The sequence below is a fragment of the Coturnix japonica genome, chromosome 18, assembly GCF_001577835.2.
Source record: "Coturnix japonica isolate 7356 chromosome 18, Coturnix japonica 2.1, whole genome shotgun sequence".
Classification (NCBI taxonomy): Eukaryota; Metazoa; Chordata; class Aves; order Galliformes; family Phasianidae; genus Coturnix; species Coturnix japonica.
In genome coordinates this window covers 4,219,399-4,488,407 of record NC_029533.1, presented here as the reverse complement: position 1 = coordinate 4,488,407, position 269,009 = coordinate 4,219,399, and the positions used below count along the sequence as shown (strand labels likewise).

Genomic DNA, 269,009 nt, shown 5'->3' with positions numbered 1-269,009 from the left:
GACCCGACAAAGCCGCGCTCGGCCGCAACCCTCCCGCACGGGGCCGGTGCTCTCCCGGCTGTCCCCGCCGCTGCGCCGGGCGGCCCCGGGGTGCTCAGCATCGGGACGGAACGGAGCGGAGGAGGCAGCACCGGGACCGCAGGCGGTGACCGCGGCCGCTCGCAGCTCCCGGGAGCTTTCGCCTGTGCCGGTGCAAACACCGGGAGGGGGCACCGGGCCGCGCCCCCTCCGCCCCCACCCCCACCCCCCCGTGCCAGCGGGAGGAGCGGGGCGGCGAGAAGAGGCTTCTCTCCCACGATCCCTCCCCCCGTGACGGTCCCTCCCCCCCGAGCCGCCACCGCCGCCGCCACCGCGGATCCGGCAAAAGTTTTCGCCGGAGCGGCCGAGCGCGCCGGTCCCGGTCCCGGTCTCCGCCAGCACCGAGATGCGCCCGGGAGTCGCCGCCAGCCCAACCCCGACAGGTACGGGAGGGAGGGAGAGAGGGGAGCGCCCGCACAGCCCCGACGGACGCTGTGCATCGCGTGTCGGTGAGCTCGGGGAGCAGCGGAACGGCTCCGGGGAATGGACCGAGCCCCGGCTGGGCTGAGCCCGGGGCGGAGGGCCCTGGTCCCGGCTCTGGGCTCGCTCTCCGTCTGCCTCGGTGCCCCCGGGAAGGGTTCGGCCGTCGGGTATCTCGGCGCTCGCTGCTGCCGTGCCCGCTGTGCTCCCACCCCGGGTGATTGGCACCAACCGGGCTCGGGCGCGCCGAGAGCATCTCCCGTACGTGCCCCCGCCTGGGTGGGGAGCACACACCGGGCTCTGGCTGTGCGCACAGCCGTGGTTTCATGCCGGACAGAAGCAGAGGATACTTTTCCACCCTCTACGCTGCTCCCCAGGCTCCCCGGTGCCGCAGGGGCCCGCGGAAAGTGCCCTTTGTGACTCTGTCCCGAGCTCTGCTGTGTCAACACGGTGTTGGTAAATGGCTTTGTTTAACGAGGACATGTTGGGTATGTGACCTTGCCGGCCTGGCTGCTGCATGCGCATCCCCAAAGCAACAGCAGAGCTCACCTCTGCCCAGCACGGCGCTTCCCAGCCCGGCTGCTCCCTCGAGGTGGTGCAGGGAGAGCAGCGCACACCAGTGCCAAGCCAGCTCTGCTCACAGAGAGCAAAGACAAGCAGTGGCTGCTGCCCACCCTGCGTCCTCCCCGCACTTTGCTGTGCCCTATGCAGTGCCCACCGTGTGCGCTGTGTGTGTCCTGACCCGTGCCGAGTTCAGTCCTTACCCCTGCGATATTCTCAGCTTTATTTGTGCATCCACAGGAAAATTCTGGGCCCACAGTCCCCCTCCTCACCACGTTAGTGCCGCCCCAGCTGCGAGCTCCCATCCTTCCCACCAATCCCTGCTCCTTTCCATGCACTGTGATGCAGATTTTTTTTTTCATGTTCTGTTGCCTGGAGAGGGAAAGAGAAAAAAGGCTGAGCGGAGAAGAGGCAAAATATGGATTAAAAATAGTTAATGAAAAAATGTGACCGCAAGCTCTGAGCAGCAGCACAGTGTTGAGACCAGCTGTGGAGCACAGCTCAGCTCCATGCACCTCACTGTGCCAGGCGGGGACAGGGGCTTTGGGGGTAGAAGCAGGGGAGGCACGGAGCCCTTGTACTCTTCCTTTGCATTCTGCCTACCCATCTGCATGGAAAGCCCTTGTGCCCTACAGGGCTGTGTTGGGCTCTGCCCGCAGCCCCACAGAACCAATTTGAGATGAAGACACCCTTCTGGGATGGGGCAGCTGTGTGCAGGGTCACCTGCGGCTCGCTCCTCACTGATGTACCCTGAAGCTGCCCCCAGTGCTCAGCAGTGGTGTGAGCTGGGCCGGGCAGAAGCACACTGAGCTCCCAGAGCGGGTGCACATGCACACACACCTGTCTGCACTGACCTTTTCCTGAGCTTTTCCTACTCTTCTGCTTCCCCTGTGACACGCTGCCCACACGTGTTGCCTGCTGTGTCTTTTGTGCTGTCCTCCCGTTTCACATCCCAGTTCATGCAGTGTGATGAACAAACCCGTTTCTCCCAGACAGAGCCGCACTGCTGTGGGTGCAGCACCCCTCTGTGCCCCACATCGCCTCCATCCAACCCCTGCACTCCCCTTCGCATGGGGCAGCTGCAGGAGATGCCATCCCCATCCCCTTCAGCAGTTCTGGAGTTGATGCAAACAGCCTCGTCCCGACAGCACGGGGCCAATTGCTGCTTGTTTGCATCCTTTGTTGCCGTTGACGAAAATGCTGTCAGGGCTGGTTTAGGTTTTCTTGGTCCAAAGTGACACAGAACCCGGTGTTGTTGGTGCCGCGTGACGTCCGCTCTCCGTGTGCCGCTGCTCAATGTTTCCACCGTCATGTAGCTCTGTGCAAATGAGCTGTGGTCGTTCAGTGTGAGGGGCGCCCCAGGCAGCTCAGCTGTTCCTCTGCAGCCCAAGTTCCTCACGCTCGCTTTGCAGAGGGCAGATGGGGGTTGGAGCTGTGGGGGTTGCAAGTGGGGAGCAGGAGGCATCCCGGAGCTCAGAGACAGTGCAGATGAAGGCAGCTCAGGGTGCAGGCGACCACAGCCATCTCTGGGCACTGCTTGTCTGATCCACTGCTGTGCTGGGAGGAGTGAGGAGCAGTGTCTGCTGGGCCCGGCTAGTGCTGGCATTGTATCAGCCCTGGCCCTCCACCATCCCCTCCCCTGCCAAGTGCCAAAGCCCCCGCTGTGCTGCCTTGAAGCTCAAAGCGCAAAGCCAAGACAGCCATGGGAAGTGCTGCAGTAGTGCACTGGGGGCTTATCCCGGGGTCTGGAGGATGGCAGCTCCCACCACTGAGCTCTCAGCTGTGTGCTCCCAGCCCAGCCCCAGGGATCAGGGGGGTGAGAGCTGCACAGAGGGACAGGGCTCTGCAGGCAGCACCAGGCTCCGTGCAGGGCTGTGCTGTACCAGGCAGCTCACAGGTCACGTTGCAGATGCCCATGGGTGTCCCCATGGAGGCTTCCCCAAGCCACTGATCCATGTAGCAATGAGCTGCAGCAGTCCCAGATGTGGAGCTCATTCCCTCCCCATGTGAAGGCAGCCCCAAGCAGGGGGGTGGGCAGGATGGTGCCAGGCCAGGGCAGGGGCTGTGTGCCCATAGGGACAACATCCCGCCACGTGTGTGGGGATAAACGTGTGCTCATCCATCCCCCCCGCCTTGCTGCAATGCCGTGTGCTGGGGCTGCAGGGCAGGGATGAGGCAGGGCTGGGCAGGGCACATTGTGGCCTCCCTGAGGATGGTGACACCCAGCCCCGAGCTGGGCACTGTCCCCTTTCCCAGCACTGTTTCCCTTCCCTGCTCTCCTTCCTGCACAGACCCCATTCTGGTGCTGCAGTGCGATGTTTGCAGCCCGTCCTCCACTGGGGTCAGCAGCCTCAGAGACATGACACAGGGACATGCTGCATTGCCCAACAGCAGCATGGGGCAAAAGTCCCCTGTGCTCCCTGCAGTCCTAACAGATGCACCCATCCTCTTAGGGGGGCTCGGTGCCCGTGGCTCGGCACAATGGGGAATGTAGTGCCTGGAGCCAGCCAGCAAAAGGGAGATGGTGGTATGGGCTGGGTCCATCTTGTAGTGTCACCTCTGCTGGCAGTGGATGGGGATAGGGGCATCTGCATCTCCCAGAATGTGGGGTCCCCCACTCTGTAGACTGCTGGGGAGGGGGGTCGCAAAGCTCCATGGGCAGCTGGGGCAAAGGGCTGGGCAGGGCTCTGCTGCAGGGCCAGGGTGTGTTGGAGGCTCTGTGCTGAAGATGAGGAGCGTGACTGCCCCATGAGCCAGGACCCCTCACCCAGTGCAGTCTGCCCAGTTTGGCCGCAGCTCGGCCCCAGGGCCTGGGGAGCACTGCCAGCCAAAAGGGGAGTCTAGGGCAGAGGGCTCCCCGTGCTAAATCCCACTGCAGCAGCTAAAAATAGTGCTGCCTCTGCCCCAGAGCAGCCTGCCTGGCCCGAGAGGGGAGGCCAGCACATCCACTGCCATGCCCCAGAGAAGTGCTTCCCCCTGGTGCAGGGATGCTGAGGGCAGGGCTGGGCACTGGGAGGTTCCCATGGGTGCCATGGGTGACAGCAGGAAGGGACAGGGAGGCAGAAGGATGGGGATGATGCTGTGGGCAGGTGACTGGAGGGTGCCCATCAGTGAAGGTCCCAGAGCCCACCCAGTGAGTTCTGTCTGTCTTCGAGGGCCGTGTCCTGCTCTGGGACTGCCTAAATAAGGCATGTGCTGGTAGGTCTCGCTCCCTGAGCCACATCTGCAGCGCCATGGGCTGATTAATGAGCTTCTCAGGCAGCCGCTTGCAACATGGCGAGTGGGTCTGCATGGAGGAAACACGACTTTCCCAGGGATAAAAATAGGCAGATCAGAGCAGCGAGCCCTGGGAGCGATGGATGGAGGGGGGCCGTGGGGGGGCTGGGGCTCAGTAATGCCACAGCATCAGCTCCCACACTGCCCCCTTGTCAGAAGAGCTGAAATCCCATTCAGGAGCCCCATAACCGGCTTAAGGGGGATGGAGGGAGTTATGGCTCCTCGTGAGCCAGGCTTTGTGAGCGAGCTCCCGGATGCCGTGTTGGATGAAGCTCCCCATTGCTTTTGCTGGGAGCAATGGAGCCAGCAGCAGAGCCAACACAGGGCCACACAGCCCCACGAGCCGGGGATCCCTGTGGTTAATGGTTAACCATCCCAGGGTGTCAGCAGCCCTGTCTGAACAGCCACCTCCATCCCCACAGCCACCTCCATCCCCACTGTGTGCCAGGGCTGGGAGACCCATGGGGTGAGAGATGGGGTGCACTGATGTGCCGGCACCGTGGACAACCTGACTGTCTCACAGGGTTCTGTGCTGCTGGAGATCAGCACTGATGCACATCAGACGCCAGCACTGATTGCAGGGGGCTTAGCTCATCCTCTCATGCAGGGTCACCCGTGTGCCAGGGCCCTCACCACCAGGGCAGAGGAGCTGCTGAGGGCCGGTAGGAAGCCAGGACCTGCTCCCCATGCGGCTTGTGGCCTGGTGGAGGCATGTCCCAGCCACATCTCCTCACCCTCCTGCTGCTGCTGCTCTGCTGCCAGGTAAGGACGGGCTCCCAGAGGCACTACCCACAGCAGCCTATGGCTACACCACACTGTACAGAAGCCACTGCCCAACCCTGCTGTCCACACGGCACAGTGTGGTACATCCATCTGTGCCTGCCCACGGCCATCCTTCCACACCATCAATGCCTGCCCCTGCCTGACCCCGCTGACCTCTCTGGTGCTCTCAGGGACCCTCTGCTCAGATCACGAATTTCCTCTTTGAGAGCTGGAAGGCTTACAGCGAGGAGTGCCAACGCAACATGAGCCGGATGCCAGCACCTACAGGTGAGAGTGGGCACCTCACACACTGCCCTGGTGTCCTGGTGGGACAGGAACCCCCTGTGGGTGGGCATGGGGTGCTGTGTGGTCTCCAGAGCTGACAGTGGGCTGAGTTAGAGCTCATCGCCATTCTGCCTCCCCACAGAGCTGGTTTGTAACCGGACCTTTGATAAGTTCTCCTGCTGGCCCGACGCACTGCCCAACACCACTGTCAATGTCTCCTGCCCCTGGTTCCTGCCCTGGTACCAGAAAGGTAATGGCCTGGCATGGGGTGTGTGCATGCACACCTCTGTGCAGGTGCTGCTCCGTGTCCCCTGGGCTGGTGTGCAGAGCCCAGCTGTGTCCCTGCAGCTGCCCCATCTCCCTCCTCCCCGTGCAGTGAAGCACAGATACGTCTTCAAGACATGCGGGCCGGATGGGGAGTGGGTGACAGGTCCAAAGGGGCAGTCCCTGCGGGATGCCACGCAGTGCCAGATCGACGCCGAGGACCTGGAAGCACAGGTGGGCAGAGGGCAGGGGGCTGCCAGGGATGTGCTGCTCTGAGCCACTCCTCACCCTCACCGCCTCCCTCACTCTTCAGGAAAAATTCGCCAAGACTTATGGCAGCTTCAAAGTGATGTACACTGTGGGCTACTCAGTGTCCCTGTGTGCGCTGCTGCTCGCCCTGGCCGTGCTGCTGGGCTTCAGGTGGGCACAGACAGGGGTTGAACCAGGGGGCTGTGGGGGAGCGAGCGCTGACAGCAGCCTCCTGCCTCCCCAGCAAACTGCACTGCATGAGGAACTACATCCACATGAACCTCTTCGCCTCCTTCATCGTGAAGGGCGTCTCCGTGCTGGTCATCGATGCCCTGCTCAAGACTCACTACAGCGACAAGATCGACGACTACAACGTGCGCATCTGGCTGAGTGATGAGGTGAGTGTGGGGTGGGGGGCTGGGGGAGCTGGACCACGGCAGGCCCTGACCCCCACCCACAGGCTGCCGCTGGCTGCCGGGCGGCCACGGTCTTCATGCAGTACAGCATCGTGGCCAACTACTGCTGGCTGCTGGTGGAGGGCATCTACCTGCACAACCTGCTGGTGGTGGCTGTTTTCTCCGAGAGGAGCTACTTCACCCTCTACCTGTGCATAGGCTGGGGTGAGCACAGCCTGCATCCCATCCCCTTCCCATCCCCATACCTGAGCCTGCGCCGTGCCTCACCTGTCCCACCCTCTGCCTCCACTCCAGGGGCACCTATGCTATTTCTCATCCCATGGGTCGTTGTGAAGTTTCTCTATGAAAACATCCAGTGAGTATCAGCCCGCGCCATGGGGTGTGTGGGGCACGGGGGGGTACGTGTGTAATATATTGTAGAGAAACCCATGAGACAGCCCTGCAGAGGCCCCCGCTCTGCTATCCACATGCAAGGAGTGCAGTGCCAGGCACTGTGCCAGGCTCCAGCAGCCACCGAGACACAGGGCTGCCCCGTGGTCCCCATCCCTCTCCTCCGCAGGTGCTGGAGCACCAACAACAACATGGGCTTCTGGTGGATCCTCCGCTTCCCTGTGTTCCTGGCCATCCTGGTGAGCCCTCAGCCCGTGGCTTTGCCCACCACCTCCCCTGGCTCTGCCGTGGTTGGGGCTGTGCCCGCTTCATGCTGACATGTCCTTCGCTGTCTCTCTCTGCCCCACTGCAGATCAACTTCTTCATCTTCATCCGCATCATCCAGATCCTCGTCTCCAAGCTCCGCGCGCACCAGATGCGTTACACTGACTACAAGTTCAGGTGGGCAGTGGGCGCAGCCCCAGCCCTGCGTGCCCACATGCAGGTGGAGTGGTGCCCATGGCCGTGGCCCTGCGCTATGGCTGCCCGCTCCGTGCAGGCTGGCCAAGTCCACGCTGACGCTGATCCCTTTGCTGGGCATCCACGAGGTGGTCTTCGCTTTCATCACGGATGAGCACGCCCAGGGCACGCTGCGCTACGTCAAGCTCTTCTTCGACCTCTTCCTCAGCTCCTTCCAGGTGAGTGCAGTAGGGCCGGGCTGGCCACAGGGACATTGTGCTGGGAGGGATGGACCGGGGGCCGGGACCAGCCGCTGCCCCTCATGCCTCTCCTGTCTCTGCTTAGGGGATGCTGGTGGCCATTCTCTACTGCTTCGTCAACAAGGAGGTGAGCAGCTGGGCTCAGCTGGGAGCAGGCGCGGGGTGGAGGGGCCATGCTGATGGCGGCCACCCGCAGGTACAGGCGGAGCTGCTGAAGCGGTGGCAGCGCTGGAAGCTGGGGAAGGACCTGGCAGAGGAGTACAAGCACACCTACAGCCACGCACCCAGCGCCCGCAACGGCGCTGGAGGCTGCGAGAAGCACCAGCTGGTGGGCGGCTGCGCCAACGGGACGGGCCGCGGCATGGCTGTGTGCTCCAGCCCCCACTACCTCGAGAGCAGCGGCCACGGAGCCGCCGAGCAGCTCGCCATGGGGGAGCAGCACCACTGCTACGAGTTCCCTGAGACCACGGCTGAGAGCCACCTCTGAGCTGCACCTGCAGGGCTGCAGCAGACTGAGCCGTGGGGCAGCCGCTGCCCTCAGCCCGGGCACTGCGGGGCTGCAAAATGACCCACGGACAGGGTTGGAGAAGGCAAACAGGGGCTGGGGTCTGTGGGGGCTGGGAACTGGGGGGGGTGGGGTTCATTCTGTGGTGCTGCCCTTGTGCGCCCGTGAGACCCTCTGCACGGTGGTGTAATTTATGTCGTAACTGTGTAAATAGGTGTGGGCCCGTGCTGGGCTGCAGGGCCAGCTCCGAGTTTGCCTGTCTGTGGGGAATGGCTGTTCTTGGGAAGGGGAGCAGTGACACCACCACCCCACAGTGTCCCCAGTTGTTTGTGGGTGATGGGCACATCACCCCAAGCTGGGGATAGGGCCGCATAGCAGGGATACCCTGCACTGCACTGCTGTCCTTATGGCCTCGCACAGGTGAGCAGGGCAGAGGCAAGGGGGGGAGGGGGCTGCAGCTCTCCTCCAGCCACTAATGAGCTCTATCAGCATTGCCAGGAGCCCTTAATTAAATCATTTGGAGCTGCCCCTTCAGCCCTGCTCTCCTGAGGATGGACAGTGGCTGCTGCTGGTGCCGAGCACCGTGGGGTTCCCGTCACCCTCAGGTTGGGCAGGCTGTGCCCACAGTCCCATGGGTCAGGCTGGGGGGGAGGTGGCGTGAGCTGGCACCCTAAGAGGCTTGTGCGGTGCACATGAGTGCTAAGCCCGGATGCCACGGCTTTAGGAACCACAATGGCTTTGTGTGGGGATTAGCACACTGCCCCGTGCCCGGGGTGCACCCAGATGGACAGACAGCTCGGGACGGCTCCATGACCCCACAGACCCCACGCACACCATCAGGACCCACACACGGCCCAGCACACACCATGGACACCTGCTCTCCATGTACAAGCTGTGCTACATGACACGAGAGCAGCGCTGTGCCCTGGCAGTGCCCCACTGCCACATCCCCCATTGTCCCAGCCCCAGCCACAAGTCTGAGGGGCTGCAGTGAGGGCAGCAGCATCAGTGGAGCCAGCAAGATGTGGGGAGGGCACTCTGCACTGATCCCAGCTGCGTGGTGTTGGCCGAGCACACAGTAATTTTCCTCTGTTTACGTGACAACTCGCTGGCTGCCCAGCCAAGCTCTGCTCTGCTCCGCTCACCCGCCATGGGGCCAGCCCTGTGCCAGCAGCCGGGACCATGGGGCCGGGGGCCAGGGCTGCGATAGTGAGGGCGGCTCAGCCCATGGGACCACAGCCTAGGGACGGTAGTGCCACGGCAGGGGGTGAAATGGGAGGGGGGAAAGCAGGGACAGGGCTTGAGACAGGGACAGGGATGGGGATGAGGATGGGGACAGACCTAGGGCTGCAGCGCCAGCCACCACTTGTCCCCACAGCACTGCCGTCACCGCGGCCTCCTGATGCGGTAACGAGCCTAATTGGAGCAAATTGCTGAAGCACGAGGCGGTTTCTGGGAAGGTAAATATGGTCAATGCACGGCGCCGGCCCTAGTGCCTGTTGTTCCAGTGTATCCACAGCAACACAGCACTGTCGCCCCCCCTGCCCCCCCTACAACACACCGTCAACCCCCTGCAGACCCACAACACCCTGTTGGGGCCAAGGTGGTGGGGCATGGGAACCCCCGGCCCCGCTGTGCTGGCACCATGCTGTCAGTCAGCAGCCCTGGGGTCCAGCAGCACAGCACCCCAACAACACCAGCATAGCACACCCCAGCTCTTGAGGACACACTTGTGCCCCGTACACCATCATATCTGCATGTTATGCTCACACCCACGCGCAGGGCTGACATTTGCGGGCAGTGCAGCGCAGCGATGCGGCCGCCGTCGCCCACAAGTTCCCATGGCAGCAGCTGGATGGGGACGTTCAGTGCCCAGCGCCCACCTGTGGCCACCCTCACTCACAGTGACGTCCCCGTGCCCATCCCCATCCCCCCTGGAGCTGAGAAGGGAGCAGAGCTCTGTGCCACCCTGCAGGGACGAGGAGCAGAGCCGTACCAAGGGGACGCATTGGGAATGGGAGCTGACAGGTCAAGGCAGGCACCCCCCAGGCCTCGCTGGCCCCGCAGTGATACTGCTGCTTCATCAAGGTAATTGGAGACTGCAAATTGGTCTGCTAAGTAGATTCTGCCTGTTACCATTCTCTCTTCCCACTACTTAATTCAATGATACAACACATACCTCTCCTCCTCCCACCACTTAATCTAATGATAACAGCCATAGCCGAGTCACGGTGACAATAAGCCATGGCCAGCTCTGACTTTGATAGGTAAACAGCCTGATTTCCTTGGCCTCCGGTCTCAGCCCCACACAGGGCACCCCCCCCCCAACCTGAACCTCACACCTCCCTCCTGCTGCTTCACCACGCTCACCCCGTGGTTTGTTATTAGCCTTCATAAAAACTGCCCGTTTATAAAATCATTTCCATATGACATTTCATTAGAGCCTGAGCGAGCGCTTTGCCTCCAGCATCACAGCACCTGAGCCAAGAGAAAAACAAGGCAGAGGCCACCAGGGCCAGGCTGCTGGGCAGCACACAGAGCTCTGCCACTGCACTGTGGTGGTGGGATGCAGCTGGTGGGGGTCCCTGCAGCCCCACGCTCAGACCCCAGTGCCCTGCTCCCTGCTGGGACTTGGCTGCTCAGCTGCCAGGCTGCAGGACACGGATACGGCTTCATGTGCATCATGCATTTCCCCCTGGGAAATTCTGGACATGCAGCCATTGAAAGCTGCAAGGAATGGCCCACCTGGAGGGAAAGGCTGGCGGAGACAAGCTGCAGTGGCAGCAGCAGTCATTCATTCAATGCTGCTCCAGACACAGGGCACCTCCTGCAGCCCAGCACTGCCCTGGCACCATCCTGTGGCAGAGCACCCCTGTGTTTCACAGCAGTGTTTTGGAGATGGGAGGCAAACAGGGTCACGGCGCAGCACAGAGGTGCACTTGAGGAGAAATTCTAGCAATGCTAAGTATAGTTTAAATGCCATAAATGCAGGAGAGGGAAAAGGATACGAGTGTATTAATAGTCTGAACATTTCAATCTTTGGTCCAGCAACAGCTCCTAGGATGCTGGCTGGCAGGAGGGCTGCCAGAGCCCAAGGGCATTGTGCTACCAGCACACGGTGCCAGGCTGTACGTGCCTGCAGTGAAATGAAGAGCCCAGAGCAAGTGCAAGGGCAAGATCCCTTCCGGAAAACGAATAAATCAATAATCGAGGTGGCTTCTGCTCCTTGCGTTCCTTGTCCTTAGGGCTCGGCCAGGCCTGAAGAGGTACAGAAAACTTTGATGGTTATTGTCAGCACCAAAGTCTAAAATAAGAAACACAGCGTTTAAGCAACAAAACAAGTTGGGAAGCCTAAAAAAAGAGTGAGGGCACTACTCCAGAAAGGCTGCAGACAGATGCAGAGCAGAGCAATGCACACACACAGCTCAAAGGCAGCGGGGCCAAGTGAGGGCACAGCAGAGCACAGCCCCAGTGCCCAGTGTCCACAGTGTGGCTGAGACTCTCATGGGCACTGGGCACCCACATGGCCAGGCCATGCCATGGTACTGCTCCACTGGCAGCACAGCCCCATGGTGAGCAGCACACAGCAACAACAGGCAGATATGAGCCCGGAGCTGATGCTTGTGATGTGCAATGGAGGAGCAGGCAGAGCCACACAGAGGCAGACTCAAAAGAACACCAGTTTTTATTTACAACACTCCTCAAGTGACAGACAACAGAAAAAAACAAACAAAGAAAAGGGAACGGTACAGCTCAATGACGGAACAAAGGAAAGTTAACAGCAACCACAACTCCCCTGCGCTCTGAATCCACCACGTGCTGGGCAGAGCCCCCGCAGCTCCCTCCCTGCCAGCTCTGAACACAGGAAGGAGGCTACTCCCACAGCTCCCCACACCCCCAGAGGCACCCAGGAGCCCCACAGCTGCTTATGTCCTCACAGGCATGAGGGCACAGTGACTCTCCCTGCACAGAAAGGATTAGACAGGAGCAAGGGTCCTGAGAAACCAGGGTGAATCACACCAGACCACCACAGCCTGCACACAATGTTATTGCCAGCTGTGGACATCAGGTCTCTTCAAAGGGTTCGTGTTTGGGAAGCGGTGTTAGTGAAGAAGTTGCTCAGGCAAGGATGCAAATGAGCTTTTTTTAATGCAAAGTCGGTGTTAGCCACTCCCCCACCGCCACCTTCCTGGAGGGGGCTGAGCATTAACTCAGCGCTCCTACTCAGAGCACCTCCAAAATGTCTGGGGCTCTCCCTCCCCACTCAGGGAAAGAGGAGCAGCTCCACTACCAGCACTACAAGGAAATGGCCCAATCTAAGCACAGGAAAATCCAGCATTGGATGTAGACCCAAGAGCTCTGGTAACACTGATGAGTCCTGGGCATTAGCAGACTTGGTACAAATTAAGCCCTCCAACCAGGGAGCAAAGAATAGGCAAAGTGTGCCAAAGTGGCAGCACTCAGCTGCCTGATGGTGCTGAACCGGGGCTGCCAGTGTGTCCCTTGGCACCAGGTTTTCTTCTTTCTCCCCTTGGTCCATTCCAGCACCCGTGAGCCCTTGATGCACAGAAGGGAGCAGAGAGCCGGCACTGCCTCTACCAACAGCACGGGCGCTCTGCCCTGCTCTGCACCAGAGCCCAGGAAGCCCAAATGCTCAGCACACCAGGGACAGAGATGGAAGAAGAACAAGTGACTGGTGAGCGCAGCATGGAGGCCTGAGGAAGCTGTGGGTCAGGGGCCGCAATGTTTTACAGGGGGCTCTGTGTAGCTTCATTGAGCCCCTAAGCATCGTGGAATTCAGGTAACTCCAAAGCCAGCCCCAGAGCCGAGCGGCTCTCCCACAGGTGGAGTACAGTAACCAGAGGAGGAAATCAACACAAAATCTCAACTTAAATCTGCTTGAGGACTTTAAAGACTGGCCAACAAGCCGGAGACCTGCCTTACGACTTCTTGGCATCTTGTGTGTTCCTCCGCTTCAGGTCGCTCAGATCGACGGGCTTAAACGCTGCAGAGAACAGAGCACAGAGCGCGGATTTGGGGGCACAGGCCTCGCCGCAGCTCCCGGCCCTCGGGGCCGCTCATTGCTCATTGCTCAGTGCTTATTGCTTATTGCCCATTGCTCACCTTTCAGGCTGGGGTTCGGCATCTTCTCCACGTACTCCTCGACCAGGCCGCGCTCGGAGCCCATCTGGCCGCGCAGGTCCCGCTCCACGCACTGCCAGGCTGCGGGGACACGGACCGGGCGGTTCGTTCGGGGCTCGGCCGCTCCAAGGCCCCAACCCCGCCCCCTCCCCCGCCGCTCACCCTCGTAGATGAAGCGCACGTTCTCCTCGTGGGCCGGAGTGAAGATCTCGCCGCCGGCGCCGGGTGAACGCGGGCCGCCGCTGCGCTTCCCGTTATAAACCACGCGAGACACGGGGGAGCTGAAAGCGACACGGCGAGAGGCTGAGCGGGCGGACCCGGGGAAAGGGCCGCGGCCGGGCCCGGTGTCGGTGCTCACCTGGCCATGGCGCGGTGCGTGCGGCGGCGGCTCGGCTCGGCTGCGGGGAGAAACGAGAGGGCGGCCAGCCGGGGCTCGGCCTTGTGCCGCCCTCAGCCCGCCGCCATGGCAGCGCGCGACCCTCACCTGGGCCCGACTCCCGCCTCCGCTCGCCCTCGGGCCGCCACGGAAGCGCCGCAGCGCGCATGCGCGACACCGCCTCCACAGCGGGGCGGCTCCGCCCACCAAGTCACGTGGTCGCAGCCCCTCCCCGCCTCCCCCCCATTACCCCCCATTACCCCCCATTACCCCCCATTAACCCCCGTTAACCCCATTATCCCCCCCATTACACCCCATTACCCCCCATTACCCCCCACCCCCTTATCGGCCGTTCCGTGTCCCAAAGCTTTATTGGAAAAGTACAAAGCTCGCACCAACGACCCCAACCCACCTCCAACCCCCCCACCCCCCCAGCCCGGGTCCAGCCCGAGCCCCGCTGTGCCGCCCCGTCCCCATCAGTCCATGGTGGCGGCCTGGAGAAGCTCCACCAGCTCCTTGTACTCGGGGTCGATCAGGTCCGACGGCTTCTCCCCGTCGTCCGTGGTGGCCTCCATGCTGGCCCCCAGCGACAGCAGGTACCTGCGGGAGCGGCACCGTCAGCCCCGAACCGGGCGGCTCCGAACCCGGCCCGGTGCCCACGGCCGCCCCCACCTGGCGATGTCGGCGTGCCCGTCGCTGCACGCCATGTGTAGGGGCGTCCAGCCGTTCTCGTCCCTCTGCTGGATGTCGGCTCCGTACTTGACCAGCAGTTTGACGCAGTCCAGGTTCCCCGTGAGCACCGCTTGGTGCAGGGCGGCCATGCCTGCGGGGCGAGGGATGGGTTGGTTGGCACTGGGTAGGAGCGGGGACATAAAGCCTCGGGATTGGGGAGAAGCCCGAGGAACTGAGTGGCTGCCACAGGTTCCTGTTCTTACACCGTATGTTACCCTACGAGGAGGTGCGGCAGCTCTCTCCCCCATATCTGAGGCCCCGCTGAGCCCACGGCCTGGCCCTGTCTCCCCCAGGACACCCACCCTGTGCTGCCCAAAGCTCCTTCCCGAGCAGTGCATGAGGCAATCAGTTACATGGGTCATTTGAGATCGTGCCTCTGTGGCCATGTGACAGCAGATGTCAAAGCTGAGCACACCAAAGAGACAAATTCTGGGCTCTGCACCAGCCTGTTTGGTTCAAGGCATTCCATAAACAGTTCTGAGCGAGGCTGGGCACAAACATAACACAATGCCTTCCCATAAACATTAATTCCACAAGGCCACAGATCCGTGCCTGTGATAGAGCAGTGTTTGTGAGCCACAGCTGGAGCCAGGGACAAAACAGTGCCTCACTTCTCCTCTCTCCTACCCCACAACCAGGATAGAAGATGAGAGCCCCACTGCCCGGCCCCAGCTCCACATGCCCACCCACCCACTCGCTCTTTGCCTGCATTCCTGCTCCTGCTCTGGGTCACACCACTGGTTGGTGTGTGGGTGCACTGCTGTGCCTGGCTTGTTTCCCCCTTCCTACAACACACACTGATCTGCTGTGGGGAGATGCTGGAGCAGTGATGCAGGGCTCTCTCAGGCCACGCTGGCAATGATCGATGGCAGAACTGCTCACAATGGAAGGAAAACTCTTTGATTCCAACCAGCACGCTGCTATGGGCAGCCCGGAGCCAAGCTGTGTCCACACCGCTCCCAGCACATCATGACAGCACAGAGCTCCCAGCACTCACCAGAGGGGTAGATGGTGTCCAGAGCCACTTTCCTGGCACGTATGAACCTCCCCACCTGCTCCAGGTCCCCCTGCCTGATGTGGTCCTGAAAGACGACGTCGTTGGGGAAGTGAACCGTCCGTGAAGCTCTCAGTCTCTGACGATACCGACTGTACCGGAGCATTGAGGATGGGAAATAGTCCTTCATGCTGCCCGCAGCCCTGGGATGCTGTGCAGGAATGTGGAGGCTGCACAACAGCTGTGTGGGCAGCGCTCAATCTGTGCTGCTCTCACTGCACTGCTTTCTTCTCTCCCTCTCAGTCCCGTCTCTGCTGGGAGGTGCGATGGATCCCGGCCCTGCTGTCAGCAGCCACTGAACCTGCAGGAGGTGGCAACGGCCTTGTGCCACTCTGGACCCAGGACTGAGGGTTCTCTGGGTGCATGGTGTTATATAGGCTCTGCGGGCTATTTTGGGGATGTGGAGCTCATGCTGCTTACTCTGATACTTGGTAATTGAGCCGCCCAGGCCGGAGCTTCCCACTTTTGGGCAGTGGTTGGTGTCTCGTCTTACCACCCACCTGTTGATGTGCCCATCCAAGGGGTCAAACCTGCTGCTCTGCATGAACAGCCCTCCAGAGGAGCTCAGAACTTCCAGCAGCAAGTCCTCACATACACAGCAGCATGCCAGGGGTAGGACACAAATGCAATCACCGGGTGAAGGGAGCCAGCTGCTTGTGTGTGATGGTGCCAAGTACACTCAGAGCTAAGTCACTTCCCTGTAGTTACATCAGCTGACCTGCAAGGGAGCAGTATGAGCTGTGCTTCCCAGCACGATCGCAGCGCAGAGCACAGCCAGGCCAGGAGAACGCCAACAGCATATGGGTGCCATGAGTGACCTGAGGACTGAGGTGCTGCTGGTGATGCAAACGAGAGCTGCATGGTGACAGCCTGTGGTCCAGCTTCAAACCTGGAATTAGCTGCTACGTGACAGTGGGCTTCTACTAAACAGCTTCAGAACAACAGTACCACCAGCACACAGCTGCTATGGTCATTAAAGGCCTGAAACAGGACATTAATGATGAGATAAATCTTTCAGATCAGCCAAGGGCTCAAACAACTGCTCCTCCATCCTTGTTACCATCACACTACAGTGATTTTGTGCTGCTTTTGATGTGGCCTGCCCAGACAACACAGCTATGCAGCACATCAGGATGGATTCCTGCCCCACTTTAAGAGTCACAGAGCATTCATTCTGCACTGCTGCAGCTCAACCTTCTACCAAACTCCTGCCAGGTCAGCCCGTCTCACACCTGAGAAGCTTCTGCTGCAGCTGCCATCTTCTGGCTGAGACACTGATCTCTGCTCAGCAGTGCTTTGCACCACACAACAGGAGGCCCAACCATCTGCTGTAGACAGAAGGCTCTCAGCCTGCTGTCTGAGAACAGCAGCAAGTTGTATACACAAGATGACTCCAACAGAGTCCTGCTCTGCCAAGAGCAGCCTGAGTGCATGAGAAAGCCCCTTTGCCCTGAGTAAATCTGTAAGCAATCCAGCTCCACTCCAGAGCTCGGCCTTGTTTACACTTCTACTGGCTCCCCAAAATTGACCTTTCTGAGCTGATTCCTAGCCAGGAACATTCCCATAGAAGTTCCTAAGGGTCTTTTGCCCCTCCACCCCCAAATTTAACACAGCTTTCTTATTTAGAGCCATTACAAACATGTGGCATCACCTGTCAGCAGGCCCAGTACCGCTGCTGCTCTGAAGTTGGTGTATAACAAACCAGCACCGAGCAGTGATCAGAACCCAGCACTGCCCCACTCCGGTACAGCAAAGTTAAGTAAAGCAACTGGCCCCAGCACCCTCCTGAGGTGCCCTCTAGGTTTGCTGTGACATTTTTAGCAAATTTCCCCACAAAAATATTTCCAGCAGTAAGTGAGTGCTGTGGAAATAGCAATGAGGCTCAACTAGATCATGTGAGCCTGACTAGCAGAGCTTCAGGCAGCCCCAGGTTTCCCTGTAGGCAAATTCCTTGGTTAACTGCTCAAGAGCAAAGAGGTCCCATCATCTCAAGCCAGCTGGCAGCCAGAGCAGCTTACACTCAGAGCTCCAGCCAACGCATGCTGCTAATAGAGCAGCTAGTCGTCTGCCTGCATAAACTCATTTATTGAGCACAATATGTTTATCTGTTTTCACATATAGTTAATAGAAATTGCTTCAGGCTGTTTAAGGCATCAAGTGTCACCTGCAGAATTGGATGAGCCAGGAAGTGTAACCTCCCGAAAAAGCTTATGGGTTCCCCTCCACCCCCAACACCATAGGAAAGAACCACTCTAAAAGTTTAATCCTGTCAGATCAAGTCCAAATATTCATTAGGGGTTCCAGAAAATATTTAGAGATATAATAGTATTAAAATCTCAACTTTATTTGGCCAACAAATTCAGTTCCAATGTTATTATAAGCGGAATGCTAAGAACTAGGCCTGATGCAGGTCAGGCCTTTGAGGCACTCCCTTGTTCAAGTTCCTCCCCCAAACCCAGTAATTGCAAATTTCATGTTTCATGTGTTTTTATCAGGCCCTCCCCTACCACCCACCTACCTTCCTGGTCAACCCATTCAAAATAATGCACGGAAAGCGACTGCAAAATGGTCTCGCATTTGATCGAAAGGATGGCAGCACATCTAAGCTGGTGAGCCAGCAATGACTTCCCCGCTCAGAGGCTGCCACAGCCAGTGCACAGAATTCCACCCTTCCACATTTTGAAGTCATCTTTAAGTGTCTTAAAGCAGAAGGGAAAGGAAATGAAATGTGTAGCGAGCATGAAGAGAAGCACCTTCACTTCCACCTTCCACCAGGACTGATGCAGTCAGCCTATCGCCTCTTCCCCTACATACTTTTGATTCCAGGGAAGAACAGCTAAAACAAATAAGAACCCTGACAGGTGGAGAAATCTACAGGCTTTTCAAAGGAGAAAAAAAGAAAAAGCTTTCTTGGAAGGTATTAGTGGCAATGCTCCAGAATGTCGGGCAATTAATTTCATGCTACCACTTCACAACTTGCTTCTACCCAAGAGAACAGAATACTTGAAACAAAACTGTACAAAAAAGTACATCACAATAAAAAAAATGAACCCAGCTGGCTGGGCTGGCTACCAAGTGATAGATCCCTTCTCGTAAGTGAAAAGAAAGAAAGAGATAGTGAAGTGTAAAGACAAGTGAGGGTAAAGGGTTACTTTAAGAGCCAATCCCTGGATTTCCAGTCATTCACCTTCTGCTTTAAATCTTAATGGGTTTCTGACTCATTGGGCTGCGTAACAGCAACCGATTTAGTGTCTGATTTTTGGGTGATGTGGATCAGTCATCTCTTTACAATTCATCCTTCTGGATTTTTTGCTCATCATCATCACCTTCCTCTAGGTCTGTTTCTTCATCTGTCTCCAGATCCTCCAGATCCTGTATAGCACACAGAAGATACAAGCTATTTGTTTCTGGCCTAATTGGCAGATTCAAAACCAAATACAGTGAAATTAGAGAACTTGTTCTGTTGCTGCCATCTCAACAAGGTATCCTTAAACTTCCCGAATTCAGAACTCTTCACAGAGATCACACCTTAGAACACTGAAAGCTACTACCTGCATTTGTAATACCCTCTGCCCAGACAACTGATGAGCTGCTATCCAAATATACAGTATGTGTGATGTCCATTAGAGCGCTCAAGTTCCAGCCACTCAGCAGGCTTCTTTAAGGCCCAAGTACTCCAGCAGTCTGCACACCAGCTATAGAGACTGCTTTTTCAAGTTTAAAGCTCTTAGTATTGGTTTATGTGCACTTGTACTTAAACATCCCAGAAAGGCTTTTTCATTTTAAAACACCCAACTCAAGCATATTCCATAAAAGCAGTCCATTACAGGCCAGCAGTTAGCCAGGCTTCAAGTGAACAGACCAGTCACATTTTGTGAGACACTCTGGCTTACCAGCAATGCTTTCCTGCACATAATGCATACTCTGTGTTCTAGAGAACTGTATTTAGAGCATAATGATTAATTTACATTACTCACATCGTCAGCTGCTGCTCCATCCTGGCCTCCACTCTCCAGGAATTTTTTGAAGCCTTCTAGTGTCCTCTCTCCATTATAGTCAATTACCTACACAGGAAAACATATCAAGATAATTGTTACGGGCACCCACAGAACCACATCCCTGGAGTGGAGAAATCTCTTTCTGAGCAACAGTTAACATGCCAAGCAAAAGGGAATTTAAAAATTCACCTTCACCCATATGAGACGAAGGAAAACAGCTCAGCCACTAGACTTCAGAGATCACTGCGAGGAGAGAATAGCCTGCAGATGAGCACACTGTCCTCTGCTGTACTTCCTCTTTTTTCACCCCAGTTCCCACTTCCCATCCCCACCAACTGTTTTCTGCAACCCACCCTCCCACAGAGAGTCTCATATGTTCTGTAGACTTGATGCATTCCACCTCTACAGAAGGGAAAGCCCTCCCACAAGCTTTTGCCCAGAAATGAACACAAGCAGACAACTAAGCATTTCTAGTGCTCCCTCGTTATTCCATCAGTAGTAAGGTCAGCTGCCTTCTTACGTTTCTGCCAGAGCCTGCAGGGAAGAACTTGAGGGTGGGGAAGCTGTGAATTTTCACTGCCTCTACTTCATTGGCTGTGGAATCCATCTTGGCAATGACAATGTTCTCATGGTCCTTGTAGGTCTCTCCCAGCTTGTCCCAGATAGGAGCCAGCTGCTTACAGTGACCACACCAGGGGGCATCTGTTAATTAACAAAAGATATTGCTAGTACCAACAATCTAATGAGTTAACATCACTTAAACCCCACAACAGACAACCAAGTTCACACACGTATTTATCAACAGATGCCTCTGTGGTTTGGATTCTGCACCATTCTCCCCAATCGTGGAGAATTTTACAACTCCTTTCGTTCCATTTACTTGCAAACAGATAATGAAAACTACTTACAGAACTCCACAAAGACATTTTTATTCTCATCAAAAGCAACTTCCTCAAAATTCTTCCCAACAAGAACTTTGACAGGCTGCTTGTCCCAGTCGTCAGGGAGATCCTGGCTCATCAGGTGAGGCTGGAGTAAGAAGTAAAATTTAGAGACTCAGTCTGCTGTACAGCTACTAGAAATGCATAAATATATATATATATCTCACAGACAGGAAAACCTGAGTCTAACCATACCCCAAAGTGCCTCAGACTCTAAATCAGATGAAGCTTTCTGTTTCAGTTATAGAAATTTTACTTCCCTCCCTTAATAAATGGGGGAATTGGAGCTTATGCATGGGAAGAACTGCAGACTAGCTCTGATAGAATATTGCTGTTAGTGTTGTTCTCACAAGACTGAGGTCTGCTGGCAGAAGGAACAGACAGATAAAAAACCTAACTGCCCTAAGAAGCGGGAAGAGCAGATAGCACTTGTACTAGGCACCATATGTAACCACTTTATAAGTCTTAATGGTCCAGCTGTTTGACCCTGCTTCCTAGTTTAAAGCCTGCTAGATATTCTACATGTTAGTTGGAAAGATCTCCTCTATGCAACTCTTCACAGATAGCATTTTTTCAGTGCTTGCCTGGCCAGTACATTTAGCACCAGCAGCATTCTTCTTACCTTGATCTTGCCCTCCAGGAATTTATTACAGAATTCCTTGATCTTGTCAGCTGTGAGTTCATCTGACTCAGGTTTGTATTTGGTCATTTCTTCTTCTAGTGTTATCAAACGTACAGCTGGACATTCTTCTTTCTTCAGGCCAAAAAACTCCAGAATCCTTTGATTATCACTATGGTCGCTGTCTATGAAGATGAACAGTATCTTTGGAGGGAAAAAAAGGCAAAGTGGTAAAGACCTTTTGATTAATTACACTTCCCACTCACATACATTCATCACTCATGCACACACCTGCAATACAGTCAATGCATAGTCCAAGAAATCCATCTTACCTTCCCTTTGAAGTTTCCTGCTGCAGCCTTAAAGTTGTCCAATTTCCCTTCATAATCAGACACGCTTTTTGGTAAGAACAGCAGAATGTGAGTCTTGATCTCTCCTCCAAAGATTTTAGGAGCAGTCTAGGGAATAAAACACTGATCTGAAAACAAAGCTTGGCCCTACTTATACAAGTACTACAGGAATGCTTTGAATGGCAAGCTCATACCTCCTTTCCCTGCATTCTTCCCTCACTCGACTCAGCTTTACCATAAGCAGTTATACCACTCCTTAAACAAGCACCAGCTCCAGGATAAAACAGCACACAACCCATATTTCTAATGTCACAGTGAGTTTCATGGCTACGGAAAGGTCTCACATCCAAACACCCACCTGTTCAGTGAACTCTATGACCAGAGGCAACTGATTAGACTTGATGAAGGTCAGCAAATTATCTTTTGTAAGATCACCTTCAAAGTTGTTACGTCCTTCATCGAACTGAAAAACAGATATTCTTACATTAGAACACTTCTATATTCTGTACATCCTCTTTCAAGAAATGAATACATTCACATCAGAATTGCTACCTCAATGATCTCGGCTGCACTGGAGCAGCTTTCTGTCTCTTAACGTCACCACACTTACAGTGTCTGGATCAACACAGTCTTCCTCCCAGCACATAAAGTCCCAGATCACCTCCAAGTGAGCAGCAAGACATTTAACCTTTACCTTCACACTGTTTTACACAGTCACGAAACTATTTGTGAGACAGGTCACTAAGAACTCTTAATAGCTGCCTTAAAGCATTGCTGAAGGCATTAGGCAAACCAGTGAGGAGCTACCAGAGCTGGGACAGCATTCAGCTTTGGAGTTAAGAGTACACATTAACCAGACAGTGCTATGACAAGGCTGACAGCAAAACCCACCGTGCTGTGGAAGTAAATAGCAGTTTACTCAGCTCTGCAGGGGAGGTTCAGCCTCTATTGTTAGAGACAGCAACACATGTTTAATACATGCATTGCACTACAGGTGCCAAATTCTTTTTTTATATTAGGACAACACCTGTATGCCTGCCCAGGATTCTCAGAACTTGCTCTGGCAACCTGAAAATGGAACAGCTTTAGAACAGCATCAAGGTTAAAGAAGGTGTGCAGAACAGCAAAAAATAGCTCTCAAGTTACCAGCAGAAACAAGACAGAGGGGCTGAGAAAGTTCTGCTCAAGGAATTACAACCACAGCTGAAAAGCACAAAACACTTAATTAGTATGAAGTTACTTCCCAGAGCACTGTATGCCTTGACACCTTTAGAACAGCTGAGGGTCTTTTAGAGTTTGGATTTTGCAGCACCTGGGGCTTATGCTGCCTCAGGAGCTGCCTTTCAGAACAAGGTTCCTCACTCTCCCAACACACAACATAGAAGCTGCCACAAGCAGAGTTTCACACATACCCAATTTAACTATACCGATGTGAAATACAGCTTGAGAATTTCTTTCCTTTTAAACTGGTGCTGCTACCTGGGAATCTCATGAAAGTATTAGAAGCAGTAACAGAACTCAGAAGCTAAGTGTTAGAAAAATAACACCAAATCAAATCTGCACCAATCCATTTCCTTGCTGGAAGTGCTGGTTGCATCCCAGCTGCTGAATACACCTTCAATGCCACACCAATCTGAGGAAACTCTGGCTTACAGAGTACAGGCCTCTAATACCATAACGGTAATAACTACAATTTCACATTTACAGTGCAATGAAACATCCTATTCCAGCTGAAGAAAGGCTGAAATCATTAAATCCTTCAGCCTGGCTTCAGTCAAACAGGTCAGAGTGACAACTGTGATTAGGTTACAGATTTAATCAGTCTGAAGCCAAAGCAGCCTTCCATCCTACCTTGCTGTATCCAAGCATGTAATGCCACCACATCTAAGGAACCTCAGCTTGTTTTCTCAGACTTAGAATTTTATCCCCATGACTTGGATTTTCATTGGTGAAAGATCTCTATAAATTTATTTCTCACCCCACAGACTACCAGTATCCCCTTGATATAATCCAATGGCTCCAACCTCATCAGCTGAAACTGTAAATCCTCTTAGGAACTTCACCATAATCACCATGCAGTGAAATTTGCAGCAACCAAAGAGAACAAGTCTTGGAAGCAGCAGGGATCAATAACAGGTGTGTTTAAAGCAACTCTAAGCCATAATCAAACAAGATACCATGGCAAGTCACCAAATCTTGGCTGTCACCCTGCTTAAAAGCCACCAAAGTTCAGTGAAGGGTGGGGGACACAGGGCACTGTAACAGCTATAGCCATAAACATATTAAAGATCATGTTGCTCATCCTGTTGCTCATTCCTGCACCACAGCCAGATACTCGAGAAACAAAAGTGAGAGTGAAGAAATCTTTTGGATGCAAAGTCCAACAGCTTCCTGAAGGTAACACATGGCCAGGGGACTGATAAGGCTGCCCTCTACTGAGCAAGGGCCTCACCCCTGACTACTGTGCCCTGCCAAGGGACTCAGGGCTCTACTACCCCAGAACATGGCTGAAGGATCTGCCCCTCATCCTCCCCCCAGGCTCTGAAATCTGGAAGTGGCTCAACAAACAGCAGAAAATCTTTCAGGTTCATTCAGGAGCATCCTGATTTGGATCAAACTCTATTTAGATTAAATATTGTGGTGTATGAGCTATTAGGTACCTTCTTGAAAAGGACCACTCCATCTTGGCTAAGCTGGTACTTGGAGAAGACGTCAGCGCTGGAAGAAATCCCAAAAGGAATGTCATCAACGGATTCTGCTGCCAACAAAAACTCCTTCGCAGCATCTGATGTCACATCCTGGAGAATAAAGGAAGGTGTTTCATACAGAACGTGTTGAGCTACAGCGTAAACATCCCAGAGCTCAACAGCCAGAGAACTTGAAGATCAAGTAATGCAGGACAGGAACATTTCACAACTTATGAGCCTCCCTCAGCTGTCGAGGGCAAAAAGTAGGGAAGGTCTCAAGAATACATGAGAGCCTCTTGAATGGAAACAAACCCTACCTTAAAGAAACCAATCACAACCACTTCACTGGAATCCACCAATGTCTCCGCTGCAGCAACATCTGTCAGGGTAGTGGCAGCTGGTCCCGTGCGCTTCTTCAGCCAGCTGACAATATCATCCGCTTCTCTGCCAGCTACAGCACAAAGATAAGAAACATTGATTCACTTCTGCCTCAGATTCCAAGCACACAACCCTGTAAGTTCCCAGCATCAGGCTGACAGCTCGCAAAGAGCTGAGACACCATTTACACAACTGCTCCTTTCACTCCCAGCGTAATCAAGTCCCCCCATTAGTGTGAAGTCAAGGGGCAAGGCCTCTCAGGAGCCTATTGTTCCCACAGCTGCTCCAGTCCCAGCATGTTTTAAGCTCCGAGCAGCAGCACAGCTCTCCTCCATGAGCCCAGCACAAAGACACGCACCTTCTTTTGAGCTCCCCACACCCTCAGATACCAGATACGTACAGCTCAGTATTGCCATAACTCCCACCGCAGTCACCCCTTTGTCACCCGCTCCGTTCATCCCCTCACCCACCTCCCCCTCACTCCCACTTTTCAAGCCTGTGCCATGAAGCCTCGTACCGGCCCCCACCCCCCGTGTCCGCTTCCCCCCCCGGCCGCCCCGCCCGGCCCCACGGACCTTTGTCCGCCCCCGTCGCGGTGCCGCGGCGCCACGTGCACGAGTGAACGGAGCAAGGGCCGCTGCCACGTCGCCGCCGGGGCCGCTCACCTGTGTACTCGCGGGGCGCGGCCTTGTCCCCGTTCCGGAAGAACTTGATGGTGGGGTACCCGCGCACACCGAACTGCTGCGCCAGCTCCGCCTCCTCCGTGGCGTCCACCTTGGCCAGCCGGATCTCGGAACCCTCCGCCTTCAGCTGCGCCGCCGCCTTCGCGTACTCGGGGGCCAAGGCCTTGCAGTGCCCGCACCACGGAGCGTCTGCGGGGCGGTCAGTCAGTCGGTCGGTCAGTCAGTCGGGCTGCGGGCACGGCCTAGCGCACGGCCCGGCCCGGCCCACCTCACAACCCACCTCAGGGCCCACCCCGCGGCCCACCCGTCCCGTACTCACAGAACTCCACGAGCAGGTGCCGATGAGCCGCCAAGGCCTGCTCGAAGTTGGCGGCCCGCAGCACCAGGACGCCGTCCTCCTCCTCAATGGACTCGGCGCTGCCGAGCGGCGGCACGATGCAGAGCAGCGCGATGATGGCGCCGAGCCGCAGCACGGCCATGGCGACACACACGGGACGGGCCGCGACGGGCGTGCGGTGACCGGCGCCGCCTCCCTTATAAACCCGCCTCCCGCCGCCGCCGCGCCCCATTGGTCGCGCCGCTCTGGCGCCGCCGCCGCTTGTCATTGGCTGGGTGCGGCGCCTTGGAGGCCGCGCGGCTCCTATTGGTCGGCGTGTCGGGCTCGCCCCCCGCCCGCAGTCGCGGATTGGCCGTCGGCCTCACTTCGTTCCCTCGGTCTGCTATTGGTCTTCTTCTCCGTCGCGTCGCACGCCATTGGCTGGCGGCTCTGTCTCGCGCGGCCGTTTGCCGTCGAACGTGGCAGTTGGGCGGTCCGGGTGGGGGACAGTGCGCATGCGCAACGGGAACAGAGCGTGGTGGATTCTGACTGGGCCGCGTCCGCCGCGAACCGGAAGTGGAAGCGCCTCTTCCTGTGCGCGCCTCCCCGGGTGGGGCTGCGTGCGGCACGTGACGCAGCGCGGGCGGGTGGGGGCTGGGCCTGGTGTCGTTGTGTGTAGGCCGCGTTACGAGCGGGGACCCGACGGGTGTCGGGAGCACGAGGGGCAGCCCCGGTGGGCAGGAGCCAGGAGCTCCTCGGCTCAGCACGGGGCTCGGCTGCCACGCCCGGCCCCGTGGAGAACGTGAGCGGCCTTTGGCTGCGGTGTTGGCAGCGGGGCTGCCCGCTGATAACGGCCGGAGCTGGCTGACGAGCTGCTCGGTGCTTATCGGGATCTAAAGGGCAGCGCTGCCATCAGCTGTGCCCTGCAACGGGACAAGGGGCAACGGGCAGAAGGAAACCCGGAAAGTTCCACATTAACACGAGAAATGCCTGATGTGGGTGCAGCAGGTTGTAGGGTCCATTGGAGCTGTTCAAACCCACCTGGATGCTCTTCGTGCAACCTGCTGTAGGGAACCTGCCTTAGGAAGGGGCTGGACCTGCACACATCACATCCAACCCCATGGTTCTGTTGGCACCTGGCAGCAGCTCACAGGGCTGCAGGTACGGACATGCCAAGCAGCCAGGGTGGGGAATGGGCTGCTGCAGAAAACAATCCCACACCTGCTCATACTTGGCTGCCTCAGAGCCTGGCTGCTTCCATGTGCAAGAGAGCGTTTGGCAGCCACTGCCCTGAGCAAACGGCTCATTGTCTACAAGCAAGGCTCTATGGGCTCATTATTGACAAGCAGGGCTCTATGGGGATGCTTCTGCTGCAGGGGCCGGGCTGTGAACTGAGCCAACTCCTGCCAGAGAATCATCACCTGGTGCTGGCAGGGGCGAGTTGTGCAGCAGCCAAGGAGAAGCAGCAGTTCTGCTGCCAGTCGTCTCTGGGCACGAGGCACTGAGCCACCACCATGTTGCCACACGTCAGCTGTGCCAGCGGGGCCCATGTGCAGATGCAGTGTTTGCTGAGCTGTGCTGACGAGGCAAAGCAACGCTGACATCTTGAAGGTGCTGCAGCCCTCTTGTTCTCAGTGGGGATCTTTCCTCATGCAATGCAGCATCCTGTCCTTACGCCCACCTTCGAGCTTTCTACAAACAGTCCGTTCCTCTCAGTTGAAAAAAATCTGTTTAAATGTCCCTGTACTACAATGCCTACAAAAATAAGGTTGCACAGATAGGGCAGTGTCTGTATGCATGGCAGCACATTTCCTCTGATGTCTTGTTACTGCTGGGACTGTAATCTGGAACTGAATGCTCCCTGAACCAGGCAGCACCACGGCTTTCAAGCACTGCTGAGACATTAATAAGTTCCATTTCCTTCAGGTCTCTCAGGCTGCCATTGGAGCAGATGCATGTGAACCCAGCCACACCTGTAGCACTCAGCTCTCCTGCTTTGCAGAGGCAACCGTCAAAGACAAAGCTGCCGCAACGCACACAGCTACCAAACTAGAAAAGCAGCCCAGCCCACTGTTGTGCAAAGATTCGTGATATGCATTACCCAGAAAGAGCTGAAGCTTCTGCTTGGAAACCACAAGCAGTGACAATCCCCTGGTCCTCCCAACCACCATGTGCTGCTCAGTCTATGAGCAAAGCCATGCATGCCCTGGGCTGCCTATGCCTCCATGTGGTTCTGCTGCCTGCAGGCAGTGCTCAGCCTGCTTCCCTGCAGCTGGTCCCACACTCTGGTGGATACACAGGCAGTCCAACCTCTGAGCTGCAGCCCTCCTGTGTTTCCATCCCTGTTCCCCCCCCACACCCTGACATCATACCTCACCACACCCCACTACCACAAGAATGAGCTGTCAGAAATACTAACGTCCAGAGTTTGGAAAGATTTGCCAGGGAGATGAAGATTGCATCAGACAGGATCTAACTGTGACACTAACTGCCCGCACAGCGGCTGTTAGGGGCCAGCACAAGGAGAGCCTTTGTTGGATTTTATCAGCACATCTGGGCTCTAACTGACACTCGGGTGACATCTGCTCAAGATCCTGCTCCTGTGCTGCCTCTCACATCCCTGCACCACAGCAGAGAGGAACACAGGAGCACGCTGCTGGGCACAGCTGATGGAAGGAGCAACACCAGCAAAGCGTGACTTGTGAGTGCAGGATCTTGAAGTGCTGACAGCATTTCTCCAGCTGTGCAGACAGCTCCTGCCCTGCTGAGCACACTTCACAGGAGCCCTTTCACTCACAGGTTCTGAGTCGTGTTGTTTCCTTCAGCTGCAGCCTCTGACAAGTGTGGCAACTGTCAGGGGACTGAGAAGAAAGGAGGCCTTTGCTGTCAGCACAGCAGGTTCCCTCTTGTACTCAGTTCTTAGTTCCCATTACAAGCTCACAAGAGCAGGAGCAGGGCTGAGCCCATTTTACAACTCCTACATTCTTCAGCATTTCGCAGCTACGCTGTGAAGTTTCTTATCCTTATCACAAACCAGCTCTGTAAACATCCGCAGGCTCTTATCACACACCACCTCTCCTAGGTTCTGTTGTCCCTCCAAATGCTTCCTCTGTTCTCCTGACTGCACAGGAATTTCACTTCATACCTGCATGCTGGCACAGGCCGGGGCTCAGAACCCACCTGCTCCCAGCTTGCAGGAAATGCCCCTGACCTCACAGTCTCTAAGACCCACCATGTCCACGTCCCTCCTTCTCACCCTTCATGCTGCAGGCCATACAGAACTGCTGAGCAGCATAAGATCGATCTCAAACTGAAGCTCTTGAGAGCAGCAAAGGGGAAACATCAGTGGGAGGCCTCTTGTTTTTTCTGCTCTGGCAAGGACTTCCCCATCCCCTGTTACATGACAGAGAGAACCCAGAGATTCTGCTCTCCTCCCCACCTGTGGCACTTGTGGAAATCACTTCTGGAAAAGAAGCTCTGCCACTTCCTGTCAAAGACCCAGACCAGATCCAGAACAGTCAGTTCAAAGATTTTATTTAACTGTCATAAAAGGAGAAGCAGACGATGATTCCAAACCTGTTAACCTGGGTCTAGGATTTACAGACAATATGCACCAAATCAAATGAACAAAAATCTCTCTAGGGGCAGGGCAGAGGAGAGTTAGAGGCAAAGACGTAGCTACGAGAAAGCCACATGTACTTGGTCCCAGTTCTAATACAACCTCAATGTGGGAGGATCGAAATAAGAGGGCTGTGGAGCTGGAACATGCCTGCCCAGTGGTCGGGGGGTCGCAGGCCCCAGAGGCCCCCGTCACCCCTAAGTGCCACATCAGCACAGCTGCGGACAGCAGGCTGCACTGCTGCAGGGTCTGCTATGGGCACGAGGGAGGAGGGAGTAGAGTGTCAAGGCAATAAATACTGACACGCCAGGCACAGATTTTAAAGGCAGAACAGATACATAAGGCATTAACCGCTTCTGAATACTTGACCATTGCAAGCTCTTTGTTGATCGCATCAGGAGAGCAGCTGCAGAAACAGACTAGTCCATCCTCAGCCCAAAACAGCTGGGAGGGCAGGTGCTATCCTGGTATTTCAGTGCTTTGCAGCTACTTTGGCTGCAATGAGAAGTCTGAGGTGATGGCAAAACTGGTGACTCCCGCACCTACCTGCCTCGCAACCCCCTCTGTGCCTTGGAGGCATCGGGGCTGCCCAGAGAGTCCGGAGCTCTGCATACCAGGCCAGGGCAGCTCTCTGGGCAGTGGGAGGGACGGCCTGGGGAAAGGGCTAGATGTCACCTGGGATGTCACACTGCCCTCCCTTCTGGAGATGTCCAGTCTTGAGTGAAGAATGGACCAGCAGCAAAGCGGGAAGTTGTGAATCTTTCCTAATATTCCATGAGGGGCGTGACCAAAATGAGTGCTATGTCAACAGACATGGGGAGGGTCGGTGGCATTTAAAAAGTGTAACAGGGGCAGGGCCCCCTCCCTAGAGGATACGTGTTACACATTAAGGCATCATGGTTACGGGGAACATCCACAAATGAAGGTGCCAGCATTCTCAGGACACCAAATGGATGGAAGGGGCGGGCTGAACATGATTTTAGCCAACAAAGAAATTCAAATAGCTGCCTGGCATCAAAGTTCTTCAGCTACTTGGAGGCAGTAGCTACCCTGAGCTGTGCACAGGAAAGCTAAGCACAAAATCCTACACAGAATATAGAAATCTCCTCTTCAGCACCAACCAGAATAAAGGAAGGTGAGAAGCAGCAAAGGGCCTGGGAAAGGAGCAAGTGCTCCCACCTCAGTGCTGGGACAGAATGGCCCCAGGACGGGCAGCTGGAGATCAGATGCAGACAGCACGGTTTGGTCAACTGGATTCAGTGATTCTCTCGGGAGGGGGCACATTACAAAACTCTGATCAAATTTTAACAGGGGATGAAAGGTAAGGGGGGTTCCAATGTCAGCACTTTGGTACAGGGAGGGATTTCTACGGTAGCCACTTGTCTGATTCACGCTCTCTGGGGATTAGCTTTGGGAAGGGCTAGTCCTTCCATTCCTTCTTGATGGTCAGGTTCCACTCCCAGGACAGATGGTCAGTCTTATCATCATCTGTGAATTTGGATTTGATGTTGTAGCTGCCCCGGGCCAGCATGCCCTTAGGAGCTTCTTCCATGGGGGTCAGAAACTCGTATTCCTCTGCTCGGGGCCCATAGCTCCCAACCATGTATTCAGTCTTGTCAACTACGAAAAAAAGAGGAAGAAGGAAGCTATTTAAAAGCTTCCAATGTATTTGGGGCGAGGCTAAAGCAAATGAAAGGTCTACGATCACTACAATTCACAAACAGCAAAAGCAGCTGTAAGAACATCACCCACATTAACAGCTCCACTCATTCCAGAAACAGCTCCTTCCAGAAGGAGCAAAACCCAGCACTCGTACTGCTGTCCACACAGCAACAATCTGTTCAACTCCAGTCTCCAGCAGTGAGTGCACACCAAGCTCAGGCACAGCAGAGCCAGCACAACAGGTGGCTCCCTGCAGCACAGCCAGAAACCTCCACACCTTGCCACAGTGGAGAGTTTGCTAAAGAACATCTCTTTCCACTTTGAGTTGCTGGGGTACCCACACAAAAGCATCCATCACAGCAACAGAAAGAGCAGGAAGCCCTCACAAAAAGCAGTACCTAAAACACAGAGAAGCACTTACTTTTCACTCCTTTCCGGAATGTGTGCTGAATATACTTCAACCCTGACACAATCTCCCTGTTAACCTGCAGAGACAAGCAAAGACTGTCAAAGACGGATCTCCACATGCTGCCCACCCCACCCACTGCAGGGAAATATTTCCTCCATCACACCTATTTGGGGGCCCTATGATGGAGTTGCAGTGATCGGGTGCTCTAAATTTCACCAGTTGTTCAGTTTGCAGATCTGAATCCTTACCCTAAAGGAGATTTTTATCCGGTATTCCACACCTTCTTTCAGCACAAAAGCTTGCTTCTTGTAGCTCTCCAGGTCACCTACACAGAAAGTAAACAATTGCTCTGAGTCCATTTGCATCGTGCTTTGGAAAGGATTTCAGCTATAAAAGGTGAAATGGAAAGTATCTGCAGCAGGGGACTGGACCCTTACTGGTTGTACAGCATGCATTTTATCCTTTTATTCTTGCAATTCAGGACTCTCCTTGATATGCTGCTTGTGCTACTTGAGGTGGCCAAGTGCTCCCCCAAGAAAGGGAACTGCAGCATAACAGTGCACTTAACTCAAGGATGTTCCTTTGTAAATGTCTGCTCCAAAGCTGTCACCATCTTGAAGCTGCTATTAGTGCGGCTGTGCAGGCTGGAGGACGGCTGGCTCCCCCAGCTGGCAGCTCAGACATTTATAAAACTAAGGCATGCAATATAGAGAAAGCTGAAAGGCCTTTGCTGAGATAGGGCTGCTGAGATGCAAGCTGAGGTGGGAAATCCTCTTGACCACGGCACCTGGCTCTGCATCCAGCAAAGAGGCATTTTGGACATGCAGGTGAGCTGCCCACCACAGCATCAGTGCCTTGGCAACACCTCCCTGAAGACCCCACATTAACCAGCGTTGACTCAGAGAAGGGCTGCTTTTGTTTCCCAGCCTACCTGTCAGGTCCAGCTCCAGAGGGCCAGGAGCAGTAGTACAGACCAACGTCAGTTTGGTCACCACCACATTTGGAGCATTGGGATCTAGAAGACAAAAATAAAAGGCTGTTAAACAACTAGCCCTTGTACCAAGCAACTCGTTTCCCCTTCCACGGAAGTTCTTGAAAGAGTGAGAAAACCAGTGAGGGCTCCAACCTGTGTGATTTACACCCAGCCCACACACTCTCCCAGAACATCTCCCTCAGAGGTCAGAAAACAACCCCTCAGTCCCACTGCTTTATTCCAGGGGCCACTGAATAGTGGCAGACACTGCCCCTTGTGCTCCTGGCTATACTCACACCAAGTCACAAAGAGCTGGGGAGAGAACAGCTCCCAGACAGGAGCAGAGCTGAGGCCGGGGAGCCAGAGGTGGAGCTCACCTGCAGTCACGGTGACAGCACCGAGCAGTGCCTCCTTGTACTTGCGCAGACTCTCATCATCCTTGTCCAACTCCTGGATCTCCTGGATGCTCTTCTGGGCAGGTGGCTTATAGTTGACGGAGTGTTCGTCCTCCTCATTCTCAGCTGCGATTTGGGCCAGCTGCTCTGCTGTTGGCTCCTGCTCTGCCATCTTCACACACGCGAGTTACACTGAAGCAGGGAGGAGACGTTTAACTGTAGCTATCTGCTGCATATTGGCATAAACCAGCCATCCCAAAACAGCCCTGACTCCACAGGTCCCTCTCCCACCAGGTTCCCCACTCCAGAGGCACATTGCTGTCAAGGACCTGTGCCCCCCCCAGCCTGCCCTCGGCAGCCAAGATCCCATTTTCAGCCCTTACAAGAGGATTGGGAAAAGTAATCAGCCTCTGTGCTTTGTTCAGCAGCTGCAACAGAGAAATAGCCCACGCCATAGAAAAAAACAACTCCTCCACATGAACAGCTCAGTGATGCTTTCACTTGCAATCAGCTTGAGCCCAGAATAAACCCAGTTCAGTTCTGCTTCTCCATAGTACAACCTGGTGAGGAGAAGAACAGGCCCAGCCCCACCGCTGGCCCAAATGCCAGAAGCCTCAGCTGCAATCTGGAGCTCACAGTTTGTAATTCAATCAGAATCTACAATGGAAGGAGACACCTGGCTCAGCTGACCTCATCCTGATCCTTTCCAAAGATATGTGTCACAGAGCTGGGCAAACACATGGGTTGAAGACCGGTGTGTAGATTGGCACTGCTTTGTAAGCCCCAGAGCACAGTGTAACCAGGAAACACCCAGCTGAGAGCTGGTCCAACAGCCATCAAAACACCAGGAAAAAGTGTCAGTAATTCCTGATGCATCACAAGGAGTGCTGCCCTACGGGTGATCCTACAGCAAACATCAGCTTGGACTGCTCTGAGGGCTTAAAAACACTCAGCTGACAACTTTTGAAAGGCTTCTCAGACAAAATCCTCCACAAATGACGTGCAGATGGATGCAGGTATTCCCGTTATTACCTGGCATTTCCACGTCCCATTCTGCATTCCTGTCTGGAGTCGTGTATCAGCACACATGACTCAGACTGGAAAACTGCATTCTTTGCTCTGCCATCCAGTTTCCAAATAAATCAACACTATGATCTTAATTCTGATCTCCACGTGCCCCCACAGAAGACCAGGATACATCCAGAAATGCTGACTTGTAAAGGAAAACCCAAAGTCTGCAGCACAGGCTATGCTACGTAAGCCAACTGCTATTTGCTCTTCTCCTCTTGGAACTAGCTGACATAACAGCCCTTAACTCAACGACTTCATTCCTACCCAATGTGTCACCCAGACAGGGAGAGAAAAACCTGAGCGCTGGCACTGAGCACACACAGCTCACAGAGCACATTGTGCAGTGACACAAGACAAGTTGTGTCTGCCTCCATCTTGAGCCTGGCGACAGCTGCAAGAGCACAACAGCAGAGGTATGTGTAGATGGTGTTTTTAGCCATAAATATTAGGAATGTTCTGCCAAGGAGACAAATTAGAGTGATATGTTGCACATCTCTGCCTGATGACTATGGCTGATCCAGGGTATGAGAGCGGCCTCCAGCACAGCACCAGGGCTGTAGCTCAATGCTGGCACTGAGATGAGGTGCTGTCAGATCCCGTGTGGGTGAACCCCCAGCCAAACACAAGAGCAAATCTGAGCTGCCCTGGGCTGGCAGCACCTCCCAGGGAGGCTGGGGCACCAACATGGGTGCACAAAGGGTACTTGCAGCGGGCATCAAAACCTGACTGAGCTCTACCAGCAGAAAGGGATTCTCCAGGTCCCTGGCACTGATTGCCATGGAAATTTACATTCAAATCTTATGCCATACATGAGCAACCGAGTAGCTCTCACCCTAGAAAATCCATATCGAAACCAGTCATTTCCTTTAGGCTCCCATCCAAGAAAGCTTCCAGGCTTGAAGGCTCCCAAAAGTGTTCAACAAACACTCACTCAAGCATTTGTTCCAGTGCTTAATCTCATTTTGCCCTCAGTTTCAGCTCCAAGCCAGACTTCACCCCTCCCCTCCCTCCCCCACGAGCACCCCATGGAAGTCCATGGGTGAAAAGTGGCTCTTCAAACTGACCCAAAGTTACCAGAAACAGCAAGCAATGTTCCAAACAGCAGCTCAAGACAGGCTGGGTCTCAGCTCTGCAAGGAAGCACAGGAAAAATGTGCAGCGAGGCCTGGAGGAGCCTCATGGAGCTGGCTGCACCACAGCCCCTCTGCTGCAGTGTTCTGATGGCATCGTGCTCCCACTGCGCCCGGCTGACCCTGCTCCCAGCACACAGCATTGTGCAGCCTCACATCACAGTGCTCAGCTGCTGCCCTGAGTATTCTGCCAGGGAGAAAGGAGGCTCCCAGCAGCATCAGGCTGCTCCGTGCTTCTATAACAATGCATTTCCTACAGCCTAGAATGAGTAGAACAGAGCTGGTCGGGTGCATGCAGGAGGAGCTGTCGTACTGCTAGGCAGAGCAGAGCTGAGGGACTCAACACACTGGAACACTGGGTCGGGCATCCATCTCATGCCATGCCCAACGTCCTGTAGGATCATGGCTCCAGCACATGCTGCTGCAGAGGTGGGGGCAGAGGAACGGGGACCTGAGGCCACAACCCCTTCAGAGGGCTCAGCCTCGTGACTGAAACCTCCCAGAACACCAACCTCCAGCAGCAATGGCACCTTCAGCCCTGAGCCTCACACCCAGGCACCACCCCAAGGCCTCTGCAAGGAATTCCCCCTCAGCAACTTTGAAACCCGGAAGGCACCTGCACACCCTGTGCGGCACCGCCCGAGCCCATGGCTCTGACTGCAGACACACCTGGCTCACAGAACAGTGCAGCTGCTGCCTCTGTGCCACCCTGCACTCAACCACAGGAGAGCACTGCGGCCTCAGGGATGTCCCAGAATGTCTGGAAATGGAAGCTCTGCTGGTTACTGGGGCCTGCAGAAAGCAGCAGAAACCAAATTATTTCCCATCTGCAGATCTGCACTCAGCTGCCTGCGCCGCTTCCTGAAGTCAGCAGTTTCTCCTGAGTTCTCTCAGTATTTTTAGTTCGATACCAAGGAGCGAACAGCAGTGAACACACGAGCCCCACCTTCTGCCAGATAGAAACACTGCTAGGAAAAGAACACCGTTATCAGGCAGGGATGAGCAGTGATTTCTTTACATGCCAGGGCCACGATCCCAAGGTACTTGTGCAGTGACATAAGAGTGGTCAGAGTCTTTACAGATGACCTAATTGGCTTCGGACATCCGTCAGGCCTCAGCTCAGCCACGGACACACACAGCGCCAATTCAAGCAGTCCACACCCTTCCTTTTTTCGCTGCAGCACAAGGGAAAGCTGATGAAGCTGCACAGCAAAGCCACTTGGAATCCAATGTGGCTTTCTGCAAGGTTACTTCCCACACAGGTCGGTTCAACCACCCTGGTTCATCTCAGGGCTGCATAAGCTGCTGTGCTGCAGAAACAGGAAGCAAGAGCTGCTAAAACCAGTTCAAGCAGCACAGACACCCCGTATGATGGCAGCTCGAGGGGCCAGACGTGAGCTTGCCCAGAGCCAGGTCTAATTGCGTGGCAGCAGCAGAGCAGTGACCCCCCCCCAGTGCTGCCTGCAGGCAGGTTTAGCCTCAGGAGCACAGCGCTGGGTGCTCCCACAGCATTGCTGAGCTGCTTTATGAGCATGGAGATCTCCCGCCTTGCCCTAAGGCTGATCCCTGTCACAGCTCCAGGCGTGGGGAGGAGCTGTGGGTCGCACAGCAGCTGCTGCCAGGTGCTCTGCAGCCAGATCCGCAGTTGTGCACCGTGCTGGTGACACTGCCCTGCACTGCACAACACCTGCAGGTATCACCTGCCACGAGCATCACCCGAGAACGAGCAGACAGCTCCCACTGCTTATCGGATTTAAGAAGCCCTTGCAGCCTCGTACTCAAACAAGCTGCACGGTGAGCACTATGCACCTGTAAGTACAACGACTGCAGAGCTACAGCACGACCACACTGCAGGAGCTGCAAATGTCTCCTGGGCACCACGTGGAAGCGGCCGCCACTCAGCATCTCTGGGACAAGAACGGGACCACTGCAAGAGAACCGAGCCCATAGAGCACTATATAGAGCACTACGGCCGGGACCTGAAGCTCTCACAGCGATAATTGAGTGCTACAACCGAGAGCTCTTTAAGAGAAGGAAGTCACGGCTTCACGCAACGCGCCCGCCCAGGCAGGGAAACGGCACCATCCTTCCGGCACGGCCATGAGGCCCCGCAGCCCGGACAGCGCTCACTGCCGCTCCATCCTCCATCCTGCACCCGGTGCTGCACCGACGTCTCGGCTCTAACGCCAAACGAACCCAACCGTGGGGAAGTCGCCTTCAAGTTCCTCCTTTCAAAGCTCGAAACCATTTATGGAGAATCTATTTGAAGCCAGCGGGTCCCCACCCGGCTCCGGTCCGACAGCGGCGGCCGGGGCGGCCTCAAGGCACGAAGGCGCCGCTCTTCGCTCCGCTCCCCGCCGCGCACCCGGACGGCGCCCGCTGCCCCCTCGGCCGCGCCCCGGACCCTGGCGTGGCGCTGAGCCCGCGGGACCCGGCCCGGCCGCAGCGCACATGGCGGATCCCGGCGCCCCCCGCCCCGCTCCCTTGGCCCCGCCCCGCCCGGTCCCGCCGTCCCGGCCGCTCTCACCGTCCGCGCCGCGGTCCAACGCCGCCGGGATCCGCCCAGCCGCCCGCGCACCCCCGCACTTCCGGGACACGCCCGTCACTTCCCGTTATACGAGGGCGTGTCCCGCTCCTCACTTCCTGCCTCGACGCTGCGTTCTGATTGGCTCAGGGAGTACGCGCGCGTTCGCCGCGCAGCGCGGGCGCGGGAAAGGAGCGCGCGGCAGGGAGCAGGCGGAGCTCTAGACACGGTTCTATTTTATTACGGCAAAGGTGAAAAAGCCACCTCGGCCCAACAGGCAACCAGTAAAATTTATCCCAAAAATAACTCGGTACAAAACGGGTCTGGCTTCAGAATTAAAAAAAACCTTTACATGAGTTTAAAACCTATTCCAAAACATAAAAGTAAAACAAATCCCATCCTTGATATTAGTAGCCACAGTCGCACACCCCTCCCGCCACACAGCATGGAATGAGATGTCTGCAGTCCTTCCATGCGCCGCTCAACGCTTTAGCTGGTGTCCATCTGGAAGAGAACAGAGAGGAGCGTCAGCAGCCACCATGACCCCATAACCCACCATGGCCCCATAACCCACCACGGCCCCATAACCCACCATGACCCCACAACCCACCATGGCCCCACAACCCCCCAGCTCCATCCCCAACCCTGACACCCCCCAGCCCTGCCTGCCAACCCCAGGATGCTGCTGCCTCAATGGCGGAGATGCAGCCCAATCCACAGCACACACTGAGCAGACCTAAACTGCACCTCAGTGCTTGGGCCAAGTCCCTGCATCACTTCTTAACTGATTCTCAGTTAAGACTTTAGTCTTGTTGTGGCACAATATCTGAGCTCATTCTGAATGAAAGAAACCATGTGCACTGCTCTGCTCATCCACCTGCATTAGGGGTGATCAGCATCATTGACTTTTTTTCCTTTCTTAGCACCAAGCTGGTTATTTTATGTGTTTTTTCTTTTTGCTTTTCATTTTTCCAGCCTATTATCCCTTTGGGCTTTGGTTCATAGCTTTCGTTCATCACACATCTTGATTACTGCCAATTCTGGTTGACACAGGCTTCAACAAGCCAGGAGAAGTTGGAAAAGGGGCTATTTATTACTCATGAGTAACAGTAGATGTGGAGAGCTAAGGCAGCTGAAGGAACAGGGCAATGCTCAGCTTTAGAGGGAGGCTATTTAAGTCAAATGACCTGAAAAACAATTTCTCTTTCCAGCCAGCTGCCAGTGTTTATCAAAAGGACGCTGTAGGTACCCGTGACCATCATGTGAGCAGCACTTACCCTGGCATTGTAAGCATCCAGCTGTGCATCTAGTTCTTCTGCAGAGAGCTGCTGTTTGGAAGTTCTTCCAGCCCCTCTGCCTCTCCCTCTGCTCCCACCACGACTACCTCGCCTGGTACCTCCACCACCAAATCCTCCTGTACCACCACGGTTTCTGGTCATTCCACCTCTGTTTACACTGTGATTTTTAAAAAGCAACTGTTATAGTGCATTCTGGTTAACCCCAACAGGCACTCAGAAGGTTGCAGGACACGAGGAGGATTCCATGCTTCCTACACAGGCCAGTTCACTCCCCGTGCTGACTGGCACAGCGACTCCCGCGGCTTCTCACCTCTGTGCTGGTCTCCTCTGTGTATCTATCTGTGATGTAACCAGCTGAATGTTCATGGGGCGCCCTGCAGGAAAAGCAGCCAGTTACCCTGTGAGTGTGGCAGGCACACAGATGCCATCAGCCGTGCAGAGAAGCACACGACAGCCACAGAGACTCACCATCCAAGGGGACTCCATTGTACTGCTTCATAGCTTTCAGAGCATCTGCTTTCCTTTCAAAATGCACATCTGCTGTTCCTAGACTGCGTCCGGATCTGTCGTAGTGCACTGCTGCCTTCTTCAAGGTCCCAAATTCCGCAAAGAGTTCCTGAGAAACAGAGGGAGAAGTGAATATGCTTCAGTCAGCTCTGCAAACACCGAGCAGCCCAGAGAAGGTGCAGGCAGCTCCTGCTTTCAGCAATATCATGTACATTCCATGACACCACGCAAATAGCACCAGTGAAAGAAGGAACACAGGCCACTAAAGACTTCCAGAAAGCAGCCACAGGTGGCAGAAACAAACAGGATTTCATATCCACCACTTGAAGGGTGCTTGTATACAGCCAACAAAGTGGCCCCAAGGTATGCTGACCTGCTCCTCTTCCCAGGGACATTGCCAGTCTGTATAAACTGAAAGCAGGAAATCTTCTACTGAAGAGCATCGTTTACCATCACGAGCGATGGAAGGCTGCAACAGTGGAGCCACCCATTTTGTTTCACAGAGGCTACATCTAAGATGTACATCTGGGGACATCTCACTACTTTGCAAGTTTATACCTACACCCCACTCTTCAAATGTTTGAAGCACACAGAATTGTCAGGTGTCCAAAGCAGACACCACAGGCTGCCTTCCATATCACCTGCAGCAGAGCCCAAACACTATTCCAGCCATCTCTATAATTCCTATCCAAGCATTTGAAAGGAGCATATAAATATTTTCACTTCTTAAGCCAGCTGCACTTTATGCAAGCCTGTCAGTGAGTTTCTCTACTGTGTCCATTTACTAAACATGAACATACAGCACCCAACAAGCTTTCTGGAAGACAGCACCACATGGGAGGAGAGGTGCTCCATCACATCCCTGTCCTGCAGAGAAGCTGGAGCCACAGCACCACACATACTCCTACAAGAGCAACGTGAACGAGGCTCCCACCAAGCCCCTCATTCCTCAGCACTGAGCTGAGCAGAACCATATTAATGACACAATCAGCACAGAAACAAAGAAAACAATCAGTGCAGCTTAGTGGAAAATTACGGGATGGGCAGTAACAAAGAGGTACAAACCCATTAAGTCAGCTTTGCTGCTACATATAATATACACAGATGTTTGTCTGCTCCTGCAGTTCAAGCCAACTGTGAAAAGGAAACATTCAACTGCCACACAAAACACATTAATTCCTTACATTGAGATAACTTTACAGATTCACTTTTACACGTTTGGGCCTGATTACAGCAAACAGGAAATGTATATCAACTGAAACTAAACTCACTTGAGGAAAAAACAGTGGTTTTAAGTGCATCGCTCAATAACTAGGTGACCTAAAAAAGCTCACTTCCAATACTCCTGATGCAGACAGGTTGAACCGGAATGAATTAACAGAAGAAAACATAGAAGTGATTTAGTTATTTTTTTCTAGAGGAGATGCAAGGACCAGAAACCATCCAAAGCTCTTTGCAATGTGACTAAGTCAGGAAAACCCTTCAGATTGGATGCTCCTTGGATCTGCAGATGTTTCTGCACAACTTGTTGCCCACAAGTAAGAGCAGCCCCACAGCTGTGACTGCTGTGTCACAGGCACAGTGACTGCAAACAGCCTGCACCCAGGGCACAGCTGGAACAAGGGATTGAGCTGCAGCTGGTAACTCAGCTAGAACATTTATCTGTCATAAGATACATGTGGTAATTGTGGAAATGACAACATGAGCGAGCAGGTACCCCCTCACAGACCAGACTTCTCAATATCACTGGTGCTTCTATAAGAACACCTTGAGACTGAACAAAACTTTAACAAAAAGTACATAAACAGGTACTATGAAAACAGCGCCAATAGATGTATATATAGAGCTACTGAACGTCTGGAATTACACAGACCTTAAAAGCTCACACAGCCTGTGCTAAGCTCTGCAATCACAGCAGGACTGAGCGAAGGCAACATCCCCCCCACAGCATCGTGGTAGAGATATTTCATATGTGATTACCTACAGCTCCATAAAGACTGGGACTCTTCTGAATCCAGCCACTCCAACTGCTCAGCTCAGAGCCCCAGCAGTGCGTGAAGCAAAGGGCCAGGCACCGTGTGAAGGGCCCTTCCAATGGGAGCAGGGCCAGCAATGCTCTATGGCCACCCCCAGCACCCAGCACCGATGGAATGAATGAAACCCCCCGGGAACAGCGCCGAGCCCGTACCTGGATATCCGCATCTGAGACGCCGAAGTCCAAGTTGGAGACGAGCAGCTTCCCGCCGGTCTCCACCCCGGCGCCGGCCCCGAAGCCGCTGTCGAACAGATCGTGCTGCCACTTCTCGGGGAGCTGCTTCGGCTGGAACGACACGGACGTTTCGCTGAGCGCCGCCGGGTCCCGCCGGGACGGCTCGACCGCCGGCAACGGACAAAGGGCCGCCCGTCCCACCGCCCCCGCCCCGTCCACGAACCGCCGCCCCCCGCCCCGCACACCGGCCCCCTCCCTCCGGGCCCCGCCGACCGGGCTCCGCCCCCGCCCCCGTCCCGTACCCGGCTGTACGGCGCGGGCCGATTCCTGCCGCCGCCCCGGGCCATCACCGGCCTGTTCCTCACGGGGCCGCCGCCCGCTCGCCCGGCTCCCACGCCGCCCCGACCGGGCCCGCCCCCGCGGGTGACGCCGCCTCGGCCCCGGCCTCCCCGGCCGCCGCCCCGACCGCCGCCGCGTTGGCTTCGGTTGAGCTTAATGATATCGTCCAGGGACATGTCCATCTTGTCGGCCATGATGGCGGCTCCGCTCCGGGGCCTGCGCTTCCGGCCGCGCTGCGCCGACGCCGGAAGCGGAAGAGGCGGGACCGGCGGGCGGAGGCGCGCGTTCAGATTGGCGGGGCCTCGTGGGGGCGGCGGGCGGTACTTCCGGCGGGGCGGCGCGGACCGGAGAGCGGCACTTCCGGCGGCGATGAGGGTGAAGGTGCGGAGCTGGAGCGGAGTCGCCTCGTGGCTGTGGGTGGCGAACGACGAGAACTGCGGGATCTGCCGCATGGCCTTCAACGGCTGCTGCCCCGACTGTGAGTGCGGCGGGGCCCGGCACGGTACCCGGTCCGGTACCGGGTATGGTACTCGGTATGGTACCCGGTATGGTACCCGGTCCGGTACCCGGTATGGTACTCGGTATGGTACCCGGTCCCGTACCCGGTCCGGTACCCGGTCCCGTACCCGGTACTGTACCCGGTATGGTACCCGGTCCGGTGCGACCCGGCCCTTCCTGACTTTGTGTCCACGCCGCAGGCAAAGTGCCCGGGGACGACTGCCCGCTGGTGTGGGGGCAGTGCTCGCACTGTTTCCACATGCACTGCATCCTCAAGTGGCTGCACTCGCAGCAGGTCCAGCAGCACTGCCCCATGTGCCGCCAGGAGTGGAAGTTCAAGGAATGATCCTCCCCGCCTCCTCCCGCCGCTCCGGTCCCGGTTCCGTGGGCGGGGAGCGGCGCTTTCCCTCGTGCTGCGCGGCGGGGGCGGCCGCGGCCATAAAGACCCGGAGCGGCCGTTCCGCAGCGCTGCGCCCCCGCCGGCACGATGCGAGCCGCCCGCTGCCTGACTCTGGCTGTAGCCGTGATGCTGCTGTGCCGCCCCGCCGCGCCCTGGTACCGGCAGGCGGCCGCTCCGCTCTCCTACCCGGTGGGCAGAGCCTCGGGGCTGCTCTCCGGTCTCCGCCGCCTGCCCTACAGCCGCCGCTCCGACAGCAGAGGTGCCGCTGCTCCGCTCCGCACCGCGGTGAGTACCGGGATGCTCCGCTCCAGGAACGGGCTGGTACCAGGAATGCCCTGATTCCAGCAATGCCCTGATTCCAGCAATGCCCTGATCCCAGCAATGCCCAGATCCCAGCAATGCCCTGATCCCAGCAATGCCCTGATCCCAGCAATGCCCTGATCCCAGCAACGCCCAGATCCCAGCAATGCCCTGATACCAGGAACACCCACCTGCCCGGCTCCGCGGGCAGCCCTGCTCCAAAGTTCCCACCCAGGAATCTCTGTGATACTTTCCCCACAGGTGCCGTGTGTGATGGATGTGGACCCCAAGCTACGGAGCTGTCGGCTGCTATCGGGAGTCCCCGGTGCTCTGCAGTGCAGTGTGGCTGTAACCGTGTCCTTGGGCTCCACAGAGTGTGGGGGGGCCTGAGGTGGCACGGTGACTATAGTGACAATAAATGCACGTGGAATGGAAAGATGTTGTCTGTCCTTAAGGGGAGGGAAGCCTTTGGGGTTGGGGGGAGCCCACCAGGATCTGGGGCACACAGGGGTGCCCTGAGCAGCAGTGCCCACCCAGAGCTGTGTGCCCTCTGGAATGGGTGGGAGTTTGGGTAGTGCCACAGGCACTGGGGGATGGAGCACAGCTTGGGGCCCCACTGCTGAGCTTAAGGTGAAAAAAAAACAGTGCAGGGAGAAGGAATCCATTGAAATTGATCTTCCAGTGCGTGGAGCAGCCCAGCTCTGAGCACAGTGCCTGTGAGCAGAGCTGCTGCAGTGGGAAAGTCTTCCACATGGCTGAGGATGAATCCCCTACCCCTCCCTGCCATGTCTTCAGTTCTCTGAGTGATACAGGAGACAAATCTGAAGCTGGGGGGTGTTGTACAGGTCAGGGTAAGCCAAGCTGAGGAAGGATTTTACCCTGGGGTGGGAGATGCTCTGGGCTGAGGTCAGGGGAAGCCACACACTGACCCCCAGCAACACCAGCACTGCCACTGCTGAGACTCAGCCTCCAGGTTTGCACATCTACAGGAACTCATATCAGCACTGACACAGCCTCAGCCCTGCAGTCCAACTGTCCTGGTGGGACAGGGATGGTGCTTTTGGTTGCCCATGGCTGTTCACATCCCTGTCCTGCTGCCCCCATATTTGCCTGCAGCAGGCAAAGGCCCAGCCCCAGGGTGCAACCCCAGCCAGGGCAGCACACAGCACCCAAGCAGGCACACACAGGCCCTGGGGCCCTTGAGCAAGAGACAGGGCTGAATAGGCTGCAGACTGATCCAGCCCCATGCTGTGAAGGTGCCCCCACCCCATCGTGCACCCACGCAGGGCCCAGCACAGCCCCACATACCCAGCACTGCTGCCACCGCTCACAGCACTGCGCTTCACAGGGGTGGCTACTTTGGGATTGGTGCTGGAGCCGAAGTCCTGAGCTGTGCTTGGGAAAGGAAGGAAAAAGAACAAATAAAACAACAAACAAAACAAAAAAAAAAAACCACAAAAATATTTATTCACAGACTTTAAATTCATTTAATTTATTTCCTCATTTTTACTCCACGCTCATTTTTGCCCTTTGGGACTCTCAGGATGTGAGCAGATACAGACTTGAAATGAGAATTAAAAGGGCCCGCAGGCTCCCAAAGCGGGAGATGTCATGTGCAAATGTTTTGTGCATAGAAATAGCAGTGGGCAGCTGCACAGAACACTGCTCCACCACGCACCCATCTGAGCAGGCAAAGCTGAAGCTTCTTTGGTAATTAAATGACACCAAGAGGCACGTAACCGAGCGCCAGGATCAGAAATAGAATGGTTCTGTCAGTTTTTAATAACAGCAGTACTTGTGTTGGTGCTGGGGGTGGCTCATTGCATGTAGATGCTCTCAGCCTGGGGTCAGTTTGTCATTGAGGTGGAGGTGGTTGTGATGATGGCTGAGCTGTAGTGAGCCAGGGATCAGTGAGGCAGAAGCCCCAACTCTGAGAGCAGCACAGGCAGCAGAGACTCACTGGAGCGCGTCAGGCCCAACACTGGGGACTGGAGTGAACCCACTGCTCCCATCAGATGAGCTCTGGGAGAGGACAGGAGCCCCACAGTTCTCCCATTCCCACCCCATGGGGAGGCTGAGTGCTCCCACACAGGTGGATGGTTGGCTCTCAGCAGCACCTTGTGACAGGATGGACCCTGCAGGTCTCCCTGCACACCACAGAATCCCAACTGCACATCTATCTTATACAGCTGCCAAAGTGATGAGAGAAAAAAGAACAGCTTCTAGACAGAGTGACCCCTAACCCTGTGCCAAAACAAATCTGGCATTCCCACGGAGCTCAGCACTGCCCACTGCACTTTGTCTCCATGCAGCCAGTGAGATCTGGTCCATTCTGATCAGAGCTTCCAGAGAAAAGCCCCAGCAGAAGCACCTATAGGCCTGATATTACACCGGCACCCAGACTTGAGGCCCAAAGAGACCAACAGACAACTCTTCAATATTTTATTAATGATCAGCAACAGAAGTTTACAACAGAGGACAAAAGAATGGGCATGGAGGGATCGTACAGCACAGTGTGTGGGGAGGCCGAGCACAGCACCCTGGAATGTACGAGGCAGAGAAGGGCTCAGCCCAGTGCCCGGCTCTTCCCAAACCTCCTCAGGCCCCACAGAGCCCGGCAGGAGGCAAAGTGCTGCACTTCAACCCTCATAAAATAGCAGTGAAATTCCAGCCCACAGGGTCACTCCTCCCAGTAACATCTGTCAGGCACAAGGTGCGCTCTGGTGGCAGCAGCAAACACAGCCCCAGGTTGGGGAGGTCCACGGGGAGCACTGAGTCCTGCACATCTCACTGCAGCGAAGGATGTTGGTAAGAGCCCCCTGAGTGCTCCAGCCTCGTGCAAGAGAAACTCCTCATCTCACCAGGGAAAACACCAGGTCTGAGGGGCTCTGTGCCTCCCTGCCTCAGCAGACACCAACCTGCTGCCTGCCACCGGTGAAGCAAATGATTCACCAGCACCAGGCACAGCTGGAGAAAGGCTTTATTCAGTTAAACCAGCAGCAGTTTGGGTCTGGAGTTTGTGTAGAGGCAGCAGCCAAGAAGCACCACCAGCAGCAGACACAGCGATGGGCCTGACACCCCCAGCCCAAAGCTCACAGAACTGCTGGGCTGTGTCCGTTCCCATGGGACCCCTCCAGTCTGCACAGCTGCTCTGAAATGCAGACTGATATCAGAGGGCAGCAGAACATGGATGGGGGCAGGAGGGACCTGAGCAGCTGCTTCATTTCCAATCTTCTAAAAGCCAGAAATGGCAGAAAGTAAAAGCACATCAACATGTTAAAATATTAGTTATCATTAAAAACCTTTTTTTGTTTCTTTTTGTTTTGTTTTTTTTTCCCCCCCTCTTTTTGTCAAATCTTCTCCCGGGAAAGGGAACAGTGGCTGATTAACAGAGGAAGAACTAGGCAACAAGATCCCAACTCATTACGTCTGCATAATTAGTGCAGGAGAGGGTAGGACAGCACATCCTGAGCACACCGACAGCGCTGCCCTCGCTCGGTCCTCCCTTGAAGAGCTCCTCGCTCCTCCAGAAGGCGACGCTGTGTCGTTCTGTGAGCAACGCATCAGCTCTGCTGCTCTAATGCTTCTTCTCCTCCAGTCTCTTCATGGCCTCCAATACTGCCAACTCTTTGGCTTCCTTCTTCTGGTTCCTGGCTTCAAACTCCAGCCTGCATCAATCATAAAACACCATCAGTCTTACCCAGACCTTATCTTCAGGAGACTAAAACCACCTGGAAGAGGAGAGCACTGCCCTCTCCTCAGCAGTTTTGTTCTGAGTGTATTTCAGAAGCCTCATCACAACCCACCGCCCTCCACTTGCAGAGCCAGCACTGAGTGATTCCTGGGGGTGTCACAGTCACTCAATACCGAGGCTCTCACACCACTCACACCACACTTAATTCACTCTCTGTAGATGATGCTATTCCATGCTTGGTTCACCCTGGGCAGACCTCCTAATGCTGCAACACCAAATTCAAACTGACAACTGATCTGAACTGGGGTCACTGGAGGTGAAGGGCTCAAGCTTAGAAGAGCAAAGCTTGCAAAGAAGAGGTATGCTGAATCCACAAGAAGACAGCACTGAAATCTCCTCATTGATAGAAGAGGAAAAGCAAGAAAACGTGCTGTGAAGCACATTCTTAAGCAGAACAGTTCAGCTATTCCTTTTCCTGTAATCTGGTAAACTCACATTGAAGCAGCCTGCCAACAGTTCCAAAACAAAGCTATGGAAGAGGAAGGACCAAGTTTATTGATTCCCTCCTCTTTGCCTTAAATACTCCCTTCTTCCTGCTCCATCCCATCAATCAGCCCTCAGACAAGCAGGACTGAACAGAACTAGGAGATGATGAAAGCCAACCTGTTCTTGATGATTCTTTGCACAATTAAATCTGTGGTGAGATTGCTGCCGCTGTCCACGAGCTGGAAAATGCCGCGTCTCTTCGGTTCCTGTGAACAAACACAGCAGATTTATCTGCAAGGAACACGCAGGACCTCCAATTTACAGCTCCATAAATGACAGCTAAGCAGAGGGTCCAGAAGGGCCTGTGGGTGCTCAGCCAGGCACAGCACAAAGTGATCTCCGCAGATGCAGGCTGAATTATGGCCAGAAGCAAAACCTAACGCACTCGGGAGCTGAGTGAGGGACTGACATAGAGCAAAGATTAACAGATTTCTTATTCTGAAGCAAAGGAAACAGGTAAAACAAATAGCAATTAAAAGAATGGGGCTGTTGCGGATGATATAAGTAGCTCTCTGAGGGATGGATAAAAACAGAGCCAGCTGCCCAGGATGTGCTGGTAGCAACCACTGCCGTTCACGTCTCAGCCCAGGAGCATGAACTGAACCACATCTATCATAGATCACGACAAAGAAGCACAGACTGTGGTAGCTGGCACCTTACCTGATATGGATCAGAACCATCCTTGTCTGGAACCACCTCAGTCATCCCATGACACACAACAGTTACCTAGAGAGAGGTACAAAGTCACTGGCACCATCACAAACCCTCCAGGTGATGGTAACTCTGCCACTGCACTCACTGAGCAGAGCCAGGACATGAGGAACACCAACAGCCACAACCTGGAGGCTGAGCCTCCATCCAGAGCTCCCCTACACACACTGAGCAGGACCCCTCACTGCTCTGCTGCTCTCCAGTGCTATTTTAGCTCCCTATGCACATTGAAACCCAACATCTCTGTGTACATCCACACACAAAGACTCACCTTGAAGTGATCCAGCAGATCAGCAGTGACAGCATAGGGGGCTCCAATCACCACTTCTGAGACATACTAGAAAACAGATTAAGAGTTTGGATTATTATTAGGGTTTTTTTTTTGTTTGTTTGTTTTTAAACAAAACAAGGCACTTGAGCAGGTTATCTGGTTATAGTTATGAGCCCAAAGAGAAGGTGAGTTCAGCAGCTGCTACTTGTCACACAGCATCTTTTTGATCACCTAAGGATGATGCTTTCTGGCAGGGTTTATACAGCAAATCCTCATATTAACTGCTCAGAGCACACATTTCTGGGCCTCCCTGTTTCTTTCCAAGGAAGTTTCTTTCCTGCTGCAGAAAGGAGATGGTTTTCTGCAATAATGCACGTCTTTACATAGAGCAGAGCAGTCCTCTGCCTTTTCACTGCTGGTGGAAGAGATGGATGGATTCACTGACTCGAGTTAGCTGGGATGTCAGCTAAGCCAAATGACTCCCCTTGGGAGCACAGCTCTCATAGCCGGAAGCAATTAGTCCTGTCTTTGCTTCCTCAGCACATTCTAAAGAATTCATGCAGGACTGTTAGCTATGAGAACATCATCTCCTAAGCAACTTCTGGAACAGCACAAAGTGACAGAGCTGCAGGCACTTACCCTACAGGCCAAGACACTGAGCGTCCTCTCATGGATGTTCATGATGGGATAGTTCTTCCCTTTGTAACGATTTACTTCCTAAGGCAAAGCATCAGTCAAAATTAGAAGCAACATAATGTGATCCTCTTCTTTTTCACTCCCAATTCAAGCATTTGGTTCTGGCCAATACAACCCTTCCCTGTCTCCCAAAGCACAGCCTGCTTGTTTCAGAAGGAAAAGCAGCCAAGCTGTTCTGCCTTTGAACATTACAGACCTGGTCAAAGTGCAGCCCGGCAATGATGTAGGGTCTCTCTGCCAGCTGGTGAACCTTCTCCAGGAAATCTACATGCCCAATATCTGGAGAACCATTTAAGGAATTGAAGCTCACAAAGAAAATGGGGAAAGGAAGCCAGAAATGGCTGCATTAGGAATAGCAGAATACATTAATCCCAAGGGGGTTATTTCTCCATTGCTTTTTGCCTTTGCGCTAGTAACATTTGCCCGCTTCCCCTCCTGGCTCTCAGGTTCTGGGCAAAAGCCAGCCATCTTTCCAGCTCTACTTTACATGGACACAACTTCACCCCACCCAGAATTTCCACCCACTTTGTGTGTTTAGCAAAATGCCTCCAACAACATCCTAGGGTTGAAGTGTCTGCTCCACAAGCCTTGTGCTTTCTAACAGCAGTCACTTGGTCTAAGACATCCAGACCTTAACATATCCTCTCTCCTTAAATACAAGAACATCAAACAGATTGACACTATTTTCCTGACAAAACAGAGTCAAGGATACGGAACAGGTCAAAGGCTCCAGCCACGTAGATGATAGTGTCACCTGGCTGTGGTTCCTTCCCTGATGCGAACTGGATGATCTTCTGAGATGTCTGCAGGAATTGTGAGACACCGGTCCAAGGACTATGACCCTTTGGTCCCTAGGAAAGCACACACCGTACACGATTCCTTTTCAGGTTCCAGGAGGGGATTTGGAAAAAAAACACACACAGCACCAGAACGCAGCAGCAGGCATGATTGTGTCTTAATTTGCGAGCAAACATCACAGCTCTTAGCTTGCACTGTGCACGATCCCAGCACCAGATGTTTGATCTCACCAAAGCCCCCTTTTTCTCTGTCAAATGTAGCCTAAATCCCCTCAACAGTCAGCCAAGGAGACTCTGAAAGCTTAGGAAGGAGAAAGGCAAAAGGGCAGACCAGGACTTCCAGGAGAAGCAGGGTTACTCACAGAACAGGTGCACAACACACAAACTACCAACATCCTTCTATGCATATGCTCTTTCCAAGCTGCAGGGCAGCCTACCCATTTACCTGGCAGGGCAGTATGCTAAATGGGAGTGCAACCACCCCTGCTCCAGCAGCCAGAGCCCAGCCGCAGCAAAACCAAAAAGTGGAGGCTGAGCCCCACCATGAAGCACTTCTGGTTGCTGGCCTCAGCCTCTGCTTTGCTCCCCTAATGTGAACAGATCTAAAAGACTTGAAAGAACAAACGCAATTCAGCCAAGACCAGGGCAAGCCATACAAACAACAGTGTGCAGAAGATGGTATACTTCTGGCAGGGGTCATGCAGAGTGCTTAGAGACCAGATGTGTTTCTCTAAATCCAAGAACCAGGAAACAGCTACAGTACATCAACAGGCCCCCAAAATCCTGCTTAAAACAGGTAACATGATGAGAACAATTCAGTGAGGTCAGCAAAACCATAATGAGCAGAAAACCTGCTCAGGCTTTAGGCACAGGTGGTTGTTAATGAGGAACAACACAACACCCAGGAAGGAAAAAAACAATATAAAGGCAAAAAAAAAGGACAGCTCTTTAGAAGTAGCCCCGGGTATGAGCTGAACATGACAGCACAGAGCCCCAGCAGGAAAGCTCTGCTGCTTAAGACCAGGCTGCATGGAATGCTAACTACGTGCTGCTACGTAAATGCTTCCCAGACCTATGGTAACACCTGTGAAAACATAAGTACTAAAAGCAGAATCCACAGAACCTGTTCCTCTGCTGGTACTCTGGGCAATTGCATTGCAAAGGAAGTGGCAATAAAGACTACAAGCAAGCCAGCCAAACAGCAAAGCCTCAACAGGTGGAGCTCTGTGGTGCCACTAAACATCATTCACAACAGGAGGATTGCAGGGCTTGTGCAGCCACACCTGCCTATCTCACTGCCAACAGCAGCTACTTTATGGGGGTGGCAGAGATTTACTGAGGTTACTATCAAACGTAGAGGAAAAACCAAGCCTGCAATACAGGCCAAAAAGCACATTTGGAATCCTTCTCAGACAGGCCAACGACCAGATGTCTCAGACCAGAACTCACATTACCTTCCCAAAGTTGTCAGTGTGCTTCCGATAGTCTAGGTCCTCATCCTGAAGGGAGATAAAGAATCAAAATGTTTAAGCACTCACATAGCTCATCCCATCAAAGATACGCTTGTGTGTGGCAGAAGTGCTGGGAAGTCCACGCTTAGATGGCGTGATCTCTGCCACTAGATACCAACAAAGGAGTTAATATCTAAACCAGGGTCGTGTCCCAGCATGAGTCAGATGAAACTTCCTTATCTGACCTCAGCCTGGCATCACAGTGACAGCGGTTCTTGCTCAACCTGCACAGCTGCATTGCATTGCACAGCTGCATTGCACTGCACACCTGTGTCTTCTCTTGACTATTCCAGCCCCTAGCAGGACTGTGTCCTTTCTTCTTCCAAAAACACTCCACCAGGGATGGACTCTGATCTCTGCAGACAGCGACGTGTCAAACCGTGGTGTGAAGTTGCATTATTACAGCTCAGCCAATCTAACAGCTCAGCACACTAAAGGAAAGATCTCCCTCTACCCTCATATCCATGTTGTCTTGTCCCTGCTATCTCTCTGTGAATCCATTCAGTGCACTGCTCATTTACTGAGCCTATTCAATTCATTAACCTACAGAACACCGCTTCCTTGTTTTGGCTTTGGTTACATTAGATATCTACCAGGTAGAGAGCTGAGGAGACTCAAGAAAGGTCTGATTCAGAGACAGCAAAAGGCAGAAGCGTGCAGCTCAGTGAGAAGGAAGAACTTCCAATTCTGGCAGCACTGAGCTGTTAGATCAACGCGGCTGCACTCTGTACCTCCACAATCACAGAAGCCATAGGCTAGGCAGCATTTTCATTCCCGAAGCTCGCGCCAATCACAGGAGAATCAAAGTTTTATTTCCATACATCTTCCCAAAGCACCGTAGGCTGTACGCTGCGATTTCAGGCAGGCTTAAGTAAATACAAAGAGTGTTTTGCCCACAACCAGCTTGCCAGTTCTCCATGGATATGGGAGCCAGGCCCAGGAGCCCCACTGCCATTTTGGAGCAGTGGAAGGCAAGAGCCAATATTTGGCCTGGACTCCAAACTCCCACCCAAAGCCCTGTGACTCACTATGTTGCTGTGGTGAGCCTTAGTCATGAGCAGCATGCGGCCAACGAGGTCGGTAGTGGACACACCTTGAGTGCGTTTGCATTCCCTGCAGGGAGATAAGCAAAGGATAAAGCAGATGCCACAGAAGCACGTGCCTCTTTCTCTCCCCACTGTTACACCTGTGAAATCTGATCAATCCAAACCAGCACTCGTCCTGAGGGACATCTTCCTACTACCTGCTATTGACATAAAGTACACCACTCGTCTGCTGGGCCTCCACAGCAATCAGTGTCATGAGGAAAACCTACCTGGCACAGGCTTCCCAGCAGAGCTAAACACCCCAGAGCTGACCAAGAACAGCTGCTTGACTGCATCACCTTCTGGAAGCAGCTAAAGCTCTGACACACCTCACAGCAAAACTGAAGTGTGACCTGAAGACAGCTGTCTTCATCTGAGCTCCCTCCAGGATGGGAACTCCCAGAAACTCTGCCCAGCACAGGGTAGGAAGCTGCACAGCAGTACCTGTATCGCCCGGCTGTCTTCACTTCCTCGTAGGTGTCCTTGCCGTCTATCGTTAAGGTGATGTCATCTGCAGAAAGAGGAAAGCCTCAGAGCTGTGCTCCAAACCTCCTCGCACAGCAGCTGTGTTAGAATTGTGGCTGCAGTGGAATACATCTGTCATGTAAGGCAGCCTAGAACCCCTACAGCCTGCACCACAGCACATGGGTATGTCCCACACCACCATAGAAATGTCACGGGCTTGAAAGATACACCTGACTGTAGGGACAAGTATGCTAGCAGGCTTTAGCACTGGGAGCAGTCTGGCCTGTTGCTCATTAGATACCCCAGGAAACGAGAGCTCATTGCCCTGCAAGCAAATCCAACCGCAGGCACGACTGAATTATTTGAGTGACAACAAACAGCCACCATCAGCCTGTGCTAAAAGCACCTGAACTGACTTCTCCAGCACTGTGTTGAGCTGTCAGTTCACATTTCCCCAGTCAGTCAAACAGTGCTTTGCTGCTCAGTCCCTCAGTGATGGCACTTCTACAAAGATATTAATATATCCCTTCAGCTCCTCCAGAATCAACTCTGGTTCAGCTTTGGCACGAATCCCAACTCATTCTACAGAAACCACTTCTCTCCTCCTTTTAATGACAGTATAAAGACTTAACAAGCGAAAACCTATGCTGCCTTCATTCAGCCTTGTTTGTTTACAGCAATCCCTTGTTGACAGTGCAGGCAGAAGGCAGCATCCAGGAATGCTATCCAGGTGGAAGGACAGAATGACTGGCAGAGGGGATCAAAGCAGCAAATCTGGAGCAAAGGCCACCAGCACTCCTCTGCTCTGCTGATCTCTCAGCAGGCCTAGCAAAGGGTCACCAACACCAAACACACTTTCAGGACAGGCAATTAAGTTAACAAGGAGTGCAATAATCACCTCGTCCAAGTGGAAAAATACAAACAAACTCACATCTATCTTAATGAAGATTAATAATTTATTTGCATTTAATGAAACGCTTGCCTTATCAATAGAAGGCTGCTGGGATCAAATGAGGAAGGATAAGAGTGCAAAGATTATGCCTGATGAAATTAACTAAATACCTTTGGAAGGGTTGGGAGGAGGGGCTGAAACTGAACAAGCATGAATAGTCCAAGGAAGGGACAGAGTACAAAAGCAGGAATGTTTCCCCAGAACACTGCCTCCCTTCAGTGACCGTTTGCTGTTCCTAATGTTCCTAAGCAGAAGCAGGAGCGAGCACAGGGTCAGCTAAGAGCTTTAGGAGCTTATCAGCTAGATCAAGAGACCACAGCTTTTCAGATCTGATCTCATCTCAGGATAAGCAGACATAAACGACTGTGTTTCACACGTAGGTCCTGTAAACACGTATTCCTTCCACGCACAGCTCTTGCTTGTTTTAAGGGTGACCTCAGGACAACTGTCAGACAGTGCATTTCATCTCGGGAACTGAAACGGGTGCTCAAAGCCAAGGAATCAAAGTGCTGTCCCAACACCCAGCACACCAACCCATTTCTCTATAACCCCTGAATGGGAGCAGCTGTACAGAGCAGGGCAGGCACTGTGACACAGAGTCCTTACGCACGACTTATCCTTCACACAAGGCAACCACCTCCTTGCTTTGCAGCCAGAAAACCACAAGCACGCGAGCCCTACGGGGCCCTTCTTCGTACCAATCCACCTCAGAGCATCACTCACCACCGTGCACGCAGAAGTCGCAGTTGTATTTGTCCAAGGTTTCCAGGGTGGTGACATAAGGAGCCCCGGGCGCAATCTCATCCACCCACTTGATGGCTTGCACCATCTTGTACCTCTCCTCCTGCGTGAAGACGGGGGGGCCCTTATGCTTGGCGATCTCCTCTGGGTGAGAGAGGGAGAAAACCCAGTTAGAAGGTGTTTATAGCACACGAGGAAGGCCCGGTGAGCTCAGGGAACGTTTTAATTCCATCACGTTTCTAAGCCTAAAGGCGTTGGGGTTCCCTCTATAGGCACAGGGTGGAGGTGACTCCTCACACCCAAATATCGCTTCCCAAGGGCACTGCCCGGCCCTAAAGCACCCGGCAGAACGTCTGAACAGCTTCACCCTACACTGCATCCATAAACCAGACACTGGCCGACCCTCACCAGTCCCATGGCATCGACGGAACAGATCGCAGCTCCGAGAGCAGCAAACACAGCGAGCAAGGAGCAGAGCGGCACCGCCCGACGGCGCGTCCGCAGCCGCCGCTCCCGGGGCCCCGTGGGACTCGGGCTGCCGGTGTAACGGGTCACACCGCGGGCTGCACCGGGACGCGCAAAGCCGAGCGAGCTCTTACCGTCCGTGTGCACCCCCACGATCAGGTAATCGCCCATGGCCCGAGCCTGGCGCAGCTGGTTGGAGTGGCCGTAGTGCACCATGTCGTAGCTGCAAAGACAAAGGCGCTCAGCGCCGGGGGCTGCGGGCGGCGACCTGCCCCGGGCAGCAACCGGGGGCTTCACGTCTCCGCCGCGATTAACGGCGGATCCCCGGGGCAGCGCCCCGCCGCCATCCGCCCGCACTGCGCCCCGGGACGCGGCTGGCACAGCACGAGACGGGACGGCCCCGCCGCAGCCGGTAACGCGCCCGCGGCCCCGTCCCGCCGCCCGTCCGTCCCCCCCGTCCCGCAGCTCCGCCCGCTCCCCCAATAGACACTGACAGAGGCTGGTCCCGCAGCGCACCGACACTTTATTCCCGCACTCACCATCCGTCGCACCACACACGCACAGGTCGCGGTGCCGCCGCGCCGCCCCCCGCCGCCCCGTTGCGCATCATGGCCGCGCTGTCACCGGCGGCGCCGCCGCCGAGCGGGACGTCCCGCCCGCCCCGCCCCCGCCGCCATCTTGGGGCGCGTCAGCACCGGCGGCCGGGGCGGGTCCGCCCCCCGCGCTCCGTGTCGCCCCGCCCCGCCCCCCGCCGTCAGTTGTTCTTCCTGCGCCGTGTTCCTTTAGCGCAGCCGCGGCCCAACCAGCCGCCGGGCCGGGCGGGCGGCTCGTCCCGCGGTGCCGGGGCCGGTTCGGCGCCCTGCGGCGGGGCCACCGGCTTCCGGGAGTGCGTGCCCTCCTCCTCGGGGCGCAGCGGCTCGGCCAGCGCGAAGATGGGATCCCGAGCCCTGCCGAGAGAACGGGCTGAGCGCGGGGATCCACTGCGGCCCGTCCCGCCCCCCGCGGCCGGTCCGTGCCCGCTCACCGCTCGTAGCTGGGGATGTGCAGGCCCAGCTCCTCCATCAGCAGCCGCATGACATCGTCACAGCGGCCGTGCAGCTTCAGGGCCGCCAGGTCGTCCTTGGGCGTCCACTGCGAGGTGACAGCAGGACACGTGCTGCAGCACACGCTGCCACTGCTGCACCCAATGACCCAGCCCAGCGGAGGCTCTCACCTGTAGGTTCACGATGTACAGCTTTGGACGACGAGGGGGAGGTTTGCTCATGCACCAAAGCCGGGGGTATTTCTTCAAAACCTGCCAGAAAAAAACCCAGCAATGATCAGCACGGCCAAAGGCACGAGTAACCGTGAACCAGAGCAGCGAGAGGAAAAGGAATGTATTACCAGGAAGGGAAAGAGGGAGGAAGTGAGACTATCACACAGATGGTGGGCGAATCCTGACACCAGAGTTTACAGTTGTCTGTTTGGGAGGAGACTGCTCAGCACCAAGGTGTATCACCAAGAGGGAATGCTGCTAACAATCTTCACCGAGTCTCTAAAGTTACCTTTAAGCTGGAACCCAGACAAAGAATCACATCTGCTTTGCTTGCAGCTTCTGTTGCTGCTTCCCAGTTCAGGGGCTGTGTCAGTGTCCCCTTCTCCCCAAAGTGGACGATTGTGTCTCTCAATTGAGCCCCGCATTTGTGGCACATCCTGCCCGTGTGGTGCTTGTGCAGGGCTGTGCGTTCGGTCACATCGAATACTCGCACATACTCTCTGTTGGGGGTACATGAAGTGCAGACCTATAGCACAGGAAGAAAAGATGTTGTATTGTCAGCATCTGGTCTGTTAAGAGCCCAGAGATGCAGCCACACCTCAAAAAGCACCTTTTGGGGACAACAAACCTGGAAGCAGTGGAAGGAATCACCTGTGTTTAGATGCTAACTTGGAAACACTCTGAAACACTCAGCTACTGAGTGAGAGGCATTGCAGGGGGCAGGCTGGCTGGGCAATAGGACAGGTTTTCAAGCAATGCCTGAAGAACTGCACTCAAAAGCAGAAGGCTCTAGCAAATACAGAGCAAAATCTGCCAGGTTGTACAGAAAACTTAACCATGGGGCCTGCTAACTACTTCACCCCAAAACTGACAACCTACAGATACCAACTAAGCCACAACTAGCCCTTGTACTAATTCCTGAGTCAGGAAGGGATAAATAATTAACATTAGCTTTTTACAAGGCCGGTACTGGCAGTACCTTTGTCCTTTTCTTGCTGCTCACCTCTATGTACATGTTTCCATGAAGCTCAGATATTGCTGATCGAGGTAACCCACTGCGCAGGTGCAGCCCATCACAGTTTTGAGATACCACGTGCTGCACCTGGAAAAGAACAAAACACTGAAATAACACACACAGAGAAGGCTCGAGAAAGTGTTATTCCAGTGCAGGTAACACATATATCTCAATGTGCAATAAATAGTTCTACTTCAATATACTGAGCTAAGAGAAGAAAAGCACAGAGTAGAACTCTGTGGAAGCTAAACAAAGAGGCTCCTGCTAAATACAGCTCTGTTAGGCCTGGCAGATTCTGTAGCCACATCCCCAGACCACAGCTTTGCCAGGAAGCAAACACAAGCTAATGAAAAAAGGCACAAGGGAAAAACTGCTGGAGCCAGTCTGGACATGGCCTGATGAAGGCTCAGCTGTACAGAAACAAGGACAATTGCCACCTCACTAAGGACAACAGTTAGGCAACGTCGTGAGTTTCTGTTTTCCTTTTTGAGCTGATTTATTGTACTGTGACAGAGGAGCACAAGTGATGTACGGAGAGAAAAATCTTACCAGGTTATGCTTGTGTAGACAAGCAATGCTCATATGGGTGAGCGTGGGCTCTGCCTCACTCAGATCTGTAGCACTGACAAGGGGCAAAAAGAAAAAAGAAGTTAGAAATTGCCATTCAAACTCTCTTTCAGTATCAGCTGTTTGTTGGGCAGCTCAAAATTCATCTCCTGAGTAGCTGTAGAACTGTTTTTCCAGGAAAGAGAAAGGAAAAATTCACTCCTGTCACCTTACCTGATGCTCCTGCCCTTCTGCAGCAATGTCCAAATGCCATTGGGGCCTCGGTAGTCTGGGATCGAAGCTGCCTGCGTTATGGAGAGAGACAAAGCGCAGCCTGACGGGAAAGTTCAGACCTCTTGTCCACCACCACATCAACCTGGCCTCACCCTGGACAGTGAGATACTGCATTCACTGCTGCTTTTTTGTTCACTCCAAGTTTTCTCATGTTTTCCTAATTATAGAGAGCTCTTTTCCTACCCTACAGTTCTCATTTTCTTGTGCAGTGTTTATTTTCTCCAGCTTTATCACTATGAAATCCCTCCAGAACACTCTCCTCCCTCAATTACTTCCCATTTCCCCACACAGAACCCATTTCTTGAACCTTTAATTCTTTACACTCTACTGATTTCAGGTAGGTCGTACTCAGTGATCATCAAAAGAAGCACCTATGACATGAACACTTTCTCATACGCTCTGCCCTGCTCCATGCTCCCTATCAGCTGAGACTGCAGAAAAGGGGAAGAACAATAAGGTTCCCATCTCAGAGCTCAGACAGAAGTGACAAATGTGCCATACAAAGAGGCAGCTCCAGATTGCCTTTCTCGTAAGAGGCCACAGAAACCATTTCTGAACCATCATTTTTAACTTCTAGTAAGCACTTGTTATTTCCAAATCGTTTATTAATGCAGGCTGCACTGAGCAGTTAACTTCTTTTAGCTTTAGCAGCAAAAGCAGCTGAAGAGACGTGAATGAAGACAGCCTACTGGTCTTATTTTAGAAGCTCATTCTTTGCATAGAGGCGATGCAGTCTCAGAATCTCTTGGCCAGCAGGAATATCTCAAGATGCAAATTAGTTAACACCTTGGTCATGGTTTGTAGTTCAACAGTGTTAATATAGAATCCCAGATATCCTCTGGGCAGCCTGGTCTGGTGGTTGGTGACCCTGCATGTAGTGAGGGGGTTGAAACTGGATGACCATTATGGTCCTTTTCAACCCAGGCCATTCTATGATTCTGTGATATCCCCACGGTCATTTGGAATCTACAGAAAACAGAGTTCAAACATTGCAACACTCCTGAAGGAGCTCCCAAAGCTCCAGCCACTCACCCCCAAAGAATCCTACCGTACTGATCCCTGCTCCTGTGTAGATGACAAGGTGCTTGGCATTCCGGATAGCAGCAGCCAGCTCAACAACCTTTCTCTTCAGCTCCTCTGGCTCATCACATACCTAGGAAATGCAAATGGGCAGTTTCAGCATGTCACTGAACCTGAAGGAACATAGAGCCCCTTGGCCATATGGGTCCATGCCAGCCAGAGAACGCATCACACAAATATTATCAGAAGCAATTTTTAACTAGAAGAATGTGGGTGTTTGGTGTCTGTATTATCTATGGAGGAACAAAGGGTTTCTGGACAGCAGCACATGCAGATACACCCCTCCATGGGGGAACGCCCACTCAGAAAACCAAACACGCTTCAAAGAGGTTGGCAGCCGCAAGAAGCAACAAGGCTGGGGCGGGGGAATCAGCCGAGACCGGCACAGCAGGACACAGCCCCGAGGGATGGGGGCACTGCTGGGAGGGCGGCACCATCAGTTCTGCTGTCACAGCAGCAGCTCAGCGCCCACCAGCTCCCCCGGGTCACATCGCACAGCGGCTCCTCGCCCCCGTCCAGCCGCACCCACTGGGCCCCGCCCGGCTCCCACCTCCTCCTGCCGCCGTCGCAGCCTGTCCCGCCTCTTGCGGCGCCGCTCCAGCTCCCGCACGATGTCGTCGCTCTCGCTCAGCACCTGACACTCCTCGGGGCTCCGCTCCGACGGCGGCTTCCTCCAGATACGGGAAACCTGCCCGGCACACACAGCGCGTCACGGCGGCCAGGCCAGGCCGCGCCGTACCGTACCGTGTCGTACCGTACAGTGCTGTACCGTGCCGTGCCGTGCCGTGCCGTACCGTACCGTACCTGTCTCCGCCGGTCCCGCTGCTCCTCCTGCTGTAGGATCTCTGCTCTCGCCGCCGCCTTCCGCTCCGTGCGGCTGAGGCTGCCGCCGGCCGCCATCGCCCCGGAAGCGCCGCACTTCCGCTATGAGCTTCCTCTCGGGGAGCGGCCGAGCGCCGCTTCCGTCCCCTCCCACCCCGCGGTGCGCAACAGCGCCCCCTAGAGCGGCGGAGGACCGAGCCGCAAGGAAGCGCCGGGCCGTGGTGTTTGAAAGCTGTTTATTGTCATGTACAAAACAACGGCGGCCGCGCCGGCAGACGAACACTATGTACAGCAATAAATAACGCCCGCCGTCGCCGCGCGGGGCAATAACTTAGCAATAAATACCGCCCCCCTCCACAGCGGACGGGTGCGGGGCCGGGACGGGCCCGGCAGCCGCTGCAGCCCCGGCCCACGGCACGGCGGGTCCGTCCGGGCCGATCCGAGCTCGGGCCTCCCCCGCCCCGCTGCCCCGGGACAAGGCGGAACTCACTGACACGATTCACCACACGATACACAAACCCCGCCCGGCCGCTGCACGGACACACTGCGTGGTTCCTTTGAGGGCGGTTGGGGTCGGGCCCAACCTCCACAACCACTGCATCAAAAATGTACCGGGAAAGGAGAAAGAAAACACAACACCCTTCACAGCAGGAAACCGAACGGACGAGCACCTCAGGAACAAGAACTGCCACACTCCAGAACGCTATATACGAGAGAGAGAGAGAGCAGAGCGATGGGCTCGGGGCAGGACGGCCTCACAGTACCGGGTGATGAGGACAGGCTGCCCCGAGCGTGACGGGAGGTTCCTCAGACACGGCAGAAATACATGAGTCAGATTGCAATACTTCACTGAGAACAAAACCAAAACACACCACGCCATACGGGGAAGCAGCACCCGGCAGAGGAGCACAGCCACCCCAGCACCTCTAGGATGGAGCCAGGCAGAGCTTGGTGAGCAGGGAACCATCTCAGCTGCAGGTTCACCCTGTGGCAGCAGCTTTGTGCCCATATGTCCCTAAAGAGATGTGTCCTCACTGAATGCATTCACTCAAAGCAAACTGGGACCACAAGCTAAAGCACAGCGCAAAGGAGGGGAAATGACAGCACTCATGGCTGGTGGAGTCAGCGCTGACACCTGCTCTGTCCTCCTCACTTGCTCCAGGAAAGCACAGGCTCTTATGGCAGCAGCAATTGCCATCCAGAAGGCAGAGAAGGATCGGGTGCAGAATACAATGGAAATGAGTTTGTGGGAGCTGTGGGACTGCCTGTCATTGCCTGCTCTGTTGATGGAGCCCTCCTCAAAACAATCTCCAGTAAATGGAGACAGTTTTGCGCACAAAACCTTGTCTGCTCGCTCTGCAGAGGTCAGGTCTCCAGCTGGGGTCAGGAAAGCTCTCCTGCCAGGTCAGATCTCAGGCTGACTCCAGGAGGGACAGGGTTGGATTTTAAACCCTGAGCCAGCCAAAGGACTCTGTGCTGTGTCCCATCCCCTCCTCACACCATCCACATCCACCAGCTGGAAGACAAAGGCTCGAGCCTAGAAGCCTGTGCCAAGTGTTGCACAGCAAGTAGCCCATCCGGTGCATGGCAAGGAAGCAGCAAAACAAACACCTCAGTTCAGAGAGGAGAAAACTCATGAGCTGGATGGGGGAAGCCTGAAGGTGATGTTCTAACCTACTCCTTACTCATAACGTTCACAGGGAAAAGAGTTCCAAGCAGCTTCTCCCTAAGCCTGCAATTAGTCAGTGCAAAGCTGATCTCTTTCAACAAGAAATCCCATCAGCTCCTCTCCTGCTGTGCTGCAGCTCTCTTTAGGTTTGCCTGCTTTTCAGCCCAGAGAAAAGCACATCATTTCAGCCATGTGAGAAACTCATCACCAAAACACATCCAGTACAGCAAACTTCACTTGTGCCATCCTTATCGGTCTCCTGTGCTCAGGTGATTTTTGACAGCCAAAAGATCAAACAGACTTCATCCCCATGCCCTGCTTCTCCACAACAACTCGGTAACCAGCAGCTGTCCTAGTGTGAAAATGGAGCCTCACCACAAATCATCTCTCAGCTGTGTCACACAGCTGTCAGTTTAAGTACCTTTACCAGCACCTACAGCCAGAAGCTGCAGCAGGAAAAATAATAACCAAGACATTGCTCACTTTGCAGTAATACGCTGATGCTCAGCACAAGAGACTGCAGCTTCAGGACAAGCGCAGGTCCTGCACTGCCTATAACACCATCAGCCCTGCCTCTTATCAGAGGAGCCAAGAGCACAGCGTGAGCTCTGACCACAAGATCCACATCCAGCTCCAGCATTCAACCCCTTCAGTCTCCTTCTGAACTTATATAGCTCTCCCTTGTGTTACTTCTCAGCCAGAGGAGAGCAGTTCCACTGGGAACGCATCCCCCATGCAGGTAACTCCGAGATCAGCACTGGCTGGGCAGTGAGATGCCTGAGCTGCTTGTGCAGAAGCCACAGCTACAACACCCAGAGAGAGAAGCAGATGTCCTGCAAAACCCCTCTGCAGAGCAGTGTTTTCTGGGCAGCCATTCATTTTCACCTCTAAGAAAAGCAGCATCTTTGCCTGTGCGCCAGAATCCTGGAGAATTCAGAGAGATTCCAAGTGAACCTCGAGCTCAGGGATAACAACAGAAGCATGAGAACGACAGCACACTGCAAAGGCAGCCACTGACACCAGCACAGCACGGCGGAGCTGGGAGAGCACAGAGAGAGCAACACGAGGGGACGCAACGGAAGCCAGCAAGATCGAGAATAAGTCACTTTTGGTACAATTGCAAAAAGATATCAAACAGGATTTGCCTCTTTTTTTGTCTTTTTTTGTCGTTTTGTCTTTTTTTTGTCTTTTTTTTTTTTTTCTACCTTTTATAAATAAAGTCTGATAACTCTTTATAAAAACTAACCTCGGAGCCACAAACAGTTTGCGGGAGGTTTCATGAGAAACTTTAAAATTATTTCTTTATTAACTTTTAACTAGCAAAGTCTCCGAGAATATTTCCCCATTCCTATGGCCAAATATTCTCGCCCTCTCGGATAAAAAAAGCTGACTATAAATACGCTCTCTCTTCTGTCTTGATTTTCATTTTAAACTTAGATAATTTAATAACTCTTAAAACGATGTTTCTCTTTAAATAAAAGGGCTATTTAACCACATAAACTGGTCGTGTAAACCATCACACTAGAGACACTTGATACCCTCAAAACACGGGAACAACTAGTGATTTTGGTCTTGTTCAGTGCAACGCATTAGGCACAAAACCGGCCTGCAGTCAGCAAGGTACCTCCCTCCCCCCGACCCCCCAACCCCAAGGTGCTGGGCCCCACACAGACCCCATCCCATCCCATGCCCTGCTCTGGGGCAGAGGCAGTGGGGCGCACCAGCATCTTCCCGTCTCCCGCTGCTATCTGCACTCTACTGCCATGGAAGCCTGAAGGAAACTCACTGCTCGAGCACAGAGGCGCACCTAGAAATGAATACCACATCTATTACACAGAACACCCCAGCTGCAACTACAGGTACCGGATGAGACAAAAGCAGCAGGTTCAGGTGCCGGGCAGTCAGGCACCTGGATACACCACCTGGAAGAGTAATGAAATAAAGCCTTTGGAAGTGACTGAAAACTGGGGTTCCAGGAAGAAAGCCTCCCTCCGGGCCGCTCGCTGCGCAGCGCAGACTTCCTTTGGCTAGAACACCGAGATCTTACAGCCTGTCCCAAGGGCAGCTGAGGGCTACAGACCGTTGGGTGGGAGGTGCTGTCTGCACAGGACAAGGGATGCATCACCACTGCTCATACCAATCTGAACACAACAAAACAAAACCAGAGCGATCAGCAGGCCAGTCCTGGGCCAAGTAGAAGGAACCCTGACCCGTGTGGGGAGGGTTTGTGCTTTGGGGATTCCAGGCTGGTTTTGTGCCTAATTGCCCTGCACAGACAAGCTCAGGCAACACTCGCTTCACTAAGACCGGGCGTCCGTTTTGGATTTCACTATTGTGATGACACTAGTGGTAGCGACCTTGCCAGGGACGAGGGGCCCCATGCTGGAGGTGAGAGGGCCCCGCACAGGGGTGACGGGGCTCCGGGCCACGGTTCTGGCGAAGTTCTGGAGTGCCTCGTATTTGGAACGGAGAGCATCGAGTTCCATTTTCATGCTGGCGTTCTCAGAGGCCAACTTCTCCACCTCCTGCTGCAGCTCTGCCTTCTGCTTCTCCAGTTCCTCCTTCTGGGTAACGCGTTTGACCCTGCAGCTGGCTGCGTAGCCTCGGTTCTTCAGCGTGCGCCGACGCTGCTTCAGCTGGATGATCTCCTCCTTGGACAGGCCCCGCAGATGCTGGTTCAGCTCCCGCACGGACATGGTCACCAGCTCCTCGTCTGTCAGGCTGGTCCCATTCTCGCCTGGCTCCCGCTTCACCTGTGAGAAGAGAAGGCAGTGTGTGCGGTCTGAAGCCTCGAGCAGCCGCCCACACCCCCATCCTCCACCTGCTGCTTTACCTTCAAGGCCTTGTTTCCTTTGTTGGGGGTCGTCATAACACGGCAGCCACGTCAGTCAGGCTCTGGAAGGGAAGGAGGTCAGGTTAGTCCCTGGGTTGGTTCTCAGCAGGGCCAGAGCAGCCGCACGGAGCCCCGCAGCAACACCCCGCACTGGGGCACTCCCACTGCCCTCCCCAGGCAGCACTCAGCCTGACTGCATCGGACTCACAGTACAGCAACAGATTCTATCCCTGAGCACAACCTGCTGCCCTCCCCCAGCCCTATGACCACGGAGCCTTGTAGCAATGCTGCTTTTTTGTTTGGGGTGTGGGGGGGAGAAAATTAAAAAACTAGGAGGAGCCAGAATACACGGAAGCCACATTATTAAAAATAGCCTGGCAGCAGCAGCCAGGTCCGGAGCACGCCTGCTCAGGGCCAGTCACGCTGACTCAGCACGGCAGCAGCCCGCGCCTCTGCTCCCAGCTGCATCCTCACAGCCCCTGAGCATTGCACAGCAGCACAGCCCCACGCTGTGCACCCGCTGCCCAGCACAGAGCTGCCCACAGCGAGTCCTGCCAGACCCACGATGCTCCTGAGGACACAGCCTGGCACAGTCCAGGAGCACAACACTGCTGGTGAGTGGAGGGGATGGCCTCACCATCACGGTGCAGCTGCTTGGTGCTGAACACCACTGCTCCTATCCAAAATGCTGGTGCTCCCCAGCAAAGCCAGCACGGCTGGGTTACAGTCTGAGTTCTGCACCTGACCCTTCCCGTGGGGAGGATGGGCAGCCCAAACCCATGGCTTGATGCTGGGGCACACGGGAAGCCCATAGTTGATCTGGGGATTCCTCAGCAGCCCTCCCTGCTCTTGTCACCCAAAGCCGACCTACAGCCGTACACCCTTCCCACTGAGCAGTCCCTATCAGCCCCAGCAAAGCCAGGGCTGCACCAGCTTCTCCCCTCTTTATCTTCAGAGCTGAGAGATAAGAAAACAAAGATCGAGGGAGGCCAAAACCAGAGGGGAGCAGACTCCTTCACTGCCAGGGAGGACAGCATTCCAGGTCTATAACAGCAGCTCCTGGGGCTGTCTTCATACAGAGACATACCTGGGCTCCTGCTCCTGTCCCTATGCACCTCCTCCCCTCACACCTCGGGTCAGAATTCCACTGCACCCCAACAAACTGAATCCTCAGCAGCCACGTCTGTCCCACACAGCCCGGCACTGCTTCCTGCAGCAAGGCCAGCACTGTCTGTGTGCAGGTGCAGTCCATGAGTACCTTTGTACCTTCCGTGCCAGCCAACAGCAATTCCGTTCGCTGCTCTTTTGTTTGCTAGACGTAAGAGGCAGAGCTGCAGCCAAGACCCAGCTGTACAGTCAGCAAATACGGCTTTCTGCTCCTCCAGCAGCTGCAGCTCAGGCTCCCGCAATGCGCCCGGCGCTGACTGCTAGAGGTGAGCGGGATCAGCGTCCTGCAGGACACGGAGCACACCAGCACAATTCAGATGTTCCCCCAAGGCCGGAGCCTGCCAGGAGGCAGCTATTTATACCCAGAGGACAATGTTCCTTGCAGCATGACGGCCGTGACAACCCGACAGCGTGGCCGTAAGGGTCACTTTGCCACCGAGGGAGGCGGCTGCATTGAGGGGAGCACATGCAGACTGCAGCCTCCTGCAACCAGTTCTGTGCTTTCCCGTGCTGTTATTTCTCTTTCTTTGCTCTGTTTCCTCCCCCCCCCCCCCACCCTAACAAACAAAATGGCTGCTGGAAAAAGGGGCAGATGGAAGAGAATAACTGGGGGGAGGCATAACACCGGCCCTGAGGAACCCTCTGACCGCACGCTGGGGTCAGTATGGCTGCAGTAATGTGTGCCTGCAGGGCTGAATGGTTCCCTGCTACCGGGAAACACTCAAACTTCCTTCATTGTAGCAGAGCTGGGAAAAACAAACACTGGATGGGGCTGGGCACAGGTAGAGCAGCTCAGGGTGCAGGGCAGGAAACTCACACAGCCCTGAGCTCAGAGCCTGTGCTCACCTTGCACCTCATACTGTCATTTCTGCTGAGAGAAATTGATAAACGCACAGATAGAGGCACTAAAGGACGGGTCAACCAGGGCTGCTGTGCTGAGAGAGAACAGAAATGAGAGGAGCTTGATGGGGGGACACGGCTGGGATGAGTGCAGGGACACAGAGCTGTGATGGGGGTCAGGGAGTGCTCCCCATCCTGAGCCACAGCATCGCTGCTGTGGGACACGAGGCTGCAGTGTCTGTATCCGAGGAACTGGACAGTGCATGTTGTGTGCTGGGGGCGGCTCTGGGACGGGGCTGTGCCTGAACGCAGCACCAGTTTGGACCCTCCATCCCCTTCCAGAGACACAGCAGAGCACGGACAGCACGGGGCTGTTATGTGTGAGGGGGGCAGCAGCTGAGCCGGGGGCACACACCGAACCAGCCTCATCCCGGCTGTGCAGCCCGTTCATTGCTCGGCTTTTTAGAGGCTCCCGCAGATCGCACTGCAAAGTGCCCAACGCTTTGACTGCAGCAACAAAATGCCGCCTCAACACATTGCCCGGCGCTCAAAAGCCCTGAGCTCAGCACGGCCGCAGCCAATTCCCCCCCGGCGCGGAGCCGTTTCCCCGTTCTCTCCCCGTTCTCTCCCGGTTCCCTCCCGTTCCCCATCGCGGCGCCTCGCCACGCGCGCACTGTAAACACGGTGACGTCGCCGTGGCGCGGAGCTCTCCTTCCCCTCCCCCCCCGGTGCGGGATCCCGTTCCCGTTTATCCGTGTTGTTATTTTGTTCCCCTGACCCCACGCGGCCCGTCCCGCCGCTCACACACCCCGCACTTTCCCCCGTTAAAGCGGCTCCGCCGCCGCCCGTCCCGCGGGATCCCGGTGACCCCACGGCGATGCCGGGAGGAGCGGAGCGGCCCGAGCCCCGCGGCGGGTGAACCGTCGGGAAGCGCCGCGCTGCGCCTCCGGCCTGGCCAGCTCCACCGGGCACCGGGACACCGTGTGACCGAGCGGGGGCTGAGCGCCGGGCGGACCCGGTGCGGGGCGGGGCGGGCGGAGCGGCGGGGCCCCGCGCACCTGTTGCTCGGCCGCGGCGGGGACCGGGCCGTGCGCGCCGCCAACCGGGCGGTGACCGGCGGCCACGGAGCCCCCGCCGTGAGTCAGCGCCGGCCGCTCCCGCCCCGCCCCCGGGGACCGGCCGCCGCGCCTCGCCGCCCCGCCTCGCCCCGCCCGGTGCCAGGGCCGCGCCCGCCGCCCGCGCCGCGCCTCCTCCCTTCGGTGCCGCCGCCGCCGCCCGCCCCTCACCGGCCGCGCTCGCTGCGGTCACGTCCTGACGGAGCCGTTGGACCGGGCGGGGCGGGGCGGGGCGGGCAGGCCGCGCTGCACGAACCGGGACCGGGACCGCGAGCCGCCGCCGCTCACGGACGCGTCACGTGATGTTTGGGTCACGTGGCTCCATTCATGAAGCGCCCGGCGCAACCGCCCCGCGCCTTAAAGGGGACGCGCCGGGAGGGCGGGAAACGGGGCGGGACCAGGAATGGAACGGGACCGGGACTTAAAGGGACCGCGGGGATGGGAACGGCCGCGGTGTGAGCCCAGCAGGGCGGCAGCACCGAGCAAAGCGCGATGGATAGCAATGGGCAGCAATGGATAGCAATGGGCAGTAATAGATAGCAATGGGCAGCAATGGATAGCAATGGGCAGTAATAGATAGCAATGGGCAGCAATGGATAGTAATGGGCAGCAATGGATAGTAATGGGCAGCATTGGATAGCAATGGATAGTAATGGGCAGCAATGGGAGCTCCGCTGCCGTCGGGCCTTTGTTACCGCCCCACTTCGGCCCCGTCAGTTCTCATTTGTACAGACACGGCTCTGGGGCGTCCGCAGCTCCAACCACTGCAGGACTGAGGGGACAATGGAGCTGGGCCGGGTGAGCGCTCAGTGCCGGGCTGTGGGACGGCGGGGACACGGAGCTGCGTCCACCCAACACAACCAGGAGCCGCCACGGGTCCGATAGAGGAATGGTTTATTCAAGGAGCAGAAAGAGCAGCAGCCACGTCACACCTACACGGCCTTGTCCCAGTACCAACTGACACAGCACCGCACTGACACTGCCAGCACCTGTGGAGTTCTCTGCATTGATCCCCAAATGCTTTTCTTGCACCACACACATAGACGCTCTGGGTTCCTAAGGAGGAACCTCAGTGTACATCAAGGTAGAACAGGACGACACTGAGATCCACCCAAATCCCTTCCATCCTCCCCAGCCCACAGCTCCCACTGCAGCCCAGCAGCAGCTACCGGGGCAGTGTGAACATTGGGTGCTGCTTCCTGGTCCAGGACAGGGCTCTGGAAGAAGAGGGAACTCTATGGGGATGGTGGCTATAAAGAAGCCATAGAAAGCTGCTGTTGTGGGGATGACTGCCAAGAATGCACCCTGAATGAATCAGTGTGGCTGAGGGGTTCACATTGACCCTCTATTTAAAGTCAAAGCGGATGGGAAATGAGGCAGAGGCACTTTGGTCCCTGGTGAGAAGCATATTAGAACCCAGCCTCAGCGCACAGCACTGCATTGGTGTGACAGCAGCTGCTCTAGCTAAGAAAAAACAAGAGATGAGCTCTGAAAGCAGATGGAAGATGGGGAAAGAGGGATCCAGACCTGACTCAAACCTTTGAGACTGAAAAGCAGTTGGAAAGTTCTTAAAGATTCTGCTACCAACTGTTTCTACACGGGACACAATAAATGCTACCTCAGTTCTGAAGCATCAAAGGCTTCTGGCAAATAGTGCCCTTGACAAAGCTCTGAGTATGGTGCTCCCCATGCCCACAGTGAGCAGCTCTGCGCTGCCCCACGGCTGCTGTAAGCTGAGAGTCGGGTATGGAAAACACCAACATTCAGCGTGAATGTTTTCCTTAGTCAAAAAAGAAAGGGCATAAAGGGAAGTGATGGTCAGTGCAGCCAGAGTACAGCAGGACGGCAGCCTGCTCAGTTCTTCTTGCTGCTGGGGTTCTTACTGTTGAACAGACTGACTTTGTTGGTAGATGCCACAGAAAGAGAAGGAGACTCCAGCTTCACCTTATCCAACAAAGTCTTCTTTATGGCTGCTGGGGAGATCTTCTCCTTGTCTGCCAAATGCTGCAGCTGCCTGCCATGGGGTGGTAGAAGAGAGAGATGGTAAGGAATAGAAAGAGAGGAGTGTTGATGGCTCTTAAGGATTTCTCAGTGCCCACCTTGTTCGGATACAGGAAGCCTCCACAGCATTGATGAGCAGGGAGCGAAAGCCTCCGCTCTCCAGGAAGTGCAGGGCATGAATGGTGGCTCCCCCAGGGGAGCAGACGTTGTCCTTCAGCTGACCTGGGTGCTGCTCTGATTCCAACAGCATTTTGGCAGCGCCCTGTGGCGAGGAATAGAAAACAACAATCAGAACTCTGTATGTTTGTTGAAATATATTCAGTAAGGGAACTGAAATCATTTTAAACTATAAGACTATAAAACTAGAAGGAGTCTCAAGAGCATTTTGGAGGAAGCAATACTAACCAGCAAAGCCTGGGCTCCGAGCCGAACAGCCAGCCTACGGGGAAGCCCCATTTTCACACCTCCATCAGCCAGAGCATCCAGGGCAGTGAAAGCCTGAGATCAGACAGAGGAAAAAAGGGACTGAAAGTCTCTATTCTGAGACCGGTGTTCTTACAGAAGGCAGAATCCACAGCTCTAGGATCACACTGTGACTCCTGTCACTTACAAAGACTTGACAAAAGTCAGCCCCTTTACTGCACTGCTGCCATGCCATGCTTCTCTCCCACCAGCTCCAGCTGAGATGTAGGGAGAATGGAAGAAATTCAGCTTCTAGGTCATCCTAACAACAGGCCCAGATTTTGCAACACAGATGTGGACACTGCACATTGGTTATGGACTTCAGACCCATCCAACTGGTAATAGGCTTTTGTTGTTGACCCACAGCGGTCATAAACTGGATACCTGGATTACATGTTCCATCAAGAACATCAGTGATGAGATAAAAAAACCACACACTGAACATGCACAGACTTTCAGTGCACGCAGAACCCACCAGTGTCCCCAGCAATTCCATGAGCTGAGAATGCAGCACTTACATACGCAGGGCCACTGCCACTGAGCCCCGTCACAGCATCTATCAGGTCCTCTTCCACCTCCGTGCAGAAGCCCACGCTGGCCATTAGTTGTTCCAAGAGCTTCCCATCCTCCACGTCTGCGTGAGTCCCGGTGGCGTAGACTGTGGCACCTTCTCGGACAATCACAGGGGTGTTGGTCATACATCTGATCACTTTAGGTGTGGGGCAGAAGGCAGAGAGTTTCTTAGGGTAGAAAATCATTAAAGATAGAGAGAAAGAAAGAAGGAAAAATAAATAAATCAATCAAGAGCTTTAGTGCATACTTGGCATTTTAAACAGTAAGGGGATCCCAAGAGCAGAGGAACAGAGAGACTCCTGTGCACCAAATTCCCCCCTTTAAGTCAAAGTGGGCAAAACTTAAATGTGAAATCTTTAGTCGCAGCACCAAACAACACAGAGCAGAGCTGCTGTGGGGTACAATATCCTCCACAGCTGCCCCCATTGGCTTTAAAACAGCTTCTACAGACACCGAGCACAAAGTCTGCAGAAATTCAGGGGACAAGACCCACCTCTGTGGAGAGAAAAAGCGATCTGAGAGCATTTCATGTCATAAAAGAGCTGCCATGGGCAGTACTGCAGCTTATTCCGATGACGCAAAGGTGGCCCAAAGCACCCAGCTGGGCACAGCACCATGCTGTGCTGGGGGCCACAGGCAATGCTGGGCTCAGGCTTGAGGCCCGGCCCTCACCTTCTCGATGGAGCTGATGGTGACACCGGCAGCGCAGGAGACCACGATGTGCCGCTCCTCGATGTCAGGCCCCACCTCATCCAGGATGAAGGGGATGATGGGGGGCTTCACAGCCAGGAACAGGACGTCGCTGCTCTTCACTGTGTCCTTGTTGCTCACGGTGAAGTTCACTCCCATTTTCTGCAGCGATACAGACAAACCACGGCTGTGACTCGGGGCTGCCGACCCAGAGCAGCTCCCAGCCACCCGCACTCACCCGCAGCCCGGTGACGGTGGGCAGCTCGGTGTCCGGGGAGCTCGCCGTGATCTTGTGCGCTGCCAGGACCCCTAAGGACAGACAGCGAGTCAGCTCGGCCACCTCGCAGGGCATCTCGATACACCCCCCAGCCCCACAGAATCACAGAATTGTAGGGGTTGGAAGGGACCTCTAGAGATCATCGAGTCCAACCCCCTGCCAAAGCAGCTCCCTACACCACATCACACAGGTAGGCATCCAATCGGGACTTGAATATCTCCAGAGAAGGAGACTCCACCACCTTCCTGTGCAGCCTGTTCCAGTGCTCTGTCACCCTCACTGTAAAGAAGTTCTTATTAAGGAACTTCCTATGCTGTATTTCATCCCATTACCCCTAGTCCTATCCCAACACACTACTGAAAACAGACCAGACTCACCACTACGGCTCCCACCCCTCAGGTATTTATAGACCTGGATCCAGTCCCCTCTCAGCCTTCTTTTCTCAAGGCTAAACAGACCCAGTTCCCTCAGTCTCTCCTCACAGTGGAGATGCTCCAGGCCCTTCGCCATCTTTGTGTCCCTCCGCTGGACTCTCCAATAGATCCCTGTCTGTTTGTACTGGGGAGCCCAGAGCTGGACACGATATTCCAGATGGGGCCTCACCAGGGCACATTACACTCACTCACCCCCCGCACTCACCTGCCGCCGTGAAGCCCCGGGCCAGGGCAAAGGCGAGCTGCCCGGCCCCGATGAACCCCACGCTCATGGTGCGGTGCTGTACGGTGCGGTACGATACAATACGGTGCGGTACGATACAATACGGTGCGGTACGATACAATACGGTGCTGTACAATACAATACGGTGCGGAGTAACCCAACCCCACCTGTAACCGCGCCGCCGTCCACGTGGCCGCGCTCCGCTCACAGACACGGTGACGCGGCACTTTGGGGCGGGGCGAAGTGGCGCAGCCAATCATCGCTCTGAGGAGGCGGGGCCACGCCGGCTCTCCGCCTCTCAAGGTCGAGGGGCGGGGCTTCGGGCTGATCCCTCGCCAGCGATTGGTGCAACTCGCTCCGGGTGTTGCATCATTCAACGCCAACAGCCCGGGGGCGCCAGCTGCGTTTCAGCTCCGAGCCGCCAGGGGGCGCTGTGGTTCCGCCGCAGCCGCGCTCGGATCCCGCTCCGTTCTGGAAGGTTCGGGCCCCGCCCCGGGATGGGGGCGGGGTGTGCGGGGCTCCCGGTCACCACTCACTAATTAAGGAGGATGAGCTCTGCTAATAAAGGGCTCTTAATTAACACAGTGCTGCTGGTTCAGCCCCATGGCGCAGATAGGGGCTGTGTGTGCAGATAGGGGCTGTGTGTGTGCCCTGCGTTGGGCAATCTCATTCTTTCCAATGGTTTGAGGGTTTGTAACCACCAAAACACGAGGTTTGGCTTATTTTCCTCCAGGAGCAGCTCGTCATCCTCACTCCCTCCATTTGCTGCCATTGTGACCATGCGAGCACTGTGTGCTCAGCCCTTGGCTGGCGGATGAAGGGCTGGATGAACGGGCTGTCCTTGGCAATGCTCCTCGGTCCATCCTCCACCCCTCGCTATCATCATTTCCATGTTACGGCCCATTTCCACCCCATCCTCCCCATCCAAATATTGCCCCCATGCTTTGTTTCCCTTTGGCCTCATGTTATACCAACCTCCCCCCCTCAATGCTCTGCCCTTGGAGAAGCCATTGGCCTCATCTTCCAAATCTCCTGCCTTAATGGCAGCTTGTGGAAGAGGAAAAAGCCCTTGGAGGGCTGCGTGGCACATTCCCCTTCCAATAGATACCAGCTCTTGTTTCTCTGCCTAATGGTTCCAGCTAAAGGACGCTCCTTAGGGCTGTAGTATTGTGCAACGCAGCCCCTCCCAATGGACCTTTTTCCTTTGCTTTTCCAACCCCACACGAGGCAATAATGAAAAGTCTCTTTCCTTCCTTTTAATCCTGAATCTGCTACAAAGAAGGTCATCCCAAAGTGCTGGCAGCCCAGGCCATGCAGGAGCTGTGCATCAACATGAATTGGAAAGCAGAAGGGCTGCAGCTTGCCGAGATAACAGCTGCACAGTGAGCAAAGGGAAAGGATGCAAACCTCTGTAGGTGCAGATTGCAAGGCTGCCATTCAGCTTTATTTTAATTTGCTTAAGAAATGAATCTCACTCCTGTCAGTATCAGCTTCTTCTGGGTTTGGATCCAGTCTATCTGCCCTGCATGAGAACTCGGGCTGCTTTAGTGTCTGCCTGACTGTAAGTGAGGAGTTGTTGAGCTAAGCTGGGAATCTGAGCCGTGCTATGTGGGACTTTTATGGGTGTTTTGTCAGGGATGGGCCCGGGGAGCACAGCTGCTGTGACACAGAGAGCTCAGGAATCCCACAACCTGATCTGCTCCCAGCCAGCACTCCCTGTTCGTTACCATGACATGCAAGGCTTTTTCATATAGGTTTGCTCATTGTGCAGGGCTGTGACATCCATTCATCTTTGCATTCCCTTCATCCCCACCTCCAACCCCAAAACTTATCTTTAAGCTTCCAGGAAAATAATATCAGTAAATAAAATCAGTATGAAGAAGCAATGGCCTACGAACAACGCAGGTGTTAGATAGAACAAGACCCTCTGCTTTGTCCAAGCAAGGATGTCTGACTGCAGTTTCTTTGCAGTTTGGATCCATTCTGCACCATTTCTTGGCAATAGAACTCCAGTTACACAAACATTCGTTCCTATAAAGGCTTGGTGTTAAATAGGACACCCCGTGCTCCCCCTCAAGGTGCATTCTTGGGTTATTCCTTTGCTGTGCTAAACAGGGGAGCGGAGGGAAAGGAAACCATCACAATAATATCACAGCTATGATGTTCTTCTCAGAAACATCCCGACTGGAATTTCCCACATTTGCAAGTATTTCATGTCTCACCACACAGCCCAGACTAACCCAAACTCCCAACATTGTTTTTCATCTCTGGAACTGCTGTTCCTTGATGCAGCTTTTAACTTTCCCACTTCCTGGGTAGTCACTTGATTATAGTTAAGTGTTGGTAACAGTTTCAAAATCTTTGGTGTCTTTCCTAATATTTGGCTCAGCATTTCCAGCAGCTCACAGACCCACTATTGCAGCAAGCATTTTAGTTTTGCCTTCTGGAGATGAGAGGCCATTTCGCATGCTTTGGACTGCAGGATTTCTTCACCCTGGCACCAGGTGGCTGAAGCAGATGCCGACTGATGGGGGTGGGCAGCTGATCCGCTGTGGGCTGTGACTGTGGGCCCACTCAGCCCTGGCCATGGGCTCTGGTTCCTGGCCCAGTCTGTGCCTGTCCTCGATGCATCCCATCTCCTGCTGCTGCTGCTGGAGCCGGGCCTCAGATGTGGGATACGAAACGGATGCGCTGGGAGTACGCCAGGTCCACCACGTAGAGCAGCAGGTTGATGTAGGTGAAGATGGCCACCACCAGCTGGCTGTCCCATGGACACCTGCCCTTGGCACAGGCGCTGGGGCGCTGCGGGGAGCCGTACTTGCTGTCAAAGCAGAACACCGGCCAGATGACGGCCGCGCTCACGTACAGCAGGACAGCCCCGAACGTGTAGACAACCACAGAGCGCTCAAAGGGGAAGCACAGCTGGGCGGTCTTACCTGTGACACTGAAGGCGACCACCACCACCGTGACCATAAAGCAGAAGCTGTAGACGGCCACACACCACTGCGTGGCCACGTATTTGCTATACTGGCTGTCATTCACCAGCGCCCCAAAGATGATGCAAGCCACAAAGGCCTGTACGATCTTCAGGAGCCCAGAGACGGTGGCCATGTAGCTGGTGACCTGTCCTGGTTTGGCTCTGGTCAAGAACACCTCCACGCCGTACACAATGAACACGAGGCCGGCGAAAACACTGGCCGCTATGCGGAAGTCTCTCACCTCGCAGGTGATGGGGTAGCAGCCGAGCTGCACAAAGTACAGCGGGTAGATCACTGCTGCCGTGACCGACATGAGCGTGGCCAGCATGGCGAACGCCGCTGTGAAGTTCCCCCAGGAGATGCTCAGACAGCTGTGCAGGTGCGTGAACTCGCAGGTAGTGATAAAGACTGTGACAGCAAAGCAGAAGGTCCAGACAAACATGCAGAAGGTGCCGTAGGCTGCGCTGAATCCCCCCTGATGGGCCACCAGGCTGAACGTGGTGCATCCAAACATCATCTGCAGCAAACGAACTATTCCCACCGGGGATGTCACAGCCGCGGTGTTCAGATACGGCCCTCCTGTGCTCTCCATCATCTTTCCAGCCCTGCAGACAATGCAATTAAAAAACGAACATCCAAACTTCCTTCCAGGCTTTTACCCTTTGTCCTGAGTCACACCTGGCTCCGGATCTGCAGACAGCAGCTCCAATCCCTGCCTGTCTCTGCCGGTATCCGTAGGTGCTGTGCTGACGCTGAGTGTGCGTCTCTGGCACCGAGTGCTGCTGCAGGGAGGTCAGTGCTGGCTCTGCCCACCGGCTGCTCTCTCGGGGTGCTGCAATCAGTTCCCAGCTCTGAATACTGTCCCTTATTCTGTCCTTTCGCTGCCTGCTTTCCCTCGCGATGGCTGAAAGGATCACGTTCTCCCCGGGGGCTGACATTTATTCCATTTTAGCTCTGCAGCTGTAGCTCTGCTGTGGCGTTTGCAGGAACCCAGGAATATAAATAGGGGCTATATTAATAGTGCTGGAACGAGTCCTGCCCCCCTCAACTGCCGTGAGTGGTGTTATTTAACACTGACACCCTGAGCTCCATCACAGCTCTGGGCTGCCCTCCTGCTCCTCTGGACATGCATTGGTCAGTGCTGCTCTCCCTGCAGCTGCACAGCCCCATGCACAACCCTTCGGGGGGAGGGAGGGGACAGGCCTGGAGGCACCAGGGGCACCGTGAGAGCCCATAGAAGCGATAGAAGCTGACTCACTTCGCTCCTTTTGATCTGGAGCAGTGATATATTTGCATGCTGTGAAAGGCCCCGCTGTGCTTTGGACACCAATCCTTGCCGACTCCTTAAGCTCTTCCCTGTTTTACTAATGTGGGAACCGCTCATTCTTATCTTTCTGAGTGCCAAACCCGAATGCAATTGTTGACAAAAAAAATGGCTTTGATATCCTTTGCTCTGCTTTGGATTCCAATAGGAATGGTCAAACCCCGCAGTTGGATCACAGCTTTCCCCATCGCCATTTACGGTGTACGTTTGCTAAGGATTCTTCACAGCTGGAAAGTCTCATTTCAACTATAAAAGTGAAATAAGATGGCTTGCTGAGGCTTCAGAATGCAAAAAACGCTACAGAAGGGATTCCTCATGCAGCCCACTCATGGCACTGGGCCTCAGCATGGCACCAGGCCACTGCCACACTCCAGCACCCGGGATCACCCCCAACCTCAAACTGCACACCAGGCTGAGGTGGAAACACAGAATTGCTGCTTTGATCCGTTCATGATCCTGGTGTGCTGTTGGGAGGGGTCCGGGTGTGTGCAGGTGGGGCTGCCCCTGGTCCTGCCACACTGTGTGTGGGGCCCGCAGGCACCCTGCTGCACCCACACAGTGCTGCTGTGAGCTGGGGGTGGAGTTGGCACGGTTAACATCACAACAGCCAGGAAATGCACTGAAAGGGCTGAGGGGCTGCGGGGGGGGAAGGTTTGCTGTCACTGATACCTGCCCCTCCTAACCCCGTGATGCTAATCCATATGGGAGCTGGTGCCCCATCCCTGCAGCCAACCAAGGTCAGGGATGGGCTGTGAGCACTGATGGAGCTGCGGGTGTCCCTGCTTAATGCAGGGCTGGCACCAAATGGCCTTTAGGGTCCCTTCTGACTCCAACCATCCTGTGATTCCATGGTTCATTGCTGAGTGCTGCTCCTTACTCCTCATGCCTTCCCACCAAAGTGTTTGGCTGCAGCTGTCCCATGCTGGCTACGCTGAGTCTGGAACTACAGCCATGCCGTGCACATACTTACATCCACTGTCAGCCTTTGATTTCTTAATTGCGTTTTAATTTTAGCTCAATCACATGATCCTATTGGGGACAATTTGTCAGTGATGAGGTTCTAATAGAAAGCATCTCATCCAGTCATGAGATCTGAGGGTACAAACACATGGTACGGAATTCTTCCAGTCTCACCCCTCTTGCTGTTGGCTTCCATGTAGCAAATATCCCTGGTGACAAACTCAGAAGTGTCAGCTTCACAAAGGCTTGGAAAAATTATATTTATTGCACAAGTACAAGAAGAAATATAGAACTGGAAATCACCCCCTGGGTTACAGATTCTGGTTACCAGATAAAGCTGGCAACCCCATCATATGTTTTTTCTAATAAATTAGCCAAATTCCCCCCTTAGCAATATTTCTGAGGGCTTCTGCTCTGTTCTGTCTTTCAAAAGACTATTGCAGAGCCACACTGAACTAGAGATTGCCGACTTCCAGGGAATATTTTCCTGTTTGGAATAAAAAATAGACGTCATATAAGCTCTGTGAACATTCCTTGCCTCTTAGAAATCAGCCTTTGAATTCGTGTTTTAGAAATATGGGCAACCAGCTCCATGGAAAATATTGCAAACTTGAACAGTGGCATTTATACATTTGCTGGCAGAAGCTTTGCTGGACACAGAGCAGGGCACTTGCCATCAAAATGCATCACCCTGTGTCCAACCATTCAGAGAACAGCTCATGGATGCAGCAGTTTCCCTCGATGCTCCCAAGAGAAGAACAAGTGTATGGCAGCAATGTTGGCTGCTATTGAGGTACCAGAGCTCTGCACTGATCGACCCTAAGCAACTCTGGCCCTCAAAGGAATCCCACTCTCAGCATGCTTTCAAACATCCCCTGTATTGAGGAAGCCTCTCAGCTGAGTGCCATGAAAAGTATAGTCAGAACAATGTTACTGTTACATCAGTTATTAAAGCATATAAAATATTAGTAATTCCTACACAAATAATATGGAAACTCCGCTGGTAGCTTTCTTGCATCTCAGTTCTGCTGGGAGCACCATCCATTTTCTCCTTAGCACTTCACATAAGCTGGGTTTTAAGCCCCATCTTACACAGCAGGGCTGCTTCCCAGCATGGTACTGCTTGAGTGTTTGCTGCAGTCCATACAGATAAGGTTGGGACCTTACAGGCAGCGCCGCCTTTAACCTGGGAAGCTCTCTTGAAAGCACATGGAATTTTCATTCGGCCCTAAACTTCTGTTGCTTATGCACTGTGTAACCACACACAGTGCGAGGGAACGCAAAGGAGGTGTTAAGGACCTCCACAGCAAGGATGGAAGTTGTGCTCTGTGCACAGGTTTGCCTGCACTGACACAGCACGCTGCAGTGAAGCTTTTGCACAAGCTTTCTGCTCTAAGGAACGGCCTCTTGCTGCCTCCAGCTCCAGCCACGCTCCTGTTCCCTCCCCTGCTCCCTTCCCATTTCAAAGAGGAGGGTGTGTTCACAAATGAGAGGAATGGAAATATGTTGTTTCTTGTCTCGTGCTTTTATGTTGGAAACGCTTTGCCTTTTGAGACAGGCCTGCTCGAATCAAACATTTCTTAACCGCTGTAAAAACAGATCTTAAAGCAACGCCCTGCAATACCTGATATATCCCAATCCTCAAGCTGAAAACGCCGTTTAAAGATGCAAACAGCAGATGCTGGGTGAAAGTCTCCATCTTCATACACTATAATGCCTCCTTTAGAGAGAATGACAAAGCACACTGCGAGGGGAACACCAGAGTCTCATCATATAAGACGACAACACCACTCCCAGCCCACTGCCAGGCTCAGCGATCGTAAGGAAATCCCATCCAAACGAGCAGCATCCACAACTTGACAAAGCCAGACAAATGGTTCCTCTGCTCAGCTCTCATAAATAGCATTTTACATATTAAAATAAATACGTCCACATTGCCAAAGTAGCAAGAGGTTTCTTCGTTATTTAAAAAAAAAAATAAGAATATGTTACAAAACAATATCATTTATATTTCTTGCTTAGTTTTAAAAAAAAAAGTAATAAAAAAAAGTCATTTATAAAATAAGATGAAAGTAAGTTGATTACAAGAGCGTCCATCCCTAGCACGTGCCCTTGGGTTGTGCACTGCGATACATGGTGAGATGCTGGCCTCTAGGAAGTCATGTAATCATTTCTTCACTTCTAGTTGGACAAAAGAAATCCAGTGCTTGCTTTTTGTTCTTTTTTCCCCCACCACTTGTATAAGTCTGTGATGTCAAATTCATGGCAAGGGTGGAAGTCCTAGACCTGGGGAAGGTTCTCATCGTGCTATTTATGGCTTCTCTACTCCCTGCGTCAGATTGCCTTGTGTAACACAGAAGAGGATGTGAATGGCCGAGCCCTGGAGTGAGGAGGTAACACGTCCCAGTCAAACGGTGTAAGCAAGAAATTGCTTTTTTTGTGTAATTTTTTTTTGTTTTCTTTTTCTTTTTTTTCTTAACACATCCTAAGTGTGCAAGAGTGTGGGAGCGTGTGGGGGTGTGCAGGTTTCAGCCTGCAAGGGGGTGAGCGTGCAGCAGCCTGCATGAGCGTAAGGAAAATGAGAGAGTGTGGGAGAAGGGCTCCGAGTTTCCTCCTGATCTAATCTCTCTGCCCCTGGGAAGATCCCCCTCCTAGTTACCACTGCTGAGCATCCCCAGGAGTTTACTGGGCTCCAGGCCCTGTTGCTGTGCCATCTTCTGCACATCAAAACCCATGTGCATGAGGAACTGGATCACGTTCATCTCCTGCCCTGTGAACTGGTCCCTGATAGTGGGGCACGAGGGGTTGCAGTGGGGCCACGGACAGCTGTCAATCAGATGAATTGGGCAACCTTTCAGAGGGGTCTTCCCGTTTTTGTTGCTCTCATGTAGGCTCCGATCCCAGCAGTGCAGGGCGCGGGGTAACGACGTCCCCTTCACCTGGATGTCTGTCCAATGGCTGAAAAGACAAACCAGACAGCTCGTGTCAGAGAGCTCGGGCTATCAGCACTGGTTATTTCCCCTGCTGTTTTCACGTTGACCTTTCATAGAAGCTGTAAAATCACTCACTTGCGTGTAATGATCTCATGAGACAAACAGGCAGGAGCGAAGCTAGCACTGAAGGAGAAAACAGAAACACAGATTAGCTCTTGGGAGGACAAATTAACTCCCACTGAATAGAACCTTCTCAATGAGGCAGAAGGTGGGATCTTCTACAAGAGACTCCTGATGCGTACAGCAACTGAAGTACATTAACAGTTGATGAGACAATGAAGAACCATCTCAGTGTTTTATGATCAGTACTTTCCACAACAACCCCGTGGGGTGGATGGCTGTGCAATGGGAAGGGGTCTCAGACCTCGCGACAGAGGTTGGTAAAAAGCAAACCCAACCAGCACCAACATGTTCTTATCAATAACAAAGGACAGCTGGTAATGGTGAGCCTGGGAGTTACTGTGTGCTCATTCAGGAATGAAACAGTCAAGAGTCTTGGCATAGACTAAGTACAGTTATCAATGTATGACACCAGTTTCTGCAGAGATCAGATAAATGGTGTCAGAATAGTGGATAAGGGGCTTTTCTTGGAAGTACACAGGTTGCTTTTTCTCAAAGACTTACGTCACGTCCTTCAAGGTGTTTCTCAGCTCCCTACCCAGATTCTGGATGTAAAGCCACTGCCCCTCCTGAACAGGCTGCCCAGTGAGGTGTACATTGTCTACAGTGAGCTGGGCCTCATCAAACAGCCACTGGACAACAAAGACCGGACCTGGGAAGACAAAAAAAGAAGGAAGAAAAGGTTGCTGTAAGTTATCTGCAGAGAAAACGCCAGAATCCATTTTCCTCTCTCCCTCCTCCAATACTTACATCGAAGAGTGGGGTAAATCTTATACCCAAAAAAACAATTCCATTCTTCTCCCTCTTTAAACTGCAGCTTACAGCGTTCAGGAACAATACCATTCCAATACCTGGAAGGCAACGCAACAACAGAACGAATGTCATAATAACATCTTAACAGTGATCTTCCCATATGCTGGTCTAGTTCTGCTCTGTTAAAGTGCCAACTCACAAGAAGCAAAGCTCTTTCTTGACTGCACCATACAGCCAATGCATTTTAGAGCAGCTAAGTGAATACTTTTGTTCACGTGTCTGAAGAGACCACTGATGTTATGTAATAAATACTGCTCGCTCAGGTGTCAAAATGCAGCAAGACAGAGAAGCAGAGCATCCTCCCACACCGACCTTTGCAAAAGCACACTTCACATGACTGTACCTTATTCCTCTTCTGATGGCTTCTGTTGGAGCACACGTTATGGTATCGATACAGTCAGTTCTGCGATACTGCTTATTGTCCAGGAACCACCCGGAGTCTGCCAAGCCGCGAACCTGGATCCCTTGGTACCCCATCTCCTCCAGCTGCTCTGCCACACGATCCACGTTCAGCAGCACTCCTGTTCCTCCAGCACTGCAACAGCAATTTTAGTACTGCAGTGACGACGCAGGCACAGCTACGGCACGGCTGCTAGCAAACATCTCTCACAGCAGCGACACTCCTTAAACAACTTCATTTATCCACAGGACAACCTCGTGGAGAACAAGTGCAGGGATTGCTGCTGAGACCTCTTACAAAGAGCTTTCTGCTGTGGGAGCCCTGCAGACACATACCTGCTCCCTGCCAGCAGCAGCACTTTTGCAGTGCTAAGACCTTTCCCCACGAGCTCCTTGATGACCTCCTGGATGATCAGCGCTCCCATGAAGGCATATTCATCTGAAACAGAGACCTCAGTGTCAACAAAGCTGTTTCTTACCCAGGGTAAAGACTTTCACTTCCTCTCCAGAAATGCCTAAGAACTTTACAGAAGGATTACAGGTCTAAACACTGGCCTGTTCCCCCCACCTGCATGATCCCCCAGTGTTAAACCTCCCTGAAAGAAGTGAATAAGCAATGAACAGAATACAAGGTAATGCCAGCAGGCCATCCTACATGGTGCTCGGGAATTGGTGAGCTAAGAGAAGGAAAATGAGAGCAAAGCAGACTGTTTCCATAGGTATCCCTTCTTGTAATATCTTAACTCAGCGAGCACCCAGAGCCACACGAGGTGAAACAGATCACTGGACTGAAACGTAGCTCCATGGGAGAGGACTCCAGCAGGCAGATGCTGAGTTCTGGCATTACCAAAAGGATGGCTGATACAAAGCGGGCACGTATGCAAAGCAGTGATTCTTTTTTGCAAAGAATTCTGCAGATAGCTTTAGAGTGACACACAACGGCTCCTTTCCAAGGACAGACACCTCCCCAGGACAAGTCTGAAGTTAAGTTCACTCTCCTCTCACATCAGCAAAGCCAAAGTCACATGCAACAAACCATGGTTCCTCAGCTGCACCGTTTAATTTGCTGTGCGCTGGAAGCCGGGGAGTCATCCAAAAGGAATTCAGTTCCTCTAATCCTCGCCTACTGCATCAGTAACATCTCCGCAAGCAGTGGCTCTGAACTATGTCAAAACAGACTGCGCTAAAGAGATCAGGATGTTTTATCTGGAAGTAGCTCGATATTCTTTCCTGCCCTTCAGTGAGAAAAGCCTGTTCCCCGTGCGTGCGTTTCACAGAAGTCTGGCCGTGGCCTTCAAAGCGCAACGTCTGCGGCAGCAACAGCCCGTCAGCAACACTCACTTTTCTCAGACTTGGAAGAGGCGCCGCTCCAAACATCACTTGAGCAATAGGGGATGAATCTGTAAAAGAGTTGTGTGAGCGCTGCGTTCCTGCGGGGTGACGATGGGGTCACACGACTGAAGACAATTAAACCCTGGGGACGGGAGAAGGGAACGGCTTCTTGTCCCCACAGCCCCCCAGTGCACCTTCACACCGTCCTGCACGCCCAGTGACACCTACACCCATTTCCTCCTAACACCAGTAGATGACACACAACACGCCATCAGCCAGCCATTGGATGTGCCACTTCATCTACTTGAGAAGGCTCTCAACTACCCCAAGTCCTTCTCCATCACCCCACAGCTCCTCATAGAGCGGACTTGGAGTTCTCCAGTCCAGGCAGGCACAACTTCACCCAGATGTGTATGGCACCTCATGTGGCCGTTGGCCTTAACCTGTCCCTGCAGCATTTCTGCTGCCCCAAAGCAGGAGGAGCTGTGACAGCAGAACCCATCTCCCCGTGCAGTCTGTCCTTACACCATGTTGGCGTTCCACCAGTGGGGGTTTTCCTCCGGCTGTGATGACAGGATTCCTGTTCCTGCATGTGGACACAAAGAGGGAACGTTCAGTGACACTGATTTCTATGCGAGCTTCAGAACGTGGTTTGTGTTAGGGCTGGAGCCTGCCTGGAGAGCCCCATCCATACAGCTCCATCCATACAGCTCCTACAGCACAGAAAGGCTCCATGGCATAGAGATAAGCACTTCCCAAATGCCCACAGGTGAGTGACAGCACATGCACCTGCAAATGGGAGCAGATGAGGGATGTGGAGGGACTGAGTGCTGCAGGAACGGCAGTGCTCTGCCAGCCACGGAGCCCCGCAGCTCCGGGTGTCAATTCAGCTTATGGGTGACCTTAGAGAAGCCGCAGGTTCTTTGCCGTGCCCCGATGCGCACAGCACGGCGGTGGGCGCTGCGACCGAGTTGGGGAAGGGGTGTATTGAGAGAAGGACGAACGCGCTTCAAAACAAGCGACCAAACCAAAGCTTTACAAGATCCCGGCGGGTCTGGGATTACAATTAAGAGCGGACGCGGAGCTCCGCGCTGCCCACGGCCGTTCCGCCGCTCCCCCACGTGCGTCCCGCAGGCGGCCCCGGCCCCGCACGACGCTCACCCACTCTGGTCGCGGGCCACTCCTTGGAGCTCATCAGCCTCCGCATGGTGTCGTAGCGCGTGTCGCAGTTCTCCCTGTTGAAGCAGTACCAGCCCCCTGCGGGGCACCGCGGGTCACGCCGCGCCGCCCACAGCCGAGGGCAGGCGGCCAGAGCGGGGCCGCCCCGAGCCGCGCCCGGTCGAGGCGGCGCCGGAGGCTTCTCACCTTCCAGGAACAGCAGCCACCGCCGGCTGCCCTTGGACTCTTTGAGGTAGTAGCTGCGGACAAACAAACACGAGGCGGCGCGGCCTGAGCGTGGAGCTGCGCCCGACCGCAGCGCTTTGATGGCCGCCCCGCCGGAGCGTCGGCGCTGCGCTCGGTGTTCGCTCCGCGCCCGGAGCCGCGAGCGGGGCGAGACCGGGAGGCGCTGGAGGCGCTGCGGGCGCTGCACCTGTCGCCGCCGTGGGCGGAGCGCGGCCGCGAGGTGGCGCCGTTGGCCTCGGGGCCGCGCCGGGACCGGGCGGCCGGGGGGAGCCGCTGTCCGGGCCGGGCTGGACGCGGGGGGCGGCGCGGGGACTCACCCGGCCGGGCTGCCGTCGTTGCAGGTGACCGAGGCGTTGTGCAGGAGGTGCAGGCGCAGGTCGTGCGGCAGCGCCTGTGCCGAGCAGGGGTACAGCGACTGGGCCAGGCTCTTGACCTGCGCCATGAAGCTGTCCATGTTGCCCTCCACGGCGGTGAAGTCCAGCGGGAAGCTCTCGGCCGCCGCCGCCGCCGCCTCTCCGCGCTCTCGGGCCGCCGGGCCCCTTCGCCTCCAGCCCTTCCTGCCCTCGCCGCCGGGTCCGGCGTGCAGCAGCCCCAGCAGCAGCAGGAGGTGCACGGCCGCCGTGCCCATCGCCGCCCGCCGCCACCCGCCCCGCGCCGCGGCAGCCGCCAGCCCCCGGTGCCGGGCGACCCCGGCCGCGCTCCGCCGCGCCCCGCCGAGCCGTCCGCGGGGCAGGGGGTCGGCGGCGGGCGGCGAGGGCAGCGCCGACGGCGCGGGCTCTGCGGGGCGGCTGCCGGCGCAGGAGCCCGCCGGCCGCTCCCAGGCGGCGAGCATGACAGAGGGGCACGGAGTGCGCGGGGAGCGCGCCGGGGGCGCCGCCAGCCCGGGCGCCGCGTGGGGCAGCAGCCGGCCAGCCCCCGCCCTGCCCTGCCCTCCGCCCCCTCGGAGCGAGGCGGAGGGAGCGGGGGGTCTGCGCCGCGCCCGCCGCACCGGCACCGCGAGCCGCCGCCGCTCCGCAGGGCCCGTCCCCCCCGCGCCTCGCCGCCATCGCCGCCCCTCGGGCCGGCGCCGGGACCGCGGAACGGCGGCGCCTCCGGAGCAAATCGCCCGCGGGGCGGCCCCTTCGGGCGGGGCCGGGCCGCTCGGAGGCCCCGACGGCGCCGCGAGGCCCCGCACGTGTCGGCCCCGCCGGCGGCGCCCCCCGGCCCGCGCCCCCTCCCGGCCCCCCGTAACCCGGCGGCGGCTCCGCCCCGGCCCGGCCGGGTGGTTCTTCCCGCCCCCCGCCCCGGGAGGAGCCGGCCCCGAGCCCGGCGCGTTCCCGTATCCGCCGCGGCCGCTCCCGGTGCCGGCCCGAGCGGAGCGCAGGAGGAGCGGGAGGCGGCCGTTTCTCCCGAGCGAGCGGCGCTCCGCTCCGTGTGGGCTGCGGGAACGGGCGGCTGCGAGCCGGGGAACAAAGGGGAGCGGAGGGGCCCGGCTCTGCTCGGAGGGGGCTGCCCGCAGGGTGTGGGGGTCGCTCCCCCGGCGCCCTCCTGCCTCGGCGCTCCGAAGGACTTTTCCTGCCGCTCCCCGCAATTACCTGCACGGGCTGAGGGATCTGCCGGCAGCTCTGCCTGGTTGTTCTGTGCTGTTGTGACATTTACGGTACTTTTTAAGGAGTTCTGGTTCAAAGGCACTGGTAAGGATCTGTTAGTGGGATGCCTGTCAACCATAAGAGCGAGGCATGTCCCAGAAATGGAATGATCTCAAAATTCAGCGTTACAAACCATGGACGTGCAAAGAAAATGCTGCTCTTGGCACATGTCTGGCTCTGTTCGGTAGCAGAAAGGGCAGCTCCCGTGCTTCAGCAGCCCCAGGAGGCTGTGCTCATTGGGAAATCTGCCTGGGATCGAAAAGGTGGAAATAGCAGAATCCAGAAATATTGAGTGGAGGGTTTTTTTGCTGGGCACAAATGAAGGCTGTTCATCCGCTGCAGCTGCATTTTATCCTCAGCCTGTTTGGACTCTTAAAGTGTATCCTCAGCACTGAGCATCCTACAGCCAAAGCAGGTGCCTTCACAACCTGATCATCACGCTTTGTCTGGTTACTCTTATACCCCAGTCTAGTTTTTCTTTAATTTTCTTAATGTTTGCATTTAGTCAAATGCTGATGGCACCAACTGTACTTCAAGCCAGGAAAGCTGCTGAGCTGAACGTAGCACTGCACTCACACCCTGATACATTTTTGGGCCCATCACGGTGCTGCACCATTGCATCTTACTGCAGCACCATTCCTTCCTCCTGCATGGCTGCTGGGAGCTCCTGTGGGGCTTTGTGGGGCTGCAGGGCTGGGGAACACATCGCTATGTGAAGCCTCTGTGCTCTGGGATCGCTGGCATGGTGGGCACAGGCAGCTCCAGGAGCTGTTATCCCACTAGTTGCAAGGAAATGGGGCAAGTAGCATCACTGAGCCTCATCCTGTTTCCTTAGAGAAAAGGATGTCTGCCATCACTCTGACTGGCTTGTGTTCTGCTGTTGTGTTCTGTCTCTTTGGGGAGCTCTGGAGTTGGGCTCTGCACCAGCTGCTGTGCTCACTGGGGGACATTGGGGAGCCTTAGGGCAAAGAAGAGAGTATGTTAATGTTGATCTCTGGGCTTTTGTCCAAAGTGAAGTAGAGAAGTTCAAATAATGCCTGTCCTGCCTGTATGTGGCTTCCTCCTGCTCTGCTGTAACTCAGGGCTTTTCTCAGAGCGCTCTTACTCATCCTTCCATCACCTGTATGGCCTCTGTTGCAAGGAGCAGGGGCTCTTGGGAGGGTTTGGGGCTCTGACGGTATGGGAAGAGCTTCCTTCTGGACGTTTTCCTTTGGTATAGTGACACACTGAGCTTGGGGGAACATCCAAGTTCACACATGTCAGTTATTGAATGCTATCTGTCAGTGTGAGAACTTCGCCTTCGATAAGAACCACCCTGTGCTGAGCAGATTGTGCCTGGCATGGCAGGAGGTTCAATGAGAGCTGTGAAACATAGACAGCTGCAAGCTGAAGGTCTGGATTTGTTATTGGTGGGAGTAAGGTATGTAGGAGGCCACCATTTAACCATTGCGAGTAACATAAAGGGAGATGCTTTTTGATTGAGTATCCCTCCAAATGAAATAGCCTATATATGTTCCAGTATGTGCTAGTGTAGTTCAGTACGTTGGAGTTCCTTGGACTTTCCTGTAGTGTAGGAAATGAGACAGAAATGAGACAGCTCTTCTCGAGTTCCCCAGCTCATTTCCTAAGTCTTGAATTGAGCAAAAGCTGTGGTGGTGGGGGAGATACAAATCACCCCACAGGCAGAACTCACCAGCAGCTAAAATCCCCCTTCTCTTGGTCCCGCTGCTTCATCACCATCTCTCCTACCACTGGCACTGGGGAGGATAAAGTTGCTTTAGTGGGATGGAGCATCCAGGCCGTACCCACAGCACAGAGCTCTGTGTGATGCTGTGCTGGGAACCCCAGGACTCAGCAGGAGGAAATGCCGTCCAGAAATCCTCCTTACTGGGATAAGCGACTGCTGTTCTGCGTGATGTTTTGGTTACGATGTATTTCTAGATGTTCCCAGTTCATTTCTTGCCTATTTGAAAGAAAATAAAAAGGTTGTTGGGTATTTTTTTTGTGTGTGTGTGTGTTTTCAAGCAATACAAATCATGCATTATTCCATGTGGGTGTGTGGCTGAATGCAAACGTACATGACTTCAGGAACATGCATTTAATGCCAGACAGCCTGAAAGGTGACTGTGGGGAAGGATTGTGGCAAGGACTTGGAGCTTGATGAGGTCCCTTCCCATCCAAGCCATCCTATGATGATTCTTCTACACTTTCTTTGCTGTAATCACTCCTGAAAAGCAGTTGGTAATGCAATGGTTGTTTTGCTGCACTCACTGGTAGCACTGCAGGCATCTTCACCCCGACAGCAGCAGAAATCTGCGTTGTTGAAGATATTTTCAGCTGTTCCCTAATGAGTCCCTCTTTCCTTGTTGCACTTTAATGAGCTCCAGGTTGATTTTTCCTCCCCCTCCTTTCTCTCCTGGCGCTTCTCATTTGAGATGAATATTTAAGATGAGAAGTGGCTCTAGATACATAACATGACCCTTAACCTCCGTGTCTAACTCTGACTTGCCATTAAAAGCTCCGTCCATCCCTATTCCTGCAACATGAAGATTCTCAGCTGGAATTACATTCATGTTTTTTACCCCTTATTCAACAGGAGCAACTTTTCTGTACAGGTTGTGTCACTTTCAGATGCAAAATAGGAACCAGCTGCCTTTTTCTGACATTAAATAAGAGCCACCCCCCCACCCCATCCAGGAACTGTTTTCAGGCTCTATGAAAACTGAAATGTATCTTTTAACACTTAATGGTTGCTCCATCTCAGCAGCTGTCATTAACACAGCCATCTTAATTGTTTCTTCATACCTTCTGTGAAGGCATTCGCCAATGGGAGGGCAGGGTGCCTTGATTTGTGTGTGATGCTTGGGTTGCTCCCTTATCACCCAAGCACCCTGTGGTATTTGTTGCCCCATTTGTAGGCATGGTGTGACAGCAGCCCTTCCCAACAGAACAGAGAGAACAATAGTGAATTAAAGACACTGTTGAGTACTAAACAACGTGTTGTACACTACGACATCCCTTACTGCTGTCACCACATCCTATGGAGCAGTGCTGGTGTTGGATTTGGGGAGCTGTGCTCAGCAGCCAGGAGACGTCTGCATCAGTCACTTCCCACTGCCTCGTTTCTTCCCTTCTTTGCCGTGCTTAAGACCGGGTGTTATCTTTAATAGGGCTCTTTTCTTTTATAAGCCGGGCAGAACAGAGCTGGATGGAGGCAGCGGGGGAAAGCTTCAGCTAAAGGAATTCCAGTGGCCAACCCAGGCTCCCTTTCTTAACGACCGGAGCAACCAGAGCCCCGTCTGCAGCTGACTCTTCGGGAGGGCGTTCAGCACAGCAGGGCCGGTGCTGGGAGCGAGGGGAAGCTCTGGCCGCTCTGGGCACGCGATGTGACGGATCCTGGCTCCCGGAGCATCATCTGATCGGATCGGCTCGTAGCGCTGATGGAGGTTCGGCCGTGGCGCCGTCTGTTCCGCGCTGTCTCACGGGCAGCCGCTGGGAGCGTCGGCTCGGAACCACGGGGATGGCGGTGCTGCCGGGCCCAGAGAGAGCTGAGCCCGGAACCCTGCTCTGCTCACCGAGCTTCCTTCGAGCTCGTTGTACCGGCTGAGATATCGCCCCGCACCCGCAGCAGGCCCCGCTCGTACCGGCATCGGGGGCGGAGCGGGGCGGGCGCAGCGCGGCTCCTCCCCGGGAGGGAAGATGGCGGCGGCGGGCGGGGGGGGTGCGGCGGTGTCGGTGTTGGCCCCCAGCGGGCGGCGGGTCACGGTGCGGGTGGGGCCCGGCACGGTGCTGCTCCAGGTGGGTCCGGGCCGGGGGCGGTGCGCGGCGGGGCCGGGCTTGGAGTTGGGCTCGGAGCCGGGCCGTGACGTCTCCGTTCTCTCGGCAGATCCTCGAGGAGGTCTGCAGGAAGCAGGGCGGCAGTCCCGCCGAGTACGGCCTCAAGTGAGTCCCTGCGCCGGGTCGCCCGCGCCGCTTCAGCTCCGAGCCGGGCCGAGGCCTAGGCCCAGGGCTGGGCCCTGCACCATAACGCCCGGTGTCGCGGCCCTCACGCCCCCAGCTGCCCGCCCTGCTGGGCCCGGGAAGGCCGGGTGGGAGCAGCCGCCTGGCTGCTGGGTGTCCCGGAGCCGTGTGCTGAGCCTGGGGCTGGTGTTACTGCCATAGAAATACAGGTGTTGTGTGATAATACACGGGGATACAGTTCGTAGTTAGCACTGGGGAGAGAGGCCCATGTTGCACAATTCTGACGATCCTTCAGAAGGTTATTTTCTTCAAATCAATCTCAGTGGATTTTCCAGTGACAAAGTCCATTCAGTTTTGAGGCAGATACTGAAATCCTTTCATAACGACATGCCCCTGCTTCTCCCCCTCATACACTTTCTGTAGTTCCCTGCAGGACCCCTCTGTTTCCTGGTGTTCTGACAGCAGTAACATACCTTGTTAGTTATCATTGAATGCTCAGCTTGTGTGCGATTCAGCTGGCGTTTCTCTGACATTGCTCTCATTAGAGCATATGTTGAAGATTTTATCTGTAACTTCTACAAACTGTAGTTTTCAGTATGCTGCACCATCACATTATATGCCTTACAGCCTGCCCATGGAGTGTTCTCTTGTTCCAGCCCTGGATGCTACGTCCCTGAAGTGATGTGATGGTGCTCTGTGATGGTTCCCTGATATCTTCACCTGCTGTGTTTTTCTTTAGGTTTCAGAGAAATGTTTTGGATCTCACTTTACAGTGGAGATTTGCCAGACTGCCCAACAATGCCAAGCTGGAGATGGTGCCAGTCTCTTGTAATAAAGTGGGAACTGGAAACACGGTACGTTCATTACAAATAGTGACCTGATTTGTACAATTTTCAGCCCTGCTGGATACGATCCTGTCAGATCTAATGAGTAAGAGTGTGTTAAAGGCTGCCCAGTACTTGAGTGGAGGACCACAGTGGAAGTGTGATGGAAAACAGTTTGGTAGCTGGAAGTCTTTGCTTACAGTCCATATGGTCATGGAGGGAATAGGGGGTTCTTTTGAAGAGCTGATAGACTTAACAGTCAAAAATATATACGACCTTAAAGATCGCTGATGACTTTGCTCAAAAGCTGAGTGAGTTTTCTTTCCCAGTTTCTATTTCAGTTACTGTAGTTTGCCTCTGAGTCTCAACTAAAATCTCAGTTTTGTACAGAATTCATGGTGTATTCACACAGCTTTCTCTGACATGCAGTGTCTAGCAGTGGCCTAATGCCCCTATTTACTGCTAGCAAAAGGCTTATGGGTGCTTTGTTCTGTAGGAGTTATTGTCATCTTCAAGGAGACCTAAATCTTTATATGCTTGTCATCCTAACAGCTGGAGGCACAACTCAATGGATATGTGTTACTGAGCATAAACATTTTATGTGGTAAAATCTTATTTAAGCAGTCTGGAAATGAGAATGTGTCTGTCACTTAAAGTAATCTCTTCTTTTACTGATGTGCTTAATAAGGAGCTTCTCGGATTAAGTGAAAATCTTCAGGTCTGTTGCTCTCTTAATGCCTGCCTGCCAAATTGTGACGGTGGTTTTATGTTGTAGGTGGTTAGTTTGGCTGTCACATGAATAAACTCATACATACATTGGAATTTGAACAGTGCTTTATTGGAAGACTTTGGGATCTCCACTCCCGTTTGCTGTGGGTGTGTTTTATAGCTTTGAGTATCACTAAAAGTTACCATTAAAACCATTGTTACCATTATCAGTTACCAGTAAAACTTACAAGGTGGGGTCCTTGTTAAAGGTCATTAAAATTGTTATTTAGTTGTATTTCAACAAAATAATCCACAGGAATAGGAGTTCCCTTGGAGAGCTTGTTGGTGTTCGAAGGAGCTGAGAAGGCAGAGCAAACATACTTGCAAATGGTGCAGTCTGATCAGAGCTGCTGTCCTGTAAACTAAGAACAGACACTTCACTTTATGGACAATATAAGAAAATACTTTGTAAGAGTAAATACAGTTGTCCAAAAGAATTCCTTGTCTCTGAGAAAGAGCATCACGTTCAGTAGGAAGTTTGAAACAACTAGATGGTTCTGGGGATTGAACTGATGCTGTTCTGGGACTGGGATTTTTTAAAGGACTTTTGCAATTGACTGCCTGTGACTTTCTTGACATACTTAGCTTTGAACTGTTGCCCAAGAGACTGATGCAACTGGCAGTCTGAATTTCAGGGCCAGATTCTGGTAGAATGATGTCAGCTGTCATCACTCTGTAGCTGAGGGGGTAATCTCAGGCTTGTCTTCAGCATGGAAGAAACCAGGAGGTCGTGTTAATGGTGGGCTGAAACTACTACCTTCTGTTGGCTGGTTGTTGGTGATGCCACCGTAATTCCCATCTCCAGCAGATCAAGATCTGCAGTCCTGTAAGGGCTGGTGGGAGCTGCAGCAGATGATAAATGCACTCCTCCAAAGAAATTGCAGTATATAATGTGATTGTTTGGCTGTTAAGCCTTTTCTCTGGGGCTGTTCCTCAGCTTATTCATTTTGGAATCGTTCTTTATTTATTGATTTTCCAATAGAAATTTTCTATAGAGTATGAAGGATGCTTCATGAGCTAATAAGTGTAGATGTTCACGTTCCAGGTTGGAAAACACCTGTTCTTTTTTTCTTCCTCCTAATACCACATGCAGGTATTTAAGGACTCAATAACTGAATACGCAGAATTACTTTTGGGGTTTTTGGTTAATGTGCTCTGAAGTTATGCATTACAATGTGGTGGTTAGGAAGCCTTTGTGAATTGCAAGTTGCATGGATGGTCTTTTTGTACTTGGTAATAGTTGGTTTGGTCTCCAGTATCTTAAAGACAGTTTTGAACCGTGCTTGTTGTTCCTCTGTGTGGCTGTGCAAGTTCTGTTGTTCGACTTTGGGAAGGCTTTTTGCATGTTGGTGCTTAAGTCAACAGAGCTTTGTGTTGTGAGGGTATCACACCTTGTGCAGCTGTATCAGTTCTGTCTGAGCCATTGGAATTCATTGAATAGAGCTGTGAAGTTTCTTGCTGCACAGTTTCAGCTAGCGTGAAACGGAGCATTTCAGCTGCTTGTGGTGGCACATCATTTGGGACTCTTGCATCCTTTCTCTGTCACTGTTTCAGTTCATGTTGATACAACGTTCCAATCAGTGCTGTTGAGCATATCTAAGTCTCTTCTTTTGGCTTCTCTTCTCCCTTTTTCCTGTTCAGCTCCCTCCAATTGCTTGTTCCAAAGCTCCTCCATATTCCACTTCAGTTTCTCTAGGCTTTGGCCTTAGCTCCTTCTCTCTCCCCTCTACCTTCATCTTCTGTCTCTGGCTGGCATATCTGTTTCCTTCAAAGTCGTTTCTTTTTGACTGTGAGTAGATGCACAGTCGTGGTAGTGAGGATCAACTGCAGTGAGCTCATAGCTGTGCAAACATGGCAATGTTTGGAGAGCACTGTGACTTCTCTTTTTTCCATCCTCTGAATCAAGAGGAGATTTCTTTTAATAAGGGCTCCATTTTATTTTTACTAAGTTTCACTGTCACTTCAGAGCTATTGGAAAGCCGGGAATATTCCTTGTGTTAGAACATTTCATAAACAAATAGATGCCCTCTAGAGTTCTGGACAATATTTAATGGAGAAGCAAAGTCTGGAGTCCAGAGAAGTCCTTGGAGAGTGATACTGGTTGGGCTGGTGGACGTCTGGATGACAGAATCAGATCTGTTGTCCTGCTGTTTCTGTAGACAGAGGTAGTAACAATAGCTGGTATCATGCTGTGCATGCTTACTGTGTGAGAATACATTACAGGTTGTGCAGCTGAGAGGAACAGGACAGATTGATGTCAGATTATTGTAATGGTAATTTCCTAGCAGCACTGAGTGTGTGCTGTGAGCTTGGACTGTGAAAGCAAAGCTGCTGATTGCATTCAGCAAATCTTTTGAAACTGAAGTCATACGGTCACGTTCAATTTTGAGTGATGTGAGAGGATGCTGCAGCGCTAATGAATCGCCCAAACGGATCTATTTGCTGGAGAATTAAAATGATTACATTTGTAGCAGGAATAATTTGTTACAAATGTAACAAGATTTCTTCTTGTTTCTTCTTCTACAACTTCTAAGATGCTTTAATCAACATCCATATCAATATGGGAAACTGGTAATCACAGACTGAACCTCTGATTAATCAGCTGAGGTAAGTGTTGGGTCAGCTGTGGGAGCACAGGTAAGAGTCATGTAGCTGTGCTCCTGGAAGGGGTGGAGCTTGATTCCACCTCCTCTAGACCTTGTTTAAGGGCTGACCACCACTAAGGCAGATCTCTTGGAGAATGCTCATCGGTGGAGATTGCCTCAGCGGTTCCCAGCAGACCAAAGGCTTCCATATGGGCGAGTTTTTCCTGTAAATAACCTTTTGGGTATTTACTACCATCTTTTCATTATTGTCACTGTACAGTATCTAACATAATAACTTGCAGCAAGTGCTTAGAAGGAAGTTGCCTTTTTTTGAATAGCAGGTTCTAGAGGTCATTGAAATGCTGAAGATAGTTGCCAAAGAAAAGGGTTTTCATTCAGTGTTTATAATCCAGCATGTTTTTCCTGTAGGTTCGGATTGCACTGCAGTTAGATGATGGCTCCCGTTTGCAAGATACCTTTCTCTGTCAACAGACATTGTGGGAACTTCTGAACCATTTTGCAAAGACCAGGTGAGCAACACAGTGGATAAAAATACATGTTTGAGTAGATCTGTGTGACAGACTGTAGCTGCAGTTACAGAGCTTTCTGCTTTAACCTCAAGTAGGCAGCTGCTGGCTCTCTTCCCGTTGGTCCCCAGTGGGCTGTTACTTTTGGGACTTGCTGTCATGCAGATGTTCAAGGAAATATTGATCTCAGCAAGCAATATGGAATCTCCATAAGACTGATTAAATCCTACTTAAGTGGAAGAAAATCTGGTCTTATGATTATTAAGTATATACAAGAGTTAGAAACCTTACTGCTCGAGTCTAGTTTTCATTCAGTGCTTTCTTTTGTCTTTAGTTTTGACTTAAGGATGCTATATTGTTTCAGGATGCCAAGCTAATAAACGTTTCTCTATGACAGTTCTTTTTTTTGTGGCTTGGAAGATGTGGCAGCCATTCTATTCCAAATAGAATTTCCAAATCTAGTTGTTTTTCTACTGTAGTTGGATTCACCTTTCTCTTGATAATGTGTCTCTTCAGGACCTGCATTTCTATCTTGTTTTTCCTCTTGCATTCCTTGCCTTCTGCCAGTTGCTCTTGGCTTTTTCTAATGTGACTGCAGAACTTCTTGCTTCTGTTGCCTATTAATTTCTTGCTCCTCTGAACAGATGCTGTATTACGGTGTTGTGCAACCAGGAAGTATTTTTTTATTAATTTCCCAGAACGCTCAAACGTTGATCAATCTAAAGAGGGTGGTGGCCTCTATCTGGAATGTTCTTATGTCTCTGAGGCTGTGGTGCTAGAAAAGTTGCAGAGTGGTCACTGGGAAAGGAATGGGGGCGATGAAGTTGCATTCAGTGAAGCTCAACCTTTTAGTGTAGTCTTAGAGGATGCAAAGTGATGGACTGTCATGCACACTGAGCTGTAGTGGTTGCCCAATGGTGGGCACGTGTTAGCTATAAGACTAACATGTACCTGCAGGAACGACTTCAACTGAAGTTTAAGTTGCTTATTCTGAACTGCTCTAAAGAAACAGTTCTGGAGTTGAATTGGCCAATGTTACTTCAGTATGTCAAAGTGGCACAATTGGGTTGTGTGACTTGAGTTGCTTTGGAGCTGTTGCCTGGGTAAAAGAACTAATTCTTTGGACCTCCCAGTGACGTGCTGTTGGTTTTCTGTCAGCTTAAATCCCCCACTGCCCCACAGAAAGATCAAACGAGAACCGTGTGTTGGCCTGAGGGAGGGAGATGGGATCATGGGGTCCGTCAAAAACATCACCATAGTAGTTGCTGCTTATTTCCTGCACACCCATCTGACTCTCCCCCTAGCATTTGTGCAGCTTTGTGGGGAATCTTATGTAGTTGATTCAGCTGAAAAACAGTATTTTCCTTAGGTCAGTTTCCTAATCCAGTTAAGAGCCGTCTCGCAGACGGTTACGACAAGAAGTGTAAGATGTCAGAAATAAAGATCCAGGGGGGGAAACGGATGGGTAGGAATGGTTTATGTCAGTTGTTCTACTCAGCGTTTTGTATCACCAAACAATAGCTTGAGGAAATACTTGAGGTAGTCTAAAGTGGTACAATGAGTGTTACTCACTCTTCTCACTGATGGTGAGGTCCACTGTCTGGCATTTACTCTTAAGTCAAAAGGGACAGTCTGAATGTAAATGCTAGACAGAAAATAATTACTTTTATTTTCTGATAGAGGAAAGAGATGGGCAAGAGAGGAATGGGGAAACAAAGGCCATGTGTTCTGGATGTTTTAAGGCCTCTCTTGAACCTTACTAAATCCTTGGTGCCTCTGGGAAGGGACGGGTGCCTGTTGCCATTCAGGAGCTGCCAGATCGTAGGAGCTTTTATTTGTTACAGCTCGTTGTAACACTAATAGTTAATATGCATAGTGGTCTTTTTGAGGTTATGGCTGCCACTGTGTTCTGAGTGTTATTAACTTCAGTTCACGAGGCACAGCTGTTCTCTTCTGCCCCCTGGAAGCAGAGCTCAGATGCTTGGGTGGACTTTTAGACTTCGGATTTAAGTCAAAAAGCAGCAAAGGTGGTGTGTGTGACTTGCACAGCAAGCTGGATCTATAGCCATGCATTCAGGTTTTGTGGGCTGTGCTGTTTTCCAGTGTGTGCTGACGCAGTTGACTAACCAGTCAACTAATTTGTGACTTCTGCTGAATCCTCCCTTCCAGTTTCCAACTGGAGACGTTTTCCTGGAATGCTCGGCCTCTGTAAGTGCGTGAGGGGAAGTATTCTAAATCCACTGGAATTTCCCCCAGGTCTCCAGCATCCATCTTGGCTAATTGGGTCTGAAGAAGGTCTGGAAGCTATTGTCAGGCTGCTCCTCCTCTCAGCATGCGGCAGTCCTTGCACAAGATGTTTACAGGCCCTGTCAGATCACTACATGGAGGAATCTAATCTGCTTGCCGTTCCCCTTCTGAAGAACAGCACATCAAAGAAATGACAATGTGTTTGATGTATGTGCTTGCCTCAGTGAATGAATGTAATGGATTAACAGCAGCTGGAGGAGGAGCCTGTTGGCTTACCAGAGTTATACAAAAATAAGTCTCCCTGGGATCTTTGCTTGGAGTCTGTTCTTCAGAGACCAGCTGAGGGCACGAGTGGTGGATGCCCTTTTAGCATCAGGCATGGGAGAGCTGTTGCTTTTCAGTCTCCCACTCTTGACCCTATGGCAGCTTCAGTAACTCTGTTGATTGTTTTACATTGCAGTCTGGATGCTTGAAGGCCGTTCTGACTGTGACAGTGACTCTTTGCTACCTTTTGTGGTATCATTACTTCAGTTCAGATATTTTTTTGCACATCTTTAGGTGGCTCTTCAGTCAAAGAGTTCCTTGGCTTAAAGTGGAAAGAGGTTTTGAAAAGGTGAATGGAACTAGGTTGTGTAACTCGAATTAGTTTCCTCTCTTCTTGGACTGTTTGGTGAAGATGTGTGTTCCATTGCATCGTAGCTTCTCTCCTCCTAAACAATGATTATCACCATTTTCTGGTAGATGACCCAAGATTTACACTTTTATTCCCCTGAGCTGCTTTTGCCTGCCATTTTGTGTAGTTCCAGGGAGAAACTGCAGCCTATAAAGTCTTTACTGTTTCTTCCATATCCCAGCAGCACTTTACTTCTACATGTTTTGCTGAGGGATTTCTGTAGGGGTACAGGGGATCCTGGCTGGAAGCAAAATCATTAAAAGCAAAATAAAATCCACTTTCTATTCTGGGTCACCTGGAAAAGTCTGAGCATGCATAGCCTGTGAGGTTGGGCTAAAGACAGCCTCTTAGGTGCTATTTTGTTCCAAACTTCCAAGCAGAAGATGAATTGTGCGGTTGGTTGCTTTGTTTTTTTGCCTTAAATCATTAAGGTTTGCTTTCTATACAAAGTATAAGCAGAATCCACCCCTTATTGCAGACTTGCTTCCCCCCATCATGGGATTGGGAAGAGGCAAAGTGGCAGCTGCAGAATTCCTCTTGAGACCAGCCTAACTCCGAGGCTTCTGACAGCTTGAGCATGTCCTGGATGCTGATGTTTTGCTGCCATTGCTTCAAATACTCTAACAGCTGCAGGATTTATAAACACGACTGCAAGTAGGGTCTTCCTGGTAAATGGGAGAATGCCTGCAGTCATAGAAGCATCTCTCCTTCCAGCGCTGGTGGTGATTGCAGTGACTCCAGTTTCTGAGTAACAGAAGAAAAGGGGTCACATAGGAATAGTCATAGTGGAGCAGAAAGCTGTTCATCTGCTACAGATTGGTTCCTGTGGAGCATCATGTATGACTTTTTGTGCTTGGCTGAGTATAAGTGATTGCAGAACTGCACGTGGTTGCGACCTATTTTAGGTTGTTTTGGTGTTGGCTTTTTTTTTTTCCCCCTTTGAACTACAAACTTAATTGTTTTTCATAAGCTGAAGCTTGTCTGTAATTAAGATGCTGTGGGCATGTCTATCACCTACTTCCTGCTTGATGGCATTTGGTACATTGGCTGGGAGAAGTGTTTTCCCTTCCCTCCCCCCTCAAAAAAGAAGAGGTACCTCAGTACTATGAACCCATTCTGATCTGTTGCAGCAGATCTGATTGCAGTTCTCAGCCTGTTGCTTCCCTGAACAGAACTTGTCTCTCAGGGCTGGTTTTACATATTGCTGTCTATGGATTTGTTGAATCTAGAAAGTGGGGCTCATCATTTTGGTTGTGACTCACCTTATCCTGTATCCCTGTGCTGCTGCATGCTTTATTTAGAAGGGTTTAAACCTTCAGATCAAGGCTGGAGATAGGCAGCTACAATTAAAGCAAACAGAAATCTGAATTCTTGTTGGTGCTTAACTGGTTTGCTCCCCCACATCCTCCATCTGGAGCTCTTTGATGTGCTCTTACTTTTGAGGATTACACAAGCATTGAGTACTGTAGGTTCCCAGATGGCACTCCCAATTCTGAGCGACTCCTCATTGCATCTACTCCACTTGTGTTCCTCTGAAGCTGTGCTTTGAGTCTTAAATGTGAGTGTCCTTGTTGAATTTTCCCACAGTTTAATGCCTATTTCCCCCTTGATTTTTTCTGCTCTGTAGACTGGCTGACTCCTCCCCTGCTCCATTTGTTTTTTCACTTTGTACCAGAGTAAATAAATTCATATTTGGCAAAACATTGATTACATATGTATTCTTCTAAGCTGTTAAACTGTGATGTATTTTTGGACACAACAGTAAGACACTGACAAAGTTATTGCTGTTATGTTACTCCAGTTGAACATTATGATGACACTTAAGGTTATTGGAACCACTGCACTGAAAAAACAGTATGTTGCATTTGGGTACACAGACTCATCTCCTGCTGTGCACAGATAGGGTGCTCCTCGGTGAAGCTGGGAGATGCCTCCAATTAGGACACATGGGAACATAAAGTCAAGTACTGGTGTGAAATGATTCTTCTCTACAGTACAAGGGAGGAGTTAAACCAGTCACTCAGCCAAAGTGATCACGCAGTGTACATCAAAGTGACACAGTGCACCCTCCTAACTGTGCTGGGCCAAAGCAGTTCCACTGCTGGAGGTTAGCATCTGCAATGATTCTTTCTTAGCTTGAATGCTGAGACTATTAGAACCAAACTTGGTTCTCACAGTTAAGCACTAAGACTCTTATTAGCTGTCTGTCCAAAATTCTGCTCATTGTCTTATTTATGTTTACAATGGAGGCTTCTCCAGAAATGAAAGGTGCAGCAAATGTGTGGCAGTTATCTCAGTAGAATGTAAAGAGGCTTTTTTTCCTTTTTTTCCATTAATTAACTTTACATTGATGCAGAATAACTGATCTCTGATAGGATTCCGAGTAATATCCTGAAGATATATATATGCACCTTTATGTCTTGGCAGTACAGGAGCACACATGACTCTGCATGCAGTGGGCACTGCTGATTGCATGAATAGTCTTGGATGAGTGAGAGCTGAGACTTGCTGTGATGGACAATGATTGTCTTTCTGTTTTCTACATCTGATCAGATGAATATGTAATAAAGAAGCTGGGTAATGGCTGTTCCTGGACTAATATGGAGAAGAGTATTTCTAGCTAATTTCACTATTTCTCTACATTGGTTTTGGAAGAAATAGACTTCTTTACAGATGCTGCAGTATTTTGTTCTTTATTGCAGGGAGTTTCTGGAACAACATGGTGAATTCTGCCTGGTCTGTATTTACATGCGAGATGAGGTAAGGCAGCAAAACCTTCTTAACCATCTTTTCTTCTACCCCTAAAATATAAGGAAAACTTTTCCAACCTGGAAAGTGTTTCTTTTGAACTTTCTTGAGAGGGGAAGTAGAAAAATGTTGATCTTTTCAAAGCCTGACAAGTCTGTATGGAAAAAAGTTCTCTTGGAACGTAACCCTGGGCCAGTTAGACCTCTGAGCCCATAAAATGAGCTCAGTGACCTGTTTGTGTTTTTCTTTCCAACATCTTTTAAAGCTCGAGTCAAAACAGTGGTTTCATTTTAATAAATATTTGCTTTTCTCCCTGTTTTGATCTTTTGCTATTAATGTTTTGTTTAAAATTTTGTATGTGTGTATTATGGAATTTGCTCTCCCTAGCTGTCCCATTTACTTCCCACTGACCTCTGTGGACATACTGTCTTTATTCTAGAACAGGTCATTACAAGCAGATGGGAGGTGTGTGTAACGAAATCAGCCGTCTCCTAGATCAGAGATGTTGCCTGGTTTAACTTGCTGACATAAAAATCGTGCTTTGCTGTGGCTGGATTAGGTTTGATTGTATGCATGGGAAAGAAATGTACAGGTTATGTTCTATGAAGATAATTGAATAGTGAGTTTAGTAAAGCAATACAGGTGAATACAAATGGATTCAGGTTTCACTTCTAACTGTGCAAAGAGTGTTTTGAGTTGTTTCTGCTGCTATGTGTTGGTTGTTTTAATGCAGACATCTTTCCACAGAGACCTCTTTACAAGCTCTCAGGTAGGCAGTTGTTGTAATTTCTCCTCTGCTTTTATTACAGATCTCAGGAAAAGATGCACTGGAGAAGACAACGCTGAAGTCACTTGGCTTAACAGGAGGCAGTGCTATTGTCAGGTTGGGAGGAGCAAGTTTGAGCTCTTTGTTTTGTATTTTCACTCCAGTGAATTTGTTTTGTTCAAGTATCAGGAAAAAAAAAAAAAAGCACGAAAAAGTTCAAAAAGACAAACATCACTGCACTCAGTAATTATTGTATTTGCCTGTTTATCTGAAACTGCTGCCCAGATGTGCTTCCCACAGCTGCAGATGCTGGCACCAACCAGTTGTAAGGATTAAAGGGGCTTGTTTCCTTCTTGTTTTTTCTTCTTGACTTTTTGTTGTGTGTGGTTTTTTTCTTCTTTTCTATCTTTTTTTTTTTTTTCCCCTCTCTAATTTTCTGCCTTTATTTGTTTATTTATTATTTTAAGCTCCCAAACCCTGCAGTGCCTCCTGCTGTCTGGGTTGATGAGGTGGGAGTCAATGATTGGCTTAGTGCAATCCACTAGCTCATTCCTTCTGTTCCTTGTAATATAGGTGGAAGGCAGAAATGACTAAAACCTGTGCTTTACATTTGACTATTGTTTGTTTTTTTTTCCTTTAATTTTCTTCTCTTCCTGTGGAGAGAGCAGTTCCTGTTCTGTTTTTGCCCCCTTCCTAATTTCAGAACAATCAAAACAAGCAGGTTATTAAAATATAATCTAGCCGTCTTCGTTGCATCTTGGTCGTGTTGAGAATGGGAAGAACAGTACCGTTACTAAAAATGATTGTGTGTGTGTGTGTCTTCTTTTAAGGGTTGTCGTGAAGAAATGCAGTTTGCCTGGTCAGGAGGAAGCAGTGGATACCACAGCACAGTGTGATGAGCCTGTAGTGAGACCAGACTCTACTGAAGGAGCAGTGGATGTGCCCCTACCTCAGACACAGACATTCCCGACTGTCTTGGACCACGGGGATGAGGCCTTGTCTTTAAACAACTGCACTGACAAGCAAGACTCGATTAGAGAATCACATGCCAGCACGGAGGAGCTGTGTCCTCCCTCAGAGCCCAAGTCTTCCCCATTTGTCCCTTTTATTGGAGGTGGACAACGTCTGGGGGACTCTGTGTCTGCACAACCTCTTGAGTTAGATATGCCATCTTCAGAGCTGCCAACAACTTTTTCTAGCCCTGGAGGCCCTTCTAAGCCAAAGAAGTCAAAGAACAGCCAAGAACTGCAGAAGGAACAAGAGCAGGTAAAATAATTTGTTTGCAGTCAGTCTTTGTGTTCTCCCTTGCCCTTAGCTGAGCTCCTGAAAGAGGAAAGATGTTTTAATATTTGTGTTAGATGCCATGATGTCATACGTACAGTTCTGCCAAGAAAGTGCTGCATTTTTACTATAGGACTTAGGAAGGCTGGATTGGGTGTTTATGAATTTACGTGCTGTTCAGAAGTAAGAAAATCTTTGAACCTTGAGGTATTTTTTAAATGATTGGTTCTAATGGAGGCAATGCCTTAGAAATGTAGTCCAGAAGAGCTTTTATTTCTGCTTTAAATTTCATAAAAAGCTAAATTTCTGTAACAAATGCCTGCTTTGTCACCTGAGCCCTGTTTGGCTGCTCCCTCCTGTGTAGTTATACTACAAATGAGCAGAGTTTGGCCAGACTTGTGTTTTGTAGCTCTCTGGAGATGTTTGCTGCTACATGTGGCTGACTTACCTTCTGTGTGATCCAACAGATACATGCCTGGTACATTTTTCCCCATATTGAAAGTGGTAACTTTTCTAGCTCATTATATGTTCATGTCCTAGAAGTGGAAGTGGTCTTAACAAGTATGTTGCACTGAACTCTATGGTGAAGTAATGTGATTATAAAAGCAGTATCCCATGCTGGTGGTCGTTAATATTTGCTTCCTCAGGTCTTCTGTCTGTAGTCACTTAGACTTGTAGTTTCTGTTGATGACATGGTAAATTGTAAGGGCCACAGATACAGGAAAGGAAGCTTTCAGCTACAGAATCACAGAATGGCCTGGGTTGGAAGGGACTTCAAGCTCCCTCAGCCTGTCCTTGTAGGGGAGATGCTCCAGCTACAGTTGCATCAGTCTTGCTGAACTCTAAATATCTGAAAAATGAGGTCTGGGCCTCTTCCTTTCAGTCTCTCATATAAAGATGTATTCTGTCTTGCTTTAAAATATCCTTTGATAAAACCTACCTCTCTTTAATTCTGTTTCCACAAATACAAATTGTGCATCTATCTGCGTTGTTGGTGTCCCTGAGTTAGAAATGTATTGGTTAAAAGTGCTGTAATCCATATAGTGATACCAAAACTCGAGGATTCAAGAATGCTACGTTGTCATTACAGGATGGTCTTTGAATCACGTCAAGTATACTTTCAGTAGGGCAGCAATATGGAGTTGGATGCCTTCAGAAGGCTTGGATATGTCTGATAAGTAGCATAGTATGAGGGGTGTTAGCAGTATTTCCATATGAAGTTGTGTGTTAGGGGTTTCATGTCCCCTGTTCTCTGTGACCGGGTCCTTCCTATGTCCCTTCACACGTCATCAGGATGGCTGGATTTAATCTTTAGAGGTCTCCTTTGTTGTTTCCCAGTTTTTAGTACCTCTTAGAGTTGGAGTTTGGTGTTTATCTTTGGTTGTGAACCAGCCAAGGGATTAAACAAAGGAAAGCCATGTGTAGGAAGAAAAGATGCCTGTCACTGTTCCAAGGGATCTTGGTCCAGGAAGAGTTTAACAAGGCTATGCATATTGCCCTCACACTGATGTAGAGATTCTACCTTGGTTGACTTCTTTGTGGTTGCAGTCCATTCTTGATGAGTTTCAGAGTTGTTTAGGAGAAGCCAGACCCTGGAAGGACTCTGGAGCAGTTACAAATGTAGCAGGAAGAAGCCTTGCCAACCCAGTGGTGAATGTTTTAGTATATTAGAAACATGTTTGGGTCCTTTTAATCAGTGTTATTTAACCTTTTGGAACAGGCTCTGAGCATGGCGAACTAAACAGTAGGCTGTGTAATTTGTCTAATGTAATGCATTGCTTGCTTCAGTGACACTCTCACCTATGAGAGGGATTTTAGAAAGGAGGAGTTTCAGTTGTGTCTGAAAAGGAAGGAAGAACACGAGGGTTTGCTGCTGTTCTTCTCCATCTGCCGTCTGTGCTTCTCCACACGCTGACGGGAGACACAGAGCTAATTTTATAACTTTCCTGGTTACAGCTTAATGGGAAGCTGTGCTGATGGGCGCAGAGCTGAGCTGCGGTGGGCTCTTGTGTGAGATCCAGCATCTTGTTCAGAAGTGCAGCCCAGTTCAATCCACTCGGAGGCACTTTGGGAACCGGCTTCCCCTCCAGTTTGAGAGCAGCCCAGGGAGCAGCTGCAGATTCTGTCGGGGGGGGGCTCTGCCCTTGTGTTAAACAGCATGTGATTTTTGACTGCTGTTTTCAAGCCCTTTGATCTCTGGTGCTTTTGCAGCTGATTGATTACATTTTGTTCCTCCTCCATTCCTGCCATCCTCTGCTCTCAGCAGCAACAGCAGAGCGGGGCTGGCCACATGGCATCTGCTTTTTGTCCCTTTTCAGTCCTGAGGGGGAAAAAAAAAACAAAACAAAACAAATTATTTTTAAACATCAAAGGTCCATTTTTGTAAAAGAATCTTCCCATTAATGCTTTGCCTGTGTGTGGTTTTTGGAGCCGAAGAGAGGCTGGATAAAATCTGTGCTGGCGTCCCTTCGTTTCTTAGGCTAAAGATGGTTTACAGACAGCTGCGTGCTGACTTTGATGTCAGAACATTAATTATTAGAAGGTAACTTTACACCAGATTCCCCTGGAGATTAGAGCTCCCTGAGGTGCTGGGGAGGAGGTGGTTCTCCAAGGAGATCTTACAGCTCTGGAAAGCACAACAGCCTTCACTATCCTTACAGCTGGAGAAAGGTTTTCCTCAGCTCACCTTCTTAGGGCTGGAGCAGTGACCTTGGAGTGAATTGCTTTGTTAGCAGTTGGTGGTATGGCATGGACTGCAGTTACATAGGCTGTGTAGCAGACACTGCTGTGAATAGATGACTTCAGCCCGCTGTTGGGAAACGTGTGATGTTGTGGCTTTAGTAGTAGAATCAGAGACTTTGAAGAATTGCTGTTTGGGAAGGTGACAAACCATAATGCAGGTATCACTGCAGAAAGATGGCGGCAAGTGCATAATTCTTCTGAGTTAGATAATGGAAGGTGGAAACTGCCTTACAGTCACCTTCCATTGCATTCTGTTGTGCAGAGAGTACCACGTGTGGGGCTGAGAAGTAATTTGGTTGGCCTGGTGTGTTCTGTTTCCAAAATGTCCCTTGGATTCTGCCTGTACCTCAGGCTGGTGGGTGATGCCTTGCAGTAAAGCTGTATTGAAAGTACTCAGATTGAAAGGCACCTGATGGGAATAGCTGAGTGAGTAAATGGTAATAGATAAGGAAATGGGGATAGGATGGTTGGTTACTGGACTTTGGGCAAAGAGAGAATTGATGGAGCACCCGCAGAACCCTTTGTCTCTGAAGAGTGTTTCTCATGCCCTTAAAGAGGCAACATATATGGTTGATTCCAGTGGGTGTGAAATGTGCAGCAGAAGAGATGTGATGGTGTGGCAGCCTTTGCATCCTCGGGGGCAGAACAGTCATGTCTGCTGAGCGGTGCCTTATAGATGCCTCATGCTGCTCTTTGATGGGAATCAGGCTGCCACACAATTCTGAAATCAAACTGCAGAAGCTTTGAAAAACAAGCTCACAACGTTTGGATCATCTTTCACTCATTGCAGCTCTCTCCATAACTCTCGTTGTTGGGTCTGAGCTGAGATTGTCATCCTACGAAGCTCTTGCTGCAGTGCTGTGTGCTTGCAGTCTCACAAGGTGTTCACATCTCTGCTCTTCTGCACAGCAAACCTTCTCATTCTTCATGTGAAGGTGCAGCAGTGCTGTGTCAGTTTGGAAGTTGATGTCAGCAGCGTTCAGGGTTGGCTGGGAAACAGGAGAAAATGACACGGCTGTGTTTCAGCTCCCATCCGTGTCTGTGCTGGTACAGGTGTGCTGCAGAGTTAAATGGAGACATCCTGAATGGGGCATTTATGTATGGGAAGTAGTATGGTTTGTGTCAGCATGTGTGCAGTTCCAATAGGCTGGAGATTGGCTGTGGGGGGGATGTTCCAGAAGTCTTTTCTCTATACACGTGCTTTCAGAGTGAAATGAGATGTGCCTGATGCGTGGGGAGGCTGGGCCAACCCTGATGCCAGCCTGGCCTTCCCAGCCCCTTCTTGCAGCACTGATTCCCACTGCACTGCTCAGCATCGCTCCCTGCAGCCCCGCGTTCCTCCCTGCGCCCAGGGAAAGAAAGCTGCAATCAGGGTCCTTCACCCTCTAGTTACAGCGGGCTCTGCTCAGCTTTCTAAATGTAGCCAAGGGTCCCACCCATACAACCTCGCTCTTCTAATTTCTCAAATTACCCTTTAGTGCCCGCAAATGGAGTGGATGTTGCCTTGTAATTTGTTGTCTCTTTTGACAATTGAAGGAGACTCCTTCTGTTCCCAAGGGGCCCGTGCCTGGGGGAAGGGAGATGGAGGGCAGACGTTCAGGCATTCATTTGGATTGGAAAGAATATATGAGGGAATATAGGGGGGAGAAATGGGAAACAGATTTGTTCACAGAGCTTAGAACTGAGATAGGCTGACTGGGAAGAAATGCTGTATTAACTATCAAAACTTTTATTCTCTTGGGTCTCCTCAGTCACTGACTGCTTCCCCTGCAGATCCTGCTGCCTGTAGTATGGTGCACTGCTTTAAAGCTTTGGGCATTTAAAGATGTCTAGGGCTTAAAACGTTTGGATTGTTCAAGAGTGAGTAGATGTATAACAGCCTTATGTGTATGTGACCCTTACAGTGGTTCATAATCAGTGTCAAATACTTTAAGTGCAAAGCAAAAGGGTTTTGCTGTCTAAGGGAGTTCTCTCTGTTGGATGAGAAGTGATACATACCCGAAACCAGGTTAAGAAAGTCGAAATATGTTTGATAAAACCCCACAGTGACTGAGTTGAAGGAACTCAACAGGTAAAAGGCTGCCTCTAGAGTAAGAAAAGATGGGCTGAGACCTGACTGGGAACTGGTGCCCTTGGCTCTATGGCAAGAGAATGCGAAGCAAAGAGAATGGAAGGTGTGATGACAGGCAGGAATGTCGCATATAGACAGATTGAAAGGGCAGTTTGTAGCTCTGGTACTTAGAATAACACCTGCACTCATTGTGTGGCGCCTGTGGGATGGTGGGACAGCAGAGTACCTCCTTAGTGTCGTGAATTCTCCACTGGTGGTTGGAGGTTCAGTTTGCAAACACTCATTTTATTCAGGTACCTTACAGTGTAAGCAGCGCAGTGCGTTTAAAACTAACCCACACTTGCTTTTATTCTCCAGCTTGTAGAACGAGAGCCTCTTCTGTGCCACCCAGACCTGCTGGAACCAATTCCTGCTGACCTGGAAGAGCTTCCTGATGAATTCTTTGAAGTCACAGTGGATGATGTACGGAAACGTTTGGCACAACTGCAGAGTGAGAGGCAAGTTCCATTTCTACTGGTGACTGTGTTTGTCTCGTATCCTGTTGCTGAGCACAGTCACACCGTGCCCCTGTAGCTGGGTTCTGGGGTAAGGGTTGTAGGTAAGTATGGAGCTTGGAATTAATGATAAGCAATGGAAATCTCTTTGTGCAGTTTGATTTCACAGGCTATGCCATGTTTCTGTTTAAAGATCCGTTGTGTGTGAGCTTAGTTCACTGTGTTTGGGTGAATTGCTTCACTTGAAAGTTTCATGGTGAAGTCTGTGATGCCGGGGTGGGTGGTGATAAGTTTATCTGAGAACCTCGAGCTAGTCAGGGCCAGTCCCTCACTAAAAAAAGGAGTAAAAGAAAGGTTCCTTCCTGTCTTCTACACTTCAAAGAGTTCATCAAAGCCACTTAACGCCCCATCTTGGTTTCTTTTTTCCTTCCTTTTCTTCTGTAAGATAAGCCACTGTCTTTTATATTCCATGTGCTATTATTTGCTGGAGGCTCACAGCAGTGTTGAACCCCTGCTTTCTGTTTTGATCCGACTTCACATAAACTACTAGAAATTAAATGGCTGGAATCAGTAACTTGTAATGGACAAATGTATGAGCACATTGCTACAGCTTCTTAGGAAGAGCTCCCACTAAGTAAGTATCAAAAGCAGCATGACAAGCATGGCAAGGGAGAGGATTCTCTCTCAGCTCTGCTTTTGTGAGGCCCTATGTTGGGCTATTGTGTTTAGCTTTGGGGCCCTCAATGTATGAAAGATGTACTTCTGCTGGAGAAGGACCATGGTGGGGTCTTGAGGATGATCACAGGGCTGGGGCACTTTTCCTGTGAACAAAGGATAAGAGAGATGGGGTTGTTTAGTCTAGAGAAGAAAAGGCTCTGGGGAGATCTTACAACAGCCCTCCAGTACCTAAAGGAACCTACAGGAAATCTGGGAATGGATTCTGTTAGGGAGTGTAAGGGCAGGACAAGGCAGTGGCTTTAAATGGGAAGAAGGTAGATTTAGATTAGACTTTGAGAGGCAGTTATCTGCTTCTGGCAGTGGTGAGACACTGGAACAGGTTGCAAAGAGAAATTGTGGATGCTCCATCCCTGAAAGTGTTAAGACCAGGTTGGATGGAGCTTTGAGCCCATGGCAGGGAGGTTGGAACTAGATGATCTTTAAGGTCCTTTCCAAACCAAACGATTCTGTGACTTCATTAGCAATAACTGGCTTTTTCAGCTAGAGAGAAAAGCCTTATGTTCTATGAAGCAGAATTAACCTTTTATTAGACCTTGGTAATAAAGTCCAAATTGAAATAATGCGAATTCAAATGTAACCACAAATCAAGACATGAGAATGTTTGAGGGCAGGCGCTTGGGGGGCAGAATGGGGGTACTGGAGTTGGACTTGGGGGGCAGAACTGGATCAATGGACTTGGGGGGCAGGATGAGCTGAATGGACTTGGGCAGAATGAGGACTATGGACTTGGGGGGCAGGATGCAATGAATGGACTTGGGGGGCAGAATGAGGGCTCTAGAGTTGGACCTATAGGAAGCTGAGCTAACAAAGCACCTCACTGTTTAAGTAACTTGTTGATTATTTGTAACTTTATTGTACTTAAATTCTAGTTCTGAATAAAAGCTTACCTTGAGGGAAGGTATCCTCCCCATCACAACAGCATTTGGCTGTCTGTATGCTCTCAAATAAATTAATTTCATCAGTGTGTTTATTTTTAAGAGCATCTCAACATTCCTTTAAACTCTGCAAGCAATCCATGAAACTACACTATAGCCAAGATGAGTTGGAGCTGGTTTTTCTCCCCATAGGCCTCTGAAATCCACATGAGTCCACAGATGGGCTTGAAAATTGCTCTGCCACTTGTGGGCCTGGAGCAGTTAGTGGTACAAATGTGGGGTCATTTGGTTGGGGGTTACTGGAATTCAGCCCCCTCAGAAATTCCCTCATTTCCAAAGTTGCTGATGCTTGTCATCCTTCCCCCCCTCACAGCCAGGGATAAATATAAAGACAAGTTCCACATGAAAGTGATATCAGTTGGCTTCTGATCTGAGCTGCTGAATCTCAGTAAGGACTAGATGCATTCAGGGCAGTGTTTTATATACAATTAGAATTTAATTCTGATTTTGTGAGGAGACAAGAATCGGTATCAAAAATCAGCAAACAAAGAAGACACAGCGCAGGTTAATTTCATGTTTGTGAGTGATACTGTCAGAGCATTTCGGTGGTGAACTGACAGTTCTGAGTCCAGTAGGTGAATTAAGGCTGCAGTGGTTTTGTTTAGCGGCTGTTGTTCCTGCGGCACCTTGTGATTCTCAAAAATAAAGAGGCCCTTCACACTGGGTAGGTGTAGGAGATACCTTACAAATAGCTGTGCATCACCAAAATGGCTTCTGGTAAACAGGATATCCAGAAACGAGGGAAAGATCTGAAGCTGAACATGGGATTGAAAGGGATCTGTTGGATCTAAGCTTATTTCTTTACTTACAGGAAAAAAATATGTCTATGTTTTTGTGAATGCACTGATTGATCTCAGATATACTGCTGGGAGAGATACATGGAGAAACTGAGCAGTTCTCATCAGCTTTGCTTTGACTTTATACTTCCTCATTAAAATCAAAGTGTATCTTAAATTTACAGAACTGACAGTTTGTTTTCCCACGTATCCAGGAAACGCCTGGAAGAAGCTCCACTGCTGACCAGATCCTTAAGGGAGGCTCAGCTGAAAGAAAAGCTGGAACGTTACCCAAAGGTAGCACTTGTGCTTTGCCCAGTCCTTCTGCATAGTCCACATGTGGGGGTCAGTAGCTTTGTGAGCCAGATGAGAACAAGATCTTCAGCTGCTTAAAGGAGGATGTAAATTCCTTCCTTGTTAATTGTGGGACTTGTGTAATAGCTGTATCAATTAAAATCATCTCACATGGAATGACGTGGTTGAGTGCCACGCAGTATAACTCCTTTTGCTTTGTTCCACATGATGGTTCAAAACCCCCTTACGTGCATGTTCTACTCGACAGAACTGTTCTATCCACCTCTCCTCTGTAAACTCCTGAGTTTCAATAATATCTCATAATGGGCTTGAAGGGTGAGCAAAGCCCCAGAATACAATGTTATGGACTGGAGGTACTTCTTTTTGTAAATATGATCTTGTTGCAGCTTTTGTCTTTGATTTGTTGCAAAGAAATAAGAGATGAATTTCTCAAGTGAGGTGCTGTCTGACCAACACTGGAAATAGAATGGTACAAGTGATTTCAGTTATGCTGCCTGGGATCTGTGTGACTGGCAGATTCCTGCTGCCACAGGTGCTTCAAGGTACTGATTCACTGTCTGTGCCTGTCCATATTTAGGAGATAGCAATGTCTTTTGAGCATCACTTAGCACAGGGAGCTAATTGACAGTGCTGCTGCATTGTAAGAGATAGTGTTTGTAAAGATCAGTTCTCTTATGGCCCTGGGAATCCAGGCAGCCTGTGTGTGTCCTCTCAGGAGCTGCACAGTAATTACCAACCTTTATATTTTTCTGTGCCTGTTTAAAAAGGAAGATATGGTTTTGAAGCCAAGGTCAGGCCTTTCCAAATGTCTGTGCACAACTGACCTGTGATACTTTGCTTCTGACCAGGTGGTGTTGAGGGTCCATTTCCCTGACCGCCATATCCTGCAGGGCTTCTTCCGACCTACTGAAACTGGTAAGAGCAGCTTCTGCTTCAGGTGTGCCTGCAGCTCACCGCCCTCGGCACTGGTTAGTTGCATGGTTAGTTGCATGCCAAAAGAGGGTTGTCTCCGGGATGATCTTTCTGCTGTCCAGGGGAGTAACACACTTCCCATTTGTGGTGGGGTGGGGGAAAAAAGGAACAAGCTATGCCTACTATAATAATGATAACAGGAGCTGGATATTCCTGCCTCTGTCAGTTCACAAAAGATAGAAGGTTGGACTGTGTGCAGAGCAACCCTTGCTATTATTAATTTAGAACTTATTTTGAGTTGGCAGCAAAGCTATTCTGATACTTATATATGGAAGGGAAAACTAATAATTAGTTACCAGCATCTCACCTGGCTTCTGTCTGCAAATCTTGGAGCTGCTATTGGATTTCTGTGGAAGAACTTGACAGCATCCTTTGATTTTTGCCAGGGATCTATCAAGTCTAAGCATTTTCTCCAAGAGGTTTGCTATAATAACAGGTGTAGTAGTGTTCCTTTGGTCAAAAGGCAGTCTGCAGACGTTGCATAGGGTCATTCTGGAGGTGTTAGCTCTTCTGCTGTGGGTGTCTGGGGAAACAAATGTAACACAACGAACTTCTGTCTTCCTTTTTTCACAGTTGGCATTGTGAGAGATTTCGTAAGAAGCCACCTTGCAGATCCAGATTTACCATTTTACTTGTGTGAGTGTGCTGTTGCTAACATTTGACCTTACTTTGTAAAGCCTGTTTCTAATCGTGATGCATATGAGATCTTGTGATGCCATGACATATCATCTGGGGGGGGATATATATATGCCTAAATACGGCATCAGAATGCAAAGGAGGTACTATCAGCTCTTAGCCATGTTATGATTCTACCTAATAAGGCTGTGTGGAAGTATTACTCATTTATTTATTAAATAAAAAAAAGCAGTAGCCCATACCTGCTGTATTTATTGTTTTGGTTGCTGGGTGGCCCTGTTTTGTAACTTGTTTTTTAACTTCAGTTATTGCACCTCCCAGAGTCATCCTGAACGATGAAAGTTTGACGCTCTCTGAGGTAAGGACACACGTGTGCTCTCTCTGACTTTGCTGCTCCCCCTTGCCACCTTCATATGCTTTAGTTGCCTTCAAAAGACGCTGTGTGCTGCTGTGATCCCTGTAGACCTCTGCTTAGCCACAACTAATGGGACCAGGTGCTTCAGAGCACAAGCTCCTCACCAGAAGAGGTCCACCTTGTGCAGCAATATGGACTTTTTTTTTGTAGCAGGGGTAGGGGCTTCATATTGTTGTATAAATACAATTAGTGTCTTGCAAGGTCTGTACTGTATTTAACCTTAAAAGATTTAAAGCTGTATTTAACTTTCAAAAAAGGCATGAGCAGTTAATTGTGTTTGTAGCTGGCATAATATAGTAGGAGATGTGATGCTGGATTGGGATAGGTGGCTGTTTCCCATTTTTATGGCAAGAAGTAGAGGCAATATTAGTTACAAATCTGACCTTTTTGATGCTACTGTCTGAGTGTTTAAAGGCCGAAAAGATTTTACCAGTCATTTTACCCCACGTAATGATGTTTAAAATGTGGTGTCCTTCAGAGATTCATGCCTTTATGCACTGGTGGACTTGGAGAGAAGAGTCAAGCAGACTGCAGTGAAGGTTTTAGCTTCATGCATCAGGGAGAGCAGAATGGTGCAGTGGCAGGAGAGAAAAAGGGACCTTTCAGGCAGTGTGGTGAGTCAGGTAGGCATTAGCATCTCTCTGAAGTTGTTTGTGATGGAGCTTTCCAAATTCCACAACTTCACGACCAGGCCATGTGGATATGATACAAGTGCAGCTGCTCGTAGGCTACTGAACATTCAGAGAGGCAAAGTGTGTATCCCTGTGTTCACAGGGAGAAATCTCTTCTTCCTGTAAGCTGTTAAAGATTCGTTGCTGAAATTTGCTTTTTTGGGAGTGGTTTTTGTTACGTCAGCATTCTTTGTATTGTCACAGTACTTATGACAGGTATAGGTTCCTAGAGAGTTCTAAGCTTCTTGGGGATCACAGCCTCATTTGGTTTCATGGTTCAGGAGGTGCTGTGCAGTAGCTCTTGGGCTCTGCCCAGCTGCACAACCTGAGGACTACTCTGCTTCTATCAGACTTCCTATACTCTACTTAAGTGTGTCATCTCTTTGAATGTGCTGTTCAGAAGACTGTGCTTCTCCTACCAGACAGGAATGTGAACACGTATGTCTCGGTAAGAAGTAATACCATGGCAAGTGGGGTGACAAATGATTTTCTTTTCAAAGCCATTTTTGTATGATTTAATCAGTAACAAAAATACCAGTGGAAAACACTTTGTTTCTTTGAAACGGGAGACTTTTCCACTCAGGCATGAAGGCAGTTTCTCCCAGCTTCCTCTGACTTGTGCCATCTCATCCACATCTGCCATCCAAAACACTGTCTCAAGTCCCACATGGTAACCATGATGGGAAATGCAGAAGACAAATTTTGTCTTCAGATTTCCGAGAAACTCCAGGAAAAGGAAACCGGTTCTAGTTGCATTGCTAATAATACATTTGGAAAACATTCGGAGGAGAAGCAGATAATAAAAAATGTTATCCACTTGTTAGCTGTTCTGAAGCAAAGGAAGGAGGCCTGTTTGAAATGGCACACGCACGCTGCTCACTGCCCCCACACCTTCTCCTGTCTTTGTCTTAAGCTGTTGTGTCTGATCACATCCCTCACCTAGAGTTCCTTTACACATATTCTAACATGCTTATTGGAAAGCTTTCTTTTCCATAGTTCCAAGGTCTCTCTGCAGCTCTCGACAGCAGATGTCTCCTGCATAAAATGAGCGTTTGTCGTTCTGAGATTTGGCTGGGATGCCTTCCAAGCTTTCCTGTCTCAGCCTCCAGCTTCTCTTGTGTTCCTACAAAATATACGGCTTCTTTTCAGTGTCTCTGCAGTGATTTCTTTTCCATATGCCACATTTCCCCTAGAATCCAATGGGCTTTGAGTTTTGACACTATTTTTTCTTTAAGATGACTTTTAAGTACCTCCAAGATGCTGAAGATTCAGAATTTGCCTCTGTAATTAACCTTTTCCCTCTTTTTGCTTCTTATCTCTTGGATATTTTGCTGCTCTAATTACTTCAATTTCTGACACTGCTTTCTGTTGCATTTTTTCAGTGTTGGAAAGCACCCTGTTTGCTTGTGTACCTGTCCTTATCACCTTGAAATTGCCTTTCAAGGATTTTCTAGGTACCTGTGGTTATCACTGAGACTTTCAGAGGCAGAGGCTGCTTGACCCCCAACATGAAATGTTCTGTACATCAACTGCTGCCAGCCTGGATGCTTTAGGAATGTACTGTAGTGGTGCTCCTTTCTGTGTGGTATGGCTTGGTTGGGAATGCCTATCCAGTGCCAGGCACAGATCACAGAGCTGCACCTTGCCCAGGATTTCTGCTAACAGTGGGTTATCTTCCAGTTTTCAGGCTGCTGTGTTGCTGTCTGTAAGAAAAAGTAGATGGTGTCTGAGGTAGTAACGTGGGCACATTTGAGTGTTCAAACAATTATGTGAGTGTAATTTGTGTTGAAGCCAGTCCCAGGAGTCACTGCAGATGGTGTACTATGCTATTATCAATATTTCTCTTCTCTACGCTCTCTCGGTGCATTCAAGCTGATAAGATTGTAACCACGTTTATTAAATCTGATAGCTTACGGTGAAGGGAGAACATTCGTGATATAAGCAAAACCTGGGAAAATGACAAATATTGTCAGCTTGTTTGCCAAGGTATTTGGGCTGAAAGAACTGTCTGAAGTGAATTCTCCTGAAATGGGTGTACTTACACTATAGTGAGAACACAGATTGGCAACAAGGTATTCTGGAACCCGTGTAGACTTCAAGACATTGCTTTGATTTTTCTGTTTTATTTTTGTTATTGTTGTTTTTGCTGGCTGCCTTATCCTCACGTCCCTTGAAGTATTTTATAATGTTCTGCTCTCCAGAACTGAACAACCGCAGGCTTCCCTGGTGTAGCACTTGGCCTTGAGTTTCTTACAGCGCTGGTTGCCTGTTTGTGCTTCCCTAGGCTAGCCAAACTTCTCAGAGTTGCTTTTCCCTTTCTTGCTCCTCCCAGAACCAGGCACTTGAGTAGCGTGTGTCTGGAGGGCATTAGTAGACAAAGCAATTAAATGCTGAGTTAATACTAGGAAAGAGTTAGCAGAAGGTAAGAGTACCAGCCACTGGGAAGGTCAAGGCAGCAAAGAGGGCAGGAGGCCATATTCCCTCTTCAGAGGAGCTGAAGGAATCCACTCTCTTCCATGTAAATATTTAGTTTTTTTAATCAGATCTTAGAGTGCACCAAGTGTTTCCTCTGGCACGTACAGCAGGGCAGGAGTGCAGAGGAGCTGTTTGTTCCTTTCTTTGCTTTCAGTTCTGTTTCCATATCCTATTCATTAATGCCATCTTGGGCAACACGACTGGCATTTCCATTCCCCGAAGCTGACTGGCTCGGGCAGTGTGAGGCCTCCTGGTTTTGGCACAAGAGTCTGAATGTGATTTCAGAAGAAACTTCTTCACAAGAGCCTTTCCACCAGAGGTACTTCCAGTGGCTGGTCTTGGTGTTACTCCACTCACTAACAAGGAAAATCACAATTAATAGTGAAATTCTCCCAGAGGATGACATTCACTGTCCTGTGTGAAGCCTCAGCCCTTTGCAACCCATTCAGGATTTTCTCATCTAAGTAGGTTTTGGTAGGGATCTTACCTCCTATTTGTCATGCTAGTTCTGGTAACTCGTCACGGCTGTACATACTTGCTTCTTGTGCTGGCTTGGATTAGGGCAGTGCAGTAAGGATGAGGCCTTTCTTGCACGGCTTAGTTCAGAGTGGAAATTCTGCCAAAAATATTCCCTCTTCTACTATTAATTTCGGAGGCCAAATCTTTCTGATCTCAGCTCAAGGGCTCAATGAATACTCTTTATACCTGGATTCCTTCTTAAGTAGCCTTCTCAAAATAGTGCTTTCAAGTCTTATCTTTGCCTTATGAATTTTAAAGGGCCCCTGTTCAAGCTGGATCAGATTTCCCCCGTATTGGCTGCAGAATATCCATCTTCTTTTGCAGTTGCAGTCCACATTGAGAAGCTTTGTTCTCAGGTTATAAACAAGAACCACTTAGTCACTTTGCCCCTTTCACCATGGCTGTGGTGTTTATTTCTGTTTCAGCAATGCTTTGCAGTCTTGCTAGAGGAAGCTTTTGATCCACCGGCTTTCCGGTTGAATTTTCCAAGGGCTAGTTTATGTGTTTGGGGTGTGTGTACTATGCAGTATTTCATGTTGGTAGCTTGGGTTTCTCCTTCCATGCGCGTGTTCCTTTGAAGTGCTTATTTTCTTATTCATCTTTTAACATCAAACTAACAGCAGACCTGTGGCACTCTAATCTTTTCAGATCATGTAACGGAAAGAATGCTTCTCATTCTGGCAGCTGCGAGCTCCCCTTAGACAACAGCCCCTGCCTGATTTGAAAGCATCATTCTTTCTGTGAGCAGAATAACTGCATGGTAATAATGGACATATTTTTGTGGTACTCAGTTGTAGGACTTTTGGTATGCGTGCATCTAGAAGTGCCCACTGAAGGAAGAAGTATAGAGATGGGGTTGGGGGAGGGTTCCGTCTGAAATAGCTTTTGTGCTTTAGAGAACAAATGACTAAAACATGCAATAAAAAAAAATCAGAAATATTTCTCCCGTGCGTCACAGTTGGATTCGCAGTGGAATTTTGTTCTAGGGTAGATATTTTTATCATGACCCAATATACCACTCTACAACCAGGATGCCCTGCTGTCATAAACCATACTCGCCACTGCGGTATCTGAGTAACTTCACTGGGGTTGTCTGAAATAGAATTTTGGGTTACTGTAGCTATAGGGTTTGAATGTGGCTGTGTGAGTAACAGGCTGCTCTTCAGACAGCAAAAACAGAAAGTGGGAATCTAAACCTGTAATGAAGCTAATTGATGAAGCTGAGACATTTTCAAACCCAAAGGATTGTTAGTTAGGAATGGCCCTCCTTACATACAGAGGGTGGTAAGCAGGACAACAGTTCTTCTTGCCTCATTGGTGACTGTGGCCATGACCCTGGTTGGTACACTGGAAATATGTATTTAATTGTCATTCCTGCTGCTGCCATTCTGTGTGGCCTTGAGTAAGTTACTTATTCTCGTTAGATCTCAGTTTTTCATTGGTACGAAAAATGGTAGTTTCTTACATCTTTAATTTACACTGCCTGTTGCTTTTCATTGTGCACACATACACAGTATATATTGCAGTAAAAATCTAAATACATCATGCAAATAGACCTCGCACAGTGTGATTTGAATGTTAAAATTCCATAGTTTAATAGTTTTAATTTTCCCAATTAAAGTAGCATTGTACCTTTGGCTGGAAATGGAGGAAAAGAAGTGCTGGATATTGCAGTGTGGTGACTGCAGTGTTGACTTATATTGTAGTATTTCTTTGCATATAACTGAGTGGAGTTCTTTGAATGTTTGTTTTAAGCAGCCTGTGATTGGTTTGGTTGGTCTGCTGCACCCAGTGTGACTCTAAGAGGTTCCTAAATCTCTCTTGGCTCAATGATAGTCTTAAAAGAATCCTGTGCAATGAATTTAAGAACTGTAAGTTTCAACATCTAGGGGCACATAAATGAAGAAATAACTGACCTAAAAGTATGTGTTTCAAATAACCTTCTGCCCAATGTGTGGCTTTTGCTTCCAAAGCAATGTTGGGGAATACAACAGGCTTCAGCTTTATGGTTGTATATTTTCCTGTCCTGAGGATGCTAATGCCTTCTCACCTTTATGCCAAGGCATTCTTTGACAAGTGAGGTTATTCAACTCTGTGTTCATGTTTCTATGTATATATGTAGTGTTGCAGAAAGCTCTCAGGCAGTGTGTCCTGCTGGTGACTGGCTGGAGAACTCGTGGGGTATCAGCGAGATGCAGCTGGCTGTTTCCTGTACTGAATCCACAGTGAGCCCTGAAATAGGGGGTGACACCTGAGAATTCTGCAGAGAGGAAGTTGGATGAGGGATGGTGTGAATGAACTGTTATATTGGAGAAAGATTTGAATAGAGAAACTCGTCAGATATAAATTTGGCAACAGAGCCCTGTTGGCTGAGCATTAGGAAGGGGTAGTGGTGGAGGGAATTGCTCTGCCATAGGAAGGAGGTTGCCTTGTGCGTGCCTGTGAACTGCTGTCCATTGACTTTCAGTTAAAAGATTTTGGATTGATATTTTGCCAGCAGTGGGAAACGGTTGTGGTGGTGGAGCCTGAAATTCGAAACTAAGATTATTTGTCAACTTGTGAGTAAATAGGGTAGAGGTTTATACTGGGGGCACATTCTGTTTGTGTGTTTCTGTGGCTCTCAGCCTGTGCTTCTCTCTCTTGTGCCTCACGTTGGCCCTGCCATGAATTTTCTCTGACCCCTTGGGGCCATTCCCGCATGGAGCTTTGATGTGTGTGCCCAGAGCCTGATTGACAAGAAAGTTTTGGTGGTGGCAGTGGGGAGAGAGGAGAGCAGGGCTTTGAACTAAAAGGCTTTGAGTTCTGAGATGTTGTGCTTACTTATCTCCTTCAGAATGTTAATTATTTACCAAGATAATTGGGCAGGAGGGGAAAAACAGAGAGGGGAGGTTATTAAAAAATTCCAACACTAACACGCTACAAAAACCTCATTTTCCAACTTGCAGCTGGCATGAAAAGGATGTTGTGTGCAAAAGGGCTCGAGTGTGTGTGTTTGGGGAGGGGGTGCTGGGGGGGGCTCCCTTTTAAGCCACCCATTTCCTAAATAGAGGGATCCCTTCAGACGAATGCAGCGGAAACATCAAAGCTCTTGGAAGAATTTTCTCTGGGGTTTCTAAACTGTGGCTGGTACTTTTTAATTAAAAAGTTTATGGAGAGCTGTCTTTGTGACTGGAGCAGGCAATCTCAGGCGCTGTTGATTGAGGACTAACATGTTAAAAAGACCCAGTAAATAATGATTTCTGCTAAGATGATACATGGAGGATATGAAGATCCCTGGTCGCTAGGCAGGAGCTTGAAGTAGACAAATGGATGCCTCTTCTGCTTTAGTCTAACATTCAGGCCATGCTACTTAGGAAAGTCCACAGAACCTTTTGGATTAACTTGCAATGCCATGTACTTGTTGGCATTATTTGTACCAGGAAGATGGGTGAAACTGATTCATCTCACCTCGTGTTCATCCGTCTTGGTTAATCTACGTCTGTATTAAGTGGGAGTCCAGAGGCTCCCCTGTAGAGATCTGTGTGTTTTCTTTTGTTTTGTTTTTTGAGATGTGATAGTTGCTTTGCTGGGTGAAGCATCAATTCCAGTATCCTGACTGTGCTGATGGTGGCAACAGAGGCTCAAGAAAACTCTAGAGCAGGCAGCCTGCCCTGTGCAGTGCCTGGATATGCCTTGGTAGTAGGAAGAGGGGCAGTTGGTGCTGACAGGACTTATTGGTTTGTTTTGCTCAAGAAAAGAAATTGAGTTGTGTTATTTTGCCAGAGTAAATGTAGACCATTAGTCAACATTTTCTGTCACCCTGACAGCAGGGAAAAGTCCAAGTCTGGTTTTATTGCGCTTCTGTGCTGGCAGAGGAGGAGTGATACTGACCACATGCTCCTTAACGTGTGTTCTCTGTGTATGTGGACTGCTGAAGGGGTCTGCAGAGAAATTCAAGGTGTTGAGGTGCATCCTCTGATGTAGTCAGCTGTGACATACTGAACCATTTTTATATGGAGGGGATACTTAGGAGATCAGACTCGATCAATTTACATACTGTAACATGCTTTCATTTGATTCGTTCTTTGATTCATATATATATTTTTTTAAGGTGTGCCACAGTGTAATTAAAATGCATACTAAGTTAATTATGCTTTGGCTGACGGGCAGCTCAAATAACACTCACTGAGGAATTGTTGAAAAACAGTGGTGTCCTGGGTTCAGTTCTGGGCATTCTCTGCTTGTTATTATCTCTTTTGGAGGTAAATACATAAATACAAAATAGTGCTATTTGCAAATGAAATGAGGTTCATTGGGATGATAAATGCAGATGTGAAGAAGGCAGACCTACAGTTGCTATGATGAGCTAAATGAATGAAAAAACAGTTTGAATACGGCTATCCAAACAAGTAGGAACTAGCAGTTCAGACTGGATTGAAAACAAATAGGTTGTTGGCACAATGAGTATGTTGCTGAACGTCTGTGTGTAGGAGAACAGCTTGAGTTTTGCTTCATATTTACCATGAGTGCCCCGTGCTCTATGTAAGTTGAGGCTTTTCTGAGTAATAGATGGTTCAGTGACCTGATCTTTAACTGTATGAATTAGTCCATAGCTGTCTAACCACTCTCTAATGTTCACAGCAGAGTGTGAAAGCTCCTACAATCAGTAACCTCTTCTTTTTCCCCATTGCAGGCTAAACTCTTTCCAGCTGCTGTCATTCATTTTGGATCTGAGGAGCGCAGGGGTGAGTGAGCTTCCTCTCTTCTTCAGCTGACTGTATAGCGCTGTATAGACTGTGTCAGTATGTTCAGATTTCTTCCAACAAAAGATAATGCAGTCCTTGCCAGTGCTGGTAACTGTTCCCCTTCAGAATAGCTGAAGCTCATCAGAATTGGGTCGGTCTCACTAGAAGTGGATTTGACTATAGTTAGTTTAAGCACAAATATAAATATGGTACATTTCTTGTGAGATTTGCTGGGCCGTGGAGCAGGCATTATCTACTATGAGGACAAAAAATGAAAGAAGAATGATTCTATAGAAGGAAATTTCATGGTAGGAAATGTTAGCTAGATAGCTGTGAGATGCTCATACAGACCTCCTGCTCTCAACCTCTCGAGGTTTTGAATGAATGACAAAGTAAAGCACCTTGAGTTGTGTAAGAAACAGTCATAGTTTGAAAGTGTTCTATTTCTCAGCTGATAGGAAACTTGCTGTAGCATACGGCAGATACTTGTTGAGCACTGGGCTATGTGATTCTGTGATTGATGTATTTTTGTTACCAAACAAGTGATTGGATTTCATTGTTTCATTTTAAACAGATTGTTACCTGAAATCGGATCTGCTGAGCTCTGCAGTTTCCCCTTCTGCAGCTGATTTATTAATGGCCAGGTATGTCAGAGTTGCAGGTGAGTATTTCAGGGAGGGCTGGGGGCATGAAGTGCCTTTCTAAAAAGAAATATGATCTGAAGATGCTAGAACTCCAGTTACTCCTTCATACAATCATATCTGAATTTGTATCTTGATGAGTCCTTCTTTGTAAAGCAGGATTTCAGTGACTAAATCAAGTAAATATTAGGGTCTTTATCATGGAGAAAAGCCTTGTCAGTCTGACTTAGAAAGCTTAAATGCAGTGATACATGGGGCTAGTATGAAAAAAGGAAGTTTAATTTTACTTGTTTGTTTTCTTCCTTAGATGTCTGTCCAAACCATTAGCTCCTTCTGCCTCATCAACTTTAGAATCAATAGTTCCACCCCTACCTGAACCAGAAGTGGGCAGTGACAAAAAGACTGAACGACCAGAAGCAGCAAGAATGCATGAAGCTCCACAGGTGCTGAGAAGGCCCCCTGGGAAAATACCCAAGTGGCTGAAGCTGCCAGGTAACACAAAGTCAAGGGAGAGTTCACCCATTGAACTCCACAGAAACGCTTTCAGTGTTGACACTGCTCTTGAAGATGTCAGCAGGAGGCTGATAGGACGTGTATCAGTGCTTGTCAGTTACAAATCATTTTGTGCCTTAAACCTCAGCCTTCACTGGAGAGGTGCCTGAATACTGATTTCATAAGGAAGTAAAAGTATGAAATGTTATTTGGAATTCCAGGGAACACAGCAGCACATAGAACAAGATCGTGCTATTGAGAAACGATGCGGTGTGAACTGTGTGGTTAAGTGTTTTAATGGCCTTATGTTTGTGTTGTAGGTGGGAAGAGATGAAGCATCCTGAGCTGCAGTGAGCATCCAGTTGTGCCTCTTTCCTGATGAACTACTTCAGAATTTGTAAGAAATTGTTGGTGGCCCTGGAGAGATTTAACACATATGAACATTAATTATATCCAGAAAATTGCTATTACTTTCAGCTGCCAGCTTCACCTTTTGGAGGCCTTTTTGAAAGGCCTGTTTATGGGCTTTGTGACTACAGAAGCAAGATTAAAGGTTAAATGTAACATTTCCTGCATGCAAATAATATGAATGGAGAAAGGAAGGGAAAATAATTCCTAGGTAATGTCTGTGAAGGCCTGCGATTCCACCCATGTTTTTAAATTCAAATCCTCCTGTATTTTGCCTTTCTGTTCTCAAAGGTAACTTCAGTCTGGTTGCTTGAACTCAAGCAGCAAAGTCCAATTCAATTTTACCTGTAGTTTAGTGCTGACTAGAACAAGACACCTCTGCTTTTTGCTGGTGATTCTGGGTATAGATGGCTAGAAAGTGGGTTTAAGGGAAGCACATTGCTTACAACAGTTCAAATTGCATTTTCCTATGAAACTCTTGGTCTACTGCACTTACATTGTTTTCATTTGCCTTAGAACACAGGTATCTGTTAATGGAACTTTCTCTGCACATAATTTATGCCAGCAACTGTGGATATAATGCAGGGAAAAAAATAGTCCTATGTGAATCTCTTTGTGTGACCATCAGTCCACAAGTGTCTTCTGTGGTCTGAAAGCTTCCACAGCAGAGTGAGCTGTTCCTTGCATTGCAGTTGGTGTACAGAGGGAAGTGCTGGTCCTGAATTTGCCTCCTGCAGATGCTGCAGTGGGATGAGTGTTACTGTTTAGAGCTGTGCTTACACTGGAGATTATAGTGCCACAGTAGCCATGGTGCTTTATTATCATTCTTTTTTTTAAGTCTTCTCCATGGATCGGTGATTCATATTGGGCGAGCTGGGGTTCCATGTTATGGTAACAGCATATTTTCCATTTTCCCTGTACAGACAATTGTTCTCTAAACTATGTGTGCATCTGCACAGTTTTGAGATGTAATAAAGTACAGTGGCCAGAGGAGGCCTTTTTGTCGGTCTCTTTGATAATGTGTTCCTTCCCCCAGTGCTCTGTTTCTCTGTCAGTTCACAGGAACCTGCTCTCTTTTCAATGGGCCTGTCATGCCTCATTCCCTTCCTCTCATTTTTTTTTCCCCCAACAAAGCAAAACAGAGCTTTGTACCATCTGAATGAACTTCAAAGTAGCTAGAAAGGGCACCCAGGGTTCCTGGCACTTGTCATTGTCTCCCAGCCTGGCCAACATTTCCCTTCAGGTCTAATTACTTCCAAATGCTCTTAGATGCTTTGAAGAAACTTGAAGGGAGGGAGAAGCATGAAAGGTGGAAGAGGAAAAAGGAGACTTAAAGCGGAGGGAGCAGAATGCTTCAACAAAAATGTTGATTGATTCCTTATATGACACCCAAACATAAACAAGGAATGTGTGCGGCCACTGGCAGTGAGAGAATACAAGAGCGCTGTGTGCAGACATGCTGCTCTAAGTTCTTCCTTTGAAAGGCAAGCTCTTGTGGTGCTTGATGTCTATAAAAGGTGTATTATAGCAAAACAAGGCCAAAATAAAATGATGTGTAAAGCTTACTACTTCAGATGGTTGTGTGGGCTGAGCTTGCTGTCTGTTCCTTACTTCTGGTGCTCTGTCCTGCTGATTCCTTTCACAGGAGTTACAAGTTATGCTGCAGCTACAGCTGCTGTGCTGAGTTTGTGCAGGATGTATTGCAGGTCCACCAAGAGAGCTATAGGTTGGCTCCCAGCACAGGCACTGATGTACTCGTGCTGGTGTTTGAATCACCGGATTAAGAGTAAATAGGAGTGTTCTGGCAGCAGGAAGCTGCGCTGGGTTTCAGGTGTGCTACTCTTTGTTTTTGAAGAGCACAGGCAACGTGGAGTGCCTTATCTGTTTTGATTTCATGTTTTGTCACTTGTATGTGGTACAGGCAAAGAGAAGGAAATGTCTGGAGGCATGAACAGCGCTGTCAGTACTACTGGGGCAGTTTCTTGGGTTAAGTACAGGAATGAGCATTAGAAGGTTAATATCTGGTCTGTCTTGACCCAACTGCTGCTCACAGAGTTAGGTATGATTCAATCTGACAGAGGCACAAACACATCCCGGCCCAGTTTCTTCTCTGTATCTGAGATGAGCAGCAGCTGCAGAACCAGTACTGGGTTTAAGCAGATCCCCAGAGTTAACTTTCTAATCATTAAAATCAAGATACAACTGGTTTACCATAATATACCCTAATAGTGGCTGTGCCAGTCAGAACAGGTTTCTGGTGAGGATTGGGCTGAGCCCATGCAGCTTTGTGCTTCTGCTTACACCCCCCCCTGTGTAACACAGCAATGCATCAGTTTAATCTACTGTTGTCATAAGAGAGTGCAAAATGGGTATCTCCAACAACTACATCAGGTCTCATTCCCCTAGGCAAAAAAACCCATAGTTAGCTGCTGCTGTTAAAATGCCACTTTACCACTAACATCCAGATCTGCAGTCCTCTCCAGTCAGGAATGCTGGTGGTATGGGCAGGGGAAGTGAAAGTTGAGCATTTTTAGGTCTATTTGTGAGTCAGAATTGGGGGGGGAGATGATTTGGAATCCAGATAAGGCTAAAAAAAGCCAAAAAAATAGGGGTGGATTCTTTTAATGGGCCTGTGGTGTGTGCAGGCTCTTCACTAAGGTACTTGCTACAGAGATTCCTACCATGCTGTGTGTAGATCCCGGCTTTGGTTTGGCTCTCTTCTGCTGTAGTATCTAACTCATCCCTTGGGGCGCTGGGTATTCAGAGGTAGCATTATCTGCATTTTTTTGCTGCCACCCTTTTTACCGTCTGGTCGTGGGGCTGAAAGCCGAACTAGGTCAATTATTTCACTGGTTTCATTGTACAGCTGCACAAACAGCTCTGTTGGCAGAGGCCGCAGCTCAGAGGGTTGGGGCACTGCTTCGCCTGGTACCGTCACCAACAAGAATGTGTATTAAATTGTGGTTTCGGTTGAAATTTCCACGTGGCTCACATCCACAGTGATGACCTTGATAGTTCTCAGCTGAGGCACCATGGTGTCTTATTGAGCTGTGCCCGTTACAGGCTGTCAGACTGGAAAGAAAGAAAACTGCTCGCTATTACCAACCAAAGGCTGCAGGCAGCAGCAGCACAGCACGGCCCTTTGGACACACAACCCTCAGCTGCTTTTCATGCAGCCAGCTCTGCGCTTCCCAACAAAGCCGTTCAGTTGTGTGGGTCCTTCCCTCCATGTGCGAGGTTTCTTATTTCACAGCTCCCCCCATCCTGCCCCCCTGCCGGCCCAGGGGCCGAGCTGTCCCATGATGTGGGATTCTCACACATGCTGTTTGTTATTCTGTCCCTTTTTCCTTTCGTTCTACAAAGATTGAAAGAAGAAGGGTGGGTGAGGGGGGGGGGGGGGAAAAACCGTGCAAGTCTTTGAAGCAAGTTGACTTGTGAGGATTAATTGCAGCTAGGGTTCTGCACGAGGGAGGGAGCCTCGGTTTTGATTTATTGATGTTTCTTTGTGAGAACAAATTTATAGCAGAGGGGGAAGCAGCTTCTGAGGAGAATATNGGGGGGGGGGGGGGGGAAAAACCGTGCAAGTCTTTGAAGCAACTTGACTTTTGATGATTAATTGCAGCAATGAGCCTGCACGAGGGAGGGAGCCTCGGTTTTGATTTATTGATGTTTCTTTGTGAGAACAAATTTATAGCAGAGGGGGAAGCAGCTTCTGAGGAGAATATCAAATGGTTAAAAGGTTTCTGAGCTCTCTTTGATGTCACAGCCCTGCAGAAATACTGGAAGGTAGTGAAGGACAGACGCTGTTTATTTATAAAATAAAGATCAGATACCTGCTTTTGGCAAGAGCCTGTAACGGAGCTGCTGTTAACAACCTATTCATTAGCCAGCCTTGGAGCCGGACCTGAAGTTTCTGCCACTGCCGCCCACTGAGATGAGGAGAGCCTGATGTTTGGATGACATTTCCAGCCATTAAGTCTTTCCATGCCTCTCATCGTGCAAAGCGGCACCTGTTTCTCACATTAGCTGAGAAAGCAACGGCAGCTTTGACAGCGCTGTTAGGCACCACGTTAGAGAAGGAAGGCAGCGAGAGGGAAACCAGTTACAGCCTAAACCCAGTGAGTGGCGGCCTCTGTTCAAAAACAGCATCTGCCGTCAGAGCCCTGGTAAAGGAGATGGGAAGCAGAAGCAAGAGGGCAGAGGAAGGAGCTGACACTGCTCTTCCAAGAGCTGGACTGAGCATCAGGTCAGGATCTTCTGCCAGGTCAATTCTGCTTCACCACGTCTCTAGAAATCCAGAAGCTGTAAGATAAGAGAAGAGCAGCTCAAGGCAGGAACCCCCCCAGCACAGCCCGAGGTACCGGAGCCGCCTCGCTCACCAGCTGGGGCAGCACCTTCTCCACGTGCTCGATATCCACCTTCTCCAGCTCCTCGCCCTGTGCCTGTCTCACCGCTCGCGCCGCCGCTTCTGCGGTACAACGGGACGGGAGCGGAGCATCCCCCCGGGCCGGGAGGGGGGCAGGGTGGGGGTCAGGGCGGCCCAGGGATTTGAGGGGGGGGGGTTTCGGGTCGCTCACCTCGCACGAAGACCTTGAGCAGCTCCGCCATCAGCAGCAGCGCGTCGCCGTTAACTGCGAACACAGAGCGCTGAGCGCTAAGCGGGAACGGCCGGGAGGCCCCGGCAGCGCCCGCCCCACCGCCCCGCACCTCGCGTCCTCCCGTCGCGGAAATGCAGCCGCAGCAGCCGCTCCACCGTGTCCTGCGCGGAGAGAACACACCGCCGGTCGGTCCGTGGCACGGGGCCGGTGGGGCCGAGGCCGCTCCGTCCCGCTCCGCACCTTCCTGAAGCCGCCTTCCCGCTCCTCCATGGCGCCGCCCGCCTCCACCTCGGGGCCGCACGCGGGGCGGGGCTCAGCGCGGCGGCTCCGTGTCGGCAGCGCCGCCCTCGGTGACGGCCGGTACCGCCCCGCGGCCATGGACGAGCTCCGCCGGGCCTACGCGCGGCTGTGCGCGGCGCCGCAGGACGCTGTGCTGAGGAGGATGCGGGACAGCGGCGGGGAGCCGGGCCGGGCCCGACTGGACCTGGCGGAGCAGAGTCTGTCGCTGGAGACGTGCGGGGCGCTGGGCCGGCTGCTGCCCGGCAACGCTCACCTGGCTGAGGTGGCGCTCGGAGACTGCGGCCTGAGCGAGGACGGTGGGAACGGGAGCGGCCGGGGGGGCGGCGTCTGTGCTGCTGAACTGGAGCCGAACCCGTTACTAACGGACGGCGTTACGTCCAGCAGCGAGTGAATAAACGGTGTCGTGTTCTCGTACCCAGGTGTGAAGCTCCTCCTGCACGGGCTGTGCTCCAACACCACCGTCACGTCCTTGGATTTGAAGGTGAGTTTGTTAAGAGTAAAACAAAGACAGTGGGATGGGGAGGGAAATAGGAACATGAGCTCAGCCGGAGTTAGGAACAGCCCCACAACACAGCTGTGTGCACGTCCTGCTCTCCTGTGCCTCCGCAGCTCCCTACAATTACCTACAGCGTATCTTTGGTTCTGCTGTTCTGTTTTGGTTGGAAGCTGTCGCTGTGGATCATTGCTCTGTTGCTGCATGGTCCGTTGGAGGCTTTCTGTGTTCATTAGTGCATTTGTAGCAGCTTGACTTGAGCTGGTGTATATCTGCTTTAACCGACTGAGATCAGCATCACAGCCAGAGTACAGCTGGTGGTGTCAGATGGGATGGCTGGGTTGGGGCAGGGCGTTGTACACTGAGCACTGTGCACTTGTTTCAGGGCAATAACCTGCGAGCCACAGGAGCCGAGGCGCTGGGAAAACTTCTGAGGCAGAACAAATGCATCAGGAGGTAAGAAACGATCCATCTCTCTTACTGTTCTTCCAACCAGATGGAACATTGGAAAAGAATGAGGGATGAGGCTGTGTTAGGGTGGCTGGGTGCTGTGATCCAGGTTTCATTCAGGCTCTTGCAGCTCTCTCTTTACAAGCTTCAATCCTGTCTGATTTTTCCTTAGCCTAATCCTAGAATGGAACAGCCTGGGTGTATGGGAGGAAGGCTTCTCCTTTTTCTGCCAGGGACTGGGAGCAAACAACTTCCTGCAGCGGTTGGACCTGCGCAATAACCAGATCAACCATCATGGGGCAGGAGAGCTGGCCGTGGCACTGAAACGAAACTCCAGCCTTCAGGAGCTGGGTAAGAGTGGCTGGTTGTCATCCACCTACACGTGTCCACATGCACGTGGGTTCATTGTAGCCATTGCTGTGTTTGTGCTGAGAGCTCATGGTATTGGTTGGCCATGCGTGTAGAGGTATAAAGAGCAGGGCTTCTCTTGAACCTTGTGTGTTTCAGCAGATATGTGGCTACTGGGGTGTAAGATTGCTTTCTGTATAGATTTGCGTTGGAATAACATTGGGCTGCTGGGAGGCCGAGCTTTGCTGAACTGCCTGCAGAGCAACAAGACCCTGAAGAAGCTGGAACTGGCTGGGAACAATGTTCCCAGTGACATCCTGAAAGCTGTGGGTAAGTAGGACTTCGAATTAGAGAATTATATAGATAGGAAAAGACCCTTCGTATCATCAGAGCCACTTATCAGCCTAACTCTACCAAGTGTACCACTAAACCGTGTCCAGAAAAACATGGGAGAGAATCAGTAACTCCTCTCCAGTCTCAGCACTTGGGTTATGTAGTGTATTTGCTGCTCCAGAAGACAGCTGTCCTTCCTCCTCTCTGTTTCTAAGCAGCCTATACACAGTGCTCAGTGTGATTTTGTTGCTCTCTTGTTCTCTCTGCATCAGAACAAGCCATGGATCACAACCGGGACCGACAGACTATCCTCAGTGAGTCACAGAACCGAACTTCTGTGCTCAGCAAGGAGATATTGAATCTGAAGGATGAGAAGGCCAAGCAGGTCAGCAATCCTATACCAGCACTTCAAACTGTCAGCTGGAATCCAGTGCCTTCCCTCGTTGTCCCCTTGTGCACCCAAAGATGCCTGGATGTGTTTATGAGCAGTACACAGCACTGTTCAGTAAATGGGCTCCTTCCTCTGAGCTAAACTGCCCAGGAATTGAATCCATGGCAGGTACTGACATAGTGAATACACTGCTGGGTGTCTTCACTCTGGATTCTGGAGGAGTTTTGGTGATTTTCTTCACCCATATTCATACTTCTCCTTCTTTAGTAACTGGTTTGATGTTTTCTGAGCAGTGAAAACATAGAAATATCACTCAGTTTTCCTTCTGGCCCTCAAAGGTGCAGAGCCCTGCAGTTAATGACCTCAGTCAGACATGTCGATGAACCCCTTCAAACCCACAGTTTGGTTTCTTTGAAGAGAGTAGCTTGAGCAATCTCCTGCTGTCGTTAGGAAGAGAAAGCTGATAAATATAAATGCTTTGAGCTGATTCAGTTCAGTTTTTTCACGTGTGTGTGCCTTGTTCACAGTTCTTGGATCTGATGGACACTATAGACAAACAGAGAGAAGAAATAGCCAGGAGTGGCAGGTGAGTTGGATTTGAGTGCTTTCTGCTGTTGCATAGCAGCATCGGGCCCTTCCCATTTCCTAACAGAAACTAACTACCCTTTTTTTTTCTTCCCCAAATCCAGGATATCTGCAGGCCGTGTCAGCCAGCTGCAGGAAGCTCTGAATGAGCAGCACTCTATTATGAATTCACTGAAAGCCAAGTATGGAGGAGGAAAGCCTTAACCTTCCCAATCTTCTGTGCTGTATAGGTGGTGCTGAGCAGAGCTGTTAAGGGGCTAAGCTAGAATGGCTGGCTTAGTTTTTCACATAATAATATCTGCAGTATTATCTAGAAATGATGGCCAGGTCAGGCTTTGGGATAACTAATTATGGCCAGAGTAAAAACACAGCTCTTTGTAAGAGCAAGTGAATTACAGAGTGAACAAAAGGGATTGTGGGGATGGGGGGGATAATTTCCTTCCACGGTTTGCAACCTGGTGAGTCTGTAGCTGCTTTCCCTGGCAGTTGTCATTATTCTCTGAGAGCCACTGTTGGGGGAACATGACCCAACAAGGCTTTGTATTCAGGAGCAGCAAGCTGGAACTGCCTAACAGTGCTGTTAGAATGTGTAGAGCTGTGTGCATGTGACAGTAGTTGGACTTCAAACACTGATGACACCGACTAGTTCAGCTAAAAGTAGATTCATTACATGGTGCCTCAGGGTGGACCTGTCCTCATGTAGAGTAAGCAGATGGCTTTCACTGCCCACGTTCAAATTCTATCCCTAATTTTAAAGGGTTTTGCAGTAAGTAGAGCCAGCTTTATTCTCCCCTGACAGTGGGCAAATCCTGGAGGGCTCCAGGTATGGAAATCACTTCATTGAAGATGGGCTCATGTATGTTAGCATGTTGTACCGTGTAGTGGTTTGTGCTCTCTTGGAATGGCTCCCTTAGGAAGGGCTCTGGAAAGTGTTTCTCTGTGCAGGCTGCAGATGACTGAAGCTGCCCTGGCTCTGTCTGAGCAAAAGGTGCACAACCTGGGAGAGCTGCTGAGTGCCATGAAACAGGAACAAGCCAACATGGCTGAGCGCCACTTTGAGGAGCTCCAGCAGCAAAAGCAGGTGAGCTGGGTCAATCCTAGTTAGGTTTGAGAATTGAGCTCTGGGTCATAACCTGCTTTGTGTGGGTTTGAGGGTGCTGGTTGGGTTAGGCAAGCATGACTCCTGCCATTAGAGGGTCTGCCACAGCTACTGTGACAAACGTTCCTGTGGAAATGAGGCAGGTGAGTGTGAGGGTGGAGAGGAGCTGTGGGAGGGTTGGATTTAGTTGGGTGCCGTGTTGGTTGTGCTGACTTGGTAGTGCAGAGAACTAAGGTGAGTTCTGCTGTTTGCAGGAAGGTGCTGACCGGGAAGGCAAGCTTTTCCGTGACTTATCTGCCAGCAATGAGAAGAACTTGTTTCTAAGAAACCAGGTAGGAAAGGACATCTAGTGTTGGGAGGTGGGACCTGGGTGGTGTTTGCCTTTGCTCTGTGTATGTCCTCTGCTTTGGCTCCTGTTTGTCTCTGCTGATCATTCTGTACAGCTAACACGCTCTGCTAATAGGAGAAGAAACTCCTTCGTGACAGTGATTTCCTGTTAGGTGGATGAGTTGGAGAAGAAGTGCAAAGTGCAGCAGGATCAGTTATTCCAGCTAAAACAAGACTTGACCAACACAACAGCAGAGCTGAAGCTGCGGGCTGTGCAGGCCGAGGGTAAGTGGAAGATTAAAAGCAGCTTCTCGGCACCCATGGAGTATCATTACCATCAGTGTGAGTCAGTGGTGCAGGACAGGGAAAGAGAAAGCTCATGGTGTGGTGTAAATACAGCCTATGTGGCAGGAGTGCCTTAGTTCTGATGTGCCTGTTTTTCATCTGCAGAGCGCCTAGAAATGGAAAAAAGAAGATTTAAACAAAGTCTCGAAGACGTGGAATCACTTCGCTTAAAAGAGGTGATTGAAAGACATTTCTGTAGGATATCAGTAGCTTCTGGAGGTTCGTCTCTCTTTGATCCTGCCCATTGGAGGCCATTATTTGCACTTCAATTTTAAGAATAGTGGATTTAGACTTACTGTGTGAATAATAGAACATTTCTACAAGAGCTTAACTAAGATCACAAGGCATTCTACCTGCTGGCAAGTTTTGTAGCTTGAAAGGATATAAGCCAGCATGGTATGTGACTGCCTAAAAGGCGTAAGACAAAGACACGTGCTTGTGTCAGTCTTGCTAGGCATAGTATTAAGTATGAATAAGCAGTCTTGTCCTGGAAGTGAAATCAAGATACATTATTAGAACTAATTAAGATGTACATGCTCTATGCAAACAGTCCTCTAAGGCAACTCAACCCACTCCTATCTTCTCTGTCATGTTTCTGAGGGATGGAGAGGACAAGAGGCTGTGATTAGCTCTGTTTGGAATGTGTATGGAGGTACTAAATCCCTTAAAAATAAAAACATATCCATAGACTTGGAAATCGTGTAAGAAAAGACGTAGGGCAGGAGGATGTTAGCCACGCTACAACTAGCAAATGATTCTCTGGCCTTTTGTACCACTTGAAGACAAGAGCTCACTAAGCTTTGCCTGGAAGGGATGCTCTTTTTCATGTTCAGTGGCCATGCTGTTATGCTTGGAGATGTGAGTGATTTTCTGGCACTTGTTTAAATGTTTCCTGCTGCTGTGCAGGTGGATCACTTAACACAGCACATGGAGGCCAGCGAACGTTCTATGCAAGACAGAGTCCAAAGGCTGGAGTCCATCAGGATAGCCCTGGAGGAGGTGAGAGTGGGTGCTCTTGTTCATTCTGAGTTCACCCTGGTTGTCCCTGAGTGACAGGGGCAATTGTGTCACTTTGTAGCCTGCAACTAGGAAGCTGCTGATGTTTTATGGTCAGTGTTTCAATGATGCAGCTTCTCTATCCAGAAGGATCATTCCTGTTTCTGTGGCAGGAGCTGAGCCAAGTCAAAGCAGCTGCACTCACTGAGCGAGGCCATGCAGAAGAAGAGTTAATAAAGGTTCGGACTCAGGCACGGTTGGATGAGGTAAGGACTGCCAATGGGCCTGACTATGGGAAGGAGTGAATTTCGCTGCCTAGCTTGTTTTTGCTGTAGGGAGGTGATGCCCAGAGAAGGGAATTACTCATCATTGTCCAGCAAATAGTCTGATTTCTAAGGAAGGAGTTCTGAGAAGTCTGAATTGTCTCCAGAGCATCCTGATCTGTTCTGTGCTTTCCAGTCATGTCAGAACTGATGTGGATATTGTCAAAGCAGAACTTAGATATCTAAGTTACCAAGTTGTGGATCTGGCAGCCAGGTGTAAATGCAGTTTACCAGCAATTTTCCTGTGCTGTTCTGTATCTCCGGACTCAGAAGCATTTCCCCAAATGGCAGCTGCTGCTGCTGGATGAAGAGGCACTGCAGAGCTGAGCTTTGTTGGAATAGCAATAAAGTCAACACCGTGTTAAAGAGAATGAGGAAAATACAGCAAAAACGGTTAAAATTTTTGCATTTACACAACAACATGGAAGAAAATGCTTTACAGAGTTAAAACATAGAAAAATGTAGTTTGTGTTAGAACAGCAGTAGGTTGGCTGTGTACAGCAGTGCTTCAGAGCCATTCAGGATACAGCAGTACAGCAGAGGTGAAGAAATGTCATTAGATGTGAATGCCAGAGGTGACACTGGTAGCAGAAAGCAGCGTAGATTGTCTCCTGAATGCAAGGGAGTTGTGCTTTATCTGTTATAGATACTTCCTGTGCTTGCTTGTTCTTCAGTACTAGCTGGTTGAACCAAGGCTTGACTGTGCTGGGAACAAAAATGGGAATATCCCTTCACTGGAATGGAATAGAATGATGTATTTTCTTTTTCCTTTGTATCTTACAGCAGCAACGACTGGAACACCTTGAAGAGAAGCTGCGGCTGATGACTGAAGCACGTGATGAAGCTCAGAACTGCTGCCTCAAACAAAAACAAATGGTCAGTGAGGCCCAAGTCAAGGCCAATCAGTTGAACCTGCACGCTGATGGACTCAAAAGGAGAATAGAGGAACTTCAGCAGGTAATATCATCTGGAGCAAAGGGAGAGTCACTGTGGGGGCAGAACAAATTGCAGTTGTTTGGTTAATTGTGGATTTGTCTTTGTGTGTCAGGAGCTGAACAGTAAGGAACAGGAAAAAGTGACAGAAGTAAATAAAGTGAAAGTGGAATTACAGGAGCAGATTGGACACCTTCAGGCTGAACGTACAGCACAGGAAGGGCTGAGAGAGAAGATTGCAGCCCTGGAGAGGCAGCTGAAAGGTGATGGATCCTTCCGTGCTTTTCGAGTGGTAATGTGTAGTAGCCTACACTGGGCTGTGCTTACAGGTGACAGAGATGCTTCCTACTTTGAATACAAATCTACCCTCTGTCCTGCTGTTTTTGCAGGGATTCTTATCCTCATTTTATAGAGGCCGTGACTTAGAAATAAACTGTCCAAAGCTTCACTGCAAGCAGAATGTTTGGACTTCCTGCGTGGTGATGTGTAACATCTTTGCATAACCTCTCCCACTGTCTTGTGCAGCTGAAGGTTTCTTGCAGCTTGTATTGTACTTGTTGCTCACCCTGTTTATGCTGCCCTTGGCTGTGCCTACAGCATCTTGTTCCTGTTTGTTCTAGGGGTGCCCACATTTTATATACCAATGCTGCTTTTCTTTCACAGTCTTGTCAAGTAATCATCGAGAGGCACTGCTGGACAAAGAAGGTGAAATCTCTATGTTGATGGAGAAGCTGAGAATGAAAGAGGCTGACATCTCCAGGATGAGGGAAGAAGAAGCCCAGCGAGCAAGTATATTGCAGAATGCCATCATGGCCTATGTGCAGGGATCCTCCTTGGGAACCCACAGTTTGAGGAAATGAAAGTGTGGCTTAAAGAATCCAGGTACCTGCTGTCAGGGAGAGGATAAAAACTACTCAGGTGCAGCCCCTTTTTTGTAAGTGAGACACTTTTGTCAGTGGGGTGACCTGAAGGTTTGCAAGGAGAAAACCCCTCTTGAGAAATCTTGCTTCCAGCAGCATAAAGGAGAGGAGGAAGGATCCATACTCAGCTCACATAGAGGCTTATGGGTCTGAATTTGTGATGTAAAGTCCTTACCCTGCACTCATACAGCATTTGAAGCTGTTTCTGTGCTCTTTACAGTGCCAATCTGCCAGCGTGCTTTATTATAACCAGTGAGATCTCATGTTCCCTGAAAAGCAGTTGTTCTGAAGCACTTGTTTGGATACCAGGGTTGTTCACAATGAAGCCTTGTAAATGATGGGGAGCAGTGTTTATGGGTCCCTGGATGTGGGAGCCATTTACTTGAAGCCACAGGGTCCAGGAGCTGCTGGAAAGACAAATCTTTGTGTGCCCAGTGGTTACGGATGCCCAGTGGTTACGGATGCAAGCAGTGGCTGGCAGCTCACTTTGGCTTTTTGCCTTGTCCCTCTATGACCCTGGCTGTAGTGATGGGCAGCACAGGAACATTTCTAACACAGCTGTGTGGTAAGGGACTGCTGTGCAGTGTCGATCCATATCCTTGTTGGACAGCTGGGATTGGGCCATGGTTCACACCTCTACACCAAATGACACAGAAAGAGACGAGTCTTTTTTCCTCCTTGTTGTGGAATTCAGCCCTTTGTTAGAGTTCTTATGGCAAAAACGCAACAGGATTTAATTCCACCATGACTTTTGGGGCCTTAGAGGTGAGCGGTGCTTCTGACTGGCTGGGGAGGAGTTGTTTCCTTTCCTTGGTAGCAGAAGTCCATCAGGTGGCACAGAGAATAGCACAGGTTGAGATCCTCCTGCTGCTTTCTGCAATGAGTCTATGGGAAAAATCAGTGTTTAAGAGCTGGCTGGACAACAGACCTTTGCATGGTTTGTGTTTTTGACATTTTTAATTTTATTTTTAAATCGTTTTGCTGTGCTGTTTTAATAAAGGCTTTTTTACACTTTCCATAACACGGGGCAGTGCCCAGCTGGCTGATGGCTGCAGCGGAGGGCATAGATGGTGTGCTGCTCTCAGGGGGATCCCATTGATGCTGTGCTGCTCTCAGGGGGATCCCATTGATGCTGTGCTGCTCTCAGGGGGATCCCATCGCACTGCCCTGGAGCTGAAAGCTCTGCAATGCACGGCAGCCTGTGGTGTGAGCTGGGACTGTGCTGTGGGTGCCAGCAGAGGGTCTGTGCTGGGACGGGGAGCACTGCGGCTCCATAGACTGCTCTGCCGGATACATGCAGGGCTGGAAGGGGCTGCAGGGGGTTCTGCTGCGGGACTGAACGGAGCTGGGCTGCCCCATCCCTCCAGGGGTTCCTATGGAGGCGTTCTATGCCAGGCTGGACGGGCTCCGAGCAGCCACCCCCCAGCACTGGGGTTGGAACCCGACGACTTTAAGGTCCCCACGTCCCTGTGCCGCTCTGCGTCTGGTCCTCAGTCTGCTGCCTGCGGAGGGGCTGCACAACGGGACTCCGCCTTCCGCTGTCACGGCACGAGGCGGCGGCGGCCGCTCAGCCCCGGCACCGACACGAGGGTCCTTCCGCCCCGCCCCCGGTGCAGCGCTCGGCTCCGTTCGGCTCAGCTCGGCGGCGTTCGGCTCTATTCGGCTCTGCTCCGTTCGGTTCTATTCGGCTCTGCTCCGTTCGGCTCTATTCGGCTCTGCTCTGTTCGGTTCTATTCGGCTCTGCTCCGTTCGGTTCTATTCGGCTCTGCTCTGTTCGGTTCTATTCGGCTCTGCTCCGTTCGGCTCTATTCGGCTCTATTCGGTTCTATTCGGCTCTATTCGGCTCCACTCGGCTCTGCTCGCCCCGCCCCGCCCGCGCGGGCTGTCACTGCGGCGGAGTCGCGGCGGCGCCGCCATCGCGCTCAGATGCAGGCGATCAAGTGTGTGGTGGTGGGCGACGGGTGAGTGCGCGGCGGCCGCGGGACGCTGGCGGTGTCGGTGTCGGTGTCGGTCCGTCCGTCCGCGTCTCGGCCGTCGCGGCTCCGCACAAAGCGGGTCGGAGCCCGGCGGAGCCGACGAGAGGGAGGGACGGCCCGGCGCGGCCCCGCCCCGCGGCCCAGGTTCGGCGGCTCGGCGGGCGGGAGGCAACGGGCCGGGAGCGGCGAACGTGAGGCGGGTGGAGGCGCGGGGCCGGGCCGCCATCGCGCTGGGCGCTGAGCAGGAACACGCGGGGCCGTTCCCGGAGCTGTGCCGGTGTCGGCAGCCCGGGGCCTTCGCTGCGGCTCCGCTTCAACTCGGGGCTTCGTCTGTGAAGCTGCCGGGCCCGTCTCGCGCTCGTACCGGTGCTCGGTTCCGATCTCGGGGTTGCCGTGCACAGCCTCTATCCCGCCCCATCTGGGCGCTCGCAGGTTTTTCTCACGTCTCCTTTTGTTGTTCGCGTTCCAAAGTGAAACACGTCGCTGCTTCTGGCCTCACCGCGCGGCTTGTCGGCCTCCCTGCTCTGTTCTCTAGGCTCCTTCTGCGGGACTTTGGCTGAGAACACGCCTGGATTCAACATACAGGCGTGCAATGGACTCCTGGTGCTTCTTAACTTTTCCTAGCTTGTCTTATGTATTTTCCCTCTTTATTCCCAATGCTGTTTGCATTTCAGCAAACACAGGGCAAAGGTGCAGGGAAGGCACTGTGAATGGTCTCAGGGAGCAGCTGGTCCTTCCACCTTCCTGTGCATCCCGCACCCACAAGTGTGTGTTTGGAGTGAGGTCTTTGAGTTTCTAGCTGGAGGACCCAAAGAGGCCGGTAGGAGCACAGCCCTGTTATAAAGAAACCAACAACAGCCGTGCTGTGAGTGGGGCCTGCTGGAAGTGGGCTCCAGGTCTGCAGCTGGTGGTGAGCTTTGAATGAACTTGACTTAAAGAACCTGGGCACCAAAACAAGTCACAGATAGGAGTATATGTTATGAATTGAGTGGTTTCCAAGTGCTGTGGGAGGAAGGTGCTGAATTGGGATCTAAGTTGGACGTGAGAGTGTAGAGGAGCATTGCAGCTCCTGATGCAGCCTGGTCTGGGCAGGGGATGTAGTGCAGAGGAGAAGCAGGGTGGGTTGGTGCAGTGGTTCTGTAAGCTCTAACAACTGTTCCTGGCACTGAATATTGGTTTTCCTTGAAGGTTCTCTACAGCTCACAACTTTTACAGTAATAGATAAGTCATTTCTGCTCCTGTTATTTCTCTGTTCTTAGAACTAAGCTTCTCCCTTCCCCTGCAGGACTAACAGCCCTTCATATCCTTACACAGTTGTCTACCAGCTGCTGCCCCTGAGTTGACCAGTCCCACCTGCCTTTGCTAAAGCTCTGAGCTGATGTTTTAGTGATCTACCTTGGTGCCATAATCTCCTTCCAGACTGTCAGCCCTCACTTGGAAGTTCACTTTTGTTTATGGATACTTATTTATTCATCCTTTGTATATTTTCACATTCAATCACTATGTCTGAAGAGCCTGAATAACTAACTGTGTGCCGTTCCACGTTTTCTCACCTGCTGTTTGCCCAATTTGTTAGATTATTATGTGTTGAGGGAGAGCACGCCCAGCACATAACCCTAATTTATTTCCCCTCTTGGCCTTGGAACAAATACATTCTGCCTGGTGTTTTGCTGAGGTCAAAGGTATGGAGAAAAGGAGTAGAAGAGAGCAGTATCAGATGCATGCTGAGGTGGGATGAGTTCAGGCCTGGTCCCTGACAGAAGATTCTAGCCTGCTGCAGCTCTGTTTCCTCCCATTAGCTTTTCAACTAACTCCATTTTTGGGGTGGGAAAGGGTAAATTTCCCTGCCCCAGCGCTTTCTGTTCTACCCTCCTTTACACTTGTCACTCTCATTCTTTGCAGAGCTGTAGGGAAGACCTGCTTGCTGATCAGTTACACCACGAATGCCTTTCCTGGAGAGTACATCCCCACTGTGTGAGTAATGCACATCAGCTGCTCTTCCCTGTGTGTGTGTGTATAAGTTGGTTTGGTGGGTGAGGGGGCTGTGAACTCTGTATGTGAGGAGTATGGCTGTGTATGGGAGGAAAGCAAAGTACCCCCATGGGAACTGCATTGCACAGTGACTCCTCATGATTCACTGTCCCTTGGATTTCATATAACATCACGTGGTTCAGAACAAGATTGACATTGATGGGGATTCTTCTTTGCAGGTTTGATAACTATTCTGCCAATGTCATGGTAGATGGAAAGCCAGTGAATCTAGGCCTCTGGGATACAGCAGGACAAGAGGATTATGACCGACTGCGGCCTCTTTCCTATCCACAAACAGTGAGTACTGGGCCTGGGCTGGCTTATGACTGCTCTACTAATGGATAGTCATGTTCTCGTTCCTACTTCATAATGGTGTTTGAACAGTTACGCATGTTGTAGGTAAGCTCAGGTGCAAGGAATGGCGTGGAGCTGCTGTGAAGCTGGGCTGTGTTTCATATTCCCACTGTTTTGGCACAGTTCACTGTTGGGCTTTGCTAGTGTTGCTTTCCTGACTGTAGTGATTGCTATGTGGCTCCCCACCACCAGGGATGAAGACTGTAGCACTGTTAAGGTATTTATGGTCACGGGCTCTTAACACATTGAGTTTAGTATTGTAAATTGAAATGAAGTCGTACACCCAAAGTCCATTCCTTCTCCCTCTGAATTAACCTTCATGGGGAAGGGCTTCTTACAGCCCCCAGTCCTTGCTGTTGAGGGTTGGTTTTTTTTGGTGAGGCTCCCTTTTTCACCCTCCCCCCATTATCTCTATCTGTTCCTTTCTACATGGTTGATCCTCTTGTTTCCCCCACAGGACGTTTTCTTGATCTGCTTCTCCCTCGTGAGTCCAGCCTCCTTTGAGAATGTCAGAGCCAAGGTATTGTATTCTTCTTCTTGGTGGAAGGGAGGAACCAGTGCTGTTCACTGCCTGAGCCAACCCTCTGGCACCTCCAAGCCCCACATTTCTAGCAGTCGTATTTTGAGAGACAAAAGCAATAGTTGCTTGGTTTTAAGAGGGACCTAGTCTTTATTCGTGACTTCTTTGGCTAAGTTTTTGCCTTTTGAAACCTGTGGTAAGATGAGGGATGTTCTAGAAACTGAAATGGAGTTGAAGTATTATGTGCAGAGCTGGCTGTTGTCATCTGCCACAGTTCCATGTTTCAGTGACTTAGTACATCTGCACCAGTCTCTTTCTGCAGAGCATACCCAGTATGTAGGTAGAAGAATCCTGTCCAGGCATTTATACCACGTCAGATATTAGTAAAAACCTTGTTCTTACTATTAAGTGCAGCCTCTTGGCAGTGCCTGCTGCTATGGCTAATTTTCTCATCATACTTCTCTGTTTCAGTGGTACCCTGAGGTCCGACACCACTGCCCAAACACCCCTATCATCTTGGTGGGCACCAAGCTGGACTTAAGGGATGATAAGGACACCATTGAAAGGTTACGTGATAAGAAACTGGCTCCCATCACCTACCCCCAAGGTTTGGCTATGGCTCGGGAGATTGGTGAGTGACGTGCTGGAAAGTCTTGATGGCGTTTAGCTTTTTGTTTTGGAGTGGGTGAGGGATGCTGCCTCCTGGTAGGACTGAAGTGCTTGAGCTGCAGCTCTCTTTCCCCTAGGCTCGGTAAAGTACCTTGAGTGCTCTGCCCTGACACAGCGGGGCTTGAAGACGGTGTTTGATGAAGCCATCCGGGCTGTGCTCTGCCCGCCGCCCGTGAAGAAGCCTGGCAAGAAGTGCACCGTGTTTTGAGGGCTGTGGCCTGGGTGCTGGCTCAGCATGCTGTTGTCCTCCGACAGATTGCATATTAGCTGGGTGTTTCTGGAGGGGGCTGGGATGTGTAGGGCCCTTCATCATGTACGAAGTCAGTGTTTTTTAAATGTCTCTTTGATTTAACGTCAGTGTTGATGTGAAGGGGCAGTGGGGGCAGGAGACTAGCTGGGGGCTGTACAGCCCTCAGGAAAGTACAATGGGGAAGGCAAGATAGCTCCTTGGGGCAACAGGCTGTTTTGGCTCTCCTGAACTCCAAGCTGAAAGGGCTGAGACATCCATCCTGTGCTGGAAACACCTGTTTCATCTGCAGGTGTAACATGTGCTGAAGATCCTTGTGGGAGTGGGAAAGAAGCTGCTATAAGTGGTGGTGAATGACAAGAGCAGCTGGAAGAGTAGAAGGGTCTCCTTGCCCAGCCTACTGTGGCTAACAGTTAACAAATTGGTGCTCTATCAGATACGTGCCTGAGACTGTTGAAGGAATCATTACCAGCCCCAAAAGGGGTCAAAGTAAATGAAATGTGAAGCTGAAGAACTAATTATTAGGTGCTTAATTGGATACTAGCCAAACTCAGTGAGTGAAACAGCCTTGTGCAATCAATGTATTTGCCTTTTTGTGTGCACACCCTAGGACAGCATGGTGCTGCTCCCCCCAATCAGTCTTTAGCAGGGCCTCCCCCCACAATCCAGTCTCTGCAGTGCAGGGCTGAGGTTGTTGCCTCTATTTTGTTTTTTTCTACTAAAGAGAGCAAAGGAAGCAATGAGGTGTCTGCTAACTTCTTCTTTCCCTTCCCAAGGAAAATGCAGGCAGGCTTTATGGGTTTGGATGGAACAGGGAAAGCTTCTGAAGGGTTGTGTTTGTAGGGGGGAATAGGGTTGGAAGAAAGACAGATCCAATTTCTAATCATCATGTAGAGTGATAAGATAAAACCTTATTTGGTGCAATAAACATTCTCCATGACAGCATATGTGATCTTTATTATATAGCAGCCTTCTAAAGGTAACTTTCTGCCTCAGTTCTCAAACGTGTTCCAGCTCTGCTGCGCCTCTTGTCTAGCAACACTGGGTCTTTGTCACTGTTTACTATTCCTTTAGATCAATGCAATACTAGTATGAAAATTAGAGTGGGTATGAAATGCAGATATCATCTTAGGACACGAGAAATCCCCCATCGACCATCAGTGAGCTGCCAGTTGTCATAGCACTCTTGTCACTGAGCAGGAAAAGAATGCTGTTCACCACATCATCCACCTCTGGAATCAAACAGAGGACATCCAGTGCACCCCTCAAGTTGTATCAGAAAAACAAGCATTCCAAATGGTGCCTTTGGCCTCTATGTGTAATGGGAGCAGGGAAATCTCTCTGCTCCCTGGGCTGTGCTTGGTGTGACATAAAGGACAGTGTGGCTGAGAGCAGGACAACCAAAAATCATCATCGTGACCAAATGTTATACTTAATTCACAGCAACCACCGATGCTCCCTGCAAGTCATGTTCATGAATTACAGAGTAAGTTCATTCTGCTTGTGCAGAGATGACAGGACTTGAGAGCAGGGGAGCTAAGTGTGCCCTGTCATCAGATGGGAATTCAGCCACAGCCACTCAGCAGGGTTATGACTTTGCTCACAAGGAAAAGGCAAGGTAGCTGTGGCTGCAATGTCACTTAGGAGGAAAGCTTGGATATTAGAAGGAGCTCAGCCTGGTGATGGATCTTGACTGACCTGCAAACTTTCCTAGTGGAATCCGGTTAATCATGGCAGCAGATTTCTGAGGATCACTCCAGTTAATTCTCCCCATGTCAGTCATAACTACTGTGGGATTCACAGTGTTCACCCTTATCTGAGACCAAGAGCAACAAACACACCATGTACCAAACTGCTCCGAGAAGAAATGCTTTCACACTTCTCTTACAGAAGGAATCCTACCTTGTGGGGTCCCAGTTCCATTGCCATCACCTTGCTCAGCATATCCAAAGCACTTTTGGTAGAACCTTAAAAGAGGAAGGAAGAATGGGAAGCATTTAAGTGCACAGCACTAGGTCTGGATCACAGAGAGGTACTTAACTCTGTCCAGAACTGGCAGCCTGAACCTTTGTGTCTGTGGGTCTCAAAGGGGCACTTACAGTAAACAGCGTGATCCCGCAGGGCACGCTGAGATGCCTGGCTAGAGACATTCACAATTGCACCTGGGAGCCCCTGTGCGATCATCTGCCGAGCAACGATCTGAGGAGGAGGGGGGAAAAAGGAACAGAAGGATGTCAGAATGTGGACAGGAAGGAGCTTCATTTCATTTGGTAGGGATCTTCTGGTGGTAGGCAAAAGGGCAAAGCAGCCACAGGATGTCCTCAGTGCCTCCACACTGCAAGGGACCCGAACCTTCACTCTCTTCTCTGACCCTGTATGCACTAAATGTTGGATTGATTTAAACTCTGGTCCCCGTAGCTGCCCCCTGCCAGGATGTGTCTCTGCTGTATAGAGCAACTGAGGTGTTGGTGCTCGTGGAGACAACTGCAGTGACAGTTCATCCTCACCTGAGAAACGTGAAGCACGGCCTGGAAATTGACATCAAAAGACCTACAAATAAATCAGATTTAAAAGTTACACGGTGGCTGCAGGCCAGGCCAGAGAGGGACTGTTCTGAGAGGCAGCAGAGGCCGAACGCTGCTGTTGCTCTGGGAGCACTGGTGATACTTAAACACAGACACACCAGGCTGATGAGCTACAGCAGCAATGGTCAACCATGTGGTCATTCAGCACATGCAGAGGGGAAAGTGCACTCATGCATCTTCCCATTTCCAGCAGGACTTTTCTTTGGCAGACTCACACAGAACTTCTATTAAAGTTTAATCAGTGATCCCTGGGCCTCAGCCCGTGGCTCCTCTTATGCAATCCGGCCTTCATGAGGCTTTGAAACAGCAAATTTGCTGTAAGAGAGGTAGAATCAGCCCTTCTTTGAAGCAGTTCTTCCTTGGTGAGGTTTCCCCCAGCTATAGCACTGCAGAATGATCTGCATAGAACACATCTACCTTCTGCTCCGCTGTTCAGGCTGTGTCAGCGCTTTGCTCCTCTCCATGTTTAAAGAGCGTGAGAGACAAGGGGGCACTCACCGCTCCACGGCGTCCCGGGTCACCTGCAGGAAGGGCTGCAGCATCGCCACGGCCGCGTTGTTCACCAGCAGCTCGAAGGGCCCCGCCGCACCCACCGCCGCCTCCGTAGCGTCCCAGTCGGCCAAGTCCAGGCACAGCGGCTCGATCCCGGGGCACTGCGACGGGGGTCCGGCTCAGCAGCGCCCGGCGGTGCGGGCGGGGTGCGGGGGGTCGGGGCCGTCCCTACCTCTCGTACGAGGCTCTCCAGGTCCGTCGCGGTGCGGCTCAGCGCCGTTACTCGCGCTCCGGCCTTGCACAGCTTCACGGCCACGGCTCGTCCGATCCCTGCGGGGGGAGGCGCCGTCAGCCCCGGCCCCGCTCGCCCCCGCCCGCTCCCCCGACCCCCGACCAACCTTTGCCGGCCCCGGTGACCAGGGCGCGGCGGCCGCGGAAGCCGAGCTGCGGCTCCATGATGCGGGCGGGCTACAGCGGTGGGCGGCCCCGCAGCGCCGGGATCTGGGCGGTGTTGGGTCCAGGAGGCGGGACCGGCATCGCTCGGGGAGACAACGGTGCCTGGAGAGGGCACAGCTCGGAGCAGCTCAAAGGTGCATCCAGGGACGGGGCATTCACAACTGCTCTAAATAATTAACTGCAATGATTCTTTTCATCCGCATTTCAGCCTCCGCACATCCCAGTCATCTAATTCTCATATGCTTTTCGTCCACATGGCAGCACGAGGCTGATAGGAGGCTAGTTTTCTGGATTACAGGGTTTAATGGTTTAAAAGACAAAACACACTCATTGACATTCTTAAATATTTATTCCATAGAATCATTTTATGTATGACACAGTAGTTTAAGAAGCTGCATCCCAGCATATCTACAGAGCCTACTGTAACGTGAACGGGAGAAACCTTAAAAGAAGCTTGAGCACAAACAATCCTGCGTTGACATACAGAAGAACACAGCCCTTTTTCAGCTCCATAAGCACCCTACCAGCACTAGGCATGATAAAGAGGCAGCAAACTCCATTTCAGGTGGGAAGTGACTGCAGTATGGGACTTGTACTCAGTTCTGCTGCCATCAGTATAAAGTGTTGTCACTTTTAAACTCCAGTTTGCTGCATAGCCACTACCCAGTTGTGCTGTCTGCACTGACAGGAGGCTGCTCTTAATAGGGAGGAAGAAAAGCTCCAGCAGAAAACAGAGGTCACTGAGGATGGCATCTCATTAAGTGCTTAAGCAGCTTCACAACTTCTTGCTATGAGGAGGCTGAAAACAAGAACCCACCAAGTGTTTTTTAAAAAGTGTTTCTGTAGATGCCAGTAATCTCCAGAGCCATTAATGACATATCATTGAACCACAGGACATCTCAGTTCTAGTGAGCAGAACACCCAATGGAGAGGTACAACATCCCACAACCTACCCTGTTCCTGCTTCGAAACAGCCCCTGTGCTAGCTGGACTTTGATCCAATTGCCTGCAGCACTCCTGTTCCTGTGCCTCATGGTGGAATCACTGCCTTAGCAGATAAAGGAAAAGAAATTTAACAAGCTGTGGACTTTAGCAAGTAGTCAGCTTGTTTGCTCCTCTGTACAATTAAATAAAGTCATGCAAAGAGGCCAATGTATCCAGTTGTTGAAAGGTTTGCTTTAAAAACAGAAAGCAGAGAAGAATATGTTACAGGAGGCTGACACCTACGCTACATTTCATACTTGAATGTGCTGCAGGTGTTTGCCTACATGGTACCGCTTTTTGAATGGGAAGAAGTTAAGCAGCCAGCTGAAATACACCACTCAGCACAGCTGATAGGAATCTGAAGCTTACTAGGTCCGAACTCTAGCCATTAGTCATAGTTCCAGGTTATACAACATCATGCTATTATTCTCCACTTAGAGCCCCAGCCTCTAGTACTAAGCTTGCAAGTCTGTTCTGAAGAGTTGGAGTGTAAACAGTGGTTTTACAAAATCCTTTTTCATGCTGTTCTTCAGGTCTAGTATAGATTGCACAAAGGCAAAGCTGGGAGTAACAGAACTAAACATATGGAGACTTAATTCCTCCACTTTCAAAACTAAGCTTATTTAATTCCTAATGCAGCAGCAGGTGATATTGCTACAGCACTGGACTCCTGCTTTTATATCAGCATACAGTTTCCTTTTACCAAGTGCTGGAGTTACTTACTGAAACATTAAGATGTAGAGTAAAAAGACACACTGATCTCAAAAGGTTAACTTAAGAAGCTGAAGTGGGGTAACCACAAACACATTAAAAGACCTCAAATGTTATCATCAAAAACTTTCTTGGCTCTACAGCCATCTAGCATTCCTCCTCCCTCACAGGCAGTAAAGTATACAGCACGACTTCAGAAACAGGGTGTTTCATCTGCCAATGGGCATTGCTCTAGTCATATAACCTGCTGAGGGCCAAGGAGGAGAAACAGTTACCAACTAGTCTGGCAAATACTTCTTCAGTATCAAATGCCAAGGGAATAGTCTCGGACCTAGCAGACCACCACCATAATCAACAGCCACTGCCATTCAGTGGTAAGACTGCCAAGTCTGACAATCACCTCCATGGGAGGTACACAAAGACTGCTGGGAAGAATGTACGCTGTAAGCAACTCTTGTGCAGTCCTGAATCAGTTTACCCTTATACAGGGTTTTTCTCGTGACAAAGGCTTTCACCCTTGTCCTACCCCAGCAATTCCTGGACTTCTGGTGTTTACAGACAGACCGTGTTTCAGCTCACAGGTGGAAGAGGTATAATATGGCAGGCCACAGAAGTTCCTAAGTCTTGTTTGCAAAAAAGACAAGCAAAAACTTCATCCCCCCACGACCATGGGGACTGCAGTCTGCTCCAGTATTCCAGCTTCAAGACGACAGCCTCTGAAAGCTGCTGACAGTAGTAAGAATGCTATCATTCTAAGTACTGCATTTGCCTAGGATGCATCTGAGCACAGATTCACATGATAGGCAGGGCTCACGTGACAAGAGATGAAAGCGTAAGGTGACTTGTACAGCTATGATCAGAGCCATCATATGAAGAGCCACTGGACCAAAGAACAAGAAACAGGTTTTCTTCTCTGCAATGTCCCAGGCTGCAGCTGAACAAATGCCTTGTTGCCATAATTACCCAGTCAGTTTTGCTTCTGCACAAAGTCTGCCTCCTTTGTAGATAAGTCTGTTTGTGTCCCAGAAGAAAAAAAGCCCATCACAACTCTTGCTTTATGCAAAGTAGGTAGGATAAAGGTGTCAACAGCTGGTTAGAAGTTATGACATCTTCTTATTGGGGCACCAAATAGTGTCAGGATAGAGAAGACAATGGACAGATTTAAACCTGTGAAGGGAAAAAAAAAAAAATAAAAGTGAAATTGAAAGTCTCCAGACCAGGAACATGCTAGCACTGAATGTGCAGCAGCCTAATACAGCAGAGAAGGTGGCTCTACCCATCTATAACTGTGATAAGATCTGGTATGAGAAAATAATCCCATGAGTGAATTTGATCATCTTGCACCTGAAAAACATGAACAAGACAGGGAGATCTTGTTTTGAAAGTAGACACTTACCTGGTTGGGTCTTGCTGAAGTCCAAACACTCCTCCCACACTCACAACATTGTGTTTGTTCTCAGGGTCCCCATAACTTAGGGTTACCTGGAAAAGCAAATAAAAACTCAGAAGCTGAGATACTACTGCAGAAAAACAGAATAAGGATAGCATGGTTATGAATGAGGTACAAAGAGAGCACTCCCATCTGCACTGCCTAATAATATTACCAGGAAAACACAAGCAAGCATTTCATAGGGGCAAAACTACACTTTTGTTTGTTCATAGCTGTCAATCTGCAAGAGGCAGAAAAAGCACCAGGACAGCCTCATAGCTCCATCTACTGCTGCTATCCCAGTAATTTAAGAAATGAAGCAAACAAACCCGAGTCTCATTTATCCTGATTAAGTTTCTTGAAGTCAGCCTTAAAAATGATCAAGCATTTAGTTATGCCTTAGTTATTGAAGAGGTACTTGCTATAGCTCTGATTCTGGTATTGTTAAACAGCATGAATGAAGACAGAATTTGTTAGACAACAATACTTTCTCACGCAGCAGGCAAACTAAATGTTACCTTCGTCAACTGCTGCTACTGCGTCTCTTGGAAACTCAAAGGTGACAAAAATGGACAACAATATTTAGATGAAAAAGTAGAATAAAGCAGAACATATGCCTGAAAGAAAGGACATCTACATGGCCAAAATGTCTAGGGTGGAAGCACGCTTTGTACCTAAATGAAGGAGTTTGACAGGATATGGCTGAGTTACTCTATAGACATCATATTTTTGCCAAAATGTACTAAGTCCATTCACAGGCTGCTTTCTGATCATCTGAGGCGTGATTAGAGAAAGAGGACACAAGGTTTAGCCCTACCTGTTGCAGCACAGACTCGCCTTGTAGTCTCTGCAGATTTTCCAGATGGGAATGGAACAACGGGCTGTGCAGCAGCTTTACTTCCAGCAGCCCTTCAATGATGTAGCCAATCGTGCAGTCATCAGGAAGGCGCACTCTTTCTGCAGTACTGATGAAGTTACCCAGGCTGTGAGACAAAAATCAAACACACTTTAAAGTTTACCAAATGCAGATTAATGGAGCTCAGCTAGGAGGAGTGTTTACCTGGCCCAGGGACTCATCTTCAGAGCAAGACCTCTGCTGATACAGAATCCTGCTCCACCTGTGGCAAACCAGAATTTCACGCTTGTCTTCTGAAGAAGCAACAAGGAAAAAAACACAAAAAACACACACTAGTTACTGATAATCAGATTTTCTCTGCTTGGCTGGGTAAGGAGGAGGACATGAGGCTCTACTGGATATCAAACTGCACCTGAGTCAGAACAAGACTACAGGCTAATCCTACTTCTGCAGGCTGATGAAAACCTGGTTAGCTGCTCTCTCTAATTAAATCCCACCTTGGAAATGACACCAGGCACACCATCAGGTTTACACAACTGAGAGAGCACACGTGAAGTGGGAAACTACAATGCCACTTTTAAAGAATTTCAGACATCTCCTGTCAGTCCAGTCTCCCTGAGGAAATCACAGCTGTTTTGTTGGACGCTTGCCTCCAGGAAGGCTGCTATGTTATGCAGTTTTTCCTAACAATGTGCTTTATAACTGACTTTCTGGCTAGCGAATTGATTTATTTTCAGTCCTGTTAGCAGAGAGGACCTCTGAAAACTTGTATTTCAGCTCATGAACCTTGGAACTGAGACACCTTTTCTTCTACATCGTGGAAACACAGTAACCAAGCAATATTGCAAAAGCTAGGCCTTCAATGCCCACCCATGCCAATGTATCACCCATCTGAGCTTGGTTCAGGCTGGTAACAGTGGGATACTGCTCTCAACAGCCCCACCCTTCAAAAATAAAACAAAGCCACAACTCCACCACAACAAAAGCAACAGGTATCAGCCCCCAAAACTATTAGAACAAAGGGAAGAGTCAAGGTGGAGAGGCCCTACTCACCTCAGTGTGAGATCACCAACATAAGTGAGCAAAGGAAGAGAAGCAGACACCAACCCAGGAGACAACTCTATTGTACGTAAGCACGTGAGGTGAGATCAAAGGTACATTTAACCTGGCACTCTGACAATGGCCATTACTTGCACATTAAATCATTTGTTTTTATGGTGGACCTATGAACTCTCATATGGTTTTAAAAATGTAAAATGCTCAGGATGATTCTCAGCCTAACTATAAAGCCGCTTACTGATCCATCGCTTTGGATATGGTCAGCTGCTTCAATGGGATGGTCCAGACTCGGTCGCCCCACATAGACATCCTGGCTAGGTGAGAAGGCAGATAAGAGACGCAACAGAGTCCGTGGATTCACATAGTTGTCATCGTCCACATGGCAAAACCACCTTCAAATAAACAAAAACAACAACAACAAAGTTACTGCAGAGCCGTGACAAAGAAACAAGTTACAGTTTTACAGCTGAGTTGTGGTCCTTAGAGGAAACAGCATATCCTACCATCCTGCAGAACATAACTTGGAGAATGAAACCACCTATAGACTTTAAATATGCAGATGCTGAATCCTTGCTAGGTTTCAAATGATCCTTGTTTACAGACACTGCTTCCTGCTGTACTATCTTCCTTATACTCTGTTTTAACTAACGCAGCTGAAAGAAACAAAGCTGACCACAACACTTACTTTTGTCCAGATTCTAGGAATTTATCATATTCCACAGACATCTTGCAGCACAAAGCTTGTCGGGTGTGGACAGCAGAACAGTTGGTGTTGATCATATGATCCCCTGGAAGGGAATAAAGAAATAAAATAAGCCCCATCAAGTTTGGGAAGAATGAATGGTCCAAAAAAGACCAAGTATAAATTTGGCACTATTACAATACAGTGAGACTGCATACTGCGATACTGTGTATTGCATGGAGAGTAAATGCCAAGACAAGCAGGGCTCACAGGCTGTGCAAATGGAATAATGGCAAGAACATAAAAAGCACAGAATTGAAGGGGTTGGAAGGGAGAACATCTGGAACCAGCAGGTTCTCTAACATAGGTTGCACAGGAAAGCATTCAGGTGAGTTCTGAATATCTTTAGAGATGTGGTTTGACTGCAGGGTATGGCCAGGAGACTGTATGCAAAGGAAGCACCTAATATAGCTTTAGACCAGAGAGACTGAAGCTTACAAACAGGAAGGAAGCATATGCAAAGGTGAATGCAGGAAGCTCCAAGCTTTTTGTCCAGGTAGTAAGTAGGCACAGCATTTTCTGCTATCTTAGTGTCCCTAATTGCTTGTACAGCATGAAATAAGGGCTTCTAGGAAAAGCATGACCAATACAGAACTCAGTTATAACAGACAACACCCTTCTGCACCACACAGCTCACCTGCTTTCAGGCGCAGCTCTCGATCCTCCCAGTCTGTGAATATAAATGTCTGCAGAAGACAAAAATGGGTCAGGACAAAGGTGTGTGTGTAATTAAGGACTTCCAAAACGAGCATCTACTTTGCTCAGTTCCCTGTCAGAACACTATTTTATCTTATTGATTAATTTCATGTTAGCCATTATAGGGGAACCCCAGCACCTTCAGCTCTTGCCTTACTGGATAAGTGTTCCAACACTACAAACTATAAGAAATCATTTCAGAACACACCTGAAGTGTTGGACTCCTTATCCCAGGGTACAGATAAAGAGCTTCCAAATATGAAATACCATCTTATTGGAGATTGTTTTCCTCTTCAATTTCATGTGTGTGTGTGTGTGAGCCATCCACAACTCTTAAGCAAGCTAAGAGGTGACCAAACTGCTGGGTAAAACTACACTAAGATGCAATGAATGTAATGAAATCTCTAAGTAAGGGAACAGGTTCTATGTCAGTCTTCAGCTCTGTTACTGAACTACTTCATCCAAAACATCAGCATCGAAGCCAACATCAGCACCAAAAACCTCAGGCCACCACGGAGTGCTTTTCCCAGTCCTCAAAGCGCGGTTTGTGTGTGGGCTCGGTGAGAAAGTGGCTCAATTGAGACTGAACTGAGCCACACATTGCGATGAAGCTCTTGGGGCCGCTTTCCAAACCGTGTCGGTGTGAGCCGTGTGAATCCCGGCCGGTCGCTCACCTGTCCTCTCGCTCGTGAGATCCAGGTTTGGAACAGCAGCTCCATGCGGCTCTTGTGATACTTCCTGGTGGTTTTCACGGCGATGAAGATGTCCTTCAGCTCCAGGCTCTCTCTGGCCGATCCTCCGTGCGGCCCCACGCGGCTCCTCCTGTCGGTCCATGGGCTCGCAGCGATGTCCCGGCCGCCCCCCGCCGCCCCCGACCCGCCGCGCTCCCCGGTCACGTCGCTCCCCGCGGGCGGCTCCTCCCGTTTCGGGGCTGTTCCGCTGGGCCCGGCGGGCGGCGGGCGGCGGCGGGGCGAGGCGGGGGGCTGCCCCCGGGGTAACAGCAGCAGGAGGACGGCGGCGGCGGTAACGGACAGCAGGAAGCAGCTTCTGCGGAGCCCCAGGCAGCAGCTGCTCATGTTGCGGCCCCCGCCGCGCCGTGCGGCCGCCTCATGGCCCCGGGAGCCCCAGCACGCGGCACCGGGACGCGGCGCAGAACACGGAGGGCAGCGCCCGGGAGCTCCGGGCCGAGCCGCTGCAGCGAGGAGCCGCCCTGATCCTAGGCCGGACCGAACGGGGGAGCGGCGGGACGCGGCCCCTTTAAGAGCTTCACCTGTCGGGTGCGGGCCGGCCGCACAGAGCGACCCGGAAGTGAAAGCCGGGCTGGCGGTGGGGGCGGGGCGGTCGGCCGGAAGTGTCGGTGTGAGGGAAGGATGCCGCTGCCCGTCCAGGTCTTTAACCTGCAGGTACCGCACGGACCGAGCCCGGCCCTACCGGTATCTCCGGTATCGCCCGGTATTTCCCGGTATCTCCCGGTATTTCCGTTGCGTTGCGTTCGGTGCCGTCGCTGCGCTGTGCTCGGCGGCCGAGCCCGGTCCTGTCTCGTTGTGGCCTCGGGGCGGCGCGGTGCGGCCTGCATTACCCGGCGGCTCCAACCGAGCGGCGGTTTGTGGCGTTGGAGGCGGCACCGGGGGGGGCGTGAAAGGCCGGAGGAGCCGAGAGACACCGGGGGGACACGGGGGGAATGAGAGCGGCTGGGGGCGGCTGTGACCGCACCGGGATACAGAGAGTTGCTGAGCCGAGCTGAGGTTGTAGGGTTTGGTTTTATTTTTCTTCTTTTTATTACTAAAATTTGGTTCTTATTTCACCAAGTCCTTAATCCATGGAGTCACAGCTCATTACTTTTGAGCAGGAAACATCCAGGTCTGACCACGTTCTGCTGTTGTAGGGTGCAGTGGAGCCCATGCAGATCGATGTGGATCCTCAAGAAGACCAACAAAACGCGCCCGATATCAACTACGTGGTGGAAAACCCCACTCTGGTACGTGCTGGTTGTGGGCAGGGCTGCATTGCTACCATAGCTTTGTCCTTTCAGTTCTCTGAGCAACTTCATTTTGCTTCTTGTTATTTAAAGCTGACTTCATTTTCTTTATACATAGTTTGGTAAGGAGCAAAGGCTGCAGGAAATCCCGTGTGGCTCGTGGTGTGGTGTCTTAATTTGATGCTGTTGCCATCTTTGCTTTCTAAGCCTGAGCTCTGTTTGCAGGACTTGGAGCAATATGCATCTAGTTACAGCGGTCTGATGCGGATTGAGCGGCTGCAGTTTATTGCTGACCACTGCCCACAGCTGCGGGTGGAAGCTCTCAAGATGGCTCTGTCGTTTGTCCAGAGAACTTTCAATGTTGATGTGTATGAAGAAATCCACAGGAAGCTGTCTGAGGCCACCAGGTACTGACAGCATGGCAGGCCTGTGTTGCTCTTTTTCCCTGAATACAGGTGTTCCATTGCAGGGAACTTTACATCTGTAATGCCAAAATGTTCCTTAGACATCTTATCTCATTCTTAAGTCATAGTGTTTTAAAGGGCTACAGGTAGATACGGAGAGAAGCTTAATCCTTGCAACTGCGCCAGGTATTAATGAGCACTCCCTAGGTAAATTATGAAGTTAAAGGTTATTTTAAGCTGCTCTTGAATTAGTGAATTAACACCTCATCTAAATATTTGCCCTGCCCTTCCTCCCCTTCCTCCCCTTCCTCCCCTTCCTCCCCTTCCTCCCCTTCCTCCCCTTCCTCCCCTTCCTCTTTGCTCTGTTTGATGCATGTGGTGGTACTGTTTTTGTTTTGTATTTGTTCAGAAAAGTTTGCAGGGTATCAATCAGATCCAACTCTTTCAGGGAGCTGCAGAATACACCTGATGCTGTCCCTGATAGCGGAATTGAACCTCCTCCTCTCGACACAGCCTGGGTTGAAGCTACACGCAAAAAAGCTCTTCTTAAACTGGAGAAACTTGACACAGATCTGAAAAATTACAAAGGGAACTCCATCAAAGAGAGTATCAGGTGAGATGCAGAGGGTTCTGCTGGAGCAAGGAAGAGCATTTTGCTCCTCCAGGCACCTAACACAGAATGTCAGCTGCATTCATTGCCTTAGGTCAGTGAGCTGAGTTACTTGTTCAGAACAAACTCGGTATCCCTTCTTCCCCTGCTCTTTCTAAGCATGCAGTTTGTTACTGTTTTAATTCCTGTCCTGCAGGAGAGGCCACGATGACTTGGGTGATCATTACCTTGACTGTGGGGACCTCAGCAACGCTCTCAAGTGTTACTCACGAGCCCGTGATTACTGCACCAGTGCTAAGCATGTGATCAACATGTGTCTCAATGTCATCAAGGTAGGAAGGCCTGCAGGGAGTGTGGTATGTGGCATCCTGACATCTACCATGGATCCCACCTATATTTTGCTCTGGCTGCACCTTTTGTGTCCACAATTGTATTACTTGTTGATAAACACCATTTATTCATGTCTATACTATGTTGTTCCTGGCTCTCTGCAGGTCAGTGTCTACCTCCAAAACTGGTCTCATGTTCTGAGCTATGTAAGCAAGGCTGAGTCTACGCCAGAAATTGCAGAAGTAAGGTCCTGCTTTTTAATTTGCATGAATTTTCCCTTTGTTTTCTGTCTCCAAAGTTTGTAAAATAATGTATTAAATTCCCCCTTTTACAAAGTGCTCCCTCAAAGACTTCCTTCATCTTACAGTCTATTCTTCCTCTAATCCAGTCACTCCCTGTATACTATTCCTTTTGAGATTCATTGTTAATTGTCTCCCATGATATGCATGTAGGAAATCATACTCGTGGTAAAAGCAAAGAGACTTCTTGTTCTCAGTTTGTTTCTTGTTTCCTGAGATTGATAGGTGAAGTTATCTTGCTGTTGAGATTTGCAAGTCAGTTATTAGGGTGAAATATCCCAAGGATTTGGGATATGGTTTTCAAACTGTTTGTTCACTGCTGCTTTTTCTCATCCTGTAGCAAAGAGGAGAAAGAGACAGCCAGACACAAGCAATTCTCACTAAACTGAAATGTGCAGCAGGTGAGTCCTTTAGCTTCTATTTTTTTAATACCTGGTTTTCTTCTTATCTGTCCATAGGAATCCCAGACAATAGAATATACTTGATTTATTTTATTCTCTCATATCTGACAACCTTGATTTTCTCACCAGAAATGCAGAATTGAGTGAAGCTTAATGAGATGGAACTCTCATCGGTGTATTTTAAAGGATGCTGGTTACTGTCTGAGAATCATGCTTCACTTCAATAGAGAAGGCATTAGCAACCTTAGGGGGGTGCATGTTCTACTCCCTTTTACAGTTTTTACAATGAGAGGTTTCACACTTTTTCCCCTCACTCATATTCTGTCATAAACAGAGGACTGTCTTTTCCTGATTTCCAGGCTTGGCTGAACTTGCTGCACGGAAATACAAACAGGCAGCAAAGTGCTTCTTGTTGGCATCATTTGATCACTGTGATTTCCCTGAGGTGAGGGCCATGAGGGAGCTGCGTGGGCTTGGAGGGAATATAATTCTAATAAATACTAGTTTGTAAAATTCAGGTGCTGTAGTTACCCTCACAGCACTCCTGTATGGTTTGGTGGTACTGTGAGCCATGTCTTACAAAAAAACAAAGCAAAACAACCCCAAAAAACCCACAACTGGACAAATAACTCTGGCCTTGAGTTCTCTGAATGCTTTAGGTCACGTAGGCATGTCTGTGAAATCTGTGTACCAGTCATGCCTGGTCAAAAGACTGGCTGCTGGAATTGACTTCTGCTCTGAGCAGTGGGCAGTCGCACCTCAGCTTCTGGTGAATACCTGAGAGCATGCTGTGGTTTGCACTGCGTTTGATAAAGACTGATCTCATTAGTGGGTTAAGGAAAGGCCTAGAGTAGAATACTTAATTCCAACCTTCTGCCATTTCATCAGTCAGTCACAATGTTGCCATTCAGTGCTCTCTCAATCTCTCTCTCCAGCTGTTATCTCCTAGCAATGTAGCTGTGTATGGTGGTCTCTGTGCCTTGGCTACGTTTGATCGTCAGGAACTGCAACGGAATGTGATCTCCAGCAGGTAGGTGATGCTTTGTCAGGAGTTTGTATGGCATGGGGCATCCTTTGTAGATATGGCACTTTGAGTATGGATTCGGGAAGGATTAGTAGCACTAGATGTTCCAGGCTCCCAGCCCTCTTGCACATGGGCTCTGGTCTGTTAGGGAGTCGGTTCCTGGAATGTCCAGATGATAGCTGGAGTTTGTAGTCTTGCACTTTGGAGTGATGATGTTGTGGGGTGTGAAGTGGTGGGTTTCAGGGTCTAATCACTGCCATGTTTATTTGTAGTTCCTTCAAATTGTTTTTGGAGCTGGAGCCACAGGTTCGTGACATCATCTTCAAGTTCTATGAATCTAAATATGCTTCATGCCTGAAGATGCTGGATGAGATGAAGGTGAGTTGCAGGAGAGTGGTGCAAGAAGAGGTTGTGACAGTTTCCTTCCCAGTGCCTTTTGTGAGGAACTATGTTTCTTGTTCATCTTTTCTGTGGTGTCTTCTACCTCCTGACATGGTAGGTGGAAACAGAGAGTAGTTTTGGTGCAGGTGGTGAGGAGAAATTATGCAGTTTTTTAAACATGGATTGAGTTCTTTAGTAGATTGCAACTTCTCTCATTCATTCTTAGTTTTTTTTTTTGCCTTGCTGTAGTGGATATTAATATCCTTTAGGGTCAAATATATTTATGTTTTTTAAGAACATAGGATTAATGTATTTTTTTTCCTATGCTGTGCCTGAGATTCTGATGTGTATTTTTGCACAGGACAACCTGCTGCTGGATATGTACCTTGCACCTCACGTCAGGACACTTTATACTCAAATTCGAAATCGTGCCCTAATTCAGGTAATTGTTGCTGTAATCCTAAGAGGTGGATAAGCACTGAGACAGGCTATCTCTCTGTCATTGTTTTTCCAGAGGATGGGGAGTCTTCTTGGTAACTGAATGTTTTCTTATTCCTAGTACTTCAGCCCCTATGTGTCAGCAGATATGCACAAGATGGCGACTGCTTTTAATACCACAGTGGCTGCTCTGGAAGATGAACTTACTCAGCTGATTTTGGAGGGACTGATCAATGCCCGAATAGACTCGCACAGTAAGGTGAGTGCATCTGAGTCACAGACTGTGGATTGAACAGCTGTCCTAAGATTGAAGAATTCTCTGTTCCCGGGCTGCTTTGAAATTGCATTCATGTATTGTGAATGGTGTATTCAGTAGGGCTGATCTCCAGACACTGTGATACACCAGCTTTATTCCATAGTGCAGAAAGGGCTTTCTGCTATGGAGCCCTGTCATAGCTCCTGCATAGAGTTTTTGTATTGCTTGCAGATTCTTTATGCTCGGGATGTAGACCAGCGCAGCACAACTTTTGAGAAGTCTTTACTGATGGGCAAAGAGTTCCAGCGACGTGCCAAAGCGATGATCCTGCGAGCTGCAGTGCTGCGCAACCAGATCCACGTCAAGGTATGGCCACGTTATATAGGATGCAGGGCAGTGAGACAGTTAGTATTAATTCTTTAATTATGTAGGAAACAAAGAGTGGCTTAAAGCTTCTGGTTCAGCTTGCATAGGAATGGTGCACTTGAACTGTAGAAATGGTAAACACAAAGCTTTTGCATATTTGTCATTATGAATTTGGAGGTGTGCTCTTCTGCTGCTGTTATCCTGCTTGTTGTCACCTGTGTGTGTTTCCTTTGGTCTCTTTGGAAGCACACTGAGGGATATCACTAACTAGGATGTGTTTTGGTCTTTTTGTTGCAGTCTCCTCCAAGAGAAGGTAGCCAAGGGGAGCTTACACCAGCTAACAGCCAGTCCAGAATGAGCACCAACATGTGATGATAAACTTCATGCGTTACCAAAAGAAATGGTCTCTCTGGGACTCTGCCCAGTGTCACACCCACAAACTGCTGAGCTTCACAAACTGTTCCTGCCTCCCTCACTTTGTGCTCGGATTGAGAGGGTCAGGGCTGATGATGGATAATAGGAATGTTCCAGTCACTTCAGTTCTCCTTGAAAAGAAATTCTTTCTCAAAACGGCGTCCCTGCAATGGGTCATCATTTCAGGTTTAGTAGGATTCTCCCCTCCTTCTCCTTCACCAGTCACTCCATAGAGTGTTGGCAGATTATTTATACAGATGCTGATTTGAGGTTGGTTCAGCTGCTGTTAGTTTTCTTGTTTCTGAGCTGCAAAAACAGGTAGTGTTCAGCTGAACCAGCAGGATCGCTCTAAGATGAGTTTCACTGGTAGGAAAGTATTGCTTTGTTTCTGAGCAATGCTGTGCTTTCTCTTTATTTCAAATAAACCCTTTGAAGTGCGTTGCTCTCAGTTACGCAACTGGAGTTCTGGTTGGAGATGTGATTCTTTTGAGAAACTCTTAGTGTTTTGTTTGTTTTACCTGCACCTAAACACGTGGCACTGTTTCCATGCATTCAGTCTCAGGCCTTTATTTTAGGTTGTTATGTGTATGTGGCTCTGTGTTGGTTTTCCTTCTCTTTGGTCTCTGTTTTCAAAGACTGTTTCCTGATGTGCTTCCACTTGTGCATGACCTGGCTTTGGGATCCTCCCTTATCACAGCAGTCAATCTCTTCCTTCTGTAAATGCTGCTCTGCTTGTACTGCCATCGTGTGTGATGGTTTCCCAACACGTGCAGTAGTCAGTTCTGGCAGCACAGATAAATGCTATAGAAAACCATGCAAGTCCTGGAGCAGAGCAACAGTCAATCCAGGTGCTGCTCTGCAGGTGCATTTATTCCCATTTTCCTTTTATAAAGGGGTTAAAGTTGGCAGCCCAGGTGTGTCTGTGTGTGTGGTGTTAATGCAAGGAGACATGCACTGAATCTGAAGTCACTGCAGCTTTGCATTCATCTTATCCATAAGGTAAGCTGAGAATCTGGGTCCAGCCCTGACTGGTCCGGTAACTGACTACAGATGTTATTGTTCATCTTTTTTTTTCTTAATAATAATAATAAATGTTGTTATAACGGTGCATTAAACAGCAGGGTTGAAAAGTTTATTTTTGGGGGTCTTTGGAATTTTGTGTTTAAAATCAATTTCTAGGTGTCCTGATCTCAAGGTACCAAAGTTCTGCTCAGCTTGGAGGTGTTTTATAGGCTGCTTTGTGTTGCCTTCTGGTCTGGTTGGAGATGGAGCTTGGATGAAATATGAAGGAAGTGCTGCTTGAGGGAACGTTCTAACAACAGAAATCCTGGTCTGTTTGTGTGAGGCTGCAAAATAACAGCAGTGCTCTTTCCCTTTGTGCTTTTTATGACTCGGATATTGGAAGTGGAAGCAATAGTTTGTGTGATGTCTTTGGTTAATTGGCTGCTGAGGTAAATTGCTGTTCATCTCTGCAGTAATTCTGGGAAAGTAATTCTAATGCTGAAGGAAAGAGGAAATCCATTCAGGGTTATCACTGCCTGAATGTTCCTGTTTCTGAAGTGGAACCTTGGTACCATTTCTGATGAAAAGATCTCATGCCCTGCTCTTGGAAAGGCTGGTTTTGCAATTCAATCAGGTGTATCACATTAAGCTACTTCTGCTTCCTTTATGAGCAGAGCTTCTTCTGGTGAATCCTGCATTGTAAATATAAACCTTCTGCCTCTTCAGTATGTTGTCTTGAGAGCGAGTGTCCCTTTGCTGGCAGCACTGGCCCCACTAGGTGGCAACAGCAGTTTCGGACTTGCTGGGGCCCAATTCAGCTCATAACCAGGGCAGAGATGATGAATTTCTTCTCTCCAGATAAAAACGTTTACAGCCTCTTTTGGACTGACACAGCTTTTAGCTACAACTGCTTAACTCAATGGCACTGCTCAAACTCAGTGTGTGCTTTGGTGTGGAGCTGTTGGCTTGGAACTTTCAGCCTCTGAAAGTAGCTCTGGGGCCTTGTATGTATGTCAGGGCTGTCTTCAGATTCAGTGCTGTTCAGGCATTTATTTATTCATTTATTCACGTAAACCACTATAAAGTCTCAGCCAGCTTAATTTGGCAGCTGGAGGTTCTTAAGCCATCTCTGCAGTCACTGTGTGGATGGCAGCAGGGCAGCAGTGCTCCGAGATGATTTGGTTCCCCCTTGTGAGAGTTGTTGGTAATACAAGTAAGTATTTTCTCATTAGCTGTTGTGTGTAGAAGGGTAAAAATATACTGGTCTGTGGCGGTGGTGTTTGTGCCTGTATAAAGTTGGAGATAAAGTACCCTGCATTGCCAGTGGGATTTGTGCTTCAGCTGGTCCTTGTTTGACTTCTGTATTCCTGTTTAGGGACTAGTGTAGATTGTTTTGTAGGATAACTTGATTGGCTGAAATGGATTACATAGGGAGCAGAAATGGGCTAAGCTGTTATATCAGCCAGATAATGCTTTTAACACTCCAAAAGGCCATTCTACCGTATGAAATTTATTCCCCAATATTAAAAACAGGACCCAAGGGATTAATAAATGTAATGATGCCAACTGGGATGGCAGCAGACAGAGGCTGCCTGACTCACTCACCTCAATGCGGCGTATTCTCAGTCTTTGAAACACAGCAGGAGAAAATGAGTTGCATTCTTTTTATTTCAAATGCAGGAGAATTCCCTGAGTAAGCAGTTTTGTACTTAAATAACACTTGGCCAGGACTTGAAATAAACCTGTGGAACAGGTTCCTACAGCCCATGGTGCTCTGGAGATGGCAGGTTCTTTGGCCCAGGGAAGCAAAGGCCTGGCAGAAGCTCTCGATTCATTTCCAAAGCTTCACACTGCATTGTCATCAGTCTCCTTCAGTACAGCGGTCTCCTTCCCATCCACGTCTCCTTTCCGACTGAGCTCTGGGCTTGGAATCGCTCTTTGACTGCTCTGCCACAAAAGGGATTTTTCATATTTGGTCTTAAAAAGTAATCCATGACCTAAAGAAACGAGGAGGGAAAAGAAATTAAAAGCAAAGAAAAAAGAGAAACTGAAAGGAGGGGAACACAGTGGAAAATGGAGCCATCATTCCCTGTAACTGCAACAAATGGATCTGGAAAGAACCCAGCCCAAAGCCTTGGAATGAAAAGAAATGCTCCTGAAGGTGCACTGGGTGCAGATTTTAAAAGACACAACCCACTATGTGAGATAAGGTGTTTGCTCAATGACCTCCAAGGACAGAACACCAACAGCTGTGCTTACCTGGGCAGTCTGCTGTCTCTTTGAACGCTCTTTTCTTGCAGCAGCCTCGGCACATGTTAAACACGCATTTATTGCCCTGTGTGAGGGTGTAAAGAAGCTTATATCATTAACAAAAATTCACACCTCATGCTAATGAAGCTGACAGAGCTGATGTCACGGAGGGCAGGGAGGGCAGCTATCAATTGTGTACAGAGAACAAACGTGGAATAAACCTCGCAGAGCCAAAACCAACCCACAAACCCAGAGAGCACTTTGCCAGCAGCACCACTCCATGGGCAGCCTGGATCACAGAACCACGCATAGGAAATGCTGTGAGTGCTTTGGAACACGAGTGATAACGTTTGTTACAGCTGAGCTTGCTGTATTTCTCTATGTTAGTACCATATGCAACAAGGTACTTGGCAGACGCTTGTAACTGTCTTATAACTATGCCTAAAATCAATCAATTCGACTGCATCCATTTCTTCCATTTTTGCAGCTTACAATATACCCAAAGTATCCATTTTAATATAAAGCCAGACCCTTCTCCAGGGGAAGGCAGCAAATCTGCCTGTTCTACAGCTTGGCTGGGTGGCTCTGATGCTCACATGAACTCTGTGAGCTTTCAGTGATTGATTTCCCCCACCTCGATGAAAAACACCTTCATGTCTGGGCTCTGCTTTGTTCTCCTTGCTCCTTATTAGCCCCTACACAACACACCTTCACAGCCTCTAGAAAGTTCTCATTCTAGGCTCATTCTAAACACTTCAAGAGCTGCCTGCAACATTACAATGATGCAAATCAAACACCAACATGAGAACAAGTGCCCATTTTGAACAATCCTGCTTGAAGTCCCATGCTGTTAACTGGTCCAGCAATGAAATGGTGGCTTCAGAACCAGACCACCCAAAAGCTCAATGTTTTCCCATTAGTGAACACAGCAAGAAATCCCTCTGTTGCAGCAGCTCAGAACCGAGTCCCAGCTGAATGCTGTTCATAACAGCAGTGCTCCAGAACAGAGCTGCATCCCCTGCCACCACCCCTAGAGCTTTGCATGCACACATTGCTGGATGCTGATGTGGCCCCACCTCATGAAAATGCTTCCCTGGACACTGACTTACCTTCGGGTTTCCACATTGATCACACTTTGCATATTTAGCTGGAAAAGACAGAGAAGTGACTTCAGCAATGGTGTTCCATATGGAAAAAGTGCACTTTAAACTTCAGTGCCAGACAAAGCACAGGAGCTGTCAGAGCCACAGGGGGGCTCTTTTCTAAAGGACAGTACCACAACAAACAGTGCCAAGCAGGTAAAGATGCATTGAGTTTTTCAGCATGTTTAAGTTAGATGCAAATATAAAGAAACTGATTTCAATTCCAGAGCAGAAGAGGTGGAAATCTGCTTGAAACACGTATGAAATTTCAATTTCAAACACCAGTAACTGATACTGCTTTGTCTCTAAAGCATTTCGAGCCTTCAGAAGTTGCTTAGTGTGGACTACTGACCTACTTGGATGGTGACGAGATTTCTTTCCAAATGAACACAAATTGAATCGTGCTGCCTACCACCAAACTGCCCAATACTCCACCCTATTTGAAAGATGTTCCTACATCTACATAAACATGACCAAGGAAGGAGTGGCAGCTCATGCAGCAGTGGTGCAAATACACCAACAGATGGAACTTACGTTTTAAAGACGGGTCAAAGGTTTTATTTGGATTTCTTAACTTCTTTTTTTGCTTGTTCTTTGACAGCAGCTCAGCATTTCCATCTTCTTCCTCTTCCAGAGAACGTTTGCCCCTCACACCTTTTTCTGTCTCCTTGGTTCCATTCTCTTTGCATCTCTCCTTTGGCCTGAAATGGTGAATATCAGCCTAAGTTGGCTGAAGGGAATCAATAGGTGTTCCCTGGACACTGCCAGCCTATAGGGAACTACAAGGATTTCTATCATAGCTGAGTGACAAGGAGGCGATAGTGCTTTTAGATGTGAAGGTACACCAGGTTCAGAAAGTGGAATTCTTGTTCTTTACTTTCTAAAGGGAGAGAAACCTGAGGAGAATCTGAAGGAGACGATACATACGAAAAGCAACATCCCCATGACCAAAAGCATAACCAGGAGTAAAGGAAAACACAAGAAAAATAACATGGAGTTTTCATTTGTTTTCAAATGCACGTAAGCTCCAAAACCTGGACTGAGTGGTGACGGTATGGGCAGCACCTGGCTGCATTAATGTAGGTAACTCACCCTGGCCTGATGTATGGCTGGCAGATCCAGTGGAAAAAAGGCAGCCCCTCTTTTGGCTTCTCTCCTTCCTTCTGATTCGCTATTTCTTCCTGCAGCACAGGGTTACAATCAGCTTTCCTGCAGCTCTCAGGAGATCTTCTAAATAATACTTAAAGCTCCAGGAAACCACTGAGTGTAATTTAAACCAATTGACAGTTCAATAGAGTAAAACAAAACAAATCAAACAACAAAACACCTCCAAGAATACAGAAATGAAGCAGATTTCTAACTCCTAACTCAGCTTTCACTGCTGTGAAGCTGTTTGGGCTCCTCACAGTTGGTAAGATAGTTCCAGGGAGATGCCTAATGGATATGAACCACATTGACACACGTGGTTCATTCCCACCACCTGCAGACAGAGCTGGTTTTGGGAGCAGGGCCCACCACGATACCTGGCAGCGCAGTTTCAGTTCCCTGTTGACATCCACGATTCCCTCTAAAGTCTTCACTTTTGCTAATTCTTCACGCAGCTGCTGGTAAACTTGAAGCCTGAGGCAAAACCCAAACACCGAGTCATGTTTATTCGTTATAAGGAGATCATCTAAAAATGTCTTTGTAGAAACCCTCTGTGGAGTTTTCTGACTGCGCCTGCCTGTGGTAAGAGTTCATCTTTTAACTCTAGGCATGTAAATGCTTGTGAGTTTGGGCATGTCAACATGGTGCTCTGAGATAAGAGAACACAAATATGCCACACACCAGCTACTCCTCAGGGACTGCTCATGACTGTGCTCTTACTCCGTGACAAATACAAGGCAGTATTTACAATAAAGCAAGTACAATACTTGCTGCACAGTGAATGAGGAGGCAGCTCATGTTTGAAGTACGTGATTGTGTGATTCTATGAATGCACAGAGACCATTGCCACATTGCAGCCAGTTCAGATCTCACACCCTGATTTATCTCCCAGTACCTCCTTCATTCCCCCAGCCCTGTTTTCCTGCAGTGAAGGCTGAAGGCTTCAGCCCACACTTTCTCCAAGAAGGTTCAGGAAAGAAAACCTTACAACACACCAACTCCAGTCAAACAAATGCTTGTATAGAAAAGTCAGACACTTTGCTAAGCAGAATGAACCCAGGAAACATCACGAGTGTCCTGGAGATACTCACGTGTGATGCCAGAGCTTGAAGAGATGAGCCCTGACGTAAGACAAAGGACAGGGGTATTTCTGCACTATCTCCAGATACTCCTCAGCCATCTCCCACACCAATGGGTTTCGTCCCTCAAATAAAGCTGGGTTATGAAGATTGCCTTCTAGGAGATGAAAAGAAACACTCAAAGTTACATTTTGAGATTGAAACAGACAACAAAATCCCAGCTGTGCAGTTTGATCAGCTTGGACCAACCAGTCAGATATTCACAAAGAAGAATGGAGGCTCCATAAATGCTAGCCTGACCTCCCAGTACTTAATACATAACTCATAATTGAGTTCAATAGCTCATACCTAATTCAAATCTTCACACAAAAAGTAAAAAAAGAAAAAGACATCAATGCCAATGGATGAATATTTAGACGATGAGTTCCTACTGTTAAGTGTACAGTCTCATTTGTTTGGCTTAAATATGCAGATCCTGCTTCTCAGTAAGCCACGCTCAACTAATGTGACAAACCTTTGTTAACCAGTGCTTCCTTAAGAATAAGTGTCCCAGCAATATGTTCCACTGCTTTAGATATGTGAGTGCTGGAAGCTTTCTCTGATGTCTATCCTGCCCCTTGTAGCCAGTACAGCCAGTTCTTTCTTGTCCAACTCAACATGAATCATCCGCAGGAATATGTCATCAGCGGGGACATTACTGCATCAAGGCCCAATCAGAAGCTATTTCACTAATTAACAGATGCCAGGAGAATATAGCAGGGCCACGGGTGAGTTTTTGCCAAGTAATTAGATGTGAGCCATCCACTGAATGGTGCTGCAAGTTCAACACAACAATTCTCACTGTGAAGTGATTCCTGATCCTGGGGAGAAACAGCCCAATGGGGAGAGAAAGGGCACACAGCTCCCATCAAAGCTGTTGAGCACACATCAACATGATGTAGGCTTTATATAGATGTATATGGAGAGTAAGAAACAGTTTGTGGCCTCATCTGTGAATAGTAAAAGCTCTTTACCTGCACTCATGACACCATGCACTCCTGTCTTACGGATGCATTCTTCCACATCACTGAGACACTGGATGTTTCCATTTGCAAACACGGGAATGCTCACAGCTTTTCTGCATCAGTAAATAAACCAGACGGAGAACATTGAGTATTAGGAAAGACTGGAGTTAATCCACAACTTCTGCTCCTGTCACACTAACAGACACTTCAGTGCCATTGCGTGCAGAGCTTAAAGCCTACCTGCTGATAAAATGGGTACTGCTCACCTACCTGACAGCTTGAATGTGCTCCCAGGATGCAACGCCAGCAAGGGGCCCCTTCTGCTCTTTTGTACGGCCATGGACTGTCAGCAGCTGGAACACAAAGTCTTATTTACTTCTTAAGTGTATGAACCACGGGAACAAATCCACTGACAAAAGACTGCCCTGAATCCAACACACTCCATGGACACCACTGAGTTCCCAGGGCTTTTTAAGAAGTGCAAGGATGCTGGTATAGCAGAAAGGTACAACCAGGTCACCTGCTCCAGAACAGTCCTGAGTCTGACTTCATGATCTTGTCATGCCACAGAGCAGATCTAAGGAAAACCTAAAGATTTCCCATTCAATTGGCTCCTATTGATGCCAGATTGATCTGCATCACCTCTCAGCATAAGGCCCAAGTACTGGGAATACTGGCTCTAACCACAGACTGTCACTTCTCATTTAACTTAGATCCTGGACAGTCAGCCTATTTTTAAACTGGTGGTGGCCATACTGTATTTAGTTTGATTTCTGGTAGCCCTGTGGATCTCACACATTCACACTGCCTGCTGCAGCTCTGTGCCAGATGCTCACCCAGCAGGAAAGATGCCACAATGACTCTGAAATAATGTTTCCTACCATACTCGCGACCCAGCACATTGTCAATGCACTGCACCCCATTTTTCCTGCCTGTAAAACAAGGCAGCTTATCCATCTGCACAGCACACCAAGACCACGAGATGCTTCATACAGGGATGTGCCTGATGCCCAAGGGAAGGGAGCAGCACCTCCTCACCTGGCAGCCAGCCTTCTCCAGCATCTGAGCGTATTTCACTGTCTTGTCAATCTCTGGGAACACACGGATTTTGCACGTGATGGGAACTGAGAGCTTCTCATTAGCCAGGAGAACTGGGAGAGATGGAAAAGGCAGTGAGTGGGCTGCACAGCGCTGCGGGAGGATCAGACACTGTGTGTGATATGGAAAAAGCCAAAAGAAAACCCCACATCACGCAGCTCTCGCAGCTCAAACCATCAGCAATGGGGGCTCCAGACAGAAATGCTCCCCCTGGTAACGTGCTGGGTGTTCTGCTTTTAGCAGCTGGGGAGACACCAGCCATCACCAGACTGGGACCTCAGTGACTCGTTTCAGGTGAAAGGTTTCTGAGGTCCTTCAGCAGACATAGGATGAGCTGTGAGTGTATCACACAGTACCACAAAGTGGAATAAAGGGATGGTAACAAAAGCACCAAACCCCACAGCCCTCCCCAGACAGACGCACTGCAGCCCTTCCTCTTTATGCCTCCTCTTACTGCTGCGTTCAACCCACTCCCTCTCAAAGCCCCACTAAAAACTTACTCATTCTCTGAAGAAGATCCCACTCCTCTTGCAGAAATGCTCCATAGTGACCTATAACAAAACAACACCAGATGACTTTTCTGAAGGACATTCTAGACACAAGAGAAATAGGAATTATTAGTATCCCTAATCTTGCTTGAGGTACTACAAAGCTCTATTTGTTACAGTGGGTGTAATTAAGTCTGATTTCAACAGTACTGATGTCACCCCACCAAGTCCTAATTCTGTCATCTTAATGCCCCGCTGCCAAAGCACATATTCAATACACGCCACATCTTTGTTTATCCAGGGTTCAAACTTGCACACACCTCTCTTTGCAATCATCTGGGGGCAACCCAAATTCAGGTCTATGGCATCACAATAATCCTGAGCCAACAGCGCCGCTTGGACAAAGACCTCAGGATCGTTGGCACAGAACTGGCAAGGAGACAAAGAGAAGCAGAATCAGACAAGCACAATAAGCAGGCAATAGCTTTTTCCCCCACATACTGTCAATGACACGCTGTCAAAACAACCCACTGCTACATTTCCAAACAACCCACTGCCCTGGGAGCCTCTCTGTACCCAGTGGGGCACAGCCCTTCCCTCACTCCCACCCAGTGCAGCTCAGTGCCAACATCAGTCAGACTTTCACAGCCTTCTCACAGCCAAGGAGATGATCCCCTTCTGCAGCAAAGAGTCCTCCTCATCCATTTTGCTTCTGTGAGAACTTCCTGGCTTGAGCTCCCCATCCTTCCCTGTGCTGTGCTGCAGCCCCAAGGGCCCCTCTCTCTTTGGGACCTGTACGTAGCACAGTACTCAAGAAGCAGAAATAAGGCCCCATCTGCAGTACTGTGTCCAGGTCTGGGGCCCCCAGTACAAGAAAGACAGGAGCTGTTAAAGAGGAGCCACAGAGAGATCAGGGGCTGGAGCAGCTCCCCTATGAGAACAAGCTGAGGGAGCTGGGCTTGTTCAGCCTGGAGAAGAGAAGGTTGCGGGGTGACCTCACTGCAGCCTTTCAGTACATAAAGGCAGCCTACAAACAGGAGGGGAGTCAACTCTTTGAAAGGGTTGATAACAGCAGGACAAGGGGAAATGGTTTTAAGTCGAAGGAGGGAAGATTTAGGTTGGATGTCAGGGGGAAGTTCTTTGCTATGAGAGTGGAGAGGTGCTGGAACAGCTGCACAGAGAGGCTGTGGCTGCCCTGTCTTTAAGGTGGTCAAGGCCAGGCTGGATGTGGCCCTGGGCAGCCTGGGCTGGTATTAGATGTGGAGGTTGGTGGCCCTACCTGTGGTGGGTGGTTGGAGCTCCATGACCCTTGAGGTCCCTTTGAACCCAGGCCATTCTGTGATTCCATGAACTACAGAAAGCTGGGAAGCTCATCGTCTCTTCCTCGCGTTTGCTTTGCTGCCTCTTTTACTGTAACCGCGCACTGAGCTCGAGGTTTCAGAGAGAACCCAGCGCTCCAACCCACGGCACAAGGCAGGAGCCAGGGCTGCAGGGCGAGGGGCACAGAACTGAATGGCAGCAGCAGCCACGGGATCACAGACCGGCTCAGGTCGGAGGGACCACAACGTTCATGGAGCTCCCCCTGTACCGAGCGCTGTGTGCCCACAGCTCGGGCTGCCCAGGGCCCATCCACAGCCACGGGCACCTCCAGGGATGGGGCACCACAGGCCGCGTCCCGCCGCCCTCAGAGCAGAGAATCTCCTCGCACTGACCCAAATCCCCCCTTTCCTTCCCGGTCCGTTCCCGAGCCCTCCCTCCATCAGCCCCATGATCTCCCGGTCCCCCCCACCTGCACGATGAGCGGCCGGTCCTCGGGACAGGCCTCCCCGTACAGGTTCTCCCGGCGGTAGTTGGCGTCCCTCAGGAAGACCTGGGCGTGCAGCATCGGCGTGTAGCACAGCTGCGCTCCGTGCCGCCGGCTCAGCAGCCTCCAGGCCAGCTCGCTCTGATCCACCATAGGAGCCACCACGTAGTGGGCGCCGCGCAGCGTCTCCCTCCAGAACGCCTCCCCCCGCAGTTTCGGCATCTCCCCCCGCCGCAGCCCCGCAGCGCGGCCCGCAGCCGCCGCCTGAAGCCCGCAGGCTCGGCCCGGGCAGGGCAGCGCGGCGGCCGGACGGTGCAACCGCCATCTCCCTCCGGCCGCTCCCGCGGTGCCGCCGCTCGTCGTCCCCTCCGGAAACCGCGGCGCAGCTGATGGGGCCGGGAGCCCATCAACCATCAGTACGTGTCCCGTGGAGATGAGGGACTCGTCACATACTGACCACCCCACAACTCACGGCTGGGACGGATCCTGCTCGGCCTGAAGCGCTTCCCATTCTTTTCCATCATCTCCCGCTGCCTGTCAGAGGCCGAAGCAGTCAGTGCAGTCAGTGAGCTCTGCTGCCTGACCTACACAGCCTCCCTGACCTTCCCTTTCTCCTTATGCTGCTTAGAATCACGGCGTGGTTGGAGTATGAAGGGACCTTAAAGGCCATTTGGTGCCAGCAGGGACAGCCACAGCTCCATCAGTGCTCACAGCCCATCCCTGACCTTGGCTGGCTGCAGGGATGGGGCACCACCTCCCCTATGGGCAACCTGTCCCACCGCCTCAGTGCCCACAGCGTAAAAATCCTCCCTATGTTCAATCTAAATCTACCCTCTTTTACCTTGAAACCATTTCCCCCATCCCATCCCAACAGACCCTACTGAAGAGTCTGTCCCCATCTTACAGCCCCTTTAGGGACTGAAGGCCACTCTCATCTCTCCCCATGCCCTCCCCTCTCCATGCTGCACAGCCCAGCCCTCAGCCTGTCCTCATGCAGCCGTTCCATCCCTGGGAGCATTTTTGGGGCCGTCCTCTGGCTGTGCCCCAACAGCTCCACGTCTCTCCCACACTGAGGACTCCACATCCACACAGTGCTCCTGGGGAGGTCTCACAGTGCCCAGGGGCAGGGCTGTGCTCCACCTTTACACCCCCAGCTCGTGCTGACAGCAGGGGCTGCCTTGTGCTTGGCTTTGTTGTACCTCATGGTTTCCCTGGGCCCACTGCAGAGCCTGTGATGTCCCTCTGCATGGCATCCCATCCCTGGGGCATGCTGACCCCACCACAGGGCTGGGTGTCATCCACAAAGTGCTGAGCGTGTCCACTGAGGGCATTAAAGAGTGCTGGAGCCATTGCTGACCCCTGAGGGACACCACTGCTCATCAGACTCTGTCTGGACACCACACCATGGACTCTCTGTGTTTGATTTCACAACCAGTTCTTTGTCCCATGAACAGCCCACCCATCAAACCCCCATCTTCCCAGTGTGAAGGATGTTGTGGGGTCAAAAGCCTTACTGAAGTTCAGACAGCAGTGGCTCTTCCCTTGTCCCCTGATGCAGTTACTTTATAACAGAAAGCCACAGGGTGGTCAGGCAGGATTTACCCTGAGGGAAGCCGTGCTGGTTGTCTGATTGTACTGAAGTAACTGCAGGAGAAACCATTTTTATGTTTTCAAGCTGCTTTCTCAGGCAGAAAAGGCCTCCTTAGGAGGCTGACAGCACAAAGGCAAAGTAACAGCTTTGGTGCTGCAGCCCACATGTTGTTCTTTTTGCTCTGTGTTAGGCTACGTTGCAGGTTTCCTGCCCACCATTTCATAACACAACAATGTGTTTTCCTGAGGCTGTAGAGCAGTGAAGGGTCACAGCCACAAGGAAGATCAGTGTGGTGCAGAGATGAGGAAGGGGATGGAAGCTGAGTAGCAGTTGACAGGAGACTCCAGTTTCCACACTAAAGGGTAAATGTGAAGGACTTCAACCTTCTACAGGTGACTCTGGGATTCTGCACGATGCTGCCATCATTGTACCCACTGAGAAATAACGAGCAGAACCAGCGCTAATAAGGTTTTTATTTTTGGCACACTGTATTCAGCAGCCAGTTACATAATGGGTTACAGGGCAGCAGCTCATTAGACAATTAGGGGGAAAACGAAACAAAACAACAACCTCCTGCCTTTCAAATAACAACCACAAGAACATTGAGAGCATAGAGGCTATAAGTAATTCTCGAGGGATTTCTATTACTAAACCAGTATCTTCAAGCTTTGCCTAGAAGAGACCATGCACATTTATGTTTATACAGAGAACTTGTACAACCCTTGATTGGACAGCTGCAACAGCGTTAGTCCTTGATCCCTCCACACAGCCCATTCAGAACCGCACCGCCTTCCTTCAGAGCTGAGATGCTGGGTCAGAATCATTAACACTTCATTTTAGTGCAGAACTACTGTATCTGGTTTGTTAGAAGGTTTAAGCACTCTTTTTTTTCCTTCTGGCTGTTCAGTACAACCAAGGCAGATAAGATTCTTTCCCTCTTTGTGGGCTCACTACAGCTGCCAGCAGTAAAACAAGAAGGTAAACGAAACAAAACATGAAAACCAAACGAACAAAGGGAAAAAAAAAAAAGATACTGGTCCCTGGTTGTTTTATTTAATGTGGTGTCATATGCTGGGATGTGCACGGATAATGCACAGTAGATGTCACAAAGTCCCCTGTTACACATGTATGCCCAGTCCCTATAGCTACTTTTCAGTGTCACATTCTTTGCAGCTGTAAGGCACCTCCCTGCACACACTGCCTGCCTCCTTGCACTGCCACCTAACACACCTGACCACCGTCCCACACGGGTTAATAGCATGTATTCCCACTGCCTACTTAGCACTCTCAACGACCTTGAGGTAGATGCTATTAGTCCCATTTTACAGATGGGGAAACTGAGGCGGTAAGATGAACCACTTGTACAAAACCACATCAATGGAGCCAGAATCACAACTTTTAAGAGCTTCCACTTCAATCTTTTGGGTACGTGTGTGATTTGGTTGCATCTAAGGTACCAAAAAGCACGGTGACGAGAAGCCACACTCCACGATTATCTCAATTCTTCTTCCTCAATGTTATTTCTACAGACTCCAGTCAGATATCTTAGCAGCAGTCTTGGCTTACATCAAGAAATGAGAGATTCCAAATGAAACTCGAGGATTAAAAAAAGACAGTAGTAGAGAAAGAGACAAAAAGCCAACCAGTGATCAATTCTGTTTAATTCTAGGAGAGCCAAAGAGGAAAAGACACTCTTCAAATCAAAAAAAAGGTAAAAAAACCCCAAAACTTACTCTAGAAATGCTTTAAGCTGACATTGTGTTGTTTGTATTTCAGATTTCACAAAAGAAATACTTTATAAAACTAAAACCAGTTAACCCAGCCACTATCCACAGAGGGTTGAATAAGCAAGAGACACGAGGTCAGAACCTGCCATGAGGAACCAGTTGTTCCTCTCACTGGAACGCTCCTGAACTAACAGGACGCTTCACCGGGGGATGAATATAGAAAGAACCGGGGTTTATAGAAGTTCTGAGAGGCGGTGGGACACCTCCTGGTTGGTACTTCATTGCTCTTTGGGTCTCCTCTGTATCATAGGTGTAGCAAGGATTTACTGATTTTGGAAAAGACAGATCCAGCATAGCAAAAGTCAGTCATTTTTAAATTGAATTTTATGCAAGTTTCCTTTAAAAAGGTACTGTATCTTAAAATCATGCCATCGAACTTTTACTTAGTTAACTTATGTGGGATCTCCAGTCTCACTGTCAGAGGAAAATGCATACTCAAGGCTTAAGCAAGCCCTGTGCTAAATAAAATACACCGGGTGGATGCTTGTATGTTTGCATGAACTTTGGTTATGGGAGAGCAAAGGAAGGAGGATTTGTACTGTTACCAATGGAGAACTCTACCCCCCCGCCATTCCCAATGTCTGGTTGGATGGAGCAACTGGAGGTGGGAAGGAACAAAGGTGAAGCAACAGCCACAATGCTTTACTGTGTTTCTGGTAATGCAAAGCACAGAACCTGGCACAGATATAAACTAAGTACATACTTAGGGACAGCTCTGCCTGCCTGCATCAGCCCAATTAAGGCTGCTCAATACAGTGGCATCTGATGAACCATCCACATCCTGCCCTCCACACCTCCCTCCTCACAAGAGCGGGTGATGGCAAGAACCCTCACTTCCACCCTTCTGAACAAGGCAGGGTGTGGGGGGAAGAAAAACACACACAAAAATCACTAATCAAAACAAACACCACAAAAATCAAACAACAACAAAACACAAACAAAAATAAACTGAAAAAAAAAAAGAAAAAAGAAATGGGCTGTTCCATAGATGCACTTTGGTTTAACAAATGGGCAACCTCCCCTTGTAGAATAAACCTATCCTTCCAAAACGGATGTTTCCTTTTCCGATACCCACGATAAATTAAAACCAAGCAAGAAGTCTCTGATTTGACACAATAAATACTTAGAATATATCAAATTAAAAAAATATAGTTACAAAAGCCTCAATGGAATTCTCTTTCTGACTGAACCGCAGACAGATTCTTCACAGACAACAAGTATCTCCGAAATCAGCTGCAGCTCCCCTCTCTGCTCACTGGGCTTGGTCAACAAGTGCTATCACTCACCCTTTGGAATACTGTTAAGACAAAACAATATAGAGCACAGGAAGTCTACTCCTAAATTCATTTTCCATACTGCCAAAGCTGTAGGAAGCAACCATTGCTGGGGAACCCTCAGAGCAGTGCGCAGTGACAGAGTCACAGCACCGCGGTAACACGGATAGGGATACTGGGAAGGAAAAACAAAGCATAGAAAGAGAAAGAGGAGAGAGAAGACATGGAAGTTAGGAAAGATGACTGAGTGAGAGAGGAAACAAAGAGACCAATCAAGTTCAGCTGGACTTCCCAGCTCTGGCAGCAGAGCAGATGAGATGTCGTTCAACAGGAAGAGTTCCTTGGGGTCTGTCATAACTAGGAATGTTGTTGGCGTTTTCTTCACCGGTGACAGTGAGTGAGCAGAAGTTTAACCTTCTCTGACACTGACCCGTGGTTCTGCCAGCGAGCCGTGGATGATCCCAATAATTGATTCAACACCATCCCCTTCCAATAAGGTGCGGTGATCTCCTTCAATGACGTGGACTGATACTTTTCCATCGCATACCTGCACAGACACAGAACAGAATGCATTCTCCATTTAAAACCAGCTGGTTGTGTAGCTGTTCTGGGTCTGTCAGTCTGAGTTACTGATACTTTATACCATCTTTAACAATCTAAAACACAACCAAACATTTTTATACATGTTTTACAGTATTTGTGTTCAGCCCCCAAGTTTTGTGGCTTTGTTGCCCTATTTTAACACTTTAATTAAAAACACAGTTGTTACTTCCATACATTAACTATATTATATACATCTTATATACAGCCCAAGACAATTCCTCTTCCCTCAGTGCAGCCCAAGCAAGCCAAAAGGTTGGACACCCATATAAGCACTGTAGTTTGATAGGTAATCCACTCAAAAGTAAGCTGGGCAGGAAAACACCAACATGACACTAAGAGAGTATTTGCCTACATTATTTATGAATGACTGAAGTAGATACCTACATGCCCTTAGGAAAACTAAATAACCCTCCTTCTATCCTCCTCCCACCACCATACCTCTCCCTCTAGGGACGCTATGGAACTTTTCTCACATTCAGGCTAGCTTGGAAGCAAGAATAAATGCAAGTCAGAAAGGCTGGGAGATGCCAGTAAAACAGAGGTAATGAGACATTTCCCCTTTTATTTAAACAGGAGCTATAGAACAGTGACCTTACCCAAACTACTGGCCAACAACTCACCCCCAGACTAACTTCTATACAGTCCACAAAATATAACTAAGAAAAGTTGCTTCAGCTTATTAGTTTCTGGAAGCTTAACTCCCATCAGTGTCATAGCTGCAGAACAGTTATTACTTTAACTTGCTTCATTCTTCTCTCCCTAAAAATGGTTCCCATGCTTTTCTTTTTATTCCCCCTCCTATCAGGGTACCCTCATCAGTCACCAGCAGTTCTCACACTGACCTCTGAGAGTCTGTAGTCTCCACCCAGACCTTCTTCATACTCATTGTGAGTCTTTGCCCGCATCAGTGTCACGTTCCCATGGTATTTGGATTCTGGTATATACTTGTCAGCGGCCTTCAGCTTATGGTAAAAGGAAGCAGCAGCAAAGCTGAGTGCTTCACGATTGATGTTTTTATGAATCTGAGTTATCAGGTCTGCAGCAGCATTGACACGGGCCTCCAGATCTTTCAAGGGCAGAAGAACCTCCAACAACTGGAAATACATAAAAGAATTCCCCTTTAGTCTCAATATCTGGGAATTAATCTACGTTAAACACATGAAAACTACCACCCACAACCACACCCTTCCTGTGCAATATAAGAAAGAAGCATTACCTTATTGTATTCAATGCCTGTAAACTGCTGAACAAAGGCACACAGCGCTTCTGTCTCCAATGCAGCCTCATTTCCTTGGGTCAGCTTTGCTCTGTAGCTCTGAAAAAGAGAAAAGTAAAACACTACAGTGAGAAGAATGTACCTGAGCCTGAGTGTTAGACAAAAACAATTCCAGAATAAAGGACTTTGAACTGGAAAAGAAGACGGGGAAGTTGGGGGTTTTCCAGCACATCTACTTTAGGAACTTGTTCTGCAGGCTCAAAAGGTCTTCCAGAAGACATCAATATTATTACTCACAATGGCAAGAACAGAAAGTGTGGGCCAGCCCTAGCCAGTTAACAAAGAACACCTCCCTCCCCCCCACATACATCCAATCCTCAAGCAATCCTTAACTACCCACTATCTACAGCTCTATCCCATCTCCCCGACAAGGAAAGTCTCAGCTTTTTAGATGGTTCATATCTAGAAGGATAAGCTCACAGTAAGCATTCCATTCTCCCTGAATAGTCTCCAGGTCAAAAATTGTTTTCTTACCTGAGTGTATGCTGCCACAAAAGAATGAGACCCATCAAAGAGGAATAAACTGTTGAGTGCATGAGAAGCATTTTGTTGTGCTTGCAGCTGGGAGCACATTTCAAAGGCTACGCAGGCACCAAAAGAGTATCCAGCAATGCGATAAGGTCCTTCAGGCTGTATCTGCTTCATACAGTCAATGTAATAGGATGCCAGGCTCTGTATGCTGTCCAAAGGAGCAGCTAGAACACAAAAGCAACTTAGAGTCAGGTGAAACAGACACTAGCAGTGACAACTGCATCCTCAAGAACTCAGAACAGCTTTATCAGAAACATCCACGTTGTTTTAGAAGTAAGCTTCTAAATTGAGAGCAACTTTTGTTTTAGACAAGTAACAGTTCTGCTTCCACTTTTCAGAAGGCCACGCGCTGTTTCTCTCCCAAATGCTTAACTGCTGAAAGTTATTCAATGCAACAGCCAACTGTTCCATATTCCCATACATAAGCTCTTCAGTCTAACCTAACACTTTTCATTACCTGGGGTTGTTTGCCACAACACTGTATGGGCTGTAGGCACTGATGGTTTGGTCCTCTGTATTAAAAGGTCTAGAAACAAAACTCTCTCTATATAGGAACCGAACTTCAGACTGTTAGATTTAAAATTCAAGATGCTGAAGTGAGATACCTTTTGTGCACTGGAGTCCATAGCAGGGCATATGAAGTTTGGAGGCAAGAGTGTAGAAGACTGCAATGGATCCCTCAATGGGGTGAACAAGGAAAAGAGGGCGTTCGGTGCTCTGGACTTCATTGAGACGGGTAATCGTTGGCCCTTCTGGATTCACCAGCAAGTTGTTCAAATCCAGTTTTGGAGGCTCACCTGGGCCTGTTTTCAACACTTGAGATGGCTTCAGCTCTTTGAAGAAAAGAACAGCAGACAAACACAGTTAGATATAGGATCAGAGACTTGGTCATGTAGCAACAGCCCCCAAAGAAGTGCTGAGAACTGCTCTGGATTAGCCTGCTGCCTCACTAAATCAAGGCACTGTCTATGCTTTTGGTTGCAGCAAACATGACATTATGGCCATTATTCCACAGACAAGTAGAAGGTCTCAAATCACATCCTGCACACAGCTATGTAACAATACTCATGCAGACAGATGCTATGCAGGCAGCACAACAGCTTTTATAGCCTTTGCTTAACTTAATGTCACCATATTTTAGCAGAACGTTTGTCGTATAAAAAAAGCCTATCAGCTACAATCAGACGCTATTCCACGATCTGATAAAGGCTTATGTCACCAGAGATGAAAGCAACGAGTTCAGAGCTCAGGCACTGGTAGCAGCCCTAACCCAGACACTCTACCTTCCGCTGCTCCAGACTTGGAGGACAGTTCACGCAGTTTGTTGATTGTAAGAAGCCGAATTTCTCTCATGGTCATAACAATGTCGTAGTCTCTCTCCAGTGTCTGGCGCACCTCCACACCCATCAAGGAATCCAGGCCCAAGTCTGCTAAGGAGCTCTCAGCATTCAGACTGCTCACATCACGAACACCTGAGGAAAATACAGCACACAAAAGGCTTTTCAGCTCCACATCTCTATAACAATCCTCTCAGCTTTTCACTTTTTTCTTAAAAATGAATAAAGCACAGCTACTGAGCAGAATTTACTATTCAGAATCATCTAATGCTTTCAAAAATCACCTCTTCTACAACCCACATTTAATTTTAGACTGTATGTTAAATGTGCACCACTTTAGCAGGCAATTTATCAGTCACAGCTATGTAGTTGTGTGTCAGTTCTAGAAGTTTGGAACATCCAACTATAGAAGTTCCACCTACAGAGGCTGTAAATGAAGGCACAGCCCTGGACCTAACAAGGTTTATTACTCTAGGCTGATGCAGGTTCCCTCATCCCAAGCTACCCAGCACTCTGATAGAGAACAAAATGTCACTGGCTGCTGCCCAGTCCTCTCTTACTTGGCAGCACGGCACAACGAGGGAAGCAAACTTTTGGTCACTACTGGACACAAAATAATGGAACAGACAGACCTCCAGTCACCCTATCACACAGTTCTCAGGTTCTCATGCAAACCTCTATGGAAATAATCATACCAGCAGTACGACCATGACTGCTAAGGCAAAGGATGCTTCTAGAAACAATCAGAGGCTGAGGTACAGCACATCAGTCCTCACTTTCCTCCCACTACAGGTTGAAAACACTATTCCTCTCAGAGCACACTGCAGCAAGACCCCTTCTAAAAATGAGCACCAACTATGCAATGACTAGACTTTGCATTTACCAAGGATGTGAGCAACAGCTTCTACAAGATCCCGTTGACTTCCTCCTTCACTTTTCACAGAGACCTTCTCTGCCAGGACAAAACTGGACATGACAGGATGAGGCTGATTCAGGAACATATCGAGCACCTCCAGGCATGAGCTGATTTGCTGGAGAACAGTTCCCCCAATCACAACCTCTTTGTTTGCCATTGCCTTCAGGATGCCTACATCACCAATGGCTCCCCACTGGACTGCCAGGCCTGGTGGAGAAATCACAAGGAAGAACACACTTAGCAACTAATTTAAGCACATAGTAACAAAAGAGAGCTAAAAACAGCTAAGCAAAAGTCTGCATTTCTCTTGCACTATTTACAGAAGGATCAGTTTTCTTTCACATCTGAATGATTTAGGTTAACAGCAGCAACAGGAAACAGTCTTCACTCCAAAAAGAGATTCCCTGTGAGTTGGTTCTCCTCTGAATGTCTGGTAGGATTAGATTTTTCCATGCAGAGAATGAATTCATCTTACCTGGGAGCCCATCGTGATGCCGCTGCTCACAAATACGCTCCATGGCAGAATTAGCAAAGCCGTAATTACTTTGCCCAGCATTTCCTCTTCCACAGCTTACAGAGGAGAACACAACAAAATAGTCCAGGTCTGGGCACTTCTTACGAGTCACCCTTGAAATAGAACAGGTGACAAAGAAACCCATTAGAAAAACTGGAAACCACATGTTGCTGTGGAAAGCTAATCTGAGACTGAAATATTGAAGCCTGGTCAACTCAGTGATCATAAACACAGCACAGATTTGTCCTTTCCACAGATACTTACCAGTCCAAATGAAGGGTGCCTGAATACTTGGGCTTGTTGACCTCCCAGAATAATTCTGGGGTCTGATTTTCAATCATGGCATCTTTAAGGACCTATTAGATTGGTTTAAAACAAAGAAATGGTATCAGTATCTCAGTTTATGTTTAAATTTCTCACAGATACAAGAGGATATCACTATACAATTCATTTTTCTAGTTTTACAGCACAGACGTATCCTGGATGTCATGAAATATAAGAAGGCCAATATATCTATTGCTAAGTCTGCTCTTCTCAGTGCTGCCACTGCAGACTTCAACTGGTACAATTTACATAGGGTTCTTCTTGTCCCTAGAGGTCATGGGTAACATTCACTTTAACCCAAAACTGAGCTGGCTGGTCACATACTGCTGCTTCCCAGGTTAAGGGACCTTAAGACCCAAAAGCCTTCAATCATTACCTCAGGCCAAAGGAAAACACCCTTTGAAACAGAGACAGAACCTAAAACTGCACAAAAGTGGCAAAAGCCACTTTTAATGTCTGCTGTCTCTTGCAAGTTTCTAAGCCTTATTGGCACTTACCACAGCCAAATTAAAGATGCCCCCAACTGGTCCGAGCTTCAAAGCTTCTTCTATCAAAAGCTGCGTTCCTTCTAGAGTTCCAACATCGCAGGTAGAGACCAACACTTGGATTCCCAGCGCCTTCCATTCTCTGACACATTTAGCCTGGTAGCCTTAACAAACAAACATACACATGGGATGAAGCACTCAAACCATCTGGCTTTTATTAATCTGCTTCCTACAGTAGTCAGAAAGACAAGACAGGGACTGGATAGCTGAACAAATCCCAGTTCAGCTACAAGAGGAACAACGAACAAAACCTGCATGGTAGAAAGAAATCACTCAAGTTTTAGAGTACCCTAAACAGATCACAAAGACAAGAGATTCAGGAAAACAGGGTGGGAGAGCACATGAGTTACCAAGACAGGAAAAAGCAGCAAGATTAGATCAAGACAGCAGGCAACAGTGGGACAACCAGAACTTGAGAAGTATAAAAAAGATTTGAACTATGTTTGCAGAAGTTGTGAACTTGCTAAAAGAACAAAGAAATTCATAAAGACCCAAATTTTGATAGGGCTGAATTACCCCAAGGGAGCATTGAAGATCAACACTGATAAGGAATCCCAGTACTGAGATTGCAATCAAATTATCCACAATTATCCAGTAAAAAAGTTTCTGGTGTTATTAGATAGCAGGGTACGGCCTTTTATATGAGCCTTATATAGGAGCAAAAGTGAGCAACCACACTCAATTTAAGGGAAAGAGCATCTTTAGCAAAGTTACTACCACTGAACAAAGCGGTGATGTAACTGGATACAGACTTCATAGAGGGAACAAAGCTGAAAATTAAGACTGCAGGAAGAAAATCCTGGGTAAGAGAGAAAGAGACAAACATGGTTTGATAGACTTAGGATGCAGAATAAAAAGAAGAAAGAAGTAGATGGAAAAAAGAGGCAGACTTCAAAGATACTTCATCCTTCAGAACAAAATGAATCACAGCTTGTTTGAAGTGAGAGAATATACATGAGAGAGGGCAAAGAGTTATGAAGATGTTCTTCTTTGCTGATAAAACACTTAAAAATTGAGAGAAACAGCAAACTGAGGTCAGTTGAAAGGAAAATGCGTTCCCCACCCTCTGTGTTTTCTGCTCACCAGTTCGTATGCCAGAGCGAGATGTCAGTACAAGCTTCTGTGCTCCTCTCTCAATTAGCCACTGTGCCAACTCAAGCCCAAATCCTCCTAGGCCCCCTGTGATGATGTAAGACTTGGTAGGTGGGCAGGAAGTTCGGGAGATGGCAGAGAGTTTTACTGGTTCAGACCTTAAGGGATATTGCTTCTCCTCGTCTTGGATCTTCCATAACAAAACAAACAAAAAACATTGAAAAGCACATTAAAATTGGATGCACAAACACAAGTCTTTCCACATGCAACTATGCTCCTCCAGTCAATAGGGAATCAAGCTTTTGGATTCAGAGTGACAGACCTGACAGTGCTATACATGCCACAGTGTCAGCAGCAAAAGCCATAACCCCATGCTGTTACACAACTTCAAGTTGAACTGGATCAAAATACCCAATACTGTCACCTACAGAGGATGACAGGCATCAGGGAATCAACATCCTTATCTTGTTACCTTGATCATAACTTTGCCAATGTGTTTTCCTTGCGCCATGAACCTGAAGGCAGCTTCTACCTCCTCTTTATTGAAGACTGTGGTTTTCAGGGGTTTTACCACACCATCCTTGATGCCTTTTGTTAACAACTTGGATACCACCTCCCACTCTTGGTTTCCTTCCTCAAAGATTGAATCCAGCAGGATTCCATGAAACGCCACATTCTTGAGGAAAAGAGCCATTCCTGGAAAAAGCAACATCGTTACCACCTGGCACCGCTGCCATTTCAAGACAGAATCCATCTTTTTCAGAAACATTTTGTGTGTATATCAACAGCATAAAACTGAGGAGCAAAGCAGTTATTGATTGCTAGCAAACTCATTCTTGCATACACCCTCCAAAGGCTGTATTAGGCTGTTCTCTTACAAGCAGACTCATTTAACAGAAACTCCGCCTACAAGAACTTTGTCAACAGGACAAGCTATGACATGGTATCTATTTGATATTAAAAAGGATGTTATGTAATACAGTGACAGCTGAGTCAGAGGTGACAGAAGAGCCAGAATCCCACGTACATCCTGTCCTTCTACACCAACTCTTCTTCATGGGAAACTTTTACTGATGCTAGATTATTATTATTTAGTTACAATAAAAAGGGAGACTGTCAACATTTGGTACATCCAACCCTTCCACAAACGGTGACAAAAGTGAAACAGATTTTGCAACGGTGCATTTAACACACAGCTTTTACAAGTGTTCCAGCTCTAAGCTTCCCTTGATTTGAAGATTAGTCTGTATTATGATGAATTGTGCCCCATCTTACCAAGCTGGCTGTTGTTTGACAGATCAAATTTGCCTATTTCCAAGAAGCGCCCATGTTGAGAAAGACAACGCAAACTAGCTTGGAGCTTCTCTTCTGCCAAGGAATTTAACACAAGGTTCACACCTGTAATGAAAGGAGAAGAAACTACTTAAGAAACTCACTCTTCTGAGAGCCTACCCATTTTCTATCAAGCTGTTTTGTCTTAAGGCATTACAACTACATAACATCATACAGCTGAGTAAGAAGGAAAAATACTCCCCAAACTAACCTTTCCCATTGGTAGCTCGCAGTATGTGTTGCTCAAAGGTAGTATTCCGGGAGCTGGCAAAGCTATTAGCATCCAGCTGTGGGAACCTTGCTTGGAGATACTCACGTTTCTCAGCAGAGCCTGGAAGAGGAAGGCAAGACATAAGATGACTGAATGACGGCAATACTCTCATGTTAATTCTTCAGTGATAAAATCAAGCGGAAAAGATGTGCAGTCTAAGCAGCCTTTTGCTTCAAAGGTTTCAAGCTCTCAGTGTGTCAAACCTTAGAACAAAAGGTGCTCACGTACAGGATAGAGGAATAACCACAAATAAAGATCAAGTCTTACAGTTGTAAACTAGATCCTACCAGTACTCACCTACAGTAGCAAAAACACGGCAGCCCATGCTCAGAGCAATGGCAATGGCAGCTTGGCCCACACCTCCTGAGCCAGAGTGAATGAGGACACTCTCCCCCTTCTTCATACCACCTCGAACCACCAAAGCATAATAAGCAGTGGCATAAACTACAGGCACTGAAGCTGCTTCTTCCAGAGTCCTAAGAAACAAAGTAAAAGGGAGAAGACATCTTCAGCCTTGGAAAACATAACAGACTCCGTTGATGAAGTTTGCTTTTCACAAATACAGAGGTTTAACCTGCTAAGATGGACCAAAAAGTATAAATGGTTCTCAGTCACAGAGCTGACTGCCACAGTGGCCACACAGTGCTAAAAGCTTTTTCTTCTGCAGGAATATTTTACTAACTCATCAGTAACATATCCAGTACCAAAAACCTTTACTTATCCAGAAGTAGAAAGAGTCAAAAGCACAAGAAATAGATGGAAAAAGCAGTGCAAACCATTGCACAAAACAACACAAAGAACAGTGCTTTAGTCAATCAGATGATTGAGCCAGATCTCACAGCTGCTCATGAGGCCACAGCTTGTATAATTTCCCAGAGTGAGATCAACCCATTGTGCAGCCTTCACGTCAGATCAGGGTTGTCATCAGCCTCAAGCAGCAAGGCAAAGCTCATCCACATACATAATTCAGAACATAGAAGCTAACATACCAGTTTTCAGGCACTTCCCATAGGAACCTCTTGTCACAGTCCACCACTGTAGCCAGCCCTTTTGCTGGCAGCAATCCCATCACTCGCCTTCCAGACAGGTCCCGTCCTGAGAACTCCATGCCCAGCATGCACTGCTGCAACGTCCAGTTACCTACAGGCAGGTAGATGTCTTTTACAAAGACAAACTTCTCTTCTAAAATCCTTTGGTCAAGAGTTTCCTAAAATAACAGCCCCTGAAACCTAGGACCCCAGATAAAGAGCTAGGATTTGTCTATTATGTACACAGATCGTTAGCCACCACAGTTATTTCTCATTAAAAACACCAGCAAAAAAGGACTAAATCTCTTACTCTCTACCCTTGACAACACTGCTTTAGACTCCAGCTTTCATCTGAGAAACTTCATTGAAATATCCTATTCCAAAGTCAATTCTGTTCCTCTTTGGAAATAAATAAGTATTAACTAGAAATGACAAAGACAGAAAAGAGCTTTACAGCAAAACCTTTGTTTCTGTGAGCACCTGTTTAAAGTACAGCCTGATGTCAGTCAAAGGGAAATCCAGTCCTAATCAAGTAACGTGTGTAAGTTTAACTTTCTTTGTTTAAATAGAGCTTTCACAGACATTACACAAATCCTTACAAGATCACAGTCTCCATTTTGTACATGGGAGATCTTACACCTTGCACTTCCTTTCCCTAAAAGCAAAGCATGTCCTGTAGCTGCCAGCTTCCTTAGCTCCAGCTTAGCACATATCCTGCCCACCACTGGAATTTCTATCAAGACATTTCACCTCACACTTGATATCTATGCGATAAGGTTAATAATGTTTCCTCCCAGCAAATGTTCAGTGACTGCCATGTCAGAAGCGGGGCCATAACTGAAGTAGCATTTATAAGTCTTTAATGTATGGTCCTGAAGTAAGGCTATATACTCCCTGTCCTAAAAATGTACTTTCTTGCTAAATAAAACCCAATATATACTTTAGCCAGTGCATAATCAGAATTACTGAAGTTATATGAAGGAATTCTTTCAATGCAATTTTAACCCACCAGGGATAGCATCTGGAGAAAGCTTTCCTGTAGCCAGCATAATGTCTCGGAAATTGAGAGATGCATAGTAGACTTTGCAGAGCTGAATATTTGGATTAGTTGTTTGGAAATGTCGAAGTGGGGAAACAATCCAACGAAGGGAAGAGAGATCTCCACGAGTCAACACATTGACATAGGCGTATTCTGTCAGCTCCTGAGATTGAGCTGCAGAAGGAAGAACAGAAGAACTTTACACACATTGATACAAGCATACAATTTCCAGAACAAAAACTCCTTCTGCTATCCTCTCCTCTATTTGCTCTCCACAAATCCCATTCTTACCCCACAACTCTACCCATGTTTTAAGTACTTTAACCCTCCCCCCAGTATCAGAGCATGCTATTGTTCAGTCTGAGTTGGAACAGAAAGATTTCAAGTTATCCTTTTATTACTATTAGTTTAAAAACGTGAAAAAATAGCTACTCATATTTAAAATCTGTTCCTCTAGGCCCTGTAAGTGATCCCCAAAGTGATACCTTGCTGCAATGGGAGATGCCTGAAGGAACCCCACTTTCCATCACGATACACATTCATCACCAGATCTCTCTGAATGATCTTCTGCATCTCCAGGGAAGAAAGACCAGTGGATGGGACAGTTGATGAAGGGTTCAAGTTGGAAACAAACACACACCTAGAGGGCAGAAGTTGACATTTTGGTTTGTTTTGTTTCAAGCCTGAAAAGAATCTACCAAAAGCATCTGGTCACCGAGTGTGACTTGTGGGCATAATCTCATACCTGATCCTGTGTCCCTCTGATTCCAGGCGGAGGCAGTTCACCATACCCAAAATGCCAGAGTTCCCACAATTGGTGGCAGTCAACCACACAGGCTGCTCTGATGAGTCGGCCAAGATCTCCTATGGGACAAATTTCAGATTGTTTTACATGGAACCACAGAAAGGAAACATCCCTTGTATTCTCAAGGCAGAGATGAATAAGTTGTATTTCAAGCGAGAACTGAACAAACAAGCTTTTTTTTCCCTTCCCTCCCACCACCTCCTTCTCTATCCTTGTAACACTGATTAATTAAATCTCATTAAGAAAGTATAAAGATTTGGAAAGCCAAATATCCCAAACCCAGGAATTCTCACCTTTAAGGAATCAACCCACTTATAATGAGTATCATCTACTGGCAGAAAAATGGGTGTTTTGGCAGGGGACTGTCGTCGACACAGGAAAATAACTGAGCCAAAGAAAGATCTCTTCATTGCAACCAGATTCAATGAGGCCTTGCTGAATAACTCCTCCCACTGTGCCTGTCAGATCAAGTACAACCACAGTTAACAGAAAAGTAAAAAACAAAATCCATTATAACTACAAACCACCATCTGTACTCCATGCTGAGTCTCCCACTTCAACACAAACAACAGCCCATCCATCACCTTCTTCCATTTGCTGACATCCTGGCATCAGCTTTGTACTGCCCCAGCACAAATATGTATTTGATTTACATTAGACTATTTTATTTTGAGTCTAAACTAATCCTTCCTCCCTAAAATATCCCTAGAATGCAGTAGTACAATCGTCCCAAAGCCCTTGCTAGGATACTAGCCTGACAAACAAGCAGACAACCAAAAAACAGTAGTAACCATACAGGATACAGTAGTATCCTACACAGTATTTGAATGTATTCCTTTTATATTTATTTCTACAGAGAACCTCAACATGAAGCAATATCTTAATGTTTATCACAATGAAGCACACAAGCAGTAGACTCCAGACTAACCACTGAGAAAACATTTGAGCTTCCAGGTTGTTTACCTGAGACAGGAAGCTTTGCTTCTGCTGTAGGTCTGGACTTGTAAGAAAACTGACAATTTCTCCAAGAGTTTCCTCTTTAAGAAGGGTGTGCAGCAAAACAAACCCTCCTTCCTTCACTGCAGCTGCTAAGTTAGAGATAATTTCAGCTGTGTTCCCTAGAACACTTGTTGAACAGTTGCACACTGCCAGGTCAGCATTGGTCAGATTCCCAGAGGGGAGGCTAGAGGGATCCCACTGGCTAATGGAGATTCCAGCATCGTGTAGCTCTGTTTCATTAGCTGAAAGAGTTTCAGGGGTGCAGTCAGTGGCAATGTAGTCCAGCTGCAACAGGGGCTGAGTATTCAGTATACTTTGCACACGAGAGAACAGACGCCCACTTCCTGCCAGAGCCTATAAGACAAAGGAGATGGAGAAAGGAAATCAAGATTAAAAATGAACAGTGTTCAGAATTATAATTGGAACAAAAGAAGTAATATTAGGTTATTGGGAGGCCTGAAAACATCAGCTGTGGTCCCATCCCAGGCTTTCAGCTAACCTCCACTATCTTCATCCTGTGACTGTTTGTGTTCTCCTTTGCCACATCCAGGCAAGTCTTCAACTCTGAAGAATCCAGCAAGCCATTGAGAAGGGGATCATCCTGGAGGTGCATCTTCTCCTGAGTCACAATCTGCTCCAGCTCAGAATGTAGGTTCCCGTTCAGTTCCAGACGACAGATTTCAGTAAGGATATGCTGAAGGCCCTTCTGTGTGGTTGGGGACCCCACAGCAGCCCCTTTGGTCTCTAGGCCATGGATAACTAGTTTGACACCGTGCAACGCCATCTTAGCTTGTAATTTCTTAATCAGGCCTGAAGAATAGAATAAAAGAGGAATCACATTTTCAGAAGATACTTTTCCTTTTAGCACATGTCCCCCCCTACTTTAGCTGTACCAGCTGATGAGCAGCACAAGGCACAGCACCTTGTATCACCAGCCTGGTCACAAATACACAGTGCATGCTTCTGCACCTTCTCATAATCACAGATCACACAGCAGCTGCAGCCCCCATACAAGCATGCTAATGCCAAGGCAACCTAAACCACCAAAACTACCCAAAGAAAGGCTCCAGCTAAAAAATGGCAACTAACAGAAAGTCTCTGATGGGTGAGAGCTTTATGCAACTGTGGAGGAATATACTAAGTTTCCACAGATGCTGAAGTCAGAAAATGACTTGCTTTATAAACAGATAAAAAACAACTCATCTTGAATGAGATCAGCAACAAAGATACTTTGACAAAGATACACTTCAGAAGGGAAGGTTCTGCCATCTGACATGCTGACTGATACAGAAGGGTGGATGCCCATGTGTGTCAACTTTACTCCTACTCACATTCTAGAGGTACCTGAGGCAGAAGCAGCTTTCAAGTTTCTAGCAAGCATGCAGAGGTAGGACTCTTCATGAAGTCTTGTACAGAGACCAACACTATTTCTTATATGTTCTAAGTACTGAAGCAGTATGAACAACTTCACTCAAACCTGGCAGGCTGAAAGATTCCTTTAGTGTGAAAACAAACCCCACCCTACCTTTGCAGTGCTCCAGGTAGGCATGAAGCTGGGTACTGGAAGACAAACAGTCACTCTCCATATAGGGAACAAAGGAGAATTTTTCCAGAGTGGGAGGGATCCGCTCCTGTTGTCGCCGTGGTGCCACCGAGGCATGAAGTCCATTGATCTGAACACCTCCTGCTTTGAGGCTATCAAGACAGCGGTCAACAACAACATCAAAAGCTGGAAGACAGGAAATAAATGGAAGTTCGCATCAAACATTCTAAGAATGTTATTCAAAGTGATCATATAAACAGCAGGTGCTACATCAGACTGTTACAGAAGAATCTGTAGAAAAGGCTGGAGAACAAGATGGGCTCCTACAGTCCATCCTACTTATTAGGAAGTCAAACATTCACACACAGCACTTGAAGCAATGGGTAAAAGCCCAAGCACAGAAGATGCTACCTTCTACGTTGTCCTGGTACTGGTACACCTGCTCCTGATGAAGCACAGGGTCAATATACACTGAGCGAATCCTGGTCGGCAAGCGTAGACTGCGTCCAGTCTCAGCTAAGACTATCAAGTGTAGCAGGGTGTCAAGGAAGGTTACCCAGTTTCCATTCCACAGAATTTTCCCTGCACTACCTGCAGAAGAAAAAGGAAAAGCCTGTGACTTCATCCATCAGTAGATGTGGGAGGCTACTGCTTAACTACAGCCTGCTGCATGCACCCAGCATCCCCTGTGAACTCCAATAATAAGTTCTACATAGGAAATAATCACTCCATGAAGCATAGTTAGGTGGATGATTAATACAGACTGAATAAAAAAAGACCAAATATTCCTCACTACACAGTAATTGTGTTCAATCTTTCTTCTACAGAAAATAATTTTACCTTCACTGTTGCATTCCAGAACACCCTGAAAAGTTGGTCCATAGTTATATCCACGAAGATGCAGCTCTTGGTAAACATCTTCCATCAAGAGGCCAGACTTCTCAGTCACGTTTACTTGACTCAGGAAGTCAGCCAGCTGGTTATGAAAGTTCTTCAGAGCATCGCTTTCCAAGAGGGAGATCTTCCCTGATGGGCACAGTGGCAAGAATAAGAATCAACATCCATACATAATGTATTTGAGCAGTCCATGGCATGAACACACTTCTTTCACTTACCACTCACAGCCAAATTCCCATTCCCTGACACTTCAAAGCTGTGAGAAGCAGGCATGAGTCGCACTTCTAGCTGTGTTGATCCTGCAAGAAACATTGAGAAAGATGGTACTGTGAGGTCATTTGTTTCCTCCATCATCCAGCACCATTTCCAGACTCATTCCACACAACAAGGAATAGAGATGGCCAAAAGATGTGCTACTTTACTAGACGAAGAAGTGAATTCATACAGGCATATTGCAGCACCCTCCCTTTTATTCCTTCCCCCATATTCCTCTTCACTTTCTATTTGCATTTTTGCACTTCTTTACATTCCTCTCATTCCAGTTTTGCAGCTGTGTCAGCACCTCTCACTTACCCTTTTTGGGAAGGATAGTTGCTTGATGGATTGTAACGTCTTCAAACATAACAGCTGTTTGCTCCATGACCATGCCAAGAGATCGTGCCAGAGTTCGCCAAGCCAGCACTAAGTACCCAGTTGCTGGGTACAGGACTCTGCCATCAATGCAATGACCAACCAAGTAATGGTCAGGAGATTCAGGACTCACATCTGTGAGAAGAAAAAACAGCAGAAGAAAAAACCATTGAAAACAAAAAATAAAATACCATGCAAACAAGGAGATCATTCCCACTCAACCTCTGTAAGAGATCTTAGTAGTTTCCCAAACATTCCTGCTTGAAAACATTAAGCTCTTAAAACTGAGAATAATTTTTTTCCTAATACCCAATACTGAACCTCTTCTGGTACAACCTGAGGCCACTATCTTTTTTTTTCTATCAGAATTAAAGCAGGAAAAACAAGAACTACTACAGACAAACATACCGATATTGTAGACTGAAGCAGATGCAGAGCCTTTGGAACCTGAGGGAAAGTCTTCAGCTTTTGGAACATCCCAGTCCTGGCTGTGGTCCCATTTGATACATGGAGAAATAAGGGGTGTTCCCACAGGGACAGGGTATTCCACACGTGGGAACAAGTTATTTCCAAGAACGTTTATCCTACAAAGACAAAAAGAATTAAGAAAGTTGGAAGGAAAAAAAAGAATTTTAAGAAGTCTGATCATATTGCTTAAATGTCAGACAGCACTCTTTCTTGGGCTCCCCATCCGAGACATCTCCATGGGTTCCAAGAACAAATACTGCAGCCAGATTTGTAATTCTAACTGTCTACGAGATGCAAAGTTTATTTCTAAGAGCCAGTTCCAGGTTTCCAGGCCTCTGGAATGGGACTTCTCTTTGAAAGGTACCCACCCAGCCCAAACAGTTTCTAACCCAAGGCAATGTTTCTTAAGTGAGCATATAAAATACATAAGGCATAGATGTAAAACCTGTTTTTTCTTCAAGTTTGTTGAAGGAGTATTTCAATATTTGTGAGGACACATATGCTAAAGAGTAGGCTTGAATTCTGATACCCTACTCACCCCTGCTCCCTCAGTCTCCTTACCCAGTTAAATGAATCTTTCCAGTCTGTGTTAGGAAGAACTCCAAGTTATTTTTGTGGTCCTTCTTCATCAAAGGTAGAATAGTGCAAGTTGGCTTCAAAGTTCTCCTCAAGATAGCCTGGTTAAGAGTTCAGCAGACACCAGCAGAAAGCATTACTACTTTGTTTCTGATTTTCCCCCTCCTCCACTAAGAAGAAACTGCTTTCTCACACTATTCCTGCAGTAAGAGCTCTGAAACAGGTGCTAGAATATGCACATTTGGACAGGGAACATCCAGCACAGCACAATACCCTTCCAGGCACCCAAGAAACGGCATGTCTTACAAGGAAGTAATTTAGCAGAATGTCATGAATATCATATATAAGCCTTTCCTTTCTAAACAAACTGCCACTTAGATTCCACACAGAAAGCGTGTTAGTCTTGAATTTTCCCCCTCTGCCCTGCTTTATACATACACTCACTTAACTCAGTCTAAACAACTATGCATTTTCCTTACTGCAGTCTGAAGAGCTAACTATCAGCTATCTGAAACGTACAACAACAAAAGATGGCCACAAATTGAGTGCGTGGCTGGGAAAGTGAGAGTGTGCTGGGATCCACTTATTTATTGTCAAACAAAAACCTCTAAAACTGGGGAAGGTAGAAGGAAGAATATTTTCAGAACTGGAAATACAATCAACCACAAAACCAAACCAAAACAGTATTCCCCAGTTCTTAATCTCCCATCTCTTTCCTTGCAGCAGTATTGATATGGTACTACACTGACATAATCAAATACAGTACCTGTAAAAGAGCATGTGGAGCAATCTCCACTACAACAGCATTCTCTGGAATATGCTTCAGGCCTTCATGGAACAGCACAGGATTCACCAGGTTGTTCACGTGATACTCTGCAGAAGAATTCTTAGCAAGATCACTCTGCCACTGAGATTCAGGGATAGATGTACTGATCCACCGTGCTGAACGAGGTTTAGGGCGTGGAATGACCTGCAGACAGATAAGGAAGAGAGACAGGAGGAAGAGTTACAGGCCACAAGTCAATAGGCAAGACAGGCAAGAGTGAGCAGCCCTCACTCCCCTCTTCTAGGACTTTTTTCTTATCTTGACTCCTGAAGTCATCCTTCAGCTCAAGGTGACAAGATTTCAATTCTTAGGTCTCACAGATGCTCTTTGAGAATTTTCCTTAAGCTCTTGAGGAAAGGAACCCACCTAACTCAATGCAACCAACCCTGAAATGCAGGTAACCCCACCATAAGCACACTGTGATTCAGCAGTATTACCTTCCTCAGTGCACTGAGCAGTGCTGGTGCAATGGATGCCATGTAATAGGAATGAAATGCAACTCCAGCGCTGCGCACTTCCTTTGCAAAGACCCCATCTTTCTTCAGTTTGGCTACGAACTCGGACACAGAATCCTAAGAAGAAAATAAGATAACTAAAAACAACAGCTCACAAGATTTCTGGTGTGTGTTTGAATGGCTGTACTCCCTGTACGCACTTTAATACTTGCCACTCCAGGGTGGTTGTATATGTAATAAGGTTATTGTCCTTTTCCACATCATCATTCATCACTCATATGCCCATGGCTATATGAATATTCAGCAATCTGTAATTACTAGCTTACTGAAGCAGTAACATCCCTTCAGAGAAGTTTGGAGTGTTTAAGCACCACGTCCCCTCCACCACCTTAAACCAGCTTCTCCTTCCAGTCAGCTGAACCTTAACTCAGCTTCATGTTTTCTCCAAGCTAGAACTTCCAAGGTCCCACTCATAGGTGTGGTATGCACCGTATCAGTTCCTTGCTTACCAGAGGCCCCGAAACAGTGACAGTATCCTCAGAGTTGTGACATGCTGGTACCACATTTGGAGGGCAGCGCTGCTTACATTCCTCCCACGTCAGACCTACAGAAGAGGAATTTAGGTCAAAACAAGGATTTTAAGCAGTGAGCCTCATGAGAGAAGGGAATCCTAACTGCACTGAACTCAAGACATCCTCTTTCTACCCAAAAGCGACTCTGCAAAAGCAAAGGATATTAATCTTATGGCTTTAACACACTTTTTATCACTGGGATATTGAACACAAGAAGAGGAGGACAATCTTTGGGCCATTCTTTGGTTAAGGAGAATCAAGATAGAGACCACCCAGGCAAACTCGCATACAGATCCACAGACCCCGATGGGATGCACTCAGAAATGCTGGGGAAGTTGGAAGAAGTGGTGGCCAAACAGCTCTAAGCTGGCTTAAGCTACCTTAACATATGCAGGATCTGGCCATATGTTACAAGTCACAGCAGGAGCTTGAATTCAAGTCTGAACGTGAAAAACACAACCTGCATGCAGCACTCTAAGATCTGTGATAAAATGTATTTAATATTGAGCAAAATAAAGCTGAGTTAGATACTAAGTCCTTCATAGCATTAGTTAAAATAAGAAACCAAGGATTCCAACAAGTAACACAAATTCATTGCATTAGACCTACAACAGTTTCATCTCTGGTGCTTTACCGTTTTTAAATTGGCTACTGCAGCATTATTGTTCCCTATTTTCATGATACAAATAGCCATCTTATTTTTAAGCATTTGGGTCACCATAAAACCACAGAGGACAAACTGATGGGATCAAAGCTCAAGACCCGAACAAACAGTAAGATTTACAGAAACACTGAATACAGTTTGGCCAGGAGAAACCTTCTTTCTAAGCATCAGGAGGTATAAGCAATTGCTAAGGGTATACTTACCAACAGCAGCCATCCCTCCCGGGGGCAATTTGGCCTCTTTCACACATCGGCCTCGCCAGTAAGCAGCAAGAATGGCTTCTTCATGACTTAAGGAATTATCTGCATAGCCACAAGCTAGCTCTCCCACTGAGTGGCCCAAAATCCCATCAGGTTGCAGACCTGCAGCCTTCAGCACATCGATTTGGGCAATCTGCAGGGAAAAGCAGAATTAGTGATTCCAAGCAGGTGTAAGGATACAGACTCTGGACAGACTTTCTTCCTGGCCTCATTGCTTCCTCTCCCCCCCAGCAGTAGCTCCAGCCTCAATTTCAAAGCATCTCAAGATTCATTGTTTGGGCCTTTCCACTAGGAAGCTATTTCAAACAACAGGAGGCTGCCAAAGGCATGTTCATGCAAAGCAAGAGCCAAGCCCAGCTTTTCAGTTCACTTTAAAAGCTCTGTGCCTGGTTTACTACAAGACAATGAATCCCACTTTGACACTCATCCAGAATTAAAGAGACTTCATCTAACATTGTTTAGCTAATTTTTAAAGCAAATTTTAGAAAGCATTTGATAGAACCTTGCTCCTCACACAGACATTTACACAGAAATTCAGACATTCTTTAGTCTCTTAGAGAAACTACCCCCTATCACACACACAGATCTATTTACATCAACATTCCTGCAAGCATCTTGCAAGCAGCAACTCCCAAAACTGTGAAGGGCACAACTCATTCTCCTTGAGATCTCCAGCAAGCATCTACCATTTGCTGAGTGCACAAAACCTCCATTAAGTGGCACAAAACATTACTAATCAGACATGCGAGCAGAATGTGCTCCTGTGCCCATGACCCCTCCCTCCTTCCACCACTCATTTCAGTCTTACCTGTATAGCAGCTAGTCCAACAAATGCATGGACAGTGTCATCAAAGGTGTTCTCATCTGCACGCAGAAGCAGGTCTGAGACCTTCAGTCCTGTGCTCTTCAAAGCCTCATCTGAGCGCAGTATAGACTGGCGAAACAGATCCAATTTCATAAGACTCAGGCCCATACCTTTCCATTGTGTTCCCATACCTGCAGGATAAAACATAAAGAAAGTGTGCTTTGGGAACACTCCATAAGATGGGGTGGACCTCACACACTTGCTTTGGCAGTGAAATAATCCTAGGAATAAAGCACTGCACGTTTCTAAAACCCTCTAAGTTAGGCAATGCGTTTCCATTCTCCTGGACTTCACTGTCATTAGAAGACAGATTGGAAGCATTAGCCTAAACACAGGAAACACAATTCTCCTACCCATATCACAAGACTGTGTGACAGTTCCTTATGCTGAAGAGCAGAAAACAAGATTAGTGCATAAGACCCAACTGCACAAGCTCCATTACTACAGAAGAATGCAGAAACTGTGGCCCTACCTGAGCAGATGTACCAGAGAGGTCTACCAGATGCTTGAACTTGCTGAATCTCTGTTATGTCACTCTCAGTTCCAACTATTGTGTAGCCCCTGTAGGGCATGGAAGATACAGGAATTGCAGAGATATCACTGAGCAGGCTTAGAAATGGACTGCATCCTTCATGTTTCCTGCTTTCTTCAAGTAGTATTTCCACAGCTTCCTGTGTTCTGCCACAAACTTGTACCAGTCTTGGCAAGTTACAAGTCCCTTGAGGCTGGCATTTCTTCTCATTTGGCCTCAAAATAACATGAGCATTAGAACCTCCAAAGCCAAAGGAATTGATGCTGACAAGGCCACCTTTCACTGGTGTGGGCTCACAAACCACCTTCAAGGAGCCATCACGTAAAGCAGGAATATCTGGATTTGGATCATTGAAATGAAGATTTGGAGCCCACAGTCCATGTTCAAGAGAAAGAATGACCTGAAAGACAGAACAGAATACTCTGTGCTCCACTTTTCTTGCAATAGATGTTCTTTTGCTGTTAGTGTTTTTCCACAAATGACTGTGTAGCACACAACAAAGCATCTCCATTTGTGTTTGTACAGAAACCCTTCACAGACCAACAAAGTCACAGTGGTAGTACCTACTTCACCTAAGCAACTTTTAAGGCCATGCAGAGAGTCAGTGGTTAAGTGGTTTTAAGTTTAGCTTCCAGATCCTTCCTAACTAAAAAGCCATGCAGTCCTGCCTGGCCACTAAAAATATCATATCTTCTTTCTCCTCTTTCAGATAACACCACTGTCAATAAAAAGCTATCAAGCAGGGACAGTAGCTAGATCTCTGCTAAGGAGTTTGGAAGCCATGGTTGAGAGATGACTGTCTGCTTCCAGCAGCAGTTAGCAGGTTGGATGCTGACTATCAGTTATTTAAGCTGGTAGCCTCATCCCAAAGAACTCACTTGGCTCCTCACCAACACGAGAGACAGAGGAGACAAAAAGCCCAAGGGATTAACTACTCTTCTGGCACTGAAAACCCCAAACTTTTACCTTTGGTTATTGCAACCTCCTCCCCAAGCACCTTAGCCCTCCATGCTTTCCCTCACAAGCCACGCGTTACCTTGGCTAATGCAGCAAGCCCAGAGGCAGGCTCTGGATGACCCATGTTTGACTTGGTTGATCCAATTAACAGAGGCTCTCTCTCACACTTACAGAAGACATTTACAATGCCATTTACTTCCTGTGGATCTCCAACCTAGCGAGAAAATAATCAGAATGATTAATTCTTTCATAACAAGAAAAAGAGAAAACAAGTGGCAAGAAATGCAAGGGAAGAAAGACCCCAAAACCAAAAAGCTCATGCTGACCTTGGTGCCTGTCCCATGAGCTTCAACATACTCCACATCTCCAGGCTTGATACCACATTCTCTGTACAGAGAACCAACCAGCTGCTGCTGCATCTCTCCAGATGGGAATGTCACACCTAGGACCAAAACTGTCATCAGTTTCTCTCCCCTGTCAGAAGCTTCCCGTTCTGATTTGCACCATTCAATATGTTGGGGCTACCAGGTCCAGAAGAAAGAGATATTTTCCCAAGGTTTTGCAACAAACTCAGTTAGCCTCTTGGGCTCTTAGGAAGAAGAGCCAAAAGAACCAGAAATTGAACTAGACCTATGACTTAGAGTACCACAGGAAGACACCAGCTAACAGAATATGGTACGTTTATTGTGAGCAAAACATTGGAGACTTGGCACCTCCAAGAGTGAGAGAAACAGGACAGCAGTAGAAAAAGAGCCTTCCAGTCATAGTATTTATATTTCTACTATCTGGTCAGATATACCCTGAGGAAAACTATGCCAGCAACAGGACTCCCCTGTTACCACTTTCATTTCCTTACAAAATAGGGTCCTGAACTTCGTATTATCAATGTTGAAAACAAAACAAAAAACCCCAATCAAATGAAAAACTCACTCATCTAATGAACAGAAAACCTACACAAAGACTGCAGACTCAACAGTTCTGTATGTATCTCACTTTCCAGTGACAAAGACTTACCTTGCTCCTTAAAGCCATCAGTGTTACTCCCAGCATTGACTATAGTGGCATAGATGCGTTTAGCCATGGATTTCTTGGTCAAGAGCACAACAACAACAGCTTCAGAGCGACAATATCCATTTCCTGAGAACAGGGACAGAACATGCCATGACTCCGTTCAGTAGTAAAAACACCATGCACTAAGGTCACTCCACTTCTGAACTACTGCTTCAAGTACAATAGATACATTTGCTTAAAAAAAAAATTAAGTCCCAGATTAATGTCCACCTCTCATCACAAAGCGATGAAAGAAAGTCTCCATCTCTGGATGGAAACTTTCCCTCTGGCACAGAAATAAATCATACAATTTCTTTCCTACAGGTAATTTTCTAGGCCTAAGGGAACATGCAACACAGATGAAGTCCATTCAGGTCCCAAGCAGAGCACCCAAGAACAACAACTGGACGAGTTATCTGTGCTGCTACTACAGTATTACATCATAGACTCGGCAATAAACTCATCTCATACTACAAGGTAATGCCTCATGGTAAAGCCTTACCTGAAACATCGAAAGCCTTGCAGGCACCATCAGGACTAAGCATGCCCAGCTTCATGAACTGCACAGAAGTGTTGGGCTTCAGCAGAATGTTGACCCCTCCTACCAGGGCTGCACTGCACTGTCCGTGACGAATTGCTTTATAAGCATTTTCTAGAGCCATGAGACTGGAGGAGCAGGCTGTGTCAATAGTCAAACTTGGTCCTTAGGAAATAAAAAAGAGGATTTTTTTTTAAACCGTTAGTTTTCTAGAATTAATCTCTAAAGACTACAGGATAGGATTGCAGAACAAACACATTAAAAAAGGTATTAAGTAATCAGAACATTACAGGTAATCTTTATACACCAGGGGACAAGATTTACCACTTCTCCTGCTTGCCAGTTAATAAGAGATTTGCATGGGATTAAAAAAAGAAAACAAACCCACAGTTTGGCTTTAGGAGTACCTTTCAAATTTTCTTCTCCATTTCCATCAAACAAAAAGGCATGACAGCATCACGTGGGCAAATGACACCCCTTCCCTATTCACAGCAGTGAAAAAAAAATCACTCCTGCTTCCTCGTACTATCTTGGCCACAATCTCTGCTCTCCAGAGTGACTCCCATCCCTCTGTCTCCAAATCCAAACACACTTCAAGCCACATCTATACCTCCAGCCAATTTCAGGCTGGTGACTCTCCCATTTCTCTCACTTTACTCAGAGTCACCTATTCCAGACACTTTGACTCCAAGCTTGTTGACTTCTACAGTTTGATACCAAATAGCAGCCTAAAGGCAGATTAACGATCTTCTGACATCTTTCAGATGGATCCCAGCTACAACCGTCTTCAAGAGCTTAAGTACAAGGCCTTATAATGAGTCTCAATACAGTTACATCACAGTTTTCACTTCTCACATGCCACTTTACAACAGCTGCAGGCTGGTTTTTCATCCTAAAGGAGTCTGTATCACCGTATCCTGCCACTCCCCCAGAGAAACAGTTGTACAACCATGCTGAAATTGCAGTTGCTCATCAGCAAGTATTGACAGGTCTGGGGGCACTTACCTGTAAAATCATAAAAGTATGAAATCCTGTTGGCAAGCATAGCACGCTGGCAGCCGGTCATACTGTATCCCAAAAGCTCCTCTGGATCTTGGCTAAGGGCTTCAGCAGCTTCTGAGCCACTTGCACCAACCCATACACCCGTGTCAGTGCCACGGAGGGTAACTGGATTAATGCCTGCAGGGATATTGGAAAGGAGATTACATCTGACAAATTCTTTGTGAGGGGAAAACTGGGGAGATATCAGGTACAGGTGGCACCAAGTAATGAAATACAGCCTTATACTGTCCCTTTCAGGCAGGCCTGCAGCATTGTTCTCTTGCTCATAGGTACCTTTCTACCTGCTTCAGCACCAGACCTTCTGCAGAGCTCCTGCTTGTCCAATCTGCTTATTACAACAGTCCACCAGAACTTTGCTATTGGCCAAAACATACTGTGGCCTGTATGTGTATATATGCATATATATGAGATAGAGAGCTTTTCAACTTAGATGGGCATTGCTAGAGTCTTACGTAGAAGTGTATAACTATGAGTAAGTGTTGATCAAAGAAGCTAAAAATCAAGCTTCTACATGAAGAAAAGTAGACAGAAAGTGAGAAAGCTGCTTGTCTTGAGCATACAATACCTATCTCTGTACACAAGTAAAGCCCAGATGCAGCATATAAGAAAGAAAAATTCTTGGGCACAAAAGCCTGTAAGTTGGAACAAGAAATAACTATGCTCTAAAAAGCTACATGGAAAACTTAACTTGCACCAATCTCTGCTTTTTCTTTTCTGTGCTGCAGGAGTCCTGTAGACAAGCAGATTATTTAAGCCTTGGGACTGAGGCTCAGCAGTAGAGCAGGAAGTGTTAATTTGTCATTAACGGTGAGCCGGTTACAACTTTTTCCATGTCTTCTTATGTTCAGACATGAAACTAATTAACACAAAGAATTAACTTCTTGGCTCTGTGGGCACGTAACTAAAAAGCTTAAGGCTTTGGCAGTGAGAGAAAGGAGGTTTCTTGCTTCTGGAAGCACAACTCCCAGCAAACCTTCTGCAGACCATGGATAAGAATTCTCGTGGAGTCAGCTTTCCTCTGCTCTAGTTATCCCTTGTGCCTTTAACAAAGGAATCTGTTACAGAAAACTACAGTAGAGCCAGAGTGTAGGGACAGCAACATACGAAAAGCTCTCGTGCTGTTGAATGTTTAAGTGTTTCTGTAGTCATGGTTCCACTGTATGAGATCGGGAGACATTTTTTGCAGATTTCCTAGTTCAAGCTCTGGAGAAAATGGCTTTTGTTCTAAACCTTGTCCCAGTTCTTTGTCTCCTCTCTATTGTGAGCGCTTTCTCTCATTAGTGATCTCATCACACAGGTGCATGTCTGCTGCCTAGAAGCAATACAGCACACTTTCTCTTCTTCAGTCATCCATCTGCTTACCTCCATCCAAAATTGCTTCATACGAAACTTCCAACAACAAGCGAAGCTGAGGATCCATTGTATGAGCTTGTTTGGGATGGACTCCAAAGAAGGAGGCATCAAATTTTGTTATGTCCTTGAGCTTTCCATTTCTTTTGGGCAGTCCATAAATTCCTGAGAAGAAGAATTTGACACCACATCAAAGATTGCATCAATTTGGAGGCAGCTTCCAGCTGAGACAGAGCATGGGATGACCACAGTTGGATTCTTAATTACACATGAAACATTAGTTTCTAACTGAAGCTGGAAATTAAAACACTGCATTAACAAAAACAACTGTGATTTTTAAAGGCTGCTCTGGATATGGCAGCAAAAGGCACCTATCTGATAATAAGCATTTGAACTTGGATGAGATATGCCAAGCACACAGGCTGACTGGTGTTTCCTGTTAGAATAAAAACAAAGGCTACTTTTCACTTCTGCATATCACCAGCTTGATTTCAGAAGGATAATCAGACAGAAAATGTTCTAAAAAGCCACAGGTCACAGACATGGAGTCCCTCAGCTACTCCCAAACCCAGAAAAAGAGCAGAGAAGTCTCATTGCCACAGCTGCCAGTAGCTGGCCCAGGAATCACACTGCACAGCTGCTCTGCCAGAAGCATGCTTCTTCCTGGAAGCAAACTACATGTTATTTACTAGCCGTGACTGTGGGATGTGACTATAAGACTTCCATAGAAGTATTTTGTTCCTGGATTCCTTGGTCACATATCTGAAGTGAATTAAAACGCTCCAGCAGGGCTTTGCATCCAATTAATCTTTTCCTTTCACGAAATAATTCCTCTGAAAAGCTCTGAGCTCCAAAAGGGAAGACAACAAGCACCCACCTGGTTTCCACCTCCGATCGTCCTCTGTGACCATATCGACTCCATTCAGCAGGTTCTCCCAAAACTCTTGCAAGTTCTCAGATTCCGGCAGCTTTCCTGCTATGCCTGCAATCACCACGTCTTCCATCTCTGAACTTCTCCCTGTTACTGAGATCCAAGAAAGCAGTAAGACTCGCAGGACTTCACACAGAAAAAGAATTAGCTTTCCTGCCTTCCTAACGTGTTGTGACAAACAAGTGGATCGGTGGGAGGTAACACCCACACAGAAACAGCCCGTGGAGCCTCTAGGACAAAAAGATATCCCAAAGAATCAAACACACTGTTGGATTTGTGAGGACTGTGGGGATGAGAGAACTGAAGGAGCGCTGGGCTCTGAGGACCAGCAGCTCCTACGGGAATAGATCTATCTCTAAAGGAGCAGCTCTGCCTTTGGTAAAGTCAGCAGAGAAGAAAGATTAACATGCTGGAGCAGAGGTGGGTGGGGAAATTATGAAATCCATATAGTAAAATACATAATTACAAGGCAAACCTTGCAAGCAGCAAAACAAGTTCTACAATCATTCCAAAGTGAAATACTAACTTAAGAATCAATAACCAAAAAGCCTGGTTGAGGAAACAGCAAAAAAGAAAATCAGATGAAGAAAACACAAAGATTCCAATGCACTGTTTTAAATACCTGCCATGAGAAGTTTTATATGCAAAACATTTCAGAGAGCACTGAGCTCTTTGCTGCTGCACTTAGGAAAGTGCCTGGGACAGAGAGGGCAGCTTTAAAACAAGCACTGGCAGCAAGGGCCTGGATTCTGTATTAGGGAATACCTTAGTAATAGTCACAAGGAATATGCATTCTGAAAGCCCATCTTGTACAACACAGGAGAGCACCACTCTGCACAACCAACCATCCATTGAATGGCTTGAGTTCAAAGGGACCCCAAAAGGCCACCTGGTCCGACCTCCTGCAGTGAGCAGGGACACCCCCAGCTCCATCAGAGCCCCATCCAGATCACAGCACCAACCGAGAGCTCACAGCACAGTCAACGTACACAACTTACGCTGCATTACATTAAAAATGCATTAACTAAGCATAAAGGAGGCGAGTTAACCTGATGTTCCAGTTAAGCTCACATTATAGTTAGCAGACCCTACGTAGACAAGTGAGATGCATATCTGTTTTTCTCTACGTACACACGTGGTTGCATGAACAACAGACGTAGTAAGCATTTACAAGACTTCCTTAAACCCTTCTGCTAAATAGAGGAAGATATCCTCCAGAGCAGACAAGCAGGATTATTAAGAACTAAAATACACAATGAAAACTGGGTGCTGTAAGTCTGCTTTAATAGTTCTGATGGAAATGCTTCACGATGGAAGACCTGATGCTGGATTTCTGGTGCAGATCACGCTCCATAGGGCCATGCAGGCACTTCCCAGCTGGGGCTGGATCTGCTTCCCTATAGAACAGCATCACTGGGTGCTCTGAGATAAGTGCTTGGATGGGTAAAATAGGCCTCGCACGGCTCACAGCATCACACCTGCCTGGTGACCCCACAGCCCTTTTCTTCACCCAGCCTTTATGGCAGTACAGCACACACACCATCCTTTGCTGGATCCCTCATACTCCTCTTTCCCTCGGTGCTTATCTCCATCCACATCTGTGGAGTAACTGTGGAATTATGCAACACTGTGAGGCAGAAGAGCTGTTACCTCACCCAGCCCACTCCTCCTGGGAGCAAAACCCAAAGTGCTCTCCAAAGGACATCTGGGATTTCTCAGCCTTGCGTTAAATACTGCAGACAACACAATTTCCATTCACTTCAGAAGGGGAACAGTAAAGACCAAATGCTTAACAGCCTTAATGGGAGAATACACCCCAAAAGTAAAGCCAGTTGTACCAAGCCCAGCCTGCTCTGCTCTCCCCACACAAAGCTTTATTGGGTTGGGGTCACCACCATGCTTGGGAGACTCAACAGAAGCCCACAGTTCTGCCATACACACAGCAGTTCTGCAGAGAAATAATGGATCTGGGCACGGATCTTACAGGCCAGGTGTGATACAAGAACCACACGCAGTGATAACAGCTCAGTCCTACACCTCACCTGATGTCCAAGGGAAGAAATGCTGCATTTCAGATGACTGAAGCTTCCCATCTGGGATTGCCCCTTCCCCCAGAGCATCAGAAAAGCTCCATCCTTACATACAGCCAACCCCAACACAGCGCTGCTCTGACACAGAAATGGAACCCACTGTCAAAGCCCTTTTTGCCAGCACAGTTGAGCAAAACTGTGTCAGAGGCAGCAAAAAAATAAGATGCTGCGGTAATCAAAAATGCAGAATAAAGGCCAAGAAGTTAATTTTAGCTGGGTAAATGGGCAATAAGAGCCACAACATAAGGATTTATGTCCAGTCCTCTGTGTATGAAGAGCTTCAGATGCCCGGTGGGATAACATACAAGTTACAGAGCCAGCGGCACCCAGTCGAGGTGGCTTAATGCAGAAAAGCAGTGGGAAGAGCAGGAATCACAAATGAAGCAATCCTTGATTAAACAGTGAGTCAAGCAGATGTTACAGCTACCCATGATGTCCTTGGACTTCTTTCATGAGCAGGTGTGCCACGTTAATGTCTGACACTGCCCCCGGATGGCACATTGCGGTGCTTCCATATACCCAATGCTCACCCTTCTCTGTGGATCCCTGTTAGATGACACACAGTACACAGTGCTTGAAGCCACCGGCAGCCAGGAAAGACAATTCTTTCTACAGCTGTTTCAGAGGTGATTTGATATCAGGAAATACACATAAGGAATTGTTCCCATTACATTTGGCAAGCAAGGCAAACAGCAATGGGTCGGGGAAGGAGACAGAGAAAGACTGAGCTATAAGTGGGACCCTCCAGTTCCTTAAGGCTGTGTTTTGTTGGACCCCAGCACCCACCTTCTCGTTTTCCCCGTGGTTTCCATAGATCAAACACCGAAGCCTTGAACGTACCAGCAGTAACCTCGTTTAGCCATAAACTATCACCTCACTGGATTTACACAATATCTTTTCTTGCAACGATATTGCGTTGCTGACTCATTCCGTTTGAGACTAGTAATAACTAACCATCCCTTCTGGTGTTATTGACTAGTAACAGCTTTCATCATTGTACACTCGTGCTCTGGTTATCTGCCTCCCACATTGGCTGCCTGACAAGGTGGGCTTGTCCCAGTGCTCTAATCCAAGAAGAAAAGAGTGAATCGTCGTTACCACCATCTCTTGCAGCTCCACAGACTGCAGGAGAGCACAGCTCCATTTCCAACCTGCACCCAACTCAATCTCCAAAGAGAACAGTTTGCTTGTTCTGCTCTACCTACGCTCACCTGAAGTTAAGTAAGGGTGGTTGGAAGGGAGGAAGAAAGCAGAGAGACAACAAAAGAAGAGCTCCCAAATCCTGTTTTGCTGTCACTGTGGTGTAACAGAATCCTCATCATCACTTTTGTGCCACTAACTCTGGTCTGCTCCTTCAGCACAGACAGCAACCAAAGGTTTGCTTCCTAAGCTCCTAAACCTGACTGCATCCTAACCCAGCTCCCCTCATCTCCAAATACCGTTCATAAAAGGTACAATTAAAAGCACCATCTCACAGCAGCATCTCCTGCAGGGAGCTGTAAGGCCCGTCTCCAAAAATAAAACTCCACAGAACAGAAGCAAACAGGGAATGCTTTTCATTTCGTCGGGCTGATGTCAATCTGTGCATCACAGCTCCAACTCCACAAAGACCTTTTCAGTGTCCCCTTCCTGCTTGCAGGCAGGATCTGTACCACCGGCCATGAGACAAATGGAACAGCAGCGGTGCATTTCTGCATTCAAAACAGCACTTCTTGTCTGCAAACTCAGGACTGCTGGGTGAGAAAGGCAGGTGAGGTTACACTCACAGAACCAATGCAGCCCTGTTCATCTCCCAGTGACCAGACCTGTGTTACACCAACTGAATCCCCAGCACCACGATGCCATCATTGTTTTTGGTGATACCCCCCTGTAACAGCTCTCCCTGTTGGGCCTTTGTCCTCCAAATTCACTCACTAAACGCAGCCTTTCAATGTTTGCCTTTACTTCCCATTTGCTTCAAGCACAGAGCTCAGGAGGTTTCACCTTTTATTCCAGTGCACCAAGATTTTTATTTCCTTTTGTTTCTAAAGGCTCCGAATTATTAATATAAACGGGTGCAACGCGGCTCCTTTCGGTGTAAGGATGATGATAAAGCCAGGTAAAAGCCAAGCTCTGCAGTTGAGCAGCACAGGGGGTCGCTCCCCCTATGCCAAGAGGAGGAGAATGAAATCTGAGCGAGGACATAAGGGATAAGACAGCAATCACAACCCGGACGGAACCGCAGCATCCAAAGCAGAGCAGGATATACAATCAATAGGCAATAAATAATAATAAAACGAGGGGTTGTGTGTGTGTGATGCTGCATCTCCCCGAGCTGCACACACCGAACCTCCCCCCGCACCTCACGGCTCCCCTCAGCATCGCCCCACACGCAGCCCCATTGCTGGGCATTAAGGCTGGCGGCCCTCCCGGCCCTCACCGCCCTCAGTGCCCGCGGCCCGGCCCGGCTCCCCGCCCGCTCCAAGATGGCCGTGCAGCACAATGCAGCTCGGCCCCAGCCGCACCGCCCCACCGGGGAGCGGCCTGAGCAGCACGGCGCTGTGCAGCGGGAGGAACGGCCGGGAAGGGAGAAGGGAACCGGGAGCCACGAGGCGGCTGCGCGGAACATTCTGGTTCTCAGGGGGAAGGATCGCACGGAGCCATCCCGGAGCGGCCGCGAGGTGCTGAGGAAGGACGGGAGGCCGCGGCGATGCCGGTCGGTACCTTCGTATGGCGGAGGTTCGGGCTGATCCGTGCGGGGCGGGGCGGCTCTCCGCGGGGATTCGGGCGCTGCGGCGGCCGCCGGTGCCGGGCTGCGCACGGCCGATGCTCCGCGCTGTCCTCACTGTCTCCCTCTAGCTCCCACCGCTATTTAAGCAGCCGCCACCTCCGGCGGCCACGCCACATGGGCTGACGGTTTACTCCTCGCCGCAGTCCAATGAGAGCCGGGGCAGTGCCGCCCTGAGCCGGCCCCGGGGTGATGCCAGCCCCTGCCCGCCGGAGCCGTTCGGGGTTGGGGGATGGGGATGAGGTGGAGGTGGGGGGGGGTCCCGGGCGCACCGGGGCGGGCCCAGGATGGTCCCGCGGCACCGAGCCCAGCCCCGCCCCGACCCCCCGACCGCGTGTCGCCGTTCCCGGTCGCTCCGCCGCCGCCTCCGCTGCTCGCACCGAGGGGGGCGGGGGGAGGCGCTGCCGCTCCGGGCCGAGCAGCACAAAGGGAGAAGGGACGAGCAGTGCCGGGCCGGCACCCAACGCGGGGGCGGGGAGGAGTGGGCGGGGGCGCGGCCGTGCCAATGGCGGAGCCCGTGGGGGTGTTGCTAGGCGATAAGGCGATGTGCTGACTGGGGGGGGTGGACGAGGCCGCAGCCGGCGGAGCTGAGCGGCGCTGGGCCGCTTTCCGGCGGTCGTTCACCCCGGCGGAGCGCGGAGCCGAGGTTACCACAGGTCGGCGGGCACGCTGGCCGGGGATGCGCTGCCCCGTGCTGGGCCCAACGGCCCGCTCCGAGCTGACACCGGGGGGAAGGGCCGCTCGGATCGCTGCCTGCCGGTGGGCAGCACCTCACCTGGCGGAGCGGCGCTGCGGGACATGGGCGGGCTGAGCTGTGAGGGTCTCGGCGAGTCCTGCCTTCCCGTGTGGTCAGCTACGATCATATCTTATAGTTGCTCCTTTCTTTGCACAAGTCGGTACCAGCTGCGGTTCCACCTCTCCACCCTTCTTTTCCATCTGTTGTATTTGTTAAGTATTCTGGTGATAATAAAAAGCGATGGGAATGTGCCCCCTGTTTAGTGCACAGCTCAGCCTCCCCACAGGATCCGAGTGTTGTTGTCATGTTATTTATTGTTATTGTGCTTGTTGTTGATGTTCAGCATGCTTAGAATCACGGGGTGGTTGGAGTATGAAGGGACCCTAAAGGCCATTTGGTGCCAGCAGGGACACCCACAGCTCCATCAGTGCTCACAGCCCATCCCTGACCTTGGCTGGCTGCAGGGATGGGGCACCACCACCTCCCCTATGGGCAACCTGTGCCGCTGCCTCAGTGCCCACAGTGTAAAACCTTCCTTATATCCAATGTAAACCTCCCATCCCCATCTTACAGCCCCTTTAGGGACTGAAGGCCGCTCTCAGCTCCCCCCAGGCCCTCCCTTCTCCAGGCTGCACAGCCCCAGCCCTCAGCCCATCCACATTGGGCTGTTCCATCCCTGGGAGCATTTCTGTGGCCTACTCTCATATATAATGTTCTTACAGTTACCCTAGAACAAATGTACATCAACTGAACGCTCTTTTCCCCATGAAATTAGATTGTTTCAATCAGGAGGTATCAACCGTTGCCTGAAGGAAACCCGTTTCTCAGGGGAACCAAATAGATTAAATTTGCCTTCCTGGGAAGAGCTCTGCAGGACCAGGCACATCAGGTGACACACAGGGCAAATAAAAACAACCCCAAACAAAGAAATCCCACAAAGAAAATGACAAGGGCATGAGCTTCTATCTCCTCCATGGAGGGAATGGAAGTCATCATTCCCAATCTCAGATGCTGTGCTGTAGAGATTGTGGAACAAACCTTTCCTAATGGCACGTTGCTTTCAGTGCCAGATACACAGCATCTATTGCACTGTGCAGCTCCATGCACCAAAAACGTGACATCGGGAGGAAAAAAAAAAAGAATAAAGTGTAACTTGCAACTGTGAAAACCTTTGGAATTTACACACGGCACTTTAGGAATAACCAGGGAGAGCTGAAATGTGGTGTGAGCTGGGCCAAAATTCTTGTCCTTGTTAGAAACCGCTCTGCTTTGAGCTACAGAAAGAGCTCATTCAGGGCCTGGGTCAGGGGAATGCGTCGTGTTGTTCCAGCTCGTGAACAGCGTCAGATGCTGAGTGCAATGATGGGGTTTCAAGCAGTTCAGTCATTTAGATAAAGCTTTCCTCAGCTCTCATAGTGCCTCAGTAACACCTCGGTGATGTTGACTGCAGGTTTAGGGTTGTGACTGTGATGTCACGGCGCCCGGGTATGAAAGTGAAGTGTTTGCAGCAGGAAGTATCAGAGAATACACATTGGTTCTGGTTGTTCTCAGGTTGGTTTATTGCCGTGCTGCATGTGTGAGAGGGCACAGCTGTTTGTGAGCAGTACTGGGAAAGAAGTGCTAAAAGGAAAAGAAACAAACAAACAGATGCTCTTTCCTCATTAATCCTGCTCAGATTTCACATTTTCAGCTGCAACTGAGAAGCATTATTCATTTAAGTGATGCTGAGACCACCCCTCACAGCCCCTCCTGGTGCATGGCCACCTGCACTGCATTGCCCAGCACCAGGGATCTCCACAGAGGGACACTCTGTAACCTCTCTGTCTAATCTGCTGCAGTACTTAGCCATTCAAAAGGGTTTATTCCCCTCTTTCACTTCCTCTTCCCCTTCCCCTTCCCCTTACCCATTCCCCTTCCTCTTCCCTTCCCTTCGCCCTTGCCTCTTCCCTTCTACCTTCCCCTTCCTTCCCCTTCCAACATCCATTTCCTTTACTCATAGTTCAACACTGGAATACCCCAAGGGAGCTCAGCGTTGCTGGGAATGTGAGAAGAACACCCTGATTACATTTGAAGCATCCTGGAATGTTCCTAACCACACAGATATCCCCCGTTACATCACAACCCACTCGGGTTTCTTTTGGTTTTGTCTGTTGTAAGACTTATTTCTCACAAAACTTCTGCAAGATTCTATAGAGTTGCTGAGGAACATTTTTCACTGCTCTCCACTTGGTGAAATCTCTTAACAAGAACATTATTTCTGGTGTGAGGACGGCAGTTCCATTTTATCCTCTCTCGTGCTCTCTGAACAAGCAGAAAGGACAGCAGAAGATGAGAGACAATACAGAAGGTGTGATCCTTCCAACCCCCCATTCTTTCAAGTGCTGAGATGGCTGCGCGGGATTAACGGTTGCATCGCTCATTGTAAGAAAACAAGCAGGTTGGTGCATCCCACTGCTGAGCTTAAATCGCATCTATGGTTTCTCAACAAATATTTCCTAAAGACCTGGAAGCCCTGCCTGAAGGCACAAGGATTTACATATGTATTAAGTGGGCATTTCCAAATCCATGATGCAAGCAATATTGAACGCATATAATTAAAATAAACCTGTATTAACAGTGAAGACTGTAATCTCACCACGTATGCGGATTAACCCTTTATGCTGGCTGACGGCATGGGACAGAGTATTTGTTTTCTCTTCTGACCTCAAACACCCCAACCTGACGTATAAAAATCAACACCAAAGCGATATTTAGATCACGTTTCCATATGAACAGCAGACACAGAACTTGCAGCCAACAAATAAATCAGTCCTTAATGTTGTAGTTGCGGATTTTGGCCACGGTAGGAGAGATCTTTCGTTTGATGGGGTACATACACGGGGAATTCTTGGATTTTAGCTTCTGCTGAACCTCCAGCCTGGTACCTGTGACTGCCAAACGTGCTGTGTGCGTTGCAGGCTGACCCGTGGCATTGCCGTGTTGCTGATGTTCTCCAGGTTGCTCAGTTGAATGCGTGATTTCAAACCCCGCTGCTCAAATATATAAACAAACAAACAAATCGATAAAAGCACTTTGTGCTGGTGTTTGTGTTTAATCAGAAGGTGCAACTCAAGCACCACCTACCTGTTCAGCTGTTTTTAAGCATCAAGTTTTACATGTTTTCTCTCCCCTGTGAGAGAAGACACAATAGCTACACATTGAATAACACCAGGCGAAGTTAGCCCTGCCTACTCCCATATTGTGAAATGGTGATGAAGGAGTTGGCTGCAATCATTTGATCTCTTTCAAGAAACCACCAGGAGCCATGGGAGCTGTAGTAAAATGCGTTAGGAGAAGCCTGATCCAAAGGGCTCAAAGGCAGCTCTGTGGGCTTGCCAAAGCTGCCTTACTGCTATTATCATGCGGGTTTTGTTTGTTTTCCTTTTCTTTTGCACAGGAAGGCATTTGCAGTGGGAACCTTTATTTTCTGCGTACTAGAGGGGACTAAAAATGCAGCCCCTTTGGTTGGGAAGCAGAGACTGATCTCAGCACTGATGGGAGCCCGTCCTGCAGTCCCTCACATAATTCTCTGATAAACCACTATCTACCTCCGACGAAATGAACTTCAGCCTTATCACAGCTTTTACTATGTCAGATAAGTGGAATTGGTCAATCACAGCATTCAGTGTAAGCTGTAAGTAATGTTTACAGGTGTTAGGCTCCAACCGCTTAATTCTTATTTTTCAGTGCACTGCATTTTTAGCTTCAGATTTATAGAGAAACAAAGCAGACAGCAGCTTTGGATATATATATATGAATAATACCTGCTGCAGCACTCTGTACTAGTTGGAAACGTTTAAGATTGATGGCTTCCAGAGCCAGGTACAGCATGAGAAAGGTATGAAATTCATCACACAGAAATCATTAGCAGAAGGTAAATTCTCATCACCAACAGAACAGAAAGCCCAAACAAAATCGGACGTGGACAAAAACAAAACATACTCTTTGATGCTTGGAATGAATTAATCTCTTGGGGGTTTATAGTCCCATGCAAAACATGTTGCTGCAGCCAGCGTCAAAACACGACACACTGAAATCATTCTTGTGTTCAGGCTCAGATTGAAGCAGTTGTTCACTTCTGGGTGTGCAACATCTGTGCTGGGTTGGCCTGCTGCCATTTGTTATTGCAGGTGGCAAAAGAGCAGTGGGCTCTTGTGCCATCGTTATGAAACGTTCAGCTTGCCACCTCGTGGTTACCCACAGAGCAGGAGGCAGTGAGGAGAACTCAGCCCATGGAAGAGCTTTGGGTGCTGGAAAAAGGACTTGAATTGTCTATCAGAGAATAAAGAATTACACACAAATATCAGTCCTTTGGAGCAGAGCGGGAGGCACTGTTTGGAAAGTAATGGATACAGCTTCAGAGATTATTTTTCTTGATCAGGAGCCATAACAGAATGAGAATATCATCTGTGGTCTGAAGAAACAGCAGTGGGTATCTGCAACAGCATCACCCTGCTGGCACCGGCCTAGTTTTGAAAGGTTCTCTGAGTTTCAAAGGACCTTTTGAATTCAAACCAGGGCATGGCTTTCAGACATCCTGTGGGAGGCCCTACACCTATAGATGCAAAGGCAAAGCAACCAAGTGCCAATGCACTGCATGCATCCCTCCCTCTGAGGTCTTCTCTGTGCTTGTCTCTCAGCACTTGAGATGTTACAGTTGTAACTATTAAAGACTGCTTAGGTATTTGGAACAACAGCATGGAACAAAAGCATTTCATGTGGCTACTGAACAGTTTGGGGCACACAAAAATCTGTGCTAATATGGAAATCTAAACAAATTAAACTACAACTGGCAAGGTTGGTTCTTCAAAGCAGAAAAAGACAACCAGCGCCGCAGAATTAGAAATGCTATCTGAATGGAAAGGTCCTAAGCAGACTCTGGATAAACAGACCTTCATCTGGTTCTGGTTCTGCTTGGCATTGCTCTCATGTCCAAAGGACCTTCAATAAAATCAGCAGGGATGTGCACGGTGGCAAGAAATTTCAATGCCTATCTTTATTTCCACAAGCAAACAAACAATCAGATAAGGAAAAGTCATGCCTGACTTCAAGCCTGTAAATCACTTTCAGAACTGACCTCGCTAACAAGAGCCGTGAGAGCACAGTTAGGAGCCCCAGCTGCTTTGGAAAACAGACCTAACAATGTGCTGTTGAAATGCTGAACATATCCTCTACTTGCTTTGTACTTACAGTCAGAGCTCAGTATTCCCTGAGTTTTATTTTTCTATGATCTGTTGCTGTTGTTGTTCAGCTCTAGAAAGATGCGGGCATTTCCCCCAATGGAAAATGTTCTTTAAAAAAGGAGTCCCCAACTATTTGCTCATGTCTGACCGTGCTTTGGAAAGAACACCAACTCAAACAAGTTCCTATTGAGCAGAAGAATGTTGAAGCGAAGAAAATGTAACCAGGGGATTAGTTAATATTTGTGGAGCACTTCAAAGATGAAAAGTTTTATGCAACAGAGGAAAAATCAGGAGCCTTTCTTTAGCTCTTCTTGGAGTTAGAATGAAGCAAGAGCCAAAGCCAGAGCGCTCATTGTGTGTGTTAATATTTTACTAGAGTCTTTCTCTGGCCAGCTTTTTACCCACATGGATTGCTCTTAGAACTGTCAGTGATGTCAAAGCTGTTGAAATTCTGTCTAGTGTGGAAACACTTAAGATAACTTTTGATCCATAAAGTGTAGAATTTCAGCGCACTGAGCTTTGCAAGTAAAAGTAACAATGAGAACAGTGGTTAAAAGAAACTCCAAGTTCAATTAGTAAACCAGAAAAGCAACTTTGCTTTAAGACATCTTATTCTCTTTCTTCATTAGGCTACAATGTAAACACATCACCCTGGGACCTCTATTGGGAATGGCTGTGGAGGTGAGGGGTTCTCAGAAGTACAGAGGGACCATGCACCAAAATTGGAGTCCTACTTTGGCATGGAAAATGCCAAGTTTCACCTAATCCAAAAGTGCATAAAGCAAATGGGGACATTCCAAGTGCAGACACACATTGCCTTGTATTCCCTTTGCTCTGACCTCTGTCGCTGCTGACCTGAGGAGACACAGTTGATCAGGAGCAATTCACATGGTATCACGAAGCACCTCTCATGCTACTGGCTGTAATCCGTGGTCTTATGGTCAAACTCTACAAGGTGACACTTGTCTTTGTAAAACTTGCAGCTTGTACTGAAGCTAATCACTCTATAATGAAATCATAGCATTTTCCAAGGTTGGAAAAGACCTAAAAGATCATCCAGTCCAACCGTTCATCTATTACTAATAGCTCTCAGATATATATATATTGTATATGTGTGCCATGATTTTGAGAGGCAAGCATGCAGCTCTTTTGACAAGTAACTTTCTTTAGAGGATGGCTGTTGGGTGAAGCCCACAGTGACTAGAAAAAGGGAAACATCACTCTTTTTTTCTTGAGAAAGAGACAAAAGAAGGTCCAGGAAACTACAGGCCAGTGAGCATCTCATTTGTGCCTGGGAAGACCACGGAACAAGTCCTCCAACAGGTGATCCAAGATGGCCAGCACAGCTTCACCAAGGGCTGACCATGCCCCATCAATGTGATGGAGCGATGGCATCAGTAGACTGAGCTGATGCTCCTTCTACCCCCTTATTTCTACTTAACTTCAGGATTAACAAACAAAACACATATTTAAACCATCTGATCCCTACAGTACAAACTAAAGATTAGCAGGTAGAATAAAGAGAAAATGAGCTTATTTTTTAGTCTGTGACTTCCTTTGGATGTTGCCATAAGCTCGGAATTCAATGGAGAAATGAACAAAGGACCTAACAGTCCACTCAGCATTAACATGTGTGTCATCAGCACCCCAAAGTATGGAGTCACTGAATTGTGTCTCGTGCTGTAAGTATAGCAAACTGTGGGGCTTACATGAAAAAATGTACAAGGATCAGAAAATAATTATCACACTACATCTTTTGCTGTTTCACAAGGAACACAAATAAAACATAGTTGCTGCTATGACAGATTTGTACAGCACTGAACTTGTAAAATAGATGTTTGAATGAACAAACAGACTCACTTGTGCCTGTTCCAAATCATCTTCTGTTACTCGGCTTTCAAGTCTGTGTGTGCATCACTTCTATCTGAAAGACACCTACCAAGCTGCTCCATTTCAGTAAGGTTTCTATCCACCTTTACCACGTGTTTGATGGATATTATGAAGTGAATGGCTTGAAGCAAGAAAGCTCAGCACTTCAACTTTATTGAAGTTCTGTTCTTGCAATGAATAAGCTCTCCTCTTAAAGCCTGGGGTAAATCTGGATGCAGAGATCAAATTAAGGTTGTTCTCCAGAAAGTGCTACCCCTCACTGACTGTTTTGCTTTGGCAGTATCATCTTTCCCTTTCACTGTTCTGTAGATCCTCAAAAATCTATAGTAAGTTTTGCAATGGTGGCTGGCAATTTCTAGACATTAAGAAACTGATGTCCTTGTAAGGCTGCCAGTTGTGTTGCATCACACACAAAGCAGCATGAAACTGCATGGTGCTATCAATGTTTCAAATACATCCTTTTGCTTATCCTGTCAATAGAGACCTGGCCTGAAATACTCTTCCTCTTTCAGTCCCAGACCCACAAGAACAGCACATGAACAGTGACTCTCAGCACTGCATCATTCTAGTCCTACAGCTCTGTCAGTGCACATGAGTTTGGCACTATGGTGTACTGCTGTTAACAACTGCGCTTATAGTCCATTTTCCACTTTGAAAGCCCTGTTAGGTATTACATATTTTTATGTAAAAGCAGCTCTCTGACCTTCCATTGACTCTATTCCAGACAGAACAACCCAATTCTCTCAATCCATTCTTGTGCATCATGTGCTCCAGCATCTGAGCCATCACCACCTCTCTGGGCAACCTGTGCCACTGCCTCACTGCCTACAGTGTAAGGAACTTCCCTACATTCAATCTAAATCTGCCCTCTTTTTGAAACCATTTCCCCGTGTTCCATCCCAACCAACCCTGCTGAAGTCTGGTCTCCTTCTTCCCTATAACCCCCCTTTAGATACTGAACTGCCACTATCAGATATCCCTGGTGCCTTCTCTTCTCCAGGCTGAGCAACTTGTTTCAATGGGCTACAAAATACTGGTAAATAACAAGTTCTAGTTCAGTGTGCCTGCAGCACGTACTGTGCTACACTCATGATCTCACTTCTAGCCTTCAGGTCTCAGTGCATTAAGTAGTATTATGGCCATTACACTGCCATAAAAATAATCACTAAGTGAGGATTTACAGCTTTACAATTGGATCTAACAGTCCCTTGGCAACACATGAACCTTGCAGCTTTCAGATAGATAATTTCATATGCACCCCAAATAACGTGTAGATTATGTCAGCACAGAAGGGTATTTGCATTTTCCACAAGTGTTTTTAAGAAGATGAGAAATAAAAGTAGTGTTTGTAAGAATGGCATTCACAGCAGAGAGCTGTACTCTAAATGGTTGGATAACTCCAAAGCAAGAGTAAAAGTACCTTAAGGTAACTGATGAGATCATTAGATTCAGACCACAGGACTGTAACAACCAGGAGTGCTAATGTAATAAAATTAGTGGAAAGGGGCAGAATTCACTGCTACACTTGGTTTCTTCTAAAATTAAATACTATGATTATTTGCAAAGCACACTGACTTTGTTGAGGATTGTTTTGAGGACTGAGAGAAGAAGAGCTTGATGCCATTTCTAAAGTTTGCCAAATACCTTGGCGTGAACTGTGTGCTCCAGATGAAGAAATCCAGACCTGCTGGGCCTGACCAGGGCTCTCCTTGTGTGGCTGACTTGGAACCTTTGAGGATGCAGCAGCTGCCTTTTGTTGCTTTGGCTCATAATTTCCAGCAGAGGAATCGAGCTGAACCTGCACAAGTTCAAATGCCATCTTATAAAGATACATTTCACTCTGAAGACATCTGAAAACAGTTTAACACTCATGGCCTTAGAAAGATGGAAGTATTTCAATACAGAGGCAAGATCAGAAAAGGAAAATTATTGGTTTAGATTTGGAAATGTTGTACAAGATGAACTTCATAGAAGTCATTGAGATAAAGTGTTTACTAAGTGTTACAATAAAGCTCTCTTATAAACACTATTTTGTATAGGAACAAAGCATCACTTATTAAATATATATGTCTCTCAGCAAAGCATAGGCGAGGGAATCCAGTTGGGAAATCCAACTGAAGGCAAAGCAGACTGGTGATAAAATGACACTGTACCTCAACAGATAACGGTTCCGTTTCTTGGAGCTTTTTCTCCCTTTGAGATGGGGCAGGAAATTAAAGAAGAGATCCTGGAGAGATGCTGTTGCTTTGCATACTGCAGCTCCTAACACAAAATATTCCATTAACACAAATCACTCACAGCCTCTAGAAATAATGCATTTAAAGCTCACTTTGCTGTCACACTGCTAGATTTAAAATAATTACATATAAATAATACTAAATAAATATATATCCTCTTCAGATCAACAGGGCCAAATAAACTCCTTATTAATTTCTGTTTGTGACCTTCATTTCTTATTGTTGCTGTTATGATTATCCTGCCTGTTAATCAACTTTATGTTGTCAGGGTCATCCTTCACTTTTGTTTAGTCCTGTGATTAAATTACAGAAGGAAAAACTACTGAAGTATGGTGGGAAAAGAAGAAAAACGAAATGGACAGCAGCCATGGAAAGGCGCTTTCTCTGTAAGTTAAAACAAAACTCAACTAATTATGCCACAATCCCATCAAATCTCAATGTGTAGCAATTAAAGTGAGATCAGATGGAAAGTCAACTGCTCCAGCCCTGGGAAAAGAGATTAAACGAAACACTGAATATAACATAACCTTCTGGGATATATTTTAGACTAAAGAAACATGTGCTTATCATATAAAATAACAGACTACAATTCCTGCAGGTGTGATGTCTATAGCTGGTAGTAGGAAATTGTCTGTGCTTTTGGTAAGGATGATGATATTGAACACAGGAGCAGAGATGTTATGGCTAATAAGAGTGATCACCTAGAGCAAAAAGGACAGATGAATAATGAGAATAGCAGTGCTTGGAAGCACAGCTGCTTCTGGAGTTCAGCACACCAACTGGAAACACACAAACACTGATCCTCAGCAAACCATGGAGTTTCAAAAGGTATTTGTTTTTATAGAAGATAAAATTGTATGACTTTTACAGGACTATGGGAAACAGGAGAGGTCAGAAAAACAGTGTAGTAGAAGGAATGCAGCCATACTGGAGCAAGTGCAGCAAACAGCCAAAAAGATGATGGATGGATTGAAGCATCTGCTGAGCACACAAGAAGTTGGGGAATCTTGCCATGTTTAATCTCCAGAAGAGATATGTCAGGAGGAATCTTATAAATGTGCCTAAATATCTGGTGAGGAAGGTGGGAGGAGGTACAGACAGCTGAACCAGCCTCTTGTGAGCAATATGTAGTGGAAGAACGAAAGGAAGGAAGTAGAAAATGAAATACAAGGTATTCCACTTGACCACAAGGGAAAACCAAACCAAAACAACAAAATCACTACTAAATCCCACTCTTCTTTACTCAGTGATGGCTCACTGAAACAAGTGACCCAGCGAGGTTCCCAGAGGGAGTATTTCCCCAGCTGAACTTGGTTAATAATTTTACTGCAGTTCCATGCCTCAGAGCAACAACCTCATCCTTTCTGACAGAACATTGTTTGCTGCCCTCAAAGCCACGACGACAATCAGCTGCTCTGACACAATCCTCACAGGAACAAATCTGCTGATCAATTGAGTAAAGTACATAGTGAAATCTCGACTCCAGTGAAGTCATTGGGAGATTTGCCACTAACTACTGGGAAAGCCAGGTTTGAGCCATTTGTCTCTCTCAGGAAAGCTACTATTTTAACTATTAAAAGTTATATTCTAGTTAGAAAAGACTACAGATGTGTTAATTACACATTCTGCCTTCGTAAATGGGAAACGTGCTGGTACAATAATTCGGACAAGGGAGCTTAAATGCTTGAAGTATGCTCAGTGATAGATCACCTTCAAGTCTACCTTAGAACATACTGCAAATCCTTCAACTGACCTTATTTTACTCATTTTACTTATTTTACTCTAAGCTTAATGAAACTCACACTTGTAGTTCAGTGTTGTAGTTTCAACACAAGTGTTTCTCAAGTTCCTTAGATGAAAACAATGATTTAAAGCACTGAAATCCTCCCAAAAAAGGACTTGGGCTGAAGTCAATGAAAGGCATTTTGATGTAGAATTATAAGGAAAACGATATCAAGTGGCTTAACTCTTCATGATCACCACATTCCTGAGGGTGTGTGATTACCTGTGTTATGAGCTTGTGCTGCAGATGCCTTAAAGCTGAAAGCTGACACTGTGTTCTTTTGACAAGCTCTCTTGGAGAAAGGCCACCAGAGCCAACACAGACTGTGCAGAGCTTTGGGCTAATAGGATGCCAGAGTCCTATAAAAGAGAAAAAAAAAATGGAGGGAAGCGTTCTCTGCTGTTATTATCAATATGGCATTTCCAGGAAGGGTTGTCTTCTCACTGGAGATTCAGTACCATGTGGAAATGGCCTAGCACTGTTTTCCATTTTCATCTGCTTTACTGACAGAGTAATGATTGCATGGAATTTAAATGCCCACATTAATATTTTCTCACTTACTTTTACACACACACTCCTTACATACTCTTGCTTTGCTTTCCTTTCCACTATCATAAATAATTTTCAGCACAAGAGATAAACCATGGCTTTTCCGCTCTTCAAAGAGGCAGTTCAGCTTCCATTTCCCACCCTATCTGAGCACCAAGGAGCCCTACACCAAAGCCTGCCATTACTCTGTGTTAGCAGCCCATGTCACAGGTGATGCTGGCATCAACAGTTAGCACTGCAGCCTCACACAACTGATGCAGCTCAAGGATCAGCCACATGCAGCATCTTCTTTTGGTATTAAAATCTACTTCTCAGCCGCTCAGAAAATGAACAGATCGATGGGTTTTATTCTACATGGGTAAGCTTCCTCTAAAATACATTTATTACCTTCCTTTAATATCATTCCAAGGTCTGTTCTGAGTCTGTTTCCCATTTCAATCAGCTGCTGCTTCTCTTGGCTCAGAACTGACTTTGTTCTTGCTGCTTCCTTCAGTTTATTTGGTGTTCCTTGCGGCGTGCAGCTGACACCATGCTGAATACCACCACCAGGACAGCAGTTATCTGAGGTGGAGCCAAAATCTATCACCTCTTTGTCCATAACTCTGTTATTTGACCCCTGAGAAAACAGATGAGACTTATAAAAATGTTTTGAAAACATTGTCCACATGCTTAAGAGTTTGGTATAAACATGCCTTAGAAAAGAGCTGAAAGCAGACTGTAAATTTAAAGCCTACAGTCTGTTTTTGAGAGCCCATTTTCAAGATTTTGTTAGCAATGTGCAGCACATTAAACCACAAAAGAAATCACTGGCACAGGTTGCCCATAGAGGTGGTGGTGCCCCATCCCTGCAGACAGCCAAGGTCAGGGATGGGCTGTGAGCATTGATGGAGCTGTGGGTGTCCCTGCTCAGCGCAGGGCTGGCACCAGGCGGCCTTTAGGGTCCCTTCCGACTCCAACCATCCCGTGATTCTGAGAAATCCCCGAGACACAGTGAGGACAGAACACACACACCCGCTGATTGCTCAGCATCGTGTTCCTTTGGGCTGTCCCTCTGCCTCCTCCAGTGCCGTGCTGCCCCCTAGTGGACATCTGGGGGAACGCAGCGCCGTGACGCGCAAGAACCGGGATGGAATCAATGACTGGTTGGAGTCGGAAGGGACCCTGCAGGCCATCTGTTGTATTTTTAATATCTGTTCAGACAAAAATTAATGTGCTGTTTGCAGAATTACACGCAGCCTTATTTTAGCTGGTTGAAACCTCTTCTTACCTTTTCTGTGCCTGGGTTCACTACACAACCCGAGCTGGCTGAGCTGCCATTCATGTTGCTGGATGCGGTTCTCCCTGAAGCTCCGTCTGTGCAGAGCGAACCTAAATAAACAGAGAGGATTACAATGTGAACACACACGTATTTCTATTTAGCTTAGGTTTTCATAGCAACCTTTTCTTATTCTTACACATCTACGCCACTTCAGTAGGTGCATTGTAAACAGAGCTGAAGGAATATAAGAAGCTGTGCAATCTCATGCTGTGCAAACATCAGTCAGCTGTACAACGCATACATGTCTGTAGATGAGATGTTAGAAAACTCACCTTCAGCCCTTCCCATCGGGACAGCAGCAGTGACCGCTGAGATGCCTGCAGTGTGGCCATGGGCACTTTGCTCTCTCTGAGGCACTGAGGACGGTGTTTGCTCATCAAGGCTCTCCATTTCTTTCCTCATCTGTGCAATAACAGCCCGAAGGTTGGCATTCTGTTCCTGCAGCTTCTGTATTTCCGAGCAAGGGATATCTTTCCTGAGATAACTTTTATCATGAGACTGAAATGGCTGTGAAATAAAAGTGGAACATGGTAAAAACCTTCATTCCCAAGCAATACTCTCTGTAAAAGATCTTCCCTTATGTGTGCCATCGTATGGCACCAGCTCCTGTTAGGCACACACGACCTATGCCATATTCAAAATTAATTATAAGCACAAATCTCCAGTCTGGATTGGTGCTAAATTAGAGTCAGTCTGCAGATCAGTCAGATGAAATTGGAAATCGTGCTCTGTATGAAGTTTGTGCTCTGCACCTACCTGTGTGTATCTTATTATAGAGACTGTTTTCATGAGGGATCTTCCTGAACACACCAATTTCTGGATTCAGAAGACACGAGGTTTGCTTTGCGCTGCTTTGTTTTCTCATTGAGGTCTGATGACAAATTACTGCTGAGCATCTGGAAGTGCCCAGCAGGATGCACTGCAGCACACTCCTTACCTTCACTCTATCACAAAAGACAGTTTTCTACTCGTAGTAGTAGTAGCACAACCCTTCAGCACATTCAAACCAGCACCATGTTCACAATTTTGAATACTATTGCTTTTTTAACCTATTTTATCTTGTATTTTAGTAGGGAGGAATGAAAGGAAAACTTATTTGTGATACTAAAACAAAGCATGTTATTTTAAATGGTTGGAAAACTGATGTTTTGAAGTTCCCAACTTCAAATTCTAGCCTGAATTGCAACAAAATGCCTCAGGAACATTCCAGAAAATAGCTTTTCCCGTTCTGATGTGTCTCCATTTCAGCACATTGCCTTGTTTTGGACTGGCTTTCCTCATGCAACTTGCTGCTTTTTCCAGCAGGGATGGGATCCAGCCATAACAAAGCCTGTGACATCTAACATATGTAGGCACATTCCAGCCTACATATGTCTACATCTTGAATTAAACAGGTGCCTCGGGTGAACTCTTTACAAGAAGTCCAATGGAAATAAGCTCTGTGAGGCTGTCATTTAAAATGAACTGATCCAAGATAGATGGGAGTGTTGTCTAACCTGCTTCTCTCCATCAGGAAGAGCACCACAATTCAACAATGGTGACTGTATGAACTGCTGTCTCTTAACAGGGAAAGAAGAAGAAACAGACTCCACTTCATGAGAACTGTACTCAGTCCTCTGCAGGTTCTCTTCAGCCTAGGAGGGAAGGGATGTTGTTATTCGGTGTCCTCTTGGTTTCATATAAACAACCACAGAACAGCTTGGGTTGGAAGGGACCTTAAAGATCATCCAGTTCCACCCCCTCCTGGGCTGCCCCCACCAGATCAGGTTGCCCAGGGCCCCATCCAACCTGACCTTAAACACCTCCAGGATGGGGCATCCACAGTGCTGCTGGGCTGCCTGTTCCAGAGCCTCACCGCCCTCAGACAGGTTATTTTAGCAGATATACCACACTGAGGCCAAGGAGATTAGAATGGGAGGGCACTCAAGCCGTAATTGCCTAACAATCCCTTTTACCACTTTCATTTATATAATATACTTGTTTGGATGACAGGCCAAAAATGAACCTCTTTTGAAGTCCTCGTGATATCATTTTAATACAGAAATAAAGATGGTATTGTTTTAAGGTTTTAAAATACACAAAGGTGAGAAAAATCACACCCCATCCCTGAAGTGTCCCAGCTGAAGGTCAAATTCCATTGCCAGTTAGTGAGACAATCATTTTATGATGAAATGATAGCAATAAAAGAGGCAGAATGAGGGAAAAGCCTCGCAGTGAGGAGGATGATAAGCAACATGCATCACCCATCCTGCCTGAGGCTGCTTCTGCTTTTCGGGGCTGACCTTTCCTGCAGTTTCAAGGTTAACAAATTTAGCAGTGCACAGCCTACATCACGTAATCTTACACAATCTCAGATTACTGAAAGCATTCCCAGCAGTTCCCCACAAGGGGCAGCTGCCAGACAAGTAAGGCCACAGCTACTAAACAAGTAGTGCGTGCTTTACTAATCTGTCATTCTGCATCTCACCAATGTAACAGCGGCGACATAAAGAAGGTAAAAACCTTAAAAAATACAGCAGTGTCCAGCCAGAGCATAATAAATAAATGACTGCTGGGTGTCATCGCAGTAACGTGCCATTATTTCCCTGTATTGTACCTGTTTCTGACAAGCGAGCTCTCCTTGCAGCTCTTGGAGCTCTCTCTCCATGCAGTGGCTCAGGCTCACACGCTCCTCATGCTGATGGTTTGTGTGACTGCTCTGTGACCTATAAAGAAAATAAACTCACATTAAGGAGCATCTGCTGAACTAATGTGGCACACACATGGAAAGCACCTTTTGAACACCACAACTGGAAATACAAGAGGCAATAATTTCCTAAAGGAACCATCACTGCTGACAGTTTTTGCCTTCCTTCCATTGCTCATAACTAGCAATCGTTTTATAAACATCATCTTGTACATGAGAAGTGAATGAACCTTTCAAAGTAACACGAGACAAGCGGGTGCACTGTTTGATCTCCCTTTTAAAGTGTGAGACAAGTTCTTCCCAGGCATCCAGTTTCAATTTGAAAAGGTCACACAATGCAGAGCATATTGTATGGTTCACTAAGTCAGTTCAGTGTTTTGTTTACCCATGTAAAACACCACTAACAGCTCTCAGCCAACAAACAGCACCAGGATTTCAACAGCATTCTTTACAAATCAGTGTCCTTTTCTCAATACACTCCCAGATATCCTCCCCTTGAGCCTTTCATAGAGATTATTCACTGCTGAAGCTCCCCGAGGATGATCCAAGTGGATCATTTTTCCATGATTCAACTTACACCCCCCCCCACTCTCCTGTCTTCCCCTGTTCCCCTTCTTTGCAGTTTTCAGACCAGTGGATTTTGCCATGCAAGCAAAGTCAAACGGCACCAGTTTGTCTTCAGTCCCACTGCTATTCCCTTGGTGATACTTCAAGAGATCCCATCAGACAGATCAGCCTGTTTCAATGCCTAACCATCCTTCTTATGAAGAAATTCTTCTTGATTTCCAATCTAAACCTCTGCTGGTGCAATTAGAGGACGTTTCCTTATCTCCTGTCATTTGCTCACTTGTCACCTGACATAAGATGCTGACATTCTCCTTGCTGCAACCTCCTTTCAGGTTCCTGTAGAAAGTAATGACATCTTCCCTCTCCATAACAGTCCCTCAGCCACTTCTTTGCGTCCTGTATCCCCCAGCTTTGTTGCTCTCCTCTGAACGCATTCCAGCAGCTCAGTGGCTTCCTGGTAGTGGAAGGTACAAACTGAATACAGTGCTTGAGGTCTGCTTTCATCAGTACCGAGTGTGGAGGAGCAATCACTTCTCCGGTCCTGCTGTCCAAAGTATTTCGATACAAGTCAGGATGTAATTGGGCTTCTTGGCCACCAGGGCACACTGCTGGCTCACGTTCAACCAGGTGCTTTTCTGACTGGCAAACGTTCAGCCACCCTTCTGTAGGCCTATAATGCTGCATGGGGTTTTTATGTCACAAGTGCAAGGCCCGCTACTTAGCCATGCTGAATGTCATAGAATCACAGAATCATAATATGGTTGGAGTCGGAAGGGACCCTAAAGGCCATCTGGTGCCAGCCCTGCACTGAGCAGGGACACCCACAGCTCCATCAGTGCTCACAGCCCATCTCCTGACCTTGGCTGTCTGCAGGGATGGGGCACCACCCCCTATGGGCAACCTGTGCCCCTGTGTAAAAAATTGCCTATATCCAATATAAATCTGCCCTCTTTCAGTTGGAAGCCATTTCCTCCTGTCTTATCCCAACCTGCTGAAGAGTCTGTCCCCTTATTTCTTGTATACCCCCTCTAGATACTGAAAGGCCACTCTCAGCAGCCCCTGGAGCCTTCTCTTCTCCAGGCAATATCATGTGAATGTCATGTGATTGGACTTGGCCCATCAATCTTGCCTATCCATATCCCTCTGCAGAGCCTTCCTACCCTCAAGCAGATCAACCATTCCACTCAACTTGGTGTCATCCGCAATCTGAAACCGCACTTAATTCCCTCATCATGATCACTGATAAAAATGATAAACAGAACTGCTGCAATCCCGAGCCCTGGGGAGCACCCTGTGTGAGCAGACACCAAGCAGATCTAACTCCATTCACAGTGACCCCTTGCACCCATCCATCCACCCAGTTTTTACCCAGTGGATAGATAGTCCATCTGATCAGCCCACGAGCAGCCAGTTTCTCCAGGAGAATGCTGTGGGGAACAGTACCAAATGCTTTGCTAAAGTCCAGGTAAACAACATCAGCAGCCTCTCTCTTGTTCACTAAGCCAGTCATCCAAGAAAGAAACTGGGCTCGTCAAGCAGGAGCTTCCTTTCATAAACCCATGCTGACTGACTGGCTCTGCTCATGTTGTTATCTGTACACTCCATGTGATGGCGCCTACAGTGATCTGCACCTCACCTGCAAAACTGCTCCAGCTCTGACTTATCTTCTCCGAGGTTTTGTTGATAGCGATAATGAAGTTCAGCTCTTTTTCTCCTTTCTTTGATCAGAAGCTGCTCCAGTTTCTCCAGCTGTATTTTAAGGTTGCTGATCTCCGCCTGCTTTGCGCTCTCAGACGTTTTCAGACGACTGAATGTGACATCGTAGGACTGTAACTCTTTATCTCTTTCTTCCAAAATTCGGAGGTTATAGACAAAATCTTCCTTTAATTTGTTATAATTGTCACGCAGGTCGTGCAGTTGCTTCACAACAATGTGCAGCATCTCCTTCAGAGCAGGGAACTGCTTTTACTCTGCTCTTTCCTTTCTTTCTCTCACCACCGAAGAAGCTCTTTCTGTTCTTTCAGTAACTCCGGAATAAATCTGTAGCAGAAGATGATAGAAAACAATTAAGACTGATAACTAAGAAAAACCAGCCATCCAGTCACTGCAGACACAACAATTACCACTGAATTTTAAACCTATAACCTGTCAATTTCCTTGCACCATCCAGTGTCGGTCAGTTTTAGACACAGTTTGCATTGATTTCTATCACTGAACTGTCAAGGGATAATATTTCCCCATCTAATTACTACACACCGCTATGTTTTGATGTGGGAAAATATCTTCTTTTCCCCTTTGTACAGATGGAGCACAGAGGCACAAAAAGATTCGGTCGCTGATAGGAACGCTGCACTTTTAATTGAGCATTGAAGAGCAGCAGAACGGCAGGAGAGCTGCAGAGTGGCTTTAATATAAAAGACACTTCTGACAGGTCCAATCAAACCACAGCAGCCTTCTATTGTAATGCACTGTTGGACCTCTCCATCCATTGGCAATATGAACTGCAGTGTTGCATCTGTCTCCTCTTCCTACCGCTATCTTGATGTCCTTCCTGTGCCTTTTTCCCATCCGCTCTGACCCTTTATCTGCTCCTCTTCTATCTCTGTTTGTTCTCCATATCTGCCTTACACACAATCATAAACTCAGCAAGAAAACACCCATTCCAAGAGATACCACCTGTATCACAGTTGATTTCAATAATAATAACAACAGCAATAAAGTAATATCTGCTCAGAGATTACCCCAGCCCTGTGGGGTCATTGCAGCTCCTCTCCCTGTGCTGCGCTGCTCTGTGTCAGTGGTTCCAGATAATCTCGGATGGATAAACAGGGCTGCACAGAACAACAGATCAGACAAACACGCCTTTCAAATGGTGCCTCTTTAATCTCCTTAAAAGAAAGAGATTTCCAGATCAGCAAAAATGATGCTAAAGCACACCACAATCTGAATATCATTTTACCCACACAAATAAACCCAACAGCGACACGGTAATCTGACGGTCTTCTAATTCTGCTGAATTTATGTTTATCCTTAAGGCAATTAAAAGGAAATTGTATTTTCCCCTTTTTGTTAGCGACCTTCAAGCTGTGCCACAGCCTGTGACTCAGAACAAGTGACAGCTTTGCCTTTTTGTGAGCAGAGATAGAAGTTGGTTTAAGACACTGAGATGGAGACTCACAAGTGATGCTCTGAGGCCTCCTTGCCTCCAACATGCAGCACTACACAAAAGTCTGCTCCTTTAAATCTCCCTCTCAGCTCCCATTGCTCCAAACATGGCTGCTAACTCCACCTTTCTTCCCCTCCATCCCTGACCATTAGCACATTAAAGATGAAATACATCAACAAGAAGCTTTCTGGACTCTGAAGGCACTGAAGGAAGCTGTGCTCAGTCCATTAGCTGATGAAGTATCACAACACTTTTGTAAAGGTCTTTATAACCAATGCATGCATCATTAGCTGACCTTAGCCATACGCTGTAAGACAAGGCCTTTGCATCAGGAATCAAAAGTAAGACTACGACTCCGGTCTATTGATTCACTGAGATGATCAAACTGAAGTCAGAGGTTGTTTTGGAAAGAGAGGGTTGAGAAGACAATCACAGCATGGCCTGGGTTGAAAAGGACCACAATGATCATCCAATTCCAACCCCCTGTTGTGTGCAGGGTCACCAACCAGCAGCACAGGCTGCCCAGAGCCACATCCAGCCTGGCCTTGAATGCCTGCAGGGCACCCACAGCTCTTAACAGGCAGGATCCACTCCTGTAATTCCAGGTTACTGCTTTGCACAGTAGAGCCCTGTATTTCTTGGAAACGTGTCTTAGGAGGGGAGGAGATTGCATTTAGCCATTAAAAGCAGCAGTGTTTCTAACTGCCAACTAGTTTTGGTAATGACCATAATAGAGCTCACAGCGCAATTTGAAGTATAAATTGCATCAGTTGCCTGGATGCAGGACGGGCAAAAGAAGAACAGTCAAAATATATCTGATGCCAATAAAAGATGGCCAAGGAAATGGCACAAATGTGAGACAACATCTTACAGCAAGCACAGCTTAACCATGCAACATCAATAGCAAAAATGACCATTAAGATCTAATAATTCAGAGCACATCTAGAAAGAGCAGGATGATGGGTGCCCCTGTCAGCCCTCATCCCAGCACTGGGAGATTTCCATCAGCCTCTTTTAGCAAAGGAAAATGGGGGTTTGATGGTAAATCAGACACAGCTGTTACTCATCAAGTGTCACTTCGGCAGCACAGCACTGGATTCCATGTTCCAGCCAATCAGGTTCCAACCCACAGAGAACAATTCAGAGTGAGTGATGAGAACCTTCCGATCTCCACCAAACCCCCACCTGTCCAAGAGGCCCCAGTCCTTATCGCTGTGCTCACAGCACAAGGAATGCATTCACTTCTTCTTTTTGTGCTCCAGGAGTGACGTGGGTGCCACATTGTGACACAGCTGATGCAAAACCACCACAAAGAGTGGGAGAAAGAAGCTACCACACGGCATCATAGATTTGTTGGGGTTGGAAGGGACCCCGTGTCACCTGGTCCACCTCCCCTGCAGCAGTGGAGCGGCTCTGTCACAGCTGGTTTCCTCCATAGAGCACTAACACTCAAATAGAGTCATACGAGGCACATCACAGCTGTTCCACCGCTATGGCACAGCAGGGATGGAGGGAAGGAGGGTCTGGGCTCAGTGCACAGGGAATAAAAGCAGAAGGGAAAGAAAGAGTCGGCTGGGGGAACAGGAGGGAGTCAGACTGTAGGATGGAGGGTACAGGGCCCTGGGGGGGCTCAGGGCCGGGCAGGAGAGCAGATAGCAGCTACGGTGCGGGGTCACGGCCATAGGGAGAAGGCAGAAGGGAATCCCATGGCAGGAGATGGAGGGAACAGAGCGGCGGGGAGACAGCGGGGAACAAGATGGTGCCGAGCCGACAGCTCCGCGGGATGAGGATAACGCGGGGACCGTGAGCCGTCCGACGGCGGTGACGAGGCAGCCCGAACCCGGTACCGGTACCCGTACCTACATCCGGTACCCGTACCTATATCCGGTACCCGTACCCGGTACCCGTACCTATATCCGGTACCCGCAGCAACGCAGCTCACACGCCCCGCCCACCCCCAGCCCCGCCCGGCCTCTAACGCTCTGCCCGCCCCGCCCCCTCGGCTGCCGCCCCCCCCTCACCACGAGCACAGCCGGATAAAAACCCCCGGCCCCCCAGCCCGACCGTCCGACCCCCAACACAAAGCATCACGGATGGGCTCAGTGCGAGGGGACCTTAAACACCGCCCATAGCTCCAACCCTGTGCGCTGCTCGGGGCCCCATCCACGCTGCAATAGCAATAAATAATAGATGGAGTTAAGATCTAAATGAAGATCTAAATCCATCCGTGGGAGCACAGCGCATCACCTACATGACGCAGAGGAAGTTGCATGGGCTGATTTTCCTTTAGTCACTGCGATGAGTCGCTTGTCTGGAAGGCACGAGGCACATTTCCTGTAATGGGTTTGTGCTGCGGGCACAGCGCTGTGCCAAAGTCAGAGACATAGAATGGAGTGGGTTATAAAGGGCCACAACCTCAGCATCCAGCCCAGCATCCTGCTGTGTGCAGCCACCAAGCAGCACAACACAGACACATCCAGCCCTGCAGGACTCAAGGCCAGGATTGATGTGAGCAGCCTGTGCTGGTTGGTGACCCTGCACAGCAGAGCTGGGTGAGCACTGAGCCCAGGCCATGCACACACAGCACTGAGCACAGCCATGGGATGAAGCTTAAACACCATCCAGGAGCAGCTTGTTGAGCGAGCTCTCCTTCCAATGAATGAACTGCTTGTTTCGACAGAACCCCGAGGAATGTGTTTGACAAACAGTCGATCCGTACACATATCAAATCAAAATGGATGTTTTAAAGATGATCGTATAAATAAAAGCAGCAGAGGAACTTCATTTGATTCCCGTGGCTCCCTTCCCCATACCTGTACAAATGTTGGTTCATACTTGTTAAGTCTCTGCAGCTCTTTGCAGATACACTTCATGTTCCTCCAGTGCACCTTGAGGTGTGCACAGAAAGCCTTTGTTTTTAGCCTTGCTTTAGGAACAAACCATAAACTGTTGGAACTCCAATGCTGAGCCTTCCTCCAACATCCACCCCACAAGGGCTCTTTGTCCACACGCGGTGCCACACGTTCCTATGGAAGCACAGGGCTGTGCTGGCTGTACATGGAACCTATTAGAGCTGTCCACCGTGAGGGTTCAAGCACTTAAAAACGCTGCGGTATCAATCTGTAATTCATGTCCTGGGGTTAGTTCAAGTGTCAATAAGGAAAACGCCTCAAAAGTGAAATATCTCTGAGAGCTTAAAGAGAACAAATACATGCAGGTAACGTCAAGGTAACACTTGGGACTCACCTACAAATAGCAGGGAGAGCAAAGAGTGCAGCTGCAGCTTGGAATGGGTGACTGCAATGATTTGTTGTAGCTCTATCCAATGGTGTTACTGCAGTGCTTGTATCTGCTGTTGTTTCTATGGCAAGAAATAAGAGGCATTGCTTATGGAGCAAGCAAGGTGTATTCTTACAACTACAGCCATAGCAGCGTGGAATATGAAGTAAGGAACACAGCAGGATCCCTATTCCTTGGGAAACCTGTAAGGAATTACGGAGCAGTGGGCATTTATTGGAGGTCTGAACTCCATCCCTGCACCCACAGGAGATCCTTTCCTATCAAGGATCTTCATCAGCAGAGGTTGATGCTTTAAGTCATGGTGTTTGAGTTCTCCTTGCTGTGCACTGATATTCCCTTTACTCACAGTGCAGCACATCTATTGCCTAAACAGATGCCATTTAACCCCACTGAGCAGATATGGGCTCGGTGCCTTCATCTCAGTTTAGAGTATTTCAGGGGTTATCTGGGCTGTGTGCAGGATGCTGCAGCCCCGAGCTCTGCTCTCTCACACTTATTAGCAGTGAATTAAATGCAGTGATCTGGGTGTCCGTGTTGAGGGCTGCCATTCATCCTGGTACACTGTCCCCGATGAGGGCATTGCTTTCAGAGTTATTTCATGATAGAAATACATGGCCCCATAGTAGATCTAATTGAAACCTTAAAGGTTTGTGCTATGTAAGTACATGGGGTGGACAGAGGTGCCTAGGAATGGAGAGCTGGGAAGCAAGGAAAGGAAAGCTGGGAAACAGCTGCCAATATATCACCTATATCCTATGGGTACACCTACATGTGAACTGCTTCTAAACCATCAGCAGCTCTTACAGGCGCTCACATGATAGAAGAGGGTGGATAAGGAAAGGGATGTTCACAAAGCAGAAGAGATGGCCTGGAGCATCTCCCATAAGCAATGCTGAGAGCCACCCCAACCCACTCAGGGTGCTGCGGGCGGGGCGGTGGGACGGCACCGAACGCGACCTCGTGCCTCCGAGCGGGCGAAGCCGCGGCGGAGAGAAGGACCACGTGGCGGCGCTAGGACCCGGGCGGCCCCGCGGGGACAGGGGAGGGGCGAGCGGACGCGACCCGCCGCGCCGAGGCGCTCGGCAGAGCGGGGAGAGCGGGGAGAGCGGGCGGCGGACGGGAGAGAGCGCGGGGATCTGCACGGCGGAGCGCGGCCGTGACTCAGGTACCGGACCGGGGCGGAGCCGCCCCCACCCCGCGGTGCCGGGGGGCGCTCGGTGCGGGGCGGGCGGAGGACGCGCGGAGCGGCCGCATCCCTCGGGGCGGTGGGAGCGGAGATGCCGGCGGGCAGCGATGCTGCGGGCAGCCGGTCGGGGGCTTGTTGCGCCTCGTCTGCTCAAGTGCCGGCCATGTTAACGGAGCGCCCGATCCCACAGGCTGCCGCGGATTCCCGTTCCCTACAAAGCCGTGTTTATCTCCCCCCTCCCCGTCCCCTCCTCCCCGCCGTGCCCCGCAGCGCTTTGCATGCTCCCGCTATGCGCTTTGTTCAGTCCCACACTTTGCAGCCGCTCTCCTCCCTCCGGGCCGTTCCGTGTCCCCCCGTTGTCTCCCCGCACCCGCCGTCCATCGTCACACCGAGGGTCAATCGATCCATCCCCGCCCGGTGCTCGCAGCCCCGCGGTACCGCACGCTGTGACTCGCAGCCCGGGATGACACGGTCCGTTCCCGTTGTGCTTTATCCGTAGCATCGCGTCCGTTGCGTTCCCCGCTCCAGCTGCCGTGCGGGGGAAGCTGTTTGCCTTTACAATTAGCGCCTAAGAACCGGGCTCTTCTAATTAACTGTGCTAGTCAGGTGATGCTTCGGCGTCTTTATTTCTCCTCCACGAGCCCCGTGCTGCTGTGAAAGCGATGCCCTCGGGCTGGACCATGAGCTGTTCCTGCGGCTCTCCCCATACCGAGAATGCAACAGCTCAGTTTAATCTCGAGGTGAACGCTTCCCTGTCTGTCAGCATCCCCCCCTGCTGCCCTTTGGGAGCACAGAGCGTGACTCCAGCTCTATGTGAGTTATCCAGCTCTATGTGAGTTATCCAGCTCTATGTGAGTTATCCAGCTCTATGTGAGTTATCCCGCTGCTTTCAGTGCACCTTCCAAAATAGAACTTATAGCGTTGGCCTGTAGCATTAACCCTGCCTTCCCTGCGTGTCGTGGCCGTTCATTTCAGCCCTGTGCCCACGGCGCTGCTTTCACAAAGGCGCGGTGCCACTTGTTTCCTTGTTTCACATCAAAGCGAAGCGAGCTGCCCGTGCTCTGTTTGCTCATTGCTGTGCCACACAACGGCACCGCTGCATTCCTCTATGGTGCCTCAGGTCGGCTGGTTGTGGCTGGAATGGCTTCACACCGTGCTCAGATCCCCATGTAGCTCTGTGCTCATCCCTTTCTACTTACATCCCCCCCCCCACTGTAGGTGCTGCTCTCACAGCTTCTGCTTTACGTTCGGGAACTGCCGAGCTCTGTTTTAACAAAGCACCGCTCCCTCAGGGGTAAATATTGCAAAATGATGCACTCATTTCCTTCTGTGGCAGCCTGAACCCCTTTATAGCAGCCTGAAGCCCTTTATAGCAGCCTGAACCCCTCTATGGCAGCCTGAAGCCCTTTATAGCAGCCTGAACCCCTCTATGGCAGCCTGAACCCCTATATGGCAGCCTGAACCCCTTTATAGCAGCCTGAAGCCCTTTATGGCAGCCTGAACCCTTTTATGGCAGCCTGAAGCCCTTTATGGCAGCCTGAAGCCCTTTATAGCAGCCTAAACCCTTTTGTGGCAGCCTGAACCCCTCTATGGCAGCCTGAACTGGGTGCTTTTCTCAACAAACAGCCCTTAAAGCTGCTGTCTTTGAGTATTACCCTGCTGAGGAGCTCTGGCATTGCCCGTCTCCTATTTGGATGCTTTATCCTCCCCCATGCTCAGTATAAGGTGAAGGAGAAGGAGGCCTTTCCCTCTCTGCACATTGCAGCCCCTCTGCATGTAGCACTCAGCCTGGCTCCCACCTCCACTGCCCAGAGGTCGGGTGCTGCTCCTCCTTTGGTTTTAATGCCCACAGGCAAAGGCAGAGGTTTGTGACCCCATTAGTGCTCAGTATGGAGCACTATCTGGTGTATCCACCCTCCATGTACACCGAGGGTCATTACTGTCTTTGTGGCACGGATCAGTGTCAGCTCAGCTGTCTGCCTTTTAGCTGTGGGATTCTGTCTGTTCCCAGCGTGACAGGGGATCGCAGTGTGGATCTTCTTGCTTTCTCTTTCATGGCCACTCCACACCTCCACTCAGCTGAGCATTTCCAATCCCTAAAGGGGTTGTATGAAGGGCTCAGATTCTTTATCAGGGTCTGTTGGGACAGGGGGAAAATGGTTTCAAACTGAAAGAGCGGAGGTTTAGATTGGATATAGGGAAGGTTTTATAGCACTGAGGCACAGGTTGCCCATAGGGGAGGTGGTGCCCCATCCCTGCAGCCAGCCAAGGTCAGGGATGGGCTGTGAGCACTGATGGAGCTGTGGGTGCCCCTAATGGCACCAAATGGCCTTTAGGGTCCTTTGTGACTCCAACCATCCCGTGATTCCTCCTCACTGAGCCTCTCTCAGTTTCCGTGGCAACAGGAGGATTACAGCAGCAGCACGAAAACACGCGGATTTAACTCCACTCACTGCTGCTGTGTGTAAACACATTCATTACCAAAGCAAGGGCCGGTTTGTGATGGAGGAATCCGGCACAGAACCCATCGCTGCCGTGCAGTGATGCACGCAGCACTCACAGCCCAGCGCCGTGTGCGGGGAGATGGATGAGGAGAATTTCGGCCGCTTTTACAGCGGGGCCGTTTATTTAGCGAGGATCAATCGTCTTTTAACGTGATATTACGACGAGAACCGGCCGTGTGTTGAGATGTATGAGGGCTGTGTGAGGCGCGGTGTGAGGCGCTGCGTGTGGTGAGGGTGTAGCGGGCGCTGAGTCCCGCCCGCCCCGCCCCGCGCCGCCCGGTCACGTCCGTCACGTCTCAGTGCGGCGGCGGGCGATGCGCTCCCTGCCGGGCGGACTGGCAGCACCGCACGTAGCGGGCAATGCTCGGTCCCAGCCCATCCACCGTCATAAGGGAGAACAAACCATCCTGAAACGGGAACAGGTCACTGTGTTACAGACCTTCAGGCTTTGATCTACCAGCCCCAAACTTGTGATAGTGCATCTCATTATATTGCTATGGCTGTCAGCACGTCGGCCACCTGTGGTGCCATTCACCTGCACTCAGGTAAGGCTATTAACAGTCATACATTCAGTGCTCACTTTTCTACACAAGAAGCCTGTGCCAACCAGGCTGGTCCTGAAATAAAGCTGTAAAATGGCTTTGTTCCTGGTGACCTGCAGTTCCCAAAGCATTCTGTAGTAACAAACACCCTAATCAATTGCACTTTAATGATCAAATTGGATACACCTAAGCTTTTATGCTTGTTTGGGCCAGGACTTGTGATCCATGTACCAGGATTTCACATCCAGGTGTCTTGAGTAGACCAAGATCTTCCTCTACCAATGTCTTGTAACAAAAACTAGATGTTTCCTTCTAAAATAGTCTGTAACTTCAGCTGTAGCAACGTTCTGCCTTTTTGGGATAGATAATTGTCCCAACAGGTAACAACTCATTTTTCTTATTTCTTAGGGAACCCTCTTGATCTGCATCATGGGAGCAGTGGTAGTTGATGATGGTCCGTCTGGTGTTAAAGCTCCCGATGGAGGCTGGGGCTGGGCTGTCCTTTTTGGCTGTTTTATCATCACGGGATTCTCCTATGCCTTTCCAAAGGCGGTCAGTGTCTTTTTCAAAGAACTCATCCGGGAATTTGGCATTGGATACAGTGACACCGCGTGGATCTCCTCCATTCTGTTGGCCATGCTTTATGGAACAGGTTGGTTGATTGGTTTTGAACATCATACAGTGTTGCCTGTAAATCATACTGACATTTAGTGTGAATTATGGTTCTTATTATTGCTCTTGTACTAGTAAAGCATTCAAAAAATAATCGTTTATGCACGTAAATCCAATAATTAATTAAGTACATACAATTTGCATATAAAATTAAACCTCTGTAACTCAGTAGATGCTAACGATGATGAAAAAGTGCATGGTAGTACAAAGGAATGGAATATCTGACTCCAGAAGAAAGAACATTGTCCTGATAGCATAGGCAGAGTGTGGAAAGAAATGTGAGCTAACATGAAACCATTGGTAAAAACTGGTTTAGCTTTGCAACTGTAACTTACTCTCTTTGCCTAGGTCCGCTCTGTAGCGTGTGCGTCAATCGCTTTGGCTGTCGCCCGGTCATGCTGGTAGGTGGCCTTTTTGCCTCCATGGGGATGGTGATAGCCTCCTTCTGCACGAGCATCGTTCAGATCTACCTCACCGCAGGGGTGATCACCGGTAAGCAGCACACGTGGCTGGAACGGGCTCAGCCTATGTCCTGGCAGCAGGCTGATGTTTCATACTACCAATGTATCTCAACGATCATGATCATCTTAACAGGTTTTTATTAAGATAGTGGATAAAATGGTGTTCTCTTACACCTGTTACCATGGAACTCTTCTGTCCATCTGCAGTAAAACTAATCTTAAGTCATCAATCAGAACAAATGCAATTGATTCTTTCTTTTTTTTAATAGCACTACGGGAGGCCTGGATTAACTTCTTGTCCCTTCTGTCGCAGGTTTGGGTCTGGCACTCAACTTTCAGCCTTCGCTCATCATGTTAAACCGTTACTTTGACAAACGCCGACCCTTGGCCAACGGGTTGTCTGCTGCTGGGAGCCCAGTGTTCCTTTGCGCCCTTTCACCGCTGGGGCAGATACTACAACACGAGTATGGCTGGAGAGGAGGATTCCTTATACTGGGTGGGATGCTGCTCAACTGTTGTGTTTGTGGAGCATTAATGAGACCTCTGGAGCCACCCAAAAAATCTGAAGCTACCAAAGAATCTTCTGAGAAGAAGGCAAAGAAAAAACTCCTGGATTTCAGCGTGTTTAAAGATGGTGGTTTTGTGATCTACACGCTAGCGGCATCTATCATGGTGCTTGGCCTCTTCGTTCCCCCAGTTTTTGTTGTGAGTTATGCCAAGGATTTAGGGAATCATGACACCAAAGCAGCTTTTCTTCTGACGATTCTGGGATTTATTGATATCTTTGCTCGTCCAATTTGTGGAATGGTAGCTGGTCTCAAGTGGGTTAGACCGCGCTGTGTCTACCTCTTCAGTTTTGCTATGATTTTTAATGGCTTTACAGATCTCATGGGCTCCATGTCTGTTGATTACAGTGGCCTGGTGGTCTTCTGCATTTTCTTTGGCATTTCTTATGGAATGGTAGGTGCTCTTCAGTTTGAAGTTCTCATGGCTATTGTTGGCACTCAGAAGTTTTCCAGTGCTATCGGCTTGGTGCTCCTGGCAGAAGCAATGGCAGTTCTCATCGGTCCACCATCAGCAGGTCAGTATTCCACGTAGTTGAGAATTCAAACCCATTGACATTGCAGGGAGGAAAAGAGCACAACTCACTCACAGTGTACACGCTGTCCTTGTGTTGTACGTATTTACACGACTTTGTGCAGTTAGAACAAGAAATAGCCCCAAACAGGGAAGGATGTTTTGTCCTTCTTGTATCTGTTTCCAAGGACTGGTTGAGCTGCCATTTGGAGGTGCTGCTCTTTTTGCAGTGAAAGCCTGAAGTGCATATCCTGTTAAATGGCATCGTGTGGGTTTCCATGCACAGGAAATGTGATCAAATTCAGACCTCTTTGGAGCTGGAGTTCAGAATGAATCCCATCAGTTTTATTTTGAAGGGAGTAGGACAGATTCTCTGTACCTGTGGTAGGTTTGAAGGATGAAAGAAAAATTCAGAAGAGGAGGGGAAAAAAACAAGAAGGGCTTTAAAGCATCAGGATTGTTCCAGGGAAGGCAGACTGATTGCACTGCACACGTCTTGTAACCCCAAAGCATGGCAACACTGCAAAACATTCAAATTCCTGAATTCATAAGGGCAATTTCATTCACAAAGTGCATAAATCTAACGGGCTGCACCAAAGAAACCCAACAAACAACCCTACGGGTTGAAGTACGCAGCAGTTGCCTCATCTCTTGCATCTGAAGGGAATGCTTTTTCTTCAGTTGAGCTGTCAGTGTGTGCAGGTGTGGATGTGTTCTAGGATGTGAAGCACTTTCAGTCAGTGCTAAGCTGAAGTGGAATCATGGAAATACCTTGTTGTAAACTTATTTACCTGCACTATTGTCTTTTTCAGGAAAGCTCTTGGATCTAACACGGAGGTACATGTTTGTCTTTATTATTGCTGGAATTGAAGTTACCACCTCAGCGCTGGTATTGGCCTTGGGAAATTTCTTCTGCATTAAGAAAAAAACAGAAGAACCACACACAAAAGAAGCAGCAGCAGAAAGAGAAGAATTAAACAAATCGGAAGACAAAACTCCCGAGGATGCCAAGGTGGACTCTATTGAGGTGGAGCAGTTCCTAAAAGATGAGCCTGAAAAGAACGGCGAGGTCGTAACTAACCCAGAAACCTGTGTGTGAGCACGGCACAAAACCCGCACGGCGTTTAGAAGAGGCTCAAACAGAACCTCACCACTATTTATTTTAGGAATAGAACTAGCTTAGGGCTGGGCCGTCTGCTTTATTAACTGGAGGCCGGTCAGCTCATCAGGTCTCTCTGGAAGCTGATTTACTAGACAACCTTCTATCAGAACATTAGCTTTATCAGTGAAAGGTGAAACGTTGTGGTTATACTTTTAATGTAAAACAAACAAAAAAAAAGCTTTTCTGAACACAAGTAGAGTCTTGCCATGCATCACCAGAAACTGCTCACTTGGCAGAGCTAGAGGAAGGCTTTATTATGTGTACGCTTTCAGATAATACGGGTGATATTGCTGTGTTGTGTGGCTCAATGTAATTTCCCTTTCAGTGCTTTTTTGGGAAGGGGAAAGAGTTTGAGATGGAGAAAAATCTCAGGAACTTCAAGGTCTCCATTAGGTCTTTGAATTTCTTACTTTTTTTAGACTTTCAGATTAATTGGCTCAGTCCTAGTATAATTTTGATAATACCTGTTACTTTTGGTTTATGCAAATGTATTTCTATGAGTTTTGTCTAAACCTGTAGTCTTTGTAATTGTCATCTGGAAACACTGTACACAGAAAGGCACATCGCAGGCACTGCCCTCAGCTGGTCACACCAGCCCTGTTCTTAGGGAATGCTAAAAGGAAAATAAAATGAGTAGAATCCATCCCAGCAGACAATAAGCAAAGCTCATCTCCATTCATACACACTGCGCTCAGTACAGTTTCCCTGCAGCACTGAGAAACCTTACAGGTATCATCCAGAGGAAGGACACGGGGCTTAGCAGAATCTTCTGGTCTGTCTGTCCTGTCGATAAATTCCAACTGGCCAGGTTACATCTGTCAGACATGTGGCTACTGGGTAACTTAGGGGGAAGGTTGGGACTACTTTGAAATGAGTTGCTGTTACATCTTTAACATGCAACGTTAGCAACACATGAAAAACTCGATGGATTTCTTCCTTTAATGTTTGATTTACCCCACTGACCTCTGCTTTATTCATCTATTGAAGTTCAGAGGGTCGTTCTGGTTGCTTATGATGATGGATGGAACTGCTGATCATGTATGTGATGGCGCTAAATGAGAGCTCGTCAAGAGCTGGGCCTGCTCTGCCACCTGTTTGCTACACAAAGGTGCTGTGCAGTCCTTACATCGTGTCTGACATCAGATGAGGGAAGGGGAAGTAACAACAGATCTGACAAGGCAGGGTCAGCACAGATGGAGAAATGCAGAAAGGGAAAGGATTCACTGTAAGCACTCTGAATAGGAAAGGAAGGTAAAAAGGCAGGCATTCTCTATTGCATGTATAAAAAAACCAGTATGTCCATTCTACATTTTTCTCCCCACGAACACATTGAAAATACGTAATATTTTCTATCAAATGGATGCTATTTCAACCCAGTTTTCAGATATGTGTATAAAAAGACCTGTGGGATTGATGAGTGCAGTTACAATCTTCAAAACAGGCTTAATCCTGGATTCTATTTTCTTCTCAGTAGGGATTCTAAGGCAGCACAGGAAAGAAATATCACGAGCTGTCCCACATGTGATCACTTTAGCAGATACAGCACAACCAAGGAAGGGCCAAAACCACAACCCATGGGGTTATTTTGGATACCAGCTTCCACTCCACTAACTCTTTCACATTGGTTTTGCATCATTAGGACAAATTTAAATCTTAGGAACACCATTTTATTTTTTTTTTTGGTATCGATTTTCAACAGAAATGGATGCTGCACTCAATAAAATGGTTATTTTTTATATTGGAAATAGTGCAGTCCTCTTTCCTTTTTCTCTCCCCTGCCTTGACTTCCTTTGTAGGAACCCTCCAGCTGTGCCAGATGCTCTGCCTGCACAACCATGTCTCAGTGTTAGGCTGTGTTGGGGCTTCTGCCCTATTGCTTCTACAGCCATAGCAAAACAGGCCTTCACATTCAGCTCCTCCTGACCTAAGGTGTAAAAAAACCAACCCCCAAACCCCCAAACTAACACATACCACATACTATAAGAAGGATTATATCTGAGCCCTTCAGTGAGATCAGCCTGCTTTGTATGAATTTCACTCTGCTTATTGCAAACTCACAAGGACTTGCATTCAAACTCCTTCAGGTCTTTGGGTACAGTATTGCTTTAATCTCAGCTCTGTTGAGATAAGCCCTGAATTCCCAACACCCCTCAGTGCTCTTTGGAAGGAATAGGTGGCCAGTCCAAGAATGGCTGAAGGGGGGAACAGTTTGTGTGCAGTGCTGCACAACAGAGATGTGGATGAACCCTCCTGTGTTCAGCCTTCACCTCCATAATGTTCTATGACTTGGGTGGAAGGCAGGTAGCTACACAGTGGAATAACCCCAGGTCTCAAAGGCAATGCGGTCATTTGCTCTCCATCATGCACTGCTGGAACTGCAGTCAGAAACCCAGGTGCAATATATCAAAGTCCAGTAATCAAAAGCATCTGAAAGATTACATTCATAGATTATTTCTCCAAAACTGATGAAGTTGTTCGGGCCTTTGAGCATTCTATGACTTGAGATGATATGAAGGACCGAACAGATTGTTAATACATTCAAACCCACCAAATCAGGTGTTAGGTGATATCGAATCATCCTCTAACCCAACCACATTTCACAATGATAGACTCCAATGCACTCACGCCTTGGTTTTCTCCCTAGAAAAGCTTAAATCTGGTAGAATCTGCCCCAGGCAGGATTTGCAGGAGCATGCAAACATGACATGTGACAATGGTAAGTACTGATGTGTGCACATCCCTCTGTGTCCTGCAGCTCTCTTTGGGATTACACTTTGGTTTTGTGCAACAAGGTGATATGTTTCCTGTTTATGCACTTTAATGTTACGTGTACGTTTATACCTGGATTTGTTTGATGCTTTTCTAGTAAACTGTTGCAAAAATAGTGAATAAATATTTATTTGGTTATCAAAAGCTGTGGATGCGAGAACATGAGATTTAGAAAGATAAACCCTACCACATCCAGTGACTGGGTTGTGTTGGGATGTGCTCACAGGGCCATACAGAGGCAGGGTCAATTAGTTGTCTTGATCCCTGGTCTAGTTTACTATATCTAGATATTCGTACACATCTAAGATAGATTTCTAAATAGGTATTAAAGTCTGATCACTTTTTAATGCCAGTTTAGTTAAAGAGGTAAGACTTAAGGTCTAATCAAAAGCTTTGCTATCACCAGATCAAACCATGTTCAGCTGCAAGAATGAATGTTACCAGGTAGAGCAAAGTGACAGACTTGAATATTGCACACTTACAGCATGGCCATGGGAGGGAAACCAGCTTTGCCTTTGCCTCTGTTACTCTCCTGAGTCAGGAACAAGATGGACATCCAGTGTGAAGCAAAACATGCATGACCTGAATTGCACTGCTCTCTGTCCCTGCTGCTGCACCCATAACGAGGGAATCAAACTGCTGAAGGAAGGCGACCTGCTAACATTTGAAGAGTGAACAACTCTGAAAATAGCAGAGGCATTGCAAATGAGAAGCAATGGTTTTGGAATGTGTATATTAACGGCCTTGTCAGTACTCCAGGCCCAGAGCTTGTCTTTGTGCCAGTAGGAAGAAGGTGCAGAACTTACAGCCCTTAAATCTTGTTCTAGTAACACAACCTGGGGAGACAGGCAGTCCTGTGCTTGTCTGAGACAGCAAGGATAGTCAGAGGTACACAGAGTATAGAACTACTTACCTCTAATGACGTGCTGCTTGTTCTTGGACCAGTTTCAACACCTGCTTCACCATCTCAGCAATATTCCAGCGGGCAAATTCCTCACTGGCCCTCTGTGAATGCACTACAGAAGTGAGGACAGCTCTTCCCCTTCTGACTCTTTGACTCCTGCTGTTACAGAGTTTTAAAGGCTTTCAGTGGAAAACCAAAGCTAATGAAGAACTGCATCTAAATTTTAGTCTTCACACTTCTTTAATTGAAAAAAGTCTTTATCCTCGCAGAAAAGAAGTGCCATAAGATCTACAGCTTCACAGTATCAACCTTAAAGTGCTATTTCCTAGCAGTGGGAGCAGAGAAACAGAACTACACATTTTCTTCCCAATCCATAAGGCACCATAAGATTTCCTGCTCCATTCCACCCCTCCCCCCTCCAGTATCCTGAATGACCACAGAAGACAAAAACACAGCAGAGCAGGGCTTAAAGCATTAGGATACAACAGATAATTACCCCCCACCGTCTGCCACATTCCTATTTGTTCACTGTATCTGTATTTTTTTATGGCTGGTTCTTACCCAGGTCTGACAGCACAGAAACTTCTCCCATGTAACATTAACAAATGACACAATTTTAAAGAAGCTGCTTTGGCTTCTTTTAACGCACTGTGCTGTTCTATGGATGGTGTATAAATAGATCACCCAGTTTTCCTGCTGTCCATCTGCCCGCAGCACGTGACAGTTTCATTAGAAGCACCCAAACCATACGACTTCTGCTCAGGAGAAAAACCCCACCACCATGTGAGCAGTCAGAGCGGTTCTCCTTGCACGTACTCACGTACAGCTAACAGGGTTCTGCTGTGGAACAGATTCTTAGTGAGGATCAGGCTGCTGAGTGCTCTTCTGTTACACACACAGTGCATGGCACAAACACTTCATACAATACAGATTCAGTCACTCAAATGTAGGCCCTGAAAAACCAATATTGGTCTTAATAACGAAGTGCTGCATTGTGGAATGGCAAACCCATGCTAACATGTCTCGTTCAGTGAACTGCAGGAGCTGCACTGCTGTAAGATTAAATCCGTGGTGGATTATGTTTCCTCACAACTGGATTAAACCTACATTTCTGACCATATGGTTCAGCACTATTAAACAAACAGCAGCGTTGTTTGTACACGTGAAGCGAGCAAAGTTAAAAGGAGCTGCTTTCGCCAAGCAGAATTACAAAACCCCATAAAATAAATACTGTTTGTTTTTATTTCGTCCTTTTACAAAGAAAATAGAGGATTGAAAAGAACACGTACAGTCCAGCCAACGATCTACTCACACATCCGAAATTCCACTTTAAAGGTTCTCGTTGGGAAAGTCCATTTCTGCAAGCGTTGCCCCGGGCAGTTTATACAGAGCAGCTGCTGCTCAGGTTTGTAACATGGAGAAAGGCAGCCCTGCTCCGCAGCAGAAGGAAGGACGAGGTGCTGCCATGTGCTACACAGCTTCCTCCAGAGGAGCTTTCATGTTGGTGAAGCTAACGTGGAACACACAGACTACCTGAATGCCTTTACTTCAGTACCTCTGTTCGGGGTAACATTTATTTTCAGTTGTTTGCAAGCTTTGTGTACCACAAAGAGGTCGGGAACTCGGTAGCCATCGAGATTACATATAACTGCAGCACAGGTGATGTCTTCCACATTAAAGCACATAGTTTTAAATGGTAAGAAGCTAACTATACTTTGAGTTTTAAAGGTCTACTCATCAGAAACAGAGTACTGCAGGTATTTGCCCTCAGATTTCCTTTTGAAACAGGAAATTCATAGCACAAGCTGCTACTACACAAGGCATTGTGGGCAGAGTTCAGTATTTCTCGTTGCTTTGCTCCTACCTCCTGTAACCAACCAGGTCTCAATAGCAGTCCTCCTCCCTGTGCCTCCCCTCACTACAACGTATCACTTGATAAAATAAAGCTTCTGTAAAGACGACTTCTAGAAAAGCAGCAATACTCAAACAGAGACATTTATACAGACAAAAGAGGTGCTCTATGCGAGCAAAGCGATGGATGTCCTTTTTCCCCCTACATACCCTACATGCTTCATCCTGCCCCTCAGTCCTTCAGCCGACGTTCTAGCACTATCACCACTTCATCAAACGTTTGCAACGGACAGCGTTCTATGTACAGAAACCCATTAAAAAAGGATTAAAAGAAAGTTACATAGTAAACAGTAAAGAGTCATTTGAAGTAAGTTACACCAAAGAAGAATAGAAGTCACTATGAATGTATTTACACAATTGTTAAAGTACACAAATACAGTGGTAGTACAAATGAAGTGCTCTGATACTGGTTTCCAATACACAGGTTTATACAGACAGTCTAACGATGTCCCGCATGATGGAATTTAACTATTACGAAGGAGAAAAACTGCCCACAACTCAGAACAATTCTAGAAGTCTGCAATCAACTCTTAAGTATAGCACAGCAATCTAATGTTCCAGATACAGAGAGAATAAAGAGGCTGCTGCCTTTGCAAGTCCCTCTAGCAGTACATTATTAACCACAGATATTTACAAGGAAAGCACGGTGAAGTGTCAAACTGTTAAGATGGTAGTGCACATGCCTAACATAGCAAAGGTTACAGTGACTGAGGAAATAATTCTCTTATGCAAACTTATATATGGATCCAGCTCTTTAACTTTCCCACTACACTAGCCAAAACACACCGCCCTGTCAGACCCAGAGTACACACAAGCAGATACTCAATGTCCTGAAAACACCTGAAAACATCCAAAGGAAAATTAATTGTATTTAATCAGTGGGTCTTTTCTGGGGGAAGGAACAGTAAATTTATACACTTTTAAACAATTAAAAAACCAACATCATTCTTCCTATAACTTGGAAGGCCAGCAAGCCTTTAGCAGTTCAGGTTTTAAGCAGGGAAGAATTTCTTGCTATAAGTAACCTTAAACAACCCTTGTATGTGTATCTTCATTCCCAGCACGGAACCTCTCACGACTCCTGTGATAATGGCATAAAGAGTAATTCTGGTACTGTTTCAAGCACTACTTGGACAAAATACCTATTTTTGCATTATAAGACTGTTTACAGTGGCAATAATATAAAGCATTTCCCATATTTAATAAGGACATTTGCTAACAACACCTGCGACAGTTTTTTGGACAACCAAAGCGAGCCATCCATTCCTAGCTAATGATTCTAGAAATACTCAGCTTGAATACAGTGTGGAATTCAATATGGTACACACCTGAGTTTTAAAAACCCTCAGGATTTCACAGCAAGAACGCTTTAATTCCTTTTTTGAGCCTTGGCATGAAACAGAAGGTGTGAATCAAAAGTGTGTCTGGTTTCTGTTTGAACACATAGATGCTAAACGCGACATTCATCCACCCAAGTGGCAACATGCATTGTCCACTTGCAATACCCTCCAACCTAACCCACCCCAGAGTGCAGGAAACAAAATGGTACCAATAAAAACAGGATTTGAAACCATCCATTTAAACTCCAGTGTCTTTCACTTTGTTCTTCATATTCTTAACAAAAGAAGCTGATTTTCACCATTTCTCCTACACCGAGGCTCTCCTGCGGAGTCTTCCATTCTCTTTTATGCAAAAGAACATTAAGAATTCCTCTGTGTTACATGGGGAGGTAAAGCATGAATGAAGACATTGAACAGTAAAGTAAAACTCTTAACAGCTTTAAAAACTGTGAGAAAACCTTCTCAGTCAGCATGAGACAATACAAAGAAGTGAGCGGTTTAAATACAATCAGATGACTTTGATTCATTTACATGCTCCCTGCCAAACCAATTTCTTGTTTTTCTTAAACAAATTTCAAGTCATTGTCTTTAGTTTCGGATTGCTTGTATTCTACATTTTTTTTTAAATCAGAGAAAAGCAAGAGTTCTTTACAGAGAATTAAGCCAATAATTTTAGCAAAATGATACAAAAAACTTCCTTAAACCAAGTAAAAGATTTATAGTTACAGTGGAATAATAAAAAGGGGGTAAAGTCTGCCGCCTGTGGAGGGAAAACTGAAATGGCCATCCAGTAACAGACGGTCAACTCTGTAAACCATCTTTCTTCTCCAGCCCTGTTACCACAGGGTTCTCTTAAGGTCACTGGGTTTCTGGCAAGTGTCCTGTAATGGCAGCTGCTGGAGTCTGTCCATGTTCCTCCAAGTGCCTTTTAAGTCACATGGAGAACTCCAGTCGTATTGTTTCCACTCTAGTTCAGGGTATTTTTGCTAGTAAAGCCATTGATAACATAGGAGATCAGCCATGCATTATCTGCCCTCCATGGCAAAATAAATTCTCATCGGTGCACAGTGGACTGGAGAACACCGGTAGTTACCCGAGCAGGAATCTACCAAAGCCAAAAACAAGACAACATCAGCACAAATCCTTCCAGTTAACACAAAAGCGGCTCTCAATGTATTTTCAAATCATTTGGTATGAAAAGTGAGAATGTGAATTAATAATCCAGTGAGTTACATGGCGTTTTGCACCCACCTTCAGCTACACGAGGTCCCCTGTATTATCCTCCTTTATTAGAAGTTAATGGAAAAGTTACCTTTCCAGCCAGGAGATGCTTTGAAGGTAAGTAAACAGCACATAAGCATGCACAGAAGAAAGACCAAACCAGATGGAATCTCTACTGATGTGCAGAAATAGACTACATGAATAATAAAGCTTGGAAAAAAAAATCCCAGAGGGTAAAAAGAATATATACATAAATACATAAAACTCGATAGTTTTTCATTTGTCATTGAGCATTGCGTTAACTCAATGCACAGATTAATTCAGCTTGGCCTATTTCAGTAAACACAATATTATTTCAATAACATTTGTGCTGTGAAAGTGAAAAGCAACCACATATCACTGCAATTTAAGAAGCAAGACATATCTCAATAGCTGAATCATTAATCAGTATTATTTCAAGTTGGAAGCAGCTGCAAATAGTAACACATACAGTGAAGGCCAAACAATGCAGACACAGCCCTAAGCAGAACAGAACGTGGACTCCTCTCACACGGGTCTTTTCAACACAAAGCTGAATGTTTGCTTTTGTTTTTTGAATCAATTTTCACTTTTCAACCAAGCTCTGCTAATCAGACCTCAACGTGTTAAGCTGAGTTTACAGTTGGATCTTTCAATGTTAAAACAGCTTAAGAAGCAGTCTGTGCACAGTCAGCCAAGCACACAAAGCAGGAGGAAAAAAACAGAAGAGAACAGCAGGATTCTTCTGCAATTAGAGATACAGGATTAGTGCAAGCTTCGGCCTTAGAGAGGAAGTGAGGCAGCAGATGGAATCAGACAACAGAATTTACTAAGGAACAGAAAAGTCTCACGGCCTTTTATTTTGCAAAGCAAAGAAGGTGGTCTTGAAATACTTAGGAAAGCCTTCTGCTAGCAAAGTTCAGATTCTAACTGAAACTTGTTATTTCTGCGATGAAATCTGGTATTGCCAAAAGCAGAATGGACTACAAAGCTGAAAGCTGCACACAGCGAGGCAGAAACTTCTACTATGCTGAACAGTGGAAAGGAGCTCTAAGTACCCAAATCCAAGTCTGCCTGCCCCGAGATGCTCAAGTTTCAAATGATTCTCATTAGTATCTGAACATTTTTTAAATGACAGCTCATAAGGAATGGAGAAGAATATAAAGCAATGATACTTCCATAGGAGAACATTCCATTAATGACAAGACAATCTTTAGGTAATATAGTTAATTGATTCTTCACACAAGCATTTTGCTTTTACTGTTCAGAAGCTGATCTGCTTTTGAATAGATGGTACACTGCTGCAAAACGTTCCTGGAAAGACACATGATTCTAAACCATCTCCATTTTAGAGCTGATTATTTTAGTGCTGATGCTTGAGTGATTTTATGGACCCTTCAAGCCACTATTTTTGTCAATTCTGCTAAAAAAAAAATCCAAATGGAACAGCAGCAGTAATTCAACTTTTAGAAGGACATTTACTTTTACCTTTAGAGAAAAACAATGCTGCATCAAGCATCTGACTGGAAGGCATAGTTCAGCTATGAGATGCGAGAAGAAGCAAAGACTGATGTTTCCAAATGCTTTTCCCCACCCCAGCCAAAGCTTTGGTGTCTAAGGAGAAGGACTCACCCTGTGCTGCCTTCCAACGAAAGGAGACGAGCAGCTACTTGCCATGGTGTTCGAAAGGAATGCTATTCTGAGGTAGGGGAAAAGACAGCAATTTGTAACGGTTCCACTGCCCCAGTATATAAAGGTGTCTACAAATATCCATCCTAAATTGGCAGTTGCAAACTTATCTTTGGAAGAGCTCTGATTTCAGATTTCTATCAGACATCTCTACCATATTAAGAGATACGTACGAAGAACAAACCATTAGTCTGCAGAGAAAGCAGATATGATCAGAAGAACAACACAGAGTACGATGCCTACTAAGATACGTATATGGAGAAAGATTTGCTCATAAAGAGATGGAAATTGCAAAGGCTTTGGAAGTATGTTGCCTTTTCCCAGTGAAGTGGCACAACACTTCAGTTTCTTGATGCCAGTGTTGGCTGTGGTTTTCTAAAACTTCTATTTTCAAAGAGACCTGTTCAAATATTTCTTTCACTCCAGTCTCTTCTTCCAGATAAGGAGAGATACATCTGTTCCCAACAGGAATTATAACAGCTTTGATTGTCAGGTGCTGAACGTGCCACATTCAGGAGAAAAAAAAAAACAGAAAAATACTGAGGAACTTACTGTGCACCATGAGCAGCCCAGCTGAAGCAGGCTTTTACAGGACTGAACCTCTTGTGAATGGAAATGAAGGCCACTCAGCTGCACCTACACCCTTGGGATGATCCCTACATACTCACGCTTTTGTGATGCCGCCTGTGCAGTCTGGACTGACAGAACTGATTCAAAGCAGTGTTTATAGGAATCCTTGTGCCTTCTTCACTAAGTTTTTTATGTTTATCGACTGACTACGTATAGGAGACTTAGTGAACAACTCAGTCATACAGCTTAAGAGTACAAGAATATTTAAGCAACTGGTGCTATCTTCTGTTCCTATCACAACACTGCACTGAGGTTTGCTTTAGGTCTGAATATGCCACCTAGAAAGGAACCCAGTTCTTTCTTGCAATCACAAAGGGAACGGATGATCCTCTATGTCTTTTAGAAGCTGTCTCAGTGGCTGTCTTTGCTTAGACCTTTGCATCGCTCTTCACCAAACATGAGTATTTTAACTCTGAGCAAAACGTGCTTTATGTATATTTTCTGCATAAACTTAAGTTAGAACAATAACTGTTGTTGCCAAAACTTCAACAAAATCAAGGCAATCTTTCATCTTTCAGACAAACTAAAAAGACCAATGTGAAACCTCAGTGTACATCATGTTCTCCCAAGCACAATTTTCACAGCTCTTCTGTTAACTTTCAGTTTCTCAGCAGTTCAAGATACTGAAAACTGAGCTAGACAACATTCCAGTACCCATCTCAATGACACAAAAAACTTCCCTATTCCTGTTCATTACTGCATCATATACATATTCAAGGATGAAATTACACCCTTCCATTATGACATCACACTGACCTCTGCAACACCAAACTGCAGCCTCCTCAGCCGTTACCTATCACAGATAGAGTTTCCATACATGAGACAATGGGCTCCACTTCTTGATTATGATCAGATTTTGGAATGGTCCTTAATAGCCTGGCCATGCAAGTGGGATACTTACTATAGCTATAAAGTAAAATTGAAGTCAATCTCTCTTGCCTTGTCAATACGACAGGCCTATGGGAAATTGCTGAAGTTATATTCTGGTTGCATACTGTTATTCAGCTACCACTAATGGTCAGCAGCTGTTCAGTGCCTTGTTAAGAACTAAGGAAAAATGACAGGTGATGAATGATTAATTTAGCAAACGCAGAGAAAAACCAGACTAGGCTGCTATTATAAAGAAGTCAAATTCCATACTTGGAGTGATTCCATGCTTGGAGCAGAGTGCTCAAGGGTGGGTACAGAGATATGCAATCACACCACAAATTATATAGCTGGCAATTTAAAGATCACTCAAAAAACCCATCCATATTGCTAAACAATCTCAAAAGTATGCTTACTTCACAAGCTAGGCAGAATCAAAACCCATCTGCAAGCCCATTTGTGAGTCTCATACCTTACAATGCTTAGAAAAAAGCAACATATACACTGAGCTTCAAGTCAGCAATACAAAAAAAAATCTTTAAGATACATTCAGACTAATTAAGTTTAATCACCTATCACAGCCAAGCAGCATAATTACACTTTTATCTGTTACACCCCTGCCTGACTGGTAATAAAGTATCTGAAATTTGCTTAGAATGTCAGAGACATTCATACTTTACTAGGAAACCATCTTTACATTTGAACAAATATTCACGATCATGACCTCACAGAATAGCCAAGGTCAGAAGGGACCTCTAGGGATTATCTAGTCCAATTACACAGCTGAAAACGCAGTCAGCTGGAGCAGTGTTTCCAGCCCTCCTGTGATTCTGTAATCTTGAAGTTACCTGCACTGCAACCCAAGGATCTGAAAACTCACTGAGCTATTTTTCTAGAAATCCAAAGTAGCACCACTCTAATCCAAACCACCGACATCTTGAGCTTCAAGATCTTGAACAACAGCTAAATCCAGGCCCGCTGCTACAGGGATACACAGCACCATCTATACTTGGAGCCCTTTGATGTGGATATGCCTAAAAGCACTGAAATAGTTTTATAGTTGCCAATTTCTCATTTGGTTTTTGGCCTGTTTCTATCCCCATTATACAGCTGAGGGAAGGAATTCTCCTTCTTTCCTAAAAGCACTTTGAAATTGATTAAAAATGAAAAACTTCTTCAATATGAGTATTCATCATCTTTGCATTCTTTTTGCAACCTCATTCCATCTCATATGCTTTCATTTATTCCCAGAAAGAGAACTAAGTCAGCTACACACTTATATTTTACTAGATTCCATAATCCTTCTGCTGTCTGAATTCTTTCTCATTTACACTGTAGGCCATGATGTAGAACCCAGGCACAAAAAACTACCCTGCCCACTCAGTCTTCACTAGAGACACCCACCTCATCTTCATCTAAAAGAAAGCTCCAAATAAATTTAAAATATCATTTGCCAATCTTAAAATTCAGATCTTAAAATCAATGAGGATGATTTCAGTGCAGACTACAGCTACGAATCCCTGCACCATTTATAGTCCTGCCATCTTCCTCAGCTGAGCCTACTGTGACCTCTCTATCACTCATCTATGTGGCTTCTTATTCACTCAGAATTAAAGGACTGCACTACAGCATTTCTTGATTCCTGCTCTTTTCTGTTTTTTACCAATCATTTGTTATCTATTCTGCACCAATAATCTCTGTACCAACATCAGAAACATTCCAGCCAAATTTCAACTATTTATTCGAGTCAACATTGGCTGAAAAATCAGTATGAGAGCACAACAATTACTTTGTATGGTTACCTGCCAAATTAACCTTATCAAATAACACCCATTTTTCCATTAGACAAGAATTGTTTTTACCTGTGAAGTGGACATGCGAGAGGTGTCTTGTCGGCCTGTTAAGTCAGACGATGAGACATTGACTGGGGCACCACGGTGCAACCTCATACTCACTTTTCTTTCTCGTTCCATACCAGACACCGGTCGAGGAGATGTGTTGGCTGTGAGAAAAATTGCATTAGAATTTTCAGAATGAGGCATGTAATAAAAATGCAGTCACTGGAAAAATTACGCTGTTGGCGCATGTAAATTCTACAAGATCAAACCAGAGAAATCAAGGCTTTCATCTTATATTCGCAGATAACTCTAAGTAGCAATTAGCAGGTAATGAGTGTGTGTAATTACCTTCAATCTACGGAAAATTAAAAGGGAAAAACAAAAAACAATCAGGCCAGGCTGGATGTGACTCTGGGCAGCCTGGTCTGGTAGTTGGCGACCCTGCACATCACAGGGGGGTTGAAACTGGATGACCATTGTGGCCCTTTTCAACCCAGGCCATTCTATGATTGCATGAAACAAAAAAGTCCAAATGCTGACTCACTCAAACACCACTCCCATATCCTTATTTTATTTTCAAATTCCAATGACCAGGAACAAACTGCATATTAAAGCAGACTGGGAGGTGCGTCAGCCCATATATTTGCTTACTTACCAGCATGTGAAGTTGGGGTAAGAGGAGTAGGAGGAGCTACATCTTGCGTTCCCCTCAGCCTGCCAGAAGCAGTGGAGGGCAATCCACGCACAGCTGGGTTTCGTGTATGTCTCAGCCTCTCCTCTCGTTCTCTCCTTTCACGTTCAGCATCTTCAGCCCCTCTGCTTGCACCCTACGGGTCAGGACTAGTGAACAACTTAAAGGATTATTGAGCTTACAACTATACATTTGAATAAATATTGACAACGAAGAACTGAAGTTTGAGGAACTTGTTTGATAGGTTACCAATACCTTGGTAAAATTTCTTGAGAACTATCATAGATTCAGTTCATACAATCACTGGGATAGTTCAAATCGCTAATAAACACACACATACTGTTATGGCAATTGGACACTTCCTAAACTGTTGTATGTGAGATGTGATAAAGATCAAGACAGGTAAAAATAAGAAGTCAGCTACCCAATGTGGCAACTGCCTCAAAGGAAGCAGCTTAGGAAGCCTACTACACTGACAATCCTGTAACTACAACTTCGTCATTAAATCCCAATCTAAAGCCTCCTTTATGTCCTGCTTTTCTCTACTTCCTCCCTCCCCTCATTTTTAGGGCAACAAACCTTCTGGGACAGAACACTCTTAAGGTATCAGTTAAGAACCCAAAACTGACAGTGTGATTAAAAAAAATAGCATTACAAAAAATTGTTTTAGAAAGCCACACCAGCTACTCACAAATTTCAGCATGTTCCAGTCAAACACATAGTCATAGGAGAAGCCTTGTCTGTGGAAGAGGTTTCTGAATAACTGCCTTAGGTAGGAATAGTCAGGTTTGTCATCAAAACGAAGAGAACGGCAGAAGTTCAAGTATGTGGCAAATTCAGCTGTAATAAAAGAAAGCCTGTTTTTCTCCTTCAGCTTCATATTTGGTTTTTATGGCTCAGAATCATTAAAAAAATAACAACCACGACACAGAACCTCCCAAACATACAAATACTGACATAGTACTAGAAATCTACTGAAAGCAACACTACATCCCCCCTGCCAAGTATGGTCTGAAAAGAAAATTGTCTATCACAGATTAGGCGAAGGCTCCATTTATCCATAGCAGGTAGGACTGTGTTAGGAGGAAGAAGAAAGTTTAAAACTACATTTCAGCAAAGGAAAGATTTACTTGTCCTTTCCTTGCTCTGAATGTACTTAAACTTAATGTACACAGAATAGAATCTCTTTGCTAAAATACCAGCTATGCAGTAAAAACAGAACATTATTGTGTATTCAGTGCTCCAGAGATACACCAGTGTCAATCTACCAGCTCTTGACTTTAAGGCTTTCCACCTAAAATGATGTATTAATAATTCACATTAAGTAAGGAATTTTAGGCAACTGTTCTTGTGTTGTTTGCCATCTTGTCTGTTCATCCCAGAGGAAAGAAATAGTTTATGAGTAAAGGAACATGCACGACAGGACTTTTGGAACACTCAAAAGCTTTCATACATCCCTCACCATAGCTACAATTCTCATCATACTTAGCTAACACAGCACAGGGCAAGGAAAGAAGAGAGAGAGATCACTTCCTGAAAGGTGAACAATATTCCCTGAGGGTAACTAATACATTAACAAGTTTTGAAACATAGTTATTACTCTGCATGAATCAGAAATTCTTTTTTATTACTAGGGTGTAAACACCAAGAAAAGAAACTGAGCTTTGAGGGATGATGCCAGGATCTGGAGGGATTCTTACACCCCTCACAGATAATGGCCACGGTCAGGCTGGACTGGATGAACTTGGAATGACAATTCCAGAACAACACAATTGCAATAGATGCAAATGACTGTACAATCTGGTTTATCCAGAAAGAATATCCACACATGAAGAGATGGGAAGCTTCTCAAAAAGTTATTTGGCTGTTAATAATCATCCTGCCAGAATTTATGCATGCACACACAAGACAGTGCAGATCACATACACACACTATGCTGTCTTTCAAACTCAAGAGCACCACAGTGATTGCTTACTAATAGTTATGACAGAGGCTAAGTAGAAACAGCCTACGAACAGACAGATCCTGGTCTTGAAAGCACGGTGTCATTATTATGAGCATGCCCAGTTGTAGGAAAAAAGTCAAGAAGACTGTAAACAGGCTCCAAACACATTGTGACAGAGGAGCTAGAAAGCATAAATAAAAAAGACATACCACTAAAAAATGAATACATGGGCCTAGTGACATAAAAGAGCAACTTACAAGGATATCCTTTACACAAAACCTCAATGGGTGTAGACATTTTCTTTTCACTGATACGTTCGTATTTCTGTCTCTTTGTTGCTGCTTTCAGTCCCTGCCAGGGGAGGGAGCCCAGGTTAAAATACATCAGTACATAGCCCAAGGACTCCAAGTCATCTCTGCGAGATTGCTCTACAACAGCATAAAAAAGTGGACTCATTAGGTTTCATTATCTAGTGGGAAAAAACAGAAGACTGAGCAATAATGTGTCAAAAACCCTTAAAATACAACAGACAGATGAAAATCACTACATCTGTGTCAAACTCACCCAGTATTAGAAAAAAAAAACAAACGATCACACTTGCAATTATTAAAGAAATGTGTCAATTCCTTAGAATTACAAACTGAACCCCACCCCAAGAGGCATAAGTCCAAGCACAATGTGTCATGAGTGCCAGCAATAGGGTCTGTCTTCTATGCCCCAAAAAGCATCATCAACTTGCACTGAAAACACATGTATCAGCACTTGTGAAGGTTCTATTCATTGCTTTTCCCAGCTCACCAATTCCAAGATGAGTGTTGATGGATGCATAACGGGCAGTTCCTGTTAGGTTTTTGTTTTCACGATATGGGATATGTTGGTGAGTTCGGGCATCCCGGTACTTCTTTGCTAATCCAAAGTCTATGATGTAGACAAGGTTGCCTTTCTTCCCCAGGCCCATGAGGAAGTTATCTGGCTTCACATCTCGGTGGATGAAATTTTTCGAGTGAATATATTCAATTCGACTGATCTACATACAGACAGAGGACAAAAAACAATTGAGATATCAGTCATACCCTTTTCTCTCACAAAATCGCTAGCAATGTTATCACTACTATCACATCACCTCAGCGATAAGCAAGATAAAGACTTTTCTGGAAAAGGATATTAAAGTGAATAATTTAGAAAACAATAAATATATCTTCCCTGCAGCTCTTTCCCTGTGTCTATGTTACATTGTTTCTAAAAACCTCATTCAGAGTTTTTCCCCCCTCTAATGATACACCCTATTCAGCTCTAAATAAATATAAACAAAAAATGAAACAAAATACAGCTGGCCATGGTCACTCAAGACATTTTAACTAGCTTAACATGCTTTGCAGTCACAGGCAACACAGTTTCCTACCATTTGGTCAGCGAGTAACAAGACTGTCTTGAGACTAAATTTCCTTGAACAAAAATTGAAGAGGTCTTCAAGACTCGGTCCCAGCAGCTCCATCACCATGACGTTGTAGTCCCCTTCTGCACCACACCACTTAATAGTGGGGATACCCACTGCAAGATAAGGAAAGAGTTTATTAAGCATAATAACTTGGTTTATGAAGTTAGTACACACAGATCTTCAGGGTTCTTAAGGTGGACTCTAAGAGTCATTACTGCCAATGTTTGTATCCACAGTGACCCTTAATATTTTATGATACTTTCAAGCATTTTGAAATGAAGCATTTGATCCCTTCATAACTGGACCAATACAAAACTGGAACACAAGAGACCTGAAAATAGCTGTAGCCTGGTCCCCCTTCCCAGTCTTTATGTTTTTGAAAGCAGACAGTGGTTTTGCTGGATTTTAGCCTTAAGTGCTTTGCATGTAGAAACATTCATGGTCTCCAAAACAGCAATAAGGAGAAAATCAGAACCCTGAAAATAAAGACACTGACAAACCACTGAGTTTTACTGCTAGAAAAGGCTTTAGAAATGAAATTATTAGTTTCAAAGCCTACAAAATCCATGCAAAATACCACTCTTTCAGGTTACAATTTGGAATGCAGTTTCACCCCTCCTTCTTGCATTCACTCCAGTTCTGCGACATTCGCTGTTTGGTGAATCCCTACCAGGATAGCATTGCTCATGAGACATACTGTATATTGCTATACATCTAGATGGAAAATCAAAGTCAGCTTCACTTCATGGAGAAACTTGGGAAAATTGTTCCACAAAGAACTGAAAAAAATGCTCAGATGTCTTGAATTAAACCTGCCGATAGCCTCACTCTGAATTTCAATTACCTTTTCTTTAATTCTATGAAATTTAGAAGTGAAGAAATGCAGAAACACTTCTAGAATCACAGAATGGCTTGAGTTGAAAGGGACCTTAAAGACAATCCAGCTTATAATCACCAAGATTGTAATTAACTCATCTAGAATTTTCACTTATTTACAGCGAATTATTTTTATCCCAAATCCCTTTCATAGAAAAATCCTTACTTGGACCATTACTAAACTTCTGCCACCACCTACCCTGCACTGCTCATTCTGAAAAGAAGCTGATATGGCCTCTGCAAACCCATACAGGAAATACTTTACCCCTCATTTCATGCAGGCTGTTAATGAGACTTTTACATTGTAGAAATCTCAAACATGACTGATTTCTCCCGGTGAGCTAGGATAAATACCACACAGCTACTTCACTGCTGTTCTCTACCTACTAATGCCATCACATCTTACAACGCCTACTGCAAGGAAGTAGCTCAGATGCAGGAATGCTAGTGTATGAAAGAAAAAATGATCCTGAATTCACTAAGTCTAGAATTGTGCTCCTACATTAGAGCAAACCAGGTTAAGCCCTACCTCACATAAGAACTGAAGCACTGCTCTTCACCCTGCTCACTACTCAAAGAGCTCTGAACCATGAAATACTTACAGGTGGCAGATACATCAAATTAAAAATGGAAAGAAAAAAAAGCAACAACCCAATTTCTGTAGAAGGAAAATTTGCTTACCTCCACCCTGCATCATTTTGTAGATTTTACTCTCGATGTGGAGTTGAGGGTGTTTGGTTTTCACACATTCCAGCTTAATTGCAACCTCCTCTCCGGCAGCAATATCAGTTCCTAAAACAAGAAACATTCAAAGCATTGGTAAAAGTATTTTTAGGGTGAGTTTCCTTCGTTGAGACCGAAACAAAACAAATGACAAGTGAATTTTCAATGGCAAAGATTCAGAGATGAAGTCATTGCAGAATAGCAGCTTAAGAGAAAAGCATTAGATACTGTAAGTCAGGAAATCAACATCTGCTATCCTATACAAAATAAACCAAACAAACACAGGTGTGCTTTGAGGGGAGTCCCTCCACTTCCAGCTTGCAGTGCTCAGAATGAATGCTTTTTAAGTGTGGTGAGTATCCCTACCAACCCACGGAGTTCTTCTTTCAGAAACAAGGGGCCAAAACTGGTTTACTTCATCACTTCTGAAATTGAAACATCTATAGGGAAAAACTCATAGTCTTAAAAAAAATGGTAATGAGTCAAGAAAAGCCACCCATGCACAGCAGCACTACTTAAGATCTATAAGAAATAGGGTTTACTATTTCTGTGTGACACTTCTGAGCCATGTAGCCAGCTCCCTCCTTGCAGAACGCAGCTCTCTGCTCCATTACCTCATAGTTTAGGATCACACGAGTTGCCATCATCTGTTATTTGTTCTTATCTCCATTTCCAAAAGCCTCCTTGGAGGTCTGCTTTTTGTTAGCAAAGGCAGTCAGTGATCACACTACACACACTCTTTATGGCATCCAAAATTTCAGACTTCTGCAGTATTTTACTTTCTTCCAAGTGCTCTAAATCCCTCCTCATTCTTCACCTAAGTCATTTTTCCTGTTCTACTTATTCCTTGTTTCACTCATTTTCATCATTTCCAGCCCATTCTGAGGGTCACACACCATGACTAAGAGCTAAATACACTATTATCATTTTTTCTGCTTATCTACATTTCCCCCACAAGCTTTTCTCTATTACTGAGTACTAAGCCAACGTATTCAGAGCTACTATCACTGCAAAATCATCTTTGGATTAAAGAGCAACTTCACAGCGTTATCATCTCGTGGTATAAAGGCAGTTTAACACCTCATACCACAGATTTCAGTGACGTGCGCTGAATTTCCTCTGTTGTTTCACTGGCACGTCATTTGAAACTGACATCTTCCCAGCCTTGAAGTTTGCAATTAGTATTGGGGTACAAATATATTCACGCTGTTATTCAGCTGTGTTGCCTCAGATTTCCATCCATTCATTTACGATCACGCTGAATATCACTGGCTGTAACACACTGCCATAGAACTCAACCTGCATTAACAGAACCTTTTGCTCTACCCTCCATTTCAACCTTTAAAGCAATGTTTAACTCATGTGCAAAGATTCTGCTTTATGCCACAGCACTTGCATTTCTTGTTCACTGCCAGCAAGGTTAATTAGGGTAACACAAGCAGATCCATTACCTAAGGATCAAGTTCATTTCATCCTGAAACTACTTTATGAGCTATAAACCTATAACCTTCTTAATAAGTAATCAAAGCTCCCAATGAAACCTCTCCCATACGTTCTTCATATTTCCTGCAAGTCCTTGAGGAAACAGGTATGAAGAAGTCAATCTACAGGAGCACCCATGGACTTCTGCCTGCTGAAGTCTAAACATTAAGACCCTTTAAAGGAACACTCTACAGCCCAACAGAACCCAGAGTCACAGCCTTAGTGTAAAAACCGACCATATGAGCTTCTCCAGACAGCTCTTCTCTGTCTCTTAAACTTTAGTTTACAGCACAAAGACCACCTCTAAGAAAAGAGATGTAGTGAAACAGTCATGAAAACACTGTAATGTAATGACTGTAATGCCTTCATGACTCCTGTCTGTTTGACCTTGTGGGTGGAGCCAAACACAGATGCTTACCCTGATTCTTTTCCTGAACACTGCTCATCTTTGCTACTCTATAAGATATCTGGGCATCCATGCTCTTCTTTCTTCTAGATAGGAACCTCATAAGACGGAGGTACACTCAATTCTTCTTTCCTTTAAACTCCCTGTGGTAATTCATTCACCACAGCATCTCAGAGCTCTGTGCTACGGACCCTGTTATGCTACATGAGCCCAGAAGAGCTGTAACACTTCTCTCCCAAGCACAAAACAGATGGAAGCTTACAAACGTATTGAGAGCTATCAGAAAGCGATTGTACTTCAACCTATTAATCCTGAGCTCTGCAAGAATGCAAGAAGTGAACTGTACATGGCTCTGCCTTACTGCACCACCCGAACGACCAAGCAGAGCCTATTTGTTGTTAAACACATTTGGTTTAACCAGAAGCACAGATCCTTTAAGCCTCTGTTTTGCCACACAGCGGCTGGCAAAGCAAACCACCCTCTACAAAAGACCACAATATTTAAGATCTTGACACAGCATTTTCCCTTGGAAACAGATAACTGTGCCATGAGCTGGATCTTTAAGGCAAACCATTCTCTGCTAGCGGATGGCTCAGAAATCACCCTTGTAATGTGATGTAATTATCAATCCATGCTGGTTACTTAAGGATAAGAAGAACAAGATTCGAGGCACGCACAGTGCTCACAGTAAGAGCTAATTGTACATCGACACTGAGAATGTAGGGATAAAAAAGGACAACATCTGAGGATTAGGAATTCTTGCACCAAAAGTTGCAGGAATAAAGAGAGAAATACTGAGACCTGAAAGTCTTTCCTGATGTGGGCTGGATACATAATACATACATACAGATACATACAGATGAAACCATTTCCCAGCCCTCTTCCATACATAAGACAGTAACAACTGACTTGTTTAACTTCTACCCAGCAGTTAATCTGGATTACGAAGCATGCCTTTACTCTACTTGCACTTTAGAACTCTACTGGTCACCATTTAATTTAGAGAAGCCAAATCTTTAGTAGGAATACCTCAAATCACAGCAAGATTGTTCCGATTTTAACTGCTGCCTTAAAGCACTAATGGCTGCTAATGAAGATTTTGTGTGTCACCACGTTCTCTCATAGCACCCTTCATTCTTTTACACACAGAGAGCACAGATCCCATCACAACAACATGGCTGGATTCTTCATCAAGATGATATTATGGATAACCAGCCTTTCACGACCTGTAAGCAAGAAGCTTCAGCTGACACATTATTTCAGAAGACCAACTGTGCATTGCAACACAAAAAGGTACCATTGCCTACAAGAAAAATACATGTATGCCCTGTGTACACCACTAAATACAACATACATGAGCTAGGGATGCCTCCACTCTCTAGACATGTCCATTTAACCTACTTTAATGCCTGCAAGTTCCTCCCCTCCAGTTATGTGTTCTACTTCCCTATGTTACCTCCATTTCCAAACACCAAACGCTTGTTTCTATGTGGCAGCACAAACATCAGTATCTATAAAACCTATTTCTGTACATTGAATCCATTTTGTGCAGTTTGAGAGATTTAAAATACCACGACAACCTTCAATGCAGCCCATTGAACCATCAGCAGTGAGCCATTACAACACAGAGCAGGTAAAGGCACTTCTATCCCACAGTCTTCACACTCGCACAGAAATCACAGCAGTGATTGCGTGCCTTAAGACAAGAGGGCAGCGTTCAAGTCAGGGCAGAGCTGAGCTGTTCTCATTTTTATGGAGGATCTGATGCATTTTTTAACTTGTCATCCCTGAGTTGTGTGATATTTCTTTCAGGCCTTACAGCAGACAGCAACATCCCTGTGACAGCGATTTAACCCAGTGCGCTGCGGTGACATTTAATGCTGATGCTCGTGCTTCTTTCCCCAGATCTTTTCCCCTTTTACAGACAAATATCGACGCCCAAGGTCACCAACCACCAACGTTACGAGGCAGCCGAATCATCCAGGAGTCCAGCGCTGCCTAAATTAGGACACGATGCGAAGGGAACATCGCGCTGTGCCGGCACCGAGGCACGACGCAGCGTTGGCCATTGAGCTCCGTCAGGACGAGGTGAGGCCCCATAGCCCCCCCCGGTGGGTCCGCACTGAGCCCCGCTCCTTACCCAGGTAAATGTCTCCGAAGGATCCGCTCCCGATCTTCCTGCCCAGCCGGTACCTGTTCCCGACCCTCAGCTCCATGGCGGCGCTTCGCTTCGGCCCCGACCCGGTTCCGTCTCCCTTCCCACCCTTCAGGCCGGCGCTCTTCTATCTCACAGCCCCGCCGTTCCTGCCGCCATCGCGGCCCCGGTCCCGCCGCTCGGTGCTGCCGAGGAGAGCGACGCCGCCCTCGGAACTGCAGGGAAGGATGGACGCGGATTCAGCACAACGCCGAGCCCTCAGCGACTCCGGCCCCGAGCGGCCATACTGCGTGACCTCACTTCCTTAGCAACGGGGGCGGGGCGCGCTGCCTGGGGCGTTGCTGGGGAGCCGCCATAGTGTGTGACCTCACTTGGGTGGACTTCCGCTTCCGCCCACCATTTCCGCTCTCATCCGCCCTTCCCATCGCGCTCCGTAGGTCCTCAGATGACAACTGCGCGTGCGCGTCCTGCCCCTGACCTCTCTGCTCCGCCTGTCTCTATGGTCTCCGGTCCTCCAGGCAATAACACGCATGCGTTTAGAACGCGGGTAGTGGCGTCGCTTTGCTTTTACCGCTCTGCGCCGCCAGTCCTCCAAGATCTATGGTCATCGGTCCTCCAGTTTCCCAATGGACGCGGTCTACATTCCTCCAGTCAACAACAAATAACAATAACAATAACAATAACAAGAAAAGCAACTTTCACATGCAAAATTAAAAAATAAAAGAGTTCATCCCCGTGATAACGAGTATAATTTAGACCAAGGAGTTCTAAACAGAAGCAGTATTTCCTAATGCTGTGGGAAAAATTGAGATCACCCCACAGTCATTCCAGCCCTCGTTACTGTTGCTCATCACATTTGCTTTGCAGAGCAATATCTGGGCAAAGAATTGAGGCATTAACAGCAATTGATTGCTATGGGTGAGCAGATATTCTTCCTTAGCATCACTGGGGTTAATTACGCCGTAGATTTTATTTCCACAGACAGTATATACTCGTAATCCCTCCAGGAGGTGATTCATACACATCTATCTCAAGTAATGGCGTTCCACCATCCATCCCGTGGCTTCTGCTGCCATCTAGTATCCTTTAGCATCACCACAGCCCACTCGGCAGCCTCTGACTTCCCCCACCACCTTCCTCACTTGCCCACTTGATAAACTCCCTTCACTGAGGTTTGCTTAGAAGGAGAATGGCTATTAAAAGTAATTTATAGGTACCAACCCTGTCACTTTTGCCTCCTCAGCCATCTGAGCATCTCTTAGTCTCAGGATAGGGATAAGTTCAGCATCCTGTCTTTACTGGGGAAGGAGAGGGGGAATACATTGACACCTGCCTGTTCCATCCCAGCCTACCCACAGAGCAAGGCTACGCAGCCTTGTGTAAAGGCCCTGGCTTCTTTGATGTTTGTTAACCCCACTCATGCCTTTTCCTTCTTGAGTTTCTTTTGCTGAGGGTCTCTTATCAAAACAGAATAGCCTTACAACATGCTTTCTAGTCTATAATACTACATCCATAACTATTCACAACATCTAAAAGCTATCGCAGTTTTGCAAGCAAGAATTGATCGCATCATACAATTCAACTGCGGTTTTTATAAGGATAGGCTACTGAAATATGTCGCAGATCAACCCAAGAGCCAAAGCGTAGCAGTGAAGCAAGAGCTGGCACTGAGCACAGATACATGTCACAGCCTCCAGCATGGCCGGGAGCTGCAAGGAAGGCAGAGGAAACAGATCCCTTCTGCACTTGGCTTTCAATTGAACAGCAGCCCCAGGGACCCCTGGTTGTTTATGGGTCTCAGGTGGGACCTGCTGGGTGCTCACAGCAGGTAGGGTTTATTATTATGTGCATGTTCCATCCATCTATCCAGGCTTGGCTTAAGGAGAGCAAAAGCACTGCCCAGGGAAGAGGTCCAGAGGGTGGCAGGGGTGCTGCTCCCACCCCACCTGGCCCAACAGGCTCCTCATCTTTGTTAAGGCCTCCAGGCACTGTCTCAGTGTTACCTCTGTAATAATATTCCATCTGCTTCATCCAACGAGGTTGGGCTCATTTGGTTTTTGCAAAGCACCTTTGATCACCGTGCAGTTTCCTTATTGTTATAAGCAGAACCTCCACACACATTTTCAACAAACCAACCGTGAGGGGTTTTTTTTGTCAATTCTTCCCTTTCCTTTCATGCAAGAAAGGCAGTTGTAAAAAAGGACATAAAAAATCTCAACAAGATGGAGGCTGAGAAAACGTGAATACGGCCCACGTGCCTTCATTTCACTATCATCAAATTCACCCGATAGTCACATTTTGGTGCACAAATATTTAAAAGAAAAGCCACAGACAAACAGACAATAAAAACATTACATTGATCAGATGTTTTTTCAGACAGACGTTCATAAGGTTAGAGCAGATCTCCTATGTTGGAGACTGTTTCCCTGGAAGACTGTAGAGATGCCTTCTACTATTCAGTGCCTGGATCCGTTTGTGTTTCTTTTCCTGTCAGGCTTTTTTTTGCTTGGCCAGGATCCAGACTTTCTTTCTGTCAGGTAATCACAGCAGCACTGTTCTTTTGAGTCTGTTTCTATTCCCCCTCATTGTTTGCTTGATGAGGTATCTGAAAATATGTTTACAACAATAACAGGTCTCAAAGTTCACCTGCTGCTCAGTTCCTCCTTTTGCCCGCTCCCTCCAGACCTGCCCTTTGTACTTTAGCATGCCTACTGTCTTTCTCAGCCCGGCACCCATCACCTCCCATCTAATCACACCATTCTGCAACAGACAAGCAACAGAGAGAGACAGAGAGAGACTGAGACCCTCCTTTTCCACCTCGGAGTACAAAGCAGGTGAGTGTTGGGCTGGGAGACATCGGTATGAGATGGGAAATGACAGCTGTGATGGGGTTCGGCTCTTGGTACCCCTCCCACCTGCTCTAAAGGAGTCTGCTCCTATGGAAAGCTTCCTCCATCCCGTACTCTTTGATGTTGAAGGAAGCAGGTAAATGTTTCTGACGGGTCCTGTGGGCTTTTGCTCTAAGATAAGGCAGGAAAGGTTTGGTTGGGATGCTGGGCAGGTGTTGTTCAGAGCAAGTGATGTTTCAGCAAAACTAAGGGCTTTGCCTGGGCATCCCTTCTCAGACACCATGTTGGGTTCCAGGGAGACACTGCAGCTTTTCTGTTGCTTTATCTGCTGGAGCAGCACACCAGCTCCTGCCTATCTGCAGGGTCTGCTCCCAGAAGCAGCTGGAAGTGATCGCTTATACATCATCTTTTCTTCCCCAGATATACCTAACAGCAGGAGATACAAGAAAAGAAGTGACAAAGGAGGCCCCCACTGGTGACGAGGAGAGCAGCGACAGCCAGGGAATGGTAAGTTGTTATCAGCCTGGAAGAGTGAGAGACAGAACAGGGGACAAGAAGAAAGGGAACAGCATCCTTAGCAGGGTCTGTTGGGGTGGGATGAGGGGAAATGCTTTCAAACTAAAAGAGGTTTAGACTGGATATTAGGAAGAACCTTTTACACTGTGGGTGGTGAGGCAGTGGCACAGGTTGCTCAGAGAGGCGGTGGTGCCCCATCCCTGCAGACAGCCAAGGTCAGGGGATGGGCTGTGAGCACTGATGGAGCTGTGGGTGTCCCTGCTCAGCGGCCTTTAGGGTCCCTTCCAACTCCAACCATCCCATGATTCTATGATTTTGGAGATTCCCAAAGAAGCTGTAAGGAAGCTGTAAGGAAACTTGCAACCAGTCTAAATCTCCCCTCTTTTAGTTTGAAAGCATTTCCTCATCCTATCACAACATACCCTGCCAGTCTCTCCCCTTCTTACCGCCCCGTTAGGTGCTGAGAGGATGCAGTGAGCATCAAAGACCTGGACCAGGTCTCTTCTTATTTGTGCTGCAGCGTTCTTGGATATTGAGAAAGAATAAAATAGAAATGGCATAGAACTGAGGAAGAGGAAATGGAGTTTTGCCTTAAACCAAGATCTCTTCCGTGTAATGTGCCTAACCTGTTAATATTGAGAGATGAGTCAAAGAAAGCCAACTCCTGTCCCCCTTCTTCGTGTCAGGAATTACTCACCTTCCCCTCCCATCTGATACATACCATGTACCTGTGTTCTGTACCTGTACGATACTTCCTTATTTTGTAATATTTCTGAACGCTGCCTATGCAGAAATTCATCTGTCGCCTGTCAGTGAGTTACCAGCCTCAGCAGAACAGCTCAGGGCTCACATTCTTTTATGCCTTGTACCCCAGTATTGACTTGCTCCCTCTCCCCACAGGATGTGGAGCTCCTGGAGATCCCAGCAGAGCTTGCAGCCCTCCTGCATTCAGCTGGAGGTGAGAAACCTTCCCCTTCCTGCACTGTTTTATTCCCTGTTTATTTTCTCGTTTCCTAGCAGTGTGTTACCTATGTGCCTCCTCCGCCTGCTGTCTGTCACCTGGGTCGTGTTTGATTTATTATCATTGCAGTGCAAATACGATATAAAAGCTAATTGCGCTCTGCACGCATTCTTGTTACCTTTTCAGCTCCCTGGTGAACTGTGCTGATAGAGCTGGTGATAAAGGTGGTACAAAACCTTTTGGTCGAAGCTGTGGGACAGTGAAGTGTTCAATGAACCCAGGTCTCTTGCAGAGCTGGATGTTGGGGTTTGAGTTCCTCATCACGATGACCTCTGATTTAATTGTTGACTTAACACTTGTCAACATTATCTCTGCATAGATTTAATGTTTCCTGCCCCTTAAATTCTACGTAACAGAAATGAAACTTCAGGTGCTCCCCAGATGCTACCTAGGGATAAGAGTCTGAAAGAACTGAGCTGGAATTAAATGCTGTGGTCTCAGGGCAGAGAGGAGATGCTTGCAAGGGGGTTTGGGGAAGCAGGGATGGATTGTGTGTCCCTGGAGCCAGAGGACTGGTACCAGGACACTGTTGCTTGACCAAGAGTAGATGTGTGTGCAATAGCCAGCCATGCACTGCACTGTGAGTTGGGTGCATTCTGGCTGCCATTCTGACCGCCATGACGCAAGATCTCTTTCTCTTGCAGGTCAATATGCAGCACAGACCAAACAGATAACAGAGGCGTTACCTCCAGAAGTTAAGGTCAAAGATGACCTTTCCCTCCCAGCCAACATCAATAGCTATCCTTTCTCCTCCTTCATTAAGTCACACTTCCAGGTGGGAACTCTATTTTCCTTCATTACTTCCCAACTGGAGAAACATTCTGGTTTTAGTGACACCAGGAACAAATCACATATTTTATCCTTTTGTTTCTTTTCAGAGGACAGATTTCCCTGCCCCCGGTCATCCCCTGCAACAGCCCTTAACACGCCTGGAAGCTGAATACCGGGACAGTGCACTTGAGATCAATAAACTGGTAAGATATGTCTTCTTTGACCATGGCCTTATAGAAGAACAGATGGGCATGAGACAATCACGGGATGGCTGGAGGCAGAAGGGACCCTAAAGGCCATCTGGTGCCAGCCCTGCGCTGAGCAGGGTCACCCACAGCTCCATCAGTGCTCACAGCCCATCCCCTGACCTTGGCTGTCTGTAGGGATGGGGCACCACTGCCTCTCTGGGCTGTTAAATGCTGGTGGTGGCTCATCTTACAGTACATGGTGTATTAAGAGAGCAGAATAAATTCCTGTTCCTTCCAGGTATATCTTATACATCTTGGTAGTTCCTCAGACATGCAGTTAAATCAATGCAGTATGCAATAGGGAACAGTGAACTGTTGTATAAAGGCTGGAGCAAGGCAGGGACTTTGTCATCAAGAAAACTACACCTGGAACCACACCCTCAATCTGTAGTGTTGGCATAAGGAGGACAGTGTAACCTCCTCCTCCCTGTGGATGTGAAACACATCTCTTAAGAACGTGATATTTATTCTCTTAGAGCTGGGTGCTCTAAGGCTCAGAACGTGCTGGTGTCTGCTCTCCAGGTTGCTGCTTCACAACACAGCTCAAGCCAGAAAGCTGCAGCTAAAGCTGCTTCTTTTCCTCCCTGAACACTTATAGATTCTGCGGTTCATTGGTGACAAGAATCTCCACGGCTGGCAGGAGGTCCTTCTGGGCAACTACATTGCTGCGAGAGGTTTGAACAACAGGGCTCTGCGCAATGAAATCTTCAGCCAAGTGGCCACCCAGACATGGAAGAACCCAGATGTGGAACACAGCCAGCGAGCCTGGGTCCTGATGGCAACATTACTCAGCTCCTTTGTCCCCTCACCAGCACTGGAGAAGCCATTGCTGAAGTAAGGAGGAGAAAAGAGCTGGCTGCTCTTTCAGGGATGTTAAGAGAGATGAGCAATGTGCTGAAGGCAGATGTCCCTTCCTAGGTTTGTGTCAGATCATGGCATGGATGGCTACAATGCTGTTTGCCAGCGCAAGATCTTGACAGCAGCACAGCATGCAGAATACACGTCGTCCCGCATGTATCCTCCCACTCAACTGGAGTGGACTGCAAACAGGAGGAAAGGGAAGATGGTGCTGGATGTTCATACATTTAATGGTAACGTGTGCTTCTAGCTCCTTACCCAGTGCAAAAATCATTGTTCAGAAATGCTTCCACCAGCTTAGAGCAGAGTGATTGGACCAATTGCAGCTGGTTAATGCTGCCATGGGGAATAGAAACACCTGAATCCAGACCACAAACTCTGAAAGATCTGACCCTAATGAGCCAGGCCTGCTCTCCAGGCTGAGGGATGAGATTCTTCTGAGTTTGGGTTAATTTCAGCAGAGGGCTACCCTAGTTGTACATCTCTCTGGGTCTAGTTTTCCTATTACCCGTCACTGCACAGCCTATGCTGCAGCAGCTAATGCCTTTGCTGCAGTGGCTTTCTGAGCCTTTCTTCCTTCTCAGACATTGATTTATGCTGTCCATCGAGTGCTTGGAATCAATGTGAATCAGATGCAGAGCATCTCCACCCTAGCTCCTTGGTGGGTGGGGTGGTGGATGACCCACATGAATCACGATACTCCAGTGGCTTTCAGCTGTCACACTGGAAATGCTTTGAGATATGCTATGAGCAGTCATTACAGATGTTAATGTGTTCACACAGAGCTGTCTGCTTCCAGTCCCTGTGGGTCACCTAAGAAGGGTGTAATATTCTCCATCTGGGCTCTGCCCGTGCACTGCAGAGCTCAGGTGTTGCTCTGGGTCTTGCTGTGGGGCTGTGCACACTGACTGTTTCTTTTATGTACTAGAGGAGAAGTTCTCAGCTGAGGTGGAGTCCTGGATGACCGGGGAGCAGTTTGCAGGATGGATGCTCAGTGCAAGGTACTGCTGGAGGACAGGAGATCTGGGGATGTGAAAGAGACTATAACTGGTTTTAGAGTCCAGATCAGCTGAGGCTGCAGGCTAGAATTTACATGGTCAGATATGGAGTAGCTACTGCTTACCCTCTCTGGCTCATGTTCTCTCCTTGTCCCTTCCATCTGTGTGCATGAACTGTGGGACCCCTGAGGAACAGGGGAATCACTGCTGAGATCAGTCAGAGCAGCTTCAGAGAAAATATTATGACAAATAAAAGTCAAAGAAAAAAAAGATTCACTCTTTTTTTTCCCCTGACTCTGGGTGCTTCATCATTGATTCGCACCCTAAAGCTTATAGCTAGAGAAGGCAGGGTGAAGCTGAACGCAATGTTTTCCTATTTTCTCTCTTTCCTCCTGCTTTCTCGGACACCTTTTCTCTCCTTTTCCTTGTTGCCAGGGGCTGTGATAAGAAGTCTCGAGGGTGGACTGTCTCCATGCTGACTGGCAACACGTGGCAGGATTTACTGGGCTGTGACTTTGTGCTGGACCTCATTGGAGAGATGGAGGAGGCCAGCAACCCCAGCAGCCTCTATGAGTCCTCACGTAGATACCCCATCGCTCCCGATAGGGACAGAAACTTCCTCCATAACTCTGCCCTGGATCAGTGAGTCACCTCATCCTCCTGCCCATCATTGGTGTCCCTGTCACCCACTGGCCTATTTCTCTGCGCTGTTCTCATCTCACTTTCTCCTCTAGCAGGATCCCCCCTGCCCCAGGCATCCAGGCCCCTGCCTTCCCCCCGCCCAGACTGCCTCCAGGGTCCAGCAGTGCCCATCGAGGTGAGCTCCTGCCCAGGACAGTGCACAGCACTGGGTCACACGTGCCCAGCAGAGCAGAGGGGCAAAAATATTGATGGGTTCCACTCCAAAATTGGACTAGCAGGGTCTGAAGAGAGGGGAATGTTCCTTACCTGCCTTATCACCAGTCTCCTCTCCACCCTTAGATTTTGGATTCAGAGATGAGCCGCCGACCCCTGGAGGTTTGGATCACTATGTGGATGATCTCTTCAGCTCCGTGCTACATCAGGGCTCCAGGACACCAGTGAGTCCTCTGATGTTCTCTCTGACTCTTTTTCTGCAGCTCTCCTCTCTCTGTGACTCCTTCTGTCCATCCGCTCTGCCTTTCCTCGGCTCAGATGTGCCTTTGGATGGCATTTTACTGGGAATCCCATCTGTCTGAGCTCAGACAGTGCTGTTTTCTTCTTGATGCAGGATTTGGAGAACAGGGAAAGCCTGACCGGGCGCATGAAGGGAGGTGGGAAGATCGGACCCACACAGAGAGGAATGTTTCCTTCTACAGGTCTGTAAGGGGAGGTGGAGTGCACAAGCAAGGCCACTATCCTGCTGTAGCCTTGCAAGCTGCACGTTTCTCTTTGATTTCCTTTTTCCACCTGAATTTTGCTGTATGATGTGCTGTGTATGAAGAGAGAAACCATTTGTATGTCCCTATAGTTAGTGAGGGTCAATAGAACCAGAAGTAACCAACCAATGTGGCCTTCCCAGTCTGTGATTCCCTAAAAGTCCTGTGCATGTGGCTTTTTCCTCTAGGCTTCTCTGGAATGATGCAAACACCAGTCTACCAGCCCATGCCTTCGATGATGGGGATGCCAGCTGCCTCGGCCATGATGCCAGGGGCTGGTGGGATTGCCCCTATGCCAGGTAATGACAATTTTTTGTTAACTATACAAGGAAAGAGGATCAAAAGGTGGGCATCCTCATGAAGCCTGTACATTAGGCAGAGTGCACAGTGAGCACTCAGCTCTGTGCTATTGCTCAGGCACCATGGGGAATGATTGCCTGTGGGTATCTGCAGAGATGTTTGTCTCCCGCAGCCATGTACGTGCCCCAGCCTGTGGTGCCCACTGTAGACCCCAGTCAGCTGGCAGCACAACAGCAAGCCTTTATCAACCAGCAAGCCATGCTCATGGTGAGTGGAAGGGACTAGGGGGGAGAGGTCCTGGAACAGGAGAAGGAGAATGCACTGGTGTACACCCTGGGCAAGACCTGCTTTGCTCATAACATTTGGGATATTAGCAGTAGATTAAGCAGGCGTTCTGTGACTACTCATCAAAAGTAGGACAGCCTGGCTGATGGTTGGTGTTTCTGTGTAGCCTAAAGCTCACGCTTGCCACAATTCCTTCCTCCAGGCTCAGCAGATGACCCTTCAAGCCATGACACTTTCCCAACAACAGCAGCAGCAGCAGCAGCAGCAGCAGCGACAGCAGTGGCGGCAGCAGCCTCCTGAGAGCTCAAGGCCAAGAGCCTCAAGCCCACCACGAAACCAAACCCCAGCCCCAGGCCCAGCCACTTCCCCCAAACCCAAGATGTTTCCAAGCAACCAAGATGTGACACCACCAACAAAGGCTCCAGAGCCACCAGCTCAGGCAGAAAGACCGGTATGGGAAACAAGCAGTGGGTCTGGATGTCACATTTTGCATTTATTCTCTGAACGGGGTTGATGATTCCTTGGGTCAGAAACTGACCTGGGACACTCCAAGACTAGGTCAAGTTCTGGTTCAGAGTCCAAACCTATCTAGAGAGGATCACTGCTGATTTTAAGGGAGCTATGGAGGTATCTGCTAAATGCTAAAAACCACAGTGTGAACTGCCCACAGGTTTATGACTCCAGCAGTGAAGATGATGATTATCCTCCAGAAACCTTCGAGCAGAAGAGAGCTTTTTTTCAGAGGATGGGTGAGTGTTGGCCACTTTGGCAATTTTACTTATCCCAGGTGCAGCAGCTGTGTTGGGCATCCAAAGCCAGGCTGAGTGGAGCCATGGGCAGCCCCATTCCTTGATGCGAGAGTTGAAACCATGCCATTAATGCTAAGCTTTGGCTATGAGTTTAACAAGCTCAGTTGCCTCTTTCTATGTAGGAGAGCAAAGGATCCTAGTGAAGAAAGTCAGGGCGCCTTCCAAAACCTGGACGCCTCCAGCAAATCCTCAGCCAAAGGAGGTGGAAGAGAAGAAAAAGGAAGAGAAGAAAGAGAAGAATATGACAGAAGAGAAGCCCAGCCCTAAAACAGAGACAGGTAAGGTGACACTGAGTGGAGACTCAGGCTGAGAAGCAGAAGCTTTCCAGGAGTGGGTAGCAGCCCAGGTTACATCCAGAGGAGGAGAGATTCTGGCCTTTTGGGGAGTCTTGGCAGCAGAGGAGAGCAAAAGACCTGTGCTTTGGGAAGTGGGATCCTAAA

At 48.5% G+C, this 269,009-nt stretch overlaps 27 protein-coding genes and 1 long non-coding RNA gene across 48 annotated transcripts in view; 10 read left to right on the top strand and 18 right to left on the bottom strand.

Moving 5' to 3' along the window:
• Positions 1-325: 325 nt before the first annotated feature.
• GCGR (glucagon receptor) lies at positions 326-8,154 on the top strand. 2 transcript variants are annotated; one of them, XM_015880081.2, is made up of 14 exons: positions 326-461; positions 4,943-5,097; positions 5,289-5,385; positions 5,525-5,632; positions 5,759-5,880; positions 5,960-6,066; positions 6,140-6,293; positions 6,395-6,515; positions 6,606-6,666; positions 6,871-6,940; positions 7,054-7,142; positions 7,240-7,378; positions 7,485-7,526; positions 7,596-8,154. In XM_015880081.2, exons 2-14 carry the CDS (start codon positions 5,047-5,049, stop codon positions 7,884-7,886), a joined length of 1,452 nt encoding a protein of 483 aa, XP_015735567.1. In that variant the 5' UTR covers positions 326-461; positions 4,943-5,046; the 3' UTR covers positions 7,887-8,154. The 2 variants fall into 2 exon arrangements, with proteins under 2 accessions (XP_015735567.1, XP_015735566.1); XM_015880080.2 differs by having other exon boundaries at positions 327-461; positions 6,356-6,515.
• Positions 8,155-10,854: 2,700 nt separating this feature from the next.
• MCRIP1 (MAPK regulated corepressor interacting protein 1) lies at positions 10,855-13,622 on the bottom strand. 3 transcript variants are annotated; one of them, XM_015880084.2, is made up of 6 exons: positions 13,531-13,621; positions 13,405-13,444; positions 13,209-13,327; positions 13,029-13,127; positions 12,844-12,909; positions 10,855-11,162 (listed from the first exon to the last, which is right to left on the bottom strand). In XM_015880084.2, exons 1-5 carry the CDS (start codon positions 13,589-13,591, stop codon positions 12,845-12,847), a joined length of 384 nt encoding a protein of 127 aa, XP_015735570.1. In that variant the 5' UTR covers positions 13,592-13,621; the 3' UTR covers positions 10,855-11,162; position 12,844. The 3 variants fall into 3 exon arrangements, with proteins under 3 accessions (XP_015735570.1, XP_015735571.1, XP_015735569.1); XM_015880085.2 differs by lacking the exon at positions 12,844-12,909 and having other exon boundaries at positions 13,531-13,622; XM_015880083.2 differs by lacking the exon at positions 10,855-11,162 and having other exon boundaries at positions 11,572-12,909.
• A 232-nt stretch (positions 13,623-13,854) lies between these two features.
• On the bottom strand, positions 13,855-15,654 carry PPP1R27 (protein phosphatase 1 regulatory subunit 27). The gene is made up of 3 exons (XM_015879895.2): positions 15,152-15,654; positions 14,095-14,245; positions 13,855-14,022 (listed from the first exon to the last, which is right to left on the bottom strand). The coding sequence occupies exons 1-3, from the start codon at positions 15,336-15,338 to the stop codon at positions 13,899-13,901; spliced, it is 462 nt and encodes a 153-aa protein (XP_015735381.1). The 5' UTR covers positions 15,339-15,654; the 3' UTR covers positions 13,855-13,898.
• A 1,877-nt stretch (positions 15,655-17,531) lies between these two features.
• Positions 17,532-25,403, bottom strand: P4HB (prolyl 4-hydroxylase subunit beta). Its single transcript, XM_015879890.1, has 11 exons — positions 25,184-25,403; positions 24,847-25,053; positions 24,121-24,254; positions 23,777-23,914; positions 21,475-21,579; positions 21,099-21,224; positions 20,770-20,970; positions 20,115-20,235; positions 19,727-19,908; positions 19,186-19,272; positions 17,532-18,580 (listed from the first exon to the last, which is right to left on the bottom strand). Exons 1-11 carry the CDS (start codon positions 25,341-25,343, stop codon positions 18,494-18,496), a joined length of 1,548 nt encoding a protein of 515 aa, XP_015735376.1. The 5' UTR covers positions 25,344-25,403; the 3' UTR covers positions 17,532-18,493.
• Positions 25,404-28,697: 3,294 nt separating this feature from the next.
• On the bottom strand, positions 28,698-37,083 carry ARHGDIA (Rho GDP dissociation inhibitor alpha). The gene is made up of 6 exons (XM_015879892.2): positions 36,966-37,083; positions 32,221-32,430; positions 31,802-31,885; positions 31,119-31,195; positions 30,883-30,946; positions 28,698-30,419 (listed from the first exon to the last, which is right to left on the bottom strand). Exons 2-6 carry the CDS (start codon positions 32,408-32,410, stop codon positions 30,220-30,222), a joined length of 615 nt encoding a protein of 204 aa, XP_015735378.1. The 5' UTR covers positions 32,411-32,430; positions 36,966-37,083; the 3' UTR covers positions 28,698-30,219.
• A 98-nt stretch (positions 37,084-37,181) lies between these two features.
• Positions 37,182-41,599, bottom strand: ALYREF (Aly/REF export factor). The gene is made up of 6 exons (XM_015879891.2): positions 41,279-41,599; positions 40,956-41,087; positions 38,729-38,876; positions 38,571-38,634; positions 38,240-38,417; positions 37,182-37,466 (listed from the first exon to the last, which is right to left on the bottom strand). Exons 1-6 carry the CDS (start codon positions 41,507-41,509, stop codon positions 37,452-37,454), a joined length of 768 nt encoding a protein of 255 aa, XP_015735377.1. The 5' UTR covers positions 41,510-41,599; the 3' UTR covers positions 37,182-37,451.
• Positions 41,600-41,630: 31 nt separating this feature from the next.
• ANAPC11 (anaphase promoting complex subunit 11) lies at positions 41,631-42,438 on the top strand. Its single transcript, XM_015879893.2, has 2 exons — positions 41,631-41,793; positions 42,014-42,438. The coding sequence occupies exons 1-2, from the start codon at positions 41,685-41,687 to the stop codon at positions 42,157-42,159; spliced, it is 255 nt and encodes an 84-aa protein (XP_015735379.1). The 5' UTR covers positions 41,631-41,684; the 3' UTR covers positions 42,160-42,438.
• On the top strand, positions 42,277-42,949 carry NPB (neuropeptide B). Its single transcript, XM_032448220.1, has 2 exons — positions 42,277-42,498; positions 42,775-42,949. Exons 1-2 carry the CDS (start codon positions 42,301-42,303, stop codon positions 42,901-42,903), a joined length of 327 nt encoding a protein of 108 aa, XP_032304111.1. The 5' UTR covers positions 42,277-42,300; the 3' UTR covers positions 42,904-42,949.
• Positions 42,950-44,941: 1,992 nt separating this feature from the next.
• PCYT2 (phosphate cytidylyltransferase 2, ethanolamine) lies at positions 44,942-55,097 on the bottom strand. 2 transcript variants are annotated; one of them, XM_015879898.2, is made up of 13 exons: positions 54,987-55,097; positions 54,582-54,670; positions 53,965-54,126; positions 52,269-52,335; positions 51,768-51,852; positions 50,683-50,727; positions 49,144-49,282; positions 48,628-48,710; positions 48,375-48,452; positions 47,736-47,801; positions 47,414-47,479; positions 46,871-46,959; positions 44,942-46,181 (listed from the first exon to the last, which is right to left on the bottom strand). In XM_015879898.2, the coding sequence occupies exons 1-13, from the start codon at positions 55,055-55,057 to the stop codon at positions 46,091-46,093; spliced, it is 1,131 nt and encodes a 376-aa protein (XP_015735384.1). In that variant the 5' UTR covers positions 55,058-55,097; the 3' UTR covers positions 44,942-46,090. The 2 variants fall into 2 exon arrangements, with proteins under 2 accessions (XP_015735384.1, XP_015735385.1); XM_015879899.2 differs by lacking the exon at positions 50,683-50,727.
• On the bottom strand, positions 54,987-59,578 carry SIRT7 (sirtuin 7). Its single transcript, XM_015879897.2, has 10 exons — positions 59,442-59,578; positions 59,188-59,325; positions 58,606-58,710; positions 57,498-57,568; positions 57,267-57,339; positions 56,706-56,804; positions 55,992-56,228; positions 55,661-55,741; positions 55,472-55,578; positions 54,987-55,394 (listed from the first exon to the last, which is right to left on the bottom strand). Exons 1-10 carry the CDS (start codon positions 59,535-59,537, stop codon positions 55,202-55,204), a joined length of 1,200 nt encoding a protein of 399 aa, XP_015735383.1. The 5' UTR covers positions 59,538-59,578; the 3' UTR covers positions 54,987-55,201.
• A 103-nt stretch (positions 59,579-59,681) lies between these two features.
• MAFG (MAF bZIP transcription factor G) lies at positions 59,682-67,413 on the bottom strand. Of its 6 annotated transcripts, none has more exons than XM_015879901.2 (3): positions 67,255-67,413; positions 63,962-64,023; positions 59,682-63,881 (listed from the first exon to the last, which is right to left on the bottom strand). In XM_015879901.2, exons 2-3 carry the CDS (start codon positions 63,995-63,997, stop codon positions 63,429-63,431), a joined length of 489 nt encoding a protein of 162 aa, XP_015735387.1. In that variant the 5' UTR covers positions 63,998-64,023; positions 67,255-67,413; the 3' UTR covers positions 59,682-63,428. The 6 variants fall into 6 exon arrangements, with proteins under 6 accessions (XP_015735387.1, XP_015735392.1, XP_015735390.1 ...); XM_015879906.2 differs by lacking the exon at positions 67,255-67,413 and adding an exon at positions 67,027-67,045; XM_015879904.2 differs by lacking the exon at positions 67,255-67,413 and adding an exon at positions 65,220-65,652.
• A 547-nt stretch (positions 67,414-67,960) lies between these two features.
• PYCR1 (pyrroline-5-carboxylate reductase 1) lies at positions 67,961-71,878 on the bottom strand. Its single transcript, XM_015879900.2, has 8 exons — positions 71,863-71,878; positions 71,726-71,817; positions 71,048-71,118; positions 70,792-70,971; positions 70,065-70,286; positions 69,490-69,582; positions 69,183-69,346; positions 67,961-69,097 (listed from the first exon to the last, which is right to left on the bottom strand). Exons 2-8 carry the CDS (start codon positions 71,790-71,792, stop codon positions 68,938-68,940), a joined length of 957 nt encoding a protein of 318 aa, XP_015735386.1. The 5' UTR covers positions 71,793-71,817; positions 71,863-71,878; the 3' UTR covers positions 67,961-68,937.
• A 1,099-nt stretch (positions 71,879-72,977) lies between these two features.
• MYADML2 (myeloid associated differentiation marker like 2) lies at positions 72,978-77,145 on the bottom strand. The gene is made up of 2 exons (XM_015880121.2): positions 75,400-77,145; positions 72,978-75,326 (listed from the first exon to the last, which is right to left on the bottom strand). The coding sequence occupies exons 1-2, from the start codon at positions 75,657-75,659 to the stop codon at positions 74,408-74,410; spliced, it is 1,179 nt and encodes a 392-aa protein (XP_015735607.1). The 5' UTR covers positions 75,660-77,145; the 3' UTR covers positions 72,978-74,407.
• A 1,546-nt stretch (positions 77,146-78,691) lies between these two features.
• NOTUM (notum, palmitoleoyl-protein carboxylesterase) lies at positions 78,692-84,708 on the bottom strand. The gene is made up of 11 exons (XM_015880120.2): positions 84,384-84,708; positions 84,028-84,080; positions 83,824-83,919; positions 83,188-83,248; positions 82,672-82,730; positions 81,667-81,769; positions 81,275-81,466; positions 80,869-80,969; positions 80,623-80,770; positions 80,074-80,121; positions 78,692-79,963 (listed from the first exon to the last, which is right to left on the bottom strand). The coding sequence occupies exons 1-11, from the start codon at positions 84,692-84,694 to the stop codon at positions 79,657-79,659; spliced, it is 1,479 nt and encodes a 492-aa protein (XP_015735606.1). The 5' UTR covers positions 84,695-84,708; the 3' UTR covers positions 78,692-79,656.
• A 3,992-nt stretch (positions 84,709-88,700) lies between these two features.
• ASPSCR1 (ASPSCR1 tether for SLC2A4, UBX domain containing) lies at positions 88,701-123,670 on the top strand. Of its 2 annotated transcripts, none has more exons than XM_015879681.2 (16): positions 88,701-89,140; positions 89,581-89,636; positions 90,394-90,508; positions 94,261-94,361; positions 99,981-100,038; positions 100,836-100,909; positions 101,623-102,058; positions 107,244-107,383; positions 110,045-110,126; positions 110,993-111,059; positions 111,690-111,752; positions 112,058-112,110; positions 120,505-120,556; positions 121,131-121,200; positions 121,505-121,689; positions 122,010-123,670. In XM_015879681.2, exons 1-16 carry the CDS (start codon positions 89,135-89,137, stop codon positions 122,021-122,023), a joined length of 1,572 nt encoding a protein of 523 aa, XP_015735167.1. In that variant the 5' UTR covers positions 88,701-89,134; the 3' UTR covers positions 122,024-123,670. The 2 variants fall into 2 exon arrangements, with proteins under 2 accessions (XP_015735167.1, XP_015735166.1); XM_015879680.2 differs by lacking the exon at positions 88,701-89,140 and adding an exon at positions 89,359-89,492.
• Positions 123,671-125,739: 2,069 nt separating this feature from the next.
• On the bottom strand, positions 125,740-127,089 carry CENPX (centromere protein X). Of its 2 annotated transcripts, none has more exons than XM_015879691.2 (5): positions 126,936-127,089; positions 126,805-126,856; positions 126,675-126,728; positions 126,477-126,565; positions 125,740-126,399 (listed from the first exon to the last, which is right to left on the bottom strand). In XM_015879691.2, exons 1-5 carry the CDS (start codon positions 127,071-127,073, stop codon positions 126,385-126,387), a joined length of 348 nt encoding a protein of 115 aa, XP_015735177.1. In that variant the 5' UTR covers positions 127,074-127,089; the 3' UTR covers positions 125,740-126,384. The 2 variants fall into 2 exon arrangements, with proteins under 2 accessions (XP_015735177.1, XP_015735176.1); XM_015879690.2 differs by having other exon boundaries at positions 125,740-126,384.
• On the top strand, positions 127,041-135,693 carry LRRC45 (leucine rich repeat containing 45). Of its 3 annotated transcripts, XR_001558805.2 has the most exons (18): positions 127,041-127,291; positions 127,415-127,476; positions 127,874-127,944; positions 128,111-128,289; positions 128,449-128,616; positions 128,892-129,004; positions 129,538-129,596; positions 129,700-129,777; positions 130,541-130,676; positions 130,949-131,026; positions 131,195-131,306; positions 131,472-131,542; positions 132,273-132,365; positions 132,536-132,628; positions 133,469-133,642; positions 133,734-133,881; positions 134,008-134,149; positions 134,282-134,386. XR_001558805.2 is itself a non-coding variant. In XM_015879679.2 (17 exons), the coding sequence occupies exons 1-17, from the start codon at positions 127,072-127,074 to the stop codon at positions 134,476-134,478; spliced, it is 2,013 nt and encodes a 670-aa protein (XP_015735165.1). In that variant the 5' UTR covers positions 127,042-127,071; the 3' UTR covers positions 134,479-135,693. The 3 variants fall into 3 exon arrangements, 2 of the variants coding, with proteins under 2 accessions (XP_015735165.1, XP_015735164.1); XM_015879679.2 differs by lacking the exon at positions 134,008-134,149 and having other exon boundaries at positions 127,042-127,291; positions 128,488-128,616; positions 134,282-135,693; XM_015879678.2 differs by lacking the exon at positions 134,008-134,149 and having other exon boundaries at positions 127,042-127,291; positions 134,282-135,693.
• A 675-nt stretch (positions 135,694-136,368) lies between these two features.
• On the top strand, positions 136,369-141,280 carry RAC3 (Rac family small GTPase 3). The gene is made up of 6 exons (XM_015879689.2): positions 136,369-136,499; positions 138,417-138,488; positions 138,725-138,842; positions 139,357-139,419; positions 139,891-140,050; positions 140,166-141,280. The coding sequence occupies exons 1-6, from the start codon at positions 136,465-136,467 to the stop codon at positions 140,294-140,296; spliced, it is 579 nt and encodes a 192-aa protein (XP_015735175.1). The 5' UTR covers positions 136,369-136,464; the 3' UTR covers positions 140,297-141,280.
• On the bottom strand, positions 141,269-143,939 carry DCXR (dicarbonyl and L-xylulose reductase). Its single transcript, XM_015879688.2, has 8 exons — positions 143,811-143,939; positions 143,645-143,742; positions 143,419-143,573; positions 142,843-142,885; positions 142,435-142,534; positions 142,238-142,302; positions 142,034-142,151; positions 141,269-141,567 (listed from the first exon to the last, which is right to left on the bottom strand). The coding sequence occupies exons 1-8, from the start codon at positions 143,866-143,868 to the stop codon at positions 141,464-141,466; spliced, it is 741 nt and encodes a 246-aa protein (XP_015735174.1). The 5' UTR covers positions 143,869-143,939; the 3' UTR covers positions 141,269-141,463.
• Positions 143,940-144,198: 259 nt separating this feature from the next.
• On the bottom strand, positions 144,199-151,583 carry RFNG (RFNG O-fucosylpeptide 3-beta-N-acetylglucosaminyltransferase). Its single transcript, XM_015879687.2, has 8 exons — positions 151,020-151,583; positions 150,287-150,335; positions 149,593-149,695; positions 149,146-149,299; positions 148,053-148,141; positions 147,810-147,975; positions 146,960-147,045; positions 144,199-146,730 (listed from the first exon to the last, which is right to left on the bottom strand). The coding sequence occupies exons 1-8, from the start codon at positions 151,419-151,421 to the stop codon at positions 146,664-146,666; spliced, it is 1,116 nt and encodes a 371-aa protein (XP_015735173.1). The 5' UTR covers positions 151,422-151,583; the 3' UTR covers positions 144,199-146,663.
• Positions 151,584-151,629: 46 nt separating this feature from the next.
• Positions 151,630-158,361, top strand: GPS1 (G protein pathway suppressor 1). Of its 3 annotated transcripts, none has more exons than XM_015879685.2 (14): positions 151,630-151,748; positions 152,231-152,323; positions 152,549-152,730; positions 153,176-153,340; positions 153,534-153,669; positions 153,832-153,909; positions 154,307-154,367; positions 154,727-154,812; positions 155,303-155,397; positions 155,664-155,769; positions 156,134-156,214; positions 156,332-156,469; positions 156,698-156,832; positions 157,130-157,684. In XM_015879685.2, exons 1-14 carry the CDS (start codon positions 151,716-151,718, stop codon positions 157,202-157,204), a joined length of 1,464 nt encoding a protein of 487 aa, XP_015735171.1. In that variant the 5' UTR covers positions 151,630-151,715; the 3' UTR covers positions 157,205-157,684. The 3 variants fall into 3 exon arrangements, with proteins under 3 accessions (XP_015735171.1, XP_015735169.1, XP_015735172.1); XM_015879683.2 differs by having other exon boundaries at positions 151,699-151,778; positions 157,130-158,361; XM_015879686.1 differs by lacking the exon at positions 151,630-151,748 and adding an exon at positions 151,995-152,090.
• A 1,384-nt stretch (positions 158,362-159,745) lies between these two features.
• On the bottom strand, positions 159,746-168,565 carry DUS1L (dihydrouridine synthase 1 like). The gene is made up of 13 exons (XM_015879682.1): positions 168,245-168,565; positions 166,776-166,884; positions 166,468-166,518; positions 165,908-166,020; positions 165,140-165,222; positions 164,879-164,982; positions 163,878-164,022; positions 163,164-163,260; positions 162,733-162,821; positions 162,175-162,341; positions 161,608-161,645; positions 160,508-160,583; positions 159,746-160,245 (listed from the first exon to the last, which is right to left on the bottom strand). The coding sequence occupies exons 1-13, from the start codon at positions 168,479-168,481 to the stop codon at positions 160,094-160,096; spliced, it is 1,461 nt and encodes a 486-aa protein (XP_015735168.1). The 5' UTR covers positions 168,482-168,565; the 3' UTR covers positions 159,746-160,093.
• A 1,740-nt stretch (positions 168,566-170,305) lies between these two features.
• On the bottom strand, positions 170,306-204,744 carry FASN (fatty acid synthase). Its single transcript, XM_015879647.2, has 43 exons — positions 204,493-204,744; positions 199,646-199,792; positions 198,781-198,933; positions 197,362-197,535; positions 196,321-196,521; positions 195,783-195,905; positions 195,095-195,210; positions 194,848-194,982; positions 193,752-194,211; positions 193,223-193,410; positions 192,358-192,547; positions 191,428-191,522; positions 190,901-191,035; positions 190,404-190,607; positions 189,623-189,738; positions 189,002-189,177; positions 188,537-188,728; positions 188,182-188,262; positions 187,907-188,092; positions 187,478-187,657; positions 187,049-187,252; positions 186,023-186,333; positions 185,488-185,877; positions 184,818-184,982; positions 184,465-184,583; positions 184,205-184,359; positions 183,690-183,893; positions 182,642-182,792; positions 181,950-182,128; positions 181,593-181,712; positions 181,325-181,447; positions 180,522-180,745; positions 180,041-180,239; positions 178,910-179,061; positions 178,353-178,444; positions 178,050-178,201; positions 177,542-177,781; positions 176,605-176,793; positions 175,927-176,154; positions 175,265-175,485; positions 174,731-174,829; positions 174,357-174,608; positions 170,306-173,458 (listed from the first exon to the last, which is right to left on the bottom strand). Exons 2-43 carry the CDS (start codon positions 199,770-199,772, stop codon positions 173,321-173,323), a joined length of 7,539 nt encoding a protein of 2,512 aa, XP_015735133.1. The 5' UTR covers positions 199,773-199,792; positions 204,493-204,744; the 3' UTR covers positions 170,306-173,320.
• Positions 204,247-216,652, top strand: LOC116654206. The gene is made up of 3 exons (XR_004309219.1): positions 204,247-204,484; positions 214,952-215,027; positions 215,512-216,652. It is a non-coding gene; the product is annotated as an uncharacterized LOC116654206 (long non-coding RNA).
• Positions 207,862-226,576, bottom strand: CCDC57 (coiled-coil domain containing 57). The gene is given in 12 exon segments (XM_015879648.2): positions 207,862-208,321; positions 214,049-214,202; positions 214,558-214,582; positions 214,584-214,666; positions 216,647-216,783; positions 217,361-217,589; positions 218,241-218,341; positions 218,564-218,798; positions 219,788-219,925; positions 220,888-220,996; positions 223,181-223,584; positions 224,286-226,576. Coding segments are annotated over 11 exon segments (1,740 nt in total). The 5' UTR covers positions 223,486-223,584; positions 224,286-226,576; the 3' UTR covers positions 207,862-208,097.
• A 2,429-nt stretch (positions 226,577-229,005) lies between these two features.
• SLC16A3 (solute carrier family 16 member 3) lies at positions 229,006-238,498 on the top strand. 2 transcript variants are annotated; one of them, XM_015879649.2, is made up of 5 exons: positions 229,006-229,175; positions 232,651-232,894; positions 233,263-233,406; positions 233,689-234,456; positions 235,265-238,498. In XM_015879649.2, exons 2-5 carry the CDS (start codon positions 232,672-232,674, stop codon positions 235,549-235,551), a joined length of 1,422 nt encoding a protein of 473 aa, XP_015735135.1. In that variant the 5' UTR covers positions 229,006-229,175; positions 232,651-232,671; the 3' UTR covers positions 235,552-238,498. The 2 variants fall into 2 exon arrangements, with proteins under 2 accessions (XP_015735135.1, XP_015735136.1); XM_015879650.2 differs by lacking the exon at positions 229,006-229,175 and adding an exon at positions 232,015-232,245 and having other exon boundaries at positions 235,265-235,893.
• Positions 238,499-240,506: 2,008 nt separating this feature from the next.
• Positions 240,507-258,834, bottom strand: CSNK1D (casein kinase 1 delta). 2 transcript variants are annotated; one of them, XM_015879652.2, is made up of 10 exons: positions 258,503-258,833; positions 254,433-254,543; positions 252,840-252,988; positions 252,236-252,464; positions 251,695-251,865; positions 250,184-250,332; positions 249,457-249,628; positions 248,826-248,965; positions 245,410-245,476; positions 240,507-243,643 (listed from the first exon to the last, which is right to left on the bottom strand). In XM_015879652.2, exons 1-9 carry the CDS (start codon positions 258,576-258,578, stop codon positions 245,444-245,446), a joined length of 1,230 nt encoding a protein of 409 aa, XP_015735138.1. In that variant the 5' UTR covers positions 258,579-258,833; the 3' UTR covers positions 240,507-243,643; positions 245,410-245,443. The 2 variants fall into 2 exon arrangements, with proteins under 2 accessions (XP_015735138.1, XP_015735137.1); XM_015879651.2 differs by lacking the exon at positions 245,410-245,476 and having other exon boundaries at positions 258,503-258,834.
• A 2,014-nt stretch (positions 258,835-260,848) lies between these two features.
• Positions 260,849-269,009, top strand: part of MYO15B (myosin XVB) — a 19,572-nt gene continuing 11,411 nt past the window's right edge. Inside the window, exons 1-17 of one of the 4 annotated variants that reach the window (XM_015879719.2) lie at positions 260,849-261,351; positions 261,787-261,873; positions 262,783-262,840; positions 263,548-263,678; positions 263,782-263,877; positions 264,521-264,756; positions 264,841-265,013; positions 265,709-265,781; positions 266,214-266,420; positions 266,513-266,595; positions 266,760-266,857; positions 267,028-267,115; positions 267,364-267,474; positions 267,648-267,742; positions 267,963-268,211; positions 268,431-268,509; positions 268,692-268,847. In XM_015879719.2, the coding sequence (XP_015735205.1) occupies positions 261,871-261,873; positions 262,783-262,840; positions 263,548-263,678; positions 263,782-263,877; positions 264,521-264,756; positions 264,841-265,013; positions 265,709-265,781; positions 266,214-266,420; positions 266,513-266,595; positions 266,760-266,857; positions 267,028-267,115; positions 267,364-267,474; positions 267,648-267,742; positions 267,963-268,211; positions 268,431-268,509; positions 268,692-268,847 (1,936 nt within the window). In that variant the 5' untranslated portion in view covers positions 260,849-261,351; positions 261,787-261,870. Of the gene's footprint in view, positions 261,874-262,163; positions 262,841-263,547; positions 263,679-263,781; positions 263,878-264,520; positions 264,757-264,840; positions 265,014-265,708; positions 265,782-266,213; positions 266,421-266,512; positions 266,596-266,759; positions 266,858-267,027; positions 267,116-267,363; positions 267,475-267,647; positions 267,743-267,962; positions 268,212-268,430; positions 268,510-268,691; positions 268,848-269,009 lie in introns of those variants that run through there. The other 3 variants (XM_032448313.1, XM_015879718.2, XM_015879717.2) reach the window with 3 other exon arrangements.

Coding starts and splice junctions, on each gene's coding strand:
- FASN (XM_015879647.2), bottom strand. CDS start 199,772: ATGGAAGACGTGGTGATTGCAGGCATAGCAGGAAAGCTGCCGGAATCT. Junction 191,523..192,357: donor GGGAGGGATGGCTGCTGTTG/GTAAGTATACCC, acceptor CCTCTTCTGTAG/GTCTGACGTGGGAGGAATGT. Junction 178,445..178,909: donor GCATCTTTAATTTGGCTGTG/GTAAGTGCCAAT, acceptor CCAATCTAATAG/GTCCTTAAAGATGCCATGAT.
- ARHGDIA (XM_015879892.2), bottom strand. CDS start 32,410: ATGGCAGAGCAGGAGCCAACAGCAGAGCAGCTGGCCCAAATCGCAGCT. Junction 31,886..32,220: donor TGCTGTCACCGTGACTGCAG/GTGAGCTCCACC, acceptor TTTGTCTTCTAG/ATCCCAATGCTCCAAATGTG. Junction 30,420..30,882: donor ATTCCGGAAAGGAGTGAAAA/GTAAGTGCTTCT, acceptor TTTTTTTCGTAG/TTGACAAGACTGAATACATG.
- PPP1R27 (XM_015879895.2), bottom strand. CDS start 15,338: ATGAAGGACTATTTCCCATCCTCAATGCTCCGGTACAGTCGGTATCGT. Junction 14,246..15,151: donor GGACACCATCTACCCCTCTG/GTGAGTGCTGGG, acceptor CTCGCCCCGCAG/GCATGGCCGCCCTGCACCAA. Junction 14,023..14,094: donor GGGCACGCCGACATCGCCAG/GTGGGGGCGGCC, acceptor CCGCTCCCGCAG/GTACCTGCTGTCGCTGGGGG.
- LRRC45 (XM_015879678.2), top strand. CDS start 127,072: ATGGACGAGCTCCGCCGGGCCTACGCGCGGCTGTGCGCGGCGCCGCAG. Junction 131,027..131,194: donor ACTTGTTTCTAAGAAACCAG/GTAGGAAAGGAC, acceptor ATTTCCTGTTAG/GTGGATGAGTTGGAGAAGAA. Junction 131,543..132,272: donor AATCACTTCGCTTAAAAGAG/GTGATTGAAAGA, acceptor GCTGCTGTGCAG/GTGGATCACTTAACACAGCA.
- RFNG (XM_015879687.2), bottom strand. CDS start 151,421: ATGAGCAGCTGCTGCCTGGGGCTCCGCAGAAGCTGCTTCCTGCTGTCC. Junction 148,142..149,145: donor ATATCCAAAGCGATGGATCA/GTAAGCGGCTTT, acceptor TTGCTTCTTCAG/AAGACAAGCGTGAAATTCTG. Junction 147,976..148,052: donor AAGATGAGTCCCTGGGCCAG/GTAAACACTCCT, acceptor TTTGTCTCACAG/CCTGGGTAACTTCATCAGTA.
- RAC3 (XM_015879689.2), top strand. CDS start 136,465: ATGCAGGCGATCAAGTGTGTGGTGGTGGGCGACGG. Junction 136,500..138,416: donor TGTGTGGTGGTGGGCGACGG/GTGAGTGCGCGG, acceptor CATTCTTTGCAG/AGCTGTAGGGAAGACCTGCT. Junction 140,051..140,165: donor GGCTATGGCTCGGGAGATTG/GTGAGTGACGTG, acceptor TCTTTCCCCTAG/GCTCGGTAAAGTACCTTGAG.
- MCRIP1 (XM_015880084.2), bottom strand. CDS start 13,591: ATGCGCGCTGCGGCGCTTCCGTGGCGGCCCGAGGGCGAGCGGAGGCGG. Junction 13,445..13,530: donor GAGGCGGGAGTCGGGCCCAG/GTGAGGGTCGCG, acceptor TTCTCCCCGCAG/CCGAGCCGAGCCGCCGCCGC. Junction 13,328..13,404: donor ACGCACCGCGCCATGGCCAG/GTGAGCACCGAC, acceptor TGTCGCTTTCAG/CTCCCCCGTGTCTCGCGTGG.
- DUS1L (XM_015879682.1), bottom strand. CDS start 168,481: ATGCCGAAACTGCGGGGGGAGGCGTTCTGGAGGGAGACGCTGCGCGGC. Junction 165,223..165,907: donor TGGAGAAGGCTGGCTGCCAG/GTGAGGAGGTGC, acceptor TTTGTGTTCCAG/CTGCTGACAGTCCATGGCCG. Junction 163,261..163,877: donor TTCAAGCTCTGGCATCACAC/GTGAGTATCTCC, acceptor GTTTTGCCTCAG/GCTTCAAGTTTACCAGCAGC.
- SLC16A3 (XM_015879649.2), top strand. CDS start 232,672: ATGGGAGCAGTGGTAGTTGATGATGGTCCGTCTGGTGTTAAAGCTCCC. Junction 233,407..233,688: donor CACCGCAGGGGTGATCACCG/GTAAGCAGCACA, acceptor CTTCTGTCGCAG/GTTTGGGTCTGGCACTCAAC. Junction 234,457..235,264: donor CATCGGTCCACCATCAGCAG/GTCAGTATTCCA, acceptor TGTCTTTTTCAG/GAAAGCTCTTGGATCTAACA.
- CENPX (XM_015879690.2), bottom strand. CDS start 127,073: ATGGCCGCGGGGCGGTACCGGCCGTCACCGAGGGCGGCGCTGCCGACA. Junction 126,729..126,804: donor CCGCGACGGGAGGACGCGAG/GTGCGGGGCGGT, acceptor CTGTGTTCGCAG/TTAACGGCGACGCGCTGCTG. Junction 126,566..126,674: donor GCTCAAGGTCTTCGTGCGAG/GTGAGCGACCCG, acceptor GTTGTACCGCAG/AAGCGGCGGCGCGAGCGGTG.
- ANAPC11 (XM_015879893.2), top strand. CDS start 41,685: ATGAGGGTGAAGGTGCGGAGCTGGAGCGGAGTCGCCTCGTGGCTGTGG. Junction 41,794..42,013: donor CAACGGCTGCTGCCCCGACT/GTGAGTGCGGCG, acceptor TCCACGCCGCAG/GCAAAGTGCCCGGGGACGAC.
- ALYREF (XM_015879891.2), bottom strand. CDS start 41,509: ATGGCCGACAAGATGGACATGTCCCTGGACGATATCATTAAGCTCAAC. Junction 38,877..40,955: donor TCTCAGATGCGGATATCCAG/GTACGGGCTCGG, acceptor TCTGTTTCTCAG/GAACTCTTTGCGGAATTTGG. Junction 38,418..38,570: donor CAGAGGAGACCAGCACAGAG/GTGAGAAGCCGC, acceptor TAAAAATCACAG/TGTAAACAGAGGTGGAATGA.
- ASPSCR1 (XM_015879680.2), top strand. CDS start 89,394: ATGGCGGCGGCGGGCGGGGGGGGTGCGGCGGTGTCGGTGTTGGCCCCC. Junction 112,111..120,504: donor AAAGTTTGACGCTCTCTGAG/GTAAGGACACAC, acceptor TCCCCATTGCAG/GCTAAACTCTTTCCAGCTGC. Junction 121,201..121,504: donor GCTGATTTATTAATGGCCAG/GTATGTCAGAGT, acceptor TTTCTTCCTTAG/ATGTCTGTCCAAACCATTAG.
- P4HB (XM_015879890.1), bottom strand. CDS start 25,343: ATGGCCGTGCTGCGGCTCGGCGCCATCATCGCGCTGCTCTGCATCGTG. Junction 21,225..21,474: donor TCATAGAGTTCACTGAACAG/GTGGGTGTTTGG, acceptor TTTATTCCCTAG/ACTGCTCCTAAAATCTTTGG. Junction 18,581..19,185: donor ATGGAGCAGCAGCTGACGAT/GTGAGTAATGTA, acceptor TGTGCTATACAG/GATCTGGAGGATCTGGAGAC.
- CSNK1D (XM_015879651.2), bottom strand. CDS start 258,578: ATGGAGCTGAGGGTCGGGAACAGGTACCGGCTGGGCAGGAAGATCGGG. Junction 252,465..252,839: donor TGTTACTCGCTGACCAAATG/GTAGGAAACTGT, acceptor GTCTGTATGTAG/ATCAGTCGAATTGAATATAT. Junction 250,333..251,694: donor TTTGTGTAAAGGATATCCTT/GTAAGTTGCTCT, acceptor CTTTTATTACAG/CTGAATTTGCCACATACTTG.
- NOTUM (XM_015880120.2), bottom strand. CDS start 84,694: ATGGGCACGGCGGCCGTGCACCTCCTGCTGCTGCTGGGGCTGCTGCAC. Junction 83,920..84,027: donor GTGGCTGCTGTTCCTGGAAG/GTGAGAAGCCTC, acceptor GGTGCCCCGCAG/GGGGCTGGTACTGCTTCAAC. Junction 83,249..83,823: donor GTGGCCCGCGACCAGAGTGG/GTGAGCGTCGTG, acceptor GTCCACATGCAG/GAACAGGAATCCTGTCATCA.
- PCYT2 (XM_015879898.2), bottom strand. CDS start 55,057: ATGATGCGCAACGGGGCGGCGGGGGGCGGCGCGGCGGCACCGCGACCT. Junction 50,728..51,767: donor AGGCTCACCACAGCAACATA/GTGAGTCACAGG, acceptor ATCTCCCTTCAG/GATGAGGACCTAGACTATCG. Junction 47,480..47,735: donor ATCTGCTGGATCACTTCAAG/GTGAGTCTTTGT, acceptor ACCTCTCTCTAG/GTAACTGTTGTGTGTCATGG.
- MAFG (XM_015879901.2), bottom strand. CDS start 63,997: ATGACGACCCCCAACAAAGGAAACAAGGCCTTGAAG. Junction 63,882..63,961: donor AAGGAAACAAGGCCTTGAAG/GTAAAGCAGCAG, acceptor CTCTTCTCACAG/GTGAAGCGGGAGCCAGGCGA.
- GPS1 (XM_015879683.2), top strand. CDS start 151,716: ATGCCGCTGCCCGTCCAGGTCTTTAACCTGCAGGTACCGCACGGACCG. Junction 153,670..153,831: donor TGTGTCTCAATGTCATCAAG/GTAGGAAGGCCT, acceptor GGCTCTCTGCAG/GTCAGTGTCTACCTCCAAAA. Junction 155,770..156,133: donor AGATGCTGGATGAGATGAAG/GTGAGTTGCAGG, acceptor ATTTTTGCACAG/GACAACCTGCTGCTGGATAT.
- DCXR (XM_015879688.2), bottom strand. CDS start 143,868: ATGGAGCCGCAGCTCGGCTTCCGCGGCCGCCGCGCCCTGGTCACCGGG. Junction 143,574..143,644: donor TGGAGAGCCTCGTACGAGAG/GTAGGGACGGCC, acceptor CCCCCGTCGCAG/TGCCCCGGGATCGAGCCGCT. Junction 142,152..142,237: donor TGGAACTGGGACCCCACAAG/GTAGGATTCCTT, acceptor TCTTGGTCTCAG/ATAAGGGTGAACACTGTGAA.
- PYCR1 (XM_015879900.2), bottom strand. CDS start 71,792: ATGAGCGTGGGGTTCATCGGGGCCGGGCAGCTCGCCTTTGCCCTGGCC. Junction 71,119..71,725: donor CCGGGGCTTCACGGCGGCAG/GTGAGTGCGGGG, acceptor GTCTGTCCTTAG/GGGTCCTGGCAGCGCACAAG. Junction 70,972..71,047: donor CCACCGTCACCGGGCTGCGG/GTGAGTGCGGGT, acceptor GTATCGCTGCAG/AAAATGGGAGTGAACTTCAC.
- MYADML2 (XM_015880121.2), bottom strand. CDS start 75,659: ATGTCAGCCCCCGGGGAGAACGTGATCCTTTCAGCCATCGCGAGGGAA. Junction 75,327..75,399: donor GTCTGCAGATCCGGAGCCAG/GTGTGACTCAGG, acceptor CATTGTCTGCAG/GGCTGGAAAGATGATGGAGA.
- NPB (XM_032448220.1), top strand. CDS start 42,301: ATGCGAGCCGCCCGCTGCCTGACTCTGGCTGTAGCCGTGATGCTGCTG. Junction 42,499..42,774: donor CTGCTCCGCTCCGCACCGCG/GTGAGTACCGGG, acceptor CTTTCCCCACAG/GTGCCGTGTGTGATGGATGT.
- GCGR (XM_015880080.2), top strand. CDS start 5,047: ATGTCCCAGCCACATCTCCTCACCCTCCTGCTGCTGCTGCTCTGCTGC. Junction 7,143..7,239: donor TACACTGACTACAAGTTCAG/GTGGGCAGTGGG, acceptor CGCTCCGTGCAG/GCTGGCCAAGTCCACGCTGA. Junction 7,379..7,484: donor TCTTCCTCAGCTCCTTCCAG/GTGAGTGCAGTA, acceptor GTCTCTGCTTAG/GGGATGCTGGTGGCCATTCT.
- SIRT7 (XM_015879897.2), bottom strand. CDS start 59,537: ATGGCGGCCGGCGGCAGCCTCAGCCGCACGGAGCGGAAGGCGGCGGCG. Junction 56,805..57,266: donor GTCTACACAAGCATAACCTG/GTAAGATTTTTC, acceptor GTTCTTTTCCAG/GTGCAGCACGTGGTATCTCA. Junction 55,395..55,471: donor CACATCCCCAGCTACGAGCG/GTGAGCGGGCAC, acceptor TTCTCTCGGCAG/GGCTCGGGATCCCATCTTCG.